Source organism: Prionailurus viverrinus, chromosome X (genome assembly GCF_022837055.1).
Source record: "Prionailurus viverrinus isolate Anna chromosome X, UM_Priviv_1.0, whole genome shotgun sequence".
Lineage (NCBI taxonomy): Eukaryota > Metazoa > Chordata > Mammalia > Carnivora > Felidae > Prionailurus > Prionailurus viverrinus.
Genome location: NC_062579.1, coordinates 11476156 through 11764113, shown reverse-complemented (window position 1 = coordinate 11764113; position 287958 = coordinate 11476156). Strand labels below are relative to the sequence as shown.

The 287958-nt window shown below is 40.7% G+C and overlaps 3 protein-coding genes and 2 non-coding genes across 8 annotated transcripts; 3 read left to right on the top strand and 2 right to left on the bottom strand.

Annotated features, from left to right (window-relative positions):
• Positions 1-12370: 12370 nt before the first annotated feature.
• On the top strand, positions 12371-12443 carry TRNAV-UAC (transfer RNA valine (anticodon UAC)). The gene has a single exon. It is a non-coding gene; the product is annotated as a tRNA-Val (tRNA).
• An 8591-nt stretch (positions 12444-21034) lies between these two features.
• On the top strand, positions 21035-36585 carry RS1 (retinoschisin 1). The gene is made up of 9 exons (XM_047844643.1): positions 21035-21101; positions 21803-21969; positions 23883-23954; positions 24502-24607; positions 24731-24837; positions 28836-28872; positions 31739-31880; positions 34172-34367; positions 36433-36585. The coding sequence occupies exons 1-9, from the start codon at positions 21035-21037 to the stop codon at positions 36583-36585; spliced, it is 1047 nt and encodes a 348-aa protein (XP_047700599.1).
• A 12925-nt stretch (positions 36586-49510) lies between these two features.
• CDKL5 (cyclin dependent kinase like 5) lies at positions 49511-242535 on the bottom strand. 4 transcript variants are annotated; one of them, XM_047843715.1, is made up of 20 exons: positions 210026-210110; positions 209797-209890; positions 171552-171771; positions 168979-169013; positions 116039-116084; positions 104866-105002; positions 99400-99520; positions 96532-96591; positions 94038-94128; positions 90366-90555; positions 84931-85011; positions 79899-80050; positions 73636-74602; positions 68937-69038; positions 68539-68644; positions 64944-65067; positions 57414-57513; positions 53701-53823; positions 52424-52543; positions 49511-49902 (listed from the first exon to the last, which is right to left on the bottom strand). In XM_047843715.1, the coding sequence occupies exons 3-20, from the start codon at positions 171613-171615 to the stop codon at positions 49516-49518; spliced, it is 3006 nt and encodes a 1001-aa protein (XP_047699671.1). In that variant the 5' UTR covers positions 171616-171771; positions 209797-209890; positions 210026-210110; the 3' UTR covers positions 49511-49515. The 4 variants fall into 4 exon arrangements, with proteins under 4 accessions (XP_047699671.1, XP_047699672.1, XP_047699673.1 ...); XM_047843716.1 differs by lacking the exons at positions 209797-209890; positions 210026-210110 and adding an exon at positions 242427-242535; XM_047843717.1 differs by lacking the exon at positions 53701-53823.
• LOC125157228 (gap junction alpha-1 protein-like) lies at positions 144708-150314 on the bottom strand. The gene is made up of 2 exons (XM_047843719.1): positions 150170-150314; positions 144708-146653 (listed from the first exon to the last, which is right to left on the bottom strand). Exon 2 carries the CDS (start codon positions 146588-146590, stop codon positions 145691-145693), a length of 900 nt encoding a protein of 299 aa, XP_047699675.1. The 5' UTR covers positions 146591-146653; positions 150170-150314; the 3' UTR covers positions 144708-145690.
• Positions 242536-245544: 3009 nt separating the features above from the next.
• On the top strand, positions 245545-245702 carry LOC125158049 (U1 spliceosomal RNA). The gene has a single exon (XR_007149172.1). It is a non-coding gene; the product is annotated as a U1 spliceosomal RNA (small nuclear RNA).
• Positions 245703-287958: the final 42256 nt, after the last annotated feature.

Sequence of the window (287958 nt, the reverse complement as noted above, 5' to 3'; positions counted from 1 at the left end):
AAGCTCCCAAGTGATAGAGAAGCATATGTTGAGTGGCACTGTTCTACAACACAGTATGACTTTTGTTTGTTTAAATCTCTATTTCTTTTTCAATCTACTCTTTCAAAACTTTTTTTTTTTTTAATATTTATTTTTGAGAGAGAGAGAGACAGACACAGAGCATGAGCAGGGGAGGGGCAGAGAGAGAGGGAGACACAGAGTCCAAAGCAGGCTCCAGGCTCTGAGCTGTCAGCACAGAGCCTGACTCAGGGCTCAAACCCACAAACCATGAGATCATGACCTGAGCCAAAGTCAGAGGCTTAACCGACTGAGCCACCCAGGCGCCCCAGTCTTTCATAACTTTTAAAGTCAAACTACGTCCTGCCATGTTCTCATGCTTCTTATGGTCAATTCAGTGGTTATTACCAAAACCACAACCCAAAAAATGGTGATATACAAATAAAACAATGCCATAAGCTAAAGATTTCAAATACTTGGAAAGAATGAGGAAAATAAAAATTAGAAGCAAACTGAGGTGCCAGTAATGTGAAATTTCACTGACTGACCCAAGTGAGGCGGATTGTTATTCTTACTTAGTGAGAAGTCCACTTTACAAAGCAGTTTTAAGGAAATGTCATATAAACTGACCTGATGTAACTCAGGACAGGAAATTTCTATATGTGTCATGGCCCTTGTACTTTAACAGGTACGCTTTCATTCTTGAATGCAGCTCTGGATTTTGCATCACATGAGATGAAAGTAACCTTTGCAGAGGCCAAAGGCAGGCCACCCCAAAGCGTGTCACTTTGGCATGCAGATTTCCAGCTAAGAACAATCAAGGCCCAAAAAGACGCAGGAAGCAACTTCGGCCTTCCCTCTAACTGCAGAAAAGAATTTAGATAGAGGACCTGCTCCAGGAAGAGAGCTATTGCCATAGTAACTATAGCATGATATGAACTAGGTATGGTAGACGTGAAGGAACCTAGCAAGACCCGTTTGATCAAACGCCTCTCTATGTCCCATTGCTTCTGAGCGGCCAGCCAACATTGGTTTACCAACATTTTTTTCTTTTTCATCTTCCTGTGAATTGTTTCTCCTTCCCTTCGAATTCCCAGACCGCTTACCCCCTTCTCCTTGGTTCAGGATGACATATATCATATACCCTATCGTGCCTGTCTTTGGGATCTCATGTGGATTTTCTGCATGTTGTTATTTTCTCCTGTTAGTCTGTTTCATGTCAATTCAATTCTTAGACCAGCAGGAAGAACTTTGAGGGGCATAGAAAAAATTTTCCCCCCCAATACCTCCCTTTTAGGTGTGTTTCTTACTACCAAATACAATTCCTGCTAATATGTCATGTTCCCACCAGCGTGGCTATGTGAAAAGGACACTATGAAAAACAAGTTGGTGAGAGATCCAAGATTTCTATGGATTGTTTTCCCTGAGAAGGTTGTGAAATTAATATAGGGCCTAGAGCAAATTATTGCCATTTTTTAAAAAGTAAAAATGGGGCGCCTGGGTGGCGCAGTCGGTTAAGCATCCGACTTCAGCCAGGTCACGATCTCGCGGTCCGTGAGTTCGAGCCCCGCGTCAGGCTCTGGGCTGATGGCTCAGAGCCTGGAGCCTGTTTCCGATTCTGTGTCTCCCTCTCTCTCTGCCCCACCCCCGTTCATGCTCTGTCTCTCTCTGTCCCAAAAATAAATAAACGTTGAAAAAAAAAAAAAAAAAAGTAAAAAAAAAAAAAAAAAAAAGTAAAAATGAAGTCTTCCATGCATGGAAGAGTAAAAGGATTAGGAAAGGGAACCAGGAGTCAGTTCTTGTTATTTCATAGAAATATCAGCTCTGCCACTTAACAGCTGTGTGTGAACTTGGGACAATTACACGACCTCTCTGTGCCTGTTTCTTAGAAAACTGGGATAGTGGGGCGCCTGGGTGGCGCAGTCGGTTAAGCGTCCTACTTCAGCTCAGGTCACGATCTCACGGTCCGTGAGTTCGAGCCCCGCGTCGGGCTCTGGGCTGATGGCTCGGAGCCTGGAGCCTGCTTCCGATTCTGTGTCTCCCTCTCTCTCTGCCCCTCCCCCGTTCATCCTCTGTCTCTCTCTGTCTCAAAAATAAAAAACGTTAAAAAAAAAAAAAGAAAAAAAAAAGAAAACTGGGATAGTGATAGTACCACCACACTTGGTTAAAGTAAGGAATAAATGATTTCATATAGACCATGGCAGCCTAGTTAGCTACCTAACCCATATCCATCCTCCCTTTCTTCCTTACCAATAAAATCTCAAGTTTGTTCTAGGTGGCAACGGGCTTAGCCCACAAAATTTGATTGGCTAGGTCCCCTTGCAGTTAGGGGTGGTCATGTGACACAGCTCTGGCCAAGATATAAGCAGAAATCTCCTGGCTGAGGCTCCCAGAGAAGCTATTTTCCCGATTAAAAAAAAGACAAGACTCGGCTAGCATGAGCCCTCTCCTCTTTGCCCTTCCCCCACTCTGCCTGGAACCGGGACACGGCGTCTGGAGGAAGGAGCAGCGTCCTGTGAGCATTAAGAAGGGAGCCCCATGCTGGGAATGATAATGCAGAAGGGCTGAAAGATGAGCCCGAGACACGCATGATACCGTGAAGTTGCTTCTTGCCTAACTTCATAGGACATGGGATAGAAAACAACCCCTCTGGGTCAAGTCCTTGCTGTTTCATTTGCCTTCTTACATGCAGCCAAACACATTCTCTAACCAGTATACCTATAAAGCAGTTTGAGTAGTACCTAGCTCATCATTAGTATTCAGTAAGTGCTAGCTGCTGTTTATTATTATTATTATTATTATTATTTGCTCAGCATTCTGTTCCTTAACCAGATGGCTAGTAAGTATTGCCCTTGCTTCCTTGTAACAGTACCCCAATCTTCCTTTTTGAAATCAGCCTCTGCCTATTCTCAGCTCTGCGGCTTGCATGGGATTGACGGCGCCCCCTACTCTAAGTATAGGCCCTGACTGGCTTAGGCAAATGAGCGGGAGCCCACTTCCCAAACACCAGTGATTGTCAAGGATGGGCCCATAACTCAGGCCCAAGGTGGCGAGCACAGCCCCTTTTCTTGGCAAGACGGAGTGTTTGGCTGGGCCTGTAGCTTAAGACTGTGGTGCTCTGAGCAAGGCTGTCACCATGACAAGAGCCGGTGAGAGGGGCACAAGCGTTATCTGGAAAAGGGCGACCAGAGAAGGGCAGGGAAACATAGGGGGAGCCCTCCATTGTAAATCTCCGCATGAAATGTTACCTGTGGAACTTTCAAGGCAGATTCATTGGAGACCGGTTTTGCTAACTTGGTTTGGATTCAGTCCTCTATCACTTGCAACCACGAGATTCCTTCTGACACTATTAAATGGGTGGGTGGGGGGAGGGGGTGGAGAAAAAGAATAAGGTAACCTAAGGGTTACAGACCTAAAAGAACCTTTCCAAACTCTTGCCTAGGACATCTAGTTAATCAAACCTATGGTCAAACACAATGTAAATTCATAGCCACATAGTCTTTCCAAAAGAAAAGAACAGCGACGAAATCTACAATTTGCAATTGTGTAAATTCACTCGTATTTCTTTTCCAAAAGAAAAACTCGGCCGGTTGACAGTATCTTACTTTTGTTTTTTGTAAACATGTCTGGGAGAACTCCTTTAAGAACAGATGTGCATCTGGGTTTTAGAATGAACGCTGGACCCAGAGGCTGAAACTGGAAACCTATGACTAATATTGAAGTAATATTCACAGACAGTTGTCATGGCAGCATGCTCGTTCTGCACAAAATAGAAGCCACTGCATTTCAACAGGATTTAGCACAGGGAAGCTGCTAGCCTGCAGACAGCCTCTAACTGAGTTAAACAACCTACTAATTGGTTTGGGTTTTATTATTACATCAGCTCTCAGACTCTACTCTAATTTTATCCCCCCCCCCCCATATCGCAAATATTTAAAATCACTAATTAAAAACCCATAATATAATTTCTGTTTAACACCGGCATCGCTCTTGAAATCTTCCTGCCAGACGAAGAGGAACAACTTAGAGGCAAGTTCCATTGTGTGCACTGTTGAATCTCCTTGCAAATCTAAAGGAGACAGTAAGTGTTGGGCAAGTAGAGGGAGTGTAGCCAATTTCATTTCCATCACCAATTGGCGCTGGCTAGATGCCGCTATCAGACATTTCCTTTCAAGTGGGGTTCTGTAGGACTGGGGAGTGGCCAAATGGTTCTGTGCTCGGTTACAGAGTCCCAGGGGAGTGACTTTAGAAACGAGTGGCATCTCAAGACATAAACGAGGGAGGTAGAGACAAAGTATTTTGAGCTGATCTGTTTCTCTCCTGGGTGGCCATCTCTATCAAATTTAAGCTCACCGGTTGTGACAGTGGGTGATTTGGGAGACTAGAGATAGCTGCTGTTGAGAGGAATACCACACGAGACCATCTTTACTGTTCGAAAGGGTTTTGCACGTCGTCCCGCCCGCCCCCCCTTTCCTTCTCCTCTTTTGAGTATCTTCTTTAAGAGAGAAGAGACAGGGTCTATCAAAATCCAATAAAATCCCGAGCTAGGAAAACCACATCAAACCATTATCCTCCATTAACAGCTGGGAACAAATCAGTCCTTGGGGTAAATTAATGTTCTTCGAACTCCTTGAGATGAGGCCATGTCATACACTTTAAAAAACAAAACAAAACAAAAGAACTCCCACACTACCCAACACTGTGCTCCTAGACGTGTTGCAGCCATGTGATAATAGACAACTTGTATCATGGGACTGCAACACGGGGAGTCCTTCAGGACGCCTTCCGCTGTAAGTACTAGTAAACCCAAATCCGGCTGGCCTAAACAAAACCAGGAATGCATTCTTCAAACAACTGAAGAGTCAACAGGTGTACTTAAGGCACGGCTTGGTCGAGGCTTTACAGGACAGCACCCAGTCGGTCTCTTTCTCAGCTCTAATCCCTTGCTCTTGGCCCCATTCTCAGGCTTCAGCAGGCAGCAGATGTCTCTCGTGCTTTGTGGTCACCCACCAACTTCTCCATTCGCCACCTTTGACTCCACTCCCACCTCCTCAAAGGAGAAACGAGAAAGTCGCTTTTCCAGCCTCTGCCAGAGACCTCAGCTACGAGGGCAACGCGAGGAGGCAAGGGGTTGCGACAGCCGTCTTGTGACAACATTAGTGGCTCAGGGGGCCAGTTTTCAGAGACTTGGTGTCCCGTCACTGGCTCGAGTGTACTCCGTGGGGCAGCAGTGGGTGTCTTTGCCGGTGCGGCCCCACGGTGAGGTCAAGACACTATTCCTGGCAGGGCGCCTGGGTAGCTCGGTTCGATGAGCTTCTGACTCTTGATTTCGGCTCAGGTCATGATCCCAGGGTCATGGGACTGAGCCCCGTGTTGTGCTCCATACCGAGCGTCAATCCGCTTAGGATTCTCGCTCTCTGCCCCTCACCCTTCTCCCCCTCCCCCCTTCCACGTGCTCCCTCTTAAAAAAAAAAAAAAAAAGACAGCATTCTTGGCTTTGGAGTCTCCAAGGCCTTCTTGGAGATCTGCGAGCTACCAAATATCCTTTAATAAACTCATTTTCTTTTTAAAGTAGCAGGAGTATTGAATCCGCTTAGGTGATGTTACGCTTTGGTAACAATCGACCCCCGAATCTTAGCGGCTCACACTCATCAAGGTTTATTTTTCACTCCTATGCCATGGCCAGTGCAGGCTGGCTGCGGTTCCATCTCGTGGGGTCTTCTCTCTCTCTCAGGCCAACCTCCCTCTCAGCGTTGCCGCTCCCACAGCAAAGGGGAAACACTGAAGTAGCAAATCACAAGCTGGCTCTTCACACTTTTACTTGCAAGTGATACACCTCACTTGTGCCCACATTCAACCCGCCAAAGCAAGACACTCCGTGGAGCCCATCCCTGGGGAAACGGCGTAAACCTCGCACATGGGCAAGAGCAGTGAGTACTGTGGACAAGAGGGCTCTGCTATGCACGCTAAGAGTCCAGCCTGAGGCAATGCAACAGAGGAGGGGCGGCAGAACCTCCAGCCTCTGGATTATCTCACGTTCAAGTCAAGGGTGAACTAGGAAATGTCTCTCGTCACGAGTGTATGCAAAGGCCCCAGGATTAGCTCTGATTGGGAGCAACTGACTTGGCTTGAGTCCTCCCCAGCCCTGAACAGATTCATTCAGGACATATTTATTGGACACTTACTATGCATTGGGCACCACATAGGCTCTGTGGAACATACCAGTGAAGAGAGCCAGATCTAGGCCTTCGTGGAATTTTCATTCTAGCAGATGGTGGGGGACAAGCAAATAAAGCAAATAAGTAAATATCTGGGAAATGAGATGGCGATAAGCGTAGCAAAGAAAAATAAAGCGGGAAAGGGGGATACTGAGTTTCCAGTGTGAAGGAGAGAGGAAAAGAGTTAATTCTAAATAGGGCAGTCAGGAAAGGCCTCGCTGAGAAGATATTTGGGCAAATACCTGAGCAAGGTGAGCGAGTTAACAATGGGATGGCAGAGGGAAAGAGTATTCAAAGCTGAGAGAACAGTGGGTTCAAAGGCCCTGAGGCAGGGGCTCCTGGGTGGCTCAGTCGGTTAAGCATCCGACTTCTGCCCGGGTCATGATCTCCCATTTTGTGGGTTTGAGCCCCACGTCGGGCTCTGTGCTGACAGCTCAGAGCCTAGAGCCTGTTTCGGATTCTGTGTCTCCCTCGCTCTCTGCCTCTCCCCTGCTCACGCTCTGTCTCTGTCTCAAAAATAAACAAACATTAAAAAAAAAAAAAAAAGGCCCTGAGGCAGAGGAAGCCCAGCCCAAGCAGGCAAGTGTGGCTGGAGTACAGTAAAAGAAAAGGCAAAGTAACAGGATATATCATCAGAGAGGTAATGGATGGGTGGTCAGATCATGCGGGGCCTTGCAGGCCCCGGCTTTCACTCTAGTTATGGTGAGGAAATATTGGAGGTTTTGAGCAGAGGAGTGACAAGATCCAACTTGATTTTATTTATTTATTTATTTTAATGTGTATTTATTTTTGAGAGAGAGAGAGAGAGACACACACACAGAGAGACAGAGGCAGAGAGAGAGGGAGACACGGATTCCGAAACAGGCTCCAGGCCTGAGCTGTCAGCACAGAACCCAACATGGGGCTCGAACCTACAAACTGCGAGACCATGACCTGAGCCGAAGTTCAACGCTCAACCGACGGAGCCACCCAGGTGCCCCTACTTAGATTTTAAAAGGATCACTCTGGCTACCGTGTAGAGAACAGTCTGTAGGGGGAAAAGGGCAGGAGCTGGGAGGCCAGGAGATGAGGTTTTTGGCAATGATCCAGGCAAAATGTGACGATGGCCTTGACCAGTGTGGTAGCAGAGGAGGTACAGAAAGTGATTAAGCATATTCTACATAGATCTTGAAGGTGAAACCAGTAGGGTTTGCTAGTAAGCTTAGATCTGGGGAATGAGGAAAAGGAGAGTCAAGTGCGATTCTACGTTTTAGGCCTGAATAAGTGGCAAGGTGAGGAAGACGGGAGCAGATTTAAAGGTTTAGCTACAGATATGATGGGTCTGATATGCCTCTTAGGCATCTAAATGGACATGTTGAGTAGGCAGATTCGGAATTTGGGAGGAAAGTTTTGACTAGGGGTATAAATTTGAAAATCATCTAGGTTGTTGGTGGTGTTGCAAGCCTTTCAATTGAATGAGGTCAGCGAGGTGGTGAGAATGAATAGAGAAGTCGAAGTGCAAAGGCGACTGAGAAGGGGCAACCAGTAGGGTAGGAAACAAAAATCAGGAGAGGGCCGTACCCTGAAAGCCAGGAAGGGAAAGTGCTTCCGAAAGGAGACGAATTGGAGAGAGTGTCTACAGACACATCTAAGAGGTCAGCTGTAAAGGAGAGCAACAAAACAGAAGTAGCGCGAGGCAGAAATGGGATTAAGGTATTGTAATGACGGGAGAAGTCCCAGCATGTTTGTATGTCCGTCGGAACGATGTAACGGAGAAGGCGGATGATGATGTAGGAGAGAGGAGGCCAGAGCAGGCGGAGGGCTGCACTCGGGTGGGTACGCAACCAGTCCATCGAGGGCAGGATCTGTCAACCATAGCACTCCTGACATTTCGGGACTGGGTCACTGTTCGTTGTAGTTGCCGTTCTGAGCATTGCCGCATATTTCACAGCATCCCTGGTCTCTCCCCACCGGGTGCCGGTCCTATCCCCAACCCCTGCACCCAAGTTATGACAACCAAAAGTGTCCACCGACGTTGCCAAATGGCCCCCAAGACTTCACCCCCACCAGGGGACATTTTGGGTTGTTACAAGTCAGGAGAGGGGTGCCGTGGACATCGGGTGGGTCGAGGCCAGGGATGCTACGAAACATCCTACGGTGCACAGGACAACCCCCGCGACAAAGAGCTACTCGGGCCCAAATGTGAACACAGCTATGGTTGAGAAGCCCCGATCCACAGGAGGGGCCCTGGTCTAGAATCCACAAGTACCCACTGTTCTCTTCTGATGGCTTCCATCTCTTCACTGAAAAAAGCAGCACGTTCATCAGCGGCAAGTGAGGCTGGAGGAGGAGACACAGGCAGTTAAGGGAGAGAAGGTATGAAACTGCCCTTTAGGAGAGCTGGAGAATGAATGGACGGGGGAAACAGACACGATTCTGTGCTACGTTAAGGGTTCGCTTGAGGTAAGTGGTCAAGAATCTAGAGAGTGAAACCAGTTGGCCTGGATACGTGTTCTTCTTGGGACCACAAACAGGGGCAGGGTCGGGAGAGAGCTGGATTTCAAAGACGGTGGTCTTGCCAACAAGTACAAGCAAGACGAGGGCAAACGAGTGGTGAAAGTGACCACAGAGTTTGAGCTAGGGAAGAGGACAGAGGGGTACCGAGGACTACGAAAAGGTAGGTGGGCAAAAAGGGCAACAGATATCAAACACCCATTCCAGTGGGCTAATTGCAAATGTTTTGAACACGAGCTGCAAAAGGCGGACAAGAAGGTAAGCTCTGACCTGCTAAGGTAGGGACTTATTTTCTCAGTAAAACTTGGGCAGTGACTTATTTTTCTCAGTAAATACTGAGCATGCTCCTGAAAGACCAAGCATAACCGTTTCTAAGTGAAATCGGATAAATTGAGCTTCCTACGTGAGGTCAGTGTTCGGGGAGGTGGTTTCTTTGCTTGAGCTGCTTTCCCTCAGCGAAGCCAGACCCTGGGGAAGCCACCTAAACATCTGAGAGATGACAAGAGTCAAAAGTCTGTCCTTGTTTACTAGTTTGTCGAGGTAGTTGCCTTACAGTTGCTCAGATGCTTATGGGCATCCCCGGCAGGGTGAGAGGCCTCACACATCTCACTGAACTGCCTGAAGTGCCCGGCAAAACTGTGGCCAACTGAAGGGATCTCCATGATGGGGACAGTTTCAAGGTCAAAGCCATCAACAGTTGTTTCCGGCAGGCTTTTGGTGCCTGCTTTCGAGGATTTCATTTTATTTCTTTATTTCTTTATGTATGTACGTATATATGTATGTATGTTTATTTTTTAATTTTGACAAAGAGAGAGAGAAAGAGAAAGACCGAGCAGGGGAAGGGCAGAGAGAGAGGGAGAGAGAGAATCCCCACACTGTCAGTGGGGAGCCCGATGCAAGGCTTGAACTCATGAACCATGAAATCATGACCTAAGCCAAAACCAAGAGTCGGATGCCTAACTCACTGAGCCCCGCCATGTGCCTCGAGGATTTCATTTTAACATGACAAAAGAAAGAATAAAAGGGATCCATTTCCTCCCTGCATACACATGAAATATTACCAGAGAGCAACAGCACTCCTCCGGGAACAACGCATAGCCTTCACGCGGACATGGGTCCCGTAAATCACTTTGGTATCATAAGACTGAGTATAAGCCCGGCCCTGCTACTCACTGGCAGAATGGTCTCAAGCAAGGCCTTCAAACTCGTCGGCTTTAACTTCTTCAGCTGAAAAGCAGAGATGGTAATACTTACCATGGCTGCCTCACGGGAATGTCTGCAAAAGTGCCTTGTAAACCATCTTGTGCTTTACTAACAACAGGGATCGTGACTACACTTGTAAGGGCAGCGGAGGAGTGGAACAAAAGCCTCCCTCCTCATCAGAATGGAAAAAAGAAGGGGCGCCTGGGTGGCTCAGTCGGTTGAGCCTCCGACCTCAGCTCAGGTCATGATCTCGCAGTTCGTGAGTCCGAGCCCCGCGTCGGGCTCGGCGCTGACTGCTCAGAGCCTGGAGCCTGCTTCGGATTCTGTGTCTCCCTCTCTCTCTCTGCCCCCCATCCCCACTCACGCTGTCTCTCTCTCCCTCGAAAATAAATAAGCATTAAAGAATGTTTTTTAAAAAAGATTCTATAGAATGGAAAAAAGGAACAAGAGTTCCTCCCGAGGGGCAGAAACCGACGTGGCATGCACCAGAGGTGAACCAGCTTCTTCTCTCTGTGACGTAAGTGTGGGAACTTGGCTAAAGCCTGCACTCCCTTTAGAACGAGGGCAGACAGAAAGCCGGAGGGTCAGCAAACCATGTCCTAGAGAGAAACCGAAACACAACTCTGAGTGCGGTTTCAGGCCCAATTCGTGGCAGCCTTTTCTCGGGCATCCTGGGAGTCATGGTTCGCTGACTGGCAGGAAAATGGAGCTTTCATGAACCCAGCCTCCTACCCACTCACGGTCGTCTGCATCAAGCGCTCAAGAGACCTCTCGAAAGGGATCCGCAAAAAGGCATTCTGCACCGGGCCCCATGAGGAATATCACAGGGAGCTAACTAGGACACGGGAAACCTGGCACGGGAGAACCCAAGCACTAGCTGCAGGCCTCCCTCTATTCCTGGGAAAAAACTTCCGTGGCCGTAACTGCCTCCTGCCTCCGTTTTCCCACGGGGAAAGCAGCCATAACAGTGAGACTCAGAGGGGGACCGGGGGCGTCTAACCCAACCCATGCATCTCACACAGGAGGACACTGAGGCTTGGGAGGTGGCCCGAGGGTACACTGCTAATGAGTAACCAAGGTAGGACCAGAATCCAGACTATGCCCCTCTCCCCGGACTAGCGCGCCTTCCACCCACCTGTTTCTTCCAGGAGTCTTCCCAGGAAGACAGGAATTGGCTGAAGGGGTTGCTTTCAAACAATCAGTACCATTTCTCCATCATTCTGCCAGCTGCAGGGAAAGACATGGGTGGGGGGGTGGGGGGAGACAGCCGCAGCCTTCAGCCATGTTCAACGCGGCACTTAAAGATTCCCCCCTCCCCCCCCCCCCCCAATGGTTTTAAGTAGGTTTTCAAGTCCGAGGATGGTGAGCAATCCTAGGACGGTGAGGAAGATCCTTCCAAAAGCACTGGGGAGGGCAAATGGCACTGACGATGAAAACCAAGAAGCGAGACCATACAGGAGCCCTTCGTAATAGCAGCGTTTGGTTACAGCACCTTCTCAGGCCCGCAGTCCTGGAAGCACAAGCACAAGTTCATGGGCCATGACCTGTGCAGTCGCAGGGACCTGCGCTGGGTTCAATGCTCTGCTGTCACCGTTTGGGAATTCTTAGTAACTCATGAACAGGACACCTGGCATGTTCATTTTGCACTGGGCCCCTCAAATCTTGTAGCTGGTCCTGCTTCATCACCCTCAGCCTTAAAGGGGTGTCCCATCTACACCGCCCCTCCCACCCCCACCCCAGCCCAGCCAAATAGGAGCAAACAAAAGCCCTGCGCCTCTCGGCCCATGTGGGCGCAGAGGGTGGGGGGGTGTCCGGGGTTCGGGAGAGGAGGAATCCTGTGACAATGTCAGAGGAGCATTAGGAGCCTACATCCTCGGGGAAGAGGCCCACTAACCAGGGGTCTCTTCCAGCCCTGGCAACATACACGCCGCTATGACAATGACCCCCAGCCCACCCCCAAACCGCGTGCTGCGGAAGCTTTGGTTCCAAGTGATGCTCCCATCCGCCCTGCTCCGGACTCAAGGTCCCCAGTGCTGCCGGAAGCGACTCAGCGCGCCCAGGGGGAAACGGGGAGAGCACGCGTCCCTCCTGAGCTGAGGGAAGCTGCCAGAAGCTGCCGGGCCCGCAGCCTGGTCCGCTTCCGCCCGCTGGGCGGTCCCGCCGACGTCGCAGCTGAGAGAAAGTTTGGGACGGGTGATTAGCGGGGCGGCTCTCAGGAGAGTAATCCCAGCCCTGGCCTCGCCCTGGTCACAGAGGCGACGAATGTGGCGGGCAGGCTGCCCGAACTGCCCAAACGCCGCGACCGGAGCGCGGGACTCGGCCGCGAACACCCTATCTTACAAGCGGGGCGGAGCCGCGGCGGGGGGTGGAGCTACCGAGATGGGGAGGGGTTTCAGCAGAGGCGTGGTTTCTGATGTGAGACTATGAATAAGCTAATGATGCCACCAGTCTACCGCGAAGGTTCCATAGTGTAGTGGTTATCACGTCTGCTTTACACGCAGAAGGTCCTGGGTTCGAGCCCCAGTGGAACCATGGGTAGAAGCGTTCTTTTTTTCTTCTCTTCGACTTTTAATATCCTTTGAGTGCCCAGGTGAAAAAGCGAAAAGCAAGACAAAGTTCTTTTCTTTCCCTTTAAAAATAATAATTATTTTACTTTTCCATAGGGGACATTAATTTTTTTTTCTTAATTTTTTTTATTTTTGTGGAACAAGGGGGCATGCTTTATCGCAGAAGCGTAATGACAAATACCCTCTCCTCCCATCTCCGCCTTCCTGAGAAACCCCAGAGGTGGGAGCCCGGCCGTGGCGTAGTCGCCGGGACGTCCCCGCCTCGCCAGGGCAGAGGCAGCCTCGGAAAATCCGGAGCCCCTGGGAAGCAAGATCACCTGGCGAAGCCCAGGAAAACTGCAAAGCCAGGACAGACCTGCCCCACAAAGCCTCCAACTGAAATATGGCAATGCAAAAGCGCTTAGGCTGCAGTTGAATTATTACAGGTTTATGATGATGATTATTATTAAAGGGTTAATGTTTCATTAAACTCTGTAATGCAGAGCAGGGGGAAAAAAGTCCTTTTCTTTTTAATTCGACAGTAGGGTTTGTGGAATGTGACCTTCGTCTGTGCAATGACGAATCCATACACAGTATAGAATAAATGTCAGGCTTCTGGACCCCCAATAAATGCTGAGTAAATGACAACGTTTCTCTAGCTCCTGTTTGTTCCTCTTTAGAGTCCATGACAGTTTCGTTTGGGGGTGGGGGTCATTGTTATCCTTTTGTATTGGCCTTTTTCATCTTTGACAAGAGGAATGAAGGAAAGGTATCTGGGACCCTGGGGGCTGTGATGGAATAGTGGCGGCCGAAAACGAAAAAGGGAAGGGGAAACTCAGTGTTTTTCCCTGCATTTCCACATTGTTTTGCTCATACACTGTGTAAATTCGCGTCCTTTTCTGAGTCAAGAGTATAACACATGATTGTCCCTGTTATCACCGTCGCTTCATTAACTTATTTTTTTTATCATTATAACCATTTTTAAGTGTACAGTTCAGTAATGCTAAGTATATTCACATTGTTGTGAAAAAGATCTCCAGGACTTTTTTATCTTGCAAAACTGAAACTCTGTACTCGTTAAACAACTCCCATTTTTACCCATCGACTTTATTATTAATGGCTGTGTAATAATGAATTATGTCTAGCACTGCTTTAAGTATATACGTAATCGTCCCATTTGAACCTCTAACTCTATGAAGTAGGCATTGTTATCATCATCTTATAGATGAGAAAGTTGAGGCATAGAGACCTCAAGTGACTTGCCTAAGGTCACATAACAAGTGGTTGAGCTGACATTTGCACTCAGTCTGGCACGGGAGTCTGTGCTCTTAACTCTACGCTCAGCACTGAACCCCCTAATCTTGGCCATGTAGATCGGTTCCTATTTATTGTTATGATAAATAACACAGCAAGGTACCTCTTTGTGGGTAACTGTGTCCCCCCTCTCAAACTGAGTATTTTCCCGAGTGAGTGGGTCTGAACGGGAGGCCAAGTTGCTTTCTAAAAAGGGAATCCATGTCCCTTTTATAGAATTTGACAATGTCAATGCTTGGTTAGCAGGAAATTGCTCAAGGTCACCCGCTAGAAGATGATGGCAAAGAAAGGATTAAGATCTGGGTCTTCTGATTGTAGTTTCTATTGCCCTCCACTGCTTCCCTTAAATTTAAAGGTAGCATAAAATACCAGTATCTTCCTTTGCTACACAGCAACGTCAGTTGACATTAGCTTCTTCTCTGAGACTTCCTTGTTGAGGCAGGTAGCTGTGTGGGTTAACTTAGTAGGGCTCAGCCAAATCCCTAAGAACTAAATGGAATAAGATGCTTAATGAGGCCAGTGCTCAAGTTAAGCTCCTGCTTCTGAGGAAACCCTCCACTCGGATAAGGTAGAGCTACAGCCAAGGACAAGGGGAGAATGCCACGCAAGATAGAAGGTTTCTTGTTCTTACTTCTCTTTGGCTACGAAGGTATGTGCTGCCCAACCATTAGCATTTATCGAATACTTAATAGTACAATTGAATGAATAATTTAGCTGGTTAATAGCAATGCAACCTGAATAATTAAAACATCATTAATTAACAAGGCATGTTAATTAACCAAGATGCATTGTTAATGAATAACGGTTGTCTTTATGTGGAAGTGATTCTCTTAGTTTCTCACCACTGCCTTTCTGGTTCTCCGAGGAGCCTCCTAAAGTTCAAGGGATGCTCTAAATGGGACAGAAAGAAGGAAGGGTCTCAGAAATCATAGAAAAGAGCTATAAATTGCCACGATTGATAAGGAAGTGTGGTGTATCCTTGAAAATTTTGAGGAGTCAAAATTAGAGTGATTGTAGAATTTAATCTTCCAAAGTAGGACGCCATCGAGAGTGGAAGACGATGCTATTAATAATTCTGCTGGGACAACAGGTGTAAACCAGGGCTGTCCCGGGCAAATCGGGACGTGAGGTCACTCTCGTTTAAACATGGATTAACATAACACGCCAAGTCCCACTGGACTCTAATAGAAAACATAATCCAACTGAGAGTCAGGAATCTCCAAAGACTCTGTAACACTCAGTCATTTTAAAATTTCTAAATATGGCCCTGGCAGGAGTAATATGCCAAATAAGAAGAAATTAAAAGCAACTCTCTAAAATATCATCCAATTCGACGAGGAAATTCTCTCTCAGTCTTTGAAAATAACACTCTTCCATGCCTCTCTCAGGTCTCAAGGACCTGTTAGCTGAGAATTCCTTTTTAGGTTCATTCTGGACATTAGCAATTGGCAGGATGGCTTCTTTGGGTCATTGTGTATTTGTGTGTGTCACAGGAAGTAAGTAAGGAGGGCAGGAAGGAGGAGGCCTCTCCACTCTGCAAATGACCGGATACACAGTCATGAGTCAGGATCCCTGGTTTATTTTTTTTTTTAATTTTTTTTAACATTTATTTATTTTTGAGACAGAGAGAGACAGAGAATGAAGGGGGGAGGGGCAGAGAGAGAGGGAGACACAGAAACGGAAGCAGGCTCCAGGCTCTGAGCCATCAGCCCAGAGCCTGACGCGGGGCTCGAACTCACTGACCGCGAGATCGTGACCTGAGCTGAAGTAGGACGCTTAACTGACTGAGCCACCCAGGCGCCCCAGGATCCCTGGTTTAAATCGCGCTCCTCTCTGCCCTCTCATTAGATGTTATTGCTAGAGTACGTCCTTTCATATCTCCCATTCTCATGACTTTTTTAGTCACCTTTCTCAGTATTTGGAAAGATCTGTATGAATATAATCCCAAGGTCATTTTACAAACCCAAATATATTTCTTTTTTTTTTTAATTTTTTTTAATGTTTATTTATTTTTGAGACAGAGACAGAGCATGAATGGGGGAGGGGCAGAGAGAGAGGGAGACACAGAATCCGAAGCAGGCTCCAGGCTCTGAGCTTTCAGCACAGAGCCCGACTCGGGGCTCGGACTCAAGGACCGTGAGATCATGACCTGAGCCAAAGTCGAACGCTTAACCGACTGAACCACCCAGGCGCCCCACCCAAATATAGTTCTAAGTAGGGATCGTGTAGACCAATTGTCTGGGGTTTTTTTCCTCTTTGCAATGAAGAGTCAGTCAGCAACTTGCCCCAGTAACTCTCAACACTTGAAGGTGCTTCGGGCGGTTTGTTGCTTTTCCTTTAGTCCTTGCCCTTTCCTCAGCAAGAAAAATCTAAACAGAGCCTTGCAAGGCCTAGATTCCAATACCTCTGGTTGTCTGAGGGCCGTAGGCCTCCCCCTCAGATTTCTGTGTGATAGGCATTGAGATCCATCCATCCATCCATCGATCCATCCATTCACTCTTTTGTCGGCTCCTTAACCCATCCCTGAGTTCCTGCTATAGGCCAAACATCGTGTAAGAACGCAGAGCAGATCTTTGTTACTTTCCCAGTGCTGAGCCTAACAACTGTGCTCTGTGACCCCCACGTGAGAAGAAGCCCTATAAAAGTTTTCCAGCCCATTTTTATATTAGACCTGCCCTTTCGGGAGATACCTGTACTAAAACACACACTGTCCCGAGGCACAGAGCACAACATTAGTTCCTGTCCTAGAGCTTACCAATCTGTGTGCGCGGCTGAGGAGCTCCAGGAATTTCCACGAAGAGCAGAAAATACCATCTGTCTAGGCAGAATGGCATGTGGTCCACTCGGTGGTCTGGTGACCATTTTATGGTCAGTGTGGCTTGGCGACCTGTGCGTGCTCTAGCCCGAACTAGAGGGGTGCTCGAGAGACAGAGAAAAACTACAGGATGCGGTTGCTGTATTTAATCAGTTCACCATCCAGATAGAGAATCGAGGCCAACGCAGACGGGAAAGATGTTTTCTATTGCACAACTGGGAACCTGAAGACAAAGGTTCTTTGTCTAATTTATTCTTCACTGTTTCTGTTCCACGGTGGCAGCGGCTCCTTATTACAGTGAAATAAGATAAATAGATTGACTCCACTTAGGCGTCGGACGAAGGTTCATTTGGGAATGCACAAATGATCACAGCCCAAAACTCCGTGCATCTTATAACCGAGGCAGGCTTCTATTTATCTTCCGTTGGGCATTTTGGATTCAGTGCAAATGATGGTTTTTAAAAATCCATCTTATTACAATATATAGGTCTATCACTTGGTCATGTTCATTATATATATAAAAAAATCAAGCCTCATCTTACAGGTGTGTCAACCATAAGGGACGTAGGGTTTTTTTTTAAGTAGCTTTATTGAGATGTAATTCTTTTTTTTTTAATGTTTATTTATTTTTGAGAGAGAGAGAACGCAGGGGAAGGACAGAGAGAGAGAGAGGGAGACACAGAATCTGAAGCAGGCTCCAGGCTCCGAGCTGTCAGCACAGAGCTCGACACGGGGCTCGAACCTGCAAACTGTGAGGTCATGACCTGAGCCGAAGTCGGATGCCTAACCGACTGAGCCGCCCAGGCACCCGAAGAGATGTAATTTCTATACCATTAAATTCACGCATTTAAAGTGTGCGATTCAATGGGTTTTAGTATATTTCTGGATGTGTGGAGCACACAATCCAATTTTAGAACATTTTGTCACCCCCCAAAAGAAACCAGTAGACATTAAGCCCATCTCCCCCTCTCCCCAGCCCCTGGCAACCACCGATCTACTTTCCGTCTCTGAGGATTTGCCTATTCCGGACATTAGGTTTAAATGGAATCATACAACATATGGTCTTTTATCTTTCACTTCGAAAATGTTTTTGAGATTCATCTGTGTTGAAGCATGTACCCATGAATATGCCTGTAGCCAAAAATAGCAACATTTTCACACCAGAACAGTTTCCTTCTTTCTCCTTCTTTGAGAGGGACATTGAAGCAGCCTGCCGTTTTCTTCCCGTGTCTTACCCTTATTTCTAAAGTAGATGGGAAGCTAGTTACTGACACTTTTTGTCATTCGTAATCTTATGCTTTTCTCCTCAGCTTCATCTGTTTCCATGGGAAGGAAGGCTCTGTATTTAGTGACATCCATCAAAAGGACTAAAAGAGTCTTTCCTGCGCGTGTCTAATGCCCACTATTCCTCTTGAGCTTGCAAGGTACACTTTGAGAAACAGCAAAGCCTCGAATTTTCTTGCTGTGGTAACGGGTTTCCCCACGGAGTGGCCCTTTGGGCAAAAGGGCGGCATGAGCCCCTGTTGCACACACCTAAGGTCGGTGTGTGGGGGACATCTCAGGCGCTCTAGTGGAAACCCGTACCATGGGGAGGAATCTCGAGAACAATCCACGTAGGGAGAAAAACATACAACCACATAATCAAAATCTTTTCCTCTTTCTCCTTTAAAGGCTGACCCGTTTTCTGTCGCTCATTCCAACAATGCTATTTTCTGGTATTATAAAATGTTGCAGCCAAACAGGCTTTTGCTTTGGTTTGCCAGCGTTTCGGTGATCAAATCATATTGGGGGCCACACAGCCGTGTCGCTGCTCCCTTGGGGGCAGCTTTTCCTGTCAAGCACTTGTCCTTTCTCTGCTCATTTCCGTAAGGATCCGGTGCCTCAGATTCCCCCAGCCTGTCTATAGACAAACACTTTCCGCTTTCCAGGGGGTGGAGGCTGGGAGGGACAACACATCAGAAATCTGCCCGACGTCTGACCGAACACAGGAAGTGGCTCTGAAACCAGGTCTGCCTCTTAGGACTCTTCGTCTCCACAGGCAGACGGTGGCAGTACGTCCCCCTCCCTTCTTTTTGGCCTTCTCTCTTTCTGCAGAATGCAGAACCCAGAAGGCTCTTATCTGAACCCTGGGTTTGCTCAGTTGCGGCTGCATAAACCCCCCTCAGTGACAGACGCAGCCTCTGGGTCAAATTGATCTGGTTATCAAGGCCACACTGTCAGTGACCCCACAGGCTTTGCCTTTGACCCCCCCCCCCCCCCCCCCGCCCCCGGCCTCCAGAAAGAGGATCTTGGCACGACTGACGTTGGCCCCACTGACAGGGCCTTTCTGTACCTCAGCCACGCCCAGCTTCACTAGAAGGTGGGGTGGAGCCAAGTGTCTCCTGGATTAACAACCCCCAAATCGACTAGATGCCAATTGCTCGTGCGCTTTGCAGTTCTTGGGGAGCAGCTGCGAGACTAAGGCGGTGGCTTCACGTGTGCATTCACTCCAACGGCCACGGGGCGCCACCGAGCCTGTCTGGGCTTTCCAACCAGCTGCCCGCTCAGCCTCAACGAATGGAACATCTTCGCGCCATTCCCCCCCCTCCGCCCCCCTGTTCCTCCTGGAGCCTTCCCCGCGCCCAGTAAACGGCAGGTCTATCCTCCCAGTGCCTCAGGCCTTGAACCTCTCTTTCTGTCACACCCACGTCATCTGTCAGCAAGTACTCTTGGCATTGCTTTCCAAAGACAGAAGCCAGCCACTTCTCATCACCTCCATTGCCACCACCTGGGTCAAGCCCCCATCATCTCCCTTCTGGATGGACCGCTGCTTGCCCGCTTAGGCTCTCCGCTTCCGGCCTTGCCCCAGACCATCCAGTCTACACCCAGCAGCCCGAGGGAGCCTCATAAACCATGATCTGTCTTGTCCCTCCTCTACTCGAACCCTTATGAGGGCCTACTCAGGCTAAATGCCAAAGTCCTCACGTGCCCACAGGCCCTGTACTGATTGCGTCCCATACCCCCTCTCTTCATCTCCTAAAACCCTCTTTCATCCCCTGGCTCCAGCCCCAGAGGCTCCTTGCTCTCTCTAGAACATGCCAATTACCCACCCACCGCAGGGTCTTTACACTTAGTGTTCCCTCTGCCCAGAGTGCTTTGCTCACAGGTGTCTCACCTCTTTCGGGTCTTTGCTCCAACATCACCTTCTCACTGCAGGACACTTCATTCATTCATTCATTCATTCATTAGCCCTCACCACCCCCAGCCTAGTCTATATACACCCTATGAAGGTGGGTACTTTTCCCATTTTGTTAAGGGCTATATCCCCAACGCCTAAAGCCAGGCCTGGACTATAGTAGACACTCAATGAATATTACTTAATGAATAAACGCTTTGGGGCCAGTCACCATCAAGTATCTTCCATATAAATTTCTATAATCGTACAAGTGCTTAGATAAACCTGTGCACAAGAAAGGGGTGGGGCATAAAGGCCAGAGCAAGTGGTGAGTTGTACACGGGGGACAGAAAAAGTCCCCTTTGCGGGGAAGGGAATAAGCTGGCAGAAAAGTTGGGAGACGAGGGCCTTTAAAGCCAAGAAATCATTCAAAGGCACGGAGGCATGAAACAGCCTGGCACGTGTGATGAATTGCAGGTAGTAGAGAACGCAAAAGATGAATCTGGAGAGGCAGGCAGGAGAGAGATGATGGAGATTTCCTTGAGAGACACATCGTTATCATACTCATTTTAGGCATAAGGAAGTGGAGAGATGTGGCCATACAACCAATAAATGTCACAGATGGAGCCTGGACCCTTGCACCGGGGACCCGCCAAAGGGTTTGGAGCAAGAAGGTGGCACAATCCAGTCTGCGTTTCGCCCCACCGGCAGCGTGAAGGGTGGATGAGGCAAGGTCTCTCTTCAGCAGGGAGAGCATCCAGGGAGAGAGAGTAGGAGCCCAACACAGGCAGTGGCGGCAGGGGCAGAGAGGATAGAGGCCCCTGGGAGACGTTGGATATGGGGGTTTAGAGAGAAAGAAAGGGGACTAAGACACATCCCAAGTCTCTAGATGAGATGCTAAGTGAACAGGGAAGCCACTCAGTAGGATAAGAAATAAAGGGGAAGAACAATTTGAGGAAGGTCGTAATGAGCTGAGGTATAAAACAGAGTATTGAGGTAAGATATACATACAGAAAAGTACAGCCCAGTGAATTGTCACTGTCGAACACACCCGTATGACCGCACTCAGATCAAATAGCAGAATATTGCCAGCCCCCGACTGGCAACCGTGGGCTTTCACCTTGCTGCTCCCCACGCCAGATGTGACCAAGACCCTGATGTCTAATGGCATAGATTACTTTTAAATGGACCCCTATGGTGTGTCCACTTGAGCAAGGGACCCACCACTCAGCCCTGCAATGTGGTGGCCCACTGTATGAATTTGCCACGTGTACCCATTCTACTCTTGATGGGCATGCGGGTGTTTCCGATTTGGGGTTACTACAAAGACTGCTGCTGTGAGGAATCCAGCACAGGTTTTGGTTAGTTGGAGAACATATGCACGCGTTTCTGGTGGGTACTTAGGAGCAGAACTGCTGGGTCCTAGGGCGCATATACATTCAACCTTCCTATAGGCTGCCACGTAGTTTTTCAAAGAAGGTAGACCAACTTACATCCCCACCAGCAGCACAGGAGAGTTCAGGTTGCTCCATGACCTTGTCAAGACTTGGTTGTGTCCAAGTTTAGGTAGGAAGAGACACCTATGGGGAGATGCCCGGTAAGCCATTCAAAGCAAGAATTGTAATCTTGGGTTTAGCAACATTTATGAGGCGGGTAGAAGAAGCAGAGCTCTCAGAGAAGACTGACAAGGGTATTTAGAGTGATGGGAACACCAGGTGAACTGTGTGATGGAAGCTAAAGGAAGAAGGAAGGGACCGAGAGCATATTGGAGCATGAAGACATAAGGTCAGTGTTGGAAAGAGTCCATTGGGTACGAAAATAAGAAGTCGTTGGTAACTTCTTTTGCTAGCACAGGGCTTGGCCTCCAACCAAGATGGCGCTCCTAACCTTCATTGCTATCTGAGAGGATTAATTCTGCCCATAGCAGGTAGGCCAAGGAATCTCTAGGAATGAATAACCGGTGTACGAGGGCCCAGGAGAGACAGCAGTTTGGGGCCGCAGAGGAGGGGTAGCCCTCAACTGCTCTGACTAAAACATATGCTCCCCTTAACTCCCATTGCAGCCTATGCAGAACCCAGTGGAGTGCTCACCGTGTGCATCATCCAGTGTCTTCTCATGGGTCCTCAAGCCCCTTGTGGGCAGAGAGCAAGGCTTCTATTTCAGAAGGCCCGGGCCCTGGGGCAGTGCCAGGCTCACAGTGGACACAAAAAAAAGGGGTTTGCAGAAGAAGTAAACATGTATTATTTAAATGAAGGCACAGTTTGAAAAAGATAGTTTTTATAATTGTGATACAAAAGATGAGACCATTTCTCTACTCTCAGTAACAATCTGAAAGGGGTGTGTGTGTGTGTGTGTGCGCGTGCACGCACGGGGGTGGGGGGCATAAGATTCAACTTTTAGATAGGAAAGTGGTTGAGGGACTTTTATTTCCTATTGCCTACACTCCAGTTTTGGTCAAGATTTTTATAATAGGTATGTGCTGCTTTTGTAATCAGAAAAGAAATGAAGATATCCATTTTGTTGAAAATGGAAAACGGAGCTTTGGTACTTTAGCAAGCACTGCCTAATGGAATCTTCTGCTGTGATGAAAATGTTCTGTACCTGTGCTCTCCGGTACATCAGCCACTAGCCACATGTGGCCAGGAAGCACTGAAATGTGGCTGGTGTGACCGAGGAATTGAATGTTTAATTTTATTAATTTTAATTAATTTGAACGCAAGTAGCTTCATGGGACTAGTGCTTATGCATTGGGCAGCAGAGTTTAAACAATCAGTTTATGCTAATGTATACAAACTCTTTTCCTATTAAATTGTGCATTCAGGGCACTCACTCTTAAGCGTCCGACTTCAGCTCGGGTCATGATCTCGTGGTTTGTGGGTTCTAGACCCGCGTTGGGCTCTGTGCTGACAGCTCAGAGCCTGGAGCCTGCTTCGGATTCTGTGTCTCCCTCTCTCTGACCCTCCCCTGCTCATGCTCTGTCTCTGTCTCAAAAAGAAATTTTAAAAAATTTAAAAATTGTAAATTGTGCATTCATTCTCTTTATTCGTACTTCTATAAAGATACTTTATATGTTAGTTTTATGTTAAATTTGACATCGTTTTCCCACATTAATTATACAGTATTTACACTTTGTGGTTTGATATTTCCAGTACATTACAGACAAACCTTAACAAGATTTTCTAAACAATTTGTTAATCCTAAATAACCTAAATGTGTCAAGTGCGGGGGTGCGGGGTGGGGGGGGACTAGGAATCAGCTCCTGACTGGCACATAAGGCAGACCCTAGGGATCCTGTTGCTGCTGCTGCTGATGAAGAAGAAGTAAGTAAAGGAAGAAGGTAGCACTTAATGTCAAATTTAACAATGTAAATTGTAAACATTGTTTAAATACTAGGTTCTCAAGTACGTTTTAAAAAACACACATAGAAAAAAGACTGGAAAGATTGATATGAAAATGTCAACAGTGTTGCCTTTGGTGATAAGAAATATGGGTGCTTCCCCACCCCCCTTTGCTACATTATTTTCCAAAATTCTATAAAGAATGAAAATAATACAGGCACCTGGCTGGCTCAATCGATAGAGCATGTGACTCTTGATCTCGGGGTCTTGAGTTCAAGCCGCGTGTTGGGGGTAGAGTTTACCTAAAAAATAATAATAATGATCCTTCTCTGCTTAATTTTACTGCCCCTGGTTTCTCAGGATCTGTGGATGTTTTTCCTGACATATATATTTACTTAGTTTGACTTCTTCCCGAAGGGGCTTTGTTAACTTTTATGTGACTATTTTCATTTCACTTCTCCTTGTTGAATTTGTTTCTTCTTTTAACCTGATTTTCTCCTCTCTTGTCCTTTTGCTTAGCCACACTGGGACTGTCGTCTACTGAGGTATGTTACAGTAAGAAGGCTGGGATTTACATGGATACTGTTCTTAAAGATTTTCCTAGCTCAAAATAATGTTTAGGATTATCCTTTTTTTTTTTTAAAGGTACTTTTTAAAGGTACTTTATTCTGGTGGTGGCAAGAGCCTATTTTATCTGGGCAAGTTCAAGATTGGTGTTTTAATGAGAGAATGCAAGTGAACCAGGTCTTAATTCAGGCGGTGTGATCATGAATCCATTACCTTTTAAAACCGGATCCCTAAAAGGGACCTCCAGAAGTAAGCAGCCTGACCGTGAACCGGGCCCCGCCCCCAAACCCTGAAGGTAACTATAATGGGGTGAGCGGTGCTCCCCACGTGGTGCGTCTGTGAGATCATTAGCTGTCCATCCACAGTGGCGGACATTTGTTTATCTGGACTCAAAGATGAGTGGCAACTGTATGTCTTAAGCCTGGATTAGTATGCCGGTTGTGCTGCTCTTGTGCAAAAGCGGCCACAGAATACAGGTAATGAATGAGCAAGGTTCTTGAACACAAACTCTTCCAGTGGCTCTGGCCACGGTTGCCTTTGCCTGTGATCTTTCTTTCTTTCCCCTGAAATTTTCATACCTGGAGCATTCTCTGTATTTTTATAATTTTTTAAATGTTTATTTATTCTCGAGAGAGAGACAGAGCACAAGCGGGGAAGGGGTTACAGAAAGAGGGAGACACAGAATCGGAAGCAGGCTCCAGGCTCCGAGCTGTCAGCACAGAGTCCGACACAGGGCTCGAACTCACAGACCGTGAGATCATGACCTGAGCCAAAGTCAGATGCTTAACCGACTGAGCCCCCCAGGCGGCCCTGCCTGTGACTTTTCTGACACTCCTTCCCCTCTGGCTTCCCGCAGGATGAGGGTGAGGACCCCTGGTACCACAAAGCATGCAAATGCGATTGCCAAGGAGGTGCCAATGCCCTCTGGTCTGTTGGCGCCACCTCCCTAGACTGCATTCCGGGTGAGTGTCTCCTCTGCTTAGGGCACCGGATCCTCGCGGTGTCCTGGGGAACGTTGTTTCTCCTTTTCCTTTCCGCCTGGCCGAGTTAACCCCCCGGCACGCTAGGCTCTGGGTTTCCCGCAGTTGGCCTCCGAACTTCAAATCCCACAATGGCCACTGCTCCAACATACCACACGGATGTCATTGTTCAGAAACAGCTTCCTGCCTCTCTCCCTGGCCTGGGTGAGACGGTGAGATGGCGCCTATTTTCAATGAAATGGACTAATGGAATTTGTGAAAATAAGTAAGTGGTAGGAGGCAGGGCGTTCTGAGAAGAGGACAGCCTTTTGAGTCAGAGAGTCCAGAGCTGGAATCCTGCCTGCCTCCCTTCTTAGCTCTGGGACTCCCCCTTGGGTCTTTTTCTGTCAAAGGGAGGTAATAGTACTGTGCCCGAGGGTTTACTGCTCAGCGAACAACCATGTTCTCCCCCACGTTCCACCCCCTTTAGAGTGGCTCCAGCCGAAGCGAGCCGCGTCCCTTCCAAAATGAACATTTAAGGGCTGGTACTTGACTCTCCGGCTTTCCCTTCCCTGCTTGAGAAATGGTTCCTCCTCCAGTGTGGGTCCCAGGAAATTGAATGGAGCAGAAACCCTGCCAACCCATAATGGACAAGTCACCTGAGTGAAAAATAAACCGCTGTCGTGTTAAGCCTCTGAAATTTCCAAGACAATTTGTTCTGCAGCCTAGCATAGCCCTTCCTGGCTAATACAAGCGTCTTCCTGTAAGGTTCCTGCCAGCAAACTTTGTAAAGGACCAGATGCTAAATATTTGTGGCTTTGCAGGCCCTAGGGTCCCGACTCCTCAATTCTGCCTTTGTAGTAGGAAAGCAGCCGCTGGCAATATGTAAATACATGCGTGTGGCTGTGTTCCAATAAAACTTTATTTACAAAAACGGGCGGTGAGCCACATTTGGTTTAAGGGCCACAGTTTCCTGCCTCCTGAGAGCTCACACTCTGACTTTCAGGGACTTGGGGGCCCAGAAAATCCTTGCAACACTCAGTGCTTTGCACGGCTCAGAGCCTCTTTTGCTCGAAACTGTGCTCGTTACCCTCTGCAGGGTACATAATCACCTAATAATAGCTCCGCTAGAGACAGTGTGTGTGTGCGTGTGCGAGCTTCTCTTCATTATTTCATTAAATTTGCATTAAAATAGCATATTGTGGGGGAGGCAGCGGAGAGTCTCCCACGGCCTTTGCTGCCTCCCCTTCCCTATTTACTGAAGGGGTAGGAAGTGGTTTGTGAATTCAGTCTATCGGAAAGGAACAGTGGGGCCCCTGTCATGAGGAAAGCAGCAAGTGCTGTGCAGTCTGGTGGGCTTCTACTGGATGCCCCACTGTGCTCCGCGGCAGGAGCTCCTGCAACCATTATATACTGGTGTGGTCTGCCCAGTCAATATTGAAGCACCCTCCTTAATAATCCATTTAAAATTCAGTTCCACCCTTTCTCATCATGTGTCTATTATGTGCCAGGCACTGATGGGGAGGCAAAAAAAAAAAAAAAAAAAAAAAAAAAGAAGGCATTATCTTCTCCCTGAAGGAGTTTCCCATGCAGTGGAAACAAACGTTCTCTTCACTAGAGACACGAAGACCTTACTGGAACTCCATTCCGAGTTCTAAAAAAACCCACCAACTTGAAAAGAGATTATTTATGCAGATTGACCCAATCAACTGTGAAGTTGAGGAGGGCTGTGTGTTTGGGGAATGTGAAGTCAACCGGGGTCCCCCAAGCTCTCTCCCCTAAACACTTGCCGTGCACTCGAAGTTCTGAAATCGGAAATTCTTTTAGTTTACGTGTTCTCCACTCCCCACCATCTTCTGTTTGTTTTTCCTCTCATTTTATTTTTTAATGGCACAGACATTTCCGGGAAGAAACAAACACAACCTAAGGGTTACACGGTTGATTCATTGGCGTGAATTGGTTTTTTTCCATGAAAGAGATGGTTCAGGGCAGCAGGACTAGACGCCCATCAGTGCCTCGGGTCCTCAATGGAATCTTAAGAACGCTGCTTGGTCTCTCTGGATCCTGAGACTCACTGCTTCCATCACAGGCCGCCTTAGGAGGGAAGAAGAGCCTATAAGATACAGAAGGACGGGAGGGAAGGTCACTGGGAGCTGCCCGGAGGTACTCTCGGGTGCACACTGGCTGCTACTGTCTAGTGGTCCCACCCACAGAGGAGAAGGTGCATTCTGGCCTCCTTAATCTTCATCTTAACACTATCAAAACGACTAAAAGGTCTGTCCTCCACAGTTAGCTAAGATCACCTTGGCCCTCGGAGGGGAAAGAATAGGGTAGGGAAAGTATCCAAGCCTAAGAAATCCAGTGATTCATGAATGCTTTGCCTTTACTCTAGATTTTATACCTCTATATTATCTTCGAGTTTCTACTCCATTCTATAAACATTATTCTATGTTCCACTACATTGTCATATAGGTTCAAGCCTAATACGTGTGCATGTTAATATTCATGTCTCTCTTGTCAAGAACGTCCCTGAACTTCCCTTGTGTTTCTCTAGGTAAATGTTCTTTATAACCATGTCTGGCTTTCACGCCTCCCGACCGTGAGATTATCTACTGAATAAGAAAGGCTAGTATGCTACGTATAGTCTGGATTCGCAGCGCATTATGAACATGCCTTTATCCACGTAATATCCGTGCTTTATCCACTTGTACCACACACGATGTAGGTTTCTCCTTAAAATGAATGTACAAACGTTCTTTTTCTACTTAAGATGAGCATACCAACAGGCTTCATAGCTACCCTAACAAACTGGCATTGGGCAGAAAACGTGGGAAGGACATATTCCGTGTAAGTCTGACGAGGATCCCCTTAATTCCTCCAGCAACATTATTCGTGCCGTTTAATCCTAGTTTATACTCAATTGACAGTTTCCTATGGCTTAGAGCAGTAGGTGTTCTCTGGGCCGGGCGACCTCGATTTCCTCCCTGAGCTTTCCGCTTCCTGTTTCTGCTGTCTTCTCTGCTTGCTCCTAGAGGCCACCTGAGACGGGCGATAATCTGTGTTTATCCCTTCATTCACCATCCAGTCAATAACTATCGAGTGCTTAGCATGTGCAGGCATTCTGCTCAGCTCAGAGGATACAATGGTGAGCCAGAGAGCCCAGAGGAGCTGATAAATAATGACAAGGATGGGGAATAAGTGAGAGGAACAGGATGGCCGGCAGAGATCTGAAGGATGAGCAGAGTTGGCCGGGTGAAGGGGGAAGAGAGGGGACGGGAGTGTCACAGGCAGAGGGAACAGCCTCAATGGAAGGCCTCCAGGCCTGCATGAGGACCCAAAGGGAGCCCAGCCAGGACCGTGGAAGGAGGAGGAGAGGGGAAAGGAGGAGTCGGGCAAAACAATAACATAACTTGACTGCAATTGACCCCACAGTCCATAGAGCGTGAGAAATGCCACATTTTCTATTTTTCCAAGTTTAAATAACTCCAGTTTGAGTCCTCCTCATGGCTAGCGAGGAGTCTGAAGACAGGACTGTTAAAGGTCCTTCCTCTCTCCTTGGACTGCATCAAACTCCCATGGGTTTGCAAGGACTGCCTGGGGGCAGGGCGCAGACTCAGGCTCAGGCTCAGGCTCAGGCCAGGTGGCAGGCTCCCTGCCTGGCCCACAGCCCCACTTGAAGGCCAACACCTTACTGGGGGGTCTTCTCCCTCTGAACCAAGCTCAGCTCAGTCCCGGGGACCTTCCCAAATTTCCTGAGGGTGTCCAGAGCTCAGGGCTCCCTGGCCCCATCTGTGGTCCAGCCCCCTCAGAGGAAGCATGTCCCTGCTGAGCTCAGGCCCCTACCATGAGCACGCCCCTTTCCCCCAAAAGGGCCAAAGCCCAGATTCTCCAGTCCCCTCCTGTAGCACAATCAGCTAATTCCTGTTGGCACCTAGACCTTCCAAATCCATAAATCTGAGAGATGCTATGTGGTCTACAGCCTCTCCTCTCTCAAATCACACACACACACACACATGAACACGTGCACACACAAACCCAAGAAGAGCCCCAACCCTTAGGAACCCTCTTTCTTGGGGAGATGTACAGGGGATGATGGGGGCAGGGCAGAGTGGGAGGGGGGGAGTTAGATTTCTTCCCGGGTGAGTCTTCGCCAGAAAGACAAACATGAAAAACTCAAGAAGACATCAATGTATTCCCACGAATTCACCCATTCACCCTATTACACCGATAGAATCTGTTGCTCTTGGCCAGCGACATCGTGGACGCAGGTACTGCTGTGGGTCCCCTTTCACAGATAAGGAAATTGAGATCCAGAAAGGTTAAGCAGCTTGCCTAAGCTCACACAGAGATGGGGATCCGATCCCAGCTCACACTGACTCTAGACAGACATTCTTGACCTTGGCTGCCCATTACAATCACTTGTAGCTCTACCCCTCACCCAGGTCCTACCCCAGACCAATGACGTCAGAATCTCTGAGGGAGTGACCCCAACATTAGCACTTCTGTAACTCCCCCCCCCCCCCCCCCAATGATACCCAGGTTGAGACCCATCAGAGAGTCTCTGCTTTGTGCCCTGGGCCACACCACTGGTTTCTGGGTTAGCAGCTGGGTAGCTAGAGGCACCAATACCTGACAGGAGCACTGTACAGGGGCAGGCTTGGGGCTTGGATGCTGAAGGGTACAGTTTGGAACATGTGGGTGTGAAGCATCTTTGGGTCACCCGGGTGGAACTGTTCACCTGGAAAATGGACAATGGGATAAGGCTTGGGGCCTGGGAATCAGGCACTGACTCCCAGACGCCAGGCAAAAGCCATGGGGATGGTGAGATCATCACTTTCCTGGAGAGTGTGGGCAGGGCCCATGTCTGGACAAGCCCTCACCAGCCTCCAAGGCCACTGCCACTGGCTTCGTCTCCCTAGGTTTCCACTCTTAACCGTTAGATGGGCAAATCGGAAAGAAATGGCAAAAGAGATTGAAGGGAAAGACACAGAAAGAGCAAAATGCCAAGAATAAAGCCATCAGGAGTGGACTTTTCCTTCCTCTCTGCTTTTCCTTCCCCTCTGCTCCTTCCCTCCAAGCTGGTGGCCCTGGAGCAAGAAAAGGAAGGTTCAAGAAGGAAAGGCCTTAGAGACACCCACAGTTAGCATTTAAGTGACAACCTTGGGCCCAACTGAAAACCAGCTTTCTGATGCTGGGGCCTTGGCCCACCTTCTGGTGGCATGGGCTTGTCCTCCAGGTCGGAGGGAAATTGAGGAGGTAGAGGGGCCCCCAAGGCCATGGGCACCAGGCCCCTGAACCTGCCAACTGACAAATGCCTTCTCTCACAGGCCAAAGTTTCCCCAGTGTGCTTTGAAAGTGTGCTTGTTAAAGATGAGGCTGCTCTGGGGGTGGGATACTGAAAACTGCATCCTTAACAAGCCCTCCTGACGATTTGACAGCACAAGGCATGATTGAGGGGCCCGTGAATCACTCCTGTCCTCTCTCCCAGGAATTCCCGTGATTTTAGTAGGCTCCATCAGCCTTGGGGACTTGATAAACCACAAGTGCTGTCCCCCCACTTCCAGCCCCACTGAGCTGCAACTAATGGTGGAGGTTGGACCTTTTCCTTTGGTGCATCGGGCAGAAAGGCAGTGAAGCCTCCCTGGTCAGAGGCCTGAAGCTGTCTTTCTGTCTTCACTCTCTGAGGACAGGGCATGACTGCCTCTGCGGGCATTCTGGTCTCAGGATGCATGGCATTCAAGCTTTTGCATGCTTCGTTCAATTTTAGTGACTTTTGGAAGCTATCCTCCAGAAAGACCCCAGCACTCGTTTCACTGTTGGAAAGGGATGATGCCCCAGTCAGCATGTTCAGCTCTTTGATCTGAACTCAGATTTACACATGGACAAAAAATAATTTCACTTACTTGAAGTTTATTCTTCACAATCGGAAAACTAAGAGAATGTGTAAATTTACCATTTGTTTTTTACAGAAATATAGCTAGACTTGTGTTCGGTTGTCAATAAGGGATCCCCTGAAGAGTGGCTTAGTGAATTACTTTTGTTTTGACTCCTGTAGTAAAAAGAGTAGGGGTAGGGAGTTGCTTAAGGATATCAGGGCTGAGGTCTCGGCGCTTCTTTTGGCCTTACCCCCGTCGTGCAAGAAGCCAGTGCGCCAGCCATCAGGTCTTCTTTCTAGGCAACGGGAAGAAAAAAGGGGTGAGCAAAAACGGATCAGAAATCCCCAGCAGACATCGTCGTATATCTCAGTGGTCAGAAATTGTATCACGTGGTCGCTTCTAACCGCGAAAGAGGCCGGGAAAGATTTTTTCTAGCGCCTACATTGCTGCCTGACAAAGTTAGGGTTCTTTAGTCAAAAACAAGGGGAGAACGGATGCTGGGCTGGCAATCGGCGGAAGTCTGTGACCAGGTAACCCAACACTAAATGTGTTTAGAAATACGTGAGAAGCAGCCGACGGTTGACACGTAAGAACCAGCTTTGGCTATTCTTATTTGGAAAAAAACCAGTTCCTTTCAATTGTACCTTATTCAATAGTCACTCAGGTACATTTCACACCCCCCCCCCCCCCACCACACACCTTTTTTTATTCATCAGACTAGTGAGAAGACGGCACTTTACGAGCGAGAAGTCAGTCTCAGTATATAATTGCCCTTCTTGCCTCTGACCATTGCTTTGTTCCTATAATTAGCATCATATGCTGCCCGAAGACAGCTGGGGCCCCTGACGTCATCACGCCGGACGGCTAAAAGTGTGTTAATGAGGAAAATAAAGAGTACGGCATTTAACTATGATATTTCCCTGGGAACCTCTTGGTTTTGCAAATGTCTAAGTTTGTGGAGGAGGTGAAGTATTTCTCCCTCCCTCCCTCCCCCACCTCAGGTTGCCATAGAGCCCCTTTCCTCTGCTTTTGCGAAGGTTGAGTCTCTATGGCAATCCTTTGACTTCATCTTCACTCTCTCTCATAAGAGCAGCGAATAAGTTGAAGACCCATTGTGGAGTGTGCTGACGAGCAAAACATTCTCCACCTACCAAAGCACGAAGGAGACGGTCCGACTTGGCATGTCAGTCATGTCGGGTTTGTGGAGTGTTGCGATGTGATATGAGTGTTTTGAGGTGCGTTGTTTTTCCCTTTCCAGAATGCCCATATCATAAGCCCCTGGGTTTCGAATCGGGAGAAGTTACACCAGACCAGATCACCTGCTCCAACCTGGAGCAGTACGTGGGCTGGTATTCCTCGTGGACCGCTAACAAGGCCCGGCTCAACAGTCAAGGCTTTGGGTAAGCAGGGCAGGTGGCTCAGGCGGTTTTTCTCATGTGATTTGAAAAATGTAGGTCTCTGTAAGAAAAAAATGGCAGAATGCATTTATTTATTCAACAAATATTGACTGAGTGCCTTCCGTGTGCTGAGGACTGTGGGCAAGGTGGCGGAGGTCCTGGCCTTCAAGAAGCACACAGTTTAGATGGGGAGAGGGACTCTACCTGAAGGGCACGGATGGGGATGGTGAAGGGCACGGATGGGGATGGTAAAGGTCAGCAAAGTTAGGGCACAAGTGAGATAATGCCAGAGCTCTGGTAGGCAGAAGTCAGATCTCAGATCGTGAAGTCACGTGAAGAATAATGGTCACTATTTTAGGCATAATGAGAGGACCCAGAATGTGCATTAGTTAGAGTACAAGTTTGTACTGCTGTAACAAAGAACCCCAAAGTACAGAAACTTAAATAACATAAAGGTTGATTTCTTGGTCATCTAAAAGTTTCATTAGGCCATGTAGTTTCATTGTTATGACGGCTGATGGTATCAGGGGTCCAGATTCTTTCTACCTTCTTCTGTCATCCTTCACATGAAGCTGCCATCTCAGGGCCCAAAATGGCTACCCTAGCTTCCACTAGCACATCACATTCTAGCCAGGGGGGAGAAAAGAGGAGCAGAGTGTACAAGCATAATCCTATTGGCTACTTCTGCCCACATCTCACCAATCAGAATTTAGTCAGGTTGTCCCACCTAGCTGCAAAGGAGACTGGGAAATATGAACTTTTCTGGGTGGCTGTTTGCCCAGATAAAACATGGTGGTGGTGGTGGTGGTGATGGTGTTCTATTGCTAAAAGAAGATGGGAAGAGGATACTGGGGGACAATTAGCAGACTCTAGCAGTGAAAGATTTAAAGCTGGGGAATACCACAGTAAGATTTGTGTTGTAAGAAAATTCCGGCTCAGGGCGCCAAGGTGGCTCAGTCAGTTGTGCATCCAACTCTTGGTTTCAGCTCAGGTCATGATCCCAGGGTTGTGGGATCAAGCCCCATGTCGGAAGCCATACTCAGCAGGCCGCCTGCTTAAGATTCTCTCTCTCTCTCTCTCTCTCTGCCCCTCTCCCTTGCACATGTGCGCTCTGTCTCTCTCAAATAAAAGAAAAAAGAAAAAAAGAAAAGAAAAGAAAAAAGAAAAATCTGGCTCTTGTGAGGAGAACTGTTTAGTTGGGGGAAGTAATTAGTGAGGTGAGCTAAAGTAGCAATCCAGGCAAGAATTGAGGATGATGTGGGTCAGGGCAGTGCCAGTGAAATGGAGAAAAGTAAATGACTTTGAGAAACACTTGAGATGGAGTCAATAGACGGATTGGATGTTTGAGGCAAAAAAGAGAAACGGACAAAGATCTCTCTCGGATCGCTGGCATGAACACCCCAGAGGATGGGGGTAGCATTCTGAAAGATGAATATTGGAAGGAGGGGCTGGAGACAATTAGGAGTTTACTCTTGGACATGTTTCTTTGGGGATGCTGTACAGCACCTAGAAGTTGTCTAGACAGCAAATGATTCTCAGGTTTCGGGATTTAGAAAAGGTCTGGGATGGAAGTTAAGATTTCAAGAGCCACGCAAGGAGCAAGTCTGGAATTAGAAGAGAAGGCAGCCAAGGACTGAGTCCCGAGAAGCTAATTAATATGCAAAAAGTAAATAAAAACCTCAAAGGGGAAATTATAGGTTTCCACAATTCATGAGAGACATAGCTAAAAAACAAATCAGTTCCCTCACTGGTTGGTTTGCTTTATAATTGCCAAAAGCTCTTCCAGAGCCACTTGGATCAGTGTTCTGCACATGGGAGACACTCTCTGAAAGCCATGAATGACAGCACTGGAAGGAGACGCAAATATGTATAAAGGGACTGAAATTGGGGTGAGACTCATGGAGAAAGAGACATCAGGAGAGACTAATGAAAAGGGAAGGGAGCTGGTGGGTGCAAAAACCATGCATTTTCATGATTTGAAGACAGACATACTCAACCACACCCCAAAGGTGATTTCAGCAACACTCAAAGGCACTTCTTTGACAGATCAGTTCAATCTGGCCATTGTTCTTTGGTCAGTGGAGATGCTGGGAGAAAGAGAATGATACAAGTATGACAGAGGCTGCACACTTCTTGGAGACAGGCCTTTTGGTGCTTAACAGATTGCAGCTCAGACTGCCCGCGCGTTGCAGGGGTTCTTTAGGCACTGGCGACCCCTCAGAGGGCCGTGCCTCTCAGCTCTTTGGAGGCTCTCATAGGAAAGGGCTCCTGGTGATTTGCTGTGTTCCTGGCAGGTGCGCCTGGCTGTCCAAGTACCAGGACAGCAGCCAGTGGCTAGAGATAGATCTGAAGGAGGTCAAGGTGATTTCAGGGATCCTCACCCAGGGGCGCTGTGACATTGATGAGTGGATGACCAAGTACAGCGTGCAGTACAGGACCGATGAGAACCTGAACTGGATTTACTATAAGGACCAGACAGGAAACAACCGGGTAAGTTGGACTTACCCCAAACCACCTTTAGCTCATACTCTCTGGGACTTCCCTCCCGTTCCTGCCCTGTCACGCCACTGACTCCATGGCAAGGGAAGTCATCCGTGTTTCTTCCCCACAACATGGTCTACTCTCTGACAGGGCAGGGTCTTTTCTTGCTGTATCCTGGATGCCCAGCAGTTTGTGAGTGAGCACCACTCTTGCATGCAAAAGAAATCTTTGTTTGAATTCTCCTACCAGCTTATAGTTGCTCAAATGATCAAAACTGGCCATTTGGACTATTCCAAACTCCGTGAGCCATTGAACACTTTGCTGCATACATGTGACTTGACCTATTATTGATGTGGCTAGGCCCTTGTCCATTTATGTAGATATGGCCTCTCCTTACCATTGAGACTGACTTCCAGGAAGATCTGGACAATCCAGCAAGTTAGCCACTGAACTATGTAAATGATTAAAATGACTCCAGCAATGAAGACACAGAGGAACTTGAACCTTTGAGCAATTTTATATCCTACTAACCTCTAAAGGCCAAGCCCCAAGTCTTGTTCACAGTAGGCTCTTGATTAAGTGTGTATATATATATATATATGACCAATATTTTATATATATAATGTCTATTTGCAATGAATTAAAAACTCACTAGCTGTTTGGAACCGTTAACTGTCCTTTTGCCTGAGAGTAAGGACTTCTGAGGCTAATTTGGACAATCAGATTAAGCAGACACGTGTGGCTGAAAATCAGAAGGCTTTGTACCCTGTGATGACAAGTTGCACAGCAAGACAGACACGGGTTGAGATTTCAAGGAGTTTGAATACAATAGGAGAAACCATCTTGATACTTAGACATTTTATTTCATTTTTGATCTTGTTAGCTGGCTTTTCAAAAAGAAACGGAGAATTCATTTTCAAGTCCTGCCTGCATTTCTGAAGGCCTTGACGGTTCTTTGCAAAGAGGTACTCCACTCAGGCACTTGGGCAATCTGCAGGAGCCTGTTCCAACCTCCCTCTTCACCTGTCCCAACTTGAATAGATTCAAGGGCAAACGGCAGAGAGAAGGGGATGTGGGATGTTGCTATTGGGAAGAAAGGCAAGATCATGGCACACGAGGTCCTTCTTGTTTTCTAGATAGATGAGGCCAAAGTGGCAGCCAGATTTTTTGCAGGAGATAATCCCAGAAAGAAATGAAACGCTCCAGTGTCATCAGGCAGAGCTCTACGACTCTAGAAAGACTGCCAAGAATGATTTCTTTGGAAACGCAGCCGAACAGCCACAGCACCTTTTTCCATCAGGGCCACTGCATCATGCTATGCTGCATCCCAAAACACACGAAGCAGAACCTTTTCCTCCCTACTTTGGGTACTGCACTCCCCCTTCCAGAATCTTCCCTCTAGTTTTTATGTCTTTTCTTTTCTAAAAGCAGTCTTCCAAGTCTAAAAAGTATTTGCCATTGGTATGGAGGTAGAGATACACACTTAAGCTTTGGCTCACAACTTCAGGGCCAGCTCACCAGTTTTTACTCGAGCCTCACTTTGGATCCCTTTGGAACAGAAGAACATTCCTCCTGTAAGTGCAATGCGGTCCTTTTCAAAATTGGTCAAAATGCAAAGAATCAGAACACAGAATTGGTGATGAGAATCAAGAGGCATTTTCTATCAGTGCCATCCAATAGAACCTTCTGTGACAATGGAAATGTTAGGATCTGCACTGTCCAATATGGAAGCCACTAATCACACACAGCTATTGAGCATAGGAGCCATCATCAGCGCGGCTGAGGAAGGAAATTGTTATCTAATTTTAATGCATTTAAATTTAAATAGCCACGTGTGGCTAATGCTCCCATACTGGCTGGGGAAGCTCTAGATGTCCCCAGAGAATCACTCGGAGATGCCTAGAACATGCAGGCACTAACACACAAGTTCAGATTTCGGGCATATGCAATTCTCTGACCTTTGACCACTTTCTGAGATTTCCCAGACTTCAAATTTGGGGCCAGCTTCAGATAGGAATTGTTCTTCCTTTTCCCTCCCCTGATGTGATAGTGATAAGATTTCCTCTCTCTTTAGGTCTTCTACGGCAACTCAGACCGAACCTCCACGGTCCAGAACCTCCTGCGGCCCCCCATCATTTCCCGCTTCATCCGGCTGATCCCACTGGGCTGGCACGTCCGCATTGCCATCCGGATGGAGCTGTTGGAGTGCGTCAGCAAGTGTGCGTGACGCCTCCTTCAGCTCGGCACCTGCCAGGTGGGGCGGAGGGCGCAGAGCAGCCTGTAGGGGAACAGTGACGCGACCAGGGCTTGAACAGGGTGACAAACGGCTGAATTTTACAAGCTCTTTTCAATGCAGAGCTGGGCAGAAATAATTTCTTTTTTTTAAGACGTAGTTTCCAATGTCAATGAGAGAGAAAGAAAAATGAACTCATTCCCCACTCAGGGCCAAAGAAAATAAGAACAAAGAAAATGTCCCTAAAGACAATGTTCATCAAAAGCCTAAGTAGCAGGGGTAATTTTCTGCTCTCGGGTTTTTGTGTTTGGCCTGACAGTGTGAAAGGTGTGGTCTCAGGGAACACAAAGGAGCCCAGATAATTTAAAAACCCTTTTGCTTCACCACCCTGAAAACAGGAACAGAAGTTTCATAAAACCTCGATTTGAACGCAAATGGGTAGCAGGCTTGCGGTCTCTCCGGGGTTTTCACCAAATTAGGGCCTCTCACAACTTTAGAGCACCGTGTATGCAGACGGAAAGGATTTGGGGTGACTGGGGGGCCGAAAGGCATAGTCGGGAGCCTGTGTCCTGGTCTCCTGGAGGCTGGCACCATCACCCTAGGTAGGAGGGCCTCCCCTGCTCTGCGCCTTCACCCCCACGCACACAAGGACTGTGGAGCCACAAAAGCTCTTATCACATACATATCCATTCTAGCAAAGTTTTCCAGTCTGTGGTCACTATTTGGGTAAATACATGGGACGGACTGCATGTGTAAGTAGCAAAGTTTCTCTGTATTTAGGAACCCCACATGACCGAAGCACACCAGAATTTCCCTTCATCTAGGGCTACCATTTTTCAACAGGATTCACATTTTAAAACCAGTTGGCACAGGAGCTAGATCACTGGCTACACGGAGGAGGCCCATCAGCTAACCACATGCTTTGCAGGAAGTGGGCAGACCGCAAGTCCTAAGAAGGGATGTGGATACGTTTCTTGTGACCCACGGTTAAACTTCACCCCTTGCCTTGCAACACACAAAACAGGCCTGCTCCTGAGGCTGAAACCTCCTTGGGAAGGACCGGGCCTGGCATGGGCCTGGCCTTCCCCCTCCTGGAGGAGCTCATGAGCTGGGACCTTTCGGGAAGAGTCTCAGTCTCCTGAGTTTTCAGGCCCTTCCCTGGGGACAGGCTGATGACACGGGGAGTGGGCAGGGGAGGTATATGAAAGTAGGAGCTGAGAGGGGGTGAAACTGGGGGATGAGGGCCCTCTGACAAGACTGGGGAATCCGAGACTGTCCTGGCCCTGACACAGCACAGCCTCTACTAGAGGCTTTCTCCTGAGTTACTTTCTGTTTTCAAATGCCAAGCCGAGTGAAGACTCACACTAACATGATCCTGGACATCACATTCACCTTCTCTGTGAGGGAGAAGCCTCCTAAAAACCCCAAATCTCTTCCCTGGTGTTTTGGGCTTAGAACAGCTCTATATTTAACCCACCATCCTTTTTTTTTTTTTTTTAACGTTTATTTTGAAAGAGTGAGAGAGGAGAGAGAGAGAGGGAGAGAGCATGCATCCGCACGCGAGCAAGCAGAGAAGGGTCAGATAGAGAGGGAGACAGAGGATCCGAAGCGGGCTCTGCGCGGTCAGCAGTGAGCCTGATGTGGGGCCGAACTTGTGACCTGTGAGATGATGACCTGAGCTGAAGTCGGACGCTTAACCGACTGAGCCGCCCAGGTGCCCCTAACCCACCATCTTTTTAATCCCCCCACTGTATACTTGGACCTGGAAAAATGCTTCCCTTGCTCAGTATTCTCTCAAATACAAACATATCAAATTCAAGGTGGGGGAAAAAACCCTTTTCTGACCTTTGGACACATGAATAAATCCATTTAGAGCAGACGCCTCATCAGAGCCCCTTACTGAAAAGCTGAATGAACTTTCATCATGACACGGATTGTCAGAGAAAATGGTGGTAGCCTAAGAGCTCAGGTCCTCTACAGTGGTCACATCAGACACAGGAGGCGAGTACGGTTAAGAGGAAAGAAGAAAAGAATGAAACTGTGAGGCAGTGATAAAGGTTCTCCAACTAATTGTTCATGTTGGAAATGTTTGCTTTGTAAAGGTTTAATGAGATAAAGTCACATACCGTACAAATTTCAACCATTTCAAGTGTACAATTCAATGACTTTTAGTAGACTCAGAGTTGAGGAACCATTATCACAATTTTAGAAAAATTTCATCACCCCACAGAGAAACCCTGCACCCATTAACCATCACCTCCCAACCTACTCGTCCCCGCAGCCCTAGGCAACCACTGATGGACTTTCTGTCTCAGTAGATTTGCCTATTCTGGACATTTCATATAAATGGGATCATTTTCTGCCTGGCTTCTTTTGCTTAGCATAGTGTTTTTCCAAGTTTCATTCAGGTTGCAGCATGCACTTAATTCCTTCTTATAGCTGAATATCATTCCGTTATATGGATAGGTCACATTGTATTTATCCGTTCATCTGTTGATGGACATTTGGGTTGTTTCTACATTTTTGGCTATTGTGAATAATGCTGCTATAAACACCTGTGTACAAGTTTTTGTTTGGACATATGTTTTTATTTATCTTGGGCATATACCTAGGAGTGGAATGGTGGGGTCATATGGTAACTCTACGTCTAACCTTTTTAGGAACTGTCAGACAATTTTCCAAAGGGGCCACACCATTATGCATTCCCACCAGCAACATATGAGAGTTTCAGGTTCTCTACATTTGTTATTGTCTTTTTGATTAGAGCCGTCCTGGTGTGTATGAAGTAGCATCACTCTGGTTTTTGATTTGCATTTCCCTACGACTAATGATGCTAAGCATCTTTTTTATGTGTTCACTGGCTTTTTGAATAACTTCTTTGGAGAAATGTCTTTTCCGATCCTTTGCCCATTTAAAAATCAGGTGGCCTTTTTATTAACGAATTGTAAGAGCTCTTTAATATTCTAGATACAACCCCCTTAGGAGATACGTGACTTGCAAATACTTTCTCCTATTCGGTAGGTTATCTTCTTACTCTCTTGATGGAGTCCTTTGAAACACATTTTTAAATTTTGATAAAGTCCAATTTATTCTTTTTTGTTGCATGTGTTTTTGGTGTCATATCTGAGGTACCATTGCCAAATCCCGATCATGAAGATTTACTCCTATGTTTCAAGAGTTTTATAGTTTTACTTCTTACATTTAGACCTTTGATCTATTTGGGGTTACTTTTTGTATATGGTATGAGGTAGGGGTCCAACTTCAGTATCTGCACGTGGACATCCAGTTGTCCCAGCACCATTTGTTGAAAAGACTTTTTCCCCACTGAATGGTCTTGGCATCCTTTTTGAGAAATCAATTAACCATAAAGGTGAGAATTTGTTTCTGGATCCTCAATTCTATTCCATTATAGGTCTATCTTTATACCAGTACCACACAGTTGTCATTACTGTAGCCTTTTTAGTAAGTTTTGAAATTGGAACAGGTTAACTCTCCAACTTTGTTCTTCTTCAAGGCTGTCTGGGCTGCTGAGTCCTTTGAATGTCCATATCAATTTTAGAATCACTGTGTCAATTTCTGCAAAGAAGCCAGCTGAGATTTCACATCGGAAATCGCTCCATACTTGAGAATTTAATAAACAATGAGATACTGATATCCATAATACGTTAATCTGTAGGTAATCTGTGTATAACAGCATATTAATTATTTACTTCATTTAATTTAGAACAGAAAGTATAAAAACAAAACTTTTATTGAGGGGCATCTGCAGCCTAACAGAATCTTGCTATTAAACACATGAACTGTGTTTGGAGTATGATTTTTTTTTTTTTTTTTTTTTGGTGGGGGAAAAATCTTGATTAAATAACATACATATAGTGTAGCACAAACTCATTATTTTACCTTATGTTAACATGTTTACTTTTATTCTCACAAATGCTAGAGTGTGGTCTACACTTTCAGGAGATTCTTTTTGTTTTTTGTAATTTTTTTTTTTTTTACACTTATTTGTTTTTGAGAGACAGAGCACAAGTGGGGGAGGGGCAGAGAGAGAGGGAGACACAGAATCGGAAGCAGGCTCCAGGCTCTGAGCCGTCAGCACAGAGCCTGACGCGGGGCTCGAACTCACAAACCGCGAGATCATGACCTGAGCCAAAGTCGGACGCTTAACCGACTGAGCCACCCAGGTGCCCCGTGGAGATTTTTTTTTTTTTAAATTACGGTAAAATATATATAACATATTGCAGGAAAGTTTTAAACAACTAATAACGTGCTATGAACAAAGAAGTAGCATTAAGGGTTGCCGAGATGAAAAACAAAAATCTGAGCTGATTTTGGTATGGAGTGTAGGAGAAGGTTACTTGGACAACGCAAAGGTATTTCAAAATAAAGGTACCACTGTGAATTCAGTGTCCGAGGCCAGAAAATTACACCCCTAAGGTGAGCCTCTGAACAGGTGCTAACAGAAGCCCATCTTTTTGTCTACCTGCAGCGTGGGGTGCCAAGGCCTGCTGACAAATGTCTAGCTGTAAGGGCTGTGGCTTCCCGTGACCCCAAGAACAGCTCCAAGCTGGGTGCTTCTTAACCCTGACAATTTTACAAGGCTGATGTAAATATCAAATAGGATAAATACATGTAAAGTGCTTAATGAGCTCTCTAGAACTGGCAGTCAAGGTTCAGGGACATTGCTTCTCAACTTCATAGGGCTGCCAACCGAGGCACAAAAAATAGCTAGCTAATATTTACCTAGAACTGATTAAGTGCCTTGCAGGTTATCATCTTGTTAAATCCTCACAATTCTATGAAGTAGGTACTATTATTATTTCCATTTAAAGATAAGGAAACTGAGGCACAGAAAAGTGAAGTAACTTGCCTACGGCCACCCAAGATCTAGGTGATGGAGCTAGGATTCTACTTGGGCAATCGGACTCCAGAGCCTGTGCTCTTAGCCACTTCACCGGGCCCTGGACCTCCAGTGACCTGTTTCAATGAAATGCTCGAATTCTCGAGTCAAATCAATTACCACCCGCCGGGAGATGAGAGGAAACATGCGTTGCTCCATGTCACGAGCCCCACGTCAGTTTTCTACACACGGAGATGCCGGAACTGCACGGCTTACTAGTTGTTTACGGGCGTGGGTTTCACAGCGAGCACACTAGGCTTCAAATCCTAGCCAGGGGACCTGGGGCAAGGTAACGTAAAGTCCAGCCTCAGTCTCCTCGTCTACAAACTGAGGATACTACTCGCTTCACTGCACTGCTGTGAGAAGTGAATGTAATAATAAAAGTGAAACCCTTGGCATTGTGCCCCGCCACAGTAAGTGCTGCAAACAGAAAAATTATAAGGCCTGCGTGCTTTGACTCAGTCTTTATAAAAATTATAGTTGAAATCACAGGCCACAATTTTCTGGGACAGTAAGGAGAAATTTGGGAGTAAAGAAGTTGGTGACACAGTGCTTTTAAGAATGCCAATCACTGGGTTTTAGCTCCTACCCTCTGTTTAGAAAGATAAAGAACACTGGAGAATATTTATACATGTTCTCACACAAGTGAAGTTCTTTCCCCCATTAACAATAGGACCCACTGAGCAAATGCCCAAAGACAAAAGCAAGGGCCTAAAATGGTCAGTATATCTGTGCCCCGCCACCTGTTTTTATAAATAAAGTTTCACTGGAACACACCAGACTCATTCCTCTGTCTACTGCCTGTGCCGCTCTTGCACCACGACGGCAGAGCCGCGTGGAGGCAGAGTTGAGTAGTCAGAGACCTATGGCCCACAGAGCCCCAAATGTTTACTATCCGGCAAAAAGTTTGCCAAGCTCCTTCATCTTTGCTTTCTCCATCACACTGAGCAGGAGGCACACATCTTCCCATCCTCCCAAACCACCAAGCGAGCGTCTAGCAATGTGCAAAGGAGACGACACAACACCGAAGTGTGAAAGAAACCAGTTTTCAAAATGCCAGGAGGAGAAAAAAGCTTTATAAATCGGAAAAAAAGAGAATATCATCATTAAATAACAGGATTTGCCCTGCTTTAACATTACTTTCTGTCCCTTAAACTGCTTCCAACTTCAAAGGCCCATTATCCCCCGTTTGAAATCAAATGAGTTCTTTACAAAGAAGGAACTAACAAGGAGCTGCTTGCTGTTCAAAAGCGAGGGACCACAGTGCTCAAGATGGGGACGGCCTGGCAATCACATCAGTCAGTGCAAAATCTGCATTTTATTAAAGACATTTGGGAAGATCCATTCAAAAATACATTGTGCTCAGTAAAAATTGACCATTTCATGCTGATAATTAAGGTTACCACGGAATAGATATTTGTATAATATTTACAGCAACAATAGAAATTTTACAGAAGTTTAGAATGGAATACATGCCAGAAAAAACTTGATAAGATGTACCAACACATGATACAAAGAGTTATATAAACACTTTACAAATGGTTCATAATTAGCTTGTGAGGAATTTAAATATTCAACACTTTAAATTCAGTTTGGATTCAAAAATTAAAAAGGTTAACACCACGTCACACCCTTGCCACAGTAAAAAGTATGGAATTACACTCTGTATTATGGATTATAAAGTCTGTGCAATTAAGAATTTCCACTGATTCTTCATCTACCACAAATTTGGATGTTACATCATTCTGGCTTATCCCTATTTTTTATTTCATGCATGAGTAGGGTTCTCGAAGTCACCCTGCCCTGTGTCTTCCCAGATACCCCCTTTGAACTTCCTAGAGATTGAAGAAGCTCAGAACAGTCCTCTAAGTATATACAGAGTAACTACCTGAATTCGAAATGGCACAAAGCAATTCTTGGAGATAGGAATTAGGGGCAACTATTTTGTTTGGTTTTATTGTTTCTGTTAATCAATCCAAGTTTACAGTGAGAATCCACTTCTTGCGATCATAGCTTACCCCTCCAGCCTGACTCAATCAGTGACCAAGGAGGAAACAAGGAGAGGGAAAGAGACTGAGAGGACTATACTCACTTGTGTACCTCTAGTGAAAATGGAGTTCACACGAGCTTTGCTTTCCATTTTGGAAAATCTAAGCCACGGTGGAGAACTTAAAAGTTCTCCAAGAGAAAAAGCTTCATTTTTTTTTTTCTTGAAACTCTGAATGCTTTATAACTAGAGCTTGTGACGACTCTGGCGATAAACACTTTAATCCCCCAACAGGGACAAAAGTCAAGGCATCTACCTTTTCTATTCCTGGGTTTCGTCCAATTAGCCCTGAAGCAGGGCACTAGGACAAACTTGTCTATGCCTGAAACGAATCAGATCAGGCTTTTGGGAAAGTAACATCCCAAACCAAAGGAAGTCCTGAGGAATTCTTAGCAGTCTGTCAAAACGGAAGGGCTGGAGGAACAGATAAGGCCTCTTTCTCCCTGATACTCTGTGCTGGAAGAGTAGCAAACAAGGCAACTTCTAATCTGCATACAACATGGAAACTGATTTTTTTTTTTTTTTAAGATTCCAAAGGAGGGTCAAAATACGACCCGAGGATCAAATGGGGTTCAGAGAGCGTAACCTTATGGGTAATGGAGGGCCTTAGAAGTGAAACCAGTTTCACTGCCGCAGTTCTCTGGCCCTGGAAATCCAACGTGCAGACTACTACAAATTTTTTCTGGCAAAACAAAAGACTAACTCCCTCAAATCTGGGAGTGAACAGTTATTGAATGAAGATACAATGTAGGTCATGATCATCTTTAATATCCTATAGGAAATACACAGAAAGGTGGGCCAGTGCCTGGAGTAGAGAAAGGTGGAGTCAGGACCAGGCCTAACGCTGATGAATCAACAAAGCACTAAGAGAAATGAATATTTACGTAGTAACTGACTTGGCACAAGTCTATGATCTTTTATAGTACATTCAGTTAAAAAAGAATAGAATAGAATAGAATAGAATAGAATAGAATAGAATAGAATAGAATAGGGCGGCAGGCCCAGAGTTTCCTCGCCACCTTACTTCTACCACATTGTGTGTATACAGACAGACAGACAAGGGACTCGCCCTGTCACGGCCTCATTTTCTTGCATTTACTTATGGTTTCGAAGACGGAATTTTTTACCCAGCTGATGGGTCACACCTCAAGATATTCTATATATCTCAGCTGGTTAAGATACAAAATGAAGAAATCAGAACCACTTACAAGTTTTTGTTTTGTAAGATGGTTCTTTAAGTCTCTGAGAGAACGTTCTTGTGAGATTCTGGCCCTGGAGATTAGCAACAGGACACTTTTCTGCAGGCCCTTTTAAAGAAACCATTTATTTATTTATTATTATTATTTTTTTAAGTGTAAATCAGTTTTCTCTGCCTACACACTTTAATAGTGATGAACTGAAGGAGGCAAGGAAATATTTCAATATGCTCTGACTCGGTTCAGTGTATCACATACCACATCCCCAGCTCACAACAGTATGAGTCTGTGGATCTCAGTGCTCACATGGAGCTCAATATCCCACTATAATGTAGGAGTTAACGAACTTCTAGATATAAAAGCAGTGCTCTCCAGAAAAAATGTTGTGACCAGGAGAGAATATGCAGATTTCTGAGTCCCAGCTGAACTCTGGGAATAAGTCGCAATGAGCGATTGATTGCCCTTGCTGAAAGTTGGGTCACCACCAGGACCTTGGTGAACAGAAATGGACAGAGCCTTCTACACACTTGAAAAGTAACCCTCTGGCCGTTAAAAAAAAGTTGTACACTTATTGAGTCATTCTCAATACATAGCTAGAAGAAAAATAAATGGCTTTTTTTCCTTATTTACTCTAAAAACTAGTTTAAGAAGTGAGGATACTATGACGTTAACTAAGATAAGGGGTGCTGGGAAGGGAAAATGGGATAGCATTTCCTAGCGAAGTCCACTAATTTTCAGATTAGGAACATGCTAAACTGGCTAACTCTACAACCACAACATACTTTATAATACATGACACGACTAGAAACTAACCAGCACAGCTCTGAGCTTAGAATTAAAGCACAACTGCATATGGCAAATCTTAAAGCAGGTTTTAAAACAGATTTAACCAAAGCATACAGCACAAACACTCCTGTAACAGCCACATCACAACCACCAGTAAAGAGTTTTTTGCTTCTAATCGGTCTGTCATACGCCAATATTTGTAAAGAGCTATTAAATGACTTGAATAAAAAACAATGACATTTTCTTTTGGGAGACACAGCTAAAAGCCATGGATGCCTTTGAGCAGTTGGTAAAAATCATGCCAATCTGCCAGGCTGCTGCTTGCTTCTAAATATAAGCCTCATGGCTCTGTGAAAGATTTTCTAAAGATGGTGACCTAGAATTTAAGTTCTCAAACACCTATAAAGCCACTCTGGTCTCCTCCCAAAGAATGCACCGTTTAGCAGGCCCAAGACAATGAAAACAAACAGGATTCCAGGGATTCAAAAAGAGTGGTAGAAGATTCTTTCAGAGACTAGGATACTGAAGAATTCATACCCGCAGTTTCTCCCGTAGCCTGGAGAGAGCCAGGACAGAGCCAAGCTCTGCAGACGAGTGGGCCTGGAGTACAGTAGAGCAGGGTTTTTCAACCTCCCCACTACTGACATTTGGGGCTCATCATGCTTTGTTTGTGGGGGGTCCTGTGTACACAGGATGTTCAGCAGCATCCCTGGCCTCCACCCACTAGATGCCAGGGGCACCCTACTGCTCCCAGTTATAACAACCAACCATGTCTCCTGACATTGCCAAACGTCCCAGGGAGGCAGAATTGGCCCTGACTGAGAACCACTGCTACAGAGACGACTCACTGGAGCTCCTTAGCACGGAGCACTTTTGATCTTGGGCTCTGAAGAGGCTAGCCCTCAGACTGAGACCAAGCAAGGTTCAGTAAAGTTCATCCAGGACTTCAGAGAAGAAAAACGAGGATGGCGACAGAGCATAAGTAGAAAAAGAGCGAAGCAGAGTTTCTTTTCAAAAGGTGATCAGCAACACTTCTCTAACACAAAGTGATTCATAAGCCTTCATTCAGCCATAGTCTATCCTTTAGGAAGTAAGGGCAGAGAATAGAACGTGGACATCGTAACTTTCCCTTCCTAAAGAAAATGTAGACTTTCGTGACTTTAAATCAAGTCCTTCTCATTGTGGATGGCAATTTTTGTGAGGTCAATGATTCATCAACCGGAGGAAAACAACAGTTAAAAGCTAAGAGAGGGCCCATTAGATTTGAGAGAAAACTTGACCATCCCCCACAGCGAGCAGGAAGAGAATTATACATGCCAGAAGTGTGGATTGTAGTTCACTTATTACAGCTTACTGAGGTCGATGAAAAGTCAGAATGGACAAAAGCTGAGAAGAGGATAAAAGAGCTACCTCAAAAATACTAGTTGAAAACACTGTAGATATTTTCTGGCTCAAATCTGGGAATGTACGAAAAGTATGTATTGACTCTTCATCAGTTAGGTTTACTTTGCTCTAGGTAGAAGGCAATTATTCTAGCCCTTCTTTGAAGAACCACCATGAATATAAATGTTCTGCAAACATCTGAGATCCCAGTGTTAGCAAGGATGAAAACATGGGAAACCAGCCCCTAGGTGACAACGAGCCTCAAATGCCACAGCATGGCAATGTGACTGCGCAGTTCCTAAGCGCACAGCACAGTGAGAAGTCTTTCCGGAGGAAAAAATGTAGTTTCTGGTCTGCAAGGGGGGATACAAGGTACAAATTTAGTATGAAAAAGAAGAGTTACACACCCTTTCAGAGTCATTAGTGTCCAGGCGAAAACTGCTAAGGTTCGCGTCACTTATATAACTGAGCAGCTGCCTGGGAAAAGCCAGAATTCAGAGCTACTTCAACAGTACAGAACTGGTGAAAGAAACAAGATATAAAAAGAACTGAAGAGCATGCAGACTATTGGTTGGAATCAACTTGTTTTAATGATAGTACCCAGTTGAGTTTCATTTTAGTGCCTATTATACTTATTAAAACCAAATAAAAAGCACCTTAAAATGACCTCTATATATAATTAATACACATCATTATAGTAGTTATATAAAAATGTAATATGCACACAATTTAAGCTTCAAAGAAACGAAGACCTTTTCATTATAATCTTCATAATCATCAGAGCTGATTCTCAAAATCTCGGGGGAGGGGGAACAGTAACTCAGCACATTTCAATTATCCTGACTTGATTCAGGGGCTTATGCTCTCAGAATCCTGGGACAAGTAATAAATATTGAGAAGTTACCCCTTTGAGGGGTGTGGGATGGGGGAGCTTTAGAAATATTATTGCTAAGAGACTACTTCCAAAAATCTAATTCTCTTGATGGATGGCGTTGAGGTGATTTCTGTCAAGGATGGCCCAGAGACACTGGGCTATAACCCTTGCTGGCGAAAGGCCTTGATGACGCTTGGGAGTAACTTGGGAGTTGAAGGAGATCAAATGAGGAAAAGAAGTCCTGTTCTGACCGTGTGTGTGTATATACTGATGTACATGCTAACCTTGTTATAAATGGACAGTCCCAGGAAGAAAGAGTGAATACAGCAATTTTCTCTATATCTGGAATTGCTTCCAGAGCCTTTGAAATATACTGGAAAGAGCAACAGCAACAGCAACAGCAACAGCAACAGCAACAACAACAACAACAACAACAAAACACTTAGAAATAGAAATGCCGCACATGTATCTCACACCCCACCAGCCAAAAGTCTCCGGTACAGTGCACAGGATTCAGGAGCATAGAGCTGGTCTGCAAGACCTGCAGACAGGTGCCTCTTACGAACTTGCAACTAGGAATGTTCGCTGGCAAATCTTTGGTCTACACTCTACACTAACGCGAAGGAGAAGAGCATATTCTCTCTACGAAGACCCATGAGTCACCCTGGATCTGTTCCCCCCTCAGGTACAGGGATTGTCCCTGGATGCGAACAGGAGCCAACCATGAGGACGGAGACGAGGCGTGCTGAGCTCTCACTGGCCTAGCTGGCTTTCTTGCCTGTGGGTTCGGAAGGAGATGCTGCATCTCATCTGCTACCAAGGACCACGTCTAGAGGCTACTGCTGGGGCCTAAAAGTTGAGCACGGTTCCCACTGTTGGTCACACAGAGCCACAATTCAACTCCCTTGATTAGAAGTATAATACTCACTTCATATCACAAATGTATAAAAATATGGCAGATAGTGTCATAACGATACTTTCTTTAAATGATTATATTTAGAAAACAGACAGATATTTACCATATATATATATTTATATATAGAATAAAATACTCCTGATGCAATATATAAATGTTACTGTTTAGTTTTTATAGAAACTACTGTAGCTGTCCCACTGCTTCACAATGTTCCAAACAGCTCAAAATAACTTTACATTTAACATAAAAGGTATGATTAGAACAGTACAATATTAATTATAAATAAATGTTACAAATCCTATCAAATATGGGAGTTTAGAAAACAATTTAAGACATACAGTTCATCTGCTAACCCTTCAAAGGGATATGCTTGGATTACAATAAACCCCACGTTTATTTTAGGCAAAAAAAATCTGTGGTAAGGGCATCGGTCAACATGAATTCTTCTATCCCTTGCAGTACCAGAACATGCCCTGGCTTTCCCAAGTTCAACAGGGATTGCACTAAAGCTGGAATGTACAGGGGAGAAACTGGCAAGAATGTCTTCTTCCTCAGTGGCACATTCTATCCATTCTCACATGAGATCCGAGGGGACTGGTGGTCCCTAAGGAACTCCTGTGCCTCTGAGATCCCTGACTAGCATTTGTGGCCGTGAGGAGCCAGAGGGCTCCACACATACAATATTGCACTCACCTTCATAAAGCTGAAAATACTGGCTGACCACCCCAGCCCAGCCCAGCCCAGCCCATTCCCCACCCACCCACACCCTCCCATCCCCTCTCCACTGGCTTACCTACCCCCCATCCCCTACCCCAGCGCACACTACAAGGCTGTCTCTTTTAAATCATTCAGATTTGGCATTCGAGACCGATTTGTTCTGTTATAAGGGTGCCCGTTTGGCCCACTCTTGGCACCCAGCTGTTCAGAGTAGGAGGGCCCCTCTGTGGCACTCCGGCTCACAGAGGACACGTGCCAACCAGGGTCCATCTGACCTGGCAGCTGGAGGGCTGGCCGGCCCTTGGGTGTGGGCTCCTGCCGGATGTTACTGCTCCCGCCAGAGGCCTGGCTCAGGGGGTGGATCCGAATTTCTGAGAAGGAATTTTTGGCTTGTTGAGTTGTTAAGGGCTGGAAGCGGGGGTCTGAGGAAGCCGGGTGATTTGAGGCTGAAGAGAGATGTAACAGCTTGCGCAGTGATTTTAACGGCTGGCTCTGGAAGAAAAGAGGAGAGCGCACATAGGAGTTCATTTAGAGTAGACTGGAGAGCTGCGAGAAGTGAGCACAGATCTGAGATGACTGCTTGTAGCCAGCACAGAGGGCATGGGGAAGGAGGGGCTAAATCCAGCCTTATCTGTCTTTCTGTTCATTTTCAGATAAGATCAAAATTATTTATCTTTAATGACAACTAGCTAAGAAATCTAGAGCTGGTGTGGTGGCAGATCAAAGGCTTAGGCACCTTCTATCTGGCTGCATCCCATCTTCACAGGGAAAGGATCTCCTGCTTCAGCCAGCAGGGAGCAGCAGAAGGAACATGCCTCTCCCTTTTTGAGAAGACTCCCCAACAGCTCCGCATAAAGCTGCCACTTATTTTTCACAAGCCGGGACTCAGCCATTCAACCATATCTAGCGGCAACAGAGAACTGAAGAAATGTAATGTTTCAATTAGGTAGCAGCGTACTCAGCTACAAATTGCATATCCCCCTTCTGTTCTTATCTTCCCGATTTTCCCTTTCCCTTGACATTGCAAAAATCTAAACGTTCCCTTTCCACACTTTTACTTTTTGGGGGGTAGGGTAAGATTTGAACACTGAAAAGTGAGCAAAGCAGAGAAAAAGGAGCAAAAGCCCTACAGACGCTAAAACACAGTTCCCTCACAGGAGGTTCTGGATTCCTAACATGGGCTTAAGAGCTGCCCTGCTTGTCTGCTGCGTGGCTGGAGCCCAGACCCCACTGGTGCTGTACTGCGGAGGGGGATTGTGCTTCAAGGCAGAAGGGAGGGTCCTGGCAGCCATCTGCCCCACACTGGCCAACTATTCTCAGGCAACTGCTGAACTGTGGGCTTCCCCACTGGCAAAAGACGGCTCACTCCTTCTCCTCCTCTATGTGCTGTGTGATGAGGCTCACCATCAGAAGAGGCATGTGAAAGCATCCTGAAATTCAAGGTCCAGGGACCCTGCAATCAGGATGTAGCCCTAGCCTTGGGGCACCTCTGGCTGCCAACCTTCAAGGGCCATGCATTTAAGGGCTCAGCAAAGTTTTAATAAAATGTCGATGATCTCAAGGAACAGAGCACTGAAATCAAAGGGAAATTGCTTGAGAATGGACTCAGGTAGAAACTGCTCCTGAGGAAGCATCCTCCGTGGCCATTCCCAAGTCTGCCTGAGAAAGCTCTGTGGTCCCCAGGGAAGGTGGCACAGTACGGTACACACTGTGTGTTTTTTGTTATTGAAATTGGTATGATAACACAATGCGACTCCTGGTGATTTTTATGGCCCTGACCACATGTAACTATCGAGCAATTACAATAATTTGGGTCCAGCTGGATATATATGGTAACCTGAAAAGAGCTTCTTAGCGAAACAAATGGCTACACAAAGAAGGTTCTAAAGCCCCACGTTCTTTTTTATAAAACTGGGAAGAGGATGTCAGGCCCTCACTCAGAGCCCTGTGCTCTTAATTCAGATACATGTCCAATAACATGGATATCTGGTTCCCTACACCTTCTCTGTCCCCTTCCCTCCTCCCAGCCTATACTATGTTAGAAGCAGAAAATATAAAAGGTTGGCCAAATGCAAGTGAAATCTGGGAACTTGTGTCAGTGGCTCTAAGTAACAGTTAAAGAAAGTAAACAAAAAACCTATGGAAATAGACCCTCTTCCTCCGAATCACAGAAATCTGTGGCCATCTATAGGTACAAGAAGTCCTAGAGCCTCAAAAGCTCATAGAGGCTATCAGAAATTATAGTACAGAGGAATACTGGGCTTATAAAAATATTAATATGATCAAAAAACTAGTTAGATTATGTTACTGTGCTCATTATGGGATACTGAAAAGATGCAATATTAAAACACTCCTAATCAAAACAGTTGTTCAAAGGAGATAAACCTCAGTTACCTAAAAAATTTACTGATTGCATTTTCTGCTTATTCCCCCTATGTCAGATAAATGTGATTGCACAATACTGTCTAATATGCAGTTCCTAATGCAACTGCTCAATTTCTATCAAAAATAGTATTGATTTCATAAGTTTATTCTTTCAAGAAAGGTTATCATGTCTGTCTTTCAAGGCCTAATTCATATGCTACCACATTTAATGAAACCTTCATCTTCCCACTCTCACCTCCCCTGCATTTGATGGCATGTCTCACTTTTTTACCATGAATGATGATTATTTATAGATTCTCTCTCTCTCTTCTAGGATATGTAGTATTTATGGGCTGGGACCACACCTTAATTATCCCTCTTAATCCCCTCCAACATCCACCCACCACGCCCAGCCTGGGCTAGCTGAAGGCTAATGGAATCTCACTTTTTTTCCCATGAGAACATGGGTCACTGAAACAAGATTCATTTGGACTCCTGAAATGCACCTGGCTATTAGAGAGAGTATATTCTGAGGAGGCTCTCAGCCTTGTTGTAACACAGAGGCTAAATTCCTCAACCCTGCCCTCCACTCAAGAGAGACAGCCACTGCAGAGTCTAAGAATCTAGGAGTGAGGCAGGCACGGCTCACTTGGGTCTGTAAATCAGAGATCTTGTCAGGACGCCACTCCTTTGGTCTGCTGCCCGGGGTGCTAGCAGAGTGAATGGCTTTCTGTAGTGTCAGAAGATCAGGGCCATCAGGATTGGGTACCTAGAGCAGAATATGGACAAAGATTCAGTAAGAACCCCAATAAGCCTAATTAAGATATGCAACCACACCCAAGAGGAGAACAAAAGCAAATCAAATGAAACCGAAACTCGACCCCGCCGCCCCCAATAAAAAAAAAGAAACCAAAACTCTCCCGACGTTCACAATGCAAGTGATGCCAGTTAAATTCTGCTGCCCTCTTAATAATTTTCCCTGCATTAGGAAAAATTGGCAGATGTCATGCAGCTTTGTTAAAACCTCAACCCTTAAAGCATTCCCATGCTGTTAGTTTTAATCGCTGTAAGAGAGAGCAGTTAAATTGGGCTGTACCAGGAACTGCTGTCGTATCCTCATTCCATATTGCAGTTAGGTTATGAACCAGTTCAATAAAACAAAAATTTGCTCCTGCTGGGAAAATGATCCAAACACTGTATTTGGCGGTGCCCAAAGAAGGCTAGCAGGCTTTCAAGGATACCAAAGTGGGAAAAGTATGGTTTGAATCATATTCCCAAGACACCGCCCAGTAAATCTGGGTCTAGCGTTATACACTATAAAAATGCTGGAAATTTGTGCCACAAATTCCAGATGAATGCAAACTGGTCCATTCACCGATTTTGGTGAACACAGAATAATGCCAAATGCCAAGCAAAAGCCCTGGCTTTACACTAAGTGACCAGCAAAAGCTAGAGCCAGACAAGGAAAAAGCAAATCACCAACCAAGAGAAGGTGTTTTCATGGAGGCTGCTACCTCACTGAATTTGGTCAACTCAACTTGGTTTCAAAGAACAAACTGCCAACCAAGTGTTAACAAACTTTGTGAGTCAAATGAAAAGACACTGTTAATTGTAAATGTTAATCAAATTCTTTACAGGAAATAAGGGATTTTATGAATGCCATCTGCCGACAAGTGGGTAACCAGACAACCCAAACTAGTTCTTCCACTAGTTTGTTTAATAGCTTTTTATGCTTCAACTTCCTTAACTGATTCAGAAAATCCAGAATGGCAAAGAATTGATATTTCAGTGAATTTATGGAACTGGCTCAGGTACTTAACTAGCACAAAGAGAATATGACCCCATGAAAATAAGACATGCTGTTGTCATCAGTAAAACAAGTTTACTGGAGCAGTTTTCAGGGCTACCATACATAAAAATGGGTACCATGGGTGGAGTGACTACAGGAAGCTTTTTCAAAGAAGAACTATGCTTTAAATGATTCTTTGAATTAAAAAGAGGAAAGAGGGATTTCTTGATGCTTGGATTCTCCCCGTTGGTGGAATCTGTCTGCAATATAAGATACAAATAAACTAATTGCAAAAAAAAAAGAAAAAAAAAGAGAAAAGAAAAAAGAAAAGAAAAGAAAAAAGAAAACGCAAAGAAAGAGAAAAAAAGAAAAGAAAAAAAGGTGTTCTTACTGAAACTCCTAGCCCTTGGAAGCCCTGATACTGTTAAATATTGATAGTCACTTAAGGAATCTCTGTGCTGTTGTGTGCACCTAGAAGAAGTTCTGTGTCATTTCTCACTTGGACATGAAGATGCCAACAATGTAAATTCAAGACCTACAAAAACTTCAATGTATATAAAGAACATGTGGTCATGATCCTTACCTATAGTAGGAATGCCCAGAAACTTACAGATATCTATTCACATTGAGCTTAACAAAACATTTAAGGATTTATTTATTATCAGAAATACGATTATTATAAAGAACTATGTTTAAAGAGCTACTGATGAACTTCAGTCTTTTCCTAATTGCTAGAGAGGACTTCAGCAACTAAATAATTGACCATGTAATTTGCCTATAGGGGGAAAAAAAGAGAAGATACTGTAAACCCTTTGAACATGGTCTATTGTTGAACCAGAAAACATCACTTGGAAGAGGAATTATCACTGTTACAGGATTCTACCATTGAGGAAGAAGCCTGGTTCCATGCTGTTAAAGAAATATTTACCCCATGGAAACTATGTGGCACAATTCAGAATACAGGTTTTCAAAGTGAAAAAACAAAGTTCAATCTTTAAATTGACGCATGATTACCAATTGAGATACTAACTAACTAGGCTACAATTACCAAGTTGGCAAAGTCACCATATGCTCTGAGGGCTTATGCAACTCTGGATGTGGAACTGAGGCCAGATTTCCCAAGGCGGCTTCCAGATTTGCTTGAGTCAAAGCAGGCACCTTTACAATACAGAATTATTTTTTGGCACCACTCTTCCCTGTTTTGGATAGCTCAATTGTCAGAGATTGAGAATATATATGAAGGCATTCATACCACCTTGTATGAAGCCATTCAAGGAAGACAGCCCATGAAGGATTCTGTTCCCATGATGGGATCCCAGGGAAGAATTTAACTCACATCGCTAAGGAGACCACAAGAGAATTCCCAGGAATCAGTGGCCAGAGGCTCTCCACCAGAGATGGGCCTGTGGCATGGACTGAGTCTGGGCCTGTTATTTAGAAGACCCCACCTCTAGTTCTCCCAACTGATTATGTGGCTTTGGGCAGGTCACAACTGGCCTGGGTAGTCTTCTACCAGTGAAATAAAGGTGTTAAACTAGATTTAGGACCCACTGAGGTTTTAAAATGTCCTGTTTCTCTATGTGCATTGGGCATTACATTTCTTTTTTATTTTTTTTAATCTTATGCAAATGCCACAAAGCTTTAAATCTTTCAAAGCTGGTTTACCTAGTTTCCTTTTGCTGAGTCATAGAAAGTGAAAAACAAAACAAAACAAAACAAAAACAAAACAAAACAAACTACCTTTAATTCTGTTTCAATACTCACTTGAAGGAGACAGAGTTAACATAATGCCAGGCTTAGAAGCCTGAGATCTGGCAGGATATAGAGGCTCTTTGGAAATCTTACTCTAGATACCAAAGTCCTTAAAAATTTTTCTTTTAATTAAAAAATGCAGCGGCACAAATAATTTTTGACTTGGAAGGCTTAAAGCATAGTGGCCTATACAGAGATATTTTGCAGTTACATTACATACCGAAAATGAAATGTATAAAAACCTAAAAAAAGTAAGTTCAAGTGGAGAGACTGTTAGAAAATAATTTTCTTATTTATACTAACCTATACTTTTTGAAAATCTAAAATTTAAAAATCTAGAATTTGAACCAGATCCTGAATAACAGAGTCAATCAACATATCAACTCAGGCCGTAGTAGGCCAGGGGCTTTAGGTTTAATGTTAGTCCAATGCAGACTGACATCAAAAGCCAAATCTATACACAAAACACCTTCAATTCCTTGGTTCCTGCTACGTTCTTCCACTTAATTACCCCACAGTGGCTACAGACCTGAGGTTAAGAACAAAAACAAAATCCTCAGAATAAAAATAACAGTGGTGAGGAGAGGTAGCCTAAGTTCAACGTTCATGATGGATAAGTATGTTCTACAGACAATGATAAAAGTTTTACTTTATTAGCGCTTTAAATATTTTAAGCTCCTCTACTTTAAATAAATCTGGCCTATTTTATTCATCCAGTGTAAATAATAAATGTAGCAATATTTGAGTGGCATTTTGATTTAAGTGAATTTCAGTTAAAGGCACAGGTAGTGTTTTTTTTCTTTTTTAAACACTTCAGGAATATTATGCCGCGATTAAAATGAAGATAACAAGATCTGTGTAGTAAAATATATATTGTGTGTATGTGTGATTGATAGATATATTTACTATTAAAAGCCAGGACACAAAACTATACTACAAGGATTACTATTATTTAAAACAAACTTAAAAACCACCTTCTTTCCACACACATGCATAGGGTAAAAGCTAGGAGAAATATACCAAAATCTTAATGCTAGTTGTAATAGGGTGATAAGATTAGAAAGCATTTTTTTCTCAATTTTTCTACAATGAGCTCATTTATTTTACAATGAAATATATCAATTTAACAAATAAGCAAATGAAAGAATAGTCTAGAAAGGTAATCTAGAAAGATCTTTATTAATACTTCTAAAACATCTGTGATCCTTACTTTGGGTGTTCCATTCTTTTTCCTACTATCATCTATCTCGTTACTTACCAATGAGTCATAATCCTAGAATCTTTTTCCCTTTTAAAATAAATGAAAGTCAATCATGTAAGATGTAGAAATAGAAACAAAATCATTTAAAATAGCTGACTCAACAAGCAAAGGGGGAAGCAGGCCTCACGTGGGTGAAGAAAGCTCCCGCTGGCCTGGAGGCCTCGCTTCCCCATGTTTCCTCACGTCACTAACCAGCAGAATCCTTGCTTGGGTGGTTCAGTGATGTGATGTGCACGGTTCCATGGAGCCAAACCTTGGTTCAGGCAGCGGGCTCCCAGGAGATAAGACTCGTTCCATTTCACAGTTCAGTCACAAGATAAACATGTCTTCCTACTAAAGCAAGCCCTGAAATGTCAAATACTATTCTCCTCTCTGTGATTAGGCAGCCCAGAAATGCATTTGTCAACAGGGGAACTGGAAAACCAGCCAGGGAAGAATAATGAATGATGGGTAGTTATAAACTTCCAGGATTTAAGCATAAACCAAAACCATTTCCTAAGTTTTCACATATCTTTACTCCCCAAAGAAAACTAAATCCTGCAGCTTCATAGTTTTTTTTTTTTTAACATGGATAAGGTGTTTACTGAGAGAGGTTTAAAGTGTTCTCTGTAATCCAAATTAAATTTCTTCTATTCTTAGAGATTCTGTGGAATCTGGAAAAGGCTCTTTGAGAGGAAAATAGTTGTATAGAATTTAGAAAGACACATATACAATGTATGTATGTCAAATCTCAATAAGAAAATAATTCACTTTGATTGCCACATACAAAATGTAAAGTACCCACAGACTAATGCAGACTCGTATGTCACTGTATATAGAAAGTACCCATCTACTTACTGTTTGAGATTTCTTCTTTTTCTTTTTCATTGACCTGAAAAAACCTTGTTTTTCCTTTTCCTTGAGTTGTTCAGAATGACTAATGTTTTCAGGACTTTTCCTAAATGGGAAGACATTTTTATCATATTGATCTTTCAATCGTTCTCCTGCCATTATATGACAAATATAATGAAGACTAAAAAATGCATGAAACCAGATTCAAACAGCCATGAAAAATCAAGCACGTAGGTGAAGAGCCTCTAAAAAGCACAGGAGGAACTGAATCTAATCAACCATGGTTAATGATTAGCCTTTAGCACAGGCTCACTTTGAGCTATTATTACAAATGATCTGGTAACTGTGCTGCAGTACCATTTTCATGCTGTTGAAAACCTCTGAATGTGAGAGTCTGAAAAGCACACAGTTTAAAGGATGCCTTTTCCATAACCCTCCAAGGTAAATAACTGAAACATTTTCAATATCTTCATTTTTCTATTTACCTTTTAAAAACCAACTCAACAAGTTCATTATTAGTGGCTTGCCAAGATATTAAACATAAAAAAAAAAACAAAGCAAAAAAAAAAAAACCGTGGTACAAAAGCATTGTAAATAAAAGCAAAAATTGCCTTGAACTGGAAAATTCCCTTATAAAAATGTTGTATTTATTTATTGAAACTAAATTGAAAAATAGATCAGGTAAGAAAAAAATATAGACAAGATGAATGCTTTAATACAAAGCACTCTTGGAAAAAAAAGCTTCTAACTGAAAATACTGACAACATGAAGCTTCATAGCACTGACACCACCAGGTATTTTATTTTATTTTTTTAATTTTTTTTTTTCCAACGTTTTTATTTATTTTTGGGACAGAGAGAGACAGAGCATGAACGGGGGAGGGGCAGAGAGAGAGGGAGACACAGAATCGGAAACAAGCTCCAGGCTCTGAGCCATCAGCCCAGAGCCCGACGCGGGGCTCGAACTCACGGACCGCGAGATCGTGACCTGGCTGAAGTCGGACGCTTAACCGACAGGCGCCCCATCCACCAGGTATTTTAATACAAATAGAAGGTATGAACAGACAGCAAACGGGACATCTTGGCCCTAATAAGTTGGTGACTTGTATGTTAATAGGCCCTGTATTATTTAATTTACAGTCTTTAAAAAGCAACCCAACTGGTGTTGTTCAAAAAGACACATTCCATGGGCTCTACTTAAAATGTTAATATATGACTGTGGAAAGCCATTTTCTAAAATGATTGAATTCCTTCTATTAGCTGTTCCCTAAAATCAAGAGTAAAGCATTAAAGGTGAGAGTGCATTCATATTTATGGTTTTAGAACACCTAACGGTGAAGAAGTTACTAAAACTTCTAAGACAGTATGAGCAAAGCAACATCCTTTACTTGATTAAATCTGTGTGAAGGCAGAAAACATCTATACAAACTATTACAGAGCCACATGATAAAAAATACCATGAAGCTATCAAAAATAAATCACATCTTCAAAGAATTTTCAGTCATCTAAAGAAATATTTAAACTATAATACTAGGTGAAAACCACAAGATTCAAAACTTCCTACATAGTGTGAGCCCAACTGTATTTTAAAAGGGGGGCATATATGTGTCTATACACACATTTTTTTTTAAGGCAGGAATAAAATAAAATCTTAATAGCTATCATCTCTGGGTAATAAGATTATTGGTGATTTATTACTCTTCTTTTTAGTTTCAACATCAAACATGTACTACAGATATAATAAAAAGGTTGGACAAACCACAGAAAATTTATTTGAAAAATCAAAAACTCAAGATCTAAGACAATAAGGGAAGAGATTTAAAAAGAGAAACAGATAAAAAACAAAACAAAACAGGAAAACATGACTGAAAGAGCAACGATCATCTCTTCTTGTTTAGCTTAAAAGTTAATGGGAATACCGAGGAAGTAAAAACCCGTACTGTACGCCCAAGTGTTCCTGAAACTCATTAGGACATGCAATTTTAAACATCAATGAGAGAGTTCCAAGTTCTGAAGTAAAACTTTCATAATACAACACAACCGATAAAAATAACTAGCACCAGAATTCAGAATAATACATTTACAATTTGAAAGCTAGAAAACCTCAAAACCTCACATGATGGAATGGGTAAGGATGGAATAATGAAAAGTTTGATTCTAAGTAACACAGTAAAACAGTGTAGTTTGCTGGAATCACAAAAGTACAACTCTCAGGATTGAAAGGAACCTCAGAGAGCATCTAAACCAACCAGCAATACAAATATTTTTACTGTCCTGTAACTTCCAGAAGTCAAAGAACTATTTGCTTATGATATAGCTTATATCCTTCCATAATGGGGTCTGCACCTAACCTAGAAGCACAGCCAAGTATTCGGATTAACAGGCAGAATTTTTTACCAATCAGAATGTAAGTCTAACAAAACCTCAAAGGTATGCCAGGTAGTAAAAGTGCTTTCTGCCAATCCAGGAAATTTTTAAGGGGGACATGTTCATCATGACTGCAAGCTCAGGACAGGAATGGGCGTTACGGTGAGAATGTTAATGCTGGCATGAGAGCAAGAGAAGGCTTGAGACACTAGGCCCGGGAGGAGCAGATTTGGGAGGGGAAGAAGAGTCTCTATCCAGTAAGATGAAAGTGAAAGGGCCTCGTAAGGGTAATGAAAGAAAAGAAGGAGCAGGACAAAAAGCCCAGGGTTTGCAGTTCCTTGTGACCACAAAAGGCAGGGAAGATGAATCAGAGACCCTTTGCAGGGTCTGTCCAGAGACACTGGATAAACTAGAGCCCAGGGGAAGGGGGAATGATGAGGAAAACATCTTCAGACTGAAGCTGAGCAGAGATGGTGGGGCCAAGATTTACGCAGAGAAAGATTCCAGAGACCAAAACAGAAAAGGAAATAAATTACTCTTGGACTAGAAGATGAAAGCTAGGAGTGAAGCATGAGTGTGCATGCATCACAAAAGACACAAAAAGGAAATCAGAGAGAAAGAAAAACAGCACAAGTGTGTTGGGGGGAGACAGAGAGAAAGGACAGAGAAAGGGAGAAGCTACATGGAAAGACACACATGGCAGAGAATTAGAGAAACAAGGGAGAAAGCCTGGGAGACAGACTCAGAGAAGGGTGGACACAGAGAAAAGCTGCCTGGAACACAGGCACCTGAAAAGCTGTGTGTTGTACAAAAGAATGAAGACAGAGACTTCATCATTTACAACCAGCACTACTACAAATGAGTAAGAGTGTGTCCCCATAATTAACTCACTTGTGAATTCTAGATCCTATGATATGATTCTGTTGGTACAGGCAACAGACAGGTCCAAGAAGAGCAGTACAAGGGAAGGGTAGGTGGGTGGTCACATCCATATCAGGGGCAGGACCTTTGAGAAGGACCACCCAGCTAGTCACCTGGCCCGTTATCCAGGGCTGATTACACAGTTGGTGGGAGGCAGGAACCTCCCCCTGCTCTGACATCATTTAACACAACAGTTGTTTTACAGGGGGTGAAGAAGAAAGAGAAAATTCAAGAGACTCTCCTAAAAAAGGAAGGAATGAAAGCTGACTGAATCAAAGTCAACCAACATTTACGAAGCACCGTGTAGGTGGCAGGTCTGGTGTCAGGTGTTGGGGCCAGAGAGAAAAAGAAAACAAGGAGTGTGACCTCAAGCTGCTCACAGACTCAAGGCAGGACACTGGCAGGTTGGATGGAGGGTCAGAATCCTGGCGCGTCAGTAGAATCCCTCTGGGAGCAGCATGATATTCCCTGCTACCTCCCCTCCCCTGGCCATGGGACTAAGGTGATGTCTGAGAAGAAAATAATCAGTGAACAATTTTCTGAGTTATGGTAGCAAGCAATAATGGATGCCAACATATTCCTAACTTAACCAGAAGAAAAAGCTTGGGACTGTGCAAGCAAGTGACAGCAATCCTTCGCTTACCTTAATCACTGGGTCTTCAAATTAATTTGGTTTACCATATAAACATTACTTTTAAACCCAATTTTGACAGCAGTCTTTCCAAATGTATTTATACACTTTGTCTTTCTTAAGCAAAGTAAGAGCAGCCTATTTTATAAATATATATATGCTATATGCATTATCTATTCTACATGTGAAACCAGAAGGGCTAAAAATGATACTGCCACTGGGAGCCCAAGAAAAGGCAAAAATACCCCTCACCTCTCCCTGGCTATTATTTGGAATCTTTCTCCCTCTTCACACTGTCTTGTTACCTGGCATTATTTCTTGCCTGACAACCTCCAGGGCCAACTGCTAAAACTGTGCATAAGAGTAAACAGGCTTATAGGGAGAGTGAAGGTGTTTTCTCATTAGTAAGGATGAATCTGACTGCATTAACCCTGTTTTTCTTGTTCTGAGATATTCTGGCTTATCTCCCAGTTTGTAACTGGATTCTGGATAGCTGAGATGGCCAAAATAACTACCCTGGATAGTATACTATGATATCTATTATTTCATGTTTATTTTTTAAAAATTTCTTTATCTAGAGAGAGAGAGCATGTGCATGGGCACACAAGCAGGGGAGGGACAGAGAGAGATTGACATATTGAGAGAGAGAGAGACAGAGAGAGAGAGAGAGACTGACTCTCAAGCAGGCCCTGCATTGTGAGCTTGGAGCCTGACGTGGGGCTCGAACCCACGAACCACAAGATCATGACCCGAGCTGAAATCAAGAGTCAGACACCCCAACAATATCTATCACTCTAAAATATGATCTAGTAACTCGATTCTTCCATTGCACGAAGCATGTCCGCTGTACAAATATTCTCTTCCCAAAAGAAATGTGAAGTACCACTATCAAGGAGAAACAGACTGCCCTTAGGCAAGTGATAATTTAGGAACAGCGAGTCACTATGTTACCATAACAAGGCTCGTTCACGTTTTTGTAAGTTATCAAGCTGCGTTTCTCTCAAATATACACAGTATGTTGAACCAATGAGATATCTTGTTCAAAGACAAAAAAGTTAAGGTAAGTCTCCCGAAGGACAAGTACATAGCAGTCTTAACATGAGGGGCAGTGGAAACAAGAGAATACTGCAATTCAAGCTATTAATTCTGAAATTCTCTGAAGCCTCATAACAGCAGAATCAGAGTAGGGGTGACTCGTTGAAGACGTGTCTAAAGTCTAAAGTTCAACGTCCCAATTATGTCTCTAATTCTTTTAAAAAAAAAAAAAATCTGTTTCCAGGTTTCTACATATACCCTGGTCTAACCAAGCTCTACTCAAATGGACTATCAAAAAGACAGAAACAGGGGTGCCTGGGTGGCTCAGTTGGTTGAGTGTCTGACTTTGGCTCAGGTCATGATCTTGCGATCTGTGAGTTTGAGCCCCACATCAGGCTCTGTCCTGACCGCTCAGAGCCTGGAGCCTGCTTCGGATTCTGTGTCTCCCTCTCTCTGCCCCTCGCCCACTCATGCTCTGTGTGTGTCTCTCTCTCTCTCTCTCTGTCAAAAATAAATAAACTTAAAAAAAAAAAAGACAGAAACAGTATGTTGTTCATACTGCCTATCCCATGTTTGGTTTTGTTTTGATCTGACCTACCTAAGGTTGATAGAACCATGTTAATCTTTAATTGATGCTCTTTTAAACCATCACCACTCCATCATGCAATAACCAAGAGGAAAAACCATTTCTTCTCTACTTCCGTATTCTCACTAATGAGAGACACTACACTCATGGCTTGTCAAAGCTGGTAACTACAAGAAGTTGTAGTACAGAAGAGCTGGTCTACAGTCACATAGAAAACGTACCAAAGTTTATCAGCAAAGGAAGTGGAGGGGAGACACCTGACAAGTCATACTGAAGTCAGAAGACATTAAGGATATAAACTACTGCAGCTAACGGTAACAAGTCACGTTGTGCCACGCACTGCTTTAGGTGCTTTTGATGTTCTCCTTCATTTGATGATCACATTAATCCTCTGAGGGAAGTAGTATTCTTAGCCCTATTTTACAGATGAGGAGACTGAGGGACAGAGGTTCAAGTCACACAGACAAGAGTCCAACCTCTTAGCCATTAATGTAAACACTTTCATTTAATAAATAAGGCAATGGACGTAAACTGTGCTTATAAAAGTATTTACAGCTTTAAAACCATCATTTTTATTATTATCTTAAAAATAATTAAATTGTTTTCACCATAGGGCACAGTAACACTAAGACCTCAATACAACCCTGCCAGCAGTGTGAAAATTACGCAACCACCTAGGGTCAGGAGTACTGAAGGACCTCAGACCCTTCTATGGCTTCTAGCAACAAACACCAGAGTTGAAATCTGACAGGATCGTCTACATTATTATTATTTTTTTTTTTCAAAGGTCCTTGGGGTGCCCGGGTGGCTCAGTTGGTTAAGAATCCAACTCTTGGGGCGCCTGGGTGGCGCAGTCGGTTAAACGTCCGACTTCAGCCAGGTCACGATCTCGCGGTCCGTGAGTTCGAGCCCCGCGTCAGGCTCTGGGCTGATGGCTCGGAGCCTGGAGCCTGTTTCCGATTCTGTGTCTCCCTCTCTCTCTGCCCCTCCCCCGTTCATGCTCTGTCTCTCTCTGTCCCAAAAATAAATAAAAATGTTGAAAAAAAAAAAAAAAAAAAAAAAAAAAAAAGAATCCAACTCTTGATTTTGGCTCAACTCTTGATTTTGACCCGCATATGGTGCTGTGCTGACTGTGTGGAGTCAGCTTCGGCTTCTTTATCTCCCTCTCTCTCTCTCTCTCTCTCTCTCTCTCTCTCTGCCCCTCTCCTGCTTGCTCACCGGCTCAGCTCTCTCTCAAAGATAAACATTTAAAAAAAAAAAAAAGCTTATAAAATAAAACAAAATGTCCTTATTCCCCAAACACATCTGCTGATGAGACTTAATACACAAAATAATTCTCTCCCTACCTTTTTACTACATATGACGCAAAGGACATAAAAGGATAAGCAAAGCTGGCACATCATTTTAACCTTTGACTACCATTATGCTTTTGTGGTGGCATAAAAGGTGTTGCCCTATTTCTATCTTTTCACCCTGAATGAAAGACAGGTGGCATCGAGGTGAAAGTTACAAGCTTTGGAGTCAGACCTCATCTAGGTCTAGATCCTGGCTCCCCTCTCCCTGCAATGGGCCGTCCAGCACCAGGCAAGTGCTTTCCTTTTTCTAAGCTGCAGCTTCCTCAATTACAGACTGTGAGCCGCCCCTGTCTCAAGGGCTAACTGTAAGAACCAAGCGAGATGGTGCACACAAAGTGCTAAGCAAAGTGTCCGCTATGTGATTCAACGGCAACGAAAGAGACAGTGAAGGACATCATTCCTATCAGAAGAATGCAATGGAAGATGTGAGGCATTTATTGACCCGTCAGATTTTTCTTTTACATGACATTTAATATAAACGCTGAACTTGAAATAAATCATTACAAATAATGGCAAATCATCATCTCCTTAACAAACACTCTCTCTTGAGAAAGAAAGCAAGCTAAAAAGTGTATTCCAGATTTCTTTGAAATCTCCAATCTACAATTGGAAAAAAGAGTAAAAACAAACCAGAATACTCACCATGGATCGAATGCTGGTTGTCTTTTTGAGTGGTTAGTTCCAGAACTACTCTCTGATGGTAGGGAAGACACTCTGGTTGATACATTATTTTCATGGAAAGAATTGTCTGGACGAGGAGATGGCACTGAATAAAGAAAACATAAGTCACTGAGGTACTTTTTTGGCCAAAGCAGTTCTTGATTGATTCGATTGCATTGTCTCTCACACAAATAAAATAAATAAATAAATAAATAAGTCAAAATCCTTCTCTGCCCTTTATATAACTTTTGTGTTTTCTGAGGGTAGAGGCATTCTAGGGAACATTCCCCTCCCCACCCCACCCCCACCCCCCTGGTAATTATCACATTAACCCACATGGGTCAGTTAACGTCAGGCAATATACATTCAAAACAGAAACTGACCTGTCAGCTGATTAACTGAGGAACATCATAGGATATTTAAAAGTATGAATAGGACAGCCCCCCCACCGCTTCACTGTTTTGACATTCTTTGAAGTGGAGGCTTTCTTACATCAAGACTCAACTATGCAAAATCTATTCTTAGTCTGAAGTGACTCTTAACAATATGTGTGCTGGAATATACTAACTGTGCTTTAAGCCTTACACTTGGGAGGCAGAGTCAATTTTGTATTGTTTAAAACTAAATTCCAAAGAAATTCGGTTATTTGCAAAAAATACTATTTTCCTCTAAGTTCTTAATCCAGGAATGAACAGAAAGACAAACCATAACATACATGAGTAAATACTTTCCTGCCCTTTGCAGTGCGGATGGGGGCGTTAGCATCTTTTTCTGTCAATTTCTAAGCTTGGTCATAAATCAAAATATATTGCAAATTTCATCACAAAAGAAATATACAGGCTGAATATCAAGATAAATGACACCATTTCACTTGACTTTTGACCAGCAGGACTGAAAACAGGAAGTATTCTGGAAACATGGGTCATTTCAATGATACCACTAAATCTTCATCCAGTTAGATTTAGTAGAATCATTGAAATGACAGATCTCTCCAGATGTTTCACCTAGTTAAATCTTTTCCTTTTATTTCTGGACTTTATAAAATAAAAAAAAAAAGTTCTACCTGCCAAACCCTGAAGTAGATTATGAGGAAGACAAATGAGGGGCTTTGCTGATATGAACCAATTTAATTTACTTGTAATCAAACTAAAACTGTCTTTCCTAATTAATCAAAACTTTGTGAACATTTTATATTAAAGTATATACCCCAGACACCTATAGAAATAACAAAGGTATGGTCCATTTTGGAAGTAAAACTTACAATGAAAGAAGAAAAGGCATTTGCTCATATACACTAGAATATTTTAACTCACTTTAACCTGAATTAAAATTTTAGTCCCTTAAGATTCTAAAGTAACCATAGCATGAGAAAAAACAGAGTGCATTAAAGGTATATTTATTGCCCTATGCTCTTTTCAAATGCGGAGGTGGGAGGGAACAAGTAGCCTAATCAACATACATTTAGTCCTAAATAACACTTCTATACATTTATTTAGCTCAGGTTTTGAGTTAAAATGACCAAGCAGCTGTCTGTGTTCTCCCCCAATTCCTGCCCCTTTCCAGCTGTCCTCCCAAATCAACAGCATAGTGAGAAGCCAAAAGATGTGGGTGGGGGCGACTGTAGAAGGTCATGATGACTCTTGGAGGCTTTAAGAAGCTGAGCCTCTGGAACACCCAGGACCTTGCCCCTTCCCTGGTGGGCTTGCTGTTAAGTCTCCCCACTAGGGGCTAGGGCTCTGCAAGGGCTCTCATTCTATTACTGCATAGCTCTTCAAAGAGGATCCCTTTCTCTGTCAACATCTCCTAAATCCATACAGCCTCCAAAGCATCTATTTTAGTTGCCAGTTAACCATCAAAGTATATTTAAAAAACTTTTTTTTAGTTTTTATTTATTTATTTTGAGGTGGAGGGCAGAGAGCGAGGAGAGAATCCCAAGCAGACTTCCGCTGTCAGTGTCAGCTCGACACAGGGCTGGAACCCACGAACCATGAGATCATGACCTCAGCTGAAATCAAGAGGTGGATGCTTAACCGACTAGCCACTGAGGCACCCCTAAAGTGCATTTTTTTTTAATATTTATTTTGAGAACGCACACGCAAGTGCGGGAGGAGCAGAGAGAGAGAATCCCAAGCAGGCTCCACACTCAGCACAGAGCCTGTCTTGGGGCTTGATCTCATGACCACGAGATCATGACCTGAGCAGAAATGCTCAGAAATGCATGAGCAGAAATGCTCAACTGACTAAGCCACCCAGGCTCCCCTCGAAGTATACTTTTTAAGGCTGTGCAAGTGCACTTGAAGATTTTCTTTCATTCAATCAACAAGTATTTATGAGGGGCATCTGGGTGGCTCAGTTAAGCATCCACTTCAGCTCAGGTCATGATCTTATGGTTAAGTGGGTTTGAGCCCCACATCAGGCTCTGTGCTAACAGCTCAGAACCTGGAGCCTGCTTCAGATTCTGTGTCTACCTCTCTCTCTGCACCTCCCCCACTCATACTCTGTCTGTCTCTTAAAAGTAAATAAATGTTGAAAACATTTTTTTAACTTATTAACAACAACAACAAATACTTGGAAACTGCTAGGCAGTGTGCTAGTCAATGAGGGTAAAAGAGGAAAATATGATAAAGGGGCTTGCAACCTTGTGAGAGAGAAATGTAGACAAAGAATCAGTACCATGTAGTCTGTGTCATGTTAGAGGCCTAGACAAGGAACCATGGGTAGAACAGAGAAGAACACACTGGACTTTGGGTGGAAAGGGAAGACATCATACAACAGAGGACTTCAAAGGAGGACCTTTAAAGGGACAGGAACAAGCGATCCCAGCACAGGGAGGAGTGTGTTTCAAGATGGAGGAGCTAAAAAAAAAAAAAATTAAAAAAAAAAAAAAAAAAAAAAAAAAGATGGAGGAGCAGCAGCTGGAGAGGATGGCAAGGGCCAGGGCATGGCATGTCTGGAAAGTCATCTTAGGGAATTCACATTTTGTTCTGATGTCAATGGGAAACCACCAGAGGACTCTTAGCAGGTAAGAGGTAGAGGCCTGGGGGCAGGGCAGGGGGTGGGGGCAGGCAATGAGTTGCCTTGCTCTATTTTTCCCCCTGTAGCATTTATTACCCTTTACTTTCTACATAATTATTACATTTAGTGTGGTTCTCTCCTCATTCTCGCGTAAGCTCCGTGAAGGTGGAGACCTTTGGCTGTCTTGTTCATTGACATGTTCTAAATTACAACAGCACCAGGTACACAGGTGACATCAATAAATATGACTTAATTGAATGAATGAGTGGTATGGTCAGAACACAGCTTCAAGTGGATCATTCCAAGGACTGGTTTGATGGCAACCCTGGGAGACAGGGAGATCAGGTGGGAGGCTACACAAAGAACCTAACTCAGAAGCCATGAAGGCCTGAACTAAGACAGTGGGACACAAAGCAGAGAGAAGTGTTGGAAGGCGGCAGTGCAGACAAGAATGGCACTGACCTGAAGTCAGGGCAGTGAAGTGTTGTGGAGGCCATGGGCTGGAGGTGTAGTGAGGGGGAAGGGAGAGAGGACCCCAGGGGGTGCTAGGGGCTGGGCTTACCTCGGTAGAAACTGCCAACTCTCCTCGGAACAGGATCATTGTACAGGTGTCTATTTTCTTTGGGGGCGGTGCCATCATCAGAGTGGGGGTCATGATATGCTCCACCCTGAGACAAGAAACAGGTTTATAAAAAGTAACAACAGAGCGATGATGATTTGGCCTATGAACTTACAACAGTGCCTAATTGATCCATAACTTACTCCAGCATCTTTTAAAGAGAACTCAGAATTATGGCATGAGGAAGACTACTTAACTTTATAAGCCCTTACATTATTTGTGGGAGAAGGACTATGAAGAAATTTGAAGAAATTTGAAAAGATAGGCTGTAATGATGTCACATGATCACTCTTTACAGACAAGTTTTAGGGTAAAAGTTAGCAACTGTGGAGAATTCAGACCTCAGACTTCTGCCTTGCGTGGAATGAAGAGGTGCCTTCTCTGGAGGATTCTTTAACGGAAGATCGAGCCACAGTCATCTCTGGAGGGAGCTGTTCTCCAGGCTGGAAGTCAAATTTAAAAGGATTTATAAGAGTGTCCTGTTCCTAGGGATGAAAATCACCTAACTCGCCATGGGCTTTATTTGGCATAATTACTACCTTCACCAGCTAAAATAAAAAATGTTAGTTGGCTAAAACACAAATTGTCCCATAAAAGAGTGAATCATCTGATGAATGTAAAATAATTCAAACAAATGTCACACAGATGGAAAGTGAAATTCTCATTAAAGTTAAGGCAAGCAGGGAAAGAATTACGCTGAAAATAGTTCAATTAATTATTAAAAACAAAGAAAATTATCTTCCCAATATCTAGTCATGTTTCTGTGCAGCACTCTAATTAGAGATTCTATTAGTCAATCCAAAATTTCTCTAGCAGATCCAAAATTATTTTTCATGAAGAACTTAAATGGCAGATTCAGATAAAATCAAATATTCTTTGGATATATCAAGGAATAGAATCAGCACCCTTAATAATAGGGCTTAAAATTTCCTACCTACTGTAATGTATGTACTTAAATTTTCTTAATCTTCCGTACGATAACGGTATTTGTATTTCGTGTATTCTCTTAATCATAATCATGACAGCACACATCTCAGGAGACACTACCTATTTCTCTCAAGGAAGTGAGACACAAGCTAAGAGCAGCCTTGGTCCACAATGGTGTGTACTGAGGGGAAAAGTAGCATTTTCCACCCTTGAAGAAAACAAGATTAAGGAACAAAATTACCAAGCCATGAGGAGGAGTTGGCTGCATTGTGTATTTGCACAACACACACACAGAGTATTATCTTGAGCCTTACGTGATGTATCAAAAACACTTTACTTGAATTTTAAATAGGATTCTCTCGGTCTTTGTCTCCCTTGCTCCCCAAATATACTATGAAAGAATATTTTGGGCAGGAAAATCATCCAATGTAGCCCTTCTTCCTACTTTGTGACAAGATCTCTTTTGAATTTTATCACCTGTATTGTTTACAAAGTCCTCTAGAAAAGTTTTTTTATTTTTTTTTTTAATGTTAATTTTGAGAGAGAGGGAGTGACAGAGTGCAAGTGGGGAGGGGCAAAGGGAGAAAGAGACACAGAATCTCTAGCAGCCTCCAGGCTCTGAGCTGTCTTCACAGAGCCCGATGCAGGGCCTGAACCCACAAACCGTGAGATCATGACCTGAGCCAGTGTTGGATGCTTTAACCAACTGAGCCACCCAGAAGCCCCTAGAAAAGTATTTTAGAAGACAAATGATTTACATCTAACCTAAACTCTTAAGTGACAGTGCCAGTTCAGTCCCCTTCCTCTTGTAGGTGGCCGCAATACTTTGTAAGAGAGCAACTCCCATTGTTTACTCATGACTTTAGTTACTTGTCAAGCCATCTGCCATCTTTGTGCCTTTAAACTTGTACTGTCTTGCAGGTTGGCACTGTACCTCCTGAACTGGAGTTAAAGTTCTGTAACAGTTGGATCTGTGTTGAGTCCACAGTAACCATTCATAATTAGCTCATCTCCACCAGATTCACAAAGTTGGGGTTTTTTGTTTGTTTGTTTGTTCTGGAACTGTGAGAACTACTCCATTTGTCTTTTCTCCAAGTTATAGCTTTCTGTTTTTCTTACTTCTTCTCTATTTACACTATGCTTAGTGCCAACACACTTTACCTGGTTTTGACCTCCATCTAACGTCTAGGGGAGGCTGCCACATTCTGGAGATCTTTCTAGGCCCTACGGGTTCTCTCTAGGTGGACTCCTCTGACCACTGCTCTGACTCCAATCATGGCATCTCCCACCATGTGCCATCTCTTCCACGTGCAAGTGTGCATCTCTTGCTCCCCCTCTCACCTGGGCACCAGTCCTTCCAACCTCATGCAGAACAGCTTTGCTTAGGGGCCCAGGGTCACTTCAGCCTCAACAGGTCAGCACGATGCAGTGCTAAGAATGCTGGCCCTGGGACCTAGACACTGTTTTCATGATCCCAGCTCTGCCCTGGACTAGTCGGGTAAACTTAGGCAACCCATCTAACTTCTAGGAGCCTCAGCACACTCATCCACGAAATGAAGGGACTGAATTAGGTGACTTCAAAAGTCCTCTCTTGGGGCGCCTGGGTGGCTCGGTCGGTTAAGTGTGTGACTTCAGCTCAGGTCATGATCTCGCGGTCAGTGAGTTCAAGTCCCATGTCAGGCTCTGTGCTGACAGCTCAGAGCCTGGAGCCTGCTTTGGATTCTGGGTCTTCCTCTCTCTCTGCCCCTCCCCTGCTCACACTCTTTCTCTCTCTGTCTGTCTCTCTCTCTCTCCCTCAAAAATAAACATTAAAAACAAAAAATAAAAATAAATAAAAATAAAAAGGTCCTCTCTCCTACTCTGAAAAGGAGTTCCTAGGTAAGGAGCCCGAAGGCTTCCTTCTTCCTGTATTTAATCCTTCAATTCACACATCCTGTTGCATGTACTTCTGAGGAGTCCTTAGGACCCATGATTTCTGTTTCCCACTGCAGTGACTTTGTCTAGAACATACTCCCATCACCTCATACTTGAATTACTGCAAAAGCCACCTCAAATCTTGCATTTTTCACTGCAGCAATATGGAACAAATTGCAATCCCCAGAGCACACCATGCTGTTTTACGTCCCTTAGCTTTTGTCTTTTCTGCCTTCCCTTCCATCCTCTTTCCTAACATCAACTCCACTTTCTCCCCCTAGGTAAGCCCCAGAAATCTCTTCTCAGATGCCACCTTCCCTGGGAACCTTCCACAACCCCTGCCTGAACTGGGCCGTGCCTGTGCGTGGCACACTCACCTCTAGCACAGTGCGGGCACACAGCCTCACAGTTATTGCCATGACTGATCCCTGGCAAGTGTGCCCTAACATGCACTCCAAGAGGACAGGGACCATACCTTTTTCCTCTTTCTCAGGAGAGCCTATCATGCTGCCTCGGTCACTAAATACTTGAACACCATAAGAGACTCTTAAATACAGAGAACTAATTGAGGGTTGCTAGTGAGGTGCTGGGTAGGGATGGGCTAAAGGGGTGAGGGGCATTAAGGAGGGCACTTGTCGGGATGAGCGCTGGGTGTTATATGTAAGTGATGAATCACTTCATTCTACTCCTGAAACCATTATTACACTATATGCTAACGTGGATTTAAACAAAGTAATTAAAAAAAATGTAAAAGAAAGGAAAAAGAATATACTTGAACACATCCTCATTCTTTAGCCATCAAAAACTTCTCTCTACATCCTAGCTCAGGGCAAGACCTTTAGTTGCTCCCAAAGCCATTTCTAACTGCTCCTGTTCATGATCTTTTCCTGTTCTCAACTCCTATTTATAGCCAGTGCCATAGTAATTTGCTTCTTAATTATTTCATTGTTATTATGTATAATTTAATCTTCCCTGAAAGAAGAGAAGTTTCTCAAGGGCAAGAACCCCTACCTCAGAGTCTTTTGAGTGTCTGAGAACACCCAGAATAGAGACAGTGTTAAATGTCTAGAAAACAGGTCCCACCATCACAGAAGTAGCAACAACTAAATTTGTTCAAAACTCTGTGCCAGCCACTGGACACGGTGCTTTATACACCATGTTTCAACCTCACGGCACCACTCAGATGAGGAATCTGAGGCAAAGAGAGATTATATCACTTTCCCAAATTGACAGTCTGAAGCAGACCGCAGAACGAGGATACAAACTCAGGTCGGCCTGGCTTCCCAGCCTGAGCCCTTGGCTATGCGGACTGCTCATTTACTGACAATCTCCACCCCACCTTCAGCACCCATCTCGCTAAGCCCCCCATTATATATTCCATCCATATTTTCTGGAGTTCTGACACACGCTGATGAACCTATTTTCACATCTTCTAAAAGGGGAGTACAGTATTTTCCCTCCATGAAACGCTTTTCTCCTTCCGATATTGGCTTATCTCTACTCTCATTTCTTTGATGCAGATGAATGTTTCATAGCATGAAAATATAATTGAAAAAACATGTGTTCTATTGTAAGAATGCTACTTCTCTTAAGCAGGTTAGTGTCAGCAGTTCTAGAGTCTGAAAATCAGTAAGATGGAGGAAGCATTATGATAAAAATATTGCCTAGAGATTTACAAAAAAATCCAAAAGACTGCAAATTAACATTTATCTTGGTCTGAAGTCAAATTTACCTACAGTTCTAGAAAAAATTGAAATTTTTCAATTCAGTGAAAATGAGTAAGGTATAAGTAAAAAGGGTATGTTTTAAGCAAATGTGGTCTGGAGAGACTGAAGAAAATCTCCACAAATCACACTAAATTTTGAAAAAATTAAAAATGAACCCATATAGCTGATGAGTTCTGTAATAAATCAAAACAGGATTCTCTCAACAAAATATGCCAGAAAGGAACACTTAAGAATAGAAGCAAATTTCTAAAAACACATTTGTTTTTTTTTTTTTTCAGTTCTCTTGAGTACTCAACAATTGGCTTAAATAACTAATTATTTAAAACAGTCCTTTAAGTATCGCTTCCCTAAATGCATTTTATCAAAAAAGCACAAGCTCCTACAGTAGGGAAACTTGCACTGACCCCATTCACACCCCTGCACCACCTTCCCATGATGAGCCAACAGATCCAGTCAAGGTCCTAAGCTGTACCTGAGGTGATAAGAGCTGCAGGCTGTTGGCCCTGGCCGCCATTCCTTGCCCTACGCTCAAGTTTCCGTCCAAGCCTTTGGCTCTCACTTTGTCCCGGGTCACGTACATGGAATGCCTGTGTGGACGCTGCTGGGAGGAAAAGGGGCTAGTGTAACCCAGCCCATAAGAAAAAGATTCATGAGGTGCGGACAGAGAATGGGAATGGCTGCTGTCCATGTGCTCTGGCAGCTTTAATTCCTCCATCGTTTTAGAATGCCTGGTTGTGGTTCGGCGGGAGTCAAGAGTGCCCTCACTTCGATTATTTCTCCCCGAGGGGCTCAGCAAAGTTCTCGTGTCGCTGTGCCTGGTGGGGGTCGGGCTGGTGGGAGAGTTCAAGTCCAAGCAGCTGGATGGGAAGTACCTACTGGTACTAGACTCTGCAATTTGGGCCCTGGCTTCAGAAAGGTTGCTCACAGACTTGGAGTCACTCAAAGCCCCGTGGCTTTTGGCCTTGGTCCTGTAGGAGGGACTCCTAGAGGACTGGGGAATAGTGTCAATGTAGCTATGCCGGCTCTGTTTTTCACTGGGCTGCAGCGTCCCGGCTTTGCTCTGAGAGCTTTCCATAAATGAGTGCCGGTTCTGCTGAGATCTGCTGCTTGACTTGAGGTACTTTGTGCCTGGGCCTTCCGAAGGCTTCGGGTCAATATTAAAATCAAACTCTGTCTTTGACTTAGCTTCTTTTGGGCTGAGAAGATGTGGTATATTGTTGTTGGTAAGATCTTTGCTGGTAGACCCAGGTTGGCTGCTTCCTTGATAGGTTTTGGTATGCATGGGACTAAGAGTAGCTCCAGCAAGATTTCCGTTTAGGAAAGTTTCATTGGCGGGAAGGCCTTCGTCAGCCCGGGGCAGACCCACACTTAGGTTCTGGATATCCTTGCTGTTGGATCTGTGGTGAGACTGCAAAGCAGTACTTTTACTGGCTTGATTTCTATGTTAAAAACAAAAGAAATACATCAGTTTCCTTCAATAGAACACACACAAAAAGTATTGTTTAAAAAAACATCTCAAAGACTAAAAACGTTAACTCACTCAAACGTGTCAACAAATCACAAGTAACCATAAGAAGAAAGCTGCTTACATCAAGTTAGTCTGCAACAAAGCACTGGTCCTGATGAAATGATTTTGGCATCCTTAAATGGTCAAGTAACTTGTTGCCAACCTCCTCTAACTGATAATCTGGGAAAGCATGTTTTTGCTATACTGGTGTTCACATGAGTGTTTGTTATAAGACGCCTGATAGGGAGAGAGCTAAGCTATAACAAACTCTTTGTAACTCTTTGCTTGAATATCAGAGGCAACGTTTAGATTTGAAGGTCATGATGTTCCATCCTTTTTATCTGTAAAACTTATTGCCTGCTTCAGACATAAATACTAACAGCACATACAGACATCAATATCTCTTTTTTAAAAAAAAAATTTATTTATTTATTTGAGAGAGTGGGGGAGGGGCAGAGGGAGAGAGGGAGAGAGAGCATCCCAAGCAGGCTCCACGCTATCAGCACAGAGTCTGATGCAGGGCTGGATCTCACAAACCATGAGATCATGACCTGAGCTGAAATCGAGAGGCAGACGTTTAACTGACTGAGCCACCCAGGCACCCCCATCAGTATCTCTCTTGTGTTTAGTCTGTATCATCAAAGACTGAAAATTCTTGCAATATACTCAATAAAATAAACACTCTAAAAAGAAATGTAAACTTTGCTGGAAAACACGATGATCAATGTTTGTTTTAGAGAAGTGGCAATGCTTGGGGTACTTAGATAGCTCCTTTACACTAAACAAAAACGCGTCTCCAACTGGATCACAGGGATCTGGAGAGTTAATTTCTCTCCAGAAGACACAATTTATTCTCTTCTTCATCATCTCACATGTCATTATTCCAAACCGACTGAGACCTTCTTTAGGATTTAAAGCTTCATTTCCTATTTGGCTTAAAATACAAAATATGAATCCACAGGAAAACCTTGTCCTCCATTGGAAAGCTGAAACTGACCTCACAGCAAGTTCAGCTTGTTCTACTGTAACTATTTAAAGAATCAAATTATAGTTTAAGGTAGGATGTTTTTATTTATTTATTTTTTTTAATTTTTTTTTTCAACGTTTTTTACTTATTTTTGGGACAGAGAGAGACAGAGCATGAACGGGGGAGGGGCAGAGAGAGAGGGAGACACAGAATCGGAAACAGGCTCCAGGCTCTGAGCCATCAGCCCAGAGCCTGACGCGGGGCTCGAACTCACGGACCGCGAGATCGTGACCTGGCTGAAGTCGGACGTTTAACCGACTGCGCCACCCAGGCGCCCCAAGGTAGGATATTTTTAAATGAAAAATAATTTACATAATTCCCTTTTTACTATGCATTCAGAAATTCTGCTGCAAATATTGCTATTGCTAAAGATGGTGTGATATGGGGGAGTTTTGTTCCCATCACATAATAACTGGAAGAAAAGTCAAATTTTTTGTCTGTATAATGGTAATCTGTGAAACTATGCCTTCCCATTTTCCCAGAGAATCCACTGCTCAGGCATCAAAGGTTAAGGGCTTTTTTCCTGTCCTCCCACCTTTCAGAGTGTTAAAACAAAAAACAAAAAAACAAAAAACAAAAAACAAAACGGGTATCTGATATCAAGCAAGTCTAGAACAGTTGTAGAAGGCTTCATTTCCTAAATGCACTCACTAATCTCTCCCAGTTCAGTCACAAGAACTGCAGCAGAAAATCAGGTCCCTTAAGTATGAGCTAACTAGGGGCGCCTGGGTGGCTCAGTCAGTTAAAGTGACCAACTCATGATTTCGGCTCAGGTCATGATCTTGTAGTTTGTGAGTTTGAGCCGTGCTGACAGTGTGGAGCCTGCTTGGGATTATCTCTCCCTCTCCCTCTCCCTCTGCCTCTCCGCTCCTTGTCTGCTTGTATGTGTGCTCTCAAAATAAACACATAAACTTTAAAAAAATCTTTAAAAAAATTTGCCAACAGCAGATCCCAGATCTACAAAGAAATTATAAAGAAATGAAAATTTCACTTTCTATTAAATGATGTCAACAGACTCTATCCCCAGATCAATAAGGGGCAGTTAACATATCCTAAAGGCATCAGGTTTTAAACCATCAGTGTCATTTGTCAACTTGTATCTTGGTAACTAAAATATCTTAGCAACTTTTCAAAAACAACAATACAACAATACACAAATACACAAATACACAAATACAACAATACACAAATAGTCTAACCCATAAATAGATCTACGTGCGCTGGTTATCCTCCATTTACCCAACCTCCAATCTGTTCTCCATTTCTCTCCGCCCCATGCAAGGCCTTAGAACTCGAATGCTACCTACTGCATAATCCCGGATCCCTTGCCACCTAACTCCCAGTTGGGCTTAACAGTGCAAGGGGCTGGGTGCTGTCTTCCCTACCCCTTCCCAGCATCAACACCCTAACTCAGATCATAGCTGTGTCTCTCCACATTATAGCTCTCATGGGATGGATCCTTCTGCCTAGCTGCCCTGGGCTCTCATACTCCTACTTCCTCCCCTTTCTCCTTCAGGCCTAAAGATGGTAATAGCTACGAGGTAACACATGCAGATGTTGGGCAATGACCGAAGCTCCAAAGAAAACCAGAAAAGGAGTGAGAACAGTGAAGACAACCGCTAAAGCTTTTTGAAACTGTTGGAAAACACTGCTCTCAAAGTAGAGCATAAACCTACATGTTAGGAAGAACCTATTCATAGCAATGTAAGATACAATTTCTAATGTGAAAAGGAAGGCTATAATGTTAAGACAGAAACATTTATGAAAGAGTTAGGTTTCCCATAAAAGTACAAAGAGCCTAAACTGCTATTCTGAAAGCTTCTCTTAGTATTAATTTGAAGCCATTGAGCTTTGCACATAATTCTCAAGTAGAAAGGGCATCAAATTGTCTTCAAATTGGAGTTCTGCCAAAGCACAACAATAAAAAACTGCTCCGAAAATTCCATAGATCTCTTTGGCACACAACTGTAAGGAATCTGTGTTAAACTGCCAAGCACTTAAGAGGATTTTATATATAAACCCTTCTGAGATGGCTGGCAGGATAGATAATCTCTTTAGTTAAAATAACTTTTCAAAATAAACATCAAAGATGCAAAGCTACATTTTTATGGAGAAGGCTGGTGAGGCAGAAGTAGTGAGAGGGTAGGGCAGACCGAAGTACCATCCCATCATGTCCAAGGGAAGCAGAAGCTCAGGACAGTCTGAAGGAGACTTAGGCAGGGGCAAGGTAATGCATGGGTCCACTGCCTTTTCTACAGAGATATGAACTTGGACAACAGAAGACAAGGTGTGTCAATGTGTCTTGGGGATGAGGCAGGGGAATGCATAAGTGGCAGCCAATGTGCTATGATGCTGTGAACACCTCTACAATAGTGCTGGGAAGTCCGAGTTAGCCATGGTTTGGTTAGAATTAGTGTCCCCAACAAGAAGGGATTCCATAGTGAAAATATGAACCATAGACAAGCGGAGAGAAAAGGACATTTCCAGATACATGCAAATTGAGCTGAGATCATTCCTAGAGAAACCACTTAGGCCCTTTTCTTTAAAATTCTATACAATGTTAAGATCCAAAAAAAACCAAATTCTTCCAGAGATTTTATTTACTGCTAATTTCTATTCTGGTCTACCTCAAAAGAAGATTTGGGCAAACTCCTTAAAGACCCATATAAACCATATCCTCATCACCACACACATCCTCCTGGACAGATTCCTAAAGGGGTTTCCCAAGGACAGCCTCGGATCCCCACCGGGGATCTCTCAAGGCCATGAGAGGACGAATACACAGGCCCCCTTTCATGGTATGGGTTATACCACTAATTACTATAGCATGAAGCAAGAATTTATCATCTGTCTACTGAAATTTACATCATTGGGGTCCTTTTTCTTTGAAAATGTAAACTAGGGGAATCAAGTGATAATTAAGGTAGAAGAAAGACAAAAGCACCTGAATGAGGAGTGATCCCAGATAAGACACAGGCATAATGTGAACTTCCTAAATGCAAAGGAGCAACTAAATGATGAATATTATTCCTTAGTGTGCTAAAATCTCATGGAAACAAACAACAAAGTGAACACAAACTTGATTAAACAGAATTTGAATCTGCTCTCAGGTCTCCTTGTGGGGGCGGGGGAACAATATAGGATAAGTGGTTACTGCCAATTCATGGATATGCTCACAGATCTTGAAAAAGTAGCAGGTTTGGGACTTTCAAAATTCCAATAGATTAAGAACAATTGTTCTATGTGGAGAGAAAACTGCGGTAAAATGAGAAAAATTTATATTCAAAAAGCTTCATATTAAGAATTATCATTTTCTGTTTCTCTTTTGACAGTAGATGAGATAAACTATTTCCTATCTTCCAGAATCTGAACAATACCAGATGACAAGACCAGCTTCTTGGGAGAGGAAGGAAGCTATCCCCACCCTAACTCCCTACCCCATGACACCCAGAAAATAGTTTCTTTTTAAAGATTATGCTAAAAAAAATTATTTTAAGAAGCACCAATTTTAATCACTATCTACCAAACTGACTTTATTATTTCCATATTCTTATTCTTATGAAAAAAGAACTCTTCAACTCAACGATTAAAAGAGTGACAGGGGCACCTGGCTGGCTCAGTTGGAAAAGCGTGCGATTCTTGATCTCAGGGACATGAGTTTGAGCCCCACGTTGGGAGTAGAGATCACTTAAAAATAAATAAAATCTTTAAAAATAATAATGAAAAATAAAAAATAAACAAAAGAGCAACAAAAACACAAGACCCTTCTAATAGAGTAAAACCTACTTGGTTCCGTTGCAAAGACTGTCCTAGGTGACTTCCTACCCACTTGTGTTTGGCATCCTCTTCTCCCTGAGATCCCTTTACCCTCATCTACTCTTTTTCCTCCAAGCATCACACCTGAGTCCCAGATACACAGACTCTTGTAGCTCATGAAGCTAGAAATCCTCTTAGTTGCTAACCCATGCTATCTTTCCCAGAAAATGCATAGGTTTCCATAATATACTTGGTTAAGAAAGTCTTTAAGACCCACACAACTCTTTAATTGTGGTTCTGAATCATGTAATAAGCATAAGGAAGATATTTTTGAATAAAGAGGGCTTTCCTTCTTTTCTCTAATTGCATCATTTAAGCAGCCACCTCCTCCACCTACGTGTAAGACCAACGCTGCATCTGTATTTCCTTAAAAGGGAATATTTACCTATTAGACAAAGTGCTGCTTTCCACGTGGTAAGGTTTTCTTTTTGCTGACCTTGAAGGGGAGCGATCCAAAAGCCTCTGGGTTTGAAATGTAGGGTGATTCAAACACTGTTCTGTCAGGTATCTGTCAGCTGGGTCCAACTTCAGTAAATTCTTAGGAAATAAAGTTAGGATTTAAAAGAACATTATAAAGTCAAATTTAAATTGTAATAAAAACCTTATTTATTTTCTTATAAAAGAAATGCATGGTCATTGCAGAATATCTAGCAAACACAGTTTGGTCCAAAAAATGTTTTTAAAAATCTATCTATCTAAATTACCAATTAATTTTACTATTGTCTTCTGGGAATAAGCCTTCTCAGCCCTTGTTTTGAATATCATACATACATATTTTTTAAATAAAATCTGGCTCATGTTATACATATAAGTTTTGGATCCTGCACTTTTCAATTACTAATAAAAAACATTCTTTAAAACATAATTTAAACATTTTTAGTATATTTTGCAAATATATATATTCACATGAAAGAATATACATTCATTTTTCTCCTGTCCCCCTCCTGGGAGGCAGCCCATGTTACTGGTTTCTTGTGCATCCTTTCCATAGACACAGTATCTCTATATGTTCCTTTTATTTTACCCAAATAGTAGCAGACACACAATGGCCTATACTTAGCTTTCTTTACAATGGACGTTAGATCTTAAGAGGTCATTCCATATCGGTTAAAAGCTTTAACTCTATGGATATACCTTAGGTTGTTTTTATCAATTTCCTAATGATAAACATTTTGGTTGCTTCTTTTATCTTATTATTATGAACAATACTGCAACAAATAACTTTACAATGTTTTTAAATGACTGAAGAAGTTTATGGTATGGATGGGATGTACCATCATTTATTTCGTCTCCTCCTATTGGACATTTAGATGGCTGCCGCTTTTTCACTATTATAATTAATGCTAAGATAAACACCTGAAATCCTTGCATTCATCCACGATCTCTTTCATAGGATACAGTCCTACAGATGGAATTAGTAACTATGCAGACTTTTAAGGATTATTTTCTATGTGTTGCCAAATCAATCCCTAGGGAGGTTGTCTAAAACGATACTCCTCAGCATGTGAGAATCTACCAATTTCCTGGCACCTGCATCAACAATAGGCATCATCCTTTTTTTCGTTTTTTTTTATTTTAAGTACTTGTAAACTAGAGATTTAAAAAATGGTATCTAGAGCCACCTGGGTGGCTCAGTAGGTTAAGTGTCTGACTTTGGCTCAGGTCATGATCTCACAGTTTGTGAGTTCAAGCCCCACGTTGAGCTCTGTGCTGACAGCTCAGAGCCTGGAGCCTACTTCAAATTCTGTGTCTCCATCCGCCACCCCCCCCCCACTCTCTCTCTCTCTAAAAAATAAATTAACATTAAAAAAAATTTTTTTAAGCGGTATCTCATAGCTGTTTTAATTTACATCTGTGATTACTAATGAGGTTGAATATTTTTATGTTTTTTGGTTATGTATATTCCTTCTTTTCTTACTTTTCTATTTGTATATCTATCCTAATTTGTAAGTGTTCTTTATATATTATGGTAGCTAGCCCTTTTATGTTGCACATAGATGTTTTAATAACTAAAATGCTTTCTTCTAATATTATTTATCTAACTAGTAATTGGACAAGCTTTTAAAAGGTGAATCATTATAAAAACTGATTTTTGTTGGCAAATTAAGCAATTACATAAAACATAAACCATAATACCTAACACAATTCAATAGAGTACACTGGAATTTGCTGTGATGACATTCTTACAGCAAATTTCAGCAGCAGCATTCTCCCTCAGATACGGGAAGAATGTTGAAATTCCAGCATTCCCAAATCCATCTCTAGGCTACTTTCATTGGTTTTTCCCACAGTTAATCTCTTTTGATTCACTGTTGAACAGTGAGAGCAAACTCAGATTTGCTTCCAGTAAGCCAAAATTCAATTTCAGACAACCGTCTTTAACCTAGCACCACAGAAAATTTGAATTCTGATCCTATCACACACTGAAACATTCACTTTGGGTCAAAAGATTCTAGTAACCCACACTACTGCTTACATGCAAGTGGATTGACATTCATGTTAACTCAGACACAATCCTACAATTATCTCAATTCCTTCTTCTTCTTCAGAAAATACAAAAACTGTGGAGGTATATAAAATGATTGTGGTCTCACTGGCAGTTAAAACAGTTAACATCGAAGTTGGCTCCTGAGCAGTATTTTCAATTAGAAGTACATATGACTTTTCACAAACCAAATATCTACTAGCACCAACATACTATTTTAAGATGATCAACTGTAGAAATTACTGCATATACACACAAAGAACAAATTTCATATTTATAAATACAGCTGTTAATTTTCAAATTACCCAAAAGGAAGAGGTCATCAATAAGAAAGTATAAAACTTACTGAGTAAATAGTTTCAAAACTCAGTATTTGGGGGTAAAAAAACCCAACATTTTTAGAAACTAAAATAGAGTCCACATAAATTATTTTAGGTTAGATTAATTCTGGTAACTTGTATCTCCCCTAAAATGGCTAATAGGTATAAACAGATGCAGGATGAGATGGCCAAAATGAATAAATCTGCTTTAGGGAACAGCATAGAGGATATAGGTCTTCATGAAAGGATAAATGATGTTATTTACTTGTCAAATTCACTTTAAAAATAGCTAAAAGACAAAAGGAATAATTGTATTTATATAATACTCAGTAACAAGGTGATATCATTCTTTGCTACAAGAACTCAGAATTATGGTTCTCAGGAGTGGGGAGGGGCAGGAGTATAGAGCCAGGGAGAGGATCATGAAGAGGCTTCTGGGTGTTAATAATTTTCTATACCTCAATCTTGATGTGTTTACATGGATATGTTTACATTATAAAAAAATAACCGAAATGTATACATAATTTGCATACCTTATGAATATACATTCCAATAAAAATATTTACTTAATGTTAAAGAAATCTGAGGCTAAACATATTAAATAAACAGGAATTGGGCTGTTTAACTTCCAAATTGGTACAAATACAGAAAGATTCAGGTTTCCTTTGTACTTTTATCTGCTATATTTTAACAGGTACCAGACGAATATTTGGTAATTACATTTGGTAACGATTTAACAAAGTTCAATTATTTTAAAAAAACAGACAAAAGCCAGACAACATGAAATTATATTTATTTCAGTTCTTCTACTTTATCCTATTTACATTTTTTTATTAAAAAAATTTTTTTAAGGTTTATTTTTGAGAAAGAGAGACAGAGGCAGAGCATGAGTGGGGGAGGGGCAGAGAGAGAGGGAGACACAGAATTTGAAGCAGGCTCTGGGCTCCCAGCTGTCAGCACAGAGCCCAATGAAGGGCTCGAACTCAGGAGCCTCGAGATCATGACCTGAGCTGAAGTCGGACACTTAACGGACTGAGCCACCCAGGCGCCCCCTATTTACATTTTTTAAGTTACCAAATCATTAAGCCCTGATAAATAAATACTGATTGTGTCAAAGAACATATTGACAAAATCCGACTGATTTAAGAGACAATTTATGCCTAATTAACGTGAAAGAGACTTGAGGGCTATCTTTTTAATAGCATCTCTCAATCGGTGTTCAGAAGAACAGCAGTACTGTAGAGTTGTAGTTTTTGTTTGTTTTTTTTTTTAAGTATTCAGCATTTAATTAAATTTGGGAAATGTTGAGCGAGACAGAAATGCTTCTTCACTATGAGATTTTTGAAAGCCTTTATAAGTTAATGAATGTTATCTCTACAAAAGGTTATGTGGTATGTGGCCTTTCCAAAAGCCATGCCCCCCACCCCACAGCCCCCACACCAGTCTGTACAGTGTTCCTTAGGAGAGAGATGAACATAATTTAAAGCACAGCAAAGTTCTGAGAATGCTGCTCAGCAATTTTCAACTGTGCTAAGTATACCTTTAAAGACTATGCACAGTGTAATCTTTCTGATTTTGAACAGTTAAGTAAATGGGCATAAAATAAAAATGATCCATTAACAAATGTTTTTTGAAGGTCTACTATCAAACAACCAGCACCTGCTTATGCACTGGCTGGCTGCAATGAAAGCTAGAGAAATAGGAGAAACTAGTTCTTGCTCAAGGGGCTGTCTACTGGGGAAGAAAACCTTGAACAAAAAACTGTGAGAATGCTTCCAGGAGTCCAGAGCAGGAAAACCTTCGGGACAGGGGCGCAAGCATGAGAAGGCATGCTCAGGTGTGGTAGGAGCAGTGATCCTGCTGCGTCAAAAAGGGTCAGAAAGAGCCTCTCCATCAGGGACAGAAGAGGCCAAATTTGAAAAAGGGCAGAACTACGTTCACTGACAAAATAATCTTATGAGAGGCCTTAAAGATCACGTTAAAAAAGTCAGAACTTCTTTTCTTTCAACATTCATTTTAAAATTTGTTTTGAAACTTTATGCCTGAGCAGCTCTTCAATGCTGAATAAATTTTTACATTATTTATCATTTATATTTAAACTGTTTTTATTCTATGGGCACCTGGGTAGCTTAGTCGGTTAAGTGTCCGACTTCAGCTCAGGTCACGATCCCTCGGTTCGTGGGTTCGAGCCCTGCATCGGGCTCTGTACTGACAGCTCAGAGCCTGGAGCCTTCTTCAGATTCTGTGTTTCCCTCTCTCTCTGCCCCTCCCCTGCTTGTGCTCTGTTTGTCTCTCTCTCTCTCTCTCTCTCCTTTCTCTCTCAAAAATAAATAAACATAAAAAAAATTAAATTGTTTTTATTCTACCCATTTTAGGCATACGATTGAGGTATCTCATGGTCCTGTCTAGATGGAAAGTTACAATACCGGGTACTGCTGCTATTTTAAATAAACTGCATGTTTTTAACATAACATAGCCCCCCATGATTCACTATTATGCACTATTAACAAAATGTATGGTATTTCACAAAAGCAGGCTCCGGTCACGTGCAGACACAAAAAAAAAACCCCACAAACCAAAAGACATTTTATAGAGACATCAACTTGTCCCACCTTCATTAAGTCAAGTAAGACGCTATTTAAAATTCCAAGGTATCTTCTCTCCAATGTCTGAGGATGGTTAACAGCTGGAAACTGTAAGAATGACACAAGAGGAGAGTTAGCACAGGGAAGGGAATGTGTGTGCATGTGCTGTGAGCACCGGCAAAGGCAGCAAAAGAACAGGAGTTTCTGCCCTAGTGCCAAAGTCAAGTTTATTTTATCTATTAGTTTTGTGTCTATGTATTTGAGGTATGGGTTAATAGGACCAGGTGCTAAATAATGGGAAAATTCGCAGGTGAAAGACGGTATTAAATCTAGTCAATGAAGCATGTAAAATAAACCTAACTATAAAACTTTGAGACTGTATTTATACAGTTTATACAGTACTGTCTGTTTATACAATTTAGTTACAATATAGTTTATACAGAATTTGCTTACATAGACAATTCTTAAGCCTTTTTTACAACATCATTTACTCCTGAAAATTAGAGAAGTTAAAAAAAAAAAAGAAAAAGAAAAAGAGGAAAAGGCAGAGAGGCCAGGGCCTGAAAGGCCACAGAAATAAAAATAGTGAATTTGGACCCACGTTCTATCATTGCTTTTAAAATACTCTTTTAATGACCTGTTTTCAATTCCTTCCTTTATATAAGTTGGAACAGAAAGCAAAGAGGCTCCTAAGTTAACAAATGAATTTTTAAATAAAATGAGGGAAGAAGTCACATTTATTTAGGTGCTCTGTCCTCTCTGCCACCTCACATTCTGCAATATCCAACTGGATGAGAAAGTATTAGAGCCCAATACCATGTACTCTCTTGCAATGGGAAGGCTACTTTGCTTTCAATACATATTTCCTTTATACCAACATAAGAACATTTCAAAGTACTGGAATCTGTAAACATGTTAAAATAAGTGGATGGAAAGGACTAGTTATGGAGGAAAACTCAAACAAGGCACTTAAGTAGTGATTATGACATTATCTGCATACTGTGCTAGGTACGGCAGGAGATACAGCATATGGGTCAGACCTAAACCTCGCACTTAAGCAACCCACAGTCTGGCTGGAACAGCACTCAGCACTGAAATGTGCAGCCAAAAATTCTATTTGAAGCTCAGAGAAAGGAGAGACCAAGGTGGTTTGCAGCTGGAGGAAAAAATGAATCCACAGATAATATTTGAAGTAATTTTTGAAAGATAAGAAAAATGGGAGGACAGAGAAAAGTAGGACAGCACCCCAGATAGAGGAAGTGGAAGGAATAACATGAACTTAACACAGACACACAGGCAATAACCTATAAGTGATTACGGAGGGAAGTGATGCTATACAAGGCATTTTAGCAATTCTTATTTTAGAGATGAAGAAGGTGACACTCACAAAGTTCAAATAACTGGTTCAAGGCAAGTTACGTAATTAAAAAGCAGAACTAATATTTGCACCCAGGGCTGTAATCCAAACCCACACTCTTTCTGAACCTAGGCACCTCTCTCAAGAGAGGTACAGAGGTTCTTGTGGATGTTGTTGGAACATTGACTATCAGCCCAAAGAGAAACACACCTGTCACGCTATGATAAACAACTAGGTACTGCTACATTTTAGTTAATATTTTGCTTATGAGGTCTATCTTATGCTACCAGATATCCCATTTTTTCTCCAGAAGTAACATTTTACTGGTAAGAAAATAATTGCAGAGTCAAAAGGTATCAAAAATATTATGATAAAAAAATGACCAAACTCCTAAGTTTAAAAAATTACTTTATGTGCTTTTGAATGAAATCTATTCTCATGTGATAATTCCACAAATAACCAAAACCCAACCACAGAAGTTTAAATTATATCCCAATGAGTAGCCAGTCTCCCTCCCTCCCTCCCTTCCTTCCTATTTGAGTACCTCTTTCCTGACCACTTACTATGTACCAGGCACTGGTATGCGCATTTTACATATAACATTTCATCTTCACAACAGCTCCATCAGATAGTACTTCTTTTATCAGCATTTTATACATGAAGAACACAGGCACAAGAAACTTGCCGAAGTCATTCATGTAGTAAATATGGAGTCGGGCTTTGATCCCCAGCAGTCTAACTCCAAGAGTCTATGCCCTAGACTATGGGACATCAATTGCTAACTTTTTCAAAATAAAGCATACCATTAGAGCAATATCTTGCCGGCTTTCCCATCTCTACACAACTGAATCAAAATGCCAGTAACAGCAGACTGGTCACTGGTGAGTTTGTTTCAAGGAAGTGACAGGTCACACGCCCTACATGCTTAGCTACCTGTCACAGATATTCTCCAACAAAATGACATTTCCCTCAAATTGCTAAACCTCCAAAAAGATTAAGCTAATTTAGCTAAAACACCACAAACACTTTCAGACTAAATTGTAAAAATATTAAGGTTTATTTAAAAATGTCACGGAAGCAGCAATTTCTCTGAAGGTTATTTATAAGCAGTGTTGTCATGTGCTATCTAGCATTTTACAGATACTATTTAGTGAGGAGGTCTGTGAACAAAAAGGACCACACACAAATGAGGAAAAGATATCCTTCGTTTGGCCTATCTAATCCAAATGCTCTTCATTCTTCAGTATCCATTACAAATTTCAAATCTTCCATACATCTTTCTCTAGTGAATCCAGACAACTATGATTTCTAACTTGCCAGAATGTTTAATACTCTCATGGTCTCAACTATCTTGAGAGATGTATCAGGAAACAGTACAATGCAGTAAGAATGAGGTACTTTATTACATACCATGCTTTATTATAAGTTATGCTGCTTTCCGATTATTTCATGCACAAACATCTTAATTCTTCAGCTAGTCTGTAAGTTATTAAGGCCAGGTACTATGACACATCTGTTTACACGCTCTTTGGAAAATCCAGCAAGGAGCCTCTTTAACCAGGCAAAGACCAGGCAGCCAGCAGGCCAAGCTTGATGTTCCAGAAGTTAATGTTAAAATCCCGAGGTCAAATATTCAATCGTTCAATACCATTCAACCTTGTAGGCACTATGGTAGATGTGTGGTGAATATGATGGTGGATGGGAGAGTTCGTTTCCTTGAGGAGTTCATCAGGTCAGTGAAGATACATTTTTTTTTTTTTTTTTTGAAAACAGCTATTTAAAAGCAACTGCAACAAATGCTACAAAGGTGACACGACCACAGTGCTACCGCAGTACAGAATGGGGAGTCACCCACTCCCTGGGGGAGTCTAGAAAGGCTTCCCGTAGGGAGAACACTTGACCTCAGTCTCGGGGAGGGAGGAGGAAGAGCTGTGTAGGAAGTAGAGCAAGTACTGGGAGCATCACAGAAATAAAAATACAGCACTGTAGAAGCAACACGTCAAGGAATTGGTGAGAAGTTCAATATGGCTGACAAGTAGGGAGCAGTGGTGGAAATGAGTTGGAGACAAGGCTGGAGGGCTAAGAGCAAGGGGTTCTTAATGCTACCCTAAGGAGTTTAAATGAAAGCAATCCTGTAGAGGCTTCTTAACACCAAGGAGAGAGAACTGAATGTGTAGCTTGAGGGAAGATTCTTCCAAAGGCAACGTAAAAAGACTGAAGGGAAGACGGAAAGCCGGAGAGACGCATTTAGGAATGGTTGTCAACAGTGCAGGTAACAGATGCTAAGGGCAAAAGAAGCATTAGAGATGGAGAGAAGGGAAATACAGTTGAGCTTGAGATGTGATGACACAAACTGGCTCAATCGATTGATCAAATATTCACTCAGTCCCTAACAAGATGTGCTGGGCTCTGCTATAGGTGCTGGAAATATGGGGATAAAATAGGTAATTTCTGCCACTGGGGAGCTTATACTCCAGTAGTTGAGAACTAGCCAGATAATAATTAACAAGTAAACAACACGACTACATCCTAGGAAGATAAGTGCTAGGAGGGAAAACAGCAGGATTGTGTGCTATGGGAGACACTAGGAAGAGGGAGGGGCAGTACGTCGGGGGCATGAGAGAAGGGACATTCTTGGAGCTGAGATTTACAAAGTGAGAAGGGGCCACACAACAGAAGCACCTTCCCAGATGGAGCCACAAATCCCAAATTCACAAAGCTGGAAAAATCTTAAAATGTTTACAGAAGTCAAAGAGAAAGAAAGACAAGCGTGGTAAGGATTTGAAGAGAGAGGAGAACTGAGAAAGGTATGAGCTGAGGTCAGGGATCTAGAAGGGCACGGATCAAGCAACGGAGATGGACTATAGGAAGGAGTTGGGATGTATCCTCAATAAAACAGCAATTTGTGAATTGTGACTTTTTTTCTGAATAGATTTCACTTTCTACTGGACTGAGGATAAGTCTTATTTATTATTTCCAGCATCTAGTATAACGAATGTTCAATAAATGTTGAAGTATTTGCATCCTCAATTAACGGTTATAATTTGGCTAATTTTCACCTCACAAAAGCAAAAATAAAAGGAGAAAAGAGAAAATTGCCTCAGAGAACTCAGACATATGAGAGACAGAGAGAGAAGAGAAAGCAGAAAGGAGACGAGGAAGTGTATATGCTCTGTTCATTCATTTCTTCCACAATGAGCCTCACAGGAGCGGGTACAATGTCGGGCACTCGTGTGCGAGGAGGGGTGCTCTTCAAAGCGAAACGAACCAAGGTCCAGAAAGTCAAAGGACAAAAGGAAGCGCTGTGCAAATATCAAGGAAACATGGTTTGAGAATCATGCATTTGCGAGAAAGAAAGGAAGTGGTGGCAAGCTTATTTTATAGTTGTCACAATGGTCACCAACTGGCATGTCAGCCCTGAGTAGCTGAAAACTTACAAAGGAGCTTTTGGGGTGGATAGAAGAGAGAAGCAGCCTCTAACACACTACTCTAATAAGGTGCCTCTGCAAGTTGGCGGTCTCTCATCTGGGGAAAGTTTATACTTGAAGACCCTTTTTAGCATATTCTCCACAAACAAGCTTTGTAAAAAGTTAGCGAATCTAGAAAAGGCTGCCCAAGACAATAGACTAGTTTGAAAAGAAGATGTGATGTTTCACTGTCAACAGACAGACAAGAAATACTTGCTAGAACACAACCTTTAAATCTGTGCAATGCAGGTACTCACAGTCTTCCTCAAATCATTACAAATTTGTTTGCGTAATAAGAATCATTTATACATTTGTATATCTTTGGGGGATGCTTAATATTGTAGACAAACATTCTGAGATAACCAAAGTTTAGAATATAATAATGCATATGCTAGAAGAGGTTTTAAAAATTTGGAGCTTATAAATTAGGAAAAACATTAGCAACTTCCACTTTCAGACTACTTTAAAAAATTCACAAATATTATATAAGTTTCAAAAATATTATAATGGGGATTATAAACATTGTAATGGGAAAGGGAACAGTATTCAGTGGATGGCTTAGCATTCCATTGTGTAATGAACAATGATTTAAATACTGCTATATTGATTCCATCTGGAGTTTTAGTAAAGCCTCTTACCCGGAGCCCATGGAATCGAGGATTACTGTAGAAGAGCTTCATCTGCTCAGATGGAAGTGGTCCTAGCACCTTCTGAATAGTAAAAAGTTGGTCGATTTCACTTTCTCCAGGAAATAAAGGCTGTCCATCACTGAGCTCCCCAAGAATACAGCCCACTGACCACATATCTACGGACTTTCCATAAGGAGCTCTGAAAAGCAATTGGAGAGATTATTTTGGAAAATGGAGAAATATGTTTTAATAATTTCCAAATTATTATGAAAAGATTCATGACTTAAAGCACATTTGTGTCTTTTAAGGAATTAAAAGTGAGGCTGACAAAAGGACTTACGGATATCCAAGTAAAGACTCACAGCACAAGTAAATAAATCTATGCTAATAAAACCATCAGTTTAATAACAATTTAGTTAGTATTCACGAAGTTGAAATCTATTCACATCTGGGCATATTTTGAACATGAATGGCTTAATAAACCCTAATACAGTGCACATGTCTGATGAGTTAATACTTCACTTGGAAAATGAAATGCTCCCAAGAAATGTATTTAATAGGTAATTATCCTGTAGCTCTCGAAATGTTACAAAGTTAACACCTCATCCATCTTTTGAGTTCAGTCTATTAAAATGTACTACTGACTTACAGGTCTTCTTGAACAACAAACACAGAATAACCTCTGATTGCACAGAGTCACGATTTCAAATACCTAAGAGTGTGCTATGCTCTACTGTATTATTTACCTGAAACTATTTGTACCCTATGTATAGGGGGCTTTATGTGATAACTGTTTGTCTCAAAGCATTTTTGCCCCCATTTCCTTAGGGGTTTACACCTCTCCTCTAGGATCTGAGTTTACCAAAGGGTTTTAGGAGTGTTACTGTTATTAATAAATGGAGGCTATCCGTGAAAATCTAACTTTTCCAAAACAATTTTACATGTATCTATAGCCAATATCTACAGCCTTAAATCAAATTATATGTGGCAAATTAAGAAACCATATTTTCTTTAGTTTCAAACACAAATAATCCAAGTTTTAAGAAGGCAAAGCCAAAATAAAGGATCTGAAAAAAAATATGGATGAAATTCTAGAATGCTATAATGATATGGCAGTAATACAAAACTTTTAACAAATACTCTAAATGAAAGCAATGTTAACCCCACACAGACTATGTTGCTAGGACAATAAATCATTATAACTGTAAGTTGGTATTTTATTTATCTCATGTCCTTCCCACAAAAACCTAAGGACCATATTAGGAAACTTCACCTAGATTTTTTGGGTAGCTTGTGGGGGAGGGAAGGATACTGACCTTTCTTTAAAAGTGCTAGATGAAGAAACCTATGGACAATCTCTACATACCCAAATTGTGCTATTTTTCTTCTGTCAACGAATTTGAGTAATTTATGCAGCTGGAATTATTTTGAATGTCAAGGACAAAGTTTGAGGAGGTACAAAAATATAAATTCTTAATGTTACCCAAAAATCAACTGATTTCAATGGGACTTTGACACAAATAATATGGTTCTTCAACTAGTACCTGACAATCATTTAATTAGCAATATATAATTTGGCTCAAATTAGTTGGGAGTCCCCATCTACTTTTGGTAGCTCCCACACATCTCTAAACATAACTGCAGTTTTCTGACAGGTATTATTAGGCAACAAATACTCTCTGAAGGTCTGCCCTAAGGCTGTCCTCAGAATGAACTCCTTGGGGCCATCTTATAGACAAAACTATATTACAAAAAGTCCTCTAGCATACTTGAATCCTCAGATGGTGTTCTAAGAACAATCTACTTCATACTCATTTCTTTGGCAAATCTGTCCAGTAAATTCAAATTTCAATCCCTCCCAAAAGAAAATGGACTATGCATCCCAATGAGTCCAGACAGAGGTACACAGGAAAAGGAACAAAGACAAACATAAAAGAAAATCACTCCTAAAACCAAGTTTAAAAATTAGCACAGAAATCCTAGGGGTGCCTGAGTGGTTCAGTTGATTAAGTGTCTGACTCTTGATTTTGGCTTAGGTCATGATCTCATGGTTCATGAAATCAAGCCCCACATTGGGCTCCACGCTCAGCGAAGAGCCTGCTTAAGATTCTCTTTCCCTCTCCTTCTGCTTCTGCCCCTCTCTTGCTCTCTCTCTCTCTCCCCAAAAAAATAAATAAAAGATATTCTAAAATCTACCCACACAAAGAGAGATAATAAAGTGACTAACCATCATTTGTTTCCCAAGATAAAGCAAGCTTTTGATTTCAAAAAAGAGTAAAGCTTTCCATAACTGATATCAATAATTCTTATAGGCTCTATGTCAGCAATGGATCAAGAATCACAACCAGATGGTTGATAGACAGTAGGAAATCAATTGTGAACATAAAAATAAACCTTCAGTAACTTAAACATATAGTCATCATGATCGTCAACAAAAGAAACATAGAAATTTATATTCCTACTATATAAAAAGTAACTTTTAAAAATTAAATTTCTCATGTACCCCAGATACATGTACAGCACACTAAAGAGATGAAACCTATAAATAGTGCACCAGTCACCATTACCACCATTTCTAATTCTATTTGTAGAGTGTGCCTTCTCTCTCCATTCTTGGATGGTCCCCAAGAAGGAAATACATCTAGGGAAAATAAGAAAATGCTACAACAAAGGTAAGTAGAGGATTATTAACATAACTATGTGATCGAGTTCAGGAGGATAGGCTCCTTCTGAGGCTCTCAAGTTAAAACAAACTAAAAAGAAAAGAAGAATCTTACCAGAAATCCTATCCTGGTGTTAACAGATGAATGAAAGAGCACTGAAAGTGGAAGGATGGGCACAAAGTGGGTGGATATGGAGATATTGCTGAGAAAATCAACAGTGCAGTGTGTGTTTGAATAGCCATTTACCATCAAACAGGATTTCTCTATTCAGAAGAAAATTGGCAACTGGTTCGATATTTACATCATGTTTTTAGCAAAGTGGTTAAATATAAGAGATACTTGGTAAGTGTTGAATAAATGAACGAAGGAATGAACAAACCAACCGACAGGCAGAATGTGAAACTCCTCTTAATGTGGAAGACTATTAGCAAAGGTGGAGGCAATAATTCCCCCTATTTCTGTAATTGTGCCACTCCTCCCATGAAGACGTGGAGTTTATTTCTCCATCCCTTGAATCAGGGCTTGGCCATGTAATGTGTTTTGGTCAGTGAGGCAAAAGTCATGCAATCAGAGACCTGAAAACCACTTTTACTTTGGGGCTTGCCCAAAAACAAGCAAAATTCTTGCTGCGGGGAGTTTTTCTGTTCTCACGTGAAGAAACTAGGACTAGCCCACTGGACGATGAGCCTCCATGGAACAAAGATGGTCTGTCCCAGTTGAGGCCTCCAGATGATCTGCTGAGTGACTGTAGCTACCTGAGCGACTCCCATGGAGACCGGCAAAGAACAATTCAGCTGAACTTCAATTACTGACTCTCCCAAATCACTGGCACCCAGAATTGTGAGAAAATAAAATGGTGTTTTGTTTTACACCATTAAGTTTTGAGGTGGTTTGCTACACTGCAATAGGTAACTGGTATTTAATTAAATAAAGTTCTTATCTTTCATTGATGACCCCAAAGCTAATGATATAGGATCAGCAGATACATAAATGGCATTATGTTATGAAGGTAACTCACCCAAGTAAGAGTTCTGGAGACCGATACCACCTGGTGGCCACATATTCTGTATAATTAGCATTATTGCCTTCTGATAGATTCCGAGCAAAACCTGAAAGATAGAAAAACCCAAAGGTGTAACTTTGAAAAAGAAAGAATTTCATATTGGCAAAGTATTTCAGTGCTAGTAATATTTTAAAGGAACATCAAAAGAACATAATAACTGGTACTGAATGGGTTGTTTATTAATGGTGACTTCGTAATTTTCAAAGGTTAGTGTGTGCATATGTCACTTAAAATATGTAGTGTATTCACTAAAAAAAAAAAAAAAAAAGTCTCCCCTTACACTGCAGAAGTCCATGTTTCTGAAGTTATCACATGGTTTTATAAGCATTCAGAGCCTACTTTTAAGTCAGCTCTCTCAATAAATGCAAATCTTAGAAACAAAATGAAATCCCCACAAGAGCCCAAGTCAAAGCTAAAATACTTTGTCACAGATGGTCATCATATTCTGACATGTGGGACTTAATGCAGTATTTGTATATCTACTGTTGCTGGTCAGTTCTAGCCATTATATAAGCAACTAAATAGTTGGTGATGATGGAAACTAAGCAGGCCAAAACTATTTTCATCTCCTAATGTGACTGAGAAGCATATTAGGGGTATCTAAATTACTTATACAATCTATCATTATTTTCCCTCCAAACCCTTTCAAAAGTTTTGGGGCCAAAAACTAAGCCAATAGGTAAGCTACTTAATTACCCACCTAACTCACCAAAAACATTATGGATAGTCACAGAGAACCAGAACATTAAAATAAGAGATAAAAATTAAGGTGTATATCAATTTTGAAAAGTAGAAAAATCATGTTTCTTAAAACAGAACTGTAAAAAATAAAAACCACAGCAAAAATCAAAGCCCTAACTCCAATTAATACTCCTTTGTAAGACATATTTAAAAGAAATATTCCTATTTTTGAATGGAATTCTTCAAGCCAGACAAAGGAGCTCATGTTGTGGGAAGAAAAGCAGTTCAGAAATTGTCACTGGGGATGCACAGGGCACAGAGTACCACACGCAGTGCTGCCATGTGAAACTTCCTCACCGCTAAAAATTGTCTTTCCTTTACAAAATGAGGCCAGACCAGGAATACTCTTTTCCTATTATTAACCATTCCACTGACATCTCCTTTGTAGTTATTACTTGTTTACAAATTTCAGTAATTTGGGGTTTTAAGCAGATCACCAACCCATAGAATCATGGAGGCATAGTCAAGGGTGCATGAGGCACACAAAGTGTCAGTATTTGGTGGTAGTCACAATTATGGATAGGAAGCCAGAAATAGAACCACAAATACTCCTTTTAAATAACTGTATGTCAGTATTTCTTTTTTATTCTCCTAAACACTTCTTAAGATGCTTAAAATATAGCAGGACTCTTCTTTGTAATATGCCTTACAAAGTATGAAGAAAAGTAAAGCTACCTGTGTTATATTAAAGATATTAATATTCAAATTCTTTGAAAGCACTGGGTGAAAACAGTTACACATGCTTCTAATAGCTACACGGGACAAAATTGGTCACTCACACAGTGAATTCTTAGAATGCTGCCATTTCCCATTTCTTTGATTCACCTTGGAGGTACCAATCTAACTTCTGCTTATGAAAGGACACAGTCTCATTTACATATAGAGGTTTACATTATATTTTTGGTTATATTTGAATACATGAAAAAATAACATTAAAAAAAGTCAAGTTGTTATTTTTCAGCATATGGATTAGAGAAAAGAATTTTTAAAAGTGACCTATAACTTAAACACCCTAATTTATAGTTTTATAACCTTTCTGAATTATTGTAATGTAAATTTTTAAGAGCACTTAATACATTTTTATACATATATGGAGAACAATACACAATTTTCTATTAGGAGATAGTACAACTCAAAAGCTTCCTAATACACTCAACCAGGAGCTGGAATGTTAGACATCAATTACTAATCTCATTCGCTCAACATTTAAAGGGAATAAATGGAACTGTTCTAAAAATGTCTTTGACCTGTACAGGTATGTAACTACTGCGTACACATGATACACATGTATTTACATAGGCATATTTTTAGTGTTTATGATTACACCTAAGATAATTTCTATCAACATTTAAAAATATTTTTAAAATATTCTTTTATCCTACCCAATACAGAAGGCCATAGTGGTATTTCGTAGAAAATTCTTTTTCTAGAGTCATTAAGCACTGGGCTTATGAATATACACACATGCACATATTTGCTTTGCATTCTCATTAAGCAAATACTGCATTATGACTTTTTAAAAATGGTAGACAACACCATGCAAAGAGAGTATTCTCCCAACAATCAATTTTCCAATATATGACTGAAAAGAATATTCCCCTAATTTAAGTCAAAACATAAGAAATACTTTTAATCAGCCTTTAAAAAGCTACCTATGTGTTATATTAAATTAATTCTACTTATAAGTTTCCATTTCTTTTTAACTTACCAAAATCACACAGTTTCAAAACATCATTGTGGCTGATTAAGAGATTTTCTGGCTTGATATCTGAAGTATTAAGATTAAGAAACAATTGTTAAAAACTGTTCCATGTACTGCTGACTGACACTCTTGGATCACTATAACAGCAGCTAATTAGAAATATCCAGAGTAATTTGAATAGAAACCTGTGGCAGCAAAAAGCAGAGTAACACATTTTATACTGGTACATAAAAATTTCAATTTGTTTTGGAGAAGCATGCAGACCACAATTTCAAAAATATTTTTTTGCTTTAAATCTTAAAGGTATTAATGGAATCGGTGAAAGGAATTTAAGAATCATTGAATCTAGGCCACCATGTCTCAAAGAACTATCTACTTTATAAAATACTAATGACATCAATTTTGGGAGTTTCAATATTAATTTTTTGGAGATAGAATATACATATATAGAATATATATAGAGAATATACATATATATATAGAATATACATATATATATACATATATATATGTATATTCTATATATATTCTAAAGTTCATGGGGTATCTGGGTGGCCCAGTTGGTTGAGCATCTGACTCATGATTCCAGGGATGTGGGACTGAGCCCCACGACAGGTTCGTGCTAAGCGTGGAGCCTGCTTAAGATTCTCTCTTCCCCCACCCCCCGCCCTTCTCCCCTGCTTGTGTGTTCTGTATTAAATAAATACACTTTAAAAAAAAAAAAAGAGAAATCATTTCTCTTGTCATTTTCTATATAATTTCTATATTTATATCTCTCTTTAGCTTTCCTGTGTAGTTCACAATTATAAATGTCTAATGCTTGAAGCTATACTGGATGAGTCAAGAAAAGATTTCTCATTTTTTCCATGGATGTTCTGAAGATGTGGTGGGAGCTAAGTAGAAATACACAGAAAATGCTATTTAATTCCTACCCTGGGAGACATCTCACAATTCTATTTTTTAGAGTATCAATCATTTATATCATATGGCAGAGGTGAAAAAGGAGAAAGGGAAGACGGAGGAGTAAAATCTGTAGATTTCAGAATCATGGTTTCTTTTTTGTGTGTTTTTTTTTTTTTTTTTTTTTTTTTTTTTTTTTTTTAAATTTGAGAGAAAGAGAGAGCAAGGGAGAGGGGCAGAGGGAGAAAGAATCTTAAGCAGGCTTCATGCACAGAGTGGAGCCCAACACAGGGCTCAGTCCCCAACCCTGGCATCATGACCTGAGCTGAAACCAGGAGTCAGATGCTCAACTGACTGAGCCACCCAGGCGTCCCTCAGAATCATGGTTTCTACTGCGAATTCATAACCATTGATTTACTGTATACTTAACCAAATCACAGCAATACCACAGAACTGCAGCTAAATCAGTTCCTTATTAATATCCTCATATTGCAGTATACACTGTTATTAGAATCATTACCCCAGACACTAGATGTGTGGTTGGCTTGAAGACATACCTATACTACCAACAACCTTTTTTTTAAAATATAATTTATTGCCAAATTGGTTTCCATACAACACCCAGTGCTCATCCCAACAAGTGCCCTCCTCCCTGCCCATCACCACTTTCCCCTCTCCCCCACCCCCCATCTACCCTTAGTTTGTTCTCACTCCTTAAGAGTCTCTTATGGTTTGCCTCCCTCCCTCTCCGTAACCTTTTTCCCCCCTCCCCACCCCTCCATGGTCTTCTGTTAAGTTTCTCAAGATCCACATATGAGTAAAAACATATGGTATCTGTCTTTCTCTGCCTGGCTTATTTCACTTAGCATAATACCCTCCAGTTCCATCCACGTTGCTGCAAATGGCCAGATTTCATTCCTTCTCATTGCCAAGTAGCATTCCATTGTATATATAAACCACATCTTCTGTATCCATTTGTCACACCAACAACCTTGATATGGTAACTGGTATGAAAGTCAAATCCAAGAGAAATATAAACTTTTTCTAGATATAATTAATACAAGTTGGCATTCTTCACATGACCTTTAAGCTATTCTTAAAGTGACACTATTTTTAAAGGGATATCCTTGTATGTCTGTACAGGTATATTAAAAGGTAGTATTCATTTATTTGATAATTCAGAGACAAGAAGGAGATACTGTAACATTTTCCGATAAACATCTTTTAGCTTCATTATTTTATCAATATGTATCCCATTACTGTAAAAATCTAGAATTCAAGCAAGATTATCAGCAGAAGATAAATGGTATAGAGTCAAAGACAGTGCTGAACAAGTAATTTCCCTTTTATTACTATAAATCACTCACCTCACAGCAATAAAGGACAAAATAAAACAGTTTATGGAAGCATAATCATGACCTTTATGCAAGGTTGATCATGCCTACAACTTGCAATGGGCACTTTCCACTCATGGGTAGGGCAATTCAGGAGGTAAAGGTACATACCAGAAGTTGTTGGTCTAAGAGGGAATGAGAGGTGACAGTCAATGGGGGAGGTCAGTGACTTAGGGACCACCTTTAAAGCCTGATTCTGAGTGGTTTCACATTACCTGGTCTACCAACAGGACCAAAAGGCAATGGAGACTACCCCTTTGCTCGTTTCACCCCAAGTAAGCTTCAAAGTTCCCATTTGTTGAATTCTTTACATCCCAAGGCATTTCTAAAGTTGAGAATAGATCTGGTTATACAGAGATCTCACCATAATATCCAAATAAACTTGCAGTCTATCCTTTTGATAATTCAAAAGGAGACTTGGAAGGTAAACGATGTTCTCATATCCTGTACATTCGAAATGTATTTAATTCAAAGAGAACATCAGCACCCATGGAAATATTCTTAAGAGAGTAACATGTAAAATATTTCATTACATTCGATGTTTTCTTAATATTGTCCATTTCAAAACTTCCATACTTACCTCTATGTACAATATCATTCTTATGGCACCAGTGAATAGCTTTGATTAGCTGATAGATATAACTTTTAACTTTTTCAGGTGGAACTCCATTTGGCATTTCTTCCAGCAGTTCAAGCATATTCTAAAAATTAAATAGGGAGCCATTAATCTCCACAAATTAGGCAGGCCATAAATCATGTAGTAACAATTTAAAAAAGCATCTTGGGGTGCCTGGGTGGCTCAGTCGGTTGAGTGTCCAACTTCAGCTCAGGTCATGATCTCACGGTTCGTGAGTTCAAGCCCTGCATTGGGCTCTGTGCTGACAGCTCAGAGCCTGGAGCCTGTTTCAGATTCTGTGTCTCCCTCTCTCTTTGCCCCTCCCCCCATCTCTCTCTCTCTCTCTCTCTCTCTCTCTCTCTCTCAGAATAATTTTGTTTTTTAAAAAGCATCTTGGATGATAATTCATCCAATACACAGCATGCATTTTAAAAAGCTGTTTGTTTTCCATCTACAACTTTTCTCATGAAAAAGCAGGATACTCTATTAAATCAAAGCTCTCTTTTAAGAGAAATTCCATTTTTACTATTCCTCAGTGCTGCCCCAAATAATAACCCTGGTACTTTCCACTCTCCCTAAAAATGTTTAAGGCATCATTTTAGAATATTTTCAAGGGAAAAGCAATACAAAGTAGAGAGAAGATGCTGTGATGTATAAAGGAGGGGGTAAACAAGCATTTTTAACACAGTGCACTGTGCATGTTTAATAGCACCTTGCAATAAAATCAAGCCTTGAAAATATTTCTGGAGGACCTGGAAAATATTCTTAAAAGAAAATGATCCTTAATTTTAGAAGTGATCCATGCAATCGGTACAAAAATTAAGATAGGCTAGAAAATGCTGTTGAAATAAACACAGACTCCCAACAAATCAATTTTTGAAACTCTTAGCCTGGAGTCAGAGATCATTCTAAAACTCACGCAAAATTTTTTTACTAAGGAGAAACCCCACTTAACCAGTTTCACTGAATTTCCAGATTAACCACACATTTTCCATTCCCTCTGTAAAGTACCACATTAAGGCCCATAGCATTAGAGTTTATTGTTTGTAGACGACCATCTAGAAAAGCAGTTCTCAAAGTATGATCTGTGTGTGTCTTAGGGGTGGTTACCAGATCTTACAGAAGGCCCATGAAGTCAAAACTACATTCATAGTAACACTCAGCTTTTTGGCACTTTTACTATGTTTGCATTTACACTGATGACTCAAAGCAAGGATGGGTAAGCTGGTGGCACCCTAGCATAAATCAAGGCATTGGATTCCTCAATGCCACACTCTTACAGTTAAAAAGGAAGACAAAAAACCAGTTTTTTTTTTTTTCAACGTTTATTTATTTTTGGGACAGAGAGAGACAGAGCATGAACGGGGGAGGGGCAGAGAGAGAGGGAGACACAGAATCGGAAACAGGCTCCAGGCTCTGAGCCATCAGCCCAGAGCCTGACGTGGGGCTCGAACTCACGGACCACGAGATTGTGACCTGGCTGAAGTCGGACGCTTAACCGACTGAGCCACCCAGGCGCCCCAAAAAACCAGTTTTAGTTAAGGATGTCTTTCTTGGGGCGCCTGGGTGGCTCAGTTGGTTAAGCATTTGACTCTTGATTTTGGCTCAGGTCATGATCTCACAGTTTGTGAGATCGAGGCCCCCCACTCCCTGGGTTGGGTTCTGTGCTGTCGGTGTGGAGCCTGCTTGGGATTCTGTCTCCCCCTCTCTTTGCTCCTCCCTGATATGGGCGCATGTTCTCTCTTCTCTCTCAAAAAAGGATGTCCTTCTTTGATTAAGCAGTAAAAATTATTGTATTAAATTTCAACTCGAGTACATGTCTTTTTAGGAATCTACATGATAAAATGGGGAATACACATAAAGCACTTCTACTGCATAACAAAGCATGATGGTTATCTTAAAGAAAATCACTTGGGTGATTGAGTTGAAAGCTGAACTAGCTGTTTATTTTTGATAGAATACCATTTTTTATTTGAAAGTATGACACACAAATGTAGTTATGTTAACATGTGATGGGATTCTTATTGTTATTTTTAAATGAATTAACTTTATATTGTTCAGTTCTGACTTGTAATATGATAAATATTAATAGATAAAGCCCAAATAAATAATAAGCTTTTAGGGTTTCTAAAAATGTTAACAGTGTAGGAGTCCTAAGGACCAAAAAGTTAGAAAACCTCATACTTGCTCTAATACAACCTCACAATTTTGTTCCCACCAGTCAAGCTGCATATAATCAGTTATTCATAACACTCCCATACCTGTTTGTAACAGATGCACTTCTTTTAACACAATTAAATATCATATAAACCAATGAAATAATGTTTTAAATAAAGAGATTTGCTGTTTATAAGAAAGCAAAATTTAATACTTTGGAAAGACCGAATGAAGGACAGCCACTAAACATACTGCTGTCTAATGGTATGTGAGTGCAGCAACTAAAAAATGCTGGCAAGGGACAGGTGGTGATGGTGATAAGGATTCTGCACTGAGATTACTTTTTAATGTTTTTAAGCTTTAGTTTGGGTTTACAGAAGCTCTCACAGGCTATCATAGTTGATGCATTATGGGTATGATATATCTAAGAAAGACTCATCAGAACTCCAATCAGAAGATCAATGCTCCAAAGGCCCTGACCCTACCCCTAAGGAGTAGGAAATGAATATATACTGATATATTTTAAGTTAAAATGTTTCAAGTAGGTATGCATGATTTTTTAATGATTCTCCACTTGAGTTGCCTTTTTCAATTAACAAATGCATAGGAGCTCCTAAATGCACATGAAGAATAAGAGGGCTTTGCAATACAGAAAATAAATCGTATGTCTCATTTCATATCATGTTCTAAATCTGTCAGTGGCAGATAGGAATGCCCCTCGATAGCCATTCTTCCCTTTAGTCCACAGTAATACAATTTGTAAGTCGATACATAGGTGCTCAGAATGAAGAGTACATTTCCCCTCTGCCTTGCAGCTTGAGACGCCATGAAAGTAAGTCCTGGCCAAGGGGATGTGATAGCTGGAGTGTGATCTTGACCTTGAAGACAAGGGCCACATCTCAAGGGTGGCAGAATGGAAAGGCAGAAGCAACCTAGGTCTCACACAGCTGTGGAGCAGAGTTACCGTACCAGCCCTGTACTGCCTACCTTTGTATTTATATGTGAGGAAGAAAGAAACTTCTATTTTGTTTAAACCACTGTAATCCTGTATGTCTGTAACAACCCCACTACCCCTTAAGAGCATCATTTTCTTGCCCTCTTGAGACTCTTTGTTAATCTCGTTAGGCACTGTTGCTGATGGGAGGTCACCTTCCACGGAAAAACCACAGGGTTAGGCCAAGAACCCCAGGTCTGGGGGACACAAGACAGAAGGTCTGGTAGCAGCTCTGCCACTTATTGGTAGAGAGATCTCAGACACGACAAAACGTCTGGTACACAGAGGTGATTTCCCCATGTGTTCATAGCAAATTGTTATTAATCATGAACCATCACCATGAACAGAACAGAAATAAATAAGACAAACCGAAACAGATCTGTCAGAATTGCATTACTGGCAGTGAAAATGGTAAACTGCATGATTATTCTTGCAACTAAAAAATAATATAAAGAGCATCCGATCTTTACAGGAATCCTTTTTGTATAACTTTTTATAAATATCAAATTTCAGTTTAATTTTGGTAGGGAAGGTCCTTTAGGAATATACCTAAACTGACAAAGAAAAAGAAACCTTTAAGCAGATTTTGGAAAAGAAACACAAAACAGTGTTTTATTTTTATTTTAAGTTTCTTTCTTTGTTTTTTGAGAGAAGGAGAGCAAGCAGGGGAGAGGCAGAGAGAGAGAATCCCAAGCAGGCTCCGAGTTGTCAGCACAGAACCTGATGCAGGACTCGAACCCACAAACTGTGAGATCATGACCTGAGCTGAAACCAAGAGCTAGACGCTTAACCAACTGAGCCACCCAGGCATCCCCATGAAACAGTGTTTTAAAATGACAAAGAAACTTGTAATACATTTCAAGTTTTGCTTGAATTGAAATTCCTATGTATATTTATTTTCATTAGAAAAATAATTTGTAGGGGCACCTGGGTGGCTCAGTTGGTTAAGCATCTGCCTTTGGCTCAGGTCATGATCTCACAGTTCATGGGTTCAAGCCCCGCATCAGGCCTTCTGCTGTCTGCGCAGAGCCCACTTTGGATCCTCTGTCCCCCGCCCCCACCCCCCACCCCCGCCCCACACTCTCCGGCCCTCCCCGCTCATGCATTCTGTCTCGAAAATAAGTAAATAAAAAATTATTAAAAAGAAAAAAAAAGAAAAAGAATTTGTAAAGGCTGAATTAATTCAAAAGCCACACTCCTGGGTCATCTTGGCAACACTGCTTTCTATTTTGTGATGATGGTGGTGGTGACACTATCATTTATGACATAGAAGGCATCTGACAAACATAACCCTCCCCAGCCTTCATGTTCATTAGAAAGCCTCATTTTATCATGTACGAATTCCTGATTTTATCATGCAGATTCCTACAAAGACATGTACTCAAGAAGTGAAATATAATAAAAGTAGTAATTTTTAGTGTTGTTTAGCTATTAACAGGAAATCAGGAACCACATATTTATTCATCAAGGAAACCTCTAAAAGGTCCATCTGGCACCAGTTTATTCTACTCCTGTAAAGGTACTTATTTAAGTTTTGGACAATAACCAACCACTGTAGGGCAGCTACCCTCAAAGAAATTCAAAGGCCCACCTATTGATTACTGCAGCATACATTAGCCCCTAGGCCACACATCATTAAAACTGTCACTAATCATTACCAATTAAAAAAAAAAAAATACCAAGGCAAGTATACAGATAATTTGAACCATGTGTGCTTCTCTTCTTTTCTCCCATGCTTCCAATTCATTATCTGTGGCCTCATCTACCTCCTCAAGCCTCACCTTATGCCTCCTGGCACATCTTCCCTCAAAGCCAAAGCACTGACATTTCATAAAAGGTTGCTCCATGAGCCCACTCATTCACCACCTTAGGTCTGATTTAGGCAGCCACCCTAAGCTCCCATGCTGCCTCACACATACCTCTGTCATCTTATGTCATCACTGTCAACTTACTTGTCTCTCCCTCAGAGGCCTTGCCTCGGTTTAATTTAAATAAAGTACATCTAAAAATTACCTGTTGAACACAGATTCTAAGATTTTAGAAGCCAAATCAATACACTGTTGAAATTTAAGATGATCTCTGTACAGTTAAATTGCGCAAAACCCTTCAATATATTTCAGGGCTTCTAATGATTACGGATAAAAAATTCATTTTTAAAGTACTGAGATTATGAGTACATTGACAAATCATACTAGACAATAATACTTCCTTGAACAGTGTCAGAGATGACCCTACATAAACGATTCAGGCAAATTCCATACTATCAATTAGTGACTTACCTTTTCAACATATTCAAACACCAAGTACAATTTCCCCCTCCGGCGAAAGGCTTCCTTCAGCTCCACGATGTTTTCCTGCTTGAGAGTACGCAGCATTTTAAGCTCTCGTAAAGTCGTTTCCTTGACTTCTTCATTTTCTAGAATGTAAACAATGGTGGAGAAGAGTAAAATTAAAGCTTTCAAACCACTGTTGAAAAAATTCTAAAAACAATGAAAACATACCAATTTTACTTTCCACTTTGAGTACTTTCTGCATAAGAAGTTCAAGGATGGAAGAATAAATATCACATTTTCTTGTTGAAAGGATCAAGAATTAGCCACTTAAAGAAGAAAAGGCTTACTTGACCAGCATGAACCTAATTTTCCCCTTATGTTTTCTTGTACTCCGTATTGCAGAGGGTATGTGTAAACACAGACTTACAGATACAACATATCAATCTACTGTCATTTTAATTCTAACACTTCCTACTGACAAAGGAGTTTAAAAGAGTAAAAAGGAATCAATGGTATCAGTGTGCAGAGCAGCCTCTAGGCAGCATCTGTAGCAGCTGATGTTTTTAACTCTAGCCGGAAGCTTTGGCTTAAAAGAACATTTTATTTCTCCGGCTGCATGTGAGTCACCTCAGTGAGCAGAGGTCATATGCCAGGCACCCACGATGCAGCTCATAGTCAAGTTGCAGGGAATTCTAGGAGAGTCTGATCTCTCTGAACAGCAGCTGCTATAGGTTCCTGCTGTCCTCCTGTGGCATGTCCACCTGTCCATCCCAGATGGTGTAGCTGTACAGGGACGGAGAACTTATGCTGAACCAATATAGCCTTCCATATGATCAACTTCACTCACGATAACCCCCACAGGCATGGAGGAAGGACAGAAGTCACATTAACTCTAATGGATGAATTGGCAGGGGAGTAAGGAAGGTAATACTTTTCTTTTTTAGTGAGTTTTTATGATACCTTTAGGTGTAGCCTGGAAATGCTAACTACCATGTTTACATATATACATATATGAATGTGTACACACACACACACAAGAATACAGGTTCATAATTCTTTTATCTGCAATTTCAAAAATCCATCTAAAAACTGAACACTTTCTCCAAGTGTATGGCAAATCTCTTTAGAGGTAAAATCTAAACTGACATGAGACCACCTAGTCTTTGTTTATCCCACTTAGTAAGAACATTCAGGTGCTTGCTTCAGAAATAGTGTCTTACTGGGGCGCCTGGGTGGCTCAGTCAGTTAAGCGTCCAACTTCGGCTCAGGTCATGATTTCATGGTTCGTGAGTTCAAGCCCCATGTCAGGCTCTGTGCTGACATCTCAGAGTCTGGAGCCTGCTTCAGATTGTGTCTCCCTCTCTCTCTGCCCCTCCCCCCACTAATATTCTGTCTCTCTCTCAAAAAAATGAATAAACACTAATAATAAAAGAAACAGCATCTTATTACAGGGTGCTAAAGTAGCATGCCATATTTCCATTCCAAAACCCGGAAGTTGTGAATTCTAAAACACATTTGTCTCCAACATTTGGGGTCACAGTCAAAATCCTAGCTTGAGAATCCAAGTTTTATGACCCTCAGGTTCAGGTATATTCAACCTCCTTCAGGTTCAGGGAAGAAGAAAATGAGAGTTTGGGGATGAGGATGAGAAAGATTAAAATGCCTTCTAAGAAGAAATGCCTCCTAAAGCAAGGTACACAAGAGGAAAAAGGCTGATGGGGCTAAATGGGGAGAGAAGATTCTAAATTAGGTGCCAGGAGTACTTCTCAGATTATTTTCTATCCCAGCCTATCTCCCAGCTCCCATTCAAACGGAGTTTAAAGAATCAAGAGACTGTAATAAACGCAAGGGCTTTGTAGCACAAGAGTATCTGTAATAAACAGGGAACAGAAAGTCAACACTCCTTTGTGAACTGGTTACACAAGTGAAATATTCTCCCTACTTCACACACACACACACACACACACACACACACACACACACAAACACACAAAAAAACACAACTGTTGGGGAGCCCTGGAGCACAGATTAGGAAAGGACATAGAAAGACACTATCAGAAAGCAAGAAGTAGCAGTAGGATAGGTTGACAGTGTCATAAGCAGTGAGCCAGCCCAGCCAACATCAGGAGGGGGGGCGACTGGGAACTAGGGACTCACAGGGCCCCCATGAGGGGAAAAGAGTATGACACCATGGGGGTCACCGGACAGTAGGGGGAATGTGATCAGGGGACCTCCCAAAGTGGCTTACAGGAATGTGGTGGGACAGAGGTCCAGCTGTTCTGCAAAATGGGGCTGAGCCAGATAAGTGGTATTTGGTGACTTTTAGAATTACTAAAACACTAACAGCCTTTAGTCTTATGAGGAAGGCTACCCCATCTGGGTTACTTTTGAGACTGAGATAATCAAACCAAAGTTCACCTATCTCTAAGACACAGAATGCCACAAAGGTCTCGATACAAAGCAAATGATCTTCTAACAAGGAGATAATCCAATACAAATATAGTGATTACTCACAACCTGGTTCCTGTCTGCTTTTCCATTCCCCATTTCATATCCTTCCCACCCCACATTAGTCTTTCAGTTCTCCAAATAGCCCCAACTTAGTGTTTTCAACCTTAGGGCCTTTTAACTTGTTCCCTCTGCTTGGAACTCTCATTCTGCAACCCAGACTCCTTACAGGGCTGGCTCTTCTTCAGGATTCAGTTTGAACAGCACTCCTCAGAAGCTTCACCCAGATCACTAAACCAAAGCAGGCTTCCATCCCTATTATTCCTTACCACACTGAACCTATTCTTTTGCAGACCAAGAGCTGCTATTCTTTCTGTTAAACCAAGAGCTCTAGGAGGAGAGGCCTAAGTTCTGCTGTTCAACAATACACACTCAACCACCTAGGACTGCACCCGGCACAAAGAAGGGATCAATAAATACTTCTGACACAAACACGTCCACTGATGTCATGAGGAAATCTTCACTCCTATGTGGCTAGCCCTCATTCCCTTAAGACGTGGGAAGCAGCGATGTGATGGCAAACAAGAGGCACTTTCCCTCTCAGTTTTGAGTACGGTACTTTCAATCTTCTCTCTAGAACGTTGAGAGGGCAGCTTTTCGGGCAGTAAGACAAACCAAATTTCTTTTTCCCTATATACCACTATGCCTGGTTGTCTTCTACAATATGTGATTATAAAAAATGGGGCTCCAGAAAACTTAAAGTACTAAAAAGGGTCACGAACACATATATATTTAACCATTCATTAATAACATCCGTAAGCTATACTGGAGCTGGGTACAAAAAAATGTTGCAACTAAGTCAAAAGTAAATACAGCTGGTGTATCTTTTCTAGTCAACTGCTTGGTGAATTCTTGGCACTCGAAAAGCAACTGAAAAAAGAGAGCTTTGAATTATTAGCAACTTGTGGCGATTTTACTTTGCTAACAGATAAAGCTACCTCAGAATGGCTGAAGTAGAATGGTTTTAGAAGAAGGAACACTGGAGTAGGATTTGGGAGACCTATAGTTTGGATCCCGTTAAATAACCAACACTGTGACATATGATGTTGGGCAAGCCACTTAACTTTTCATTCATAGAATAACAAAATAAATGGGCACACTCCCCGTCCACACACGCCCTAAAAAATCCCATGGCTTTTTCCAAATCTAATAACCAATGATTTCTTTCCATTAAAATCTCATTGATTATGAGCCTAAACCTCACCGAATTTTGATGCTTTGTTATATAGACATCATTCAAATCTATACTGACTCTACGTAAAAATGGCTAGAGAGAAAAGAGAAATTAATCTTGAAAAAGAAGTTCACAAAACCACTTAGCATGTGGGGCCAAAACCACCTCGTTTGAGCTGCCTATCTTTTTTAGGAAATGAAGGCTTTACTCTAATTTATGCCTGTCATAGATATCCAAAGTTGAGGTAAGCACTTCAGCACTAAGAATGTAATGAATGGGAACAGGCAGGAAGCAGAATTATTAATTCCCTAAGTGCAAGTAAAATGCACACTCTTCATTACTTGGTATATCCTATCATTTTTGTTTCTCTAAGTACTTTTAAGGTTCCTGGCTTACCCTGTACTTTGATGAAATTGCAGCACTAAACGATCAGATGATGAAGAAAAGGAATATACTTTCCACTTACACATGCTTCTCACCTCAGAGGTTCAGAAAGTAGCCAAGCTCTTTAGTGAGGCAATTTTTTAAAGGTGCTGGCACAGCCTACTCAAGTGAGCACAAAAATCCCTGCCTTCCAGTTGAGATAATCCTGTGGATTCTTTACATAGGCAAGGCTCCTCCAGTTTACAAATGAAGAACCCAAGTCTATAAAGAATAGCTTCCTCGGGGTGAGGGAAGGGAATGCCACACTAAGTAGAACAAAGGGACACAGGCAACACGGTGGATGGTAGTGAGCAAGCTTTAGAGAGTCAGTCGAACACCCAGGTCCGGGTCTACACTCTGCTACTGCTGAGCTGAGTGGCAAAGCAGCATGGTATGGATGGAAGAAAAACTCAAAGATCCTGAGGCCTGCATCTTTCCCAGTTAATCACATACTGACTGTACAGCTTTGGACCGTGGGTTCCTTGGCTATAAACAGGAATTGGGCTTCTACTAGAGGATTCGAAGGTCCTTGCAGCTCTAAGACCCGGTGCATCCGAGCAAGTCCTGCTTATGTGCATGCTAATGGGCTTGGTCGTCAGTTTCCACTGAGGGTGTTTACCTTAGCACAGGCAGCAAGTCTGACAATGTTACATAAATTTTTTTGACTGATGATTAAATGGCAGGGTAGAAGAAGGACGTTAAGTAAGAAAAAAACAAAGAACTAACCCGCTTTTAGCTTGCCAATTAGGCAAGTTAACACACTAAGAATCAAGAAGGGAGATTCACTAAAGTTAAAAGAAAAACAATTTTTAAGAAAAAAAAGTCACAGGAGCAAAAGTAATGCAAAGTAAGTAATAAAAAGAGAAAAACCTAAAGATGAACAGAAACTCTATTGTAACTCTATTTTTAAAGAACTGTGGGCTTGGAAAAGAAACCCAGAAATAGCTGTAACCTACTTTATGAAATCATAAACCTGACATTCTTGTATAGACAAAGAGGCCCCCCAAAATGGACCTTTAAACAGGTACAATGGAAGGGGGGGAAAAAAGCCAACCCATCCTTGTACAAAATCATCAGGATACCATAAGGGTTGCCCTGACTGAAGAAGGAATACCAACAAGAGGGCAATTAACACGGCCAAGGGGGTTTGAACGGTGGTGCTGCTATCATATATACTAAAAAAGATGAATTCAGCAGAGACTGGGTAGAGCACAATGGAAATGTATTAAATTATGAAGGGTGCAAATGTTCATCAAATCCTAGAAGAACCCCTGAAGCTTGAAAGAGATCCATTTTGGACATTAAAAGAAAGTCTGGTGAAATCATGACTAGCCAGAATGTTCAAGCTTAGTTAATTGAATTCTGTTTAACCAAAGGTGGGAAAATTTGTTTCAAGGCCTCTCCTACAGAGAAATCAAGTTCTTGAATTTAAGGAGCAAAGACTATGAGCTCTTGTTTTATACCATTATGCAAAAATGTGACCAGAATTCCCTCAATCCAGAAATCAGGATAGAGCTTTCTAATGTCTGAGTAGAGATAAGGATGAAATAAATTGGAGGAAAGAATGGATGACCAATTACACATTCTCTCATGTTTAAAAAGAATATGTCCGGGGCGCCTGGGTGGCTCAGTCGGTTAAGCGTCCGACTTCGGCTCAGGTCATGATCTCACAGTTCGTGAGTTCAAGCCCCGCGTCAGGCTCTGTCTGACCGCTCAGAGCCTGGAGCCTGTTTCGGATTCTGTGTCTCCCTCTCTCTCTGACCCTCCCCCGTTCATGCTCTGTCTCTCTCTGTCTCAAAAGTAAATAAACGTTAAAAAAAATTTTTTTAAAAACAAAAATAAAAAGAATATGTCCATTCCAAGAGAAAAAAGTATTTATTTACAGAAAAGATAAACAGCGGGATATGAAATGCAAGCCTTTTAATTTGATATAAAAGCAGAGATACAACCTAAATTCCATCTTAACTGTGGACTGCTATACAGCTCCCTGAGAATCAGCTTCCTTGCCATGTAACAAGTAGGGAGGATCCCTCCTCACCTCATCACCCGTACTTTTAGGGAAAGACTGAAAAGTCCTAAGAAGCAAAAGATGTTGTCACACCAGAAGATGCAAATATACGTCAAAAATAAATCCTAGGGGTGCCTGGGTGGCTCAGTCAGTTGAGTGTCCGACTTTGGCTCAGGTCATGATCTCGTGGTTTATGGGTTCGAGCCCCGCATCAGGCTCTGTGCTGACAGCTTGGAGCCTGGAGCCTGTGTCAGATTCTGTGTCCCCCTCTCTCTATGCCCCACCCCTGCTTGTGCTCCGTCTCTGTCTTTCAAAAATGAATAAACATAAAAAAAATTTTTTTTTAATAAAAGATAAATCCTAGATCACAGGACCTCCTCAAGTAAAGGATGAGCAGACAACATTTTTAACTCTTGTTCACTCAAATCTATCTTTTCTAAATCACTGCTCTTGGATTATTTAATAAATTGAGGATGACAGACATTTGTACACGTGTGCGCATGAGAATGTTGATCCAACAGTGACAGATTATCATTCGGACATCAAATCTCATTGTAGACAATTGTAGTTATAGGAAGGGGAGATGAATTAGGCTAAATCTATCATTATACATAGTCCAAAATGTATCTTTTAACTAAATAATCTCTAGTACCTTTTCAGTCTGGGGTCATTTTTCTCTTCTCAGAAAACCCAAATACTGAATAGAACTAATCCTTTGAAGACTTCTGGTTGGTTAGGTGTTTATAGTTAATGTTTCTCAGTGAGAACTTACATTAATAGACAAACTCATAATACTATATCACTCAGGGTATCATTAAGAATTCATTATCTGAAACTCTGCATTTATAATGATGCATAAAGAAGCAAAAGTCAGGGCGCCTGGGTGGCTCAGTCGGTTAAGCGTCCGACTTCGGCTCAGGTCATGATCTCGCGGTTCGTGAGTTCAAGCCCCACATCGGGCTCTGTGCTGACACCTCAGAGCCTGGAGCCTGCTTTGGATTCTGTGTCTCCCTCTCTCTCTCTGCCCCTCCCCCACTCCCTCTGTCTCTCTGTCAAAAATACAAACATTTTTTAAAAATATTTTTTAAAAGCACCAAAAGTCATCAAAACAAAAAACTATTAACTAATGAAGTGATCTCAGATAAAAGTGTCATCACTCACACAGTACTCATTTTTAACATGAGGTTTTAATCCCTACCCAGTATGTAGGAGAATCATAGACAAAAGATATGGATAAATGATTGATAGAGTTCTAACAGCTAACAACTAGAGAGCAAAATACTGACAAGGATGTAGTCAGAAAGACAGGGACATACAAAAATAAAGATAAAACTGACAAAGTTTTTTGTATATTTTTTAATAAGCCTCTTTTTATCATTATGAAAGTCATTCATTGTCCTAGCCTATAATTTTACTGCAAAAATTACCTCTCCCTCAAAAAAGTTAACACTGGATTCTTTTTTCTAAGAAATAGCTATTATAATCTAAATTGTGTTAACTATAAAATGAAGTAAACGTATTTTCATAATTTTTGTTCCATTTTCTCAACTTAAAAGTCCCAATCTAACCTTTTATTTACTATTTAAGGTTAGTTCCCATTTTAGGTAGTGATCTATTATCCTGGGATAACAAGGACAGCTTGAACAAAATACTGGTCCTACCTTATGTAGTTTCAAAAACATTTTATAAAAATGTGTTGAAATATTTACAAATTTAACAAGAAAATAGGACATGATCATAATCTTTTAAAGCTAACAGAAAGTAATATATACTCATAAAATATCCCTTCATATCATCAGTATGAGAATACTGGATTAGCTTGAATGCAAATCAGACCAAGTTCAGATCCTATTTCAGTATAACAATGTTTTTACAGGATTATTTCATGACCTTCACAAAAATTTTTAAACACTGGGTTTTAGAAGGGTCATATAATATCAACAGAATATTTTCAGAGAAACTAATAAAAGAGATTAATGAGAGCTATATGACATTAAGGATATTCTGATGAAACTCTACTTTTTATTAGATTTTTCCTGATTGAAATTTAAGGTGATAGAATGGTTCAGAATTAAGTGGTTTACATAGGGGTTGAATGGACATTCTCATCTGTACTAAACTATCTATATACACTTCACATTCCAAAAGGATTGTTCACCACACATATTCCATTAAGCAAGATTCTACTCAGGCAGTGGGGTGCCTGGGTGCCTCAGTCAGTTACGCGTCAACTCTTGGTTTCAGCTCAGTCAAGATTGCACAGTTTCTAAGTTCAAGCCCCGCCTTGGGCTCTGTGCTGACAGCAGCACAGAGCCTGCTTGGGATTTCTCTCTCCTTCTCTCTGTTCTTTCGGTTTGCCTTCTCGCTCTCTCTCAAAACAAACAAACAAACAAACAAACAAACAAACAAACAACTATTTAAAAAAAGCTCTTGCTTCCATGTTAACAACAACAAAAAAAGATTCTACTCAGGCAGGAGGGAAAGGGTTAAGACAGAACAGAGAGTATGATATCTCCCAGGGAGAGCTAGAAACAGTTGAAAAGTGTGCCTAGACTAGAACTGGAACTAAAAAGTTATGAATAATTGCATGTCTTTAGATTCTATCACAGTAATGTTTCCGAAGTATCCAGAAGTATATATGGGCGTACCTACAAAGGTGTCCATCTGCAAGGTGGATGGGTGACAAGGCTGCAATGCCTGTAAGGTATGGTAACTGATAATGGTCTGGCAGAGAGGAGGGTAGAGGGGATTCATGCTTTGTCAGTGCACAGAAATAAGGGCTGGTCAAATGTTTCCTATAATGTCTACACTATTCATACATTCCCAGGATACCACAGCTAGAAACAATGTCTCTTGCCTCAAAATTAAACAAATTCGTTCAGACACTGACTGCTTTCTACTCTGTTTTACTGCTATTTACTTACAGGTCTTAATTCTACTAAGCTTCTTGAAATCACCCTGATTTATTCTTCAGGGCTTTCATAGCACCTGTCTCAGGGCTCAATACATTTAAACAGATGTTATTGATTACCACTCTGAAGGTATCATCACAACAGGTACAAACACATTGTTTAACTGAAGCTAAGAAATGGTATGAACAGAACAGAGATTGTGAAGAATATGGCAGGTTTTTTTTTTTCTTTAAAGCAATGGCATACGTGGCCTAGTTTGTACTGCTTTTCAAAAACTTCATGACAATTATTATTTTTGGTGGTTAACTGATGCTTGACAACGTGCCTTACAAGATGAATGCACAGCCAGAAGTCTTTACATGAAGGCAAAGGTTATGCTTTGATCTACTGTTGCAACCACTCTTTTTAGTAGATCACCATTTGTCTCTTGGACACCTGTGGTTAGCCCAAAGCCACTGCTCAAAGAGCTCATTTCCAATGGTCTCAGAGTGGACTGGCCTGGGGCTATTGCTTCCTGTCAGACTACAGGTATATCCTTTGAAGCAGGTCCCCCCCCCCCCCCCACACACACACACACTTTATAACAAGCTAAAAGCTTTTTTTATTGCATTCTCTTTAAGGCTGGCAAGACAACGGCTGCTAAGGTTTCCCAGATGATGCGTGTGCTCCACATAACCAGCACATCAGAGTTGGGATATATCAAATACTACTGAATCTACCCCAGGACCTTGTTAGTGAGCCCTTTTTGTTATTTAATGTTCGGCTAAGTGTCTAAAGTATGGGTGATGAAACTGTTCACAAATATAGAGGCTTACGGTGTGTAGTCAATGTGTGCTGATAAAGGTAGGCTACGACTGCCATTGTCATACTTCCAATTTGATACGAAAGTTAATGCTATGCTAGTGCCTCTTACCCTGGGGCACTATTTTCCACAAGGCAGGTTATGATTCAGTGGTAAAATCGATGTTATCTGATGCCACAAATAGGCATTTATGTGAATTTATATGAGCAGGAAACAACAAAAAATGAAGAACCTCCCATTAGTAAAATAGTTTTGTGATACTTTTACTTCAGTTATATATAGGACATTATGTATGTGGATACTGGATTAGGATGTAAAAAAAATATTTCTGTGGATCTCTGTAGGAAGAAAATTGGCAAAATGCTGCCTAGAGCTTCTCAAAGGCCATGCATGTCTTCATGGTAAGTTTTTCTACTAGGCTATCCTTAGATGGCCAATAATCTAGATTTAAAACCTAATCAACTACTGAAATGCTTTATTTATTTTTTGTACATTTTTTTTTTTTAGTGCTTTATTTAAAATTTTCTTGCCCAGCATAGGGTAACTTTTTTAACGTTTCTTTCTTTTTTAAAGTTTACGTATGTATTTGGAGAGACAGAGCTTGCATGCATGTCCATGCAAGCTGGGGAGGGCCAGAGAGAGCGGGTGAGAGAGAATCCCAAGCAGGCTCTGTGATGTCAGCGCAGAGCCCCAGCACAGGGCTTGATCCCACAAACTGTGAGATCATGACCTGAGCCAAAATCAAGAGTCAGACGCTTAAACAGCTGAGCCACCCAGGTGCCCCAGCATAGGGTAATTTTAGTACTCCATCTGAAATGGTCTGGACGTGTGACCAAGGACCCCAACTATGGTATTTCTTCTTGAAAAGCTTTTATTCTTCCAATGAGTCATTTTAAATACAAAATCACTTTCTTGATACCATTTACATACTACTTATCCATGTATTTCTAACTAAGAACCGAAGATCATAGTAATCAATACCAAAGCCCTTCACACAGCCCTTCCTACTTATGTGAACTCACAAAAATATTTATTTCAAATCAGTTTTCTCATTTTAATATTTATAAATAGCATGCCTTCTACCTAGCATTTGAAGCAAGATTTCCAGTGCTGACTGTACCTTAAAATACATGATAAATTTTCTAATATCATGAGATTTGATTTACACAGAAGGAGCTAGATGTTTCAAAGCAAAGCATGATAATAAATATGCTATATTCACTTTCTGAGATGCAGATGTTAAAATTTCAGGAACAAAGGCTAATCAGCTAGATCCCATCTCTTCTACATTCTGTTCACAAGGACTAAATACAAAAAGAAAAAGACAGATACACACACACACACACGTATACCTTCACTGTCCTTGAATTTCTTGATTGCCACAATTTCATGTGTTTCCTGCAAAGGAAAAAAGAGGCAGAAAGTCATTCCTCAGTGTCTTTGAAACTGGGAATCCCATTAGTGTCGGGGTATATTTGGAGACTGAGGGCAAGAAACCAGAGAGTAAAAAAAGAAAAAAAAAAAAAAAGATCCTCTTCTTTCCCAGCCCCTCATTTCCTGGTTCCAAAACTCTCTTTCTAAGCACCCTGCAGACATTGTCAGAGAAGGGAAAAATAAAGGGAGAGAGAAGGGAACCGAGAGCAGAGATGGCAATAGACCATGAATAAACTGTAAGTGTTAATGTCTGGACGCTAAAAAAAAAGTGCCAGGATGACTGATATGATATAATATTTACCATCATCTGTAGTTCCTTCTGAAACTCAGGGGCACATTTTAATTAGGCTTCTATAGCAAAGAAAAGGCTTCTACAATACTTGGTAGTTGCGGGTAACAGAGTTCCCCTTCTGAGTCTCCGCCCTTCACTTTACTTTTCCTAACAAGCCTAGTTCCCCAGTTCTTCTCTATGGATAGTCATTTCAAACCCAAAGAGAGACAAACATCTGCTGCCAAATACCAATCACTACCCCCACTCTTGCCTTTATTTCCTTCTCCTGAACACAAGTGGGTTGTGAGCAAAACCCCACTTTAAACGGAAACATTGCAAAAAAATTTTTGTGTGTCTTTTTTGGTTGGAGAAGAAAATGAAGGCTGGAAAGGAAATAAAAATGCTCAGAGCTAAGTACCACGAGGTTAAATAACTCATGTCTTATTCTGGTCTAAAAAAGGAATAAAAAAGCTTTTGGCAAAATAATATATACATTCTTCAAAGCCAATATGTTATAAAGAAAGGTCTTCTGAATGACTCAGGTCTGCTCTTTTGTACTCTAAGTGGCTATACTTTCAGATCTGTAGGAGCAAATCTTTTAATAAAAGATTGTCACTGCATCAAAACAAAGTCTTTACAAATGCACGCACTAGCAGGCAATAACCAACAAGGTACAAGGTATAAGGGAAAGAACACGCCCTATTGGGAAACTCTGCTCCCAGCACAAAGAAAGACGCAGCACTATACACGCATTCAGGGAGAATCAAAATGCTCGCATTGCAGGGCAGAGTTCTTCCAGGTCATGCTTCATCCTATACTGCACTCTAAATGGAGACCCATAGGCATCGTTTTGTTGCATCCTAAGTATTACCTTTGTCTGATTTTATAAAAGGTCTCACTTAGTTCAAATTTGCTCATGATAGGACTACAAATTTAAACTGACAACGAACTTATTTACATCACCTTGAAGAAAGAAATGCATTAATTTCTGGCATCTCATAAATAGAATTCACTGTATAAAAGTTACTCTTTCACCAATATCATGGAAATCCTCTCAACTCTCTCTTTCTCTCTCCCTCCCTCCCACTCACTCAATACAGTTTATATATTTACTTAAAGAATGAAGCCAAAGAGATGAAGTTTTCTATATAAAATCACTTCGATGTCTGGTGGAAACTTACATGCACTTAAGAGCAGAAGGTGCTGGAAAGAATTTAACATTTCACTTTTATTCAAACTGCTTATAAAAATAATGCAAACTTATTACAGAAAACCTAAAATATAAAAGGCACAACCCTTGCTAGTATTTTGCTTTGTTTTCTTCCAGTAAAGTTTTCTCAAATTGGAATTGTAATATTGTATATGGTGTTACATGTTGCTTTTATTTCACTTGATATTGCATGAGGTACATTTTAACCTGTCACTGAATAATTTTTAAAACCATCATTTTTAATGTATCGTTATTTAACTGTCTGGTCAATGAACATACTTTAACATCTGCTTCTTTATTTTTCATAGAGTAAATTCGGCGAGTGATATAACTGGGTCAAATGGTATGAACATTAAAGGCTCCTGATACTGCCAAAACTGATACCCAAAAATATATCATTTCACAGATCACTTCAGCAGTATATAAAAATACCCATCCTATGACCACAGCTAACAGTAAATACAATCATTGGAAAAAGTCTTTAGACATCAGTGAGGTCAGAGAAGTTTCCTTCTATCAACTGGTAAGTGAAAAAAGGTCTACTAAAGTTAATATTTTTCTTGTTGATTCATGGATGTGAACCTGTTGCCAAATTTTGTTGCAAATATTTTCCCTAGACTAACGTGATCATTGAATTATTTAGGGCTTGGTTGTTGTTGAATATAACTTATTATTACAGTCACATTTATTGATATATGCCTTTATGTCCACTACTTTTGTGTTCAAAGTCCTTACTTAGCCTCAGTATGGTTAATATGCATCCACAGTTATGTCTCAATATTCTAATGATTTAATTTCTTTCCTTAAGTCTTTATCCACCTATAATTTATTCAACCCACCTGTAATTTAACATAGTGAGGGAATCTATATTCAACAGAATTCTAAATACTGAATCAATTTTCCCAATACTCTTTACCATGGATTTTTAGTTCTTTGTTGTTTCCTAGCATTCTTACATACATGCTCTAGATTTTCTTTCAGAGCTTTCTAGTCTAGTCTACACTATTGATCTGTTGATTCTTATATCAGAACCAATTTAGATTGTTGTGACCTGAAACTGTTTTAAATTAATCTGGGATTATAGACCCTGGTTCTTCTTTTACCATTTTGTTAAATTTATTTTTGAGAATAGATTTTGGCTGTTGTATTTAATTTGTAATTATACACACATGAGCTATTATATGTAATCTGTATTTCTTTACATATTTTATTAGCTTCAATCTTTACCTCCAGTCCTTTTCTACTGTGGTTTTCACACTTGTTTAGAGCTCAATTTGCATGAAGATTCTGCTCAGTGTGCATCTTTGAGTAGCTTTCTGAGGAAAGTCATGACATATGTCCAAGTTCTCTCACACACGAATGGCAACTTGGCAGGCACAGAATTCCTGGGAAGGCGACCTTACGTTCTCCACCATCTTCGGGGTCCCTATAAAATCTTATGCACTGCAAAGCCCTGCAAAGTGCCATGCACATCACAGACATTGTACGTTTGTACATTTATTAAAGCAACTTTCCAGCACATAGGAGTAAAAAGTCTCTAACAAAATCCATGTACTACTTCTCCATACACTTTCTTCTTACAAGAAGAAGAAAATAAAGTCAGGGGCCAATTTGATTTTTAACATAGATAACTTTGTTTCTGCCTAGATCCTGTTAGGACTTCTTTTCTTTGGAATAAAAATTTTAAATTAACCAAAGTATGTCCAGAAGACAGTATGGGGGTGGGGGGGAGGGGGAGGGGGAGGTTTGAGCTAGTATTACCTGGAAATCAATGAACTTAGAAAAGTTTTCTTCTAGCAACCTTAAATGTTGTTTCTAAATCTATTTTCCTAATATTTTTTCACCAGAAACCTTGTAACTTTTAGGTTGGACCTTTCATAATTGCGTTGTATGGTTTATTCACTACTGCATAAGTGCCTAGAATAGCAGGCACATAGTAGGTTCAATAATATTTCACGAATGACTATTTCACGAGTGAATTAATCAAAACTGTTGCATCAATTTTGCTCTTTTACTTTCTTCATTTTTGGTTTATCTTCTTATTTCAGCTGGCTTTGATAATTTTTGCCTTGTTTCAACTTGTTCTCACCATAGAGGTCATATCCTTCTGGCTCTCCCTCAGGAGTGTTCATCTGCTTGTTACAAAAAATCATTTTTAGAACTACGTGTTGCTTCTAAATCTTCAGAGCAGTGTTTTCTTTGTCTTGCCCTATCTTTTCATAAGGTACACCTCCCTGCCTTTTTTTTTTTTTTTTTTTTTTTTAAAGATTGGAAGAGATGCACTAGGCCTGGCATCTGACAACCAAAAAGTTAGTTGGGTTTTTCAGCCTCCCAAGCGTCAAAAGGCCGACTGATGCAACCGAGCCCAATTTCAAAACCTGGGTTCCCAGCAAACACTCCTCTGGTTGTGTTGGCTGCTCTGAGGCTGGATCACCTGGGGAAGGGCTGCCAGAATAAGTTGTTCGCTGGCCCCACACTTCCTAGCACATCCCGTTCCCTCTACTCTACACTCACTACACCTTGCCATGGGAGTCTGTGAATCCTACGACTCAACTTGCTGCCTCCAGTCCTTCTCTGCTTCATGCCATACTGTATTTGGGGTGCTTCGTTGCTGGAAAATTCTGGCAATACAAGTACTGATGTAGGCTAGTTGGGGGACAGAGAACTCCAGCTCCCTCAGGGTCAAATGACAATTACCACCATGAGACGGCTACCTGTTTCCAGCTCCAGCAGGCATGGGCGCTACCCAAAAGCAGTATGTGTCCCACTCCTTTTTGACAATTTGCCCTATTCTGGTTCAGAAAGTAGAATAAGGAGCATGATGTTCAAGGCTGTGTTTTTCAATCCATCTCCCTGGACTTGGCCAACAACCAATTTTTAGCTTCTTAATTAACAGAAATTTTATCAGTTTTTGGTTTTCTTTTTAAATCTCTTCATGGGTATGTAATGGAGAGGTAAGAGGAGACACACCAAGTTTTATTACTTGTACTACCACCACCCTGAGATGCTACATATCATATAGGTATAGACAAAGAAGAAAAATATATGAAAAATAGCTCTGAAAAACTGTTTTAAATTCAATTTATTCACAAAAGCATGCCATTGCCCCCACAACGTCTGCAACAGAATGTCACCAGCTGTAGTCAGCATGATAGGCATAATTTGCTACTTGTTTCAGTATCTCACTTTGTTTAAACAAGGAGTTAGTTAAAAGCTGACATTTTGAACAACAAACTAAGGATGTGATAAAATATATAAGTAAGTTATTAATGGTAATTCCATACCTCACCCTTAATTTTGTCTCAAAATTACAATTATATGACTCTGGAATGCAAAAAGAAAGAGGTTCCTGAATTGTACTGCTATCTCCATGTGTGAACAAGCTATATCAAGGCATTTAACATTTACCAAAATAAATTTCCTCCGTTGAAAAAAATTTAGAAAGAGAATGAAAAATAAATTTTATGAGTAGTAAAAAATAGAAAAATATCCAGAGGGTCTATATTTCTTTCATCATTCGCAAGATCTCTACCCTACAAAAATCATGCCTCAATCACTGAACAACCATCCTGAACACAGAGACTTGTAACCCAACCTTACTCCTGCTAGTGATCTAAGGCTCCCTAGTCAATGGTTTATGGCCAGAATCAACTGTCCCCTCAGATGTTGGCAAAACATGGGACACCTGAGTGGCTCGGTCAGTTGGGCATCCAACTTCGGCTCAGGTCATGATCTCACAGTTAGTGAGTTCAAGCCCCATGTCGGGCTCTGTGCTGACAGCTCAGAGCCTGGAGCCTGCTTCGGATTCTGTGTCTCCCGCTCTCTCTGCCCCTCCCCCGCTCATTCTCTCTCTCCCTCTCTCAGAAATAAAAACATTAAAAAAAGATGTTGGCAAAACAACTAATTGGTATTAACAATCATAAAATTTACTAAGTTATTTAAAATATAGTTACATAACTTGATTTAATTATGCTCTGGAAAACTGAATTCTCTAAATTGGTAATATACTTTATAAGGAAGCATCGGGAATCTTTTTTTTTTTTTTTCCATTTTATTTATTTGAGAGACGGGGGAGAGAGAATGGGGAAGAGGAGCAGAGGGAAGGAAGAAGAGAATATCAAGCAGGCTCTATGCTCAGAGTGGAGCCCGAGGCAGGGTTCAGTCCCAGGACCCTGGGGTCATAACCTGAGCAGAAATCAAGAATCAGGCACTCAACCCACTGAGTCACCTAGGTGCCTCAGAAATCATGGTTTTAAATGTTTTGCTCTGTAATTTAAAATACCCAACATGCATTATAAAGGAGAACAGAAAAAAAAATAGCGATTCGATTTTACTATTCATGGATTCCAAAGGTTATACTCTACAATTCATTTTGTAATTAATTCCTCCATGAGGAAGCCATACCTTGGGAAAAATTCTTTATTTCTTCATCCAAATAGCAGGAAATACAACTTGACACCTAAGTATTTTAAAATACTTCAATCCACATTTTTTGTATGCAAATATCCCAAATGTCCTAAGTGCTTTTACACAATGAAATGCTCCTCCTTCAACAGAAGCAAAACCCTACAAACACAGACATTATTACAGTATAGACCGATATGGTACCTGAAAAAGCAAGCTTTATTTTAGGCTATTTAAGTATTTTTGTGCCAGGCCCTGTGCTAAGTGCTTCCCATGTATTTAATTCTCAAATCACACTCTGAAGAGGATCTTACTTACTTACTTATTGCTTACTTACTTTTTTATAGATGAGGATATACTGAGCTGTGTGGGGTGGGGAGTTGAATATAGTTTGACACACAATGTTAAATTAGTTTCAGGTGTACAACATACTGATTCAACAGTTTTAATGAGGTTCTTTCTATATTTTACCCCAAGATCATACAGCTGAGAAGTAATAAAGCTAAGGCTTTAAACCCACGAAATCTGATTCTGGAAGCCATTTCTCTCTCATCCATGGTCATGCTCTACCACCTTTGCAAGCCATGTATGTTAAGTTCTGTTGCTAAAAAGGATATATTTTGAAACATACACACCTCCACAGTGGGGAGACATCATTATTTCTCATCTGTGTTTTTCTCAAAAATACATGCTATCACCAATAAAAATTTTCTAATGGTTTCCTAATGTCTGCTCTATTTTCATCTTTATTCTGACTCTTATTTCATAGAAACCTTCTAAAATAAATGATTAATTTTTACATTATGAGCACACATAAAATAGGAGTAAATTCAAGCACAGGATACATTCCATGGCAGGTAGATACAATGGAACTAACATGTGTTTGCCAAGTACCATAGAAATACACATTTTTAACCAGGATACACAAGGATAAAAACTAGACTGCTTTCCAAGAAATCTCTTTTCCTATATTATTTATCACCTATAAACTACCATAGTTTGCCAATATTAAAAGTTAGATCAACTACTAAATTGAAGTACTTCAGACCATATCAGGAAGGAAAACAATCTATAGCCAATAAGAAGAGCATTTCAGTCAGTCAACTAAGAACAGTTTATTGGGCCCCTGCTTTACATGAGGTTTTATGTGACATCTTAGGTTTGACATGAGTAAATGAAACATCTCACATACACAGAAGTGTATACGTTGGTAATAATGTATGTCAGTAAATTAATGTTTATGAAAATAGTTTAAAAGTACAACAAATGTTATATGATAGGCCCCCAGGAGTTCAAAGCACATTGACCATGTAAATATACAGAAAACAGGTCAGATTGAAGTCGATAATATGTTGGTTTATTTGCTTCTGATCACTCTCTCGCGCTGAAATGTAAAATGTCATACATATACCTTCATTCATTCCCATTCCTTCTCTCCCCAGAGGGAACTTCTATCCTGAAATTGTTATGTAGCACTCCCATGCATATTTTTATTTTTTTTTATTTTTTTGAAACATTTATTCATTTTTGAGAGACAGAGACAGAGTGTGAGTGAGGGAGGGGCAGAGAAAGAGGGAGACACAGAATCCGAAGCGGGTTCCAGGCTCTGAGCTGTCAGCACAGAGTGTGATGTGCGGCTGCAACCCATGAACCTCAAGATCATGACCTGAACCAAAGTTGGACACTCACCCGACTGAACCACCCAGGCATTCCCCCATGCATGTTTTTATTATCACAAATGGATTTACCCATAAACGATTTTACTGTTTTGAACATTGAAAATCACGTAAGTGGCGTGTTACTGTGAGCATCTTTTTGCAACAGCTTTTTGTTTATTTATTTATTTATTTATTTATTTATTTATTTATTTATTTATTTTTTAACGTTTATTTATTTTTGAGACAGAGACAGAGCATGAACGGGGGAGGGTCAGAGAGAGAGGGAGACACAGAATCGGAAACAGGCTCCAGGCTCTGAGCAGTCAGCACAGAGCCCAACGCGGGGCTTGAACTCACGGACCGCGAGATCGTGACCTGAGCCGAAGTCGGACGCTTAACCGACTGAGCCACCCAGGCGCCCCAGCTTTTTGTTTTTAAACACAACATTGTGTTTCTGAGATTTAAACATAAACCTAGTGCAGTGGCACTCAACTGGGGACAACTGTGCCCCTCCCCTTGCCTGGGGACATCTGGCAATGTCTCTAGACCCTTTTGGTTATCACAATGGGGTAGGGTAGGAGGCTATTGGCATCTACTGGGTAGAGCCCAGGGCTGCTGCTGAACATCATACAGTGCATAGGACTGCCCCCATGACAAAGAATTACCCGGCCCCAAATGTCCAAAGTGCCGACAATGAAACACTCTGCTCTAGTTGATTCATTTTAACTGTTTTGTGGTGTTCCACCGTTAACACTCCCCCTTAAAAGAGACACTGGCCACTTTGAGGCGATCAAGTAAAGCTTTTAAAAAGAATTATATAGGGGCGCCTGGGTGGCTCAGTCGGTTAAGCATCTGACTTTGGCTCAGGTCATGATCTCGTGGTCCGTGAGTTTGAGCCCCGCGTCAGGCTCTGTGCTGACAGCTCAGAGCCTGGAGCCTGTTTCAGATTCTGTGTCCCCCTCTCTCTCTGACCCTCCCCCGTTCATGCTGTCTCTCCCTGTCTCAAAAATAAATAAACGTTAAAAAAATTTTTTTTTTAAATAAAAAGAATTCTATACCGTGAAAAGAAATTTTAGGTGAAAATGAGATGATTAAAAGACTAATTCTTCAAAAACTAGTAAAGCTATTAATCATGGGACTAAAATGTCTACACTCATCTCATTTTCACAAAATGAGATTACGTTTACTTTTATAATAACTTTTGTAACATGGCCCCATTTAAACATTATACAGTGAGATATACCAAAAGATAGATGAAAATATATTATTTACTTTTTGTTAAAAATTCAGTGATGCTTTTCAGTCGGCCAAAAGCAATTTAGCAGTCACACAAAGTCTACACCAATAACTAGCAAAACTGCTACAAAGGTTTACATTATGGGGATACTGTCACAGGAAATACTGGTGTAAATTCTAAACTGTCTATGATTTGTATGCTAAGAGTACTTCACAAAAATGCTTACATCTTAAAAAGCATTACAAGGAAAACTCATAATGAATTTACTTCATGCTTAGCCTCTAGAAAGAGGACTGTCTCATGAAAATATTAATACATTATCAAGAACACAAGACAGCAAGCAGCCAAAAAAGGAAGATGGGGGAAGTGGAATCTTAAGACTCACATAGAAAACAACTGCCTTCAAGCCAAGTCAGTAGTAAAATTCCTCTGTAACAAAATCTAGTTTCTCATTTATTTCCATAAAAAAATTATTTCCATCAAATCCCTTCTACTCCCCTCTGTGCTGGAAATGCCCTCCATAAATCTTTATTGAGATATAAGAGGACAATAAATGAAGTATAAAATATCTAGAAAGAATGCCTAACCACTCCCTCTTTTCCTGGTCCTGGCTCCTGTCCCCATAGCTCAGTGACCAGATAAATATCTAGCTAGATATTTAGGGTCACTCTTGATATCTCCCTTGTCTACAACCCCAAGTCTACTCAAGTGCTGTTGAATTTAGCCTCCTAAATAAATCTTTTCCCAATCAGTCCACAGTTCTGCTCTACCTGACTCCCATTCCAATCCAAGCCTTTCGCATTCCCACGTGGAGTACTACCCAGCCTTCTAACCCTTCAAATATAAATGTGTCTGCCACTGGGAAAGCCAGGTGGCTATTTAGAAATGGAAATCTGTTTCCACTCCACCATTCCCCTTAAAACTCTAGTAAAACTCCCTTGCCCTTAAAGACTATGTCAAAGCCCCTTCACATAGCCAGCAAGGCCCATCAAGGGATCACTCTGGGCACACTCTCTAGCCTCCTCTCCCTAGGTCGTCCTTGCTTGGTGAGCGACAGCCATCGTCCCCAAGACCTCCCCTACTATAGTTCCCTTTGCTCCAAAAAGCTTTGCCCTCCCCTGCCCACTCAACCCTAAATTACCTCTCTCTCAGACCTTGGCACAATTCCTCACTTCCTCAGGGAAGCCTTCTCACAGCCTTGTGACTAAGTCTAAAGCCCCATATGTTCTCTTGGCAAACATCTCTTCGTAATTTTTACTAAAGTGACACTTTCACATATTTTATGACCACTTGGATAAAAGTCTGACTCTACCACTGGACTACAAGCATGTGGGTGAAAAATAATGTATGACTGGTCCCAAAGTGTACCGAACAAGACAGAGGAAGACCCAGTGTAAATGTCTCACTGTACGGCAGCACCAATTCAAAATTTACATCCTGCTGGCCCAGGTCATCCTTATTTTTGGGCATCATTTACTAATCCCACTAGAGCCTAACAGAGAAATACCTTTTCCTAGCATAATTAAAAAAAAAAAAAAAAAAGACATTCTTTGGTATAGAGGGACTTTTTTCAAAGTTAATAAAACATGAGAACACAGAATACAAACATATGCATTTAAGTTTTTAAAAGAACAGTATATCCCTAGGAGACATATTAAGATAGAACTGTTTGTTTCTTTCTTTAAAAAGTTTCAAAAAATGAAGATAATGAAACATAAGAGTCTTTAAAATTTCATCTGGCCCTCTCCAGAAGCCCTTTAGTAGGCAAGAATTTGAATAAGTTCTTAAAGTTCAGAGGGAATTACAGTATCTTGATTAAAAACCTATTTTGCTATTTGCTACGCTAGCCTCCAACAAATCACAAAAATGCACTGCAAAACTGATACTGCATTCTTTCTGTTAAAAACCTCTTCTTTAGCATTACTATATAAAATGGTTGCAGTTACAAGGTTGCCAATTTATCAAGTTATATAAGAAGCCCTACTAAATTAAAAAATTAGCACTTATTGATTTATTTCTCCACCTGAAACAATAAAATAAAGATTGTTATCCTTCACCATCACCTCTACTCCATTCTATGATAAAACTAGTGAGATTTCCTCCAGCCTGAAAAAACATAGTATAAAAACAGAGATGTCACATAACTACTAATATCTAACATTTCTAGGACATGAAGCATTCCCATGACAGAAATAGTCACAGATCTGAGAACTGGCCAGCATGTTGCTTATGGTCCTGTTTAGTAATGAGGTCACCAAATCCTTAGTGGAAACATGCCACAAACATCCAGTCATTTTGTATTAGCGGTGCTTTGGCAAAATCAAAGAAAAGCAGTAAAGCTTGGGTCCATGTGGAACAGAAAGAAGGGAAGAGCCTCTAGAGGTGAGATAACAGACCATGAGTTTGGTGGGAAGAGAAAATCAAAAGGGAGGCTCTCCTGTAAATGTAAGCCATATTCTTAAGGAGGCCGCTGGAATTCCTACAATAAAGTCTTCAACGACTTTTATTTGAACATTAAAAATGAACATATCCTATACTAGTGTGAGACTTAGAGCTACCTAAATGGCCAACAATTGGGTGCCATAAATATAAGAATAAAAACCATAAATGTCTACAAACATTTACTTGATAAATACAAACAAATCCACATATCCAGAAAGGCTTTGTAAGTACATCTAACAAGGCCCAGTATGACTGTTAGTGGATCAGTGTCAACCTGGACACTGGATAATAGAAATGGATATTTCTATTGGAAATTTACAATTTCCAATCTACATTGGATATAGAAATGTACACTTCAAATGGGTACATCTTGTTGTATATATGTAAAATATACCTCAATAAAGTTGATTTAAAATGAATTATTTAAAAATAATTCACCTCATAGTTATAGACCAATATGAATTTGCTATCCTATGTTAATATTATAGATTAGATAATACAAAGTTCAAAAAATAAAATGCAGTTGTTAAGAGGAAAATTTAGGCATCCAAAGAACAATTTTCACTAACCTCTATGGCAGGGCAAATAGCAACTCTTTTCAATAGAAAGGGAGAGACTTTCAAAACAATTTAGCTCCCTATTTATAGATCATACAAAATTCAAGATATACTTAATTTTCATAGAACTCTTTCAGACATTATATACAGATGCTTTAAAACCACTTTGTCTACACCACACTCAAACTGTGGTTGTGTCTGAAAATGAAAGGTAATTTCAAAGAGTACCTGGTAATGATGCCTGCCAGACAGCAGCATTTCAGTTTAGTAATGTTAACTATCCTGTCCATACCACAGCTGTTGCACAACTGTGTTAGAACTTTATTTCATTTTGTCCTTATTTTATAACAATAAGTAGATAATGAGAAAATAAAAAACTTACTTCTAGTGATCAAATGAGACAGAACATTAATTAGGCATGCCAACTGCAGCAATCTACATCCCCAATCAGATAATCATTGACTTAAGCTGTGCTCAATAATGAACAAAGAGTACAAAATTTAAATTTAACTTTGGAAATATATCCTCAAACTCTAGATCTAAGATGTGCCAAGAAATTGCAGCTTTTTAACTTTCTATAACTTTTAACCTTTCTTTACTAGCTCTGACCTTGATTTAATTTGCATTCTGTGATACCTCAGTCTTTTCTGGTTTATAGTCTCTTTGACTTTATTTTTTTACATGAAATTTATTGTCAAATTGGTTTCCATACAACACCCAGTGCTCCTCCCAACAGGTGCCCTCCTCAATGCCCATCACCCACTTTCCCCTCCTTCCCACCCCCCATCAACCCTCAGTTTATTCTCAGGTTTTAAGAGTCTCTTAAGGTTTGGATTAATTAGTTGGCCATACTTTTGTGGGTCCAATTCTAGAGTCTCTATTCTACTGGTCTATGTGTCTGTTTTTGTGCCAATACCATGCTGTCTTGATGCTTACAGCTTTGTAGTAGAGGCTAAAGCCTGGGATTGTGATGCCTCCCGCTTTGGTCTTCTTCTTCAATATTACTTTGGCTATTCGGGGTCTTCTGTGGTTCCACACAAATTTCAGGATTGCTTGTTCTATCAACAATAGCCAAATTATGGAAAGAGCCTAAATGTCCATCAACTGATGAATGAATAAAGAATTGTGGTTCATATACACAATGGAATACTGCGTGGCAATGAGAAAGAATGTAATCTGGCCTTTTGTAGCAACATGGATGGAACTGGAGAGTGTTATGCTAAGTGAAATAAGTCATACAGAGAAAGACAGATACCATATGTTTTCACTCCTGTGTGGATCCTGAGAAACTTAACAGAAGACCATGAGGGAGGGGAAGGAAAAAAAAAAGAAAGGTTAGAGAGGGAGGGAGCCAAAACATAAGAGACTCTTAAAAACTGAGAACTGAGGGTTGATGGGGGGTGGGAGGGAGGTGAGGGTGGGTGAGGGGTATTGAGGAGGGCACCTGTTGGGATGAGCACTGGGTATTGTATGGAAACCAATTCGACAATAAATTTCATATTAAAAATAAACAAACACTAAAAAAAAAAGGATTGCTCGTTCTAGCTTCGAGAAGAATGCTGGTACAATTTAGATTGGGATTGCACTGAATGTGTAGACTGCTTTGGGTGGTATTGACATTTTAACAATATTTATTCTTCCAATCCATGAGCACGGAATGTTTTTCCATTTCTTTCTATCTTCTTCAATTTCCTTCATAAGCTTTCTATAGTTTTCAGCATACAGATCCTTTACATCTTTGGTTAGGTTTATTTCTCGGTATTTTATGATTCTTGGTGTAATTGTGAATGGGATCAGTTTCTTTATTTGTCTTTCTGTTGCTTCATTATTAGTGTATAAGAATGCAACTGATTTCTGTACAATGATTTTGTATCCTGCAACTTTGCTGAATTCATTCATGTATCAGTTCTAGCAGACTTTTGGTGGAGTCTATTGGGTTTTCCACGTATAATGTCATCTGCAAAAAGTGAAAGCTTGACTTCATCTTTGCCAATTTTGATGCTCTTTCATTTTTTAAAATATAATTTATTGTCAAATTGGCTTCCATACAATACCCAGTGCTCACCCCAACAAGTGCCCTCCTCAGTGTCCATCACCCACTTTCCCCTCTCCCCCCATTCCCTCAGTTTGTTCTGTGTATTTAAGAGTCTCTTATGGTTTGCCTCCCCTTCCCTCTCTGTAACTAATTTTTTTTCCTCTTCCCCTCCCTCATGGTCTTCTGTTAAGTTTTTCAACATTCACATATGAGTGAAAACATGATATCTGTCTTTCTCTGACTAACTTATTTCACTTAGCATAATACCTTCCAGTTTCATCCATGTTGCTGCAAATGGCAGGATTTCATTCTTTCTCATCACCAACTAGTATTCCATTGTATATATAAACCACATCTTTATCCATTCATCAGTTGATGGACGTTTAGGCTCAGTGCTATTGCTGGGTCATAGGGTAGACCTATTTTTAATTTTGTGAGGAACCTCCACACTGTTTTCCAGAGTGGCTGCACCAGTTTGCATTCCCACCAACAGTGCAAGAGGGTTCCCGTTTCTCCACATCCTCGCCAGCATCTATAGTCTCCTGATTTGTTCATTTGAGCCACTCTGACCGGTGTGAGGTGGTATCTCAGTGTGGCTTTGATTTGTTATATAGTCAGTTTCCCCCTCAGATTTTCTCCCTGTTTCTATCAAGATGGCAAATGGGTGTATGGATGTGGGTGGGATTACAGAACTTCACTGTAAGGGAAGGGTTCTCAGACAAATACACAGAGGCCCTTATACTGTCCCCTGAGACTCTGGTCTCCAGGACAAGATGCCTTATAGCCCTGGACCCCAGACATTGGTTGATAATGCTGTTGGACCCCATGGGGACTGTGGACTCAGGTTATGTGTGGGTGTCTGGCCTGGTTGTTTGGCTCATTCACTGCTTTAACTGAGGGTGAAGGCATCCAGACTCTCATTTATACCCACAACCTGGCTATCAACTATAGTGCTGTTGGCTTGCCCCTCAATACAGCATCCCAATGACAGGTTCGTTGGCTTTCAACCCAGCTCCCTGGAGTGTGAAGTAACTTGGAGATTCCTTAGGGGCCAATCACAAGCTGAAGGAGACCCAGGAATCCTCTCTCCACCTAACCACAGCATGCCACATTTTACCCTGCTGTTGCTGCTTCCATTGTGATGAGGCAACTTTGCAAGGCAGTTTCCTCAGTTACAAAAGGGGAATGGAGCATAAGCTTCCTACACTTTTGGCTTTACCCTCAACCTACTGTCTCCCTAAATCCAGAATTTCAGTTCCTTGAGGTAATGGGGGCCGGGGGGAGAAAGTCAAGACTTGCCTGCCCTAACTCTGCCTGTTCTGCTCACATACATGTCTTTGGCACCTGGAAAGGGCCTACCTATCATTTCTCTTTCAAGTCTCACAATAATTTCCCCTACACAGAGGCATTCACCCTACTCTCTCACCTGGAACCAGGATAGAAGAAAAAGTCAGGAAAAAAAAAAACAATTTATTCACCAAAGATATATCACCAGGTATTCCAGAAATATTACCCCTGTTAAATACATAAATATTCAGATACAATGACAGGGGGGAAAAAAAGAAAGGTTTAAAATTAAACAGACTGATGATCAACATAAAAAACTATGGTCCAAATGAAGACAAAAATCTACTGTCTTGTTGAACTAGTGATAGACAAATAGCTTGCTACAGATTCCTTTACTGAAGGAAGGAATGACTGTGCCTAACTTTCTTAGGGCCAATTTTTTCCAAGAAATTATGTAGATACTATTGAAGTCAGCAGACTTAAGTTTTTCAGACATCGGTGGGTAAACAATGTATAGAATGCTAACAGTAGCAGAGCTACAATAGAGGCAATTTGCTCACTGCTTCCTGGAAGTGCTAACAAAAATCAGGCCCATGAGTATAAGCTCACACCTGCTGCTCAAGTTAGAAACAGTACTGCTAAAATGACTGTAAAACCACTGCTTAAGAATGTCTGATTCTTGGGGCGCCTGGGTGGCTCAGTCAGTAGAGCCTGTGACTCTTGATCTCAGGGTTGTGAATTTGAGCCCCACGTTGGGTGTGGAGCTTACTAAAAATTTTAAAAATATGTATCCAAAAAAAAAAAAAGAATGCTTCATTCTATTTTCCTTTTATTCATCAATAAGCTGATGGATCATACATGTATATATAAAATATGAAATCTATAATCCTGGATTTGGGGCCCTACTTTGACATTTTCCTATAAAGAAAAATGGGAATACTGAAAACTGGTACAGAAAGCCAAAACAACATGTTTTTTTCTGATTCATGAGAAATATGCCTGTGTTTTTGGACAGAAACATGCTTAAGGAAACTCTAAAGTTTGGGGCACCTGGGTGGCTCAGTTGGTTACGTGTCAGGCTCTTGATTTCAGCTCAGGTCATGATCTCTCATGGTTTGTGAGTTCAAGCCCTGCATTGGGCTCTGTGCTGCCGGTGTGCAGCCTGCTTGGGATTCTTTCTCCCTCTCTCTCTCTCTTCCCCACCCCTACTCATGTTCTCCTTCTCTCCCAAAATAAATAAACTAAAAAAAAAAAAAAAAAAAAGGAAACTCCAAAGTTCAAAAGCAACAGAAATTATGTTCTGTATAACATCTTTAGGTTCCTAAGGCATAAGGTCCTTCAGTTTACTATAATGTTGCCAAAATGTGAAAGACTGATAGGAAGAGTGAGAGAAACGTAGAAGCTCTCTATTCAAACAACTGAACTGGATTACCTCCAGGGACCATGTGATCATACATTCTGATAGACATGCTCACACATATGCAGACAAAGATGGTATAACTAACATCTGAAACAAGCTCCAAGTCCCTGCTTTTTGCCATAACCATATTCATGTAGAGAACAGAAAATTACATTCAACATAGGTAGCAAGTTTTTCTTAAAAACTTATCTTCCAAGTATCTAGAGTTAAGTTAGTTAAAACTTGTTTTATCTTTTATGCGTTATGGAGCAAACTAGAAAACACCACATTCACTTTCTCTTACCATGGAAAGAGATGAATATCAAACATAAAACAACAGCCTAAATATTTTTGAAAGAACTAAGTCTGGTTTGCCTTTATAGACAAGTACTCAGCACTTTATCTTACATATAATAGGTATGTAACAAAAACGTCCACAGAAATGAACTGTACCACCTTGTCATACAGGCATGGAACTCTTTACCACCATCACATAAGGAAGCTGGGCCGGCCACCTTGAGTGCGAAAGCAAAAGAGGAAAGGACAAAAATCCCAAAAGTGACCATGCTTTTAAACTAACTGTGGAAAAGAAGTCTCAAACTGTTCACTTTTTCAAGAGAATTAGCCAAGAAACACTCTATAAAGTGAAGAAAATTATTGTGTGGCTAGTTATTTGATGCCAAAAATATCACTCAAGCATTCTGGTTGAAATCCTCTTCTAGTAAGATTCTCCAAGACCTCAGTGAGGTCATCAGTTTGCACATGATAGATATTTCAAACATACTCTGTTGTCAATCACCAGATTGAGGAAAAGAAAGATGTGCTACATACCATGCAGCCTGGCAGCTTTCCAAGGTTTCCAGTATAAAGTTTTAACTCCATGCTTCATCTCCTAACTTCAAAAAAACCAAAACCCAAAAACAAACAAAATGCCCCCGCTCCTGTTATAGCTAATTATTTGCAATTTCTCAAGTGAACCTTCCCAATACTTGCTTACACTCTGCCTCTAGCATTCATCCTTTCTTCATTGATTCATTTATTCAATCAGCAAACATTTTCCAAGCTCCTACCAGGTAAGAGGTACTGTGCAATTCAGTAGAATATTTATTTGGGTAAGGAAGTACCCATGAGGTGACTTTATTTTTTTATTTATTATTTTTTTTTAGCTGCTACTTAAATCACAGGAAGCAAACCCTGCTAATTCTAGTTAATTCTTTTTTTTCCTTTAAAACTCTCCTTTGGGAAGCACTTCAAGATCCTCCAGGTTGTTTTGTGGTCCCTAGCACTACAAGCTCTTACCACAGCCGCAGTGGAATCTGGGATATGCCATTCAGCCTCACGTCCCACCTCAGACTGGAATTAAGATCCATCAGCCCACACACTTCACATAACTCTATGCCCCTAAGACCTAGCAGAAAGATACTCCAAAAGGGTAGGCTAAATGAGTTAGGCACTTTAGCTGCTCTAAGTACCTCTTAAGAATCTTACAGGGACCAAGAAGAAATGAAGCAATGGACACAGAGAGAATAGAGATATGTACATTTTAACTAAAAACATCACAGAAAATAAAGACTGAAATATTATCTTGTTAAAAAGACCAACCACCTGAGTTTTGAAAGGAATGACCTAGTTGTTTCTTTTTTTTTTAATGTTTATTTATTTCTGAGACAGAGAGAGACAGAGCATAAGTGGGGGAGGGGCAGAGAGAGAGGGAGACACAGAATCCGAAGCAGGCTCCAGGCTCTGAGCTGTCAGCACAGAGTCTGACGTGGGGCTCGAACTCACAAACTGTGAGATCATGACCTGAGCTGAAGTCGGTCACTCAACCCACTGAGCCACCCAGGCTCCCCCCTTGACATTTTCATTCTGACAGCCTATGAACTCTTCAAGGGCAGAGACCACATCTTTGTGGTCATGTGGTCAGAGATGAGGTCTCTGAGGCATGTCCTGGGCCTTCTCTCTATGCGCTCTCCACAATTATGCATCATGCCCTTTGTATTCTTTATTCGCAACATCCAGCAGGACTCACCACAGCAGGCATGTCTGCTTAATGAATTACTTTTAAGTTTTCTGTGGCTTCTCTTGAGCTAGAACTAACAAAGATCCCTTTATATATCAACTAAGAACATATTTAAATGGCATTGATGATTTTTCCATATGAATTTGAAAGATATTTGATTCAGGTAAGTCACAGAGTGGTTAAATGCCTGTGGAAATTTAAGCACCGACATCCATTTTGAGTTTATTTTTGTGTATGGTGTAAGAAAATGGTCCAGGTTCATTCTTCTGCATGTCGCTTTCCAGTTTTCCCAACACCATTTACTGAAGAGACTGTCTTCATTCCACTGGATATTCTTTCCTGCTTTGTCAAAGATTAGTTGGCCATACGTTTGTGGGTCCATTTCTGGGTTCTCTATTCTGTTCCATTGATCTATGTTTTGTTTTTGTGCCATTACCATACTGTCTTGATGATTACAGCTTTGGAATACAGCTTGAAGTCCGGGATTGTGATGCCTCCTGCTTTGGTTTTCTTTTTCAAGATTGCTTTGGCTATTCGGGGTCTTTTCTGGTTCCATACAAATTTAGGATTGTTTGTTCTAGCTCTGTGAAGAATGCTGGTGTTATTTTGATAGGTATTTATCCAAGGGATACAGGTATGCTGTTTCGAAGGGGCACACACACCCCAGTGTTTATAGCAGCACTATCAACAATAGCCAAAGTATGGAAAGGGCCCAAATGTCCATGGATGCATGAATGGATAAAGAAGATGTGGTATATATATACAATGGAGTATTAGTCAGCAATCAAAAAGAATGAAATCTTCCCATATGCAACTACGTGGATGGAACTGGAGGGTATTATGCTAAGCAAAATTAGAGAAAGACAAATATCATATGACTTCACTCATATGAGGACTTTAAGACACAGAACAGATGAACACAAGGGAAGGGAAGCAAAAATATAAAAACAGGGAGGGGGACAAAACATAATAGACTCTTAAATATGGAGAACAAACAGAGGGGTTATTGGAGGGGTTGTGGGAGAGAAGATGGGCTAAATGGGTAAGGGGCATTAAGCAATGTACTCCTGAAATCACTGTTGTACTATATGCTAACTGACTTGGATGTAAATTTGGAAGAAAAAAAAAAGCACCGACAACATGAAAATTGCAAATTAATGAATTACCTTAAGAGAAATTACACATTATTCTCTAACAAAACATGACAGAAATTTTATATTCAACACTGTGTTTATAAGGAATAGAAAATACTATGTTTATAAGGAATAGAATAAGCTGTTAGGTTATATTACCTGGTACACAGAATATGCATGTGAATGAAACTTGATTCCACATTTATATGAATGAGAAAATTTAAATTTTCACTGAAAAAGCAAGGTAAAGGGCAGCACAAACCTCTTCTGAAGAGGAAAACCTGACTACATTTTAAGTACTTTACAATAAGTCCCTAAAGTAGAATTTAAGTCTAATGGCATGGATAACATTAACATGATGACTCGTGAAGTATATCCTTCTAGTTATTCTACTAACTGCATTTGAACAAAAAGGCACCTAAGGCAACAGAAAACATCATAGATGTATAAATAAATGTGACAAATGATAGATGTATATAATAAAATATAATCTGGCTAAATTTTCTCTTGAACTCTGAACAACTGAAAAAAAATGCAGAAATTTCTAACAAAATCATTATTTCCTACTGTCTGAAACAAACTAAAAAAAAATCTGATTATTAGAGGACTATACTCCAAACAGTTTAAAATATAAGATATGTACTGGTTATTTTTCATACTCTCAGTGCCAGATCTATCTATGTGATTTCATAAGAAAACTAAATGTGTTTCTAAAAAGGGGTCACACATCTACAAGAAGGTTAAGAACTTCAGATCTACAGCCAAACTGCCTGGATTTCAATCATGGCTCTACCACCCACTAGGTGAGTGACCTTTGGCAAGTTACTTAACTTCTCGGTGCCTCAATTTCCTTTTCTGAAAATTGTGTCTAGTAATGTCACTTACTCCTGAGGCTATTAGGATTGACTAAGAAGATACAAGGAAGATCCAAGTAAAATGCTCACAACACAACATGAGCCAAATGTTGTTGTTATTATTACTATCATCAGGGATAAAGTTCAAAATGCTCTACTTCAGACACTCCCAAATCACCAAAGCAAGTTTCCAGAGGAACTCAGAGAGCACGGGGTTTGTCCCTGGGAGCAGAGGAGGGGGTTCCTTCTCCTATACCTAGGGAGAACTAACGGTTCTTATTATTATAAAGCCCAGACTCACAAAGGCAGTGGAGCTGAACTTCCCATCCAATAGGCTAATGTCAAAGAGAGGTGATGTCCCTCCAGGACTAAGAGGGTCACAGGGCTGGGGCTGCTGCATGAGGCAGAGGGCTGTCCAGGACTTCGGACGGTGGTGGTACTTGGAGAGATTCCTCCAGTCTGATCATGAAGCACCACAGCCTGGAGAGCTGGGGCCAGGGGAACAATGCCCACTGGAGGGTAGTGCCTGGCAAAAGGTTTAATGGTAACCCAAGTAACACAATGATAACCATGAGAACAACAAGGCACTTAAGGGTTAGGCCCCTTCCCCATTTGCCTGGTACTTCATAAACCAAAGGCAGCTTGTTTCAGCCAATGGGAAGCAAAGGAGCTTCAATAATACCACAAGCCACATGGTGTGGAGCTAGATTTCTTTTTCTCTCTAAAATAAAGAATTGCTTTCTACATGAGTGTCATGAAGCAAAATAAAATCTATTTCACAGGTCTTTGAACTCTACAAAATGGCAAAGTGTGCGAAGGTAACGACAACATCTCAGTACCATCTGTATAGTCCCCAGGGCCAATCACAGTGCCTGACACATGGTATATTTCAGGAACAAACTGATGTTATCATATAAACCAGTGTTTGCAGAATTTTTACACACGTGGAGACTTGTGTTTTGGTAAAGATGGAGTAGCCCCATTTCTCCCAGGTCCTTCCTCTTAAATCTAAAACTCCCTGTATATAACACACAATCAAGCATAGGAAGACAAGGTGGCAAAGAGAAAGCTGACAGCCTCAGGACTTTGGGACTTGAGGAACATTGTGGAATTCCCTGGGTTTCCCCACTGTTTCCTAGGTATCCCCAATAGAGTGCTGCAGAATCCTCCAACCTAGAACCAACAAGAGGCGAACATAAAAACGTGCCAAGAAAAGTCTACTCTTAGAGCCCAAGGAGCAGGAAAAGGATGGGCCAACAGAAAAATCTTTTGGGCAATACTCCCCCTACTCTAGGCAAACATAAATGGAAAAACTGCACTACCATCCCACTGAGGTTTCAGGGGGGCTGAGCAGGCAGGCACTCTGTACTGATACACACATGCATGTGCGCACACAAGCCCCAAAGAAGCAGGCAGCAGGGCTCCAACTCCCTAACTTCCCACCTGGCGCTGTCCCTGAGCGGGGAGCTAATCTCCCATTTCCTGCCTGACAGAAGCAGGCAGAGCTTCCGTTCCCCATCTTGTCATATTGGCAAGTCTGGTCAGGGGCTGATCTTCCACCTCCCTCCAGGTGGAAGCAGCCAACAGTACTCTGGCCCCTCTGCCACAGTGGTGTCTGCAGGACAGAGCAGAGGCAATAAGGGCAGTGGAAGCACTGGTCCACTTTCTCTGGGAAGGGGTGTCAGCAGGGCCAAGTGAGGTAAACATCCACTCCCCCCCGCCATTCTGCAAGGAGGCAGTACAACTAAGAGCAACACCTCCTCTGTGGAGGTAGGGGTGGGGGGCGCCACGCAGGAAGCTGCACCTAGCCACCTATCACGCTAACTACCACTCAACAGGGGGGCTGCCTGAACAAAAATAAAATAAAATGAAATAAAATAAAATAAAATAAAATAAAATAAAATAAAATAAAATAAAATAAAATAAAATAAAAAAGAATCTAGCGTCTCATAATATCCAAACTGCCCAGGATACAATTAAAAAAAAAAAATCACATCATACCAAGGGCCATGAAATTCACAACTTGAATGAGAAAAGACAAGAGACATCACCACAGAGATGAATCAAACTGGAATTATCTGACGACAATTTTAAAGCAACCCTACTAAGACTACTTCAACAAGCAACCCAGAAAAGCCCATGGGCACAGATTTAAAAATAGCCCCAACAAAAGCCTACTCTCCAGGTAAAGGACCAGGCAAGGAGCAGCCTAGGCAAGAAAACTTTTAGACAATAACCATCCACTCTACTCCAGCCAAATGAAAAAGTGGCTCCATCCACACCAGTAAGGGCGGAATGGGGAGCATGTCTAAGCCCCTGCCAGGGGATTGTCAGTGGAGGCCACTTAAGAAGCCAAACTCCCATCCACACCAGCAACAAGGAGCCCCTCCCCAGTGGGTATCAATGGAGGCAGAATTAGCAAAATCAACTACCAGCCCCGTCTGTGGCCGTCACCTTACCAGAGCAGACCAGATAGAAGATTAAGTAAGATACAGAGTCTAATGACATAATAACCAAAATGTCCAGGTTTCTACAGAAAATCAGTCATCATACTAAGAATTAGGAAAGCCTCAACATGAATGAGAAAAGACTATCAAGAGATGCTAACACAGAGATGGCAGAATTATCTGACAAGGATTTCAAAATAGACATCATACAAAGAGAAACTCTCAAAAGAAATTTTAATTTCAAAGAACTTAATGAAAATACATTAAATCAAAACATGGGTATAACTAAAGCAGTACTAACAGAGAAATTTGTAGCACTAAATGCACACATTAGAAAAGAAGAAAGGTCTCAAATCAATAATCTAAATTCTTACCTCAATACTGGCAAAAGAAATAAGCACAAAACAAGAAGGAAGGAAATATTAAAGGTAAGAGCAGAAATCAGTGAAATTTTAAACAGGAAAATAAAGAAAATTTTCTTAAAAATTTTTTAATTTAAAAGATTAAATCAATGAAGCAAAAACTGGTCCTGCTAAAAGATTAATAAAATTGATAAACTTCTAGCAAGATAAAGAAAAGACAAAAATTCTCAACATCAGGAACAAAACAGGAGAGAGATCCCTAGAACCCTACAGCCCTTACCACGAACTTTACACTCCGAAATCTGACAATTTAGAAAGAATGGGCCAATCTTGGTAAACCACAAACTATCAAACTTAACCAAGATGAAATCAACAATTCAAATTGTTGCATAATTATTAAATAATTGAATTTGTAATTTTTTTTTAATGCTTATTTATTTGATGAGAGAGAGGTAGTGTATGCATGTGGAGGAGGGGCAGAGAGAGAGAGAGAGAGAGAGAGAGAATATCCCAAGTAGGCTCCCCACTGTCAGCGCAGAACCCGACCCAGGGCTTCATCTCATGAACCATGAGATCACAACCTGAGCCAAAATCAAGTCGGATGCTTAACCAACTGAACCACCCAGGTGCCCCTGAATTTGTAATTTTAAAGTACCCAATAAAAGAAATTTTCAGGCTCAGATGGGTTCACTAGAGAATTCTATCAGACACTTAAAAGACAATTAACATCAATTTTACACAATCTCTTCCAGGAATGAGAGGAAGAAGAAACACTTCCCAATTCATTTTATGAGGCTACTAATACAATGATATCAAAACCTGACAAAGACAGCACACAAAAATCCAAAAATTATAGACCGGTATCTCTTAGGAACTCATGCACAAAAACACTCAACAAAATATTAACAAATCAAATCTAGCAATGTGTAGAAAGAACTGTACACCGTGACTGGTTGGATTTATTCTACATATGCAAGGCTGATTCAACATCTGAAAACCATGTCAACAGGGTAGGAGCACCTGGATGGCTCAGTCAGTCGAGCATCTGACTCTGGATTTCAGGTCAGGTCATGATCCCAGTGTCATGGGATTGAGCCCCAAGTTGGGGTCTGTGCTGAGCATGGTGCCTGCTTAAGATTCTCTCTCCCTCTCTTTCTCTCTCAAAAATAGGAAGAAAGAAAGAAAGAAAGAAAGAAAGAAAGAAAGAAAGAAAGAAAGAAAGAAGAATGTAAGGTATCTCAATACTTCAAAAAAAAAAAAAACCACGTCAACAGAGTAAAGAAGAAAAATCACATGATCGTATGAACTGATACAATAAAAGAACTTGATAAAACCAAACACCCACTTATGAGTAAAAGAAAAAACCTCTGGCAAACAAGGAATAGAAGGTAAGTTCCTCAACTTTATAAATACCATCCATAATACCCTATAGCTAACATCATATTTAACGATGAAAGACTGAATGCTTTGCCCTTAAGATCGGAAACATGAAAAGAATGTCTCCTCTCATCACTGCCACTGAACACAGTGTTCAAGGTTCTAATCAGAGTAACAAGCCAAGAAAAAGAAATAAAAAGCATACTGATTGTAAAAGGAATAAAACTGACATTATTTGTAAATGACATGACCACCTACATTAAAAAATTCCAAGAATCCACCAAAATCTCCTAGAACTAAGTTTAGCAAGATTGTAGACTATAAGGTTAACGAACAAAAATCAATCACATTTCTATATGCAAGTGACAAAAATGGGAGACAGAAATTAAAAGCAAAATATCATTTACAATTACTCCAAGGAAATGAAATAGATATAAACAATGAAATATGTACAGGATCTGTATCCTGAAAATTACCAAATCTTGATGAAAAAACCCTGAAGAAACCCTAGGTAAATTGAGAAACATACTGTACTCAGGTATTAGAAAACTCAACAAGATGCCAATTTTCCTCAAATTGATAATAAAGGTTTGATGCAATTACAACAAAAAAATCCCAGCAAGTGTTGTGTAGATATAGGCAAATTTATTCTAAAATGAAAATGGAAAGGCACCTGACCTGGAATAGCTAAAGAAATTTTGAAAAAGCAGAATAAAAATGAAAGGAATCATCACACCTGATGTTTAGGGTTACTACGGAGCTACAGAATGGTAATCAAGACAGTGTGATACTGGCCGAAGGATAAACACACACATCAATAGGGCCATGCAAATACACCTGATTTTTGCCTGCAAAAGTAATTCAGTGGAGGAAGGAGAGACTTTTCCATAAATGGTGGTGCTATAGCAATTGGACATCCACAGCACCCTTTCCCCCCCAAAAAACAGAGAGAGAAAGAAAGAAAATGCCTCAACCTAAAATCTCACAACTTAGACAAAAATTAACTCAAAATGGATCATGAACTTTAATTCAAGATCATGGACTTATATTTACTTATATGTAAATCTATAAAACTTTTAGAAACGAAGAAGAAAATCTTTACGATATAGGACTAGACAAAAAGTTCTTAGACTTACCACCAAAAACACAATCCATAAAAAGAAAAATAAATGACCTTATCAAAATTAAAATAATTAGCTCTGTGAAAGACCTTATTAAGTGATGAAAAGACAAGCTACAAGCAGGGAGAAAATATTTTCAAACATATCCAACAAAGGATTTTAATCCAGAATAAATATATGTATATATCTCTCTCACTGAAGAGGATACACAGATCCCAAATAAGCACATGAAAAGCTACTCAACATTATTAGCCATTAGAGAAATGTAAATTTAAACTACAACGAGATCACCTACATATCTATTAGAATGGATAAAACAAAAACCAGTGATAATACCAAATGCTAGGGAGCATGTAGAGAAATGAAATCACTGACACATTGCTGATGGGAATGTAAACCACTCTGGGAAAAGAATGTGCCAGTTTCTTACAAAACTATATATTCATTTACAACTCAGCAGTTACACTCTTGGGCATTCATCCTGGGGAAATGAAAACTTTTGTTTACAAAAAAGCCTGTACACCAATGTTCATGCAGCTTTATTTGTAGTAGCCAAAACCTGGAAACAATCTTCAACAGGTCCTTTGACAGGTGAATAAACAGTGGTACCTCCATTCTATGGACTACTACTCAGCAATAAAAAAGGACAAACTAGTGATTCACACAAAAACTTGATGGGTCTCAAGGGAGTTATGCTGAGTGAAAAAAGCCAATCTCAAAAGGTTATACAGTGTATCATTCCATTTAAACAGTATTCTTGAAATGACAAAATTATAGAGATGAACAGACTAGTGGTTGTGAGGAGTTAGGGAGAGGGGAATGGAGGGGTACAGCTGTGGCTATAAACAGCACAAGGGATCCTTATGATAAAACTGTTCTATATCTTCACTGTGGTGGTCACATGAATCTACACAAGTGATAAAAACTATACATATGCATGTGCATGCACACACACAAATATGAGTGCACGCAAAATTGGTGAAATCTGAATAAGGTCAATGGATTATATCAATGTCAGTTTTCTGGCTGTGATATTTACTATAATTATGCAAGATGAGAAATTAGTTGAAGAATATATGGAATCTATTATTTCTTATCGTTGCATGTGATCTGTAATTATCTCAAGATCAAAATGTTAACAAAGAGGGGGCACCTGGGTGGCCTAGTAGGTTAAGCGTCAGACTCTTGATTTCAGCTCAGGTCATGATCTCGCCGTTTGTGAGTTTAAGCCCCATGTCAAGGCTCTGTGCTGACAGTGTGGAGCCTGCCTGGGATTCCCTCTCTCTCTCTCTCTCTCTCTCTGCCCTTCCCCCACTCACACTCATTCTCTCTCTCTCTCTCTCTCTCTCAAAATAAACAAACTTAAAAATTGAGGGTGGGGAGACACCTGGGTGGCTCAGTCGGTTAAGCATCCGACTTCGGCTCAGGTCATGATCTCACTGTTTGTGAGTTGGAGTCCCACATCAGGCTCTGTGCTGACAGCTTGGAGCCTGGAGCCTGCTTCCTGCCTCGAATTCTGTCTCCCTCTCTCTCTACCCCTCCCCTGCTCATGCTCTTTCTCTCTCTCTCAAAAATAAACATTAGGAAAAAAATTTTTTTCTTAACAAAATCAAGCAAGCAATTATGTGAAAATCAGTGTGAAACAGGAAGTGAGCATGGCAATGTCCAATCCAAGGTTTCAGAGGTTTTCCAGTGCCCCACAGAAACACACATCCCATTAGTAAATAACTGTGCTTATTCCTCACGAAATAATTTGTGAGAAGGAAATCTGAACAATTCTTCAATGAACCAAGAGACTGGGTTTTACAAATGAGACCATTTACACTGTCACAGCAAGAGGCTATTGATTGGCAGGTTTACCATTTCAGTTGTCCCTATCTTCCTCCTTCAGAGCCCTGTGGGATGGGAAGAAGCTTCTGATAAAGAGTAGATCAGTTAATGGGGCGCCTGGGTAGCTCAGTAGATTAAGCGTCCGACTTCGGCTCAGGTCATGATGTCACGGTTCATGGGTTCGAGCCTCACGTCGGGCTCGGAGCCTGGAGCCTGCTTCAGATTCTGTGTCTCCTTCTCTCTCTCTCTCTGTGCCCCACCCCCACTCTCACTCATTCACTCTCTCTCTCTGTCTCAAAAATAGACATTAAAAAAAAGAGGAGATGAGTTAAAAGAAAAAAAAGAAGCTACATTTTTTTGCACATCCAAGTAGTGGGTATATCTCTGATCGTACTACATATAACTAAAGATGCTGATACTAAAACCTTCTGTAATGGAATCACTGTAATTCCATTTCTAAAACTCTGCAGTAGATTTTGCTTAGATTAAGATATACTGAATGAAGAGTTCAAAAGACTAGGAAAGATGACTGCAGCCAGAAACTCTCAGAGGCAGACATGCAGGTTGTTCTCTTAAACTTTATTAAAGAACATTCTCTAGACTATATGATGGACTAGGTCTCATTTGCACTAATAAAGCTGAACATGACAGTAGTCTAATGTGAAATATTAAACTATTTAGTGTACAAAACTGTTGATGTAGCTGTCGCACAAGAACAAAGTATGAAGCTCGGCATTTTCACCAACCATCTGTCAGTTTTAGAAAAGGTATTTGAAGAAACAGATTTCTTTAGTATACGTTTCCAACACATTAGTTACATGGGTAATATTCAAACCTCTTTCAACCTTTCTTGCACTCCAAATCTCAGTACAAACATCAAAAATGCCAGCCACCCCAAAAGACTGCCCGCCAAACTCATAACAGAATACAAGTTCTACAATAATGCTTGTTATGTAAGGTTTATTAAGTAGAACAAAGCCAAGAACTATCAGTTACTGCAAAATTCGTGTAAGAACATTTAATAGTTCAGCTCTATTCGTTCCTTTTAAGTTTCTCACATTAATGACTGCTCTTCACAGAACTAAAAGTGTATCATTCAAGTATCAATGATTACATTTCAGAAAAAGGACATTATTCCCGACATCTTTCTACAAAAGAAAAAAATCGTAATGAACAGAACCAGTGTCCCTAATAGAATAAAGTGGCTGAAGGGGGGCATCTGAGTGGGGGAGGGAGGAGTGCTTCACTTTCACAGTAGGAATTATGTAATGTAAACATCATATGGCCCATACCACAAAATCTGTGACAAAGGCTCAAATTTGAACACTGCATTATTTTAATAATCCATGTTCATGAGTTTATACTGTGTCTGTTTGTACCAACACATCACAAATATCTATCACTCCTTCATATACACTGAACCATTCTTGGGGAATATGGTAGAGAAAGTCTTTACTGATGTACCACCTGATGGAGACTTTATTTAAAATGTAAATTCTTCGAGTCAACCATTTTAAATACCAAGATGTTCCTCTGATTAATTAATCCTTCCCCGTCTCTCCCCTCCTATCCCAGATACTCCAAAAGAACCCTTTATGTCCACTAAGCCTTGTGACTGACAGTGTTCAGTACAACTTCCACTGGAACAAAAGTACACTCTCCATTGTACCTTCCTTTTACTTTAACAATTGAGCAAAATCATAATGCTTTCAAGCATGTGTCTAGATCTCTAGGTCATCAAGGCTGCTGCTGGCATGACTGCTGGCTTTGCAGAATGGCTGCTGTCTACAATGGCTACTGCCCAGTAGCTAGGGTTTTTGGTTTTTTTCCCTCAGAATCTGCTTATCATCAGGGAAATTAAAAGGCTGTGTGAGCGAGTGGAGAGGCGGTGCTTCTTGCCTGCCCCATTAAACCTTGCTATGCACTCTATTTAGCACGGTTTTGCTCATTTCCTTGTTTGCTGTAACTGAGGCAGGAAGAACTGTTTGCGTTTCCGGGAACAAGCTTGTTCCTGGGAACGGACATGTCAGAGAGAGCAACAACTGATGAACTGTCTTTGGAGGGACGCAGCAGACCAGATATAACATAGTAAGACTCACTCTCTGAATCCTTCACGCGGTCCTTAATGCTCTTGACGAAGACAGAGAATAGCTCGATGATGTTCAAAGCAAGAGACACCAAGGACACCACTAGCATGAAGAGAATGAAGATATTTTTCTCTGTGGGGCGAGAAAGGAAGCAGTCCACTTGATGCGGGCAGGGGTCTCGTTTGCAAGTGTAAACCGCGTTTAGACTGAATCCATAGATGTACCACTGGATCAGCAGGAAGGCCACCTCGAGAAGAGACTTGAAGAAGATGCTGACGGTATAGATTCGCAGCAAGTCCCTTCTCATTTTCACCTTATAGTGTTCTTCAGCGCTGAACTTGAACTTCTTGATTTCGATTCTGATTTCCTCCATGTTGACATCATTGGTTTGAGCAACTGTGAGTTCCTCCCCTTTCTTTTTCGAATTATTTTCCTTGCGCAGCAAGTAGAATACATGCACTAGGTACAAAAGTGAGGGGACAGACACAAATATGATCTGCAGCACCCAGAAGCGCACATGAGAGATCGGGAAGGACTTATCGTAGCAGACGTTTTCACAACCAGGCTGCCGAGTATTACAACGAAAGGCAAACTGCTCATCATCCCAGGCTGACTCAACTGCTGTCCCCAGGAGCAGGATTCGGAATACGAAAAGGATGGAGAGCCATACCTTCCCTCCAGGGTTGGAGTAGGTTTGAACCTTGCCGAGGAGCTGGCCTAAGGAACCCCAGTCACTCATGCTGCCTGTCCGCTGTTCTTTCGCTTAAAAGAAGTGAAGTAGGCACACCAAGTGACTGTGCTCCTTAGAGGATGAAGTAAAATGAAAAAGTAAGTTCAAGCACTCAAAACCCTGTAAAGTTTATAAAAGTTGGCTACACCCTTTGGTACCTTCCTCACTCTTCCTCCTAATGAAAGACAACTGCTGATACCCAATAAAAGCTTACGTGGGTTCATTTTCATACATGGTGAGTAAATACTGTTAAATAAAGATGTACATATATCAATAATAGGAAGAGTTACAAAAATGAGGGAACAAAATAAATGTATCTAAAGGTTTCTTCAATTCCAGAGTAAAGCCATCTCCAAAGATAAATACTGAAACAGAGAAACTGAATTAAAATTTCACAAGCAGGGATGCCTGGGTGGCTCAGTCAGTTGAGCATTCAATTCTTATTTTTGACTCAGGTCATGATCTCACAGTTCATGAGTTTGAGCCCCATGCTGGGCTCGGCACTGACAGTGTGGAACCTGCTTGGGATTCTCTCATTCTCTCCCCCCGCCCCCCGCCCACCTCTACCACTCGTGCTCTCTCTCTCTCCCCCCAAATAAGTAAAAATTAAAAAATTTTCACATGCATATATTGACCACTTCATCTTCAAACTTACTACAGCCATCGTTTCCTAAATACATAATGATAGGGGCACCTGGCTGGCTTAGTCGGTAGAGCATGTGACTCTTGATCTCACGGTGCTGAGTTCAAGCCCCATGGTGGCATGGAGCCTATTTAGAAAAAAAAATTTTTTTTTGAAAAGGGAACAACCAAGTAAATAATGCTATTCATTCGAGCATTATTTATTCAGTGCCTACTAGGTACCAGGTACAGTACTGGACACTGGTCCCTATGAGTGAGTAAAACAGAATTCCTGTACTTGTGCAACTTGCAATTAACTAGGGGAAACAGAACGTTAAAAGTACAATATTTTATTAAATCTAAGACACAAGTGATTGTAAGATACACTATTACATTACTTACCATTCAGAAAGCATTAAGGGCATCTAGTGTTAAGATGAGCCTCAATTTCAGAAATGTGAGCAGAAATGTACATCTTAGAATCGATGAAAAAGGCTAAGTAAGTGAATGTACAATTGCAATTTTACATAAGTACTAAGAAGTAAACAAATAGGCACTGACAGAAATTAACTCAAGGAAACCCAGATCAGCCTGAGCACGATTAAACTGTGATGCTGGGGCAAGACTGAAGCTGAGGGAGAAATTACTAATGGCAGTTCAGGATCTCTAGGGGACAGTGGGAAGATTGGGGGAGAACATAGGACACAATTGAACAGTACAGGGATGATGGTTCTGTGCTAAAATGGGCAGCCAGTGAGTTTTAGTGGTGACCAAAGTAGAAGAGGATGTCAAGAATCATGGGGGTGATCCTGAGAGTCTCTCACCCTGGAGAGGGAAACAATCCTGCCACTGTGGTCCTGAATGCTGTGATGAATGAAGGGACATTTGTGCAAGGGTGGCTGCCAACCCAGTTAGCATAGAGTAGCAAGATCAAAAAGAGAGAGAGAGAGGGAGGGAGAGAGGAAGAGAAGAGGAGAGGAAAAGGGAGAGGGAGAGGGAGAGGGAGAGGGAGAGGGAGAGGGAGAGGGAGAGGGAGAGGGAGAGGGAGAGGGAGAGGAACTTATCTGGAAATTGGAAGTCAGGACCCCGCCAACAAAGGCCTCAATTTAAAAACTTATTTACTAAATATAAATCATTATCTCAGTTGAACTGTTAGCACATAGAAGCTTTTTTGGTAAGACTAAAATACTGACATACTATGTTCATGCATGTGGATTTCTTCTAGGAGATCGTTTTATCAACAGGTGTTTTGGGGGTTTGTGGGGGGTTTGGGTTTTATTAAGTTTCAGGAGGAGCAACATGGATACTGACCACTAATCTATTGAGGCTGGATGTGACTTGGCATGGGGCACAACACATAAGTGTGCCACTACTGAAGACCTGCTCTTCTCTCTCCATTTTCTCCCAACAGCCTATTTCTTTATAAGAAATGTCTCTAAGCAAAAGCCTAAAGAAAGACTTCTGCCTCCAATTCAAATCATGCTAGACAAATGGATCTTCTTTTGTTGTTGTTTTTTTTTAAGATTTTATTTTTATTTTATTTTTAAGTAATCTCTACACCGAATGCAGGGCTTGAACACATAACCCTGAGATCAAGAGTCACATGTTCCAACAACTGAGCCAGCCAGGAACCCTGGATCTTATTTTAAAACAAATCACAGCTAATTGATTATTACATGGCAAAAAATAATTATTTTCAATCAAATTCTTTCAATACAGCATGAACTCATCATTTCTAAAAAAATTTATTTAGTATATTAAGATAAAATCCATAATATGTAATATTTTAATTCTCCCTCCTGAAAAACTTTAATTCCCAAAGACAGATATTCATTTTAAGCAATTAAGAAAATTAAGAGAAAAATATTTCTTAAATATGACATGAGTTTGCCAGCTAATAAGCAATCTTAAATACCATTCAGCTAATTTGTTTCCTGGTTTAACAGCTATTCTTCACAGTAGATTCGGTGAGAAAAATAAAAATTAAGAATGAAACCTAAAAAAAGGGCAAGGTTAATGCAATTTACAATGTCTCAATCGCCCGAGGTTCTGCAAGGATAAGAACTGAAGGCTCCCAAAATGCATTTTTTTTTTTTTAGCAAGCAATCAAATTATACGGCTCTTAAGTATACACCATACTTTCTCAGTTGCTTAAATAACACATTTTAGCCAAACTGCCCTCTATCACACAGATTCTAAAAGTGATTCTATTAGGCTAAAGTCACGAAGATCTACAGTTTATAATTAATACATTCTTCAAGGTTAATTGAAAATAAATCACTGGCAGCATAAGAGTTAGGCATTTATTGTCATTGGTTTTTCAAATTTAAACACTGGCTTCGTCTCCAGAGATTTCAAAGTGCCTCAGAAAATTGAGTTACTTTTTCAAAAACAAGTGGGGTAAAAACACTAAGTGAAGGTTAAACACAATAATCCCTGCAACTACTTTAGCATGGATTCTAAAAGATACCTGATTAAAAAAAAAACAAAAGCCAGTGTGGGGCACGGGGGAATCAATAATTCCAGTTAATTTTGAGTAAAGTTATTAGCAATTTTCTAGAACTACAATAAGTTAAGTTTTTCAAATATTTTGTTCTAAAAAAGTTCTTGCTATAAGCACTTTGAAAATATACATATCTGAAATTCAAAGGGATGAAAATAACTAAGAATGAGTCATCTCAGCTAAGCAAATGGTTCACAGAAAAGTTAAAAGCCTCTTGCTGAACAATTATTTTTAAACTGGACAAGGTATTTCCAATTTTAAAACATAAACGTAAGACTTCAGGTTTCAGTTCCTACAAATAAACTGCTTGAATATTGTCACTCCTGTCCTTATAACAAGAGGAAAAAAAACTGAAAATCAACTTTCCTTAGGCTTATCAGAGAATTAAGGACATAAAGCAAACTGAACTCCTGAAATCTGGAGAGAAAGGCAAATACAGAGAATCACACCCAAGAACAGCTTACCTGGAGCAGAAGGTGCTAGAGAAAACTGGGGAGAAAACTTAAACGGTAATTTCAACAAAGGTTTGCAAGTAAGAACTCCAACGGACCCAATCCAGCGAGAGCCCTCCACAATCTTTTGGCTTTACCCTCCAGGACTTCACGAGGTTCTGAACATGAAGATCCAAGAATGATCTCCTCCCCTTTTTGGTAAGGGGAGGAGAAAAGTAACAATGCCCAGGATAAAGATCCAATAAAAACCTTCTCCCTTTTGAGGAAGGGGAAGGAGAACAGAACCCTTTTGAAAAACATCCAGGGGAAAGTAACGGTTTTGAAATAAGCCTGCACTGTTCTCCATGACAAAAGCCAACACTCCAAGGGAAAATTTACCAGAGCCTTATATGCTGTCCTGGGAGAGGGGAAATTAGCCAGCTATAGCCCCTCTACCATTCTTGTTTCACCTGAAAAGAAGGGGAGGAAAAGGCCAAAAAATATTTGTGAGAGTTGCAGCCCAGGACTCCAGCCCACCAAAAGACTAAGATTTGGTCCTAAGATTATAGAACACTTCCTCGTCCTCATACTCTACCACCATGTCACCAGGGTTCTGGTACAGTAACAGTGGATTTCAACTGAACAAGTTGCAAGAAACAGACTATTTAAAAAGGAATTCTTAGGGAAATACAAAGACAATGGGGGAGAAAAATATAACAAAAAATAAAGACACTAGAGGAAACTGAAGCCTCTGGCACCTACCCCTACAACAAACATTTAATGGCCCAGACCCTAGTCAAATTAACATAAAACATTACACTAAAAGCCTATTTACCTCAGTTCCCATTACCCAACATATCCTGGCTTTTAAAAAACAGTAAAAAGAATGCTAAAAGGCAAGATAAAAGGCAATCTGACGAGACAAAGCAGGCCTCAGAATTAGACTCAGGTATGGCACAGATTTGGGGGTTATCAGTAATAATTTCAGATACAGAATATAAAATAACTATGATTACTATGTTAAGAACTCTAATGGAAAAAGTAGACAACATGTAAGTACAGATGGGTAATGTAAGCACAACTCGAAGAAAGAATGAAAAGAAAATGCTACAAATAAAAATCGCTACAACAAAAATGAATAATGCTTTTAATGAACTTATCAGTAGATTGGACATGGCCAAGCAAGGGATCAGTGAATTTAAAGGCATTTCAATAGAAACTTCCCAAACTAAATGGAAAGGGAAAAAAGAATTTTAAAAAGCAGAACAGAATATCTAAGAACTACAGAACAATTATAAAAGGTATAACCAGAATACCATAAGGAAGAGAATGAGACAAAGGAGAAGAAATATTTGAAGAAATAATGTCCAAAAATCTTCCAAAATTAATGACACCAAACCATTGCACATCAAAAAGCTCAGAGCAGACCTAGCAAGATAACTACCAAAAAATCTACACCTAAACTACATCATATTCAAACTATAGAAAAATAAACATAAAGAGAAAATCATGAAAAAAGCTAGAGGGAAAAAATATCTTACCTACAGATAACAAGGATAAGAAGTACATCCAACTGTTTTCAGAAGCCATAAAGTAGAATATTTAAAGTGTTGGGATAAAAAAAATTATTCATTGAAATTACCTCTCAAAAGGAGAAATACTTTTTCAGATAAACCAAAACTGAGTGAAGTTTTTTAACAGTGGATCAGTCTTGGGGCACCTGGGTGGCTCAGTCAGTTAAGCGTCCAACTTTGGCTCAGGTTATGGTTTCACGGTTCATGAATTCGAGACCCACGTTGGGCTCTGTGCTGACAGCTCAGACCCTGGAGCCTGCTTGGGAATCTGTGACACTCTCTCTCTCTCTCTCTCTCTCTCTCTCTCTCTCTCTGCACCCCCTCCCCTGCTCATGCTCTCTATCTCTCAAAAAAATAAACATTTAAAAAAATTTAAAAAAAACAACAACAGTGGATCAGCCTAGTAAAAACTTTTAAAAAGTTCTTTAGAGAAGGAAAATTATACAGGTCAGCAAGTCAGATCTAAACGAGGTAAGAGCACTGGAGAAGGAATAAATGAAGGCAAAATAAAATGTGTTTTTCCTATTCTTAATTAATAGATAACCATTCAAGGGCACCTGGGTGGCTCAGTCAGTTGAGCATCCGACTTCAGCTCAGTCATGATCTCATTGGTTCATGAGTTCAAGCCCCGCATCGGCATCTGTGCTGACAGGTCAGGGCCTGGAGCCTACTTCAGGTTGTGTGTCTCCTTCTCTCTGCCCCTCCCCACTTGTGTTCTGTCTCTCTCAAAAATAAATAAACATGAAAAAAAAAATAGATACCCATTCAAAGAACAGTAACAGTGTATTCACTGATTATAGCATAGGGATAAGTAAAATGAACGAATGACAGCAATGTTACAAGGGGGATGGGAGGGAGGAATTCAGAAAATTCTAGTTTAAGGTACACATACTGCCTGAGAAGCAGAATACAGTTATCTGATAGCAGACTTAGAGACCAACGTGGTATGAGGCAAGCTCCAGGGCAATGACTAAAAACCTTTTTTTTTTTTTTAATGTTTATTTACTTTTGAGAGAAAGAGAGAGAGTAGGAGAGTGTGAGCGTGGTAGGGGCAGAGAGAGAGGGAGACAGAGGATCCAAAGCAGGCTCTGTGCTGACGCAAAGAGCCCAATAAGGGGCTCAAACTCACAAACCGTGAGATCATGACCTGAGCCACCCAGGCGTCCCTGACAAACTCTTCTTTAAAGAAGTATAATGGACATGCTAAGACAAGAGAGAAAACAGAATCACATAAAACAGTCCATTAAAACCAGAAGGAAGAAAAGGAAAGAAATGCTTTCGTTAAAAAAAAAAAAAAAGGGCGGGGGGGGGGGGTTGCCTGGCAAGCTCATAACCCCTTGATCTTGTTGGGTGTAGAGATTACTAAAAAAAAATTTTTTTAAATAAAAAAAGAATAAGTGTAACAAACAGAAAAGTTACAAAAATGGTTCATACTGATCCAAATATATTAATAATCACCTTAAATGTGAATGGCCTAAATACGTCAATTAAAAGAGATTGTGAGAATGGATTTTTAAAAGCCACTTTAAATAAAGACACAGATAGGTTAAAAGCAAAGGGATACAAAAAGGTTTATCACATTAACACTAAAGAAAGCTGGAATAGCTATATCAATTTTATACAAATCAGATTTCAGAACAAAGAAAATCATCAGGAATAAAGACGGACATTATAAAATGATACATTCTCCAAGAAGACATAATAATCCTTAATATGCATATGCACCAAACAAGAGGACATCAAAATTCATGAGGCAAATATTGACAGAACTGCAAGGAGAAACAGACAAATCCACCATTATAGTTGGAGACTTTAACACCCGCTCCCCAACTTCCAGTAACTGACAGATCCTGCAGATAAAAATTGAGTAAGGATATAGGTGAACTGAACAGCACCATTAACTAACTAGACCTACCAGACATTTACGTAATACTTCTTCCAACAGAAGCACAACACATATTCTTCTCAAGCTTATATCAAGCATTCATCAAAGTGGACCAAATTCTGGGCCATAAAACACAACAAATTTTAAAGCATAAAAATCATACAAAGTATACTCTCACAACACAATGGAATTAAACTAGAAATCAATAACATAAAGCTGGGAAATCTCAAAATATTTAGAGATTAAACAAGACACTTCTAAATAACACACAAGTCAGTGGCTCCTGGCTATCTCAGTTAGTGGAGTAAGTGACTCTTGATCTCAGGGTCATGAGTACAAACCCCACATTCAGTGCAGAACTTACTTAAATTTAAAAAAATAAATAAATAAAATAAAATAACACACAGGTCAAAAAGAAATCTTGAATTTAAAAATATTTTGAACTAAATGAAAATGAAAGTATAAAACAAAATTGTGTGATGCAGCAAAAGCAGTGTATAGAAAAAAGTTTGTAGCATGGAATGCATATATTAGAAAAGAAAACAGACCTAAAATCAGTAACTAAAAAAAATAAATAAAATCAGTAACTAATCTTCTATCTTAGGAAATAATACAAAGAGGGATAACTTAAGCCTAAAGCAAGAAGAAAAGAATAATAAAAATAACAGAAGTAATCAATGAAATTGAAAACAGAAACTCAACAGTGAAAATCAATGAAAACAAAAGCTGGCTCTTTTAAAAGAACAGTAAAATTCAGAAACCTCTAGCGAGGCTAACCAAGAAAAAGAGAAAAAACACAAATTATTAATATCAGATATGAAAGAAGAGTCATCACTACAAATCACATGGACATTAAAGGAATAATAAAGGAATATTATGGAGGAATATTATGAACAAATCTATGCTATAAATTTGCTAACTTAGGTAAATGGACCAACTCCTTGAAATATACAAACTATCAACATTTATCCAAGGAATAATAGATAGTCTGAATAGGCCTGTATGTATGGAAGAAACTCAACCAATATAACCTTCTAAAACAAAAGTCCCATATCCAGATAGTTTCACTGGTGACTTCTACTAAACACTTAAGGAGAGATTATACTAACTCTCTACAATCTCTTCCAGAAAAATCTCTCTCTTCCAGAAGTAGAGGAACACTTCTTAACTCACTCCATGAAGCCAGTATTACCTTAATACCAAAACCAGATAAAAACATTAAAATAAAGGTAAGCTACAGGTGAATCTCTCTCATGAACACAGATGTAGAAATCCTCAAAAAATATTGGCAAAGCATAAACAGCAATGTATAAAAAGAATGATACACCATGACAATGTGGGATTTGTCCCAGGTGTGCAAGGTTGGTTCACCATTCTAAAATCAATTCATGTAATCTACCATCATCAGTGAGCTAAAATAGAAATGTCACATCATCATATCAATTGATGCAGAAAAGCAATGACAAAACCCAAACCCATTTGGATATAAACTCTTAGTAATCTAGGAATAGAAGTTCCTCAACTTAATAAAGAACATCTACAAAAATCCTACAGTTAACATCATGCTTAATGGTAAGAAACCACATGCCTTCCCACTAAGCTCAGGAATAAGGTAAGGATGACCCCTCTTACCACTTTTTTCTTTTTTTAATGTTTTTTTTTTTAATTCATTTCTGAGACAGAGAGAGACAGAGCATGAGCGGGGGAAGGGCATAGAGAGAGGGAGACACAGAATCAGAAGCAGGCTCCAGGCTCTGAGCTGTCAGCACAGAGCCCGACGCGGGGCTCGAACTCACAGACCACGAGATCATGACTGAGCCGAAGTCGGTCACTCAACCAACCGAGCCACCCAGGCGCTCCCCCTCTTACCACTTTTATTCAACATTTTATTGGAAGTCATAACTAATACAATAAGAAAAAGAAGTGAAAGGTATACAGATTGGGAAAGAAAAAATAAACTGTTTTGTTCACAGATGACTGGCTTGCCCATGAAGAAAATCTCAAAAAACCTACAATGAAAAACTTCTGGAACTAATAAACAGTTCTAGCTGAGTCACAAGTTACAAGGGTAATATACAAAAATCAACTGCTTTCCCACATACCAGGAATGAATAATTAGAAATAAAAATTAAAAACAATACCATTTACATTATCATACACACAAAAGTACTGAGGTATAAATCTAACACAACATTTGCAAGATCTGTTATGCGAAACCCTACATAACTATGTTGAAAGAAATCAAAAGATTTAAATAAATGGAGAGATATTCTGCACTCATGCATTAGAACACTCAGTATTAGGATGCCAATTCTTCTCAACTTGATCTATAGACTCAGTGTGATCCCAATTCCAGTAAGCTATTTATTTTCTGGATGCCAACAAACTGATTTTAAAAGTAACATGGATGGTGCCTGGATGGCTCGGTCGGTTAAACATCTGACTTTGGCTTAGGTCATGATTTCATGGTTCGTAAGTTCAAGCCCCACATCGGGCTCTGTACTGACAGCTCGGAGCCTGGAACCTGTTTCGGATTCCATGTCTCCCTCTCTCTCTGTCCCTCCCCCCACCTCCAAAATAAACAAACATTAAAAAGATATTTTTAATAAAAATAAAAGTAACATGGAAAGGCAAAAAGAATAGTCAACACAAAATTGAAAAGGAACAATAAAGTTGAAGAACTGATATCACCTGATTTTAAGACTTGCTATAAAGCTATAGTAATCAAGACGGCATGATATTAGGTGAAGGAAAGACGAATAAATCAATGGAACAGAACAGAGCCCAAAAATAGACTCAACACAAACACAACTGATTTTGACAAAGATGCAGAAGCAATCCAATGGGAAAAAAAAGGTCTTTTCAACAAATGGTTCTGGACGTTCATATGTAAAATAAAGAATCTAGACACAAACCTTGTAACTTTCACAAAAATTAACCCAAAGTGGATCACAGACCTAAATACAAAATTACAAGACTTCTAAAAGGTAACCTAGAAAATCTAGATGACCCTTGACTTTGGTGATGTGATTTTAGATACAATGCCAAAAGGACAATCTACCAAAAAAATTGTTAAGTTGGAGATCAATGACTGGGAGAAAATGTGTGCAAACACAGAGGGATATCACCAAAAATGTCAAAATAGGGAAATCTAGGACTCCGTCCTTTCACAGAAACAAATAATGGGCTGGAAAAAGTATTAGAATCAGTTTCTAGAACCCTGCAACTAGTCAAAACCTTAAAACGACCATGAAAAAACTTGATAAAAGAGGTAACTACTGTGTGATATGAGCTCAATGTGCATTTTAAACTGCCTACCTACTTTACCCTACACACCATATCCATGATGGACAAGCAGACAATAAACAGAAGACAACTTCCTCAACCTGATAAAGCACATTTATGAAAGATCAACAACTAGCATCATGCATACTCAGTGATTTAAAAGACAGAAAGCCGTCTCCCCAAGATCAGGAACAAGGTGAAGGTGTCCACTTTTGCCACTTAATAACACTGTACTAAAAATTCTAGCCAGAACAACTAGGCAAGACAAAGAAATAAAAAGTTTCCAGATTAAAAGGGAAGAAATAAGGGCACCTGGCTGGCTCAATCAGCAGAGCACGCGACTCTTCATCTTGAAGTTGTGAGTTCAAGCCACACGTTGAGTGTAAAGATTACTTAAAAATAAAATATATAAAAAAATTAAAATAGCACACCTGTGTGGTTTAGTCTGTTAAGCGTCCCAACTCTTGATTTTGGCTCAGGTCACGATCTCATGTTCATGAGTTCAAGCCCTGCATCGGGCTCTGTGCTGACAGTGCCTGCTTGGGATTCTCTCTCTCTCCCTCTCTCTCTACCCCTCCTGCACCTGTGCACTCTTTCTCTCTCTCAAAATAAACTTTAAAACAAAAGTAAAAATAAGTAAATAAAATTTTAAAAAGGAAGAAATGAAACTACTCTCATCCACAGATGATATAATTATAGAGAGAAAATCCAAAAGAATCCACACCTTACAGCTAACAAATTCAGCAAAACTACAGGATAAAAAATCAAAACACGATAGCCACTAGTCTACAAAATGTTAGACACATAATTACATTTGACCCAGCAATTCTATTCCTAGGTATATATACAAAAGAATTAAGAGGAAGGACTCAGATACTTGTATGTGAATGTTCATAGGAACATTATTCACATTAGCCAAAAGTGGAAACAATTCAAGTGTCCATCAACAAATGAATGGATAAGCAAAATGTGGTATATACATACAACAGAGTATTATTTCGCATAAAAAGGAATGAAGTTCTGATACATACTACAACATGAATGAACCATGAAAACATTATGCTAAGTAATAGAAGCCAGACACAAAAAGACAAATATTGTATTATTCCACTTATACAAAATATCTAAAATAGGCAAAACTGTAGAGACAGAAAGTAGATTAGAAGTTGCTACATGCTGGGGGTAAGGGGGAATGGGGGAGTTACTGCTTAATTGCTACAGTTTCTTTTGTGTATGATAAAGAAAATTGGAAATATATTGGTGATGGTTACACAACACTGCGAATGCGATGATGCCACTGAACTGTACACTTAGAAATGGTTAAAATGGCAAATCTTGTTATACATATTTTACCACAATAATAAAAAATCAGTAGTATTTCTATATACTAGCAACTGACAATCCAAAATGGAAATTAAGAAAGCAATTTCATTTAAAATAGCATCCAGGGGCACCTGGGTGGCTCAGTAGGTTAAGCATCCGACTCTTGATTTCGGCTCAGGTCGTGATCTCGTGGTTCATGAGTTCAAGTCCCACATGGGGCTCCATGCTCATAGCATGGAGCCTGCTTAGGATTCTCTGTCTCCGTCTCTCTCTGCCCCACTCCCCACTCACCTCTTTCTCAAAAATTAAATAAACTTTTAAAAAAAAGAGCATCCAAATGAATAAATACCTAGGAATAAATGTAACCAAGCATGTAAAAGACTAATACATTGAAAACTACAAAGTACTGATGAAAGAAGTTAAAGAAGACTTAAATAACAGGTCTTACATTCACAGATTGGAAAAATTTATATTGTTATGGTAACAATACTATGCAAAGTAATCCACAGATTCAATGGACTCTATCAAAATTCCAATGGCCTTTTTTTTCAGAAATGGAAAAGCTAATCCTCAGATTCATATGGAATTGCAAGGGGCTCTCAATAACCAAATGAGTATTGAAAAAAGAAGAAACAAAGTTGGTGGATTCATACTCACTGATTTCAAAACTTACTACAAATCCACAGTAATCAAAACAGTGTGGCACTGACATAAGGACAGACACACAGACCGATGGAATAAAATTGAGAGTCTGGAAATAAACTAATATACTGATGGTCAATTTATTTTCAACAAGGGTGGCAACACCAATAAACAGGGAAAAAACTGTCTCTTCAACAAATGGTGTTAGGACAACTGCATACCCAACATCCAAAAGAATGAAGTTGGACCCCTATCTCATACCACATATAAAAATTAACTCAAAATGGAATAACCACATAAAATATAAAAGCTAAAATTAAACTATTAACTTTTAATTTTTTTAATGTTTTTATTTATTTTTGAGACAGAGAGAGCATGAGCAGGGGAGGGGCAGAGAGAGGAGACACAGAATCCAAAGCAGGCTCCAGGCTCTGAGCTGTCAGCACAGAGCCTGATGCGGGGCTCGAACTCACGGACTGTAAAGATCATGACCTGAGCTGAAGTCGGACGCTTAACCAACTGAGCCACTTAGGCGCTCCTAAACTATTAAGTTTTAAAAAGGCATAAGCCATCATGACCTTGAATTTGGCAGTGGTTTCAAAAACATGAGCAATAGAGGAAAAAATAAACTGGACTTTATGAAAAGGACACTATCAAGTAAACAATCTACAGAATGAGAAAAAATACTTGCAAACCACACACTTAATAAAGGACTTATATCCAGAATATATAAAGAACTCTTGCAAGTGAACAATAAAAACCCAATTTAAAAATGGGCAAAGAACTCGAAGAGACATTTTTCCAAAGAAGATAGGCAAATGGCTAACAAGTACAAGAAAAGAAACTCAACATCACAAATCATTATGGACTTGCAAATCAAATACACAATATGCTACCACTTTATGTCAGCTAAGATAGCCACAACAACAACAAAAAAAATAAGAAAACAAGTGTTGGCAAGCATATGGAAAAACTGGAACACTTGCATATTGCTGGTGGGAACGTAAAGTGGTGTAGCCACTGTGGAAACAGTTTTGTGGTTCCGCAAAAAGTTGAACATAGAACTTCCATATTACCTAGCACTTCTACTCTTGGTATACACCCAGAAAGAATTGAAAACAGGAATTCAAACAAAACTTGTACATGAAAGTTCACAGCAGCACTGTTCACAATAGTCAACAGGCGGAAACAACCCACATGTCCAATGACAGACGAATGCATAGATGCATAGACAAAATGTGATATATTCATACAATGGAATATTATTCAGTCATAAAGAGGAATGAAGTATGGATACATGCTACAATATGGATGAATCTCAAAAACATTATGCTAAGTGAAAGAAGGCAAACTACAAAGGTCACACATTGTATGTGATCCCATTTACAGGAAATGTCCAGAATAGGTAAACCTATAGATACAGAAAGTAGATTGATGACTGCCAGGGATGGGGAGGAGGAGACACGAGGAATGGGCACTTCATGGGCATGAGGTTTTCTTTTCTTTTTTATTTTTTTTTTCAACGTTTATTTATTTTTGGGACAGAGAGAGACAGAGCATGAACGGGGGAGGGGCAGAGAGAGAGGGAGACACAGAATCGGAAACAGGCTCCAGGCTCTGAGCCGTCAACCCAGAGCCTGACGCGGGGCTCGAACTCCCGGACTGCGAGATCGTGACCTGGCTGAAGTCGGACGCTTAACCGACTGCGCCACCCAGGCGCCCCTCTTTTCTTTTTTAATGTTTATTTATTTATTCTGAGACAAAGAGAGAACAAGTGGGGGAGGGGCAGAAAGAGATGGGGAGAGAGAATCCCAAGCAGGCTCCATGCTGTCAGCACAGAGCACGATGCGGGGCCCTATCTCACAAACCTTAAGATCATGACCTGAGCCCATATCAAGAGTCTGACGCTTAACCGACTGAGTCACCCAGGTGCCCCACAAGGGTTTTTCTTGAGGTCATGAAAATACTTTGTACTTGACAGAGGTAGTGATTGCACAACACGGTGAAGGCACTAAATGCCACTGAACTGTATACTTTAAAATGACTGATTTTATGTTATGCCAATTTTACCTCAATTTTTTAAAAAAATGATGGACCTAAAATGTAGCTTAATTCCAGGCTCTTCCACTTCCTAACTTGTATGACCTTCAGGAAATTAACCTATTGAGGATCAGTTTCCCCCATGTAAAAAGAAGGTAATATTAATTTATAATTGTTAGGAAGATTTAAAGTAATGAAAATAAGGCATCTAGCATAATACCTAGAAGTCAAGAGGTACTTGAAACAGAAATTACTACTATTTCTTGTTAACTTCTCATTTATTTTCACTTGAATTATATTAGGAAGATACCTCCTGGTTTTAGTCTCCAAAGAATTTTACTGTTCATATTTGTGAGAAATCTCTTTCTCTTTAACTCAAGTATTCTTTCATAGTCTCAGGGAAGACTGTTTTATTCTTTGTATTCACCTTTGGATGAAAAGAGTTACTCAGGCCAGTGATGGGACATAGTCAATGTAAATACGCTGTGTCTCTGTATGCCCAGTCCCTAGCAAAGTTCACTTCTGTGACAGCTGAAATGTGAGAGGTAAGCAATACAAAATTTCCTACACAGCCATCCCAACAATTTACCCAAGCCCAGCTCAAGGGAAAAGCAATTTTCAGTGGAAGTCTCACACTTTATTAACTCTATTTCTCAGGCTCCAAGAGCACAAAGGGCAAAGAGACAAATAGAAATTGAGATGGATGATCCACCGAGACCACTATGCAGTCCACCGTATTTTCCCAGTTGGGGCTTGTTCAACATCAGGAGTCAGCAAGCTCTTTCTGTTAAGGGCCACAATAAAAATTGTATGCTTTGTATGTCATACAGTCTCTGTCGCAACTACTCAACTATTATTATTTTAGTACAAAAGCATCCATAGGAAATACAGAAATGAATGAGTATGGCTGTGTTCCAACACAATTTTATTTGTCAAATAAGCAGTGGGCCACATTTGGAGCACGGGCAGAAGTTTGCCAACTCCAGATCTACACTGTCAGGGTAGGCACTCCTGCCCATCCTAATATGGCGGTCCTAAAGGAAATGGCCTGGGCCACGTGGATCAAGTTTCAGCTGTGCCATTTGGGGAAGGTTCTACAATCCATCAATACTCCGCCTAGGGTTCTGGGCCCTCTGGCACTCAGAAGTAAACAAAACTTCCCACTTGTACCATTCTTATTCAGCTGCCCTCAACTAATAGCGCTACCTCCTAATTTATTCCCATCTTTGTGGTAGTCCTTTTACGGGGTTCTGGGAAATACTGATTTCTTTTCTTTTCTCCTTTATTACTGACATGAGTTTTTTCCTAAGCAGGCTCTAATGAAGAATGTATTGAAAAATGGGGGAAAAGCTTTCACACTATCATTTCCACTATAATCTTCTCTCAAATTATCCTCTTCCAATTTATGTGTTAAGCTTCCTGACAGAAGTAAACATGATCTTGTATTTGTTGATTTATAAATACTAGACTAAATTCCTCAAAAGTAGCAATTATTTATTGATTTCTACAGAGCCAGTTCCAAGCAGAGTACCTGACATTTTGTGGGCACTCAATAGATTTTTCTCAAACAGATATTTGATTGAATTTTACTTTATAATGCCATGCCTAGAACACAGTGCTTTCAATACAGGAGGTACAAGAAAATGTATTTAACTGGATGTTTTAAAATGAAAAGGTTTGAACATATGAAACAAACCTTTAAATTGGGAAAGAGTAAAGCTCAAAAGCATTTATAGAATATAAACTGTAGCTTCTAATAGTATTTCAGGGTTGGATTACTATTTATATAGAAATAGATCACTGTGTACTACTTTCCAGATAGTGATTTCAACAATTGTTAAGCTTAACTACTTAAAAGTATCCACCATATGGGCATTTGTTGAGACGTTCCTTTTCCTGTATTACCAGTGAATACATATTTCAAGGCTGTGTAAAAAAAATTATTTACTTTCATTTTTGCTCCTGAAGTTTTGAAAAGTTGCATTAAAGAGCTAGTATAAATCCCTTAAGCACAGACATGTATCAGAGGCTAACGAAATTACTCATCTGAAAAAGGTATAGAACATTCTTTTCTTTGAACTAATTATGTTTTTACAATTAGCATACAAAGAAGACTTTAACGTCCATCTAGTGCCCCAGCCAACTCATCCCCTGGTTGGGAGGTGGAGGAGTGTGTGCAGGAGGGATGGACAAATCATTTAGGAGTTGAGTCACTGTGAGAAGGATGAACAAGCTAGTCTTCCCGTGTGTAGACAATGCATGCATAGTACCTGCCAGTTCTAACAGGACCATTTTTTTAATCCCATTTACTAAAAAACAAACAAACAAACAAACAAAACAAATCTAGATTAGGATGATGAGGATAAAGATAACCATGAAGCTGGTAAAAGCTAAAAATTATTTTAGTTCCTGGAAGAAGTTAGACTCACCTGGAAATTGACACATAAGCCATTATTGCTTTTATTGATAACAAGACAACAAAAACATAGGCAGTTTGTCCCTTATCAAAAGACTAGCAGAATTTAAAATGCAAAATATTATAATACACAGAAATATGATTTTGGTAAGACTGCTGTAGTGTTCCAGGAACTTTTCCACAATTAATTGATCAGTAAGAAAAAATCGGTTCAGAGAGGAAACCACACAGAAGTAATGGTTCTATATAAGTGCATCTTTAAGAGTAGACAGAAGAGGTCTTCCCCAACTGATGATTCCTATTATCTTTGTTACCGACCCAAAGCCCATTTTAACATTGGCATCTCGTTAATCTCCATAATGCGCAATAAATTAAAGTCATTTAGGGAAGTGTAATTACTTCAAAAAATGATTATGGTGAAATAATCAATACTTAAATATTTCCAGCTTCCTACAATCTTTATTAAAAACCCAAGCCTCTCTCTAATTTTCTTCAAATGCTAGAAATTTTATAGACAAGAAGCAGGAACACACATCTTACTTTTATTTAAATAAGGAGGAAAGTAATGACAAAGAAAATAATCCCATATATTCAATTTCTCATTGTTGATTCATCTAAGTTTTATTCTAAAAACTCAATTCAGGGGCGCCTGGGTGGTTCAGTCAGTTAAGCGTTTGGCTCTTAGTTTCAGCTCAGGTCATGATCTCACGGTTTGTGGGTTTGAACCCCACATCAGGCTCTGTGCTGACAGCTGCAGAGCCTGCTTGGGATTCTCTCTCTCCCTCTCTCTTTGCCCATCCCCTGATCGCTCCCTATCTCTCTCAAAATAAACGTTTAAAAAATTTTAAAAACCTCAATTCACATGTAAAACTTAAATCTAAAAAACAATTTAAGACTTGTTTCATTTAATGTGGAAAAAAACTGAAACAAAGTTTATTTTGTTTTAGTAGAAAATAACTGTGTGGTTTTAGATGGTGGACTATAATCTGTTAAATTGGTGATGGTTCATGGACTTTTCCTCAAGTACCTTCTTTAAAACAGTTCGTTGTTTTGTTTTTTTGTTTTTTTTTTATGTGACGAAATCATATTCAGCTTTTTGGTGGAAAACAAAATTAATGTGAAAAAGAAAAAGAGGAAATCACTAATTCAAAATACATAAAGCTTGCTAAAAATGAACTCTTACAGCAAAAGACAAACTGCTCATAGTAAATGATAACAAATAACCAAAGAATGGCTTTTAGTAGGAGAAAATATGGGTATTGCTGAGTAGTGAATTTTTATTAAATACATATATATATATTGCAATATATATATATATATATATATATATATATATATATACACATATCGCGAGAGAAAGAGAAAGAGCGTGAGAGGGGGAGGGACAGAAAGAGAGGGAGAAAGAGGATCCAAAGTGGGCTCTGCATTGACAGCAGTAAGCCCGACACAGGGCTCGAACTCATGAACCGTGAGATCACGACCTGAGCCAAAGTTGGATGCTTAACTGACTGAGCCACCCAGGTGCCCCTGCTGACTAGTGAATATTTAATCAAAACTATTCCTCCTAGTACTCTCAATCTCAATTTCTCAACTCTCAAAATGGAAAATGGCACAATCCAGATTTTTTCTGCTTACTCTCTCCTTAACCTCTGACTTCAACATACCATTTCACTTAAAGAGGTCATTACTAAACAGCAACGTTAAATGAAATGGATTTTCTCACCCCTCAATCCTTATCATCATGCATCCTGTTATGGATTTTTACATTGTTAGTGAATACCATTTTACAAAATCTTTCTTCCTTGCTTTCTAGAGGTGTGCCTCCGTTTCCTTTCGGTAGGACTATTTAAGGATGCCCTCGATTCTGCTCTGTACTCACTCTTGGAAGGTCTGTAACATTTCACAGTTCCACCTAGTTCATGTTCAAGTTAGCGATTTCTGATATGAGACCAAATCCTGGTTCTACCACTTCTTTCTTGGCTGCAAAATCTTGGCCCTAACACATAACCTCTGTATATAATGCCTCAGCTTTCTTATCTGTAAAATGGGTATAAGAGTAGAAATGTTGTAGGGAGTAAATGTAAAGCATGTAGCAGAGTTAGCCAGCATGCGTTAGATGCTCAATATGTGGTACTTATTACCAGGTTTGGTATTCTGCTGCCATTTTACTCTTTTTTTATGAAAGCTAAACTCATTATTTCTCCCTCTAAACTTATATCCTTTATAAGTTTTTAAACCAGATAAATGATACCAATGATTTTTCACTTTACCACAAACCCTTGGGATCATCTCTAATCTTTCCACAGGAACCTGATACTCTGTAACAGCTCTCAAAAGTGCCCTTCATTTTTGGTTCTGTAATTTAAGTCCACTTTATTATTTATTAAATATTTATAGGCTCTACCCCCAACACTGGATTCTACATGGCTTTGTATAACCAGTTATCCCAAGAGCATGTCACCTACTAATTCAAAACAAACAAAAATTTCTCCTATGTCAACCCCAGCCACAGGAAAGGAAATACATGAATCGGCATTTCCCTGTCCTAGAATCAGTTAGCATTGCCCTCCAACCTCTCAAACAGGTTGCACAATCTATCATCTCCAGTTCTAATCACATCTCCCTATGTCACTGCATTCCATTTTCCCTGCTTTAAGGATGACCTCTTTGAGGTTCTGCAAAGAAAAGTATGCAGTAAAACATGCCTCCCCTCTCATAAGTACTTCAAAGCAGACATGCAAATAAAAAGAAAATCAGCACTGCATATCTGGAGAGCAAAGGTCCAAACCAGAACCTAAGTAGTCCTGAGGTATCATAAGTAGCCTAACACTTAATATATGAATTTTCATATATAAAACTCCAATGTGTGTGTATACATACATACGTATATATATACATATATATATATATATATATACATATGTATGTATACACACACAATAAACAGAAGCTGTGGAAAAGAGTACAGTTGCATTTTTCTTTTCAATTAGGCAGCATTTCAGTAAATTAAGAAATATGGTCTTTGGCCTGGAATAGCCCAACATCATATTGTGTTCACAAAAGACAAGATACATTTGTTTATAAACATGACCTCTAAATTTCTTGCAATAGTACCCAGATTAAAACAGTAACTTTCTTTCATATTTGCTCAAATATATAATGTCCTAGGAATTATTTAATTATATATACACCCATGGCCAACCCTCTCCAAAAGATGGCAAATTTATGCATAAGTGATTGCACATACCTATGCACACATAATCACACAGACCTGATTTATACATTTTATAAGCATTTCCCTAAATTTGTAAAAGCTATGCAAAATATACAGGCATGATCATTTTACATATAATGGATACAACAGGGAAGATGATACCCATTTTTAACTATAACATGAGATTTCATAGTAATCCATTTGATTGATTCTAAAGGATAAATCTGAGAAGCATCAAATTCTCTACTTTTGGATAATGGGGTAAAGATTTGAAGGTCTGATTCTAGCTGAAAAAAAGGATATATCTATAACAAGTCTAATGACTAAACAGCTGCAGATTCTAAAAGGAGTTTTATATTACTCTGAGTTAGGCACTAATTTATGCTTTACATTTTCCACCCAGCAGTATCTTTTTAGATGCATGAAAGGAAAAAGCAACAATACTTCGAGCTAGTCTGCAAATCTCTCATTTAGTGAAGGGTCGTAAAAAGAGATACTTTTTAGATGCAGTGTCATTTGCAGAAACCTCTTGGGTTATTTTTTTAAGTATCTATTATTCTACCTCTTTAGACCATAAGCCATACAAAAGAAAGAAAACTATGGTTTATTCATCCTTATAAGTAAGTGCCCTAGGAATCAGAGGTCACATTTAGAGTTGGCTTCCCAAGAGCAGAGATACCTATCTATCCTCATGTACTTTCACTCTGGGCCCATCTTGCTGGCACTAACAGTGTGTATTATGAGAACCAGGTACAGGTAACAAGCGTATCTTCACAAATGAGTAAACCAGACACATGGGAAGGTAAAAACATGTATTAGTTGAATATATTCAATTAATAAAGTTTATTTTTACATAAAAGGCAGAAAGAGAGCTTAGATAAGGTTAAAAAAAGCATAGGGGGAACAGTCACAGGAAGAAGTGTGACAAGACTGAGAGAAAACACTGTTAGAAGACTTGCATTATGTATCAGAAATCTTTCAATTTTAAAACTCAAAGATTAAAATTAAGAACTAAAGCTTCCATTAGCTATGCCGTATCAACAGAGCCAAGGTATAAGAGGAAGTATTATGTTCATGAAAGAGTCAAATTTAACTTGGAAACGAACAACCTATTTCCCTTGAGTAGTATCCACCAAGGAATTTTATTTTTTTGAAGCTTCAGAAATTTAGTATAACTCAAGGCAACTCATTACCGGTATAGAAATTCATTAGAGAGCTTTCCACTTGTTTAATTTCCAACTGCAGTAATATTTCTTAATGAGGTATTCAAGGTGCTAAATTTATTTTGATTACATTTATTATTTTAAATTCTTAATCATCCTGAATCAAAAACCACAGTATTCCACCCATTTTTTTGAGGATTTACTGGCAGACGTCTTCAGATAACTATTACCAACATAAGATACTTTGAACACTCAATTTCAAGAATAGAAAATTCATTGAACCAAATTAAGAGACTTATGATCTAAATCCCAAATGTACATCAACTGCCATGAAGACTTAAATCTAAAACATACGATTTTGTACAACAGGAAAGAAAAAATAAACATAAAAATGGTATCCTCTTTATTTACACATATATACACATACATATATGTTATGATAAATAGATTTGAGAATTTAATTAAATGAGTTGGACTAAATTGTTAAGCTCATCTCAGACATAAATTAAACCATTAGAAAATACCACAAAAAACTTTAACCTTTGGTCTTAACAAAATTATACACATAATAGCAAGAGGCCAGATTTTAATACTCAGACTAGGTATATCATGACAGAAAAATATTTAACCTAACATTTAAAATTGTTACAGCTTCAGCAACACTTGCCACGTTAAAGTTAGTCTCTGAGTAAAACACACTTACCTCTGAGCAACAGCTGTGGGAAACTTGAAATAACTTCCCTGAATAATTGGTGATTAGTGTAACAAATAATCTATATCATAAGATCCATCACAAGGTTTTACAAGTGTGATCAACTACAACCAGTAATGATAATCATGTACTATTATCCAAAGCCCTATTTCATACCAAACACCAATCCACTACCTTTCAAAATCTGGATTCAGATCCATCAAGCAATCTAAGTTACTGGCTCCATGCAAAAAATACTGACTGAATACTTCTTCTTGCTCTTAAGTGCTTCAACCTAAATCTGTCACTGCATTGATTTCTTCTCTGTCACCTTTTCTCTCTTCCCATTAGGAATCTTTTCACCTATACACATAGCTCAACTGAGAAAAAAATACCATATGACCACAAATAACTAATGACTACCTAATCATGATAGAGCTTGTCCAAAAGTACTCTCCCTTTTCTGGGTTTACATGTTCATTCCACTTTATTAAGCATCATTATCATAGCCAACAGTTTTAATTATATGCCCACATGCACAGAACAATACATTCATTTCTAAACAGTTAAACATATACAGTATTTTCTTTTTAAAAACCATGTACTTGCCTTGTGTCTGCATTTAAGCACAACTCCATAGGCTCCTATAATAAAAAGAAATAAACAATTAGGGGCACATATACAAACTATAGCTCTTAGAGAAATAAAAGTTCTATTATATTTACATTGGTTATCAGTAAAATGTTATACTATCTTGTTATAATAATGAACGCTAAAATGATAGTACTCTGCAGAAATTATGCTATGAGCCACATACAGAGAATGGATATTTATGTTTTTTTATAAAACAAGAGTATAAGCAACCCATTTTCCCAACAAGTATTCTTAAATTGTTTCTCTCTTTTTAAAAAATTGTTGTTATTTTGAGACAGAGAGCGCGCAAGTAAGGGAGGGGCAGAGAAAGAGAGAGGCAGAGAGAGAGAATCCCAAGCAGGCTCCACACTATCAGTGCAGAGCCTGATGTGGGGCTCAAACTCACAGACCATGAGATCATGACCTGAGCCGAAATCGATGTTTAACTGACTAAGCCACCCAGATGCCCCTGAATGTTTCTCTTTTTAAAGAACATTTCACTTGAGACATTTTAATTTAAGCTTAAAAGTTCTGGAGACAAGATGTGGACCTAAGAACTTTAAGAGTAAAGGAAAATTAACGCAAAAAATTCTAGAAAACTTAAAATTTAAAAGCTAATGACCTCAGTCCTAAGAGACATTTAAATCCTCTTCTAGGATACCTGAATGTCTTTCCTGACTGGCAAAATAGTATAGGTTTAAACATTCCAATTAATAACTAGTAGGAATTGCTACAGTTTTGCCATAAATCAAAACTCAGTACAAGGACACAGACCACAAGCAGTCCAAGGCTTTTTGGACATTTATAGTCATGGACTTCTACTTTCTTCGGTATATTTTGATGAGATTCATGACTACCTTTTGGGTTATTCATCCTCTTTTCTAGCCAAAAAAACTACTTCCTCACAGGCAGAACAGAGTCAACAGCAAGGTACCCAAGAAACTGAGGTTAGAGTTAGTTATATTGTGACAACCTAATTAGTAAAATCAACATGTAATGTATGATACTTGAGGTGTGTATAAATGTCAATAACATTAAAAGACAGGCAAAGCCTGCACACATCTATGACAAAGGGACTTAAGAGAGATGAAATTGGGAAATGTGTCTTGAACAGAATCTAGGGAACGAGAACAAGTTTCCCTCACTTTGGTAGAGATGGATGAATCGTATTATCAGAGTCAGGATGGAATCAGCTACTACAACCATCCAACTTAATTCCACCATCACCAGGCAATCCTTTAATCCAGATTTAACTGCCCATGCCATTTCACTACAGAGTGAAAATGCACTGGGTAGGCTACGAGTGAAAATGCCCTAGGTAGGCTACAGGAATGTAGAGTTTACTAGACAGTTTTTAATTTACTTAATATATATGTATTTCTTAGCCACTCCAGATCTTAAAGCAAGCACCCAATGATCAGACTGTATTTTGTTTCTATTTATTTGAAAAGGATTTAACTTACTATCTAGAACAGCTTTATTGTTCAGATAGGTAAATCATTAAAACTTCTTTTAACATTCACAATTTATTTGAAAATTCATAAGATATAAAATTTTTATAACATTTGCTTTAAAGATATAAATGCTGAGAAACCATAATTATAATCACTCATACCCTATTAAAAGAATCATTTCTCAAAATCCCCATAAAGTTATCTTTAAGTCAAAAGCAAAAAATTACTAAGAAGGAAAATTCAGGAAGACTTATGAAAAATGAATTACCATATTTCATCAAATTAATGATGTCACTGATCATAAGCATTTTATGTACTAGTGGGGGGGGGGGGGAAGTGCTACCAATTAAACCATGACCTGCTATAAATTATAACACACATCCTGATTTCAGAGATGTTAAAATCTGATCAAGTTGAGCCTCAGAACTTATAAAAATGTGGTTTACCATTCTCAAAGACAAATAGAGAACAAATAGATAAGTTATTCATTTATTTACCGTGTATTTAGTAAAATTTAACTTCTAGAAATAAATTTTAAATTATTCAAAATAAGACTGATATAAAAATAAAATGTAACAAAAAACTATAAAGAAACCATAATTGCTAATTAACACAATGAAATGAAGGCAGCCTTAAGAAATCTCTAACTTGGGGCACCTGGGTGGCTCAGTCGGTTAAGTATCCAACTCTGGATCTCGGCTTAGGTCATGATCTCAGTTTCTGAGTTGAGTCCCAAGTCTGCTCTGCACTGACAGCAGGAAGCCTGCTTGGGATTCTGTCACTCCCTCTCTCTTTGCCCCTCCCCTGCTTGCTCTCTTTCTCTCTACATAAGTAAATAAATAAATAAATTTTTAAAAAGGAAAAGAAAAAGAAAGAAATCTGATCCATTAAATTTTAAAAGGTTTTAAAATGTTATTAACTTTCAATTGGAGAGTAAAACCCAAATAGTTTAAGCACAATTTTATTTTTTATATTTTACTCAAACACATATCTCAATAAATATAGGTAAAATTAATAGGATCTGAAGTAGTAACTTTTGTAGTGGTGGGTATAACTACATACATTAATCACAAACTCAAGGAATGCTAAACTTACCTTCACCTACAACCCCAAGGATCTCAAATTTATTCATCACATTACCAATGTTAGGAATCTTCATGAAGACAAACTCCTCTTTTGATGCAAGCCACAAAACATGGCATCAAAAAAGAACTGAGAAAGTTGTGCAGTAAATAGAAAATGTTGAAGAAAGAAATTCTCACAGGTTGGCAGGAACTCTCACATTTTGTTGTAATGTGAAGTATTAAATGATTCCCTGAAAGAAAAAACACAAAAGCCCTAAATTTTATATTCAGCACTCTAATAATTTATCCTTTGTGTACATTTTTTAAAAATCATGTTAATGTTTCATATACTAAAAAAAAAAGAAGAAAAATAATAATAATAAGAGAGAAGAACCCAAAATGGAACAAAAACAAATGTACCTAACTGTATTTGAAATGAGTAACATAACCACTCTGCAAAGGGGTCAAGGGAAACAGAAACGACTCCAGGTAACTTCTAAAAACAATGTTTTGGGGTGCCTGGGTGGCTTAGTCTCTTAAGCTTCCGACTTCAGCTCCGATCATGATCTCACATGATCTCACAGTTCCATGGGTTCGAGCCCCACATCGGGCTGTGTGCTGACAGCTCAGAGCCTGGAGCCAGCTTCAGATTCTGTCTCCCTCTCTCTCTACCCCTCCCTTGCTCGTGCTCTGTCTCTCCCTCTCTCTCAAAAATGCATAAACATTTAAAAAAATTTTTTAAACCAATGTTTTAACTACACACTCTCTTTAAGCTATAAACAAAAAAATTTTTTTCTAAACATATACTTAGATATTTGTTTTTACACAAAGATATGAAAACTCTTTATGTGTATTCTTGGATTGAGCAAATAAGTAAATAAATACATTGTGGATGATGAGTTTGGTTTCTTATTCTCATAAAACGAAGTTACAAATGGGAAAAGGGTGAAGGCTTGGAATTAGAGCTAAACATATCAGCTCAGTTCTCAATACATAGATGCAGAAATAGATATAACTGTGTATGGAAATATATATAGACATATACATATATTCCCTAGCTCTATCTGCTGAGGGGGCCTAGAAGCAATGACACTCCAACATTCATGGGCACAGCCAGTGCACCAATGAAAGGAACCAGGGTTCCTCAGAGAAACGGCTGATTCCCAGGCAAGAGCAAGGAAAAGTACACTATGGGACCAGGATATATTTTTGTGGTGCCAGAAAAGAAGGTAATGCTCAAAGAATGATGGGGGCATGTCTAAAGGACACAGGAGTCAACTTGAGTCACTTCTGTTCAAATGAGAAACATCTCAACAGCAAAATTAATAAAAATAGATTATAATCCACAGAATAAAATAAAAACACACCAGTCCTTACTTACATAAATAAATGAAGGGAGAAAGAAAAGCTCTGAGAGTATAATTCCAAATAATAAATGTAGTGATGGAATTAGAAAATCACCATTTGGCAACCACCTTGGTAATAATTATTTCAGGCAAGTATCATCAACATATGCTGAAACTAGTGGTTGAAAGTCTGATGGAAAACAGGATATTATCTAGTCTCAAAGTAGCTCCACTACAAAATACCCGTTAATTAAAAGGGGAAAAATAGTAATTTCATAGTGTAGAATTCTGTCAGACACCACCTTAATTAAATGATCAAAGTTAACATCATCAATAATAGGACAAGCCAACATCATATGCCTCCTGATAGGATGCAATAAAACACTTCTGTGGCATTCCTTCCAAAAAGGTAAAACCTGAATCTAACCATAGGCCGCAACAGACAAGCCCAAACTGAGGGACATCCTACTAAATAACTGGACTATATTCTTTACAAAATGTCTAGGTTATAAAGGACAGGGAACCAAGTAACTGTTAAAAGAAGCTTAGGAGACATGATAATTAAATATAATGTATGATCCCGGACTGGACTGAAACCTGGAGAAGAAAAAAATTTTTTTTGCTATAAACTATTATGAGTGATGTACAACATGTGACTGTAGTTAATAATTCCTTATTGTCTATTTGAAAGTTGCTAAAAGAGTAGATCTTAAAGGTCTCATCACAAGGAATATGGGGCACCTGGGTGACTCAGTCTGTAAAGCGTCTGACTCTTGATTTTGGCTCCAGTCATGATCTCACAGTTCGTGGGTTCGAGCCCCGGTCGGGCTCTGCGTTGATAGTGCAGAGACTGCTTGGGATTCTTTCACTTTCGCTTTTGTTTTTGCTCGCTCTCTCTCTCTCTCTCTCTCTCTCTCTCTCCCCCTCTCTCTCTCTTTCTCTCTCTCTCTCTCTCTCTCTCTCCCCTCATCCCCTGCTCGAGCTCTCTCTGAAAATATATAATTTAAAAAAAAAGCAGTTCTCATCACAAAGAATAAAAATTGGTAACTGTGTGTAGTGATCAATGTTAACCAGACTTACTGTGATCATTTCACAATATATACAAATATCGAATCATTACATTGTACACTTGAAACTAATATAATGTTATATGTCAATAATAGTTTGATTAATATTATAAAGCACCCCAGAATATCTAGAATAAGACAGTCTATTAAAAAATTTAACAAACAAAAAAAGAAAGAACACCAACATTTTTAGAGATAAAGTTTGCAACTTAAATCACTCAGGGCAAAGAATAAGTACATGTGTATGGAAAAAGAGAAAAAGGATGATTAAAATGTTAACATTTGGGAAATCTGGGTCAAGGGTCTATGAAACACGAATTTCTTTGTACTGTCTTTGCAACTTTTCTCTAAATCTGAAATCATTTTGTTTCAAAAACTACGCTATCTTTATGAAAAATAACAGCTGTGCTAACACAAAATATTGGTTTCAAATGCAGAAATAAAAACCAATAAAGAAATTCTTTGTTGCCTATAAAATTTGAAACTTTTCAAAAATCAGTACCCATGCGGTGTGGAAAAGTACTGACTTGAAGTATGCCTTTTCATATGCTGACGTTAGGAATACAAACTGGCACAAACTTTCTAAACAGCAGAATGCCCATAATTAAATGCTTTTAAAATGTTCATATCTTTCTTTATATAATTTTTTAACATGTTTATTTTATTTCTTTATCTTTAGACAGAGTGTGAGCAGGGAAGGGGCAGAGGGAGAGAGAGAAAATCTCAATCACACTCCACACTCAGCGCAGAGCCTGACATGGGGGCTCAATCCCACAACCCTGGGATCATGACCTGAGCCAAAATCAAGAGTCAGATGCTCAACTGGCTGAGCCATCCAGGGTACCCTAAAATGTTCATATCTTGATAAAAGTATCTGACAAAAACCTACAACAAATATCATTCGTAAAGGCAAAATCTTAGACACAGTCCCTTTAAAAATTAAGAATATGACAAAAAGTCCTACTTTTAATGCTTATTAACATTATTATTAAACATTATCCTGATGAATTATAGCCATCTCAGTAAAATAAGAAAAAATAAACGAATAGAACATATTGGATTGGAAAGAGAAGCAAAATAGAATTTACAAATATTACTGCCTACACAGAAAATTCAAAAGAATTTACAAATCACTTGAATGATAAATGTTAACAAGGTAGCTGAGTACAAGCTTAATATACAAATATCAATTGTATTCATAAACATCAATAAACAGAAAATGTAATTTAATTAAATTAAATTTTTTAAATTAAAGTTTTTTAAACCACATTTACAACAAAAGAGGCACTACAGATTTAGCATAACAAATATATGTGTGTATGTGTGTATATATATATATATATATATATATATATATGTATATATAACTTTTTTCAAAGGCATCAGAGAAGACCTAAATAGAGTTATCTCAATTTTAAGGCTGGAAGAGTCGATACTATAACGATGTTAATTCTCGGAATGCCTGGGTGGCTCAGTCAATTAACCAAAACTTCGGTCTGGCTCAGATCATGATCTCACCATTCGTGAGTTCGAGCCCTGCATCGGGCTCTGTGGTGACAGCTTAGAGCCTAGAGCCTGCTTCAGATTCTGTGTCTCCCTCTCTCTCTGCCCCTTCCCCGCTCATACTCTGTCTCTGTCTGTCTGTCTCTCTCAAAAACAAATAAGCATTAAAAAATAATAATAATCAATGGTAAATGGCAATGACATTTAAAATGAAAAAGATGTCAACCCTCTCCATAGTAATCTAAACCATCAACAAAATCCCAATCGAAAACCCAACAGGGCTTTCTGAGGAATTAAAACAAGCTGATTCTAAAATATATATGGAAGAACAGAGTTCCAAATACTGCCAACACCCTCCTTATAAGAAAAGTAGGAAGACTCGATCTTGAGGGTAGGATCTGGGAGAATGTCCTACCAAATATATTCAGGCTTAGAACTCAGCTATAGAAATTAAGACAGAATGAGGTGCCTGGCTGGTTCAGTCAGTTAAGCATGCAACTCTTGGTCTCAGGGTCATGAGTTCAAGCCCCATGTTGGGTGCAGAGATTAAATAAATAAAATGTAAAAGAAATTAAGATAGGGTGGTCTTGGCACAGAGATAGACAAATTTGCCTTTGAAACTGATGTGAGAGCCCATAAGTAGACATACTTCAATATCCCTATGGCTCCACACTCACCTACCCCTTCAATCTTGGTCTCCACACAAAATCTTTAGAATAAGTCACATCATGTCACTGCTTTGCTCAAAACCCTCAAATGGCCTCCCACATTATGAGTGAAAGTCAAAGTCCACATGAGTCACAAGGCCTTTAAACTCCCTTCCTCTGACATCCAACTATTCTCTCCCCCTTGGCTCACTTCACTCTAGCAACACTGACCTCGTTTCAGTTCAATATATAATAATAATGTTTACTTTAGGCCAAATTCTTATTATCTGATTTTTCATTCAATATTTACAAATAATGTTTTTGCAAATTAGAAGCAAAAGAAAGCAGATACTATACTTGTTTTAGAAAACTTTAGTTTAATGGAATAATAAATTTTTAAAGTACTACTGACATTTATGGGGCACCTGGGTGGCTCAGCCGGTTAAGCGTCCGACTTCGGCTCAGGTCATGATCTCGCGGTTTCTGAGTTCGAGCCCTTCATCGGGCTCTGTGCTGACAGCTCAGAGCCTGGAGCCTGCTTCAGATTCTGTGTTTCTTTCTCTCTCTGCCCCTCCCCCACTTGTGCTCTGTCTCTATCAAAAATAAACGTAAAAATAAAAAATAAAAATAATAAAGTACTACTGACATTTAGAGAAAATGTCACAATTTCAGAAAAATATTTTTTTTAACATTTGAGAAAGAGACAGAGAAAGAGGGAGGGAGAATCCCAGGCAGGCTCTGTGCTGTCAGTGCAAAGCCTGACACGGGGCTTGATCTCACAAACCATGAGATCATGATCTGAGCCAAAATCAAGAGACTGATCCCTAACCAACTGAGCCACCCAGGCGCCCCAGAAAAATATTAGTAAGTATATCATTCATTGCTTAAATAAATAATTACTGACTGCCTAATACATTTCAGAGAATGGGTAAATAGGACACATAAGATAGCAGTGAACAAGATAGACAAGATCTTTGCCTCATGGGGCTTCATATTTTGCTGGGGTGGGAGAACAAGATTATCATCAGATACTAATATTTGTTAGGAAGGGGGAAAAAATGAATGACTTTTTTTAAATTTTTTTTAGCGTTTATTTATTTTTGAGACAGAGAGAAACAGAGCATGAACGGGGGAGGGTCACAGAGAGAGGGAGACACAGAATCTGAAACAGGCTCCAGGCTCTGAGCGGTCAGCACAGAGCCCGATGCGGGGCTCGAACTCAAGGAACGCGAGATCATGACCTGAGCAGAAGTAGGACGCTTAACCGACTGAGCCACCCAGGCGCCCCAAAAATGAATGACTTCTCAGAAGCCTCTCTAAAAAGGTGATATTTGACGTGAAATAGATCAGTAACAAGAAGGAGTCAGCCATACGAAGATCTAAGTCAGTCACATTACAGGTAAAAGATGCTCAGAGTGCTTATGAGAATGAACTATTCTTTCATTTTCTCTAGCTTATTTGGAAGAACACCCAGGAAACATTTAAATATCCAACTCTCTGACAATAATGGCATGGCTCATTTCAAAGGAAACTTGAGGTAAAAATTAAATCATCCACACTAAGAAGACCTCGCCCCCCCCCCAAAAGTGATGCATATAAGTATATACAAAGAAATATTAGGTCCTACCTATTCTCTGTAGAAATCAAAATTGAGTAATACAAACTGGAAATCAGAATTCAAATGTGTGAGTAAATGTATAAAATAGGTGTTAAGAACAGTCTTTTAACTACCAGTATTCATACAGAGAAAAAAACTTAATGCCAAATTGAATTTCACTATAATTTTATATGAATAACACTGAGGTTTTTTTGGGAGAGAGAGAGAGAGCGTGCACACGAGTAGGAATAGGGGCAGAGAGAGGAGGGAAAGAGAATCCCAACCATGCACTGTGACCATGAGATCATGACCTGAGCCAAAATCAAGAGTTGGATGCTTAACCAACTGAAGCCACCCAGGCACTCCTGAGAATTTTTAAGACCTAAAAACTCAGACAACCTTAGCTTCAAATAACTAGGTAACTTGGATGAAATGTCCTTTTGAGGACAAATACAAATATTGGAGGAAGTACTTTTTTTAAATGGCCTAAAAATCCCAAAGACAAGATCGTAAAGTATTAAATGGCTGAAATCAAGGCAAAAGAATAGGACCCAGAAAGATAATCCAAACCACCCAAAATGGTTTCAGCTCTCAGGCACTTGAAGATCCAGAAAAAATGGGAGAAAAACAGGCTTGCTCTTGAAATCCTTACAAATCCAGGGGCAAAAGTCAAAGACAAGATTATGCCACAAGGAAGAAGTTTAATAAGCCACCACTCAAAGTAGAAACCTCAGAGCTACACTCCCAGGATAAAGGAAAACAGAAATAAAGCAATCCTTGGATAGACTTGAATTCTAGTTTCATATTATCTGAGTGACCAAAATAAACCAAAGTTACTGAGGTGGTCTCACATTCAGACTGGTAATGTCACCAGCTGTCTGGTGTTCAAAAAGGGGGGATGTGAAAAAAGGCAAGTCTCTGCAGGAAGATAACATCAACCTAGGCCTCACAATATTGCTACAGATAATTTCTCATTTACAATGAGCAGTACATAATATGATACCAAGAACAAGAACCAATAGAAATGTGTGAGGCAGAAAATGATCCAGAAAGACATGTAATATTAAAATTATCAGGAATAACCTATACAACTATAGGGTTGAATTAATCAAAACACAAAGGTTGAACATTTTGACAGAACTGGTAGGTCCAAAAGGTAGAAGACCAAATTTGAAAAATAAATGAGAATTCTAGAACTTAAAGACTGAGTAACAGCAAAGGAATTCAATAGATAGTTTGAAGAGAAAGATATCAGGATACAGAAGATTTTGAACATATTTTTTAAACTTGACCAAATGAACACTGTAGACTGTAGCAAGACTGTAGCAAAGAACTTCAGAATGCCTTTCTTCCCCCAAGCACACACAGAACATTTACAAAAACTGATAATGTGCTAGGCTGTAAACCAATTCAAAACACACTACAATCATTGAAGTCTGAAGATGTTCTCTGAGCACAAGGCAAATGGGCAAGAAATCAATCACAAAAGAAGGAACTAGAGAATATTTGTATGTTTGGAAATTAATACAGTCTTAAAATAATCCATAAGTCAAAGAACAAATCATAACAGACAATTAAAAATAACAAAAATACTGGGTGTCTGACTGGCTCCGTCAGTAGAGCATGCAACTCTTGATCTCAGGGTTGTGTGTTCAAGCCCACGTTGGGCTTTGAGCCTACTTAATTAAAAATAATAATAATAGTAACAAAAATACAAATTTATGGGAAGAAGCTAAAGCAATGCGGGGGGGGGGGCTGAGAGGCATACATGCATATATCACAAAATATTTAAAAATTAAAATTAATAAACTAAACATCAATAAAGAGGTTAAAGAAAACAGTAAAATAAATCCAAAGAAAATATAAAGATAGAAATAACCAAGAGCAGAAGTTCATGAAATAGAAAACAAAGAAATTAAAAAAAAAAAAAAAGAGCTGGATGTTAGAAATCAACTTTGGAACTAATCAAGGAAAAAGAGAACTCAGCCCAGCCAACATCTGATAACAGGCTTATGATATCCTAAGCCGAGAACCAAGCCACACCATGCCCACTTTTGACATATAGAACTGTGAGCTAATATATGGGTGCTATTTCAAGCTGCTAAGCTTGTGATAACTGATTACAAAACAAGAGAAAACTAATACAAGAGTATTGTTTCATTTATACCATTTTAAAACAGGCAAAGCTGAACTACAAACTATATTGTTTAGCTACTTATATAAATGGTAAATCTATTTAAAAAAAAAAAGAAAAGAAAGTGACCAATGAAGGGTTTCTTATAAAAATCAGGATATTACTTACCTATAGAGAGGAGTTGAAATCAACAAGAGATAAGATAGAGGGCTTTCTGGGACACTAGGAATGATCTATTTCTTGACTTGAATGATAGTTAAACAGACATATCCATTAGAGTGTACATTTATGTTTTATGTACTTCTAAGTTGTTATATCCCTCAATAAAATAAATTTTTAAGAACTCGAAGAGTTAATTCTGATAGTGACATCATCTATGAATAGTTTCTTGGTCATCTATATGGAACTAAAAAATAACTTTTTATCAAAGATAAAGCACTTCAATATGACATTAACCAAAAAAATTTAACTGAAGTTTTTCTAAGGTTCAAACTTCACATAGTATACAGTCTCGAGTGTTGGGTATCAACAAAACCAAAAACTCTCAGTGATGGATAACGTGGATGGCGACCACACTCCAAAACTATGCCAGATAAGGAGCTGGTAAGAAAACTGGGCAAGTTTGATTTTGATTAGACTGACATCTAAATGTCTGAAGACTCTTTGAAAAAGAATAGAGCACGGGGCGCCTGGGTGGCTCAGTCGGTTAAGCGGCCAACTTCACCTCAGGTCATGATCTCGCGCTCTGTGAGTTTGAGCCCCGTGTCGGGCTCTGTGCTGACAGCTCAGAGCCTGGAGCCTGTTTCAGATTCTGTGTCTCCCTCTCTCTGACCCTCCCCCGTTCATGCTCTGTCTCTCTCTGTCTCAAAAATAAATAAACGTTGAAAAAAAAAAAATTTAAAAAAAAAAAAAAAGAAAAAAAAAAGAATAGAGCAGATGATTTGAGTTATTTTAGGGAGAACTAAGATCAGTGGTACAAGTGAAAAGGAGACAAAGCTCAGTAGTGACTGAACAACAATGAACCATCAATGATTATTCATGCATTCTATAAATATCTGTCAGATACCTACAGTGGGCCAGCCCACTGTAGATGTTTCAGGATACAGCAGAGAACACCATAGACATGGCCCCTGCTCTCATGGAGCCTAATGAGGGGAGACAAACAATAAACAAACATGATCATTCCAGGCATTGATAAGTATTATGAAGAAAAGAAGACAGTCTTTGGATAGAGTTATTGTGGGGGGGCAGGACCTCTTTTAGATAGGGTAGCCTGGGAAAGACCTGTCTGAGGAGTTAAGATTTGAGTGAAATCTGTTTAATGTAAAGAAACAAGGCACAGGAACAAGGATAAGTGAAGAGCGAGCGCTCAAGGAAGTACAAAGACTCTTAACAGAGCTTGATACATTCAAGGAACACTAAAGACCTATAATCTGAAGCATAGCAGACAAGAAGGGGACCAGCAGGGGGCAGAAAGAGGCTGCTGGAGGCAGTTTGACCTGGCCATGGTAGAGAAGTCATGTACTAAACTAGATGTCCTCTAAGGTCCCTTCCAACATGAATATTTTAAGAATCTCTAAAAAAAATCTTTGCAGTCTTTTATTACTATTAACTTTGTAAGCAAACAAGTAAGCAAACTTTAACATGACTGTGTTCTGCACTAAGAAATACACCTGGAATTAAGCAATCTTGTCTCTGCATTGGCAAGCAAGTACCTACAAGAACTGACATAAACAGAAGGCTTATAATTTATTTCATATATTATTAGTATCGAATTTAAGAGGTACCTGGGCCTTAAATGTTTCCTTTGTGCTGAAATTATAATCTTCATCTGAACGGGTCCTTTCTTCTTCCCAAAGAGAGTACAAAATAAGTTGAATCATGAGTTTTATTCTCGTCTCTAGCATTGTTTTTATACATACAAATGAGAGAACCATTTTGTCACTGAAAACTGCATAGGAATGAATTTGGTACATGAAAAAACTTGTTATAAGAGAGTTTTAATAGTTTGATAGCATCTTAAAACTCATGATCCAGGGGCGCCTGGGTGGCGCAGTCGGTTAAGCATCCAACTTCGGCCAGGTCACGATCTCGCGGTCCGTGGGTTCGAGCCCCGCGTCGGGCTCTGGGCTGATGACTCAGAGCCTGGAGCCTGTTTCCGATTCTGTGTCTCCCTCTCTCTCTGCCCCTCCCCCATTCATGCTCTGTCTCTCTCTGTCCCAAAAATAAATAAACGTTGAAAAAAAAAAATTTAAAACTCATGATCCATGTATAGAAAGAAACCATGTCTATGAAAAGCACAGCCTTGCAAAAAAAAATCCTAATTACAATCTTGTTAGAGAATTTCTCCATGTTGCATATAAGTGAGGAGAAAATGCACTAGTTTTCCTCCTAGATGTGACCACATGACCCATAAGTGATAATTCTGCTTTATTCTCCCAAAAGTGGAGAGAGTAATTTATCAATCCATTCTCCATAAACCAGTTCCCATTATTAAATCCAAGTGACATTTGACTATCATAAGTAACATACACAGTTTAATAGCATAAAAATTTTTAACTTCCAAATATGTAGCTTACCTTCCCACTCTTTACCTTTAGAATCCTTCCACGAGGTAGGAAATCCAGTAACAACTCAATGGACCTCCTACCTAGCTACTTCATCTTTTGCCTAAGCACTGCCAATCCTACAAAACTCTTTAGTTTTCTGAGAATTTGAGCGTTTCAGGATTGACTAAAAAAAATTAAAAAACAAAGCTAAACCCTGTTCAGAGTAATTCAGGGTTGATACTATTGGAGTTCTTTTGTTTTTTGTTTGTTTGTTTGTTTGTTTTTTTAAGTAATCTCTATACCCCACATGGGGCTCAAACTCATGACCCTAAGATCAAGAGTTGAATGCTCTTTTGAATGAGCGAGCCAGGTGCCCAAATGTTGTACTATTTAAGACATACTGTTGGTTAAAAAGGTTTTGAAGGTACCTGCATGAAAATATAATTATTAACTTTATCATGGTTTCCATGGGATAATTTGTTCTGGTCTCCAAATTCCAAATAATTGATTTTAAAGTAAACTTACAAAAGTTGGGAACCACCTAGATTTTGCTGGGTTGATGTGGATCAGAAGATGGATCTAAGTTATTGTCCTTTACTCAAAAACAACAACAACAACAACACTAACCTTCAGCTGAAAAATCGATAGAAAGAACTGAAGTCCACGACTGTTGAATACCCAGAGGATTTAAATGAATTCAAAACCATTGGCCTAGATACATTTCATCCCTGAAAGACTTTGGAGATCAGATTGCTGAACCTTAGTGGTCTTGGGCAAGTCCTAAAGATGAAAAAGACTGGCCTAGAGCAAATGTAGTCATGTTTTTCAGAAAGGGTAAAATGGTACATTCTGTAAACACTACACTTGAAAACTTTTAATTAAACAATCATTCAATAAATGTCTTGAGAGCTAACTATATGCCAGGCACTGACTGGAATAGACACTGGGAACATATCAGTAAACAAAACAAAGACTCCTTATTTCATGGAGTTTATCAAAGAATCACACAATAAGCATAAAATTGCAAATATAAGTCCTATGGAAAAGAGATATAAGGCACTATAAGGGCTTCTAACAGAGGGTTCCCACCTAATTAGGGAGGGTTGGCTTTTCCAGAGAAAGTGTCCAGTGAGCTAAGATCTGTAGGACAATTAGACATCAACTTATGGAGGGGGAGGAATGCTCCAGGAGAGAATAATTTATTTGAAAGTCCCAAGTCAGGAGGGAACATGACACCAAAGACTGAAAGGGGGCGGGGGTGGGGTAGTTAATAAGCTAGTATCAGGTAAGACTGGAAAAATAGGTTGGGTTATTTTATATAGTTTTATCTTTATCATAAGACATAAGGAGCCACAAGAGGGTTTTGAACAATGGGAGAGGTGGGTTCAGGGAGTGGTATGACAATCCGATATTCTGTGTTTGGAAAAAATCATGTAAACTATGAAGCAAATGGCTCAGTACATGGAAGAGGAGATGCCAGTTTGGGGGCAGAACAACTAGAAAGCCACTGCAGATACCAAGGTGAAGGATTAGGGCAGAATGGACTTAGTTGGGGGATATAAAGAAAATGAATTGATTCAGAATATATTTGGAGGGGAAACCAATACGATTCAGGGTGGATTAGAGATAAGAAGTAAGGATAGAGAAATCAAGGATGGGACACCTGGCTGGCTCAGTCAGAAGAGCATGTGATCTTGGGATCATGAGTTCGAGCCTTATATTGAGGGTATAGTTTACTCTTTGAAAAGACTGCAAAGCCTCATTCCAAATCTCTGTACTCTGTACCACCCCACTGTGCCAATACCCAAAAGGGAGTAAATCTTTTGGAAAAAAGAGAGAGCGAAAGCAAGGATAATTCCTTGGTTTAGAGTTTGGAGTAACTGAGTAAACGGAGGTTGTTTCTTCATTTAGGAAAACTACAAGAAAAGCAGGTTAAAGGAAGGGAGGAGAGAGGAAATCCAGGATTCCACTTTAGCCATGTTAAGTTTGCATTTAGACATCCATAAAAATGAAACAGGCAAAAAACCAAAGGGAAAAGAGAAGTAAAAATCTGAGGAAAAGAATTCACAAAGTTAATATCCTAACACATAAAACATTCCTACTGCTCAATAAGACAGGAAGAAAATGAATTTTTTTTAATGGGCAAAGTGCCATGAACAAATAGTTCACAGAAAAGGAAACACAAACAGCTCTTAAATGTATAAAAAGTTCCTCAACTTTACATATAATAAAAAAGTGAAGATTAAAACTACACTTGGGTGCCTGGCTGGCTCAGTTGGTAGAACATGGGACTCTTGATCCGGGGTCATGAGTTTGAGCCCCACGATGTGTGTAGAGATTACCTTAATTAATTAACTAATTAATTTTTTTTTTTTTAGTTTATTTATTTTTGAGAGAAGGAGAGAGAGACACAGAGCACAAGCCGGGGAGGGCAGAGAGAGAAGGAGACACAGCATCCAAAGTGGGCTCCAGACTCTGAGCTGTCAGCACAGAGCCCTACATGGGGCTCAAACCCACAAACCACAAGATCATGACTTGAGCCTAAGTTGGATGCTTAACCGACTGAGCCACCCATACTCCCCAATAAAAAAAAATTTTTAAAAACTACACTGAGATTCAAGTTTTTGAATTTTTACTAATTAGTGAAAACCAAAATTAGTAAAAACCAAAAATAACATGCCATGTTGCTGAGAGCATGAGGAAATTATGCTTATTCATACAATACTGGTGGGAATGTATATTAATACAATTTTTGGAGACTAATTTGATAATATCTTTCAAAACTAAAAATAAACATATCCTAATGACACAATTAAATTTCTAGGAATTGATCATCAGAAATACACCCACAGAGAGATAAGCATACATGATTCACAGCAGTATTGCTTGTAAAAGCAAAAGAATGGAAATAACCTTCAAGTATGCATCAATAAGGTCCTGGTTAAATGATGTGTGGTACATCCATTCATTTTTTTTAAGCTAGAGACAGAAATATGTACATTTCACATTTGAGTTTTTACTACTTTTCCAATAAATCAAAATTATACTTAAAATTATATTCTAATTAAATACCACTTACATCAGTTTTATAAACTGCTCCTACGTAAACTTATATTTGAAAAAGGATATTTAGTGGCACCTGGGTGGCTCAGTCGGTTAAGCGCCTGACTTTGGCTCAGGTCATGATCTCACGGTTCATGGGTTGGTGGGTTTGAGCCTCGTGTCGGGCTCTGTGCTGACAGCTCAGAGCCTGGAGCCTGCTTTGTATTCTGTGTCTCCCTCTCTCTCTCTGCCCCTCCCCTGCTCATGTTCCATGTCTCTCTCTCAAAAATAAACATTAAAATAAAATTTGTTTTTTAAAAAAAGGAAAAGGATATTTATTGCTTTTTTTCAGAAGTTTGAAAAATCTACTAATTGAAAAGTATAAAAATACATGGTTGAGTTTATTGAACCTGAAAACATCAACTGATTTCAAACACTGCCAATAATCTGGAAAATTCACAAAAGCTGCTTCCAGGCTAAATAGCGTTAATGCTGTCACAAATTGACTTTCTTATCATGTCTCCAGATTCCTGGTCCTTGTAACTATAGACTGGAGATTACATCAAACAGACTCTGAATCCTGGGTTACTCTTATCAAGGCAAAGTATGAGATTTATAGTTGACTTTGACACGTTCATTTCCCTGGTTAAAAAAAAATAAAGCTCCTCTGTTGGATAATCTCTGAGGTCCCTTCTAGCTTTCATACTTTTATACTAGTATAGTATACTAGGATAAAATACATATACCCTACCCTCTCTCTTTTCATTATGGTTCTAAATCACTTACCAAAGTAAGTTGCAAGAGCAATTGAGTAAAATCAGCTTAGAACAAGGGAAGGAATGGCATGATCACCTTTCAGCCTATTTCAGAAAAACTGCAAAACCAAAATAAGTGGAATGCTGCTAGCCAAACATCTGGTGATTAAACTATTTCTGGGAGGGTCACTTTTGTTAAAGGGAAAAACAAATAGTAATAATAACTAAACAGCAGCAACTTCACAAGGCATGAAGAAGTCTAGGATATTTTCCAAATGGGTTGGGAGAAAGTTATTTTCACTTAGAGATATTTGTGTCCTATTTAAAATATAGAAAAACTGAAGAAAATCAAGCTAAATATCTTACACTTCCTCAGTCAGCTGTCTGTTCTAATTTTAGAAGAGTAATAATACTTTGACCAAAAAGGTCTAACAGTCAAAATTACAAGCATTTTATCAAGGTAAACATTAACTGATTATTCAATTAAGTTCAAGAGATCTGAACACATAACTAGTAAGTAATAAAAATTTAATATTTTAAAATGAAAGATACATAGGTTCTTTCCTTTAAGGAAATTACAATTAAAAACATATGGTTAGCCAGGTCTTTTGAATTATAGCTCTCCCACATAATGTTGAACTGAAGCTTTGGTTTGTTTCCACTTATAAACTGGGATTAAGTGACCTTGACACCAAATATATGGCATCTTTTCCAAAACCAATTCTCTGACACCAACTGGGTGTCCCTACAATTTATTCTAACACTAACTACCCAGAGTTAACATCAGACTCCACAGATTTAAAGGCCTGGTCCCACAGACTATACTTTAGACACCAGTCACAAGTCCCCAGTCCCCAGGCCACCTGCTCTTCTGTCCAACTTGGCTAAAAATGTGGGGATTCCCACCAACTCCTCCTCAGGTTTGGTAATTCCTAGAATGACTCATAGAACTCAGGAAAACACTTTACTTACCATTGCTAGTTTATTATAAAGGATATAACTCAGGAACAGTCAAATAGAAGAGATGAATAGAACAATGTATGTGGTGCACAAAGGGATTCCATGCCCTCTTATGGGGCAGTGTACCACACTCCAAGCACCTCGGTGTGTTCACCAATCCAGAAGTTCCCCAAACCCAGTTGTTTCTTATGAGGGTTTCATTATGTAGGCATTGCTGATTAAATCACTGACCATGGATAATGGAACTCAATCTCCAGCCTCTCTCCCCTCCCCAGTGGTAGAGGTGGGAGAAGGGGGCTGCAAGTTCTAACTTTCTAGGAGCTCCTGGCTGGCTCAGTTGGTAGAACATACGTCTCTTGATCTTGGGGTCATGAGTTCCAGCCCCACATTAGGAATAGAGCTTACTTTAAATTTAAAAAAAGTAAGTTCTAACCTCACCATGACTTATCCTTCTGGTGGCCAGGCCCCATCCAGAAGTTAGCTAGGGAACTCTCACTGGAGTCACCATTAGCATACAAAAGACACTACCACTCAAGAGATTAAGGTAACATTTTTAAGACAAGAACATAATACTGAATAGACAAAGGGTAAGGCATTCTAGGCAAAGTGTGCTAATATAGGCTAAATAAATAAATAAATAAATAAGGACTGTTTTCATTCTGCTTCTCTGAAATCCAGGGCACAGGTCTAGGAATGGCAAGAAATGAGGCTGGGACTAAGGCCTTATATGCCAAGCCACAGGTGTGTTTCCTTATATTTAAAGAAAGGATTCAACTACAGTATAAGAAGTTTGAAGGCCTCTGCCACAAACAACAGTAAATCAAGAGAAGACTTTTAGGTGAATATTTATCAGTGTTGTTTTAGAAAAATCATCATGGAGACAGGAAGAGGGTTAGGGCAGAGACACTAATCAGAAAGCTACTGATTGATAGACACAAAGCACAAACTGAAGCACCAACAGTAAGAACAGAGAAAGGAGGATAAACTTAAGATATTTAGAAGATGTATTCAAAAGATACAGTGACAATTTTGGGGCGCCTGGGTGGCTCAGTTAAGCATTTGACTCTTGATTTCAGCTCATCACTATCAAACAGTTGTGAGATGGAGCCTGGCTCGCGTGCGTGTGTCCCTCTCTCTCTGCTCCTTCCCTGCACATGCTGTCTCTCAAAATAAATAAATAAACATTAAAAAAAGACACAGTGACAATTTTCAAATAGTTGATGGAAGAGAAATGGTGAGTGTAAAGGCCACTTTTAGGCCACCAACTTGAACAATGGAAACCTCAGTAAGGTAGAAAGGTCCACAGTAATCACCTACCCCTGGCTGAATGCAAACAGGCCCATTAGATGACCTACCTCAAAATATCCCTAAGTCCTAGCTGACCAATGGGTTACTTACACCCAGACACAGGTACCGAAAAAGGAAAATTCCTTATGTTCCCATACCTCCTCACATTCGCCGTTAACTACAGCCCCCTACCACTGCCTTGTGACAGACAATATCTCCTTTGCTGTCCTGCCCACAGCTCCCTTGCACTGTATTTGATAAACTCCCATCTCTTTTGTTCTGCCTCAGGTGAACTCTTTCACCACATGGCCTGCGAGGCCCCACAAAGAGGTCTAGATTATTATAAAACTTCTGCCTTGACTACTAGATATATTGGAGGCACTGTTAGCAATACAAAAGAGCATTAAGAAAACAGTATTACATGTTTGACAATTATGGGGCTTTACATATGGGAAGTTTTGTGTTGCACAATACAGATAAGTCATGGATAGCTGAATGAATACAAAGTTGAACTTTAGGTCAATAGTAAGGAATATATATAAACTGAAAATATGAAAAACTCAAGGCTTAACGTACTTAATTTCCAACTTCAGGCAACCTCATAAGGAATATAACCTGCTCTGAGGGTAAAACTGCCTGTCATGTATTCTCAACCTCGATTTTTTTTTTTTAATTTGAGAGAGAGAGAGAGAGAGAGAGAGAGAGAGAGAGAATATCTTAAGCAGACTCCACGCTTGGCATGGAGCCTGGTGTGGGGCTTGACCCCACACCCTGGGATCATGACCTGAGCTGAAATCAAGAGTCAGACACTCAACGGACTGAGCCACCCAGGCACCCCCCCCCCCACCCTCCATGATTAAGTCATTTTTCAGATGAATACATTATAATCACATCCTTATAGACTCCTTAGATGCCTTGGAAAGAGATTGATTCAGGTAATCATGGCACTTTGATCGACACAAAGCCAGAAACTTTGGAATCATTTAGACCAGAGGTTCTTCAACTATTTGCATTAAAAGTCTGCCTTGTTTGGGGTGCCTGGGTGGCTCAGTCAGTTAAGCATCTGACTTCTACTTTGGTTTAGGTCATGATCTCACCGTTCATGAATTAGAGCCCACATCAGCTCAGAGCCTGGAGCCTCCTCCAATTCTATGTCTCCGTCTCTGCCCCTCCCCCGCTTATGCTCTCTCTCCCTCTCTCTCTCAAAAGCAAATGTTAAAAAAAATTTTTTTAATAAATAAACATTTAAAAAAATGTTTTAAGTCTGCTTTGTCTTTCAACCCCATATAAATTGTATTGTAAAGTACAGTAAAAATGGTGTGGCAATGTTAAGTTATCATGAGTTTCTAAACTCTTACTCTCACTTTTTAAATACTTTTATACAGAAATACTTAATACTTTTAACACTCAATATTTTAAGTGTTAAAAGAACCCTGGGAATTCATAATCCAAAAAGGAATCCACTAACTCCAACAAAGAAACAAATTTAAAAACACATAAGCATTATTTATAGTAAGAGACCGTGACTTCCTCCTTTTACATTAAGGTTGTTACATCATTTTACTATCAAAAATTTAATTTCCCACTGCCTACCCAAAAAAGTCTAAATTCCTAAGGCACTAATGTCAAGGAAAATACTTAAAGACATCTCTTTCACTCATTCACACACATTTATTCATCATTCAACAAATACCTACGTAATACCTATGAAGGGAGAAATTTAGGGGCGCCTGAGTAGCTCAGTCAGTTTAAGCATCCGACTTCGGCTCAGGTCATGATCTCACGGTTTGTGAGTTCAAGTCCCGCATCAGGCTCTGTGCTGACAGCTCAGAGGTTGGAGCCCGCTTCAGATTCTGTCTGCCCCTCCGCCACTTGCACTCTGTCTCTCACATTGTCTCAAAAATAAACAAACATTAAAGAGGGGGAAATTTAGGCTCAGGGTAATCATGTTACTTAATGTAAAATTAACTATAAGCTTTAGCAATTGCTTTCCTGTGCATTTAGCACAATCTTTGGCAATCACCCACCTTCCCCTCTATAAGAATCCTTGGCTCCAAACCAACTACACTTACTCATCAACACCTAGAATACGCCTTTCACTTTCCCACTTGTGTACTTTTGTTCAGATCATCTCCACACCCCTAGCCCCAGTCTTTGCTGACTGAAATGTTAGCCATCATTTTTTGGAAATCGAGTAAATTATAACTTCCCCTCTAGTTAGCACAGTTAAATGTTATTCTTAAAATCTATAAATTTGGGGGTTTTTTTCTTTAGTTAAGATTGATAGATTCCTAGATAAAAATTCAAAAACTCCAAAAGAATAGTCTGTAAATTCTTACAGCATTTACATGACTTTAATCATATATTTAAATACTTATTGTTTACATACATATCTGTATCCCTTAGGTTAATCAAAATTTTGTAGAAATTAGACACCATACCTCTACTAAATGCTGTGTCCAAGCCATGCATATAAAATAAGTACTGTACTCAAAAAAAAAAAAAAAAAATCTTTTTCGGGGCATCCAGCTGGCTCAGTCAGTAGGCATACGACTCTTCATCTCAGGGTTGTGAGTTCAAGCCCCATGTTGGGTGTAGAGACTACTTAAAAAATAAAATCTTTAGACGCACCTGGGCAGTTCAGTCAGTTAAGTGTCCAACTTTGACTTAGGTCACGATCTTATGGTTTATGAGTTCAAGCCCTACACCAGGCTTTGTGCAGACAGCTCAGACCCTGGAGCCTGCTTCAGATTCTGTGTCTCCCACTCTCTCTGCCCTCCCCAGCTCATGCTCTTTCTCTCTCTAAAATAAACATTAAAAAAAAATTTTATATAAAATATACATTTTTTTAAACTTCTAAAGCAAAACAGAGAAATAAAACTCAGGTACTTCCAAAGCTGGGGAAGGGGGGAGGGGACAGTTTCATTTTCATCCCTATCAAATCATTTTATGAAGTATCAAAATAAAAATCAATCCACATTTCAACTCTTTTCTGCCTGTCAACAGAAAAAGAACTTAATAATGATCCACATTTACAAAAATAATTAAGAACTGACTATGCATATTTAAAACAGTAACTGACAGAAACTGAATTTGTAAACAATATTATAGTCAATTACCATCTGTATGTGGATTATCCATAGTAAGTTTTACTTTACAGACCCATAATACCTAACTAACTTAATTACTTGTGTTTTTAATTTTGTGCAAATAATATGTAATGCCCTTTGAAATACAAACTACCATCTTTCTGTTCAGGGAATCATAGAATCAAAAACTAAAATAAACATCACCTATTCATTATATAAATTAGGAAACAAAGCTTATATCCAGGTCTCCTAATTAGCTTATTAAGGAGGAGCTCTGTTCTGGCTTGACTGAAGGGCCATTGACAGAGCAAGTGGGAAAACTAGAGAGCTTTCTGGTGTCCCCAGAGCCTGCTTTTCAGCATGTTATCATCATTTTCCTTGAAGTAGCTCCCAGTTTACTTAATCAGAGACACAGGACTCAGTACCTTAAAGAAACCTTGAATATTCAAAATTTAAATAGTCCCTATTATCTATTTTGAATTATTCAAACATGTTTGACTACATTAACATAGGTTAAAATATGCAAATAATTTTAAAAATCAAAAATGAGTTTTTAGTTTCTACACTTTAATATGTCTTCCTTAGAAGATGAAAATTCATTATTTCAATAACCCAAGACCAATTAGGATGATGAAAAAAATCAGGCCCAGTGCAGTGCTTGTTGGCACAAACCCTTCCTCTACCTGGACCCTCTTTCTATTCTCTTTCTATTCTTCTCAGAATACACACCAGAGTGTAAGCCCTGAGTGACTATGTGACCATGGACAAGTTATTGAACCTTTATAAGCCTGTTTTCTCATGCTCTAAGAGGGATGGATACCACCTACTTACAGGCTAATGGGGAGGATTCGAGGTTATATAAGTAAAGCCTCTGAAGCATAGTAAGCACATAATAAAAAATAACTATTATTAGCAATTAAATAACAACACTAATTTGACATAATAAAGGAAATAAGAAGGCTAATAACTCTAGAAAGTGGGATTTACCACCTCAATTATGAGCTTGCACTTGAAGAAATTCCCCAAATGAGACAAGTAATTTATGTCAAGACCCAAAAAGAATAGATTCATGAAATGTTATTAGCATTTTTAAGAGCAATATTTTTGTTGAAGTAAGTAAGACATTTTTAAGGCAAGCAATATCTCAGTCTTGCCAGTTCTGATGGCAATTACATTATTTGCAAAGCAGTTATTTTATTAAGTTGCATAGTATCACTGGAAAATTTTGTACTCAGCCTAAACAATTTAGGACTATGCTAACTCCAGAACCACTTCTGAAACTGCATTGTACTATCAACATTACTGATAATGTATGGAGTCTTATAAGTGAAAATACCTTCCATTAACTGTATAAAGTAAAACCCCTTTCACTGTGCCAAGACAAAAACCGAGAATTGGCAGATTGAGAAGCATCGATAAGCAGAAGTGCTGAGGCATATTTGTAAAGCATATGATTTGGAGTAAAAGCAAATGTACTTCAATTATCTTTAGCTGAAAAAGGTTTCATGAACAAAACACAGAAATGAGACAAACATAAAAGGTATAGTTAGTGGGAGAAGTGAGATGATTCATTTTCAGAAATACCAAATAAAAGCTGTGCTGTCTAGTTACAACCAATAGGTTGTAAACCTATTGGAAATATGTATTAACCCCCCACCTCCCCCACACACAATGGAGTCCCAAACCCTTAGACACTTCACTTCATGGTCCTTCTTCCCCTCTCCATTTCGTGGCCTTAATTTTCGCAGGCTTTGCAATGAGCATGCGCCAAAGAACTTAAGTCTCTGCATCACCTCAAGGAATGTACATGTGTTCCAATCAGACTACTTTTTGCCTTACTTGGGCATAGGCAACTTCCGGGTAAGGCTGTAACTTCTGTAGTGTTCAGCCAATGAGGATTCAGGGGAGGGACTTCATGCCAGGAGATAAACTGCCTGCTGTAACTGCTTCAACTGTGCCTGTCCATCATTCACCCACTCTTGCAAGAACGTTGATTAAAGCCTCGCTTCACTGTGCTCTGAGTCCCTGCATCCCTCCTTTGATTGGGTCAGTGGGCTTATTTCTCACAGATACTAATTCTGTGGACTTCAGTAAGTCACTTCCATTTAATATGCAATAAAAGGACCTTGACGATAATACTACAGGGTATTAGAAATTATTGAAGGTTTTATAGGGGAGCAAATGTTACCACCCTAAAAATATGCTTCTTTGGCATATCATTTTAAGCTGGTTATTTTTGAGAAACCGCTAACACAGAAGAAGCTTTAAAAACAAAGTAGAAGTTACTCTTTTGTAAGAGACATTTACAAGGGTAATCTCCATTTGTAAATGTGTCTCCCAGGCGCCACCCAAAATCTCTCTCAAAAGATCAGTTAATTATTTGAATATGGAAATCTAGAGTTTGTATCTCCACTTCTGTTTTGCCCACCAAAAAATATCCTTGGGGAGGGGGGGTATTTAGCATGTATTTTTTAAATTTTTCAGTTTTATTGAAATCCAAGTTAGTTAACATATAGTTTAATAATTTTTCTTTTTTGGGGCGCCTAGGTGGCTCAGTTGGGTAACCATCTGACTTCTGCTCAGGTCATGACCTCACGGTTTGTGGGTTTGAGCCCTGCATCAGGTTCTGTGCTGACAGCTCAGGAGCCTGCTCCGGATATTTCTCCTCTCTGTCTGCCCCTCCCCTGCTCATACTCTGTCTCTCTCTCAAAAATAACATTTAAAAAAAAATTTTTTTTAAAGACTCTTGAACAATTTTTCTTTTTTTAGGTTTTAATATTTATTTTGAGAGTGCAGGCATGCACAAGGTGAGTGTAGTAGGGGCAGAAAGAAGAGGGAGAGAGAGAATCCCAAGCAGGCTCCATGCTGCCAGCACACAGCCCAATGTGGTGCTCAATCCCACAAACCATGAGATCATGACCTGAGCCAAAATCAAGAGACACTTATCAGACTGAGCCACAGGCAACCCTCTGCCCCCACCCCCATTTTTTTTTTGTTTTGTTTTTTACAATTTTTCTGATACCATACTTGACCATGAGGTAGATAATCACTGCCAGAAATGCCTATAAAAATGGACAAAATCTAGGGATTTTGTCAAGGGAACAAAAATCATCATTTTGGGGGTGCCTGGGTGGCTCAGTCAATTAAGCGTCTGACTTCAGATCAGGTCGATCTCATGGTTCATGAGTTTCAGCCTTGCATGGGGCTCTGTGCTGACAGCCCAGAGCCTGGAGTTTGCTTCCGATTCTGTCTTCCTCTCTCTCTGCCCCTGCCCCGCTCACGTGTGAGCGCTCTCTCGCTCTCTCTCGCGTGCTCTTTCTCAAAATAAATATTTTTAAAAAAATTTTTTTGAAGACCATTTTAATACATAGAGATTAAAGTTCCTTTGATGGCCTATTTTTCTGTATATGATCCTCTCCCTCTAGGCCTCTAAAAATTCAACTTTTTAAAGACCACAATTCTTACGCTTACAAAAAAATTAATGTCAGAGACTAAATTAGGCAAGAAGTAAAACTGAAATTTTGTCTTAAACAAAGGAATTTTATTTATGGTTAAAGAAGTAAAAGCTTTGGTTTCATACACCAAATTATAACTATGATTTTTCTGGACCACTAAGATACTGAAATGAAATATTGGGGGTGGGGGCACACAAAACTTTTTTGTATAGTATCTTATTCTACTTCCCTCTTTGAGGTCACAACAACAAATACCATGAGGCATCTTCACAGTCACTAAGCAAGGGGTCCTGGCTGCCTCAAGAACTTTTTGTTTAAAAGTGTATAGGTATAGAGTTGATGCCTGAACAACATGAGGACTAGGGGCACTGAACCCTGCACAGTCAAAAATCCATGTGTGACTATGACTCCCCAAAAACTTTAAGAGCCTATTGTTGACCAGAAGCCTTACCAATAACATACAGTTGATTAACACATTTTGTAGGTTCTATGTATTATATACTGTATTCTTATAATAAAGTAAGCTAGAGAAAAGAAAATTTTATTAAGAAAATCATAAGAAAAAAAGAAAATCTTAAGGAAAATACATTTACAGTACTATCATCTATTTATTGAAAAAAATCTATGCATAGGTGGACCAGTTCAAACCCATGTTGTCCAAGGGTCATCTGTAATTCACAATTACTTGCCTTATATATTCTAGTAAATAGTCTTTAATTGTGTGCACAATAAAAAATAAAGTGTGTTAGCTTTATTTTTCCTTTTTGCATGAAAGCATAGAAGCATCTGTCCTATTAATTCAGTTTTGATCTGCATATAAAGAAAATTTTCTAACAATCCATAAGGAGTACTACTTATACCTCTTAATACACATTCCTAATTACAACCAATAGGTCTATCCACAGGGAGAAGCCCAAGAAACATTTCCAAAATTCAGAAAATAAATTTAGTATGGAAGGCTACTTCATTGCCAACTTTATCCAAATTGTTTCAGATTAAGGTACCAAATAGATACTACACCTTATTATCTAATGAGATAAATATAAAAGGAACAAACTCCTTATCTTTCAATTTGTATCATCACTTTTCCCATCTTGTCAAATAACAGAAATTACATTTTTTAAACTTCATGGTGTATATAATGATTCATGGATTTATAGGATATAAAGGCTTATGACCTCACACTAAGACACTATGAGGACTCTTATAATATTTCAAATCTTTTACTTTTTCAAATGTTACAAAAATTAAGGAACCTCTTGACCGTAAGAGGAAAGTATTAACACATTTCAAAAAACCTTGATGTCTTTTTGTCTATATAAGATGCCAATCATTATTTCCACCACCACCACCCCCCCCCCCCCACCCCAGCCACATTCTTTAAAAAACAAAAAAGAATTCCACCCATGGTCCCAGAAGCCAGTCCTACATATCATAGGACACTGGTCCTTGGCCAGAGCTTATTGGACTAGAGAAAAGCCTCATGCCAAAGCTGGGAACTATCATATTCTCCTTTCTGGGAGATGGGAATTCAAACTCTGAGACCAAGACAGTAATTAGCTATTAGAGAACTGAAGAAGATCCTATAAACTCAGGGGCTTAGGCTACTATTTTGAGGCAACTGTAATGTACTACCAGAAAGTGAATGAGTGAGAAATTTGAAACTGACTTAAAGAGAAGCAATTCTGAGAGACAAAGGGAGGGAGAAACAATTGCTTGATTATTTCCTGCAATTGAGTCCAAGAGATATGCCAGGTTTTTGCAGTAAAATCTCATTTTACTTATGTTAAGGAAGTTTCTATTCCTTAAGATACTGCTTAATTATAATATGAAGCATATCACATTAATATGTTAATATATGTATTAGGTAGTCAATTTGGTTGCTCTAACAGAGAGACCCAAAATAATAGTGGCTTAAATAAAAGAGAAAGTTTATTTCTCTCTCATGTAGAAGTCTAGATGAGTGTCTACTGCTTTCTGGCTCACAGACCAAGATATCTGCTTCATCTCTCACCATGTTGCCTGCATCCCAGACACAGGAAAGAGGAAAAAGTCGTGTACAAGGAGGGTAAAACTCCTTTCTTCTTAGGGAACACCACAAAATATGTACCCAGCACGTCCCTTCATATCCTATTGGCCAAGACTTAATCCACACTTTGCTGCAGAAGAGACTGGGAAATGTAGTCTTTATCTGGGTCACAAGTGCCTGCTAAAAAAAACACCAATTACTATTATAGTAAAAGTGAAGAGATATTGGAAGCCAACTTAAAATATATTAGTCTAACACTATGTCTAAGCAGTACATCTACCTCTCCAAAATACTTGTCATTATCAGTAAATGTTCTTAAAGGAAATTAGAAGATTGCCCAACGCTTGAGAAGAAAAAAAGGAAAATTAAATGGGAAAGAGACAAATGAACCACCCACACACACATACATTATGGATGCAGGAAGGAGATAAATGAAAACTATTTTCAGCACTTTCTTTTATCATGTCCTTACCCCTTTACCCTTTCAGATCATCCATTAAAAAAAAAAAAAAAAAAAATCCAGGGTCACCTGAGTGGCTCAGTCGGTAAGCGTCCGACTTCAGCTCAGGTCATGATCTCACGGTTCGTGAGTTCGAGCCCCACATCAGGCTCTGTGCTGACAGCTCAGAGCCTGGAGCCTACTTCAGATCCTGTGTCTCCCTCTCTGCTCCTCCCCCACTCACACTCTGTCTCTCTCTCAAAAATAAATGAACATTAAAAAAAAATTAAAAAAAAAAAAATCCAGGGGCGCCTGGGTGGCTCAGCTGGTTAAGTGTCAGACTCCTGTTTTCAGCTCAGGTCACAATCTCACCGTTCATGGGATCAAGTCTCACATCAGGCTCTGTACTGACGGTGCAGGGCCTGCTTGGGATTCTCTCTCTCCCTCGCTCCCTGCCCCTCCCCCACTCGTACTCACGCTCTCTCTCTCAAAATAAATAAATAAGCTTAAAAAAAAAAATCCGGAACTAGCAAGTATGTTACATGTGTACTGCAGAAGACAGAGGCAGACCTGGAGTGCAAAGGATGCAGCAGGGGTCTGAAAATAGCATAGCATACCACTAACTTTGCTGGCTGAATGTATCAACCTAGCTGACAAAATTTTGAGGCTCTATATTTCAAAGAACCTGGAAGTTCTCAAATTAAAATCTCTTGCAAAAGATCTCCTTTTAATTACCATTAGTAAAGCATGAACATTTTAGAAAGTCAACAATCTTAGGACACATTTGGTTAGTTTTAACCCCACATCCACCAAAGACTATGTAGAATATTCATATTTAAATTCTGTACCTGTTTTCTTTCCCAAAACTTAAAGATTTTCTGACCTGGAATTCATTTACTGGGATAGTAAATTTTTTTAATTTTTTTTAATGTTTTATTTATTTATTTTTTTTTTAATTTTTTTTTTTCAACGTTTATTTATTTTTTGGGACAGAGAGAGACAGAGCATGAACGGGGGAGGGGCAGAGAGAGAGGGAGACACAGAATCTGAAACAGGCTCCAGGCTCTGAGCCATCAGCCCAGAGCCTGACGCGGGGCTCGAACTCACGGACCGTGAGATCGTGACCTGGATGAAGTCGGACGCTTAACCGACTGCGCCACCCAGGCGCCCCATTGTTTTATTTATTTTTGAGAGAGACAGAGACAGAGTATGAGCGGGGGAGGGGCAGAGAGAGAGGGAGACACAGAATCCAAAGAAGGCTCCAGGCTCCAAGCTGTCAGCACAGAGCCAGACGTAGGGCCCGAACTTGTGAACTGTGAGATCATGACCTAAGCTGAAGTTGGATGCTCAACCGACTAAGCCACCCAGGCGCCCCAAGGGATAGTAAAATTTTAATTACAACAAGACAAATCAGTGAATAAAGAGAAATTACATCATAAAATACATTAGGAAAAGGCCATGCTGGGTTTTTTTTTTTTTTTTTTTTTCAGTTTATTTATTTTGAGATAGAGCAGTGCACATTCATGGGGAAGGGCAGAGAGAATCCCAGGCAGGCTCCACAAGAACCATGAGATCATGACCTGAGTCGAAATCTGAGGCTTAACCACCTGAGCCGCCCAGGTGCCCAAAGGCTATGCTAAAAAAAAAAAAAAGTTAAAAAAAAAAAAAAGTTATTCAAAGTACAGCAGTTTAAATGCTCAAATGATAACAGCATATGAACATTTCCTCAGTAAATACCATAAGAAAATAGAAATCTTGAGGCTCAAAATCTAACATCCCCACCCTCTACTGATGAAATGAGGCCAAAAGAGATGTCCAAAATGGGAAACTCAGTGTATTAGATCATTCTGTTGTGAACCTGACCCAGCTGGAAACTTGTTTCCCAGAATTCCCTTCCCTGTATGTACACCAAGTTAGAGATGGCCAAACTCTTGGAAGGTAATCTTTATGGTTAGACATGGTAAAGACAAATGTAGATGCGCCTGGCAGGTTTCAGCTTGTCCTCACCTTCCTCTTGTCCCTCTACGTCTAGCTCTTCTTCCTCACCTGACCAACAGTGGCCCAAGACCCATCAATTATAGACAGGCTATAGGCTTTGGACCTACTGAGGCAGTAGCTAAAAGAGGAAATAGCCTTCCACAGACCTCTCCACAATCACGCTCTTTGCATTCCCACTTAGATGGCTGTACACATATGGCTTATTAAAATTTTCCCAGTAAGCTCTGACTTATACACCTGTACCAGTGCTTCAGGAGGATCTGTTATCCCTCCCTTTCCTGATTTCCACATCCCCAGTAACTCCTACAACTGTATAGTCTGCTTACTAATTATAGTAATCCCTTATCCCAGAACACTCACAGTGGTTCTATTTCTCAGAATGAATCCTGACTAATATACTCAAAATTCAGCAATTTATAATCCAGCAGTATTGACAAAAAGGAATTAATTACTGAAAGCCATTTCCCTGTTACTACTAAGCTCAGTTTTTCCTGAGATAACCAGGTTCACTCCACCAAATTACTTCTTTATGTGAGAAATGTTTGTTGTTTTCTATCAAGTAATTTCTAAAGGACTGCTCTGTGACTTTTATCTTTATTTCCCTACATATAGCACATTAAAAAAACATTTTAAAAACTTATCAAATAATCCAAATTATAGTATTTATTTTGACTTGTTTTCATAAGAATGTTAATATTTATTTTTTAAGTGTCGTTTAACCAATTTGTCATTTGAAAACTTGCTAAGAGACAAATGGACTAAAAATTAGCAATTTTTAAGAGGACTTCTCTGAAAAGGGCCCATGAAATCTAATAATAAAATAATAAAAATGCCAAACTTATGGGGTGCCTGGATGGCCCAGTCGGCTAAGCTTCCAACTCTTGATTTCGGCTCAGTTCATGATCTCACGGTTCATGGGTTCCAGCTCCACATCATGCTCCAGGCTGACAGTGTGGAGCCTGCTTAGGTTTCTCCCTCTCTTTCTCTCTCTCTCTCTGCCCTCCCTGTCTCAAAATAAACTTTAAAAAAATGCAAAACTGATGAAGTAATCATCAGAAACATCTCTCCCACTTCCCCCACCAAAAAGAATATACATACTAAGCACTCAAGTCTTGAACTGCACACTCACAGGTCTCATTCAATGATTCTTTTCTTTTTTTTTTAGTTTTTTTTTTTTTTTAATTTCTTTATTTATTTTTGAGAGAGGCAGAGACAGCACAAGTGGGGGAGGGACAGAGGGAGAAGGAGACAGAAAACCCCAAGGAGGCCCCACACGTGAGCGCAGAGCCTGACGCAGGGCCAGAACTCCACAAAACCATGAGATCATGACCTGAGTGAGCCAAAACCAAGAGTTGGATGCTTAACTGACTGAGCCACCCAGGTGCCTCAATGATTCTTTTTTTTAAGTCACTTTTTCTGAAGATTTCCCAAGCTCAGGGCACCTGGGTGGCTCACGCTGATGAGCCTCCGACTTCAGCTCAGGTCATGATCTCAAGGTTAATGAGTTTGAGCCCTACATCGGACTTGTTGCTATCTACCTGTCAAAGCACATAGCCAAAAATATAAAAAAAAAAAAAAATTAAGATATGTCCAGAATGCATAAAAATATATGAACATACTAGTCTGTTGTATCATTTACTAAATATCCACAAATCTAGTATAAAAAGTTAAAACTTACCAAAACTTATTCATTCTCGTCTTACAGACGAGACGTGCTGCCATTCAGTTGAGAGACATGTAAAGATGTAAACAAATGTAAAGATGCAGTATTAAGTAACTGCATAAAAGTAACTGTAGTACATACTGTACTACTATAATTTCCTAGCTACCTTCTTTTGCTTTTGTTTTTGAGGTCAGCTCAACTGCAGTATCTTCTTAAAATGCTATGTGATACTAAATATCTCTGTGTGAGCAGTTCATCCCTTCAGTAAAACGCTTATCACAATAAAAAGTGATCTCTCACACTTCTCACGTGGTGTTTAGTTCAAGACCGTGAATAACACCACGGGACCCATACAAAGTGTCACTAAAGTGCTTCCAAGAAGCAGAGAAAAGTCATGACATTAAAAGACAAGAGTTGAATTGCTTGATATGTACCACCCAGGCTGAGGTATGCAGCTGTGGTTGCCCAACATTTTAAGAAAAATGAATCCGGCATTGAGGACCATTCTAAAAAAGGAAAAGAAATTTCATGAAGCCATCACTGCAGCTAAGCCAACATGCACAAAAACCTTGCACTTTTTGTAAAATAGGTTTTTATCTCCTATGGAAAATGCAGCTTTTATGTGGGTGCAGGATTGCTAGAGATTCTAATATGATTCACAAAAAAGCAAAATCATTATATGACAACTGAAAGCAAAAGAAGGTAAAGGATCTAATGTTGAAGATTCTTTGCCAGCAAAGGATGGCTTGGTATGTATACATGTATGTATGTATGTATTAATTTATAAGAGCTTTGGCTTTAAAAATGCCAAGATAACAGAAGCAGCTTCTGTCCATCAAGACACAGCAGACGAATTCCCAGATGCCATTAAGAAAATCACTGAGGATTACATATAAGGGGCATGGGCAGTTAGGATCCCACCCCCCCCTTTTTTTTTCTTTCAATGTTTATTTATTTTTGGGACAGAGAGGGACAGAGCATGAACGGGGGAGGGGCAGAGAGAGAGGGAGACACAGAATCGGAAACAGGCTCCAGGCTCTGAGCCATCAGCCCAGAGCCCGACGTGGGGCTCGAACTCACAGACCGCGAGATCGTGACCTGGCTGAAGTCGGACGCTTAACCGACTGCGCCACCCAGGCACCCCCCCCACCCTCTTTTTAAAAGTTGAATATAAACAGGGGCCCCTGGGTGGCTCAGCTGGTTAAGCGTCTGACTTTGGCCCAGGTCATCATCTCATGGTTCATGAGTTCAAGCCCCACACTAATATGCGGAGCCTACTTGGGATTCTCTGTCTCCCCCCTTCTCACTCTGTCCCTTCCCCACATGCACTCACACACACACACACACACTCTCATAATAAACAAACTTTAAAAAGTTGAATACAAATAAACTCATGAGCACTTTAGCAACTTGACAACTTATTCACATGGAGAAAATAGTTCTTTCAAGTTATGCGAAAAAGAAAAAAAAAACAGTAATTCTGGGTATATCCTTACAGGTGGGTTTATTGTTCACAGTAATGTTGTCAAAAAGACTGAAGAAACAGACTAGTCCAATGGTACAGAACATAATAAAAAGCCTCCTGAGCAGAAGTCCTATGTCAGTTCCTTTCCTGTATATGTTAGCAATGTGTTGCTGAACTCTTGGCATTGAAACCAGAGAAGCCAATAATAGAGGAGCATGCACTTTTCAGTACTGGGTGTAGGATGTGGATCATAAGGTAGATGAAGGATGCAGAGTGCTATATTAGAGTGGCAGAAGTGTTAAGTCATTGAGGGAAAAGGTTAGCGAAAGAAATCTAGATTCATGACGATGACCTCAATTTTCTTCTATAAAATGGAGATAAACAGTAAAGGTTGGGTGGGTGGGGCCAGTACTGCTTAGTCACCTATTTTGGTGATAAAAATGAGTCTATCATTAATTTCATTTTAGGAGAAGGGTGATAGACACTGGCCCTTGGATTCAGTGTTCATGGTCATTGTTAAACTGGCATAAGACAATCTAGATTATTTGTTTACTTCTGTACCTGTTTCCTGCTAGAATTTGAACATAAGCTTCACAAAGACAGGCATATTTGTTGAATTACAATGAAGAGGGTTGTGGTGGAGATTAAGAAATGCACGTAAAACCCTCACAGTTGACCATAGGCATTGCTTAACTAAATGTAAGATTCAGTTCACCTATAGCCAATATGAGTATCTGGCAGATTTGAACTTTTGCATGGACTCTTGTCAGGTGTAAGTTTTTGAAAACTTTTGAATAAATTATAAGACAAAAAGAAGAATCATCGAGGAGAAAGGATATCTGACTGAACAGGCTTTTAATGAAGACAAAAGTGCCCTCTTCTGGAAAACAAATACCACAAAGGACATTTGTTAGTAAGGAAGAGAAGCACGCACCAGGATTTAAGGCAGGAAGGGATAGGCTAACTCTGTTCTGTAGAAGTGCGGTTGGGTATATGACCAGGACTACTCTTACCTATAAAGCTGCTATCTCCCATCCTCCCACCCCTGCCAAGACTTGAAGGGAAAAGATAAATACCAGCTGCCAGTCTTCTGGCTGTACAACAAGAAGGCCTGGACAATGAGAACACTTTTTCTGGACCGGGTCCCTGGATGCTGAAGTCAGGAAGTACCTTGCCGGGAAGGGACCACCTTGCCTTTTAAAGTTCTTCTGACACTGGACAATGTGCTACCCAAAACAACATGAGTTCAACATCAAAGGCACTGAAGTGGTCTAGTTGCTCCCAAATACATCTCTATGTCAGCCTCTAGATCAGAGGGTCATAAGGATTTTCCAGGTTCGTTACACACAGTATTATACCGAAAAAATTGTCAACAGTATGGGGGCAAGCCCTGATAGACATTACATCATGAAAGTCTAGAAGGATTACCCTACTGAAGATGCCACCATTATAGAAAGAGCCATGAAAAGCATCAAGCCTAAAAAAAAAAAAAAATTCCTGCCAGAAAAAACTGTTGAGATGTTGTATATGACTTCACACAGGCTTTATGACACGGCCAATCAAGGAAGCCATGAAAATAGCCAAAAAAAGGTGGGGGGTGGTGAGGGGCAAAGAGTTTCAAGATACAGATCTTGGGAAAATTCAAGATCTGATAAACACCACATCAGGGGAATTAACAGAAGACAACTTAATGGAGACAAGTTGTCTGAACCAGTGCCAGATGATGAGGAAGATGTAAAAGAAGCAGTACCAGAGAACAAATTGACATTAGACAATCTGGCAGAAGGGTTCTGATTATTCGAGTCTGCTTTTGATTTACATCACAGACCTTTCTATGATATGGGCACTAAAACTAAATCGAACAGCAGATGAAGGATTGGTACCATATGGAAACGTTTTTAGGAAAGTGAAAATGCAACAAAGTCACCAAATTATGATATATCTCCATAAAGTTAAACACAGAGTGTGGCTGCCTCTCCTTCCATCTCCTCCACCTCTTCCGCCACTGCCACCCCTGAGAGAGCAAGACCAACACTCCTCCTCTTCCTGCTCCTCTTCATCCTCAACAGGAAGACCATAACAATGAAGACCTTTATGATAATTCACTTCGACTTAATGAATAATAAATAATCACCATGCCATACTGTTAATAAACTTCTCTATTGTGTGTGTGTGTGTCTTCACAGGAAAATCTAACAACCGTATGTCAGGAACTGTAGGAGATGTTTTGTGTCATCATCATTGCCTAAGTAGAACATATATGCGAGACTTGTGCAAGACACAAGGTGAGTGATGTGGGGTTTTTTGTCTTTTTTTTTAGTTTATTTATTTTGAGAGAGAAAGGAAGAGAGAGAGCAGGGGAGGGGGAAAGAGAGAGGGAAAGAATCCCAAGCTGACAGCATGGAGCCTGACACGGGGCTCAGTCTCACAAACTATGAGATCATAAACTGAGCCAGCCTAAATCCAGAGTCTGATGCTTAACTGACTGAGCCACCCAGGTGCCCTGAGTGATGTTTAATATAAAATTAATAATCTGTTAGTTTTCTTACCAGTTTATAACTGTGCTTTCAAAAAAGTACATTACTGTACAGTATTGCCTTTCCCCCTCTCATAATTGGAGAAACTGCCCATTAGCCTATCAACACAGGTAAGTGGTTTTTTAAAAAATGTAACCATGTCTCCAATACTGTATATCTGTTTTGTCTCATATAAGATAATATTAATATAAGTACTGACACAGATGACTCATCCTGTAAACAGATCATGTAAATTTGCAGTATCAATAAATACAGTACAGTACTATGAGGGTATTTCCTCTTACGATTTTCCTAACATTTTCTTTTTTCTACTTTAAGAATACAGTATAATACATATAACATACAAAATATGTGTTAACTGACTTTATGTTGTCAGGCTTCCTGCCAACAGTAGGCTGTTAGTGAAGTTTTAATTTTTTAATGTTCATATTTTTTGAGGGGAGGGGAAGATAGAGTGCGAGCAAGGGAGGGGCAGAGAGAGAGGGAGACACAGAATCCGAAGCAGGCCCCAGGCTCTGAGCTGTCAGCACAGAACCCATCATGGGGCTTGACACTCATGAACTATGAGATCATGACCTGAGCCGAAGTCGTATACTTAACCGACTGAGCCACCCAGGTGCCCTAGTAGTGAAGTTTTGAGGGAGTTACAAATTATTAAGAGGATTGGTGTCCCAAACTCTCATGTTGTTCAAGGGTCAACTGTATATATGAAAACCCAGTCCTATATGTAGCTAGAATATGTACAGAGGGAAAGATTAGGAGATATTCGTGCTAATAAAAGAACCCTTATTTTACAAAAAAGGCTTTGCTTCATAATTTATTTGAAGGGAAGATTCCAAAGCGTGTTTAAAATTATTCCATCTAGAAAAACTCTGAGAAACAAACTATAAGATAGTGTTATTCTATAAAAACACATGTAATTATAAAAGCCAGCACTTGTACTTACCAAAGTCTCACTATTGAATCCCTACCCACAAAATAGTATATGGTTTATATTTTGGCTGGAAAGGATTTAAGCCCCTGCTAAATTTCCAACTCAAGAAAGGCACATACAACTAACAAAATGACTCAGTAAACCACCACTGGGAAAAACAATAGTAAGTAGCATTTGACTCTATGTGGCTTCCTAAAGAATCCTGAAACATATACTATATTAAATTTTACAGTGCCAGTACATTTTGAAATGAATAGAGGATATTCTGAATTAATTAACTTAAGGTCACAATTTTTGTTTTTAACTTAAACCAGTCTCACACCCCATCCATTTGCTGTTTATAATTACAGCTATATATTTTTTCAAACTGGAAAATTGCAAACTGAATTTAAATATAGCATGCTCCAAACTTAGAATAAGATTCTCCTCTATACTTGATCTTTAAAAATTTTTAACCTAGAGGAATAGTGAAATTATTTACCCTGCTAAATTGATTAAAGATACTAATTTTTTTTAATGAGCACATTTGGAGTGCTAACTTACAAGCCTCAAAAAGTTTTCTAGTGTCTTAATGACAGTTCACACACATATGACATTAATTGAATACCTACTATGTGTAATGTGTAAAAGCACTGCAGAAGAAATGGGGGGGGGGCAGGTTCATTCCACAATGCTAATTACAGTTCAGCCTCTGTTTGTCCACCCCCATGACTGACAAAACAGTCAATAGAACCCTTGTTCATTATAAGTGCCTTTTTTGCTGGTCCATCCCTACAGCTCCATTATGTTACTGTTAATATTCCAGAACCAGGATGACACAGACTCCCCCATGGAGATGTCCCTGCAAAAGTTGACTGAAGTGGTAATCACTTTCCCAAGCTTGATCAACATCTGTTGACTCCCTTGATGATAGAAGCCCACAGAATCCTGCAGCTCACACAAGCATGTGTAACAGTGCCAGAGAACAAACTACAACAAAACTCCGATACCTCAGTTGCAATCAGTCCACCAAGTAGTTAACTTGGAATTTTCCTCTATGAAACACTATGTGGCACTTGCCCACACTGACCCCCATATGCCACTTCTCTCCCCACACAGTTTCAAGAGTTCTTCCCACAGTTATCTCTGTTGGCACCACACAGCACTACCTGAGCAAGCCAATGCCCTCTGCAGAAGTGGAGAACTCCCTGGGCTATTTCTGGTACACAACTTCTAAGATGATGCTTAAGAAAAATTAGTACATCAGAAGTACCCTGTGACTCTACTACTTCGAGGAATTCTTTAAATTACTTATAAGCTTTCATATATACACAAGTCCTTGGGATACATCAAGAGTTATCACCATCACAATTAAATTCTAAACATTTAAAGATTTCATAAAATTTGTTTATACAGGCCTTAGGAACATTTATGATGTCTCAAAAGATACTATTACCTTTCACTGGGCCTCATGACTTTTGGGGTTAAATTCAAAGATAATTCAGTCATGAGAATGGGAAATAGTTTTAATTTTTCATTTAGGAAGAATTTTTGCTTCCAATAATGCTGACTGTATAATTCAGGCAAACCCTTCCACTACAAACAGAAAGCTGGGCAAAAAAATGACAACTGAGAATGAAGGGAAAAAACTATCACTAGTCACAGACTACACATATAGAAAATCCAAAATAATCTACAAATAAACTATGAGAAAAAAATGAGTATCAAAGCTGAGGGATATAAAAGTTAATATTCAAAAATCAATTTATTTATATATACCAGCAATAAAGTTAGAAAATGAATTTTTAATACCATTTACAATACCATCAAAAAATACCAAATTTCTGGGTGCCTGGCTGGCTCAGTCGGTAGAGCATGTGGCTCGTGATCTCAGGGCCGTGAGTTCGAGCCCCACACGGGGTGTAGACACTGTTTAAATAAACTTAAAAATATATATATCGGGGGCGCCTGGGTGGCTCAGTCGGTTAAGCATCTGAGTTCGGCTCAGGTCATGATCTTGAGGTTCGTGAAATCGAGCCCCGTGTCAGGCTCTGTGCTGATAGCTCAGAGCCTGGAGCCTGCTTTGGATTCTGTGTCTCCCTCTCTCTCTGCCCCTCTCCCACTCATGCTCTGTCTCTGTCAAAAATAAATAAACATTAAAAAAAATTAAAAAATATATATATATCATTTCTAGAAGTAAACGAAAAGTGGAAAACCTTTACACAGAAAGCTGTAGAAAACAGTATATTACAAAATTAAAGGAAACCTAATAAGTAAAGGGATATTCCATGTTCTTGAGACTTACCATACTTTTTTTTTTTTCAACGTTTATTTATTTTTAGGACAGAGAGAGACAGAGCATGAACGGGGGAGGGGCAGAGAGAGAGGGAGACACAGAATCGGAAACGGGCTCCAGGCCCCGAGCCATCAGCCCCGAGCCTGACGCGGGGCTCGAACTCCCGGACCGCGAGATCGTGACCTGGCTGAAGTCGGACGCTTAACCGACTGCGCCACCCAGGCGCCCCAGAGACTTACCATACTTAAAGATGTCAATTCTATCCAAATTGATCTAGAGACCCAATACAACCTCAATCTGAACAAGTTGTTTTTTTTGTTTTTTTTTTTTAACATTTATTCATTTTTGAGAATGAGAGAGACAGAGCATGAGCAGGGGAGGGGCAGAGAGAGAGGGAGACACAGAATCCAAAGCAGGCTCCAGGCTCCGAGCTGTCAGCACAGACCCTGATGCGGGGCTTGAACTCATACCGTGAGATCATGACCTGAGCTGAAGTTGGACACTCAACCGACTGAGCCACCCAGGCGCCCCTGAACAAATTTTTTAATGGAAATTTGCAGGCTTATTCAAAAATGTATTTAGAAATGCAAGCAGCCAAGGAAAACAAGACACTCTTGAACAAGAACACAAAGACTTTCTCTTCAGGTATCAGGACTTATTATAAATATAAAGCACAGTCATTAAGACACAATATTAGGCAAATGGATGAAAGGAAAGAACAGAAAGCACAGAAATAAATTATATATGAAATGAATGGATGCTTGTTGTACAACAAAGTTGGCATCACAGACCAGAGAGTCAAGTTCAATCTTTGCCAATAAATGGTGCTAAGTCATTTGGATATGCATAAGGAAAACAAAATCAAACTTAACCTCTACCTCATAACATACATAAACATTAATTTCAGGTATGTTCTAGATCTGAATCGAACAGTGAAAACATAAAGCTCCTAAAAGATAATGTAGACTAATATTTCTTTGTACATACAAGCACCAACCATAAAGGACAGCACAGATAAACTGGACTGTATTAAAATTAATAACTTCTGTTCACCAAAAAAAGAATGGCAAAGTAAGCCACAAAGCAAAGCAGATATTATTATACAGTTTTTTAAAATGGTCAACAGGGGGCACCAACTTCAGCTCAGGTCATGATCTCATGGTTTATGAGTTCAAGCCCTGCGTCGGGCTCTGTGCTGATAGCTTCAGATTCTAAAGCCTGCTTCTCTGTGTCTCCCTCTCTCTCTGCCCCTCCCCTGCTCAGGCTCGCTCTCTCTCTCTCAAAAATAAACATTTAAAAACAATTTTTTTTAAGAAATTTAAAATGGTCAACACACAATAATGATAAAAAACAGACCAACTTTTAGTCAATAAATTGTATTGTTTTTAAATTCTCTATAGAAAATGCACTCAATTATTGTCTGAACCTGGAGCAGACCATACCCATCACTCCCAGCCCTTGATATACCACTAACTTTTAGAGATTTACAAGGTTTAGGTCTTTACCTGGATCAAGTTACAGAAGTGTTGGCTTTGTGAAAAATACACTGTGGTGTTCACTGATGTCTCATATACCTTGTTAACTGTTTATCACGCTTCACTACAAAATAGTTTAAAAAGTCAAAGGGTGAGTATGTATACCTCCTGATTTACAAAATAAAAAAAAAAAAAAAATGAGACAAAGATTGTAACTTCCAATCAACAGCCAGTCAGTCAGAAGCCCAAGTGACCATACCTGAACTTGGATTGTCCTCAGAAGGGGATTATGGTGGGGCACACGGCGGTAATCTTGTAGGACTGAGCCCTTACTCTATGGAATCTAATGGTATCTCCAGGTAGATAGTGTCAGAATGGAGTTGAATTCTAGAACACCCAGGTGGTGTCTAGACAACTGCTTGGTAGTGTTGGAAATACACAATGCACAATACACACACACACACACACACACACACACACACACACACACACTGGAATGTGGTAAAGAATCCTTGTTGATGATCTGAAGTTGGAACGACCCCAGAATTGTGGTTAGCGTCTTACAAATTTTCTTACAAAAAGACAGATATAAACAGGCCTTTAACAAAACAAATATAAATACCTAATAAATCTATGAAAAGCCGTTCACTCTCACTAGTAACCAATTAAATAAAAAAAGAGACACAGTGAAATCATTTTTAACCTAATATGCTGGTAATGATTACAGTAACAAACATGTTCTTTCACAGGTATGGGAATAGGTGAATTCATTCATTGCAGGTAGGAATATAAAGGTTGCTGGAGGGTAATCTGGCAATAAGTATCAATATTTTAAATTTATGAGTACCACTGGATTTAAAAACCCATCTACTACTAGAGATTTATGCTAAGGAGAATATCAAATGGGCAAAAATGGATACTACAAAGGTTGTATACTAGTTGTATACTACAGCAGTGCTGTTCACAATAATCAACAATAAAAAAAACCCCAATGTTGTCAATGTAGGATTGATAAAGTAAACGACGTCACAGAATCATGCCACTATTAAAATTATTTAACTAGGGGCGCCTAGGTGGCTCAGTCGATTAAGTGTCGACTCTTGGTTTCAGCTCAGGTCATGACCTAACATTTGCGGGTTTGAGCCCCACATCAGAGCTCCACACTGACGGCTGAGCCTGCTTAGGATTCATTCTCTCATTCTCTCATTCTCTCTCTCTCTCTCTCTCTCTCTCTCTCTCCACCCCTCCCCCACTCATGCTATCTCAAAACTTTTTAAAAAGTTTTAAAATTATATAACTATATTTACTGATATAGAAGAGCTATAGTATCTTAAATAATCACGGTATAGAACATGGTATATTCTGTGAATGAAAAAAATTTTTTTCACAAAAACAAATGAGCAAACTGTATTCCACAACTTCACTTGTTGCTTAGGAAATTCACTGGTATTTAGCTGCCTATTTAAGAGGAGAATTTTGGGGGCGCCTGAGTGGCTCAGTCGGTTTAGCATCTGACTTCGGCTCAGGTCATGATCTCATGGTTTGTGAGTTCGAATCCCACTTCGGGTGAGCTCAAGCCACACCTCAGGTAAACCATGAGCCCCACTTTGGGTAAAACCATGAGCCCCACTTTGGGTAAAACACAAGCCCTGCTTCAGGAGCCCGGCTTCTCTCTCTTCCTGATCCTTATGGGATTCTCTCTCTGTCCCTCACTCACTTGCGCCCTCTTTCTCTCAAAACAAAACAACAACAACAAAAAATAGAAGTGCTTTACTATTTAAAAATAGTAATAATGAAAAAAAAGGAAAATTGTGTAACTTGGTATTGAGTTCCTATGTATGAGACCATGTTATGCCCAATACTAATTGATTCTTCTAAGACACCAGAATAACTTTGTTATTCTAATAAGTGCCATAATGTTTCATCTTCAATATAGTTGGGGTTCTTCTTTCAAGACTGATGTTGGCAAACAGAACATCTCATACTGTTTCACCATAGATTTCCTCTGTAACACCTGATATGGAGAAGATGTTTTTATGACCATGTGAAATGAAATTGCCATCTTTACCAACTAGCTGCTCCTATAAACATGGTTTCCAATATACAAAATCCATCAATTTCTAAACATACATTAACCTGTATATAATCTTTCATATGTGAAACATTGGCAGGTGTTCAAAATCAATTTAACTTGCCTAAGGAATTTTGTTTTCAAAACTGTATAATTCCATGTATACAAAACTAAATTTAAATCGATACTCAAATATTTAAACAGAAAAATGTACTGCTTCTAATGTGGCATTTGAGGGGATTTTGCTTTCTTCTTCACCTTCCCTAGAGTGTCTAAATTTCTTGTGATGGGTCTGTATCAATCAAGAGAAGAAGCTATCCATTTTTAGAAAAAATGATCTTCCTCCATACCCTACTTCCTGTACCACGTGGCATCTCCACCTTCTGCCTACACTACATCAGGAGGCACCACTATGCTCTCACCTAGCACCAGGTTCAATGCCTCAGCTTCTTCTCAGACCATTGCCTCTGTCTGGACACTTACCCAGCTGGCTATAAAGGCCCAGCCATATCACTCCTCAGCAGCAGTCTCCTTTCAATTCCCAAGATGACTCCTCCCTTTAATTTACCTCACAGCTTCCAGTATCTTTTTTTTTTTTTAAGTTTATTTATTGTGAGCGAGACAAAGAGGGCAGGCAGGGAAGGAGCAGAGAGAGAGAGAGAGAGAGAGAGAGTAAGAGAATCCCAAGCAGGCTCCACACCACCAGTGCAGAGCCCAACGTGGGGCTTGAACTAACAAAACTGAGATCATGAACTGAGCTGCAATCAAGAGTCACACACTTAACCAACTGAGCCACCCAAACGCCCCTCCAATATCTTTTAGTTTTAATTCACCCTATAAAAGTGTGTCAGCTTACAGATGCTCAACATTACTAATCAGGGAAATGCAAATCAAAACCACAATGAGATATCACCTGACACTAGTTAGAATGGCTAAAATCAAAATGAGAAAAAAATAACAAGTATTAGAAAAGATGTAGAGAAAAAGGAACCCTTGTACACTGTTGGTGGGAATGCAAATTGGTGCAGCCACTGTGGAAAATAATATGGAGGTTGCTCAAAAAATTAAAAATAGAAATACCATATGATCCAAGAATTCTACTACTGGGTATTTACCCAAAGAAAATGAAAACAATTCAAAAAGATATGCACCACTACGTTTATTGCAGCATTATGCACAATAGCCAAAATATGGAAGCAACCTATATGTCCATCAATAGGTAAATGGATAGGGAAAATGTTGTGTACACACACACACACACACACACACAACACTAGAATATTACACAGCCACAAAAAAATGGTGATATCATGCCATTTGAGACAACACAGATGGACCTAGAGGGTATTACACTAAGTGAAATGATTCCGACTGAGAAAGATAAATACCATTATGAGCACTCATAAATGAGGCTAAAAAAAAAAGAAGAATCAGACCTATCATTGCAGAAAACAAACTGATGGTTGCCAGAAGGGGGTGGAGAGGGCTTGAGCAAAATGGGGAAAGGAGAGAGGGAGATAACAAGCTTTCCAGTTATGGAATAAATAAGTCACAAGAATAAAAGGCACAACATAAGAAACACAGTCAATGATATTGTAATAGCAACATAACAGGACAGATGATAGCTAAACTTGTTGTGAATATAGCATAATGTATAAACTTGTCAAATCACTAAATTGTACACATACTAATGTAACATTGTATGTCAACTATACTCAAAAAAAGATAATAAAAATCAAATAACAGTTGTCATGAAAAGAAAATAAACAAACAGGGGCGCCTGGGTGGCTCAGTTGGTTAAGCATCTGACTTTGGCTCAGGTCATGATCTCACGGTTCGTGAGTTCAAGCCCCGCATCAGGCTGTGTGCTGAGAGCTCAGAGCCTGGAGTCTGCTTCAAATTCTGTGGCTCCCTCTATCTCTGCTCCTCCCCTGCTCATGCTCTTTCTCTGTCTCAAAAATAAATAAATTATTTTTAAAAAGTAAACAAATAAATAAAAGTCTGCCAGCCTACTCTCCCTAAAGTAAGCTCCCAGGATGTCCCTTAACTAAAATGATTCCCCAGCCCCTGCACACTCACACTCTAGTATTCAAGGTCCCTGCTATAATCCAGCCTTCTTATTCTCATCTACTACCTTTCTTAAACCTTACTCTCCAACCAAAAGGCAACTGACTATTCTCTGACCAATCAAGGGTAGACCAGTGGTTTGCAGATTTTAATACATCACAATCACCTGGACAGTTTGTTAAAACCCACATTTCTAGGATCAACTCCCAGAGTTTCTAGTTCAGTAAGCCTGAATGTGATGCTAATGCTGTCAGTTTAGGGATCATACTCCAAGAACCACTTGGTATAAATTATAGATGGCCCCCAACTGACAACAATTCAACTTATGATTTTTCAACTTTACAAAAGCAATCCAAATTCAGTAAAAAGTGTACTTTGAATTTTGATCTTTTCCTGGGCTAGCAATATGTGGTATGATACTCTCATAATACTAGGCAGCTACAGCAAGCCACAGCTCCTAATCAGCCATGTGATCACAAGGGTCCACAAACCGATACAACCATTCTGTTTTCCACTTGCAGTACAGTATTAATGAGATATTCAACACTTTATTATAAAATAGGTTTTGTGTTCAATGACTTTACCCAACTGTAGGCTAATATAAGTGTTTTGAGCACATTTAAGGTAGGCTAGTTAAGCTATGATGTTCGGTGTAGGTTAGGTATTAAATGCATTTCCTACTTAAAATATTTTCAACTTACAATGGGTTTATTGGGGGGGGGGGGGGGGCTGGGTAGCTCAGGTGGTTTTGGCTCAGGTCATGATCTCACAGTTCGTGGGTTCGAGCCTCGCATCGGGTTCTGTGCTAGCAGTGCAGAGCCTGCTTAGGATTCTCTCTCCCTCTCTCTCTGCAGCTCCCCTGCTCACACTGTCTCTCTCTCTCAAAATTAATAGTCTTTAAAAATTTTTTTTAATAAAACAAAATAAAATAAAAAACAATAGGTTTTTACTCCATTGTAAGCCAAAGAAGAACTCTAAACTTTCCTGCTCCATGACTCCATCAAGCAATTCCCTTCCCCTGGCATGCAAACCACAGCAACTGAAATCCTTTCAAGATTGACTTCATACACCAACGCTGCACCCCACACACAAAGCCAAACATGGTACCTTCCTCTCTCTGCAACCCAAGCTAAGAAGTGATATGCTGTGATATGGAGGTCCCACAGCACTTTATTTATAACTCTAGTGACAATATATTTGGTCTTGTATCATTATGTGTGTCTCCTATATCCATTAGACTAGGATTGTGAGGTTTAGAGACTCATCCTTATGGGTCTTTCTTTAGATATGGAGATGCCTAGGACAGAACCTTGCAAGTATCAAGAACTCAGTTTGAAACTTTCTGAATTGAACTAAGAGCATTTCAAAAGGATCTTGTTCTTTATTCAACTACAAACTTCACACTGTAGGCCCTCAAACAGTAGCTATCGATGCCATGCAAAGTACACTAGTTCCCACAGCAGACAGCAACAGGGAAACAGCACTCAAAACAATTTACAAAGGCAAGAACCAGTTTCTTCAAAGAACTATGTGTCTTAAAAGTCAATCAAGATTGTTAGCAAAGGAAGGCAGAATGCTTAGTTTTTGTACTCTTTTAGGGCCATCTGAACGATATGAAAGATTTGTATTATTTTCAGATTTATTTGGAAATGACCCCAAGGGTTCATGACATGTAGTGATTAATGACTTAACTCACACAGGCTTGGGGGAAATAGAACACTTAGACAGTAAATATACCTAGATGACAAACTTTAATCTTTTGTGTGGTATCAAAAAGAAAGAAACATAAACTGGTATAGCTACTTTAGAAAGTTGTTTGGTATTATGTACATATGCTATGGCTTAGCAATTTTCCTCCTAGGTGTGTACCCAAGAGAAATGAAAGCATCTGCCCACAAAAAGACGTACATAATAGTTTATTTGCATTAGCCAAAACCAAGAAACCACCTAAATATCCATTAACAAGAAACGGATAAATTGTGTTTTACCATAAAATTGAGTTTTCCATAAAATGGAAAAAAAAGATTCAGGAAACTTTTGCAGCAATCAGTGCAAAACCACTCTCACTGAGAAATCCATGGGAGTGAACGGTTCACAGAAATGTTTCTATCTATCATGTCCAATTATATCTTCCCTGAGAAATGACATGTAGTACTGCAAATACCAAAATTAGAAACCTGAAAATTTTCACTGGAGTGCATCCCATCAAACCATAGCCTTCTAACAGAACGGGTCACCTGCTGAAACCCACTTGCTAAGTGGTAAGATAGTAATTTCAATATGATGAAATTTCTTTTAAAAATCCTCCAAATCCTGGGGCACCTGGGTGGCTCAGTAGGTTAAGCGTCTGGCTTAAAACTCAGGTCATCATCTCACAGTGCATGAGTTGGAACCCCACATCAGGCTGTCTACTGTCAGCACGGAGCCTGCTTTGGATCCTCTGTCTCCCTCTTTCTCTGTCCCTCCAAATCCTCAAAAATAAATAAACATTAAAAAAAAATCCTCCAAATCCTCAAAAAAAAAATTAAAAATAGAACTACTATACAATCCAGTAATCTCACTTCTGGGTGTATATCCAAAGGAAGCAAAATTAGTACCTTGAAGAGGTATCTACATTCCCATGTTCACTGTAGCATTACTTAAATAGCCAAGATATGGAAACAACCTAAACATCTATCAGTGGATGAATGGATAAAGAAAATGTGGTACGGTTCATGAGTTGGAGCCTCACATCAGGCTCCACGCTGACAGTGCAGAGCCTGCTTGGGATTCTCTCTTTTCCTCTCTCTCTGCCCCTCCCCTGCTCACACGCTCACTCTCTCTCAAGAATAATTTTTTTGGTGGGGGGGGGCGCTTGGGTGGCTCAGTCGGTTGAGCGTCTGACTTCGGCTCAGGTCATGATCTCGCAGTATGAGTTCAAGCCCCACATCAGGCTCTGTGCTGACAGCTTGGAGCCTGGAGCCTGCTTCCGATTCCGTGTCTCCCTCTCTCTCTGCCCCTCCCCCGCTCATGCTCTGTCTCTCTGTCAAAAATAAATAAACATTAAAAAAAATTTTTTTTAAAGAATAATTTTTTTTCTTTAATGGTGTGTATATACAGTGGAGTAGTATTCAGCTATTTAAAAGAGGGGGTAGGGGCACCTAGGTGGCTCAGTCAGACTGAAGTGTCCAACCACTCAGGTCATGATCTCGTGCTTGGTGGGTTCGAGCCCCACATCAGGCTGCGTGGAGTCTGCTTTGGATTCTATGTCTCCCTTGCTCTCCACCCCTCCCCCGCTTGTGCTCTGTCTTTCAAAAATAAATAAACATTAAGAAACCTTTTAGGAAATAAATAAAAGAGAGGGAAGGGGGCAGGAGGAAATTCTGCAGTTTGCAACAATCTGGATGAACGTAGTGGGCATAATACTAAGTGAAATAAGCCGGAGAAAGACAATACCGTATGGTATCACTTATACGTGGAATCTTTAAAAAAAAAAAAAAAAAAAAAAAGTTAAGTTTGTAGAAACAGAGAAGAACAGTGATTGCCAGGGGGTAGGGAAATGGAAACATGTTGGCCCAAGCATACAAACTTTCAGTTATAAGATAAATAAGCTCTGAAGGTCCAGTGTACAGCATGGTTACTTTGGTTAATAATACTATATTGTATACCTGAAATTTGCTGAGAGAGATCTTAAGCATGCTCACCAAAACAAAAAACAAACAAACCAAGGAACTGCGAAGTGACGGATGTGTTAATTAACTTGACTGCGGTCATCACGTCACAATGCATACATATATCATCACATGGCACACTTTCATTATATACAATTTTATTTGTAAATTATATCTCAATAAAGTGGAGAGGAATAAAAATAAGTACTCTGCTTTAAAACAAAATCCCTCTTTAAAAAAGGACACCAGGATACACTGAATAAAACCAACGAAGCTACCTCCTGTAGGGGAAAATGCAGAGGCTTTCCCCTTTTATCCAAACTCTTCAACTCCAGTTAAACAACTCCAGTTGTTTTTTTCTGGGTACCTACTACTTACTATCCTATGCCCTGAGGTAAAACCAAAGAAACACAGAAGAAAACAAAGAAAAGACAAGTTCCCTGACATCCTTGAAAGAAGAAATACATATGAGAGCAATGCCAGCAAGTAAATGCCTAAAGCTTCTCCAACTCCACAACTCCCCAGGTATAACTGTGGAACCACACTCCACAGTTATAATCATAAACATTCTGCAATGGTGGAGATATTCTATACCTACACTGTCCAATACAGGACCCACTAATCAAACAATTGGGTACTGGAATTGTGGCTAGTGCGACTGAAGAACCAAATCTTCATTTTATTTAATTAACCTTAAATTTAATCAATTTAATGTCTAATTACAGTTTAAGTACCCACATGTGGCTATAAGCTACCATATTTGACAGCACAATTCCACACATACTTCTATCATAATACTTACCATTGATATACAGTACAGTTCCTCAACTATAAGATTCTACTAGTCGTAAACACCATCAATTTAAAAGCTCTTGAAAGGAGAATAAAAAACTATATTAAACCATACATGCCTGGCTTAAGACTCATCTGGATTTCAGAAATGCTAAAGCCTGGGAGGAAAATGCACATTAGAACAGAGGATATCCAGGAGCTGTTGTTTTCTAGGCCTCTTCCCCCTGGAGTTGAGCAGCCTGTAGAAAAGGACTCCATAATACATTCATGCTACAACAGCACCCAGCACAAAGAAGTGTTCAATAAACACGGTCTCAAAAAAGTGCCAGATGAACTCTCTCTTTCCCGCTGGTATTCTTACAGCAAGGACTAATCTGTAATACTTGTATTTCTAGCACCTATACAGATATAACATGCACTCTGTATTTGGTTTGTTTGTTGTTTTTTTTTTTTTTTTTTTTTTTTTGACTGGCATGCATTGATGAAAGTGATAGGAATGGTGTGGCTACAAATAACATTTTGAAGACAGAAGCAGCAGAACTTCCTGACCAGAATGTGGAATTAAAGGCAGAACTCTAGGACCATAAACAGAAAAAAGAATGTCTGAAAGAGGCGCTGAGTTTGGGGAAAGAAGCTAAATTTAAAAGATAATGTGGTACTTACTACTTAAAAAACTATATACTAGATACTTTTAGAACTACAAAGATGCAACTTGCTCACAGAAGTTACAGTCCAGTAGAGGGTATGTACATATATAACTATAGTGCAGAGAGAGAGAGAGGAGAAATGCTATAAGAGGAACAATGATGAAGTGGTGTGAATGTGCAGAAGAGACAAAAGCATTATTTCCAGAAGTTCAGGGTTAGGGTTAAAACAATAAAGCACTACACCAGGGCAGAAAGAGGAAAGTGGCCAAAGGCAGAATGTTAAATAAAGCAAAGATACTGCAGGGGAAGAAGGCTAGAAACAGGAGGAGGAAGACTGGGAGCGTGTGACAGAAAAAAAGCAAGAAGAGTTTTAAGGACATCCAGACTACCATCCAAATGCCATAAAGCAATAAATATGTGCTTAAAAGCTCTAACTCGTGTTAGCATTCACAGCCCAATTCAGGTACTATCTACCTTGAACACTGCACAAATTCCTCCAGCCTCTAATTACTCTTTCCTCTCCATATAGTCCCACGGTACTACTAAAATACATGTCCACAGACAAGAACCAGTATTATTTTAATTTTTTTAATGTTTATTTATTTTTGAGAAACAGAGACAGATCACAAGCAGGGGAGAAGCAGAGAGAGAGGGAGACACAGAATGTGAAGCAGGCTCCAGGCTCTAAGCCTTCAGTACAGAGCCCGACCTGGGGCTCAAACTCACAAGCATCAGATCATTACCTGAGCCAAAGTTGGACACTTAACTGACTGAGCCACTGAGGCGCCCCAAGAACCATGTATTATTAAACTCAGTGCCTTTGTAGACATAGTACAGTACATTGCACATATGGAACATAACATACTCAGTTGAGTATAATTATACTATTTTCTGAACTAAATTTATAGATACTAATGGCTTATTTTCTTATAGCACATCAATGAAAATGGTATCTCCCAGCAAGATTGGGTTGTACCATCTGTTTAAATGGCCAGAACTTCTCCATTCAATTTGTTGGGCACCAACTATGGATCAGACATGGTATGCAAAAGTTCCTCAAAGGAAGAGCCTGTGGAAGAGGCAAAGAGGTGAATTAACTATATGTGAGAAATGTAAAAAAGGTATATGCAAGATGTTTTACATGCCCAGAAGAGGTAGAAACTATCTATGTCCAGGAGAAAAGGAAAACTCTATTTGGGGAAAAGGTTTCATGGCAATCTCATTTGTACAGAGTTATTTTCTCCAGGCACTCTAAATAATTCAGTTATCTTTGTTATATTGTTTTTAAAAATGTGTTATTCATGGAAAATGGACTTTCTGAAAAGTATAAATGTATTACAAAAGCCCATTTGCACCGTTGCGCTCAAGCCATATTGGCCTCCAGCATTTCTCTTAACAGACCTAACAGTTACCAACTCCCCATTACTTCTGTGAAACAGACTGGCTAATGCCAACTGCACCAATGTTTTTGGCTAATAACTGTTTAATTCAACTTCACACTTCTGCTCCCTGAAATGGAGCTGCTGCATGCTTAGCATTCAAAAGTCAGTTGCATTTCTTCCCCAAAACGACATCAACTCCTCTTCTAATAGCCATTGCATGGTTTTCAACTAACTAATATATAAACCAATTAAAAGAAAGTTGCAGTTGCTGTGAAAATTAGGTTGGATGCTTTGGTAAGATGTGATAAAGGTGATGGGTCACTTTAAAAATGTGAGTGGGGGAGGGGCGCCTAGGTGGCTCAGTTGGTTAAGCATCTGACTTCAGCTCAGGTCATGATCTCGCAGTTGATGAGTTTGAGCCTTGTGAGTTCGAGCCCCACATCGGGCTCTGTGCTGACAGCTCAGAGCCTGGAGCCTGCTTCAGTTTCTGTGTGTGTCTCTCTCTGCCCCTCCCCCACTCATGCTCTATCTCTCTCTGTCTCAAAAATAAAATAAACATTAAAAAAAATTTTTTTTAAATGTGACTGGGGCACCTGGGTGGCTCAGTCAGTCAAGCGCCCGACTCTTGATTTCAGCTCAGGTCATGATCTCACTATCATGAGATCGAGCCCCACACTGGGCTCCTTGTTGGGCATGGAGCCTGCTGAGGATTCTCTCTCATCCTCTCCCTCTGCCCAGACCCCACTTGCACATGTGCGCTCTCACTCGCTCTGTCTCAAAATAAATAAATAAACTCAAAAAAAAAAAAGTGACTGTCAGGGCACCTGGTTGGCTTGATTTCAGGGCCAGGAGTTAGAGCCCCACATTGGGGGCAGAGTTTACTTTGAAAAAAAAAAAAAAAATGTCAAATTGGGTATGAGTTAGATAATGTTTTAAAAAGAAAGGAAAAAGCTATTAAAATCTAAAATTCTGCACTAGACTGTTTCATAAGTTGTCTAAATTACTGCTCCACTTTCAAGAAATCAAAACTGGACCCACTACACAGATAGAATGGCCTAGGAGTACGGTTCATAGAAGACAGAGGACACTGGTGGCAACTGGCTGGCTCAGTCAGGAGAGCATGCAACTCTTGATCTCGGCGTTGTCAGTTTGAGCCCATGTTGGGTGTAAAGATTACTTAAAAATAAAAATTCTTAAAAAAAAAGACAACAGGCAAGATTAGACGATGCAGGTTCATGATTACCAAATAAACCATACAAGTCACAATGGCTATAAATGTTCAAAGAAGTGTGCTTGTTTTAGACTGGAGAGGTTATGTTTTACATAGGAAAGTGGATCTGAACTAGGTCTGGGGAAACATATGGGGTTACAGTTGTGTGAGCCAACAGAAGAGAGCACATTCCAACAAAATTTGGTTAAAAACACTTAAGGATTATTATAAATAATGCTGATGATGATATTATATAATTTGCAAAGTGCTTTCATGTTTACCATTTCACTGACTGGATATCACAACAACCCAATTAATTAATTCACAACCCAGAAGTTCATACATCTGAAATGAGATAGAAAAAGGATATCTGGTCAAAACCACATTGTAAGCAGCACCTGAGTGGCTCAGTCAGTTAAGTATCTGACTCAGGTCATGGTCTCACAGTTGCCTGAGATCAAGCTCCACCATCAGGCTCTGTGCTGACAACAGAGTTGGGATTCTTTCTCCCTCTCTTTCTGCCCCTTCCCAGCTCACATCTCTTCCAAAATAAATAAAGGGGTTTTTTTATTATTATTTTAATGTTTATTCATTTTTGAGAGAGAGAGCGAGAGTACATGAGCAGAGCAGGAGCAGAGAGGGAAACACAGAATCTAAAGCAGGCTACAGGCTCTGAGCTGTCAGCACAGAGCCCGACACCGGGGTCAAACTCATGAGATGTGAGATCGTGACCTGAGCCGAAGTTGTTTAACCAACTGAGCCACCCAGGCACCCCAAATAAATAAACATTTTAAAGAAAGAAAGAGCAATGGATCTTACATTTGGTAGTGTTTGCTTATTTCATGTTAAAAGCAAAGAAATGAGTCAACCCTACAAAGAATTTTTTAAAGCCTTTAACACGAAAAGAAAATGTACAAAGTACAAATGGCCAATAAATAAATTTTGTAAATGTTCAATCTTAGAAGTATTTTTTTTTAATCCAACGATAAACAATAAGGAGAAACCATTTGATCACGTTGGCCAAAATAGTAAACATTTTTAACTGGCAACCTTTCCTTTAGGTGACTCAGCAGTGTTTGCTTCACAACCTTCACAGGTATGGCACAATCTCGTCAGTGTTATCTATCACCACCCCCAGTGATTCTCAAGGGATATCTACGACTAGTGTCCTAAGAACATGATCAAAGATACATGCAAGGATTCACTTTAAAAGACATTCTTGGGGCCCCTGGATGGCTCAGTCAGTTAAGCGTCTAACTCTTGATTTCGGCTCAGGTCATGATCTTACAGTCAGTGAGTTCGGGCCCCACGACGGGCTCCACGCTAACAATGAAGACCCTGCTTAGGATTCTCTCTCCCCCTCCCTCTCTCTCTGCTCCTCCCCCACTTACTCTCACTCTCTCTGTCAAAATAAATAAACTTAAAATTTTTTTCAAAAATAAAAGACATTCTTTGCAAATAAATAAAATTTAATAATAAAAGAGATTCTTTACCATGATGTCTACAACAGAGGAAAAAAAGGAGAAACCACATGAGGTACAGAGTAGTGAAGTTCTGCTGCAAAATGGCTGACCGAACACATGTTTACCTTTCCTTCTACACTAAAATCCACTTAAATAAGGGGGAGGGGGGGACAAAACAAAACCCCAGAGCAGCCCTGGCCCTGGGAATGCAGGAAGTACCCCCAGCAGGCAAATCAGTGAGGAATTCTAAGGAGCTACAAGGCAGCAGGTTAAGATTTTACAGGTGGCAAGGGCACCTGGCTGACTCAGTTGCAAAGCATGCCATTCTTAATCTCAGGATAGTGAGTTCAAGCCCCACACTGCATGTGGAGCCTACTTTAAAAAAAAATTTTTTTTTAATTTTTTTTTTTTCAACGTTTATTTTTGGGACAGAGGGAGACAGAGCATGAACGGGGGAGGGGCAGAGAGAGAGGGAGACACAGAATCGGAAACAGGCTCCAGGCTCTGAGCCATCAGCCCAGAGCCTGACGTGGGGCTCGAACTCACGGACCGCGAGATCGTGACCTGGCTGAAGTCGGACGCTTAACCGACTGCGCCACCCAGGCGCCCCTAAAAAATTTTTTTTGAATGGGTGGCAAAGCCCAATAGAGCTGAAACACCCACATCTTCGTGTAGGACAATAAAAGATATCTCCTCCAAGAGATAAATTTTTCCAGAAGAATCCTTGAAAGATAATAAAACTACAGGTAGCAGGGACTAAGAAAAGAAATGGCTTAATAGTAATCACATAATTGAAAAGCTGTAAAAACTACCCGTACCCATTCCCTGTCCTCTTTCTGCGAGACTAATGCCACCATTTACCCAGTCCTGGACCTCCAAAATCATAGTTCAGACAAAGAATATTCAATAACATTGAGGCCAGTGAAGTGGAGAAAGGTGCCAATTAACTGTAGCTTCCATGAGGAATAGGGAGTCCCACCATCCACAGAGGTAGCAACTCTACAGAAAACCACTGCATTCCAGACAAAGGAGAGAGCACAAGCAAAGACGGCACATTTGAAACAGAATTTTATGGAGAGCTCTCCCTGTCAGAGCATAGTGTTTGAGGCTGACAGGGAAAGGATGTGAGGCTGGAGAGGTAGGTAGGCAGAGAACATACCAAAGAGAACCTGACAAGCCATATAAGGGAACTGAGTCTATCCTTTCTCCTTCTGTCAGCAAGAGAGCACAGTTGCAGGCTTTCAAGCAGATCAGTGATATGATCATAATCACATTTTGTATCATATTAGCAACTCTAGATAATGTATCCAGAGTCTGACAAGACCCAGCTAACCACCTTAGGAGACTAAGTGGACGATGGAACCAGTAAGAGATTTTTTTCTTCAATTAAGGAGGACAAGTTCAAGGAAAGAATGCTGTACTTCACATTAAACATGCTCAGTACAAGGTACCTGTAAGAATGCTGAGGTGTAGATTTCCAGAAGGTCATTAAGAAGGAGTCTGAAGCTTGTAGGGAAAAATGGGGGAGGAATTTAGAAAAACACCTGCATATAAGTCAAAGTGAAACTCTGGATGTAATTGAGATAATGACCTATGATTACACTTGGCCAAGAAGTCAAACCCAGGTAACAACAGTATATAAGGAGTAACTGGACTGGGACAAGCCAACAGAGCTTGTAGACAAAGAAATGTAAGAGTAGGACATGGAGAACACAGACACCAAGGGAACACACTGCTTCAAGGAGATAGTGATTAACGGTGTCAGGTGCAACAGAAATGTCAAGGAAAATTGGAACTGAATGAATCTACTAAATGGAGCACACAAGAGATCACAGGTGATCTCAGCAAAAACAGTTTAAACAGCGTGAGAGTGGGAAGTCACAGAGCAAGAGCTGAAGTTTGAGAAGTGAATGAGAAATGGATAGACTACATACAGACCACCCTCTCAGAAGTCTGGAGAAGGGGAGAAGATTAGGTAGATAGGAATGGGGACGGGACCTAAGCAGTTTAGGGAGGGTTTTCGAAGACAAGAACCTTAGGAATAAGATCAGAGTAAAACAAAGAAGTCAAAAAGCGAGACTAAGGATGTAACAAGGTTACTCAACTTCAGCACTACCAACAACATTTTAGAACAGATAATTTCTTTGCTGAGGGGGCGGGGGGGGGGGGGGGAGGAGGCTGTGCCGTGCGCTGTAAGATGTTTAGCAGCATCCCTGGCCTCCGCCCACCAGATGCTAGGAGCATACATACCATCACCCCCACCCCAAGTTGTGACAACCAAAAATGTCTTCAGGCATTGCAAAATGTCCCCTGTGGAGCAAAAAGGCCCATGGTTGAGAGCTACAGGGATACAGGATGAGGAGGAAGAGGGGGGATAACTGATGGAAAAACACTGCTAAAGCAGCAGCACTGAAGCAGAGGGCACCAGGCAAGGGACTGGCCTGGAAGAACAGAAGCACCTCAACTTCTGAGACAGGAGGAAAACAACAGCTCTGGAGAGAGAGGGACTGAGAAATTTGTAGATGGAGCCAGAAGCTGCAGAAAACCTGCCAAAGGGCTCTCAATATTCTCAGTGGAGCAGAGGCAAGGTTGTGTGCTGAGTAGGAAAGGAGATGATTTGATGGCAAGTTTGAGAACAGTGGCCAGACTTTTTTTTTTTAATGTTCATTTATTTTTGAGAGAAAGAGCATGTGCATGCACATAGGCAGGGGAGCAGCAGAGACAGGTAGACAGAGGACCTGAAGTGGGGCTCCGTGCTGACAGCAGAAAGCCCGATGTGGGGCTCGAACTCATGAACCATGAGATCATGACGCAATCACAACCTGAGCAGAATTTGAACGCCTCACCAACTGAGCCACCCAGGAGCCCCCAGTGGTCAGAATTTGTAACAATTTCAGGCACTGGTAGCTGGCAGGTCACAACCAGAGAAGACCAAATCAGGTTGGTAACTACCAGACTCCCCTCTCTCACTGAGAATGTTAAAATGCACCTCCCCACAAAAATCACCTACTACATGGGGCGCCTGGGTGGCGCAGTCGGTTAAGCGTCCGACTTCAGCCAGGTCACGATCTCGCGGTCCGGGAGTTCGAGCCCCGCGTCGGGCTCTGGGCTGATGGCTCAGAGCCTGGAGCCTGTTTCCGATTCTGTGTCTCCTCTCTCTCTGCCCCTCCCCCGTTCATGTTCTGTCTCTCTCTCTGTCCCAAAAATGAATAAACTTTGAAAAAAAAAAATCACCTACTACATACTGACTACAATCCCAAAGAGCTCACATGTCTATGTGAATTTCAACTACATCATGAAAAGAACAGACTCCTAAGGGTTACCTGGGAAACTAACCCATTTTTTAAAATAACATGCATAGTTCCTATCAGAGAATATGAACTGTTCTACACAACCAATGTATAAATGCACTTCTGGTGAATAATCTATTCAACTTAGAGGATGCCTGTGGTTGCAATTACTTCCTAGTTCTTACCTGGACGAACTATTTCCTGACCAACAGGGAGACCAGAATAGAAAGGAGTGGCTGCATAAACAAGGGCTTATTAAATGAGATTCTTCCTTAACATAGGACAAAGACCTTTCTCTTCCTTGTCACAAGACAAAGACCTGCTCACTCCTGCTGTCTAAACCAATGGCTACAAACTCAAATGATTAATCGGGACCAGGAAACCAGAGGTTATCCCTAAAGTCTGTGCATGGGAAAGAAGCTGGAAGTGAACCACCAGCATAAAGTCAAGAGATACCAAGGGCTATCCTTGGATGTATAAGAAAAAAAGAGGGGCGCCTGGGTGGCTCAGTTAAGAGTCCAACTTCGGCTCAGGTCATCATCTCACAGTTCATGAGTTTGAGCCCTGCATCGGGGTCTCTGCTGTCAGCACAGAACCTGCTTCAGATCTTCTGTCCCCCTCTTTCTCTGCCCTTTCCCCATGCAGGCATGCATGCACTCCTCCTTTCACTCTCAAAAATAAATATTTTTTTTTACCTTTTTTAAAGAAAGCAAAAAGAAAACTTACACACAGAAGCCTAGGGCTGTGTGTTGTAGGAATGACCAAAGCAAAAGGGAAAACCCAAGTCTTTGCTCCACCACAGACAGGGAGTCCAGTTCACACCACTCTCTGGATTTCAGAAATCTGTCTCAGAATAGTTGGAAAACTCTCCTGGAACAGTGACCCCAAAGAGTCCCATCAGAGACAAATGCAAAACCACTCAAAAGAAGCATCCCACAAGCCAGGAACAAGCAAATAATTCCCAAAGTGTCAAATGTAGCAAACTCTGACAAGCAAAACTTAGAGGGAGAGTGGGCAAACAAATCAGAGATCTCACTCCTCAAGAACTACAACAATCCAAAGGAGACAAACATAATTATATTTTCAAATGTTCAAAGAAATAACAAGAAAATGCCCTTATGAAAACCTAAAAGTAGACTTGTACAAACACAGTAATTTTTATATTTAAAAAAAAATAGCCAAGTGTTTTTAATGAAAATTCTCAAGTAATGGTTTAACCAAATGACTAGACACAGGTAAAGAGAAATTAGTCAATTGCAAGATGGGTGTCAGGAAATCACCCAGAAATTTAAAAAAGGAAAACACTAAAGCAAATTTAAGCAACAGGGAGGATACAATGAAAAGATACAACACATTATCTAAATAGTTCTAGAAATGGAAAATGGGAAGCAAAAATTTAAAAGCTAAAGTCTAAGTTTTTTTTTTTTTTAATAACTGAAGGCATCAGGAGTCTTCAGACTGATGGAGTATGCCAAATAAAAGCAGAATGGGGCGCCTGGGTGGCGCAGTCGGTTAAGCGTCCGACTTCAGCCAGGTCACGATCTCGCGGTCCGGGAGTTCGAGCCCCGCGTCGGGCTCTGGGCTGATGGTTCAGAGCCTGGAGCCTGCTTCCGATTCTGTGGCTCCCTCTCTCTCTGCCCCTCCCCCGTTCATGCTCTGTCTCTCTCTGTCCCAAAAATAAATAAACGTTGAAAAAAAAAAATTAAAAAAAAAAAAAAAAGCAGAATAAAAACAAATCCACAGGTAGAAAGATCACAAAAACACGGCAGATCAAAAACAAAGAGCAAAATCTTACAGGTATCCCAAGGGAAAAGATAATTACCTACATACAAAGAAATTATACCTGAACTGACTAAAGATTTCTCATTAACAAGACTTGTCAAAACACAAGATAATAACATCAAAGTGCTGAGGGAAAATAACTATCAACATAAATTCTGTACCCAGCTCAACAGTCATTCAAGAGAAAAAGTGAAGTCAAGATTTTCAGAAATACAAAGATCAAGTCTATTACTAACAGGCTTTTAGTGAAAGAACTACACAAAACATTCTTTTTGAAAAAGGAAACTGAGCCCACAATGAAGAAATGGGGTGAAGAATGGTAAAAGAAAGAAATTTGGAAAACATGTTGATGAGTAAACTTACACTATTTTTATATAGGCTTAAGGTGACTTAAGCAAAACTAAGGTATAAATAACTAACATGGAAGAGGGGATGGGGGTTAAAAGCTAAGCCATTCTAAAATCTTTGCCTTATTCAGGAGGTTAGGGATAATAATTAAGTTTAGACTTAGTTAAATGTGCATGTTAAAATTTTAAGGGTAACCAAACTTGTCTTTCACACCAGAATAAGAAAGCTGGAAGGAATACAGCTGCCCACCCCTACAATGAAAAATACCTGGACTAATTTCAAATTCATAACTTTTTTTAAACCCATCGGAGAACAACCAACTGGCTCAAAATCTCGGGAGACAGTACCTGCAAGGAGACAGGAGACAACCTTGTGCTCACCTGGGGTAGACTGCAACTGGACACTGATAAGAGGAGCGCAGCTAGAATAATTGGCAAGTTGATAAAAACCCGATGTGGCTTAGCTGAAGGGACAGTGTGAAATCACTGAGGGGGTCACAGAAATTGGGGAGACCCCAACCTTCAGCAGGATCTTCCTCCACCAACCCCACCAGGCACTCACAGAGAGTAAAGGGCACTGAGGACACCCATTGTGATGCAGACCTGGGGGAAGGGAAATGCAGCTGTGCCTCAGAAGCAAGAAAACACCCAGATCCTTCTCTCCCTATCTCCACGAAGGAAGAAAATCCCTCATCAAGGCAAATAAGTGCTTCTACCCTTACGCCATCGGTAAAAACTCACTGCAGCTGGGGAAAGGGGTGGGCACCCTACTCCTAGCAGAGGGGCAGGATTCCACACTGAGCCCACCACAATAGCTAAGGGTGGGGCAAGACTGTGGGACACTGATGCAAGCCTAAACCTGAGGTTTAACCAGAACAAAAGATGACACCCCACCATCACTCCCCACCTCCAAGCTAACCAACTTCCAGTGACCAACTTCTAGTAAACGTAAGAATACTACTGGCAGAGGGACAGGAGAAGAACAGGGCATATAAGGAGACCCTCCCTAAACCACAGTTCAAAAGGAACACCTGAAACTCAAAATAAACCAACTCCCACCCTAATCATAAACTGTCTCTACCAAGAATCTGAAGCCTGAGGTACACTAAGGGTAACCATAGCAACAAGCAGACTCAAACCCAGCCCAAATCCTAACTAGACTAACTCAAATCCCTACACCAAAGGCCTAGCACAGGAAAGATATGCCCATTTACAGACATAAAAGTTATGTACCTCAGTCTTTACTGTTATACAAAATAAATCAGGCTTGCAACAAGGAAAACAAATCACAAGGCGTAAGAAAAGGCAAAGAAAAAACAACACTCAGAAAAGACAAAGAACATATCAGATCTACATACAGAATTACATTTTGGAAATATCCACAATGAAATTTAAAATATTATGGGTAACATGTTTACAGCTCTAACCTAAAAGAGAACAACATGCAAAATCAGGGGTAATTCAGACCAGACATGGAAACTGTAAGAAGCAAACAAAAGTGCTAAAAATGAAAAACACAGTTAAAAGAAATGAAGAGTTGTTCCTTCAACAGGCTCTTCACTAGACTCAACTCAGCCAAGCAAAGAATCCATGAACTTGAAACTTAGCAGAAATTACCCCAACCAAAACACTGAGAGAAAACAGAGTGAAAAACCAAACAAAAACATTCAAGAGCTGGGGGAAAATATCAAAGTTTCTAACATATTGATAAACGGAATCACAGAAATAGGAGAATGGGAGAGAAGAAATATTTAAAGAGATAATGGCTGAAAATATTCCAAAATTAATATAAGACATCTAACCACAAATCCCACATGATCAGAAAATATCAGAAGATAAATACCCTCCCCTCAAAAAAAATCTATTGCCACTACTCAGCACCAAAATCACTTGAGACTGAATTCCATAAGCTCTGCAATTGCCACTACTTTAAAAAAAAAAAAAAAAAAAAAAAAAAATCAGGGATACCTAGTTAGGTGAGTAGGAAGAGTATGGCTATTCTTGACCTTGGGGTTGTGAGTTTGGGACTCATTTTGGGTGTAGAGATTAAATAAATAAAACTTTTTAAAAAAATCAAAACATCTCTGTCAATATGATCACTAGACCATCAATTCAACTACACATGATGGCCACCTCACAAGGCTCACTTCCATATACAAGTCTCACTCTGTCTAAAATGACTGTTCAAACCTAGGTCAGAAGCCCGTATCCTACCTGTAAAACAGACTGGGGATGTGAGTTTTCTGAGCAGGTGGGACCCAGATTACAAGAAATTACCAAAATGTAGACAGAGACGGTATTTAAAAGTCTATGACAGCATGCTTTAAAAACAAAAACAAGAGCACCTGGATGGCTCAGTCAGAAGAACATGTGACTCTTGATCTCAGAGTCAGGAGTTCGAGCCCCACATGGGTGTACAGATTACTCAGAAATAAATCAACTTGTTTTTTAAAGTTATGTTTAAAAAACTAAAAAATAAAAACAAAAACAAAACTCTTCATCTAATTAACCAGCTAATAGTGTATAGTGAATTCCTTGATGAAGTCATTGCATCCCTAGAGGGCCTTTCTGTAAGGCACATATTTTTATCTCCCTATGGGAACACATTTATTTATTTGTTTGTTTTTATGTTTTTATTTATTTTTGGGAGAGACAGCAAGCACACGTGCAAGTGGGGGAGAGGCAGAGAGGGTGACGCAGGATCTGAAGCAGGCTCTCCGCCAGCAGAAAGCCCGACGCAGGACTCAAACTCACCAACTGTGAGATCATGACCTGAGCCAAAATCAGACTCTTAAGCCACTGAGCCACCCAGGCACCCTGCTATGGGAATACATTTAAAACCAGCCTCCCAGGGTGCCTGGCTGGCTTAGTCAGTAGAGAATGCCAGTCTTGATCTTGGGGTCTCAGGGTGGTGAGTTCAAGCTCCATGTTGGGCATAGAGATAACTTCACAAAAATAAATAAATGAAATCAGTCTCCCAATCTGAGAGACACGAGCAATAATCTGGAGGTGTGTGAAGCCACAGTCATGGGATCAGGCCCCGCGACAGGCTCTGAGCTGACTATGGGGGCTGCATAAGATTCATTCTCTCTCTCTCTCTCTTCTCTCTTCTTTCTCTCTTTCTCTCCCTCTGCCCCTCTCCCCTGCTCACGTGCTCACTCTCTCTCTCTCTTAAAAAAAAAAAAAAAACTCAACACCATGCCTGTAGGAGCTTACAGTAGAAAACGGATACCATCTGCTTATCCATTTTACCAAAGGTCCATTCCTATTTAAATCCCTGGTTTCAGTATTTCCTATATATAAAACATAGTATTTTCCTATGTAAAACTGAAAAGTCAAAAGATGGCTATAAAGAAAATCAAGAGCCTGGGATGTAGATGAAGTAAATGCATCAAAACAAAGCATGCAATAAATAAATCCATGTTACTTCTTGCTATTTTCCCAATTTTATATGCTCGTTCTTAGACCCATGTCTAAGGGGAAAACCCCTTCCCTTCACTTGACATTCTGGGCCTCCTTTAAGACTCTTCACACTCAAGAATCACTGCCTTTCCCAGTCCCCATAAGTCTGCGCTAAGGGCACCTCTTCTGGCCTAGAGTACCAGCACCCTGTATTTCCATCTGAACATGCATATCATCCTGCACTTTACTGGTGGCTTTCTGCCTCTTCTACTGGATTACAAACTCCTTAAGAGCACAACACCACAGCCTGGCTTTGTATCTCCATCACCTACCATGATGCTGACACCAAGATACCCAAATCATCACCCTATCTTAAAGTCAACCGAAAACAAATACGGCCTTACTTTACCAACCGTGGGCAGGACGACAGACTCAAAAGCACAATTCCAAATCAAGAACAATCACTTTGAATGGTAGAGAAACCAGTAGCATAAAAACATCACTTCCAAACTCTAAAATCTAAAATGAGGCAACTCTAAAATAAATGTCCTGGGCTGAACAGGAAGCAAAGAAAGTAATGCAAAAACCACTGCAAACTTCACGTTACCAGCACCAGGAAAAGAAAAAAAGTGATTAAAGCAACAAGGAAAAAAAACACAGAGCAGGTACAGAATGGTTCAGAAAAGCCTAAGAACTCAGGGCCAAAGTGAGCTATTTAGAGGCTATATCAAAATAAATTTCAAAGGAAATACTTGAAGAAGGAAGTGATGCTGTGGCTATTCTTTGTATATATGGATGGTGAAAGTGCACAACAGCATTCTATACAGGCACAAACTAACAACTTTACACCAAGGAAAACCTAAATAAATGCTCATTATTTAATCATAAAGGCAAGTAAATATTTAGCATGGCTGACGATTTCCAAAAAAGAAGTGAGCATGTAAGGACACCTAACTGTAGGAGAAAGAAATCAACATATGTAAAATAAAACCTTTGTAGCACTTTTATACACATAAGCTCACTTGAACATAAGAAGCTCAACAAAGACCAGTTTAATATAAAAGATAAGGTCACAGTATGTGAACCAGATTTGAAAAATGGTACTTAGACCAAAGAATCCTATTTTTTTCCTTTTTAATGTTTATTTATTTTGAGAGAGAGAGGGAAAGAGAGAGAGGGAGCATGAGTGAGCAGGGAAGGGGCAGAGAGAGAATCCCAAGCAGGATGCGAGCAGTCAGCACAGAGCCCAATGCAGGGCTCAATCTCACAATCATGACTTTAACTGAAATCAAGAGTAGCACACATAACTGACAGAGCCACCCAGGTGCTCCCAAATATTCATACTCTTAAACAATAGTAATAAAATTCTCTAAAAACATTACAGGTATCCAAATGAGATTTCATAAAATATGAAATAGCATAAATGCTGAGAAATATTAAACTAAACCTAAGACATTGTATTTAAAAAAAAAAAAAAAAAAAAGACAGAATAGAGGCGCCTGGGTGGCTCAGTCTGTTAAGCGTCTGACTTCAGCTCAGGTCATGATCTCACAGTTCGTGGGTTTGAGCCCTGCTTCAAGCTCTGTGCGGACAGCTCAGAACCTAGAGGCTGCTTCAGATTCTGTGTCTCCCTCTCTCTCTGCCCCTCCCCTACTCCTGCTCTGTCTCTCTCTCTCTCTCTCTCTCTCTCAATAATAAATAAATGTTAAAAAAAAATTTTAAACAATAAAGCAAATTTAATGCTCATATTTAATGAATCATTTCATTAAAACATTAAATACCTTGAGCAGATTAAGAGGAAGAGGGCAATGAGGAATTTTAAGTTTAAATATGGAAGAGAGCTAACACTATCAGAAAAAAATTTAACTCAGTTATAAATAGAAATGACATCCCTATATAAGGTTAACAGAATGGTGAAGGATATATGGAGCTTTTAAAAAATTAAAGGTAATTTCTACAAAAACAATGAAAAGAGTATCGCAGATGACAATCAAAGAAGCAACTGCAAAAATTTTACTGAAATAAGGGAAGAATATTTTACCTTGCACAGATTATGGCCTTTTTGGTAAATTATCAAGGTTCCATTGAACTAAAACTCTTGGTTTTTGTTTTGGGTGTGAGGAGCATTTCATTTCATATCATACCTTCAATAGCTTCCCAGGAGACTTAGGACAAGCTCAAAAAGTCCAGTAGACAGCCTACTAAGCCTCTTCAGGACCTAGCCCCTGCCTAATTCTGCTTCATCACCTGCTTCTCTACTTTCCAGCCATTGTGGATTTCTCTCAGGTTTTTAAAAGGTTGTTTTTCAGAAGTCTGTCTCTCTCTCTCTCTCTCTCTCTCTCTCTCTCTCTCACCCTGCCTGAGGGCATTTGCACCTTCTGCCAGGAAAATTTATTACCCCTACTAGACCGTCTTTCTCATCCTTTAGGTCTCACTTAAATGTTAACTCCTCAGTGTGGCCTTCCTGCCTGCTCCCCCCAGGACAGATCCCAAGCCTTACCCAGTTACATAATCCCATAGTACCTTATACTTCCCCTGTGACTCCAACTCAAGACTATAAATTCTTTAAGGGCAAGGCCTCCTTACCTTTCATCTACCACTCCATCCAACCTCTATCATAGTTTAGTACACAGCAGACACCCAATAAGTATTTGCTAAATGAAGGATAGATCCACAGGATGTAGGACAGGGTTATTTTAGAAAGAAATAACTGAGAGGCACCTATGTGGCTCAGTTGATTAAATGTCTGACTCTTGGTTTCAGCTCAGGTCATGATCTCATGGTTCCAAGAGTTTGAGCACCACCCCAGGCTATGTGTGGTGGCATTCAGCCTGCTTGGGATTCTCTCTCTCCCTCTCTCTGCCCCTCCCCCACTCTCAGTGTCTCTGTCTCTCTCAAACAAATAAAACTTAAAAAAAGAAAAGAAATAATTGATACAGTAGGAAACACCAATTTGCACAAAATTAGATTTTGTCTACCTCAACTATTTTCAATTATTAACAATTAAAATAGAACTTTCTTGGGGCGCCTGGGTGGCTCAGTAGATTGAGTGTCCAACTTCAGCTCAGGTCATGATCTCACAGCTCATGAGTTCGAGCCCCGCGTCGGGCTCTGTGCTGACAGAGCATGGAGCCTGCTTTGGATTCTGTGTCTCCCTCTCTCTCTGCCCCTAACCCACTCACATTCTGTTTCTGTCTCTCTCAAAAATAAATAAAAACATTTTGTAAAAATTTTAAAAAGTAGAACTTTCTTTTTGTCTGCAATTGCTAAACTTAAATTGTAGTGGTAATATTACTGATAACAATTACATAACAGCAGGGTGCCTAGCTGACTCAGTAGCTAGAGCATGCAACTCCTGATCTCAGGGTTGCGAGTTCAAGCCCCACGGTGGGCATAGAGTGTACTTTAAAAAAAAAAAAAAGTGTACATAGATATATATATATACATACACACACATATATACACACACACACACATACATACATACATACATACTAGTAATTAAAGTTAATATATTCTATGAGAGGCTAACAAACCAGGAGCGGTGTGTGCATAAAGTCTAGGATATGTCACACCTGAAACAACTTTTGTAATCTCTGAAAAATTCTATTCATCAGGAAACAAGTTTCCACTTGGCCAATATCAGGGTAATTGGGCAAAGCCAAGTCAGTAAGTTGTGTTTCAACTATTACTTATCACCATTTTTTATCTGCCATATCTTCCACAAGTGAATGTGTGTGTGTTTAATCCGATTATTACAATATGATCTTACACTGCCAAGAACCTAATCTTTAGGCATAATATAAAATCTAAAATGGAAATCTAAATTTGCAACTTACCTAGGGGGCGCCCAGCTGGCTCAGTCGGAAGAGCATGCAACTCCTGATCTTGGGGTTGTGAGTTTGAGCCCCATGTTGGGTATAGCAATTATGTAAATAAATAAACTTTAAATAAATAAATAAAATTGCAACTTACAAAAAAAAAAAAGGACTCTTTAAAAATATTCATCCATATGTTTTGTTCACTTCCAGAAAGCAAAGTTGTTACTTTCAAAAGCACTATTTCCCTCGAAATCAAAAAGGTTACAGTGTCAGAAAGCACTTCATAAGTTACTGCTTGATATTAGGCCTTTCTCTTACAAAGGATACAAAGTAACAACAGAATCCTACAGCCATAGCTGTTAAACAGTTTAAAAAAAAAAAAAAAGTAAACCTATATCAAACCAATTATGATTGAATTTACAGTAAACTATTATTATCAGAGCAGTGCTGTGTCCAATCTGTTATTAACAATCCAGACACAATCTACCACACAAGGAGTTATTGATTTACCTACCTGGCACTTGTAAGGGTCACTTTCTATAGAGAAACATTCATCTAAAAGCAAAGAAAGTTAGACACAATTTCCAAAACACTTAACTTCCAACCAAACCAGTGCATTCTTCCCTTATGTGTACCCAAAAACTAATAACCCCAAGCTATCCTATCAGCAATGTCCATCTACACATGCAGTACATTGAGCAAAGGAGAGCAAGTGGGAGCATGGAGATCAGCCTATACTGTACAACTCGTTCCCAAGGTAGCTTTACTCCCACACCTACCCTTAAGGGTAACTAAAAAGAAAATGATGCAGGCAGGAAAACAGTTGTAGCTACAGTACCTTGCAGGGTAAGTGTCTAAATCCCACAAAAATCCAGTCTGAAAAAAACACAGAAAGGAGACAATGTGTTTGAATACCTGAATTTAATGAAGCCTGCTAGATGGGCATGCATCATTGGCATGAATTTCTCAAGGGGGATTAGAGGTCAAACACTAAAATGCACAGTGTTATTGGCTTAAAGTCAAGAAAACCAATTATTTTACCCATGGTCTTAAATCTTAAAGGCATTTTTTTTTCTTGCCCAACAATTATTATTACTTTTACCTTGATTTGTTTGTTTAAGTAATCTCCATGCCCAACTTGGGGCTTGAACTCACAACCCCGAGATGGAGTCTCATACTCCATGGACCGAGTCCGTCAAGGCACCCCTACCTTGATTTCGTATTCCTGCTTTTCCAACATATCACTAAGAACATTATGTTTTATCTGCTGGTTTAAAAAAGACCAAAACAAAATCAAATCAAAACCACAAAGACAAGGTAATTTAATACCATTAGCAGTATTGTCCTTTATATTCTGCTATATATTATGTTTAGGCAAAAACTTTTAAGTTCTTATTTATTTAAGCATTCTCTACACCCAACATGGGCCTTGAACTCACGACCCCAAGATCAAGAGCCATAAGCTCCACCCACCGCTCCATCAACTAGACCAGCCAGGTGCCCCTAGGCAAAAGCTTTTTAAAATACAAAAAGCAGTGAGAAATTGTAATATATGTAAAAAGATATTTTTAAAAGACCTATCTTTTAAGATCTACATCATTTTGTTTATCAGTGTCTGATGATAAAGAGATCTAGGTGGAAGCAAGTACGTAAGATTTTTTAAAATGCACTTAGCAGGAGGGTTCTTTTTAGGGTGATGGAATGTTCTAAAATTGGACTGTAGTGATGATTAGACAACTCCATAAATTTATCCAAAAAAAATCACTGAATGGTACACGTAAACAGGTAAATTTTATAGTATGTAAAGTATACCTCAATAATGCTGTTTAAAAGAAATACTGAAAACCTACACTTGGTAAAGAAATAAATCCACAAGAATTTACGTATAGGTCCCATCTTCATAGAACAACTGTCCTGCTGTGGCCAAGATGATTTCTAGCCCTGAGTTTCTACAATATTTAGACTGTTTCTAACTTTGATAAGTGACAAAAGTGATTCTCATCAATTACAGAATAAAACATTAAATCATTTTCCTCCCTCATATAGACCTCTGAGCATTCCTTTGGGCTAAGCAACTGTTTAGCTCTCTGAATGATGGGTCTTGTTTTAAAACCGACACACACACACACACACACACACACACACACACACTCACAAGAGGCTTTAAGTAGCAGAAAATTCTACTTTCAAGTAGGAACATTTTTGTCAGAGCCCAACTTCTATGTATTAAAAAGCAACAATAACACACCTCTGTGAACTTCATTCACCTCCAGGTTTTATTTCACTTAAGTCATTACAATTACAGAAGAGATACCCATCTGCAAATTGCAATGGCTGTCATTTACAGTGTATCAAAACCACAAAATTGAATTCAAGGAATATCTTCATCGCCGTCATTAGTGTAGCAAATTTAATCAAAGTCAGTCAAAAGTTAACAGTGGAACATGCAGAAACATGAAACACCAAGTAGTTAATTAGAAACAACTACCTCATTTTGGGTGTAAATAATCATGTACAACCTTCATTTATGAACTAATGACTCTGTTAGAAAACTGTGCACTTCCAGTTGTCCTATCTAGCAGTGCTGATGGACCTGAGTCCAGCTTCCCATGTGACTAAAGGTCAGGCAGCCTTACCAGTGTAGCCTGTGAACTCCAGGAGGTATATTCATACCTCTAGAACCTCCCCAGGAATGACTTTACAGTAGGACTTCAAAATATGTTTGGGCAGTCAGATTCCTAAAGAGAAGCAGAGAGAGCATGGTTTTGAAGAACAAGGGTTCAAGTCAGACCGGTTTGGATGGTAGTTTTGCCTCTGCTGCTCACTAGCTGGGTAATCTGTGCATACTGTTTTCTCTCTCTGAGCCCATTTGATCAAATGTGTTGGGAAAGAAGAGAAACCTCTACCTCATACAAGTGTTGTGAAAACACACTTTGCATCTATCCATGCAAATGAATTATTTGGTATTCAGTACCAAATATCTGGTATTCAGTAAGGCTCAAAAAGTAGCATATTATAGTTTAATTATTATAAAGACTGCCCAAAACAGAGACCACTCCCAAAACTTGACCTTAATTAGAACTGTCTTGAACACAAATGTTTCTGAGAGCTTAATTCAAATGTTGACAACCAATTTCAAAGACCTGAATGGGCTAGATCCTTTTAACCTAATAAGTAATTTTCTGTTAATTCCCAAATCCTAATTTTCTAAATGTTACCAGGCTCTTTACGTAGAAAGTCCTCACTCTCAGCTTTCATACCCACTGATACAATTGCACCCAAGCTCATGTCTCAGTATTATGAAGTAAATGTACAAACTCAAATGAGAAATGAGGCCAAACCTTTGAGTAATCCAGTCATCCATGCACTGCTCCATATGAAGGAAACATTCTAGAAACTATCAAGAATTTAAATACAAACACAAAAGTGACATATTGTCAACAAAAGATTTCTAATGTTGAGTTTAAGATAGAAAGTAAATTGGAAAACCCCTCCACACAAGAGTTTAAATTTAGTCTTTTAATTGCAGTATTTTCATAAGTTGAAATATGTGACCCAATTGACAACATCAGAAGATAAAGAACCTTTGAGATTCTATCTCCTCCTCTACTAAGGAATTTGAAGTTGCAAACAAACAAACAAAAAAAAGAAACAAAAAAAGAAAGAAGAAAAAAACTACCTTTGGAATCTAAAACTATCAAATTCTGAGTAAACAGCCTTTTCTACTTTAGAAAGCAACTGAATACTTAAAAATCTGCTATTCTTATACCAAAGTTAAGGGTTACCTAAAAGATTTCCCTTGCATTTTGGGTGTGTGTGTATGTGGGTGGATTCATTTGTTCTAAATGCCTTATTATTTGGTATCAATTTATTACATGAAAAAGTCTCATCCCCATACTTACTGCCAAAAATAAAGTACTATGCTAGTGTACCTTCTAATATCTAGAAGAAATAAAAGAGATAACCACCAAAGTTATCAAAATGGAAGGGGAAAAAAGGTGAACTTTTAACAGACACGCTGAAGAAGGCTTATTTTTCTTGGTTCACTTCCTTACAAATTTCCTATAGCCGTATTCTTAGATACAGCTGAATTTTCTATCACAAAGTAAATTGAAACGCAAATCATAATAAAAGGTTAAATTTCTGCAACAGAAGCCACTGTCATTTCCAACAATGCAACTATTGTTGACAGAGAGTCTCTCACAGATTCTTGGACACAGTGGTGAAGCAAGGCTGGGGGGAAAAAAAGCATACTTGAAGCAATTTCTCCACCTCTGTATTTCAGTTTGTAATGGAACAACACTGCACCTTCAAAGTAGAAATACCATATAAAATCTGGTTCTCATTAAATGACTGCTTTAACCCCATGCAGCATATTTGGAACAGAATGGATCTGATTCGCAATCAGTCAACCTTCTATTACTCATCTATGCGAGATGGCCCAGCAATTTCCCTCAATGGGAGCCTTTTCTTTTAAAACCCCGGGGAATACTGTAAATGCCACACTCCAATTTAAATGACTACAAGAAAATTACAATGAAAATAATGGCAGATTTAGTCCAAGGAACTCATATTAAGTAAACATCAAAAACCTGAGATAAGGGGCAAAAAACCTTTCTACAAACCCCTAAATCATGACTAAATTATAAATCTGAGCAGGAAAAAAGAAATCTTCTCTGAAGAAAGAATGTTTATTTGTAATGTTTTTTAATATATCAAGTTTTGTTTCCAAAAAAATGAGGGTTAGGAAACATGCTAAATAAGCAAAACTAGTATACAAAACTTATACACACACACACCAAATTAATCACTGTATTATGTTTAAAACACAAGACAATTTAAAAAGATTTGACACTCCAGTTGAAGACCCTCCAAACTCCTCTGAAATGGTAGATTATTTAACACTCTCGGGATGATTAACTTTATTTAGCATGCCTCTTCTGGAATTCTATTATTTAATACAGGCAAACTGAATTTTTTTTTTTCATCCTAATTAGGTTTCCTTGTACTTGTGAAATGCTCAGCATACTCTGTGCTGGCAGCTTTAGTTCTGCAGCTTCTTTCTTTTGGCTCCTTCTCCCCCCCCCCCAACACCCCTAACCCCCCCCCCAAAAAAATATTTCCTTCCCAAATGTTCTCTTCTCTGCATTTGTCAACAGAAACACCCACTGGTGGTGTCAAACTGGTAATACTGCTGCAGGCTTCCTTACTCCTGTTCCAGTGTCAAAGCCAAAAATGCCGAAACCTAAAATAGTACTTTTAATAAAGAAATTAAAAGAATTGCTAAGGTATTCAAGTACAATGTTCTCAAAAAGAGGCACACCTTTAAAAAAAAATTATTAATGAACCCTAATTGGGTTGTTAAGTATAAAATTATACTACCCACCCCCCCCGCAGTAAACATACAGAAACAAGTAAACACGGGTTCTTCACATTTTATGAATAAAATATTTTAAAACACTTAAATTAAAAACAAATTTACATCTAAATGTCATTCACATATAGTTCCAAATAGCCTCTGTAAAGATGCTTTTGTAACCCTACAGCAAGAAAGGAACAAGCCGGACACGTTACCTAAAACGATAATCCTATTCTATACATATTTATGTCTCTTGTTTTAGTCAAATGTTCTCAGACAAATTAATTTGTGTAATGTTTTACATTAACTACATAACCATTACGTCCAAACAAACCTAATTCAGATTCACGGGAAGAAATTATTCTGTGTCTGCAATACTTTCTAAAATCAGCCTAAATTTCAGCCAATTAAAATAGATTGTGTTAACAGAACACTGATCTGCAACTACTTAAATATCACAGCATCCGTCTAATCTCACGGTGGAAATACTAAGGTCAGGCTTTTCTTATTCGGGCATCTGGGCTTTAACACTCAAGTGAAGCGAAGGAAAAAAAAAGAAAAAAACACCTCAAGGAAGATCTGCCTTTTTACACAGAAATACGTTCAGGTTATTTTTTTCCCCCAACGTGGGCATAAAACGTGTCAACGCGAGCAGGACCTGTTCGTTTGGAAATGGTTCCAAACCCTAGGATTTAATTTCTATGAGGGTCCAAAGGGTACGAAGGTCTGGGAAGGGGCCAATTTCTGCTTCTCCCCACTATGCCAGTGGTGAACTTCATAGCAACGCCCGAAACTTGTTGGGAGGAAGCTGGAAGAGCCGCGGGGCAGGCGGTGGGTCACTCGCCCACCCTCGCGGGCAGCCAAGGTCAGTCAGCAGGGCCGGGGCTCCGGCCCCGGGCTCGCAGCCCCCGGCGGGTCCCCGACTCTCTCGGAACTCGGGCTGGGGGCTCCGGCGCGCAGGCTCCTCCTCGGCGCCGGCGGGAAGGGGCTTCCCTCGCCGCAAGCCCGGGGGAGCTCGCGCCGCGGGGGCGGCGGGGCGGGGACGCCGCAGACCCGCTGCTGAGGGGAGCCCCGCCGGGCGGCCTCGACCCGCCGCCCCTCCTCACATCCTCCCGTCTTCCCACCCCACAAAATACAGTCCCAACCCCTCGCTGGGGAAGCCCTTCCACTGGCGCAATGGGGCGCTGAAGAGAGGCCACTCCAGGCTGGGGCGCCCTCGCCGCGTCGCCCTGTTCTGGAGGAGACCCGCGCCGCCGCCCCTTCTCACGTCTGCCCGGGGGGACCGGGTGGGTCCCCTCTCTCAGGAGAAGCTGGGTGGCGCGGAGCCAACGTGGGAACAGGAAGGCCTGACGGGCGGGTGGCGGCGCAACTACTCACCCCGCCGAGTCTCCCACCTCCAGCCGGGGACCCCACAGCTCCTGAGGCCGCCGTCGCCGCTTTACCTTTCCCAGTGGCAGGGACAACTAATGGAAACCTCCGGCCCCGCCCTCTCGCAGAGGCGAACGCGCAGCCTAATTTGCTAACTGGCCCGCCCCGGCCGTCCCGTTCGGGCCAATGAAGAAGCTTCTAAGACTCCGCCACGTCCCGCCTTCGCCCCGCCCACTTCTGATAGAAACCAATGCGGAGAGAGCGCTCGTCCTCGAGCGCGGGCCCGCGCGCCCCGCCCGCGCCGCTCGTGCTCGGACCCCAGAAGCCGAAGAAGGCTCGTTCCTTGTATAAACTCGCCTGAGCGCGCACGCGCGCGCCGCACCACCTCGCGGGCCAGGTTTGGTTGCCCAGCCAGGCCCTAGCAACCTGGGCTGGGTGTCTGGGAGGGGCGGGGCCCGAGCTTCCAGCGTTCAGGGGGAGGGGGGTCAGGGGGAGCTGGGTGGGGGGAGGGGGGAGGGGCGGGGAAGATCGTGACTAAGAAAGGGGCGGCTGACGGGGTGGAGGGCCGTAGAGGCCCGGGAATCCGCCTCTCACTGCGGAAAAAAAGGGGGAATCCTCCCTGCAGCTCAGCCAGCCTGGCCTCACTCCAGAGGGACACGTGCGGAGGGTTGAGGGGTCGTGGAAGAGGGGGAGAACACATTTGGGGCGGGAGCCGAGGCACTGCTTGGAAATAAAGGACGGAGGACGGTTTATCTCTGTCTTTGGTAAAAATGATATCGAAGTCTATTGCAGCTGCTGCCCAACTGTTGCAGCTGTGCGTGCACACGCACAATGCACACATTCACACATTCACACGTACACTCATCCATCAGCCTGCGATCCCTTGGGTGAATTGGGAGCAAAGAACTAGTAGCCTGAGGATTCCTTACACAGCAGCTGGATGCATGCGAACGGCTGTGGCAGCAGCGCCAGCGGCAGCATCAACCCACAGCTCTGCTTTGGTCCAATGCTCCGCCACACAAGATTCCCCAGCTGGCAATGAAGTCATCCCTCCACCAGTAGAAATGGAAAGCTCTCAATACCTACCAATAATCAGGTTTCCAATGAGGATGAAGAGGTGATGAAATGGAAGGAGATACATTTCCAAAGCCACTTTTTGAAAATTAAGAAAAATAATAATCCTGTTTAAAGGCATTGTGGACAAATCTATGAAAAGCTGCATAATAATTTCCACTTAAAGCAAAGAGGGAAAATGGGGTGTTTTTTTCTGGTTTTTAGGAAAAGCACGGAAAATAAGTGTGTGAGGTCATAGCAGCTACCAAATTAGAAATAGATATCTTGGATTAAATCCACTTAATCTATTCGTGTCGTGAATCTGGTAACAATATGTAACAATATGCTGGTTTTGACCACTTGGTGCCAAGCCACTAGGGTTTTCTTTTTCATAACATGGTGAATATTTGATGAGGAAATGAAGGTGCCTTTCTCTTCAGCTTTTCAGGAAGCATATTAGAAATTTTTTCAGGTAGGAACAGTGAATTAGCAGTGAGGGAAAATGGAGTCAGAGGCAACAGCAGGGCTTTGCAGAGTCTCCTGCCTCCTCCAAGATGCAAGGTAACAGTGCCGTGACCTCAAGCTTCACCCATGTGGAGCCAGCATTCCTGGGCCAATCATGCCATTTTCATCCCTGAGCGTTAGTGCCTTTGTGCCAGGAATTGCAGCAACATTACTTCTGGACCAAATGAAGAGTGGTTTATCTGTGTAGGTTAAGAAAAACCAATAACCGAATATTCATTGGTAGAGGTCCAATTTAGTTCTAGGTTGTAATATTGAAAGCTTTATAATGTGCCATCCCATATATATAACTATGACCTTCCACTTGGGGACATTTGCTTTGATCTGGTTTTGAGGAGCTGGCAAAGGGTTTCTTAGAATCACATCCAGTTCAGTTCATTTCAATTTTGATCAAAAGCGTGTATTTTCTAGGTCAGTAAGAGTTAAAAAGTACCATGCCACCATTTAACTGGGCTCCTTGTTTATGAAGAAAGAACACTAATACTTAACCACTGAATGAATGCCTGCTATGTGCCAAGAATTTTCCATACATTTAGAGTTGCCAGATAAAATACAGGAGGCCTGTTAAATTTGAATTTCAGATAAGCAAAAAGTAATTTTTTAGGGTAACTATGTATTTTTATCCTGGATATGTGTGGAACAAGGGTTGAAGACTAAATAAGCTTTCTAATCATTGTCCAAAAAAGCATTTTTGAAATTGCTCCTCTGGGCCCAGAGCTCATAATGAAATCAGGATCTGGGAGAAAAGCTTAAGAACCAAATCATTGTGCAAATGTGTAATGTTTGTAGAAAGAGGTGCACATACTTATACTAAAAATTTTTTTGGTTTTTATCTGAAATTCAAATGTAACTTGAAATCCTATATTTCTATTTGCTAAATCTGGCAAACCTACATACATTATCTCTGAGGCTTCAGATTCTCTGAAATGTTTTCTCTTAGGTCACCTTTTTCCAGATGAAGCAATAGCTTCAGAGGCTCTCCAGCATCTATTCTCTCCATCCTCCTTCTAATAGAACCCCAACAGTGTTCAGGTATCCCCACTTCCAAGGTGGTGGGTGCTTATAAGTCAGTCAATCAATGACTAGGGCCCATTTAGACTAAAGGAAAGGACTTAACATCCTATGATTTGAGGGAGAGGATTTCCCTTCTATCCTGCTGGATGAACAAGGAAGCAAGTACCCAAGTTGCCACTGGCAGCCATTTTGTGACTAGAGGAAAACCATCCTTAGGCCAAAGCCTGTGCCCTACCTAAGGCAAAGTTGAAAATTAGAAAAAACAAGCAAAAAACCTGGGTTCTTGATGATAACACCTAGTTACTTAATTAAACAAATTCTGCCTTTTCCTTGCATTTAAGACAGTTTGAGTCAAAGTTTCTATTAGATGCCTCAAAGTGTCCCACTACAGAGCCCATGTGTGCTACTCATGATGGGTCTCAATAGTAAATAAATAAATGGCCATGAAGATGTAAGACATTTTTATCCTGGATACACGTGGGACAGGTATGGAAGACTACATAAGCCTCCTAATCATTATCAAAAAGCATTTAGGATGATACTTACCTACCAGGGAAGATATCATGGTCACGAAGGTGGTTCTCTCAGGGTAAGTCTCATCCACTGCACTCAGGTCATTCTGACTCCAGCAATTTCCCCAAACACGGAAAACGCGACAGCAATTTCTGTTAGTGAAAGGCTACATTTGCGGGGGCGGGGGGGAAGCATCTATAAAGTGCCCACTGGGCTTAGACTTCATAATGCAAGATCTAGGAGAGGTGCGCCTGAGTGGCTCAGTCGGTTAAGCCTCTGACTTCAGCTCATGTCATGATCTCATGGTTCAAGAGAACCATGTCAGGCTCTGTGCTGACAGCTCAGAACCTGGAGCCTGCTTCAGATTCTGTGTCTCCCTCTCTCTCTGCCCTCCCCGGCTCACGCTCTGTCACTCTCTCTCAAAAATAAATTTTTTTTTAATTAAAAAAAAAAAAAAGATCTAGGAGAAAAGCTTAAGAATCAAGTCGATATGGAGGCACCTGGGTGGCTCAGTTAAGCATCTGACTTTGGCTCACGTCATGATCTCATGGTTTATGAGTTCCAGCCCTGTGTCAGGCTCTGTGCTGACAGCTCAGGGCCTGCTTGGGATTCTCTCTCTCTCTGCCTCTCTCTCTCAAAAATAAATAAACATTAAAAAAAAAAAAGAATCAAATCAATGTGTAAATTTCTAGTGTTTGTAGGAAGGGGTGAGCATTAGTTGTTCCTTGGCCCTAATCAGAGCTTAAATCAGTCTGTCAGATCTTACATGTTTTCATTTAAAGTTCATGCCATTTGAGAAAATGTCATTTTAGAAATGCGAGTCCAGTACCTCATTTTAAACTATTAAAACCTCTATCCCTATCCTCCAGGCACTAAGTTTAACCACAAACAGTGTAGAAAGAACAGAAATGTCAGCCTCAGAAGACCCAAGAGGGAAAACCACACCAGAATAGAATACCATATGAAAGTGGATGGTTGGCAAGGCAGTGTAGTTTAGTGGCTAAAACCATAGACTTAGGGAGCCAGATTGCTGTATTCAAATGCCAGCTCTAGTTATGGCCTTGGGCAAATTATTCAACTTCTTTGTGCCTCAGTTTCTTCCTCTGTAAAATGGGATGATAATAATAGTTCTCACCTGGTAGATCTGTGTGAGTGACTGTTTGTGAAATGCTTAGAGTACCTGGTCCGTGGTAAGGATTTTATAAGGATTAGCTGTTATTGAGCAGGCTCAATTCTGTGGAATATAAACTTGAAGCAGTTTATTTTTCTCCAATCACTACTTTGAACCATGTATTTTTTATGTATAAGTGACATATAATATCCCATTAGTTTCAGGTGTACATCATAGTGATTTGATATTTTGATACCTTGTGAAATGATCACCACAATAAATCTAGTTACCATCTGTCACCATACAGTTATTACAATATTTCTAGGAGATATATATATGTATTTCCTATGCTGTACATTACATCCCCATAACTTATTTGTTTCATAACTGGAAATTTGTCCCTTTTTTAAAATTGTTTTAACGTTTATTTATTTCTGACAGACAGAGAGAGACAGAGCATGAGCAGGGGAGGGGCAGAGACAGAGGGAGACACAGAATCCGAAGCAGGCTCCAGGCTCTGAGCTGTCAACACGGAGCCCAACGCGGGGCTCGGACTCACAGACCGCGAGATCACGACCTGAGCTGAAGTCGGACGCTCAACCGACTGAGCCACCCAGGCACCCCGGAAACTTGTCCTTCTTAATCCCCTTTCCTATGTCACCTAAGAATCATGTTTTTATGGTAAATTTGCCTTTCATGACCCTTCACATGTCAGATAGTTTTTCTGACTTTTTAGGTCTTTTTCAGCTATTAAAAATCAACCCAGTTTAAAACTCGAATGTTACATTTTCTTTAAATTTCATTTCCCCCACCTGTTTCCCACCATCATCGCCTGCCAGGCTTGTGGCTCAAGGCACCTGAAGTGACCAAGGGCCGTGGCCAGCCCTTTCACTTCTACCTCGGTTCCTCCGAGAGCATGGTCAGTCCCCTCGCCAAATCTAACTCCCCTGACCATAGGGGTTCCTAGGAGGTAGAAGGGAGAAGCTCTTCTCTTAACAACCCATGAACATCACCCCGCTTTCCTGTGGTCGTCTCCCCACCCTTCATCCTGGCCATAGTTGACCTCTGTGTAGAGGGCATCTGAATGACAGGTGTAAATCCTCCTTCCGGCTCCCGTCTGCAGAGCCACTACCCACGGCCTCTGGCTGTCACTTCTCTGACAGAAGCCCTCTGTCAGAGGAAGCAACAGGAAAAATCTCTCTCAAGATACTTCACCCGTGTGTCAACAACACACCGAAAACCAGCCAGAATCTCCCAAGGTTAACTCAATAAAAGTCAGAGTTCCAATAACTCAAAGAACCATTCCAGCATCCTGAAAGAATGTTTCCACATTCACTGCTTGGGTCTGAATAATGGTTCCAATGGTTCGAATAGTATGTGATCTTGAAGATTCTGTCTCGGTCTCCTCATCTGTAGTAGAGGAATGATAATAAGCTGTTATGAAGATTAACGTTGGGTTAGATGAGTTAATGCATGTAAGGTGCTTAAGGCTGTGCTGGCACAAAGAAACTGATCAATAAATGCTAATTGCAATTATTATACACCAGGCATTGGGCATACATTATCTCTTTTAATCCTCACATTGACCCTATGAGTGATGTCTTAGTTCAGATTTCCCCAAAAGGAGACCCTGAGACAACAGTTTGAGTGTTAGTAGTGTTGTCTGAGAGTTAATCCCAAGAAACACCAGAAGATGAGTGGGCTGGTGAGACAGGGAAGAGAAGGAAGCCAATAATAGGTGCGTTATCAAGCCACTTACTGCTGTGGGTAATTGGAGCTCAGGAGGATTTACTGGGGGCTGCTGGGGACTGCTGGCAGATGATGTAGAACCTTCTTCCCTTCCAGGAAACTGCGCTGTTTCTCCAGCATACTGAAAGGTCTTCCAGGTATTAACTCCCCAGCATTTCTAGTTCTCCCAATGTGCAGGCAGAGTGTGCTGCCTCAGCCTGGGAAAGAACCTTTGGGAAGAGAGTCCCAAGTGATTACAGTAAGCAGCCCTGGGCAGATGGAGGTGAGTGCCACAGAGATACAGCTAGGGTAACAAGAGTATGTCCCCCAGGGAAGAGTATTATTACACCCATTTTACCACCTGGCCACACTACTGAGCCCACAACTATGACCATTTTACAGAACACGTTTTTCAGAATTATAGTCGTCATTTTTTTTTAAAGGAAAGATTACGTTGACTTACTGCCTTTTAACTATTTATTTATTTATTTATTTATTTATTTTTGAGAGAGAGAAAGTGCAAATGAGGGAGCAGCAGAGAGAGAGGGGAGAGTAAGAATCCCAAGCAGGCTCTGCACTGTCAGCACAGAGCCCTTCTGGGGGCTTGAGCTCACCAACTACGAGACCGCGATCTGAACCGGAGTTGGACACTTAACCGACTGAGCCACCCAGGTGCCCCAGAATTGTAGTCATCTTTAGAATTTTCTCCAACCACAGGCTGCCAGCAGAAATAGTGGAGAATAATACGGGCTCCACATTTGATGAGGGATCTTGAAAAGATTTAAACCTCTGAGGAAGAAGCCTGAAACTTGGCTAGTTTGAGGATCTTCTGAGATAACAGTTACATATAGAAGCCTCTCCCAAACCACCACCCCTTCCCCGCCCCATTTTCAATCCCATAGGGTGGCTGTGGATTCCTTGGTCTACCCTAGTCTTGTCTGCTCAGATCATCTGAGATCAGCAGTATCCAGGGAGCTGGAATGTCTCAGTGCTAATAGATGTTGTTGCTGATGTAGAAGGGCTTTTTATTTCAAGAGGAACATCTAATAAAATAATGGAGATGCACTGTCTTTGTCTTTGTAAGCAGTGAGCCAGCTAATTTTACGGATAGCAACAGGAAAATAGTGAGAATTAGGACACCCAATGAAGAATAATTCTAGGGGCGCCTGGGTGGTTCATTCGGTTGAGCGTCTGACTCTTGATTTCAGCTCAGGTCATGATCCCAGGGTCATGGGATCAAGCCCCACATCGGGCTCTGCACTGAGCATGGAGCCTGCTTGGGATTCTCTCCCTCTCTCTCTCCTTCTGCCCCTCCCCTGTGCTTTAGTGCTCTCTCTCTGTCTCTCTCTCTCTAGTAAAATACAATTAAAATGAAAAAATGAAAAAACAAGAATTCTAGCATCTTTCCATCCGGCCTAAATAATTTAATAGTTCTATATATCCCCAACCTGATGATTTTAGGTATAAAGGCAGGTTCCCAAACATCCAGTTTCTCTTCCTCCCCAACGCAATGCACAATAAATTATGAAAGAGTCTTAAAGCCAGAGGAGTTGGTCAGAAACACTTATTGCCTCAGACACCTCTTTCTACTGAACATTCATAATTCTACACAACTTTTAAATACCAATAAATTATCTTTTTTTATGTTAGTGTCTTAATCCAGATGAAACCATACTTCCCTAGCTAAACAGCAGTCTATTCATCTTCCTCTAGAAATAATATTAATCAACATTTCCTGAGTGCTTACTGTGTGCCAGGCATTGTGCTGAGCATTTTGCATGGATTATCTCATTTAATCCTCACAATATCCCTGAGTGCCTGGGTGGCTCAGTCGGTTAAGTGTCCAACTCTTGATTTCAGCTCAGGTCATAATTTTACAGTTCTTGAGTTCAAGCCCCATGTCAGGCTCTGTGCTTATATATATGTGTGTGTGTGTGTGTGTGTGTGTGTGTGTGTGTAATTTTATCTCAATGTTTTAATTAAAAATGGAAAAATTAAAAACACACACAGCATTTAATTGGTAAAGGAAACAAATGAGTTCATACAGTCTAAGTATTAAAATGTAATAAAATGGCTGTGCTTTTCGGTTCCTAGGTTTACTATCTGACCTCATTCAATGCAATTTTACAGACTTCTTATAAGATACCTTGGACTTCTGGGCTGGTTATATAAAAACACACACAGTGGAAAGCATATTGATCTTGCTTCTTCTCAAATCCATAAAACAATTCTCACTCTCTAAAAATGTTCTAATATAATAATGCATCATTAGCAAACATTGGTCTTCTGTGTATACTTTTCTCCAGTACCTACACAACATAAAGCAGAGATTAGGTAAAGAGCAATAGCTACTGCCCTTGGCAAAGCAGAAAAAACTCTTCTAGCAGTCCTCAATTATTTAGTTTTGTCACCTATATTGATCAATGTACCATATTAATGGCTTTGCATTGAAAATAAAGATTATGTCTTATTCATTTTTGTTTTTTGCCAATGCCCAGGACAGGACCTGATGCTCAATCAGCATTTGCTCGATGAGTGAACGAATCAGTGAACTGATCAATGAGTTCCCACATCGTTTTGTACCATGTTGATGCACGATAGAGGAAAATTACGGATTTAGACAATTACCTGAAGAAAAAAAGAAGGATAAATAGAAAAGTGGCTAGGTAAATTGAGGCTATACCCTTTGGAGGAGGCAGGTTGGAATAAGAAAGCATGGGAGCTGTGGAGTGACCCTGATCTCCTTGCACAATTGCCTCAAGGCTTGATTTCATTTCTCTAAAAGAAATTCTAGACCAGCTTTACACATATAAATCCAATATGGTTTCCAACATGCTTAAGGAAGTGAAAAGGTACAATGCACAGAAAATGAAACATGATAGCCTTTTCACTATCAAGGGACACAATTATTCAGTTCAGAATGTATAAGTTTTTATTATGCTCTCAAGCAAAGGCAAGGATATGATGTGAAGCACATTAAATAAGATGTGTCACAGAGCAGAATCTTTACAGTTTGTTTCTCTAGCAACTTCTCCACTAAATTCTCACAGATTTCATTTTTAATACAATGACAAAAGATCAAGTCCACGTGATTTTATACATTTGTCAAATACAATTTTTACAAGATAGATTGAAATAAGAAAAATGGCTACATTTCTAAACAGAACTCAAAATATGTCTGCTGATGACTATAAGTTACTTTGCCATGTCTAAAAAATCAAGATGGATTTGTGGATGAACGGAGGGATGGATGAACGAATAGGTGTGTGATGAAGTAAATAAAGTAAAATGTTAATTGTAGAATCTGGATGGTGGGTATGTGAATGTTCACTGGGCAACTCTTTCAACTTTTGGTATTTTGAACATTTTGATAAAAATGTCAGGGAAATGCTACTTTGATGGAAATATTGTATGTTGCTTTATGATTTCAAGTTTCTCTTGAAGTTATGACCAAATCGTTGCTAATCAGCTTTAGTATTCCAACTTAACTGGGACCACTTTCACACACACACACACACACACACACATACACACACACGACATAAATCATTAACTTGCATTGCCATAATAACCCCAAAATAGAGACCACTTTTTATTCTACATGTCTATAAGATTTTCAGCTGAATCCACCCATCACCTGCACCATAGAACCTTCCAAGAATTGACTTAAAGCTGCCAGGGCAATATATCTATCTCTATCTCTATCTCTATCTCTATCTCTATCTCTATCTCTATCTATATCATCTATATCTATCTACCTATATGTTTATCTTCTCATTTATTTTATTTATTATATGTAGGGCTATGCCTGTGTGTTAGTCTCTTCTCCAAACAAGATAGAGGTAAGAATTACATGGAAGAATAAACCTAGCTGGATACACCCCTATCCTAGAAAGTTGCTTGGCATATGCCTTTAGTGTACCAGAAAGACAATTCTCTATGTAGAAGTTATTTTAAAGAACCTTAGCTTCTGAGGAGTGTGTGGCGGGCTCAGTCAGTAGAGCATGTTGACTCTTGATCTCAGGGTCGTGAGGTCAAACCCCGTATTGGGCATAGAGCTTACTTAAAATTGTTAGCTTCTGAGATACTATAGCTACAAAGTTTAGAGGGGGCAGGTGGGGAAAAAAGATCATAAAGACAAATAGAGGGGCACCTGGCTGGCTCAGTTGGTAGAATGCACAACTCTTGATCTTGGGGTTGTGGGTTTGAACTGAGCCCTATGTTGGATATAGAAATGACTCAAAAATAAAATCTTAAAAAAAAAAAAGACAAATCAAGAAAAAAATCTTTAAATGTAGGAAATTGGGGGTATGAAGGAGGATCATAAATAATCCCCATGGCAAACTGTATTTTCCAAAGATGGCTGCAACAATACCTCTCATCCCACACGTCCTTCTTGCAATGTGACTTTGACACTCTGCCCATGGAGAAGTGGGGGGTCTATGTCCCTTCCCATGAATCTTAGCCGGCTTGTAACTGTGGTGAAAATGACATCAAGTGATTTTCAAGGTCAGGTTAAAAAAGGCAATATAGCCTCTGCTTGGTTCTTTTGGGGAGTTCATTGTTTTTATCCAGCTACACTCTTGTGAGAAAGCCTGGAGAGGAATCAACACCCAGTTTCAACTTACCATGTGTGTGAGTGAGTCACCTCTGGAAGTGTATCCTCCAGCCCTAGAAAAGCCACCCAAGTTGATTCTGCCTGAATCAGAGACAACCAGTCTACACCAAGCCCTGCTCAAATTGAGATTTATAATCAAAGTAAATAATCAGAAACCACTGCTTCTGGGGGTGATTTGTCGTGCAGCAATAGGAGACAGATTTTGCAACCAACTGACATCTATCAATAATCCAGATATTTCAATTAAACTAATTTTGTTAGTCTGTCACATATGAAACCTTTTTTTCATGAAAATTACTATCAAATAGCCAGGTTGGCTTGAGTTCATCCGTCCAACAAAGATTAATGAGAGCCTGTGATATAGAAAACACTGTACTTATCACAGTAGGGATACATAAATGGAGCAGCCAATCATCATAAGCTATATTTTCCTTATTATCTCTCCTCCAAACTGCTAATAAACATGGACATAATCAAAAACTAATTGTGAGAAAAGAAAGAAAAGGCTGTTACTTTACTAATTCATAAGCAAGGCAATCAACTCCTGAAAACATCACATAACCTAACCAGATAAAAACAAACCTACGTTTATTTTCTAACTAATCGATTTCACTAACGTAGAAGATAAAACTTCAGGACTTTGTTGATAGGCAATTTCAATGCCTCTTGTTGTCTATTCTCTGGCTTTCAAGCAAAAGAGTATCTAACTAATGTGTCTTGTTGTCTATTCTCTGGCTTTCAAGCAAAAGAGTATCTAACTAAATATATCCACTAAATTGTTACAATGTCTCACTCCCCTTTGGAAACTTTATCTATAAAGGATGCATTTACCCAGGGCAAGATCAAAGAATTGTATTCATATTAGGAGCCCCAACCTCCCTTTTCTGCTCCTTTTTCCAGCCTCCACATCATTACAGATTCAGTACCCCCTGTGTTCTCCTACCCTCTCCTTTTCAAAAGTAGCTCTGGGGAAAACACCTGATGAATTGATTGAAACCCGCCTATAAATGGCTGTTAATATGTTATATGTAATCAGGAAGCTTACCACTCCTCAGAATGGAAAGTAAAAGGGCAAATGAGGTGCCCCTGAACCCAGAAGGTTGTGCTGCCTGGTGGCTGGAGTTCTGAATGCTATGCTACTTGAAGGAAGCCAAGAACCTGTATTCCCACCAACATTGCAGGAACCCTATGATGGCCTCAACAAAGGGGTTTTTTGGTTTGTTTGTTTGTTTGTTTGTTTAAGTAGGCATTCTTGTCCAGTGTGGAGCTCAACGTGGGGCTTGAACTCACAACCCGAGGTTGAGACCTGCGCTGAGATCGAGAGTCGGATTTAGGGGCGCCTAGGTGGCTCATTCGGTTGAGCATCCGACTCTTGATTTCGGCTCAGGTCATGGTCTCATGGGTTCACGGCTCAGAGCCCCGTGTCAGGCGCTGTGCTGATAGTGTGGAGCCTGCTTGGGATTCTCTCTCTCTCCCCGTCTCTTTGTCTCAAAATAAACTAAAAGAAAAAAGAAAAAAAAGAGTCGGATTTAGCTTAACTGAGCCACCCAGTTGCCCCAGAAAAAGGTTTTTTTTAATGACATAGGGAAACTACGATATAATGTTTGGTGAAAAAAAAGCAAAACTTACGTGACAAGATAGTAACTGCCATTTTGGGGGTCATTACCAGGTGTAGGCATTTTGCAACATTACCTCATTTAACAAGATAACAATTCTCACAGAAACCCTATGGGATAGGTATTATCTCCACTTTACAGGTGAGAAAGTGGAGACCTTAAGAAAGGGTAAGTTTCATTAACATGTGAGTTCATGAAGGAAAGTATCTTTCTTTTTCACCCACATATTCCCAGTTATTTTTTGAAGAAATGAAAGCTTCACCACTAATAAGGGGCAGAGACCGAATTCAGATCAGGTATTCCTGCCTTCAGAGTTCATGTTCTTAATCACAACATACTGCTGCCTCCCAGAAGTCCAGGACGAGTTCAACTATGGGGAAAAAATATTTGTTTGTTTATTTATACGAAGATTAGAGAAATATGCTAAAATGTTGACAATGATTTTCTGATTACTTCTGGTTGTTGGGCTATGGTACTATAAATATACATATACATTTATATATTTTTGTACAGCAAACATAATTTGCTTTTGTAGTCAGAATAAATAATAGAATTCACCTCTTTTCTTAAAAATAAATATTGAAGAAGGGCACCTGGGTGGCTCAGTCTACAAGGGTCCAACTTCAGCTCAGGTCATGATCTCACAGCTGGTGGGTTCAAGCCCCACATCAGGCTTTCTGCTGTCATTGTGGAGCCCTCTTGGGATCATCTGTCTCCCTCTCCCTCTGCCCCTCCCCTGCTCGTGCTCTGTCTCTGTCTCTCTCTCTCTCTCTCTCTCTCTCTCTCAAAAATAAATAAACATTAAAAAAAAATAATAAATACTGAAGAGAGGCAGACTTTTCTTTTTCCTGGCTGTCATGGCATGCCTGCTGGAGGTTGCCATGGGAAAAATCAAGAAGACCTGGTCTCAGCCTGACTTCTGCACTCAGCCGCAGGTAGGTGAACAGGTTGGCCCATGGAATGCAGTCTGTTGCTCCTCCTATTGAATGAATTAGTGCAGACAGGAATAGCAATTTAAACAGGTGTACTTTTTGATTTTACACTGTAGAGTCCTAGTTATCATCCTTTTTTTCTTAAAGTTTTTATTTTTAAGTAATCTCCACACCCAACATGGGGCTCAAACTCACCACCCCGAGATCAAGAGTTGCATGCTCTACTGAGCCCGCCAAGTGCCCCATCATCCTTTTTTTTTTAATTTTTAAATTTTTATTTACTTATTTTTGAGAGGGAGAGAGAGAAAGCGTGCGCGCGCGCGCACACACATGCACAAGTCGGCAGAGAGAGAGACTCACAGAATCTCCCGAAGCCGACTCCAGACTCTGAGCTGTCCGCACAGAGCCTGACGTGGGGCTCGAACCCATGAACTGTGAGATCATGACCTGAGCCGAAGTCGAATGCTCAACCGACTGAGCCACCCAGGTGCCCCATCCTTTTTTTATTTTGAACATCTCAATAGCTACCTTGCTGCACCATATCAAGCCCCTTTCAGAGTGAAGGGCTGTTGTCCCAGCAGCTGGGACTGCTGTTGGCAGGAAGACTGGAACTATTAGCCGTTCAAGGAAGCGCCTCAGCTTCACCGAGCCACCTGGCCCAGGTGGCCTGCATCCAATGACTGATGGATTGGGCCTGTATGACAGATGGACTTCTCTGCCTGCCCAGTCCTGCTTTCTACCTCTCCTTTCCACAGGAGTTGACCCCTAGAGCACTCCCTAATAAACATTCTATGTCAATTTCAGAAGTCTACTTCCTGGGGAATCCAATCTGTGACAAATCTCAATTCTTATTTTATTTTTTCACCAAAAATCCATCTCATATTCAATGGAGAAAGAACATTATAGGAGGAAATGAGGAGTGGAAGGGCATTTTCTAATCTAGCAACATATCAGTACAGAGAGTGAGCTTTTCCATTAACCCAAAAAGCTCTGTTATCACTAGGCAACTGTGGCTAAGATATTGTCCAAGTATCACTACTCTCCAAGGAATCTGGAAAGGAAGAATCTTCTTAACTTGCACCTTCCCTAAAAAAATATAATCTATTGAAGATACGTTAGGACTAGTGGCCCTTCTGTGCCACTCAAATCTTCCTACTGGTCACAGTGATGTCACCGTTTCTATCATCTGCCTCCCCAGTGGCCCCAGGCATTATCCAGCTTGTCACCGAAAGAAATCCTTATAGCTCTTGAAATAAAATGCAGGGAAAGCCAAAGTCTGACCATTCTTCTAAAGTCGACTAAATTTCTACGGTGGTAAATGCTTATTTCAAGGACAAGAATATCCAGAAGAAACACGGAGGCCACGTGCTGCTCCAGAATGGGCCAGGGAAGAAAGAAAGTTTTCGGAAGCATTGGTTGGTAGTAGCCGTAAGGGAAGCAGGTGGGCCCTCGCTGGGTCCAGCTAAAGAATGAATAAAGGATTGGCAGAGCACCACACACCCAATAAAGTGCCGTGTTACAACTCTCCACTGCTCCCCAGGGTCCCAGACCTGCTCCCAGCCCCATCTGTCTATCCCAGACCACTTCCCATCTTGCACCTCTGCTCCCGGGCACAGAAACCTCCATCTGCACTTGGATGTTAGGGAGATGGTGGCTTCCACTGCCCTGCAGGTGGGAAGGAAAGAAGAAGAGGGTCCACAGGGACAGTCATCCCTGTCATTCCATATCTGAACCTTCAACACATTTTCTCACAGAAACACTGCCATTATAGAGCAGTGTTCGGGCTCTGTGATACTATGGTGCTTCTGGAACATTGGTTAAATGTGCCCTTAATCAAGTTCTACAACTCCTCTTTTTTTTTTTTTTTTTTTTTTAGTTTATTTATTTTGAGAGGGGGGAGGGGCAGAGAGAGACAAAGAGAGATTGAGAGAGAGAGAGAGAAAGAGGGAGAATCCCAAGCAGGCTTCTCACTGTCAGTACAGAGCCCAATGCAGGGCTCGATCTCACCAACCTTGAGATCATGACCTGAGCTAAAATCAAGAGTTGGATGCTTAACCGACTGAGCCACCCAGGCGCCCTACCCTGTTTCTGAGAGAAAATGCCATTGATTTAAAAATAAACTTTTGGGGGCACCTGACTGGCTCAGTCCCAAGGGTATGCAACTCTTGATCTTGGGGTCGTGAGTTCAAGCCCCATGTTGGGCATAGAGCCTACTTTAAAACACACACACACACAATAAAAAATAGTAATAAAAAAAGAAAAAGAAAAAAATGAAAATAAACATTGGCAGCAAAACCTCTTTGTGTATTGAAACCTCTCCTCTTCCTCTTACTCATATACACACATATATATTTATATATATTAAGCATTAATCAAAGGTTATAACCCATGCAAGTTTCTAAAAATATGAGTTTCAAATCACGTGAATGAAATCCTTTCGTTGATTAATTAACCTGCAGCAAATTTCTATAGACAGAATGTACATTGAAGGGAACCTACGTGCCGGCCATCCCTGTGGCATGGTGCTCAGACGACACATGCTTGCCCTCAGCTGGCCATGAGCTCTGCAGCTCACCAGCCGGGCAGGTGACTTCACCTCTGTAAGTCTCCCTTTCCTCATAATTTCACCTTCCTTAGAGTTAGAGCTGAGTCAGAGCTCAGAATGTACCAGGTTTTTGGGCACCTGGCTGGCTCAGTCGGAAGAGCATGTGACGACTCTTGATCTCAGTCATGAATTCGAGCCCCACATTGGGTGCAGAGATTACTAAAAAAAACAAATAAATAAGCTTAAAGAAAGTATCAGGTTTTATCGCCATAATATGACTGCCACTGAAATGACTACAACCAGCCTTATATTAACTCAGCAACTGAAGGTTTCTTGGCCTCTATTTCAGATTACATATGTCAAATTGAGGAAAAGAATTAGTCATTGTTAAACAATTTGAGGGAGCAGTGGTGCGAAACTGACACCATTTGGGAGATCCTCTGTCTATATTTAATGTTTAATTTTTTCCTTTTCTTTTCTTTTCTTTTCTTTTCTTTGCATTTGGTCCGGTTGAAAGCTTCCAGTTGTACTGACATCCATTACTCAAATACCTAAGTCATAAAAACGTGCAAATCATGGGCAAGAAACCCTGACCTCACACCTTCTTTCCAGTTTCGTGCACGTTGCTTCTTTTGTAACCCACATAAAAGTCAGCACCCCACACAATCCAGTCTGCACACTGAGTGACATTCAAAGCAGCCCAGCTTCCAAAGGTAACTACACTTACTGGAGTCCCTGAGACAGTGACAAGTCAGGCCCAATTTGCAACTCTTACAATACTTACAATCCAGTTTTCTCCTTCCTTTAACTTGCAGTATCTCTCCCATCAGGCAAGGGCCATGGATTCCTCAATCCCTCGTTCTCCACTTCAATTTTTTAGAAGTAAGCTCTGTGCCCAATGTGGGACTTGAACTCATGACCCCGAGCTCAAGAGTCTCCTGCTCTACTGACTGAGCCGGCAGGGCACCCCTCCACTTCAAATTTTTAAAAAATCTTTCTACAACAGCTAACCTACATGATTTTCTCCCTTTTTTTAAAAAAAGTATTTTTTTAAGTTTATTTATTTATTTTTTTTTTTTTGAGAGAGAGCAGGGGAGGGCCAGGGAGAAGGAGAGAGAGAGAATCCCAAGCAGGCTCCACACTGTCAGCACGGAGCCCGACTCGGGACTCGAACTCATAAACGGTGACATCATGACCTGAGCCAAAATCAAGAGTCCGGTGCTTAACCGACTGAGCCACCCAGGCGCCCCTCCCCCTCTTTGACTAGATGCTCTAGTTCAATTTTCTTCACCCTGCTAGAAGCTCTTGCTCCCCTTTCCAACGCAATCTTATTAAAACCGCCATGCACCTTGCGGTTCTCCAGCTCTTCCTCTTTATTACAACCACAGCCTCAGAATGTTTCTCGGGAGAGGCTTCATGGAAGGAGTCGTTACACCAAAATTTGTGTGTTGGAGCTCTGACCCAACTACATTTGGAGACAGGGCTGTTAAAGAGGTAATTCAGCTGGGGCACCGGGGTGGCTCAGTCGGTTAAGCGTCCGACTTTGGCTCAGGTCATGATCTTACAGTTTGGGAGTTCAAGCCTCCACTCTGTGCTGTCAGTGTGGAGCCCACTTGGGAACCTCTGTCTCCCTCTCTCTCGCCCTCCCCTGCTCGTGCTCATCTGTCCTCGCTCTCTCTCTCTCTCCCTCTCAAACATAAACATTAAACATCTTATAAGTTTAAATTGTCCAACTTCAACTGGATGTTAACACTACTGTGTAGTCTTCTAATTTATCTCTGTCTCCAACATCAAGACATCTCAAGGAACACCTGGCTGGCTAAGTTGGTAGAGCAGGTGACCCTTGATCTCCGGGTCATGAATTCAAGCCCCATGTTGGGTGTAGGGTCTGCTTTAAAGTAAAAAAAGACATCTCTTCAAAAACTTGCCTCTCGCTTCAAGTCTCCAGTTCTATCTACCTCCCTTACCCCCAATTTATGTCCTCCCCTCTACTGTACTGACATCAGGTCAGCAAATATGACTGATTATCTCCTTCTCCACACTTATCCCTTTCTTCCTTCTTTACTGTTTTAGTAGAAGTGTCAGTCCTCTTTTTAAAGGGAAACCCCTTGGGGCACCTGGCTGGCTCAGTTGGTAGAGCACAGGACTCTGGATCTCAGGGTTGAGAGTTCAAGTACCACTTTGGGCATGGGTTCTACTTTAGAATAAAAAATAAATAGGGGCCCCTGGGTGGCTCAGTCAGTTAAGCGTCCAGCTCTTGGTTCCGGCTCAGGTCATGGTCTCACATTTTGTGAGTTCAAGCCCCACACTGGGCTCCACGCTGACAGTGTGGAGCCTGCTTGGGATTCTCTCTCCCCCTCTCTCTCTGCCCCTCCCCTGCTCACTCTCTCTGTCTCTCTCGAAATGAATAAACTTACAATAAATAAATAAATAAATAAATAAATAAATAAATAAAATAAAAGCAAACCTCTCATGAAATAAAATATAACCCATACTCCTGGGCTGGATCTTGCATGGGGGGACAGGGTGGGAAACGTTGCTATAAAGAACACTATTGAGACACTCTGCAATTTTTATATGAACTATATATTAATTAAGCATTGTGTATTAAGTTTCCTGAGTTTGATGATTGCAGTATGGTTACATAAGGAAACTATATGGTTTTTAGGAGCCATAAACCTATGTATTTAGAGGAGAAGGTGATGATATCTGTAATTCATTCTCCAACAACTGAGCAAAATATATATATGTATATTTTTTACATATCTACATAAATAACAAACAGTAATGTGTATATTGTTATATATATAGATATTTGAAGAAGGAGATAAAATGCATAGTACATGATGCTAACGATGGTTAGATCGGGGGAAAGGAAGTCAGGAGTTCATTGTAATATTCATGCAACATTTCTTACAGTTTTGAACTGTTTTCAAAATAAAATTTTAATTAAAGAACAAACAGAAGAACCAGACTGTACTCCAGGTGAGTTCGGTAGCTCATTAACTTCTGTGAAGTTCCTCTTGAATAGAATTTCTCAATAGAATCGCTTGAGTTGAATGAGTTTGTTTCATCCTTTTTAGGCATACATGGACAATACAAGTGCATATACCTTTATCAGTTTGTGCGTGAAAATGTCAAGGATTCAGTGAAAGATCAGTTTGAGGAATAATACATTTGGCATGATGGCTTTCTGGAAAAGGCTTTCACTGTCTTCTCTAGTTTCCATCCCATTTCTCTCAGTTCTTTACTGCTCTGGTCCTTGAATGTGTGGTCAGTACCCCATGCTTTCCTGCTGCAAATACCATGGTGTGGACGGAATGAAAACATGGAGACGAAGTAGGAGTAGCGTGTGGGGCCAGAGGTTTTGCAAAATCTGATTCAACTCAATAAATGTTAACAACATTAGTCACCGTGTCAGGCCCCCAGGATACAAACTGAATCAAATATGGCAGGTGTAGTAACTGGCTTAAGGTCACGGGTAGTAATCGATGAAGCCTAGGTGTAAACCCAGACGTGTGAGTCTAGAATCTCCTTTGGGGAGATTCATTTGATGGTCAATGGAGGGGCAAGAAATGTGCTGTGGGGTTGTGGAGGAGGACACACTTAATTGTTAGTGTCATTTCAAGATAGGTGAGGAAGGAGAGAACTGATAAAATGATAATTTCCTGAGAGAATTAAAGGTTGGTCAAGATCCAAAGATCCTGGGTGCTTGCGACCTGCCAGAGCAGACCGAAAGCTAGAAACCATTAGAGACCCTCTTCATCTGCTTCTCCCTTTGATCCAGTTCTACCGCTTTCTCTTTCCCTGGTTCCTTGCATCTTCCCACTACTTACTTTCCGAGAAAAGGCCTTTGGTACAATCCTGTGACTTCTAAGACAGTGCCTGAATCTGAATCGGCAGCTATGACTTGCCCCCATCCGCCCAGTCTCAAATCTCCTGCTTAACAGACTGGCTACTTAGATGTCACTTTATGCTCAAAATTTATACATATGAACTTCTAATCTTCTCAAACCTGCCTGCCCCTCCCAATGCCACTTGTTGTCCTTAAGAGCATCACTATTCTCCCAACCCTTGAAGCCCTCTTCGATTTCTCCTTAGTCTTCTGGATGCACCAGTTGCAAAGTTCTATCAGTGATTTCCAAGTTTCTTTTCCTTTTTTTCCCCATTTTCACTCCCTGGACTATGGTTCCAGTTCAGGCCATTGCCTCCACATATCTTTCAACAATGACTTTGACTTCTCAACAATTTCTCTCGCCTCTAGCTGTCTCTCCCCTTCAGTCCACCCTGTGTGGAGTTGCCAAGCTGATCTGCCTAAATCACAGCTTGGATCCTGTCACTGCTTAGCTAAGAAAAGCTAGGACTGCCCACGCTCTACAAAGAAAGATCCAGGCTCCTCAAGGGACTCTGGAGGCCTTTTGCAGGCTGCTTTTCGCCTGGAAGCTGGAGGCATGAGCAGAATGATCCAGATGGGGAGAAGCTTCGGGCGTAAGAGAGTCCTGCTCCACCAACTCACTCTCCTGGGCCAGAAGTGCAGACCCACCCAGCACTCTGCGGGCCATCCAGGATGCCCCGCTCTGTGACCACCACGCTTCGCAACATTCGGTTCTCACTGTTGGGAGTGCTAACCCTAACCCTCTTCCCATCCGCTATATGGATCCCAGCCAGCAGCAAGACCCCATTCTGTTCCCACTCTTCTGCAAAGCTTTCCCAGGACCTTCCCCCCAGTGTCCGTTGCCTCTTGTGAATACCTTTAAAGCAGTCTATTTCGAATACCTCTCACGTGAGCATCAATCTTCTATTACCATTGCTATATTTCTTGTGTTGGCATGTCAAATTGTCTGTCTTCTTTGGACAGTCAGTGCCAAGCAAGCACTGACATACAATATAAGAAGTTAGATTCAACAGCTATGTGCACAATAGTTACCATTGTTAGAATTTTAACTATTTCACACACTCAGAAGAGTAAAGACACCAGTATAACAGAGAACCAAGCTACCAAACACCCAGATTCAAAGGATGCCAATATTTCACAAAATTTGCTTCAGAAATCTTAAAAAAGAAATAGAATTAAAACATTATGGAGAACACTTCAAGCCCACCTTCCTCCTCTAACTCATATATATACTTGCCCCTCCCCTCGCTCTTCAGAGGCCACCACTGTCCTCATTCCCATGAATGTGTGTAATTTTAAGAGATAGGAAGGCACCTGGGCTGCTCAGTCGGTTAAGCGTCCAGCTCTTGATTTCGGCTCAGGTCACGATCTCAGATCTCACCGTTTGTGAGTTGGAGCCCCGGGTCGGGCTCTGCGCTGACAGCATGGAGCCTACATGGAGCCTGTTTTCTCTCCCTCTCTCTCTGCTCCTCCCCCACTCCCGTGCACTCCCTCTCTCTCTCTCTCAAAACAAAATAAAACTTAAAAAAATTTTTTTAAAGATGTGTGTTTTTGTAAAGAATATCAGCAATTGTATTTTAAAAGTTTACACAAATGTCATGCTGTATCTGTTCTGCTGTGGCTTCTTTTTCACCTAAGGTTATGTTTTTGAGATTTCTTCACGTCGATACCTTTACTCGTTGTGCCTGTCATTCATTGTAACAGTTGAATCAGTCAGGATCCCCATGAGAAGGCATATCCAAAAGTATTAACTGGAGAGACTCCACGAAAAGGACTCTTTCTAGAGTGGGCAGGGTTAAGGGCACCAACAGGGGAGAGCGAGACCCCAGGGACTAGCAGCATCGGGAAGCTTTTGTGTAGATTAGCTTTGCTCCAAATCCTGCGTTGCTAGCTCTGTGGCAATGGATCTGAGCCCTTTAAATATCTTGCCTCGGCCAATTGGCGCGGTATGGCGTGGTATCAGTCGAGAGTCTGGGTGTGACATTGCAGGAGGAAAGGCTTTTGCTTCCTGCTGTGCAGGCTCCTGCCGGGGACACAGCTTCACCAATGTACAGTTCCTGCAGCGCCCACGACTTCCGCAAGCTCACAGTAGCCAGCAGGCTCCCCTGGCACCCATCTCCAGTGGGTTTGCGGCTCGGTGATACACCTCCCTGTTACCAGCTTCGCCTGCCGCCCTGCAAAGCCAATTCCCAGCAAGTTCCAGAGCACAGATTTCTAGTAGGTTTCACCGGGGCAGCACTGCAACGACTTCCTGCTGTTTAATGAGCCACAACTGTGCCCTCTTGCAATGTTTGGAGGGGGAGGGACTCTTGCTTGGGTGCTCTATGGTGGCCAGAGGGGCAGTGGCTGCTCTTCTGTCAGTTATGCCTGTATTCTCTGGAGGTTTTTTTTTTTATTTCTTACTAGTCAGCCTTTTATTACTCCAACTCCCTGTTATAGTTAATAATTCTTTATTTCTTATCTTTATTTTATTCTTATTTTTAATGTTTATTTTATTTTATTTTTTTGCGAAAGAGGTTAAACACAAGCAGGGCACAGGCAGAGAGAGACAAAATCTGACGCAGGCTTCAGGCTCCGAGCTGTCAGCATAGAGCCCAACGCTGGGCTGGAACTCACAAACTGTGAGATCATGACCTGAGCCAAAGTCGGATGCTTAACCGACGGAGCCACCCAGGCGCCCCAGTTAATAATTCTTTACATTAAACTTTCTCTCCTCAAACTACTGTGTGACTCCTCTCTCCTGATTGGCCCCAAACTGATACACAGTCGTCACTCCTAAGCCTGAAAGGCCCAGGGGAGGAGACAGGTAATGAGCAACAGAGGTATGGGAGAATGGTTAGGAGAATTGTTCATATGCTAGAATATGACACCAGAGTTATGCCAGGTCGTCTCCATTTTCCCTTCTAAACACATTGGCAACCCTTCTCCTCTTGCTTTGTGCCTGGGAAACTGACGGTGCAGTGCTAAGTGGTTAACGTAAGCACCATTGGGAAAAAATTACCCTGATTTGTAGGGTTTGCTGATTTCTGTGTGTAAATACTCCCACCATGGCCAATTTCAACTTATTATCAACGTATCATCACTGATCACGGAGTGGGGAGGAGGGTTGCCTGCGTGGCTCAGTCGGTTGAGCATCTGACTTTGGCTCAGGTCATGATCTCGCTGTTGACGAGTTCAAGCCCCAAGTCAGGCTCTGTGCTGATGGCTTGGCGCCTGGAGCCTGCTTCAGATTCTGTGTCTCCTTCTCTCTGCCCCTCCCCTGCTCGTGCTCTGTCTCAGTCTGTCTCTCAAAAATAAGTCAGTGTAAAAAAAAAAATTTTTTTTTTAAAAAGGAGTGGAGAGGAAACGTTCACAATTGGCCCCAGCACATCCCCGGAGGCCGACCTCTGAAGACTGCGAACTGAGGCTCCCTGGGTTCTCTTGCTTGCAGGTGGGAGACGCTGCGGGAGGTAGATGAGATCCCCAGTCTCAGGCTGTATTTGGCTGTGACTCTTGAAAGGGAGCAGAACTTGCCACCCCAAAATAAGCCTCTTTGGCATAAGGATTATTTTGAGCTGGTTATTTTTTAAGAAACAGCAGACATGGAAACACTAAGAAAACCAAGTAGTATAAGTTATCATTTTGTAAGAGACATTTACATCTTTAACGGAAATCTCCATTTGTAGGGGTGTCTCCCTCTCTGTACCAGGAAGAGGGGGATGACTCTCAGTCTCTAGAAACTCTTAACAGTGGAGAAGGCAGTGACCTAAGTCTGCATAGCAATCACACCCCTGTTTACTGTGCTTTGCCAGGTAACTTCCATAACTGCCCCCACCCCCCGCCTTGCCCGCCCCCCCCACACCTTCTCCTGTCTTTAGCTGGAGATGATGTTTAAGGCGGTGACTTGGGCCATTTTGCAGAGTTACTCAGTTTTCCTGGGTCTCTCCTACATATCTAGGAGGTATACGTGCTATTAAATTTCTGCTTGTTTTTCTCCAGTTAATCTGACTTTTATTACAGGAGGGTCTCAGCCAAAATACTAGAAAAGTGGAGGGAAAATTACTCCCCCCCTTCCCCGACAGTGTTTCTCTCCTCACGATAGGCCTAGTTAGGTTGATACTGTGTCCTATTGCATAACAAGGCTGTGACAGGCATCTAGGTGCTTCCGCTCGGCCTGTGTGTGAGAATTTCATTGGTGGTAGGGTTGCCAGGTCAAACATAGGATACCCGGCAAAACTTGAATTTCAGAAAAGCATTAAATAATTTTTTACTTTAAGTTTATCCTTGGGGCGCCTGGGTGGCGCAGTCGGTTAAGCGTCCGACTTCAGCCAGGTCACGATCTCGCAGTCCGTGAGTTCGAGCCCCGCGTCGGGCTCTGGGCTGATGGCTCAGAGCCTGGAGCCTGTTTCCGATTCTGTGTCTCCCTCTCTCTCTGCCCCTCCCCCGTTCATGCTCTGTCTCTCTCTGTCCCAAAAATAAATAAACGTTGAAAAAAAAAATTTTAAAGTTTATCCTAAATTGTACATAGAACCCATTTACACTAAAAACAACCATTCATTGTTTACCTGAAAATCAAATTTAACTGGGAGTCCTGTTTTGCTTTCGTTGTGCCTAAATCTGACAGCTCTATGTGGGGAGTTGCATTCCTGTGTGAGTATTGTTCTTCCTGAAACAGTGTCTCCAACACGGCTTGGGTTCCGTACATTACATGTGATGAAATGGTTTCAGGTTCTTCAGATGCCCCTTAATGTAGTTTTCAGTCTTGGGGACCCACACCTCTCCCACCCCCCACCCCCACCTTCTTGGGTCTTCCTTTAATAGGGCTTGACAGTGGGTGAGGCCATGAGCTCACAAAGTAGACCTAGGGCTCTCAGGTGCGGTTGAGGCCTGTCCCTGAAGGAGACTCAGGAGAATGCTACCGTCTCAAACTCCGGATTTATAGATTCAGCCTCCCCCTTACTCCCTCCAGTGGCGGAAGCCTCCGAAGAGGCCAGTGGGAGTTTACATTTGGAGCCCAGCTCCCTTTCTTTCCAGAGTCCCCTCATTACCCCCTCACCCTTGCGGGGCAGGGTGGGAAATCCCACCTGGATTCATACCCCTGAGCATCATACTTAATCTCCCTGTCTTCGGGCAAATCTTGGCGGGGGGGGGGGGGGGGGGGGGGGAGCGTAGAGAAGTGGGGGTAGGTGGGGGTAGCAGTTTTTTTGCCGCCAGGGAGTGACCTTTATTACAAAGCAAGCTGACAAATTAATGCCCAGAAAGGCATTAACGATGGTGAAATGTGTTGCCTCCTAGGGGCTTTTGTGCCTTAAAAGCAGTAATTCAAAGGGCCGGAGTTCTAACAATAGATTTTACGAGACAATTTCAGAGAACCTTTCTGACACAGAACATATGTGGATATGACTTCTTTCTCTTCTAAAGTCCTTGTCTTCTTTTTCACCACTTCCTCTACACGCTTATTTTATTTTCCCTCAGCCAGAAGAGTTCCTAATCTTCTGACCTTGGAGATGCCGATATTGAATAGATCCAGATCTAGCCGAAAATTGTTCTGTTCAATTCCCTCTCCCCGACTTTGTCCTAGCTGCAGGAAAAAAACCTTTGCTTTAGAGTTGTCCCACAGTGCCATCTGCTGCCTGAAAGCAGGCACCGCAAGTTTCTTTAGCGTGTATTTTTACAAAAGCAGTTTTTTTCTTAAAGGGAACCAGGATTATTTCGGTTTGCTTTGTTTTGTGACGCTGATGAACATCTGCGCTTCTACACAACTAAAAGCATTTCCAAAGCTTTGGGCCGGCTAAGAAGACCTTGCCCAAGTAGTGGCTTTTGTCTCAGGGGCCTGGGTCCGAGATTCTGCTTTTCTAACACGCTCTCAGATGACGCCAGCGCTGCTCGTGCCAGGAACGCGCTTGAATAACAAGGGAATAGACCAGAGTAGCACACGCACCTGAGCAGGGGCTTTTATAGACAACCCTCCTTGGAGACGTAGATTTTAAATGGATCCGGAACCCGTGTAAGATTATACAGTGTGTTTTGTTTCTTTCCCCGGGCTGGCTCTTAGAGGGAAGAGGAAAATGATCGCTTATAATTGTCCCACAGTGCCATCTATCGTCTGAAACTGGCAGGCACCTGAAAGTTACTTTCTGTATTTTATCGCAGCAGTTCCTTCTCCAGCATATGGACCAGTTTTGTTTTTGTTTGTTTGTTTGTTTGTTTGTTTAAAGTAGGCTCCACTCCCAACGTGGTGGGGCTTGAACTCACAGACACTGAGACTGAGTCTCATGCTCTGCCCACTGAGCCAGGCAGGCACCCCTTACCACAGTTCCCTCTCTGGAAGGGAACCAAGATTGTTTTTGTGCACGGTGTGTTTTGTTTTGTAACACTAATACATTTATGCAGGTCTATATAACTAAAACTTTTTAAAGCTTAAAAGTTCTATAGAAGCATTTACATAGGGATTTTAGAATTTCTTTGAGCACTTGAATGACCTAAAGTTTTGATCTTTATTATTTGATGATGTCAGAAATGATGTTTTCATTCAATCAGGGTATTGGGGGAGGAGAAAATAATAATTTTCTCTACCCTTATAGGTTCTTGGCTGAGACCCTCCTGTAATAAAAGATTAACAGGAGAAAAACAAGCAGAAATGTAATAGCACGTATACCTCCTAGATATGTAGGGGAGACCTAGGAAAACTGAGTAACTCCGTGAAATGGCCTAAGTCACCACCTTAAACATCATCTCCAGCTAAAGATAGGAGAAGGTGTGGGGGGGGGGAGGCGGGGGGGGGCAGTTATGGAGGTTACCTGGCAAAGCACAATAAACAGGGGTATGGTTGCTATGCAGACTTAGGTCACTGCCTTCTCTACTGATAAGAGTTTCTAGAGATTGAGTCATCCCCCTCTTCCTGGTACACAGAAGGGGACACCCCTACAAATGGAGATTTCCATTAAAGATGTAAATGTCTCTTACAAAATGGTAACTTCTAACTACTTGGTTTTCAGAGCATTTCCTTATCTGCTGTTTCTTACAAAATAACCAGCTCAAAATAATCCTTATGCCAAAGAAACATATTTGGGGGTAGTATATTCTATCACCCTCAAGACTTTCATCCCATCGATATGTTTGGAGTGTCAACTGGGGGGCAAGACTCTGTGTTTGGACCTTCGCAGGGACATGCATGTAACCAGAGCTCTGGAGATGGGGCCCGAGGGAGCTACTGGAGGGCTGAGCTTCCCCCTGAGAGAGAGAAAGCTCCAAGGTGCTCTTTGGTGCCATGTGGAAAAATGCCAGAGAGGGCCATGTCTCTACCTCCAGGATCTGGAAAGGAATCAGTTCTAGCAGGATCATTTACAGGCCACCTCCAGCCTCAGGGCACCCACCAGAAAGACCCTCCCCCCACCACAGCATCAGCTGCGGTTTGAGCCAGGGTTCTCTATTCTGCAAAACCCCAGTTGTGTTTTGTGCCAAATCTAGGAAGTGCCTCCCTCTCCGCTTGGTTTGACTCATTGTCACAAACTCACAAATTCAGGATTGCTTTTGCCCCAAACTCCTACAGAATTTATAATGAAACCATTTTACTACTTAAAAACAAAAACAAACCAACAAAAAACTTCCTTTACCCACAGGGCTTAGGCCTGGTTCTAAGGGAGAGAGGCCATGAGATAAATATGAATGACCATTTCCTTTCTGGGAGTCACTCCTTACACAGTTAAGGCTCAGTCAGGGCACCAGGTTTGGTTCTCTGTTCCTATAGGATGAGTTTGTTTCCGGGAGGCTTCTCAAGCTGTGCCTGATTCCAGGCCCAATCAGCTGCAAGTGTCAGAAACCCAAGTCAACTGGCTTACGCCAAAAAGGAGATATGGAATAGTTTGTGTTACTGGGAAATGCAAGGGTGAACTTCAGGCCTGGAGGGATCCAGGGACCCACAAGATGTTAGCAAGCATTTCTCTATTTCCAACTCTCAGCTCTGCTTCTTTCTCTGTTTGGCTTCCTTCTCTCCCAAGTGATAAGGGTTTCCTTCACATGGTTGGGAACACGGGCAGCAAAACCTTCAGGCTTACAGCATCGCAGCTTCCCATGCCAGGAAAATGAAAGTGACTCTCATTCCTGGCATCCATAGATGTGATTCTGAGATGCAGTCCGACAAACCTCATTTGAGTCATATGCCCAGCCCTTGAACAAATCAGTGGCCAAAGGATGGGGTAATGAAGTCGAACGCTGCAGTGGCCTGCCTCCAAGGTGGCCCCAATGAACCCCACCTCTTGGCATTAATGCCATAGTGTGATGTCACCCTGAATTGTATCGGGCTGGTGGTCCGTGTGGCCAGCAGGAAAAGCAGATGTGATGGTTTGTGACTTCTGATCGTAAAAGGCCTTGTAGCATCCTCGTGGTCTTTCTTTTGGATCATTCTCTCTGGGCAGAAGCCAGTTGCATGTCTGGAGGAGAGGCCCACGTGGTAAGGTACTGAGGCCTCTGCCCAACGACCAGCAGAGGACTAAGCAGAGGACTGAGGCCTGCTAACAGCCACGTGAGTGAGCTTGAAAGCAGATTGTCTAGCCGCAGCCGATCCTTCAGACGGCTGTAGTCCTGGCTCATATCTGGACTGCCACCTCATGAGACAGCCTGAGGGAGTGCTACCGAGCTAAGCCACTTCCAGATTCCGGATCCATAGAAACTATGAGATAATAAATGTTTGCTGTTGTCCGCTACTGAGTTTTGAGGGAATTTGTTATGCGTCACTACATGGCTAGTACACGTGCCAACCTTTGTGGTCAGGGAGACCAGGTGATATCATTGGAAGCTCCGCCGGAACCGAAACCGAACCAAATGGAACAAATGGCAGTGTTCCCAAAGGAAAGCCGGGGTGTTAATCTGGGAGGGTGGAGATCGTAGGAATTCACCTGCCTGTTGGGCCTTCGAACCTGCCCGGCGGGGCCCACGGCTCAATGGTGGACTGGGCCTTGGCTCCAGTTACTACGACTACTAGAGGGTTAATCATCGAATGGACTAAGTTATTCCTGGTCCCGATTTTCTCTGTTACCAAGAGGTGGGGCTTGGGTGCCAGCTCTGTGACCATGGGCAAGTTACCTCTCGAAGACTCATCTGTATCCACCTCTCGGGGTGATGGTGAGGATGAAGTGAACATATGTGCTTAGCCTAATACTTCTCCTGTGATGAATCCCAATGTACGCTGCTGTTAGTGTTATTGATATTTATAGCAGGCTAAGTAAGGCCCCCTGACTGTGTCAGACCCATTCCCTGGAGCTTGGGAATACTGCCTTATATGGCAAAGACTTGGTAGAGGTGATTGAGCTGAGGAATTTGAGATGGGGCTGATTATCCAGACTGACCCGAACTGCAATCACAAGGGTCCTTATGAGAGGGAGACAGAGGGAGATTGTGCACACAGAGGAGGAGACAGGGCCGTGATCACAGAGGCAGAGGTTGGGGTGATGCCGCTGCAGGGCAAGGAGTGCAGGCAGCCACGAGGAAGAGGAAGAGGCAGGGAACAGAGTCTCCCCAAGAGCCTCTGGAGAGAGCCCGGCCCTGCTGACACCGCGATACTGACCCAGTAAAACTGATTGCAAACTTGTGGCCTTAAGAACTGTAAGAGAAAACATTTTTGTTGTTTTAGGCCCCAAGTTTGTGGCAATTTGTCATAACAGCTATAGGAAAGCAATCCAGTGTTTTTATCTAAAAAGCAACCTGCAGCTGTCCAGTCTGTGGCAGGCGATATAAGAGAAGATGGAGAAATGGGGGTGGTTTGGAAAGTAGACTTTCTCACCATTCCTGACCTTTCCTATAAAATATATAGAAATATCCTATATTACATAAATGCAGATGCTCAATTCTACTTGGCAAGCTAAAGGGATAAGAACCTGGCAGAAAATTTGACCTGAAATTTGTAAAGAGGGGAAAAAATGTTATTTCTTTTTTCTTTTTTTTAATTCTTTTTTTTTTTTTTTTAATATATTTTGAGAGTGAGAGAGAATGCGAGCAGGGAGGGGCAGAGAGAGAGGGAGACAGAGAATCCCAAGCAGGCTCCATGTTGTCAGCACAGAGCCCGATGCCGGTCTCAATCCCATGAACTGCGAGATCATGACCTGAGCCTAAATCAAGAGTCGGATGCTCACCTGACTGAGCCACCCAGGCACCCTGGGAAAAAAATTGTTAAATGGTACTTACGTTTCCTTACTACCAATAGCACAAACTTCTGAGGTACCTACCATCCTAAAACAATCTTTAAATTATATTTACATCTTAATTTTCTATCTCTTTTCTGACGATCTTCTGTAGAATGCTTCTTTACCAACTTGTTATCACCTTCAAATTTTGCTAGACTGAGAATATTGCTAATAAAATTTGTAAATGGAGCAAAGATTCATCTAAGCCATTTATTCAAATCCTGTTTGCAGGCTTCTATTTCAGGAATGTAATTAAAACCAACTACTGCAGCTTGAATTCTCACTGGATACAATCTCTGCTGGCCAATCTCTTTTGTGGATTCCATTTCAATGTTATGTTAATTACAAGCTCCATCTAATTAAAACTCCTACGCTGTGGTCTTTCTCTTACCCCTTATGCCCCAATATTACTAAATTGAGCTTGGCAGTGATTGTGACGGAGGTGCCTCATTTCCTGGAGTAGCTGCAAGCAGTTCTATGGTGTAGAAAGCTAGAATTTGTGCCTTAAAATTCATATTGTCTGAGGGACTACGTGTAGCAAATGTTGCTCCCATTGATGGGAGATCTGTAGCTTTAATATCTGGGTTCTCACTGGGGCACCGGGGTGGTTCTGTCGGTTGAGCATCCGACTTCGGCTCAGGTCATGATCCCACGATTCGTGAGTTTAAGCCCCGCGTCGGGCTCTGTGCTGACAGCTCGGATTCTGTGTCTCCCTCTCTCTCTGCCCCTCCCCAGCTCATGCTTTCTCTCTCTCTCTGTCTCAAAATAAATAAACATTAAACAAAATAATAGTATCTGGGTTCTCACCAAGCCACCTTCAAAACTACCTTATCCTGGGTGCTAGGACCAGTATGTTAGAACTGCAGGACACAGATGCCTGGGTGTTCTACAGACAAAACCCCAGATGGTACAGCCACAGAGAGAAGAGATCCTGCCGCTCGCTGATTTAATTGTTGTGTGTGAACACCAAAAATAGAAAGCAGATTCTACCTCTCCATTCATGGCTTCCCACTAATGACATAATGATGGAGCAAATGTCAAAACTTCCAGAACCTAAAATCCTGGTTTCACAGTAATTGAGCTCCTTTAAAATTGTCGTGACCATGTGACACAATGACAAAGGAAGTGGTTGTGAGAGGCACCAAACTAGCAGAACGGTAGCAGACACAGGAGAGGACCGCAGCCCATACGCCCATCACATACACACCCCACGTGGTAGATGGGGAAGCCAAGGCTCCTAGGGAGGAGGGGATCTGAATGGGAGATTTTTGTAAACATCAGATTACATGTGATGATTTTTAGTGTTTAGATCATGTGGGTCGTGATGCTTGTATCTCATGGATGATAATATTTTATCATGACTTTTCATCTGTGGCCAAATGCATGCTCTTTATCTTTCGCGGCTGACTGCTTTGGGTTCATGTTCAGTTTGTTCCAAGCTGAAAATAAAATCATACTTAAAGACTTTTTTTAACTTTTATTTATTTTTTTGAAGTTTATTTATTTATTTGTTTTTGGGGTGGGGAAGGAAGGGCAGAGGGAGCGGGAGAGAGAGAACCCCAAGCAGGCTCCACACTGTCAGCACAGAGCTCAACAAGGGGCTCAATCCCACGAACTGGGAAATCATGACCTGAGCTGAAATCAAGAGTCAGGTGCTTAACTAACTGAGCCACCGAGGTGTCCCAACTTTTTTTTTTTTTTGAGTGCCCAATGTGGGGCTCAAACTCACAACTCCAAGATCAAGAGTTACATGCTCTACCGACATAGCCAGCCAGGTGCCCCTAAACTGAAAACAAAATTACATTTAAAGATAACTGCTCAGGGCACCTAAGTGGCTCAGTCAGTCAAGTGTCAGACTCTTGATTTTGGCTCAGGTCATGATCTCACGGTTTGTGAATTTGAACCCCACATCGGTGTGGAAACTGCTTGGAATTCTCTGTTTCTCCCTCTCTATGTGTCCCTTCCTTGCTTGTGCTGTCTCTCAAAATAAATAAATAACTTTTTTAAAACGAGAGAAAATAAAGGTAACTGCTCAAGATCAGAAACTTGGTGGGTAGTCGGGGAAAGGGTGGTCCCTGAAGCCAACAAGATCCTTCCAGTATATCACACTGCCTGCCTACGAGGCAGGACACAGATTTATTTATGTAACCTATTACTCATTAGAATATTCACAGGCAATACAAGGAAGCAGGTTGTTGGTTACAGTGATATAATATTTTTTTTCTCAAATGATCACTGTAGTTGTTACCGTGTCTAATAATTACAAATAAACTTCCTTAATGACTATACCAGTAACATTGACTTTGTGGTTGAGCTGAAACGTACCTTTGCATTTGCTATAGTGAAAAGTTTGTTAAACAAATTAATTGTGTAGACAAGCCTACTGAGTGGAAAGGCTGTATTCAATCCCTTTAGAGGCAACCTTTTACAAACAACATGCAAACACTTGATACGCCAAATATAAGCACTAAATCAGTATGCTGATGGCAAACATTTTTATCTGTTTGCTACAATTGGTTTCCTGGGTAAGACATTATAAGTCTAATTACAGATGCTATATGTTTTTGAAAGCATGAAAACCTGATTTAGATCACGAAATTCCTACTGTTTTCTAAACAAATTATGCTGTTCTTACTTCATTGTAATTATTAAATTTGACTATTTCTAAAATAATAGGAGTCTAGCCTAACCATGTCATTTTATGAGTTAGGAAACTGAGGCTCAAAAGCTTCGGTGATGGAAATATACATCCCCTGGTGACATTTAGTTTATGTCACAGTCTTGAGCAGTTTGTTTCATGAGTACAAAGAAGGTTCAAAGTCACTGGCACTTTCCTGCTGCTGCTGCCACTATAAACTTCTAATTCTGCCATCTATTTGTCCTACACCAGTTTGGCTGGTATGATCAATTGGCACCCGGCAGACATTTCAACCTCCTTCTTGTAGGTATCCTGTACCGCATAAGCTAAAAGGCTAAAAAGTACATTCCCCAGGTGGAAGTGAGGTGGAAACCACCTTCCTGTTGCTTCGGCGCTACCACTGGCAAGCGCGATCCTGACGACGTGGGGTTCATGCACCCAAGACCTGGGGTCTCGTTGGCCTGGTGAGTGTAAAGAGGCCATTGTAGCCATGGAAACTAGATTTCAGCTGGGCATCCGATCACTACGGTAGCAGGCCCTTACTCCTCACTTTCTTCCTCACTGCACTGTTGTCTAGTCTCCCAGGCAAAAGTGGCCACCAGGACTTCCTTTCTCCCAATGTCAGCTACTCTGAGCTACCCTAGGATAGCTGGAGAAGCCAGGGCTCTGCGCCCTCCTTGCCCCCTGCACTCCCTGCAAATGAAAGCTGGTGGGAGCCCCGGGAGATCCAAATCTTTTCTTGCAAAAAAGCCCAAACACAAAACCATACATCATTTCTGGAGGAAAAAAAAAATGTATCTTCCTCATAATACAAAAGCTTCCGTGAAGTTAGATCGCGTAGGAAAAAACTATGGATTCCTTGAACACTTTTGTACTTGACCTGTAAGAAACAGGGAGAAATGAAATGTTTCTAGCGTGACCACAGCGCTGTCTTAGGAAGATAGATCTAGCAAGAATTAGAGGAGAAGAAGGTGGAATCAGGTAAGCTATGGGGGAGGCTGTTTTCATAACACATTGTGCGTTCATTCACTTGAGATACACTTATTAAGCTGTTATTACTCCCCACTCATCGCACCACATGCTGAGGATACAACCGAAGCCAGACTGCCCCTGCCTTCGAGAAGCTTACAGTAACCAAGTGGGAGATGGCAATCCAGCAGAGTCAACACTAAATAGAGGACACAACCAGACAACCTCTGAAGACACAATCAGAACAACCAGAGAAAACAACATTTAAGTTGACAACAGAAGGATGAGTCAGGAATCGGCCTGGGGAAGGGGTGGGAAGAGCCCCTCGGGCAGCAGGAAGAGCAGTTCAACCGAGTTCAAAGTTCGGAGGCGAGGGAAAGACAGCTTCTTTGAGGAACTGAAAGTTCAGTGTATCTAGAGCCTCTGAGTTGAAGGTGGGGAAGAAGAGGATGAAATGGGGAGAGATGAAGTTGCAGAGAGAGAACGAAGCCTTGAAGGGCTTTCCAAGCCTGTTAAGTGTTCCGGATTTCCCTGGGGACCGACAGGAAGCCACTTAAACAGCACAGTGAATAATTACATTTGCTTTGCAGAAATTTATTCTGGCCGCCGTATGGGAAATGCACAACCTAGGAGGAAACTGGAGGTTGAGGGACCAGCTGGGAGGCTGCTGCCAAAGGCCAGGGGCAGGACAACGATGGCCTAGATTCAGGCAGTGGCAGATGGCGATGAAACAGATGAAAAACACCTTTCAAAGAGGAATCTTCAAGACATCCCTTTGTACCATTCTTCTAAGAAATGATTTTGCTTTTTCAAGATCAGGTAAGTGGATGGGGCGCCTGGGTGGCTCAGTCGGCTGAGCATCTGACTCTTGACTTCGGCTCTGGTCATGATCTCACAGTTGGTGGGTTTGAGCCCCGTGTCGGGCTCTGTGCCGACAATATGGAGCCTGCTTGGGATTTTCTCTCTCCCTCTCTCTCTGCCTCTCTCTCTCAAAATAAATTAATTAAAAAAAAAATTTTAAAGATCATGTAAGTGGAAATGTGGATTTTGACACACCTCTCATTGTGTACATTGGAGTGCCTAACCACTGGATACCTATTAAGACACCAAAATGAATGGCTTATGGCCACAGAGAATAAAACTGATTTTTATTTTATTATTATTTTTTTTTAATTTTTTTTTCAACGTTTATTTATTTTTGGGACAGAGAGAGACAGAGCATGAACGGGGGAGGGCAGAGAGAGAGGGAGACACAGAATCGGAAACAGGCTCCAGGCTCTGAGCCATCAGCCCAGAGCCCGATGCGGGGCTCGAACTCCCGGACCGCGAGATCGTGACCTGGCTGAAGTCGGACGCTTAACCGACTGCGCCACCCAGGCGCCCCAAAACTGATTTTTATAGGGTAGTCTTGCAAAATTAAATCAATTATGTGATGCCAAATGTCTATCTCATTTCTCCAACTGAATTCTTAATTTCTGTTTTTTTAATATGAAATTTCTTGTCAAATTGGTTTCCATACAACACCCAGTGCTCATTCCAAAGGGTGCCCTCCTCAGTGCCCATCACCCACTTTCCCCTCCCTCCCACCCCCATCAACCCTCAGTTTATTCTCAGTTTTTAAGAGCCTCTTATGGTTTGGCTCTCTCCCTCTCTAATTTTTTTTTTTTCCTTCCCCTCCCCCATGGTCTTCTGTTAAGTTTCTCAGGATCCACATAAGAGTGAAAACATATGGTATCTGTCTTTCTCTGTATGACTTATTTCACTTAGAATAACACTCTCCAGTTCTATCCACGTTGCTACAAAAGGCCAGATTTCATTCTTTCTCATTGCCACGTAGTACTCCATTGTGTATATAAACCACAATTTCTTTATCCATTCATCAGTTGATGGACATTTAGGCTCTTTCCATAATTTGGCTATTGTTGAGAGTACTGCTCTAAACATTGGGGTACACGTGCCCCTATGCATCAGCACTCCTGTATCCCTTGGGCAAATTCCTAGCAGTGCTATTGCTGGGTCATAGGGTAGGTCTATTTTTAATTTTTTGAGGAACCTCCACACTGTTTTCCAGAGTGAATTCTTAATTTCTAAAAGGCAAGGGTTGTGGTGTGAGTTGACATAGAGAGAAAGGAAGAGGAAGCTTACCAGAAAACCTTATAAACCATGGGAAGGACTTTTGTCTTTACCTGAAGCATAATGGGAAGTTATGGAGGGATTCTAGGTAGGGAATTCACAGAATCGGCATGCATTTTTTTGTTCATATATTCAAAAATATTTTATTTTATTTTGAGAGACAGAGAGAGAGAGTGCGTGAGCATGGGAGGGGCAGAGAGAGAGGGAGAGAGAGAATCCCAAGGGGTGCTGTTACCATCTCAGGGCCCAACTCGGGGCTCAAACTTGAGAACTGTGAGATCAAGACCTGATCTGAAATCAGGAGTCGGATGTTTAGCCAATTGAGCCACCCAGGTGCCCCTATGATGGATATTAATTCCTTAACTGTAATATATGTCACGCACATTTTTTACTGCTCTACTGCCGGTCTTTTTTTTTTTTTTTTTTTTTAATTCATTGTTGGGAGAGAGTGTGTGAGCGCCAGCAGGGGAGAAGCAGAGGGAGGGAGACAGGATCTGAAGCAGGCTCCGAGCTGACAGTACAGAGCCTAATGAGGGGCTCGAACTCACGAACTGGGAGATCATGACCTGAGCTGAAGTTGGATGCTTAACTGACTGAGCCACCCAGGCACCCCAATGTTTATTTTTGAGAGAGAGAGAGACACAGAGCATGAGCAGAGGAAGGGGCAGAAAGAGGGGGAGACACAGAATCCAAAGCAGGCTCCAGGCTGTCACCTCAGAGCCCAATCTACTGCCTGTCTTTAAATTTGTAATGTCTTTTTGGGGTGCCTGGGTGGCTCAGTTGGTTACATGTCCAACTCTTGGTGTCGGCTCAGGTCATGATCTAATAGTTCATGGGTTCAAGGCTCTATGCTAATGGTGCAGAGAGCTTGCCTGGGATTCTCTCTCTCCCTTTCTTTCTACCCCTCCCCTGCTCTCTCTCTCTAAAATAAATAAACTTAAAAAATTTTTTTAATTAAAATAAAAAAAATAAACTTATAGTGTCTTTTAAAATGGGACAGCAGGTTTTAATTTTTACTTAGTCAAAATTACAAATATTTCCCTTGATGGTTTGTGAACTTTTTTCTTGCTTAGGATGAGTGACTCTGTAGCAGGTTTATAAACACAATCCCTTATGTATCTTCTTTTAATATTTTTAGAGATTTTTTTTTACAGTTACACCCTTAATCCATCTGGAATTCCTTTTTGTTTATCATAAAGTATGGGTCCTTTTTCCCTACTGGATAACCAATTGTTCCAACCCTTCTAACTAACCAAGCTATCCTTTGCCCACTGATTTGAAATACTACCTTTATCATACATTAACTACTCATATAAATAAGTCTATATTCAAATTCCCCATTCAGTTTCATTGATCTGGTTTTTTCATCAGTACCATATTATTTTATTTATATAATTTTATTATTTATTTGTTTATTAAAAAAAAATTTTTAATGTTTATTTTTTTCTGAGACAGAGCATGAGTGGGGAAGGGGCAGAGACAGAGGGAGACATAGAATCTGAAGCAGGCTCCAGGCTCCGAGCTGTCAGCACAGAGCCCGACGTGGGGCTCGAACTCACAGACCGAGAGATCATGACCTGAGCCGAAGTCGGATGCTCAACCAACTGAGCCACCCAGGTGCCCCTATTTATTTTTTTTTTAAAGAACAGCCTTCACTGTTTTTTGTTTTGAGAAAGAGAGAGAGGAGAGAGAGGACAACCAGGGGAGGGGCAGAGAGACAGGGAGGGCGGGGAGGGGGGGACAGAGGATTCAAAGCCGGCTCCGTGCTGCCAGCTGAGAGCCCGATGGGCTTGCATTCACGAGCGATGAGAACATGACCTGAGCCGAAGTTGGACGCTTAACAGACAGAGCCACCCAGGTGCCCCCACTTATATAGTTTTAAAGAATATTTCATATCTAGTGAGGTGTTATCTCTAACTGGTATTATTGCGATTTTTAAAATTCTGTATGAAAAGCTGCATCCCTTCATTACGTGACTAGTAACACCCGCTCCGTGTTACCATGAAGACGGAACTGGCTTCTTGCTTGAACACTCCTTGCTAGGGAAGAATACCGATTGAGTCCCCCACCACTGCAGCTGGTGCAGCCAAGTCCCAGGCATCTGGGGAAGTAGCAAGGACCCATGTGTCTCCTGTGTTTCAGGTAAACCCCCAACTGGGAAATGTGCCCTCGTATAAATCTCTAACTGGTGTTATTAAATTCTAGTTCTGAGATTCAACCCTCCTCTTCTGTTAAAGAATCCCTAAGGTCCACTGTCTGCTTGCATCTGTCATTACAAAATCTCAATGCACATGTTACAGTTCCCAGGTTTACTAGAATTTTTTCTATACATTTTAGGTTGAGAAGAGATTGTAATCTTTAAAATCAGTTGGTCTTGGGGTGCCTGGCTGGCTCAATCGGTAGACTATGTGACTGTTGATCTCAGGATCGAGTTCAAATCCCACACAGGGCACAGAGATTACCAATAAACAAACAAACAAACAAACAAACAAATCAGTCCGTCTCAAATGACACCCTGCTGTTGGATCCTGGGACACATTCTGTCAGCCAACCTTTTCATGGGTTCTAGATCCTGGTGAATTTCTAATAATACTTCTTTCCTTTTTTTGGGTCTGGATTTGGGAGTCTTTACATGTTAATTTTGTTTTGTTTTATTTTTTTAAGTAATCTCTACACTCAACATGGGGCTCGAACCTACAACCCCCCAAGATCAAGAGTCTCATGCTCTACCTACTGAGCCAGCCAGGGGCCCCTTTCCATGTTAATTTTGATTAATCTCTAGCCACCTTCATCAGACTATGGAAGTGAGGTATCTCCAACTTGTATTTAATTGAATGTAACCAAATGTTAGCTTTGCTTTTATTCTTTTTTTTTTAATGTTATTTTATTTTTGAGGGGTGGGGGAAGGGCAGATAGAGAGAGAGGGAGACACAGAATCCGAAGCAGGTTCCAGGCTCTGAGCTGTCAGCACAAAGCCTGGCGCCCGGCTCGAATCCACGAGCCATGAGATCTGAGCCGAAGTCAGAGACGCTTAACCAACTGAGCTACCAAGGCGCCCCAGCTTTGCTTATATTCTGACAGGTGGGCAAACTCTTCCCCACCGTTAGAATTCAAGGAACAGAAGAGTCTGACTTTGAAGCAACTTTTGAGTTGATTTTAGAAAAATGTTTTTCAGTGCCTTCAGACAATTAAGACGGTATCTGTATGAGTGAAAGCTTTAAGTGAAGTTAACTTTGTAGCTAGAAAAAGAGGGGTGGCTTGATTGCTAAGACTTGCCTAATGCATTTTTTTTAAAACTGGGAAAATGAAATATAACATCTTTTAACTTGAAAAAAATAGCACGATATTAATCTGATCAAGATGTGACTTTTAAGTTTTTACCATTCATCAAAATCCTTATCATTTTAACTATTCTAAGGATTTTTTTTAATGTGAAAAACCATAATAGAAATTAGTTATAAAAATAGCCCCTGTCAGTAATCCTTCATGCCTGGAGTCTGCCACATGTACAGAATTTTGAAACTAATTAGACTTCATTTTACAAAAGGAGCTTTTTAAAGAAAGCACTCATTTACATACTAATGAGACAAGTCATTTGCATGTTCATTGAACGCCTCACAAGTTCCCAAACTCATCTTGCCCTGTCTTGCAGAGCTCCATGATATATTTGTACGTTTCCCCTCCTCGGTCCTTTACTGGGGCTATAGCAGCTTTGTCTCTTGCCTGAAATTTTTCGCCTGCAAACTCCAATTCATCTATCACGATCCAGTTCATTTTAAAAAAAATTTTTTTAAACATTTATTCATTTTTGAGACAGAGAGGGACAGAGCATGAGCAGGGGAGGGGCAGAGAGAGAGAGAGGGAGACACAGAATCTGAAACAGGCTCCAGGCTCTGAGCGGTCAGCACAGAGCCCAACGTGGGGCTTGAACTCAAGGACCGCAAGATCATGACCTGAACCAAAGTCAGACGCTTAACCGACTGAGCCACCCAGGTGCCCCAATCAAGACCCAGTTCAAATGTCACCTCCTCTGAGAAGCCAACTTTTACTTTCCCGGGAAGAATTGGTCACTTTTCTCCTAGTAGACTGTCCTTCCCTCTCTTTGTATCAGTTGACTCGCTTACCTTCCTTTCAAAACTCCGAGTTCCTCACCCCCAACAATGCTCCACCACAGTTGCGCTCCATAAATGGAATGGATGAAGAAATATGAAAAGCTGAGATTTTCTTACCTTTCTCTTCTTGGTATTCCAGTCCTTATTCTTTTCTCTAATATGCTCGCAGAATGTTTTCCATAATAATAATGTGTTATTTTTCCCAGTGTTTTGCATTTTTTTAAGCAGTTTCATTCATCTGTTTCTTTTCAGCCTTTCAACTATCTTTTGATGGGCAGGTAGGTTCTCCATCCCCCCATTTTACAGAATCCTTAAAAAATTTTATTTGTTTATTTATTTCTTTTCAATTTAAATCCAAATTAGTTAACGTATAATGTATTAATGATTTCAGGAGTAGAATGTAGTGATGCATCATTTACATATAACACCCGGTGCTCGTCCCAACAAGTACCCTCCTTATTGCTCCTCACCCTTAACCCACCCCCCACCCAGCACCGCCCTAGAGACCCTCAGCTTGTTCTCCATATCTAAGAGTCTCTTATGGTTGGTCTCCCTCTCTGTTTTTGTATTATTTTTGCCTCCCTTCCCCTATGTTCATCTGTTTTGTATCTTAAATTCCACATATGAGTGAAATCATATCATACTTGTTTTTCTCTGACTGACTTATTTTGCTTAGCATAATATACCAGTTCCATCCATGTGGTGCAAATGGCAAGATTTCATTCTTTTTGATTGCCAAGTAATATTCCATTGTGTATATATATATATATATATATATATATACCACATCTTCTTTATCCATTCATCCGTCGATAGACATTTGGGCTCTTTCCATACTTTGGCTATTGCTGATAGTGCTGCTAAGAACATGGGGGTGCATGTGTCCCTTCGAAACAGCATACCTGTATCCCGTGGATAAATGCCTAGTAGTGCCATTGCTGGGTCGTAGGGTAGTTCTATTTTTAGTTTTTTGAGAAACTTCCATACTGTTTTCCAGAGTGGCTGTACCAGTTTGCATTCCCATAAGCCGTGCAAAAGGGTTTCCCTTTCTCCACATCTTCACCAACATCTGTTGTTGCTTGTGTTGTTAATTTTAGCCATTCAGACAGGTGTAAGGTGGTATCTCATTGTGGATTTAATTTGTATTTCTCTGGTGATGAGTGATGTTGAACATTTTTTCATGTGTCTGTTAGCCATCTGTATGCCTTCTTTGGAAGTGTCTATTCATGTCTTTTGCCCATTTCTTCCCTGGATTAATTTGTTTTTGGGATGTTGAGTTTGGTAAGTTTTTTATAGATTTTGGATACTAACACTTTATCTGATATGTTGTTTGCAAATATCTTCTCCCATTCTGTCATTTGCCTTTTAGTTTTGCTGATAGCTTCCCTTGCTGTTCAGAAGCTTTTTATCTTGATGAGGTTCCAGTAGTTCATTTTTGCTTTTGCTTCCCTTGCCTCTGGAGACACGTCAAGTAAGAAGTTGCTGTAGCCGAGGTCATAGAGATTGTTGCCTATTTTCTTCTCTAGGATTTTGATGGCTTCCTGTCTTATGTTTAGATCTTTCATCCATTTTGAGTTTATTTTTGGGTATGGTATAAGAACGTGGTCCAGGTTAGTTCTTTTGCATGTCATTGTCCTGTTTTACCAATACCATTTGCTGAAGAGACTTTTTTCCGTTGAATATTCTTTCCTGCTTTGTCAAAGATTAGTTGGCCATATGTTTGCGGCTCTATTTCTGGGTTCTTTATTCTGTTCCATGATCTATATCTTAAACATTGCACGATTTATTTATTATTATTTTAAATGTTTATTTAATTATTTTTGAGAGAGAAAGAGAGGGACAGAGCATAAGCAGAAGAGGGGCAGAGAGAGAGGGAGACAGAGAATCCCAAGCAGGCTCTGCACCATTAGCACAGAGCCTGACATGGGGCTCAAACTCACGGCCCATGAGTTCATGACCTGAGATGAAATCAAGAGTCGGACACTTAACCAACTGAGCCACCCAGACACCCCATAAATATTGCATAATTTAAAATTTATTAAAGGAATCACTTAAAAAACAAAGTCTACTCTTAAATCTCCAACTTTGAATTTTTTTTTAATGTTTATTTATTTTTGAGAGAGACAGAGACAGAATGTGAGTGGGTTAGGGGCAGACAGAGAGGGAGACACAGAATCGGAAGCAGGCTCTAAGCTCTGAGTTGTCAGCACAGATCCCGACGCAGGGGTCAAACTCACGAACTGTGAGATCATGACCTGAGCTGAAGTCGGTCGCTCAGCCGACTGAGCCACCCAGGCGCACCTCCAACTTTGAATTTTTTTTAAACTCCTGCTCTGAACAATAGTATTTGTTCTAACTTGAAAAAAAAAACCCCATATATATATATACATATATATATATATATATATTTTTTACTCATACTCTAAGAATATATACAAAGATTACACTGGCATGCTTCATACATTTTTGGATGAACCCTGTCCCTTTGTAATATCTACATGAAAAAGTGTACTAAATTACAAAAAGGGAGAAAGCAGTACCAAAATATGTCCTTGATTATTAGCCATTTCTTGAACTGGTGCAGGCAAAGGCATGAATCTTCCAAAATGATTCATCTCTTGATTTGGAACTTGGCATATATTGTTCCACATAACTGGTATTCCCAGAATTTCTTCCCTTGTTCCTCTTTTCTTCTTCAACTCTGTGTTCTCCTTGGTAATCTCAGCCCCTCCTATGGCTTCACCTTCCAGGTGCCGATTTAGAACTGCCAACATTTTAACTCCAGCTGTGATCAAAGCTCTTCCCTAAAAATTCCCTGAGGTTACTTGGTATCGTCCAGATCTTCATCTCTGGCCTAGTTTGTCCCACAGCATCTTTTCTGATCTTTTGGTCACCTGTCTTTCCCTTTTTTTTTTTTTTAATTTTTTAATGTTTATTTATTTATTTATTTTGAGAGAGAGAGAGAGAGAGAGAGAGCGCACGCACAAGTGGGGGCGGGACAGAGTGAGAGGGAGAGAGGGTGAATCCCAAGCAGGCTCCATGCTGCCAGCGCAGAGCCTGATCCCATGAACCATGAGATCAAAACCTGAGCCGAAATCAAGAGTCAGACGCTTAACCAACTGAGCCACCCAGGTGCCCCATGTCCTTCTGTAGCCCATTCTTCACACCAATGTCAGGTTCCCTCCCCAAACCAAATCTAGCAGTCCAATTTCCTTGATTAAAAACCTTCCCTAGAAAAAAGACAAATTTCCCACGCAGAAGAATTCCAAATAATTTATGTAGACACTCCAGCCTTAGGGAGGTGAAGTTTAATACACACACACACACACACACACACACACACACGTACACATGCCTCTTGAGGGTGGGCTGCACTGACTTCTTTCCAAAGAGAAGAGTATGGAAATTGTGGGGCCAGGAGTGAGGGGAGTAGCTTTACAGTGGAGAAACCTGGCAAACACTATCTCAGCCAGGTGATCAAGTTTAACATCACCAGTGATAAGTCATGTTGACAGCATGTTCCCTTAATATGATGTGGTAGCAATGGTATTTTACCTCTGTGGTCTTCTTCACAGAAACGCATAACATCTATCTTCATGAGAAAAACACAAGACAATGGGGCGCCCAGGCGACTCAGTCAGTTAAGCGTCTAACTTTGGCTCGGGTCAGGATCTCACGGTTCATGGGTTCGAGCCCCACATGGGGCTCTGTGCTGACAGCTTGGAGCCTGGAGCCTGCTTTGGATTCTGCGTCTGCCTCTCTCTCTCTGCCCCTTCCCTGCTTGCGTTCTCTCTCTCAAAAATAAATAAACATTAAAAAATGTTTAATTAGGGGCGCCTGGGTGGCGCAGTCGGTTAAGCGTCCAACTTCAGCCAGGTCACGATCTCGCGGTCCGGGAGTTCGAGCCCCGCGTCGGGCTCTGGGCTGATGGCTCAGAGCCTGGAGCCTGTTTCCGATTCTGTGTCTCCCTCTCTCTCTGCCCCTCCCCCGTTCATGCTCTGTCTCTCGCTGTCCCCAAAATAAATAAACGTTGAAAAAAAAATTTAAAAAAAAATGTTTAATTAAAAAAAAAAGAAAGAAAAACACAAGACAAATTCCAATTGAGGGACATTCTACAAAATACCTGACCAGTCCTCCTCAAGACTGTCAAAGTTATCAAAAACACGGAAAGTCTGGAAAACTGTCACAGGGGCGCCTGGGTGGCGCAGTCGGTTAAGCGTCTGACTTCAGCCAGGTCACGATCTCGCGGTCCGGGAGTTCGAGCCCCGCGTCGGGCTCTGGGCTGATGGCTCAGAGCCTGGAGCTTGTTTCCGATTCTGTGTCTCCCTCTCTCTCTGCCCCTCCCCCATTCATGCTCTGTCTCTCTCTGTCCCAAAAATGAAAAAAAAAAAAAAAAAAGTTGAAAAAAAAGAAAACTGTCACAGACAGTTGGGCCTGAAGGAGACATGATGACTAAATGTAATCTGGTATTCGGGATGGGTTCTTGGGACAAGAAAAAGACATTGGGTAAAAACTAAGGTAATCCTAACAAACCAATATATCAATAGTGATTCTTTAGTTGTGATAAGTGTGCTAAACCAATGTGAGCTGTCAGCAATAGGGAAAGCTAGGTATGGGGTATGTGAGAACTCTACTATCTTCACAACTTTTTTTTAAGTAGGCTCCATGCCCAACGTGGGGCTCGAACCCATGGCCCCAAGATCAAGAGTCGCATGCTCTGTCGACTGAGCCAGGTGCCCCTATCTTCACAACTTTTATGTAGACCTGAAACTATTCTAAAATAAAAATTTTATTTTAAATTTCTTAAGGAGAAAAAAACACAACCTCTGCTGGCTACCTCTTACCTTTAGGATAAATCCAAATCCGGTATTATTGGCATTGGGAAACTGTCCACAACGTGGCCTCATCCACTATTTCATACTAATTTTCTGCCACTTCCTACATGTCCAGCACTCCACGCTCGATTAGCTTTTCACCATTCTACAAATGCACCGGGTTTCAGCATATTTTGTTGGGTCAATGATTAGATGTGCCCACAAAGTCCTGTTTAACCCAAAGACATGGTATGTGTTAGTCATACTTATTCTAAAAGATATTGGGTTTGCTAAGCCTCTTGAGAGAGCAAAGTAAACTGTTTTGTCCAGTACCTTGCGATCACGCCGACAACCTCCCATACAATGTCTTCTGGCTCTACTTCTATGGGACATTGGCCTTTCAAAGAATTCCAATAAGATCAGGGTTAAATGTTAATGAAGAGAAAAAAAACAATTTTGGTCTCAATTTTATAAGTTTTATGGTATAATCTCAATTTTGTAAAAACACAGAAAACAGAAAGGGTGTTTATGTCCAGGAAAAGAGAAAAAGAACAGGAAGGAAATCTCTTAAAATGCAAAACTATGTATATTCCCAAGTGGTGGATTATACACAATATTTTCTCTCTTTTTTGTACTTGCCCATATTTACCTTAATAAAATAATGAAATATAACCTACATACAAAAATGTGGCTCATACATATGTGCTTTCTATTTCAAAGTCAAAAAAAGACCAACAAATACAGTGTGACTGCCATCTACATCAATAAAATAGAACCTCATGGAAGTTTTTCACAGGCAACCCCCTTGACCACGACCGTCAATCTCCTCCCCAGATGTAACTCCTAATTCCTGATAATCAAGTCCTTGTTTGTCACGTTTCTTTGTTTCTGTTTTACCTCTAGGTTTGCATCCTGCTTTTGAGTATTGGCTGAATGGAATCATACTGTTTGGGTTCTCTCTCTCTCTCTCTCTCTCTCACACACACACACACACACACACACACGCACACAGACACACACAAACACACTCTCTTGCTCTTTCTCTTCTCTTGTTTAACATTATGTTTTTGAGATTTCATCTATGTCACAGTGTGGAGCTGTGTATTTTATTGCTATAGCATATTCATTCCATTGAATAAATATTCCACAGTATGTATTTCCATTTTAC

Coding starts and splice junctions, on each gene's coding strand:
- RS1 (XM_047844643.1), top strand. CDS start 21,035: ATGCGGGTGTTTCCGATTTGGGGTTACTACAAAGACTGCTGCTGTGAG. Junction 28,873..31,738: donor CAGCGACATCGTGGACGCAG/GTACTGCTGTGG, acceptor TTCCCTTTCCAG/AATGCCCATATCATAAGCCC. Junction 31,881..34,171: donor CTCAACAGTCAAGGCTTTGG/GTAAGCAGGGCA, acceptor TGTTCCTGGCAG/GTGCGCCTGGCTGTCCAAGT.
- LOC125157228 (XM_047843719.1), bottom strand. CDS start 146,590: ATGAGTGACTGGGGTTCCTTAGGCCAGCTCCTCGGCAAGGTTCAAACC.
- CDKL5 (XM_047843716.1), bottom strand. CDS start 171,615: ATGAAGATTCCTAACATTGGTAATGTGATGAATAAATTTGAGATCCTT. Junction 94,129..96,531: donor TTTGAAACTGTGTGATTTTG/GTAAGTTAAAAA, acceptor TCTATCTTTCAG/GTTTTGCTCGGAATCTATCA. Junction 69,039..73,635: donor TGCAGCTCTTATCACCTCAG/GTACAGCTTAGG, acceptor TTTGACTTCCAG/CCTGGAGAACAGCTCCCTCC.